The sequence below is a fragment of the Leguminivora glycinivorella genome, chromosome 25, assembly GCF_023078275.1.
Source record: "Leguminivora glycinivorella isolate SPB_JAAS2020 chromosome 25, LegGlyc_1.1, whole genome shotgun sequence".
In the NCBI taxonomy this organism is placed as follows: domain Eukaryota; kingdom Metazoa; phylum Arthropoda; class Insecta; order Lepidoptera; family Tortricidae; genus Leguminivora; species Leguminivora glycinivorella.
This window is the reverse complement of record NC_062995.1, coordinates 6,519,786-6,757,713: the sequence shown is the minus strand read 5'-3', so window position 1 is coordinate 6,757,713 and position 237,928 is coordinate 6,519,786. Positions and strand designations below refer to the sequence as shown.

The window sequence follows — 237,928 nt, the reverse complement described above, 5'->3', positions numbered from 1 at the left end:
GTGTAAAAATGTCCTATGGTATTTATTTTATTGATGATGTCTAATTTATTAGACATTCCATACGCGGACATTGCATATGAACCTTAAAAAATCTCACGACATAAAGTAACAATAGAAAATGAGAACGTGCGTTCCGTGAGAACGCGCGCCACCCCTGAGTAGGCCGCGAACTCGCGGCCGCCAGCATGTACTTGTAGCGCGGCGATAGAATCGCGGAGTGAGCCGCCCCTGGTAAATACTGAATCAGGAAAGGGGTAAAAAGCATGATTAATTAAAGCTTACAGCGGCCTTTTTTACATGTAAATGTGTGAAAATTGAAAGTGAAACCGTGTAAATATACTAATTTTAGAGTTGACACGCTATCAAGATTTGTTACAATAGTCCGATCAAGAATCCATGACCTATACATATATTGGATGGATTATCCATACTAATATTATAAATGCGAAAGTAACTCTGTCTGTCTGTCTGTCTGTCTGTCTGTCTGTCTGTCTGTCTGTTACGCTTTCCCGCTTAAACCACGCAACCGATTTTGATGAAATTTGGAACAGACAATCTTTAGACCCTGAGACAGAACATAGGCTACTTTTTATTTCGAAAAAAAGGGATGAAGGGGTTGAAAAAGAGGTTGAAAGTTTGTATGGGATTTCTTAATTTTAAAAGATAAAACCATGAAACTTTATATTTTAGCACTTGATAAGAAATCATTAAACATCTTGATAACGTCGAACGCGATTAATTAACATTATTTTTACCTTTTTTTTTGTGTCGTGCGGTGGAAAATAAACATTAACTAAAAGCGGGTAGATTATATTTATTTGTCTACCCCGAACATTTATATAAATTAATATCGGGTAGTTTTGTGTTGTTTACATCTCCGGTGACATTTTGCTGGGACGTCAGTCTTCCGCGACCACGGCCAGTGCAACCTGGCCGAAACGTTGGGAAAAAAGGTAAAAATAATGTTTATTAATCGCGTTCGACCTGTATGTGACTTTAAATATGTGTACAAAGCGCGAGAACTTAGTGTTATCTTGATAAGGGATAGGGATAGCGATAGGGATAGCGATAGGGATAGCGATAGCGATAGGGATAGCGATAGCGATAGGGATAGCGATAGCCATAGCGTTAGCGATAGCGATAGCGATAGCGATAGCGATAGAGATAGGGATATGGATACGGATACGGAAACGGATACGGATAATATGGGTATCGTTAGAGGGATACGGATAATCGGTCGGCGGTCTCTTACAATCAAAGTGCTCTAAGACGATCGTTGTTTGCTTGCTTGAAGATTACGTTTGCGATAAGTATAAGCAAAATGTAAAAAATTGTAAGGGATAATAGAAAAAAAGTACTTTTTACCCACCGATCATATAGTGTCGAAATACGGGCTATGTGGGATGTTTATAAAGCTTACCCCAGCGTATATAGAATTACCTACGCTGTGGTCGATGTGTAATATTTCTACAATCATTGCAAGCAAAAGTATTATGTGCAATCGAAATAATCGCAGATAAATATACCAGAGAAACCTAAGGATCCAAATGAAAATCTTAATGAATACTTTTTATTACGCGGGCGAAGCCGCGGGTAAAAGCTAGTATTATTATAAAAAACACCACCTCTCTGTTGATTTGGTGGTCTCTGGTGGTGATGATGATGATTATATCCTGTTGTCCCTCATCAGGGGCATAGGGCTCTTAGGAAGGATTTCCACTGTTCCCGGTCCGACGCGGCCTCCTCCAGGCGCGCCCAGTCGAGGACCACTGAGCCAGCCTCCTTTTCCACCGTGCGCCTCCAGATAGTTCGCGGGCGACCTCTCTCCCTTGTATTCAATATTTAGAAGAAAATTGCAATTTGTATTTTCTGTTTTGTAGAAGCTGAGTTCACAAACAAATGTGTGCTGGGAGTGCCTTAAGAGCGCTTTCAAAAAATCTGCTTGCTCGAATTTCGACGCCGGCGGCGCTGGCGTGCGCCTGTGTGCAGACGCACACTATAACCAGAAGCATAACGATTGTAGCCTGCGGTACAGACATAGCGTGCGATCCTCTTCGAACCAACCTTACGTGCGGCTAGAGCGAAAGGGATAGCATTCATGGTCGGTACCGCCACGCCGTCAGTAGCGTTGCGGACTAACCATTATTGATACTTGCGTAAAAACACCGCCATATAAATTACATATTTGCATACATGATTTCGTGCATAAATACTTGACCTTTTAGTTTAATTATTAAAGTTATCACAGTTTTTTCTATTAAAACGTGTGTAGCCTTGGAAGAAATAATTTAAAAACCTTTTATAATATAATAAATTGTGTATATAATATTGTCTTCTGTCACCGCGATAGTTACTCATGAAATAAATTTATGGAATCAGATTATTTCGCGTATAATGAATATAATCCGTTTTCTTAGTTTTATTTCATTTTGCATATGATATATGTTTTCTAGGTTCTTTTCGGTGAAGGAAAACATCGTGAGGAAACCGGACTAATTCCAATAAGGTCTAGTTTACCCTTTGGGTTGAAAGGTCTGATGGCAGTCGCTTTCGTAAAAACTAGTGCCTACGCCAAATCTTGGGATTAGTTGTCAAAGCGGACCGCAGGCTCCCATGAGCCGTGGCAAATGCCGGGATAACGCAAGGAAGATGATGATGTTTTCTAGGTACATATATATAATGGAACTAAGATCGGTTTTCTTTAATTTTAAGTAGTTTTTTTTATATTTAAAATGTGTTTTTAGGGTTTCGTAGTCAACTAGGAACCCTTATAGTTTCGCCATGTCTGTCTGTCTGTCCCTCCGTCCGTCCGTCCGTCCGCGGATAATCTCAGTGACCGTTAGAACTAGAGAGCTGAAATTTGGTACCAATATGTATATCAGTCACGCCGACAAAGTGCAAAAATAAAAAGTGGAAACAATGTTTTATTAGGGTACCCACCCCCTACACGTAAAGTAGGGCGTGATTTTTTTTTCATTTCAACCCTAACGTGTGATTTATTGCTGGATAGGTATTTAAAAATGAATTACTGAAATCGTTTTTTGATAATATTAATATTTTCGGGAATAATCGCTCCTAAAGGAAAAAAAGTGTCCCCCTTCCCCCTCTAACTTTTTAACAATATATTTAAAAAATATTTAAAAATCACAAAAGTAGAACTTTATAAACTTTCTAGGAAAACTGTTTTGAACTTGATAGGTTCTGTAGTTTTTTAAAAATATGGAAAACTACGGAAGACCCGAGCGGCTATCTACCGGCTGAGAGCGTGTCGGGCCACGCTCAGTGCAGGCACTGAGCGTGGCCCGACACGCTCTCGGCCGGTTTTTAAATATTATGTTGTTTTAATTGCATGGAGCACAGGAAGGTCCACATCTATGTATTAGTTTTTTGTAAGGAAATACAACTCTACGCTACGCCTACTTGCTTTAGTTGACTGTTGACACACTGAGACAGTGGATGCGCCAGAGTATAAAAGAGTGATTACCATCTCTTGTCAAAGATCTTGTTGAGACGAATCAAACGAACCCAAACAAGAAGTGGTTTCAAGACCTGGTCGTGGAATACTCTTGACTACCTTCCAGCTTCATCATCAGATCCTGGGTACCATCTCTTGTCAAAGATCTTGTTGAGACGAATCAAACAAGCCCAAACACAGAAGAGTTTCAAGACTTGGTTGTTGAATACTCTTGACTACCTTCCGGCTTCACCATCAGATCCTGGGTATCATCTCTTGTCAAAGATCTTGTTGAGACGAACCAAACGAGCCCAAACACGGAGTGGTTTCAAGACCTGGTTGATGAATTCTCTTGACTACCTTCCAGCTTCATCATCAGATCCTGGGTACCATCTCTTGTCAAAGATCTTGTTGAGACGAACCAAACGAGCCCAAACACGGAATGGTTTCAAGACCTGGTTGATGAATTCTGTTGACTACCTTCCGGCTTCATCATCAGATCCTGGGTACCATCACCTCTTGTCAAAGATCTTGTTGAGGCAAATCAAACGAGCCCAAACACGAAATGGTTTCAAGACCTGGTTGATGAGAACTCATGACTACCTTCCGGCTTCATCATCAGATCCTGGGTACCATCACCTCTTGTCAAAGATCTTGTTGAGGCAAATCAAACGAGCCCAAACACGAAATGGTTTCAAGACCTGGTTGATGAGAGCTCATGACTACCATCTGACTTCATCATCAGATCCTGAGTACCATCTATTGTCAAAGATTTTGTTGAGACGAGTCAGTAACCTAAAATGATATTCAATAATAAATAATACTTACTAAAAATATTAGTCAAGTTAATTAGTTAGTTACCAAAGTCGTCAACCCAAGGATCAAAGTTTTCGGTCGCAGTATACATGCAACAGTACAGCCAAACACGCACACAAGTGCGGTTTTGGACACGGCGGGTGCCGCACACAATGACAAAATAACTTCGCGATCGTCGAGCCGCGTGCGGAGCGGACTAACATACGTCCTGCCTCTACAAGCTCTGCCGCGGTACTGACATCGCAAGCGCGCGTAACCGGTAATAAGGAGGCATTTTTAAAAAATCGTCAAAAATATTAAATTGCAATTAATAGAAAACTTTTGCATAAAATCTGTTTAAGTAAGCGTTGCAGATTATTTTTATATTAAAACTACTTCAAAAACACGTAAGTTTTCGAAGAAATTGACACTTAATCTGAGGTGATTTCTGAAACAAATTGGATTCATCATATCCTCATTTACTCTATTCTAAAGCCTTATAACAAAGAAGTAGTCTCAAAAGATTGTAGTACAGGATATACATAATACAAATTTACCACTTGAAGCATTCAAAACTATCCAAATTTTACAAATTAGACGGACTAAGTCAGCACTTTTCGCGGGTTTTCCTAAACATGCACCAGAAAAAAATCATAATTAATTAAGTGAGTTAGTTTTTAAAAATCCAGTCTCACAACATGTAAGTTAAGAAGATGTCCTAATCGAATCCTGAACTTAATAAGTCTTTTAGATGACGGAAAGTGTAGCATTTTGCCGACTAAAACTATCAATTTTACATTATTACGACGTTTTCGTTGAATGCCCTCCTGACTCTCTCAAGCATTGAAACAACTACATTTGACTTCCCGGCTATAGATGAAGACAGTCTGTGCACTGTCACTAGAAGGGCACGAGAACACAATTATTTGCAGAAAGTTATTGTAATTGATGACTCGGACAAGTCGGAATTAAGGCAACAAGACTCATATTTAGAAAAATCGGATTTGAGGCAAGAAGACAATGAATTAATGATTCAAATAGAAGATGTCAGAGGGCAGTGTGACATACTACATGAACCTATATTGGATTCGTCAGGTAAGCAATATATATTAATGATAACTTTAAGTAAGGTTGCAGCCAGTCTTGTTTAGTGGGTGACTTTGGGTTGAAATTCCATAAGTTTTCAGTATTCATTCATTGCAACTATTGCAAGCATTTATTATTTAATTTTTATTCCCAAAAATAATTTACAAAATTAACTTATTTGAGAATACGAATTTTTATATTGAAGTTATAGAGAAATGTAAATATTGACTAGTATGGTATGTTTCAGCGAGTCCTGAGGTACGAACCAAAATAGAGCGCTTGAATTCCCCGGCAGGTGAGGCCGAGAGAAGGCACCGCCGGTGGCAACGCGCCACTATGCTGGTCTATAAAAGGTAATATCTCTAAATATACACCGTGTTTTCATTGAAATCCGTTAACTTGAAGGGAAAGTTTTTTTAGGTCAAATACAATGAATTGCTCTAATCAGGGTGTCCACTTTCTGGAAAGTCAGGGAAAAGTCAGGGAAGCTCATAGTGGTCATAGAAAGTCAGGGAAATGATTTGGAGGTCAGGAAAAAAATTGGCACCAAGAAAAAAAAAATGAAAAGTATTGAAATAAATAATACGATGAGATATTGATAATACGATACGATAACTTCACAGCACTTGGAAACCTAAAGGCATAAACACCTAAATGGGCATCCCGACGCTGACAACAGAGAAAAAATTTCACGCTTGCTTCGCTCGCGTTTACAACTTCTACTTAGGTCATATATTTTAGTTACTTAGTCAATACTTCGCGCTCACTACCCTCGGAATCTCGTTTCATTTCAAGCCTGCTTTCCTGACTCTGCTCTGATAGACTAGGTACTCCATTTTGTTTGCTATGTTATGTACATAATAACTACTATCAGCCCCAGGGACGTAGATGTAGATAGATGTAGTGTAGGGACGCCTGGCCGGATACAGGCGGGCTGTCGATCGCTGGTGCGTTCATTCAGCCCAATTCCCTGGAGTTGGAGCTGCAGGTTACTGTCCCGGCTGCCCTCCCACACTTCTCTCCTCAAATCTTCTTGTTTTCCTGCAGAATAGAAGGACATGTTTAAGTTTGTCATCCTTGAGTTCATCTTCTCCCAGATTGTCTCTACCGAATGTGTCATGTCGCGGTGCCGCATACATGATACATTCTGCTAGTAGGTGCAAGCTAGTCTCCTCCTTACCACAATGTGGACAGGATTCGTCACTACTACCTATTATCTTCATATGTCTGTTAAGAGTGTTGTGTCCCGTTATGATACCGGTCAACATTCTTAGACTGTTCTTACCTAGTTTCAGAAGATACTTAGTTCTCCTTTGGTCTCTACCTTCTATCATCATCTTCGTTTGTCTACAACTGGTCTCTCTTTCCCAGTCTCTTTGTGCTTCCATCTCTTTTATCCTCTCAATGACTCCTTTCGTGACGTCAGCTGACATAGGCAGAGCCGGTTCCGGACCCAAGAATTCCGTCTCCGCCCCCGCCCTTGCCAACTCGTCTGCTTTCTCATTACCTGTGACTCCCTGGTGTCCCGGTACCCACGCAACCGTTACACTTCTATGCTTGCCTATCGAGTTGAGCTCTTCCCTGCATCATTTCCCAGGGACGTATAAAAGGGAAAAATTATTTCGCGTTCGCTGCGCTCGTTTTATAAAACCAGAAATTAAAGTTTAATAGCTAACATAAAAAAACCGTGGGTGTCGTAGAAGGCGACTGTGGGATATGGGGTAAATTGTGGCGTAGGCGAGAGGCTGGCAACCTGTCACTGCAGTGTCACAGTTTCGTTTTCTTTCAACCCATTATTTGCCAAGAGTGGCACTGTAACTTTAGCAGTTTCATGTGCTCTGCCTACCCCTTTATGGGAAATAGGCGTGATTGTATGTATGTATGTATGTATGTATAAAAAAACCGTAGGTACAAAAGTATGAACTGCCTTGCAAATTTTAATATTTCGTACTTACAAACCAAACATATCCTAAAAAAAATTGGCTGTGACAGACGGACAGACAGACGCACTAGTGATCCTATAAGGGTTCCGTTTTTCCTTTTTAAGGTACGGAACCCTAAAAAAACTGCTTTTTTTTCAGGTTTTTTTTTCAAGACAGAAAAAAACCGTTTTTGCAACCCTAAGCAAAAGTGGTAAAATGTCATCAAAAAATGAAAATTTGGTCAGGGAAATTTTCTTAAATGGTCATGGAAAGTCAGGGAAAAGTCAGGCATTTTTTTTGGGTTTAGTAGTGGACACGCTGGTCTAAGAAACTACCGTCTAAACACTTACGGTTATCGAATTATTAAAAAATAAATTTGATTACTGAACACGTGTGTGACATGCTTTTCCTAATGTTATTTGTTTTGACATGTGCCGTCAGGCACTTGACATTAACTTTAATGTTATTATTAAGGTACACACTCACTCACACTAATTTATTATGTATGGAAACGAAAAATATTGTTTTTTTCGAACTTATCAAAAAGCGATATATCGAGTTTTTCCTGATGATGGAGCTAACTGCGTATCGAATTGAACGGAAAACAAAACACACAGTGTACGTATAACTTTGTTGGGGAACTTGCCTGTGCTTAAAATAAAATTTATTATACCAAGCACGAAATAAAGCATCTGATAGTTATGAGGAAAACTTGCAAACAGTAGTTATTTTTGCGTCCAATTTCTATTGCTTTTGCCCGCGAAGAATTATACAATTTGTTAGTATATTATTTGTTGTTATATGATTCAATAATTATATCAAATGATCGTTATTACGACTAAAAATATATCAAAAAAGTTATATCGATCGATACGCACCCGATTATTATTGTTTTATATAATACTAGCATTTTCCCGCGGCTTCGCTCGCTTTAGAATGAGATAAAAAGCAGTCTATGTCAATCTACTGATATTCAACTAAGATTTTTTATTTTATTTTATTACAAAATTCTGATTTCAATTCTTGTAAAATTTGTTTTGTCTTATTTTTAGCTGTAGTGTAAATATTGTATTTGCATGCATGTTTATGTGTTTTTATGCAAATAAATGAATGAATATCAATATGAATCTCCATCGCTTCAACTATCTCCACTTAAAAAATCACGGCAATTCCTGGCTCCGCTTTGCCGTGAAGGACGGACAAACAAACAGACACACACTCCCATTTACAATATTAGTAAGGATTATTATTGATTTATATAATATTCTACAGGATATGCAGTCACCGCTACGCGCAGCACTTTCTGCGTCCCGTGACGGACGACATAGCGCCGCTCTACAGTACCATTGTACGTCGGCCTATGGACCTCTCCACTATCAAAAGAAGGATTAAAGATGGCGTCATCAGGTAATGTCATTTGACGACCGGTCTGGCCTAGCGCGTAGTGATACTGCCTGCTAAGCCGCAGTCCTGGGTTCGAATCCAGGTAAGGTCATTTATTTGTGTGCCTCGATTTCAAAGCAGTGAAAATTTTTTTACCTTTGCGTTATCCCGGCATTTGTCACGACTCATGGGAGCCTGGGGTCCGCTTTGACAACTAATCCCAAGGTTTGGCGTAAGCACTAGTTTTTACGAAAGCGACTGCCATCTGACCTTCCAACCCTAAGGGTAACTAGGCCTCATTGGAATTTGTCCGGTTTCCTCACGATGTTTCCCTTCACGGAAAACGACTGGCAAACATCAAATGACAAACTCATTGGTACGAGCCGGGGTTCGAACCCGCGACCTCCGGATCGAAAGTCGCACGCGTTTTGCACCAGCGCTTCGCATGCGTTTACCGCTACGCTACCATCGCTTCCTGTTTATAATGTTAGTATGTATTTGCTTGTCAGGACGACGGCGGAGCTGACGCGCGCTTTGCAACTGATGTTCTCGAACGCTCTCATGTATAACAGCAGCCACCACTTCATCTATCAGATGACGCTCGAATTTCGGGAAGAGGTACCGTTCATTTTTTTTAACCCTTTATAAGTATAGAACTAATATATATTTGTATTGTTTTGTATGTAGTTTTGTATTTTACCTTTATAATCATATTATAAAAATACCTAGCCTAAGAAAGAGAATAAATACTGAGTTAAATAAAATAAATTGCGGAATGCTCCATACAAAGTTTCACCCCCCCATTTTAGGGAAGTGGAAGGGGGGGGGGGGTGAGAAAAAGACAAAAAGTAGCCTATGTCACTCTCCATCCCTTCAACTATCTCCACGTAAAAAAATCACGTCAATTCGTCGCTCCGTTTTGCCATGAGAGACGGTCAAACAAACAGACACACACACACTTTCTCATTTATAATATTAGTATGGATAAATAATGGTTAAGGTACAGCGGGTTAAAACCCGACTGGGGGCCAATTGTAACTGATCTATTTTCTCCATTATTACACTATTACAGTTCCACATGTATCCACTGACATAGACACTAGAGACACTAGACATATTCATTTATATTATTATTATTTTTTGTAACCTATTAAAAATGTCACAATTTCGTTTTCTTTTAACCCCTTATTTGCCAAGAGTGGCACTGAAGCTTTAGTAGTTTCATTTGTTCTGCCTACCCCTTTATGGGATACAGGCGTGATTGTATGTATGTTGTATGTATTAAAAAATAGAGACATATTTTCGTCATACATCGTTTTGATATGGCTCAAACGGTTTAAGTAGCGTTTTCGATTAAAACTCTCAGCCAGCGGGATTTTGTCCGACTTGATTAGCAGATATTCAATTAAAATCAAAAAGGTAATCATGGTCTATATCCGGGTCAATATAAATCTAGCACATATTGTCTTATTTCAATTCAAACAAAATCTCAACAAATTATATACCTAAACGTACCTCAAGAATCACTCTATTCATAAGTGAAAACGGCATGAAAATCCATTCAGTAGGTTTTAAGTTTATCGCGAACACCCACACACACACACACATACAGACAGATGCGGAAGACCTTGTTTTATAAGGTGTAGATATGTCATAGCTGTTGGAGCTCCAAATAAATATAATTGATACATTTATTAATTAAAAGTATACTAAAAATATGTGTGCGTGTGGATTGAGTGAGCACCTTCCGAAAAAAAAAATGCTGATCATTTAGTAAAAGTTCTAAAACAATTGTAAAACGAATCTCTGAATTTGTAAAAAGATAAATCAAAAGATACAGTCATTAACATGTGCTCACTCAGTCCTCACAAACTACCAACGAAAACAGTGAATGTATTCATTTACCATATAATATTTATATACTAATACTTAGTAAAAAATATGCCAACTTACCTCTATAAATTTTAGATCACCTAGTGACGTATTTAATTTTTTACAAATAGTTTCTTATGCTCACTCAATCCTCACACTTTTGAAAAGCCGAATTTTGATGAAAAACATAAGATTTAGACCGCTATTATATGTGTATAGTTTAGTAAAAGTGAAATGGGAATTTGTAAAACACAAAACGAACCACTAAAGTGTCAGGTTTTTTTATAATAAATTTTTGTAAGTGCTCACTCAGTCCACACGTTTTGAAAAAGTTAAAAATGTAAATATCTTAAGATTTGTAGCACCACAGACACTCGAAAGTACTTCATCAGTTAGTAAAAATTTTTACTGTTATAAAGACATTGTGTTGTTTTGTGTAGACGCTCCGTGAGCTGTCAGTGCTAGCGTCAGCAGAAGAGGGCGCGGGGGCGGACTCCCCGCTGTCGCGACTGCTGAGCCGCCACGCGCCACCGCCCGTGCTTGCTCAGAGAACTTCCGCTACGCATCGACACCAAGGTATTTGTTTTTTTTATTATGCAGAAACGTCTGTGAGCGATATTACATACTTATAATTTTAAAGAAAAATTCACACCTCCGGCAGGACTCGAACCTGTGACTGTGCTTTGTTGGAGCCATGTCGCTCCTAACTGCGCAACGGAGGCCTGCTGGATGTGTGCGAATTTATCCATGCATTCCCTCGATTCTTAAACGCCTTAGGCCGTTTTCACATTATCCGATCCGATATCGGATGTCGGAAAGATTTCAATTTAAAAAACTAAGATGGCGCCTGTAATGTATGGGATATCGGTCCGACATCCGATATCCGATCGGATAATGTGAAAACGCACTTACGGTGGCGTATAGCAACATCTACCCGTAAGAATACATCTTAACAGGCACTGGAGTTTCAATTTACATTGAGGATTTTCCAGTAACAATGTGCTAACCTTAGGGTTGTAAATAGAAAAAAAAACCAAATGTTTTTTTTTTTCAGAATTGTGAAAAACAACATGAAAAATACCCTTGGGTTTTTTCTAAATATGGTTTTTTTTTTTCAGATGATCAAATAATCTGACAATAACGGTTTTTCGTGAGTTGTAACGTGTTTCAATAACAATAACGTAAATTTTAATTCAATTAACATTCAGTATACAAGGGAATCCCCGATGCTGCGAGTAGCGTGGAGAGGCGGTGGTGTTGCCAACAGTAAAAAGTGATAACTACCACCTATAGATTTCGTAAACGTTACTTTTATAAGACCAGAAATTAAAGTTATTTGATTAAATTGGGTGAATCAACTTTTTCTTGCTTTTTGCAAGAATTGCCCATACTTATTATTAGCTCTACTTTTGTGAGTTTTAACCTGGCCATCGTGAATAAAGATCCTTATTCTTATTTTACATTAAGGGAATAATTAAAAAAAAACATTTACAATTAAATCTATATGTGACCCAGTGGAAGAGACACTTTTTTCATACAAAAGTGAGGGACAGCTATGTCCACTGGGTCACTGCTCGAAATAAAGTAATAAAATAGCAAATCCTATAAAAACATGATTTATTGCATAGCTTGTATATCTGTTTTTAATATAATAAGTATAAACTAATTACACTAAATACAAATTAAATTTTCTGACCACATGTAGTCGAAGTATGCGTAATTTTGATGGCAAAGAAAAGTTGATTCACCCAATTCGTTTAATAGTTAACATTAAGTCCAAAGAACCGTATAAAAGTATTAATTACTTTCAAATTTTGAGATTTCGTACTTTAGAAAAAAAACATACTCCAGAAAAAAACTGTTTTTTTTTTCAAGCCAGAAAAAAAAACCGTTTTTTTTGCAACCCTAGCTAACCTACCCACCACTAGCTGGAGTTGGAAATGGCTGCTCCGTCACCAAAACCCAACAGTTTCGCTGCAGGTTTAAATTTGGGACGTGTGCCTCGTATGCACTTGCTGGTGGCTCGAATTACAGCAGTGCATATCCTTGTTCTAAGCCAAGCCTTCCTCTATGATACTTATTTACAATATTTTAAGTACCTCGAGTATTCCTTTTGACGTAAAAGTTAAAACACTTGGGAATTTTATTTAAGGCGGCCGTAGGCCCGTCGTGAGCTTCTCAAGACACGTTTTTCCAAAATGACACAGTAAAACTTCATTTCAATACTTGTCCCCAGAACTCATAAAAATCGCCCCGGCGTCACGCATCCGCCGCGCCTCCATATACCACGTAGAGGACTCTACAGAACCAAGAAATACGCCGATATCGAGCACACACCGCGCCCCTGCCGACCCTGGGGTTCCTGAGGACTCCAGAAGATCCACTTCAGTGCTTGGTAAACGTAGGGCCTCCGTCTACCAGTCAGCGGACCCTAAGCCGCCTCGGAGTCGTCGCACCTCTATGTACCATCCAGCAGACCCTGAGGTCCCTGAGGACTCCAGAAGATCCACTTCAGTGCTTGGTAAACGAAGGGCCTCTGTCTACCAGTCAGCGGACCCTAAGCCGACCCGGAGCCGTCGCACCTCTATGTACCATCCTGCAGACCCTGAGGTCCCTGAGGACTCCAGAAGATCCACTTCAGTGCTTCGTAAACGAAGGGCCTCTGTCTACCACTCGGCGGACCCTAAGCCGACCCGGGCCCGTCGCGCTTCTATGTACCATCCTTCGGACTCTGAGGTCCCTGAGGACTCCAGAAGATCCACTTCAGTTCTTGGTAAACGTAGGGCCTCCGTCTACCAACCAGCGGACCCTAAGCCGGCACCGCGGGCCCGTCGCGCTTCTATGTACCATCCTGCGGATCCCGAGACCAAGGAAGCCAAAAAACGGACTAAATGGGACTGGCCCAGCATAGAAGATGAACATTTAATACCTAAAAAATACAAAAATTGTGTTGTTGTGTTATAGGTAAGGTCCTGGCATTATAATAAAGAGTACTATCGTACAGTATGGCCTCTCCCGCTGCCCGTTGACAGTGCCGCATGTCAAGAAGTAGCACACTCAACAAAGCCTACCTAGGGTTGCAAAAAAACGGTTTTTTTTTTCTGGCTTGAAAAAAAAAACATTGAAAAAAACCGTGAAAAACAGTATTTTTTCTGGAGTATATTTCTTTTCTAAAGTACGAAATATGAAATTTTGCAAAGCAGTTAATGCTTTTATACGGTTTTTTAGACTTAATGTTAACTATTTAACCAATTTAATCTAATAACTTTAATTTCTGGTCTTATAAAAGTAACATTTTTAACATTTACGAAATCTGTAGTTGGTTGTTATTACTATTTACTGTTGGAAATACCACCGCCTCTCCACGCTGCACGCCGCATCGGGGATTCCTCAATAAACGTTTGTATACTGAATGTTAATCGAATTAAAATGAACTTTATTGTTATTGAAACACGTTACAACGCACGAAAAACCGTTATTGTCGTATTATTTGTTCATCTGAAAAAAACCATGGCACTCGGTTTTTTTTTTTCATAATTCTGAAAAAATAAACATTTGTTTTTTTTTTCTATTTGCAACCCTAAGCGTACCTCATCGGAAATAATTCGTATATAAGCGAATTTTGGCATAGTTGTAGAGAATGGTGTCTTAATTCACATACTCAAAGTACTCGGGGGTGGGGGTGGAGATAAGGGGTGGAGGGGGGTGTAAAGGTCCCTTTTTTAGTTTTTCGTGAATACCTCTTAAACTGTGCCACGTAGCAAAAAATGTTCTAAGACACAAGTAATCTTCAGAAAATTCTCTACAAAAAAAGTATGTACACTTTTTATCTGGGATCAATAGTTCATGAAATATGGAGAGGAAAAGATGGACAGAAAAGATTTTTTTTCATAATGCAAGTTTGATGAAAAATATTGTGTGTAACTCGGCAAGTATGAATATTACTAACTCGAGTCTTTAAATCGCTCCGGCAAGCCAACATACTCTCGTTAGTATTAGTCAACTTCCTCCCCTTGTTACACAATGTACTGTTATTGTCCATCTTTTCCCCTCCATATTTCATGAACTATTGATCCCAGATAAAAAGTGTACATACTTTTTTTTAGAGAATTTTATGAAGATTACTTGTGTCTTAAAACATTTTTTGCTACGTGAGACAGTTTAAGAGGTATTCACGAAAAACTAAAAAAGGGACCTTTATACCCCCTCCACCCGTTATCTCCACCCCCACCCCCGAGTACTTTGAGTATGTGAATTAAGACACCATTCTCTACAACTATGCCAAAATTCGCTTATACACGAATTATTTCCCCGTGAGCGTCAGAATGGCGGGTGTACATCAAGCAATCGTGGTGTGGTATACGTCAGGAGTTAGTGCTAGCAATGTGCCAAATGTGCGCCAAAATTCGAGCAATGTGCTCTTTGAACTCCAGAGATATTTAAGAAATTAATGACACCCGCCATTCTGACGTCAGGTTGGCGGGTGCACTTCCAGTTCTAGCTAATGGCTGCCTACTCAAGGGTGAAAGTACTGCCTAAGGTTAGTGCTCGCAATGTGCTTCCACATGTATGAAACACACACTAATTCAGAGAGCTGTTGAAGAGTAATATGGGATTGAATAAATATATCTATAACGCCTGCTGAAATAAAATAGCAATGTTCATTGCCTGCAATGCAGAATTAACCCTTAAATGCATGGTGATGTATATATGCATCATATATTTGATGGCCCGTGGCTCGATATGTAGCTATCCAAAATCACATGTATTGCTTAATTATTATTCATTATTTATTATTATTTAATATACAATTAAATAAATTAAATAATATAATGATTTACTATTTATTATTTAAGGATTACGATGAAATGGCGGAAAAGTGTGAAAAAACAGGACGATGGCGATTTTTAGTATGTCATTTAGACTGTTTTTTTTCGGAGTTAGTAATTAGTTTATGCTTAAACATTTTATCATAAAGGTTTCACAAATAGTGTACCTTTTTCATAGTAGTATTTTTTTTTAAATAAAACTTACCAATTACGATATTTTTATATAAATATGATTTGGCCTATTTAACTTCTAACACTGATTTAGTATAAAAATCGATCTTAAATATTTTTTTTATTATTTTTCCGAGAGTCAGAAAACCATTATCTATCACATATATTAATATCTCGTTAAAAGAAAAAATCATGCATTTAAGGGTTAACATGCAGGCGCTTTTCACAAAAAAGTGATACTTATAGATATATTTATTCAATCCCATATTACTCTTCAACGGCTCTCTGAATTAGTTTGTGTTTCATACATGTGGAAGCACATTGCGAGCACTAACCTTAGGCAGTACTTTCACCCTTGAGTAGGCAGCCATTAGCTAGAACTGGAAGTGCACCCGCCAACCTGACGTCAGAATGGCGGGTGTCATTAATTTCTTAAATATCTCTGGAGTTCAAAGAGCACATTGCTCGAATTTTGGCGCACATTTGGCACATTGCTAGCACTAACTCCTGGCGTATACCACACCAGGATTGCTTGATGTACACCCGCCATTCTGACGCTCACATTTCCCGGACAGGTAGTTAAAGTGTAAAGTGTAAATGCCTAATAAAGGAACCTAGTCTAAATCGTTATTTTTTAATTGCTGTATTTTTTTTCTGTATTCAAAGAGCTTTTACAGCCTTAGATATAAGAAATAAAACAAATTTAATTTTAAACGTTCTTTTCTTTTTTCCCAGTGAAAAATTAGAGAAAATGTAGTTTTAAAACTTATTCATGGAACCTTATTATTTTTCATCACACTCGCACACTAAATGTGCTATTACACGCAGGCGAATCGGGAGTTCTAGAAAAATCGTTTAGCCTAGGGAGTTACGAAATTTCTAGTACTGTATTTAGCTTTTTTTCGTTTTTACATCCATCCATTTTATAAAACGGAAAGTGTGTGTGTCTGTTTGTTTGTCCGTCTTTCACGGCAAGACGGAGCGATGACTTGACGTGATTTTTTAGTGGAGATAGTTCAAGTGAAGGAAAGTGATATAGGCTACTGTTTGTGTCTCTTTCTAAACCCCCACTTCTCTATAATGGGGGGTGGGAATTTGTATGGAGCATTGCACGATTATCGAATTAACGGCGGGCTAAAGCTAGTATTTCTATATATACAAATGTGGTGAAAAACAATGTGTGTACTCGGAGCGTAAAAATATTGGAAACTTACAATATTCAACTTCCGCCCCGAGTTGCACTATGTACAGTCAACAAATTAGAATCCTATGCCACTCTAGAACCCTGTCTTATTGACTCCCTGCTGTATTTGTCATTAGAACAGCAGTTCTCGAAAAGTTTGTACAAAAATTAAGGAAAAAGTTAAATTTGTTTTTATTATTCCTATTTTGTTACCAAGTTTTTTTTAATGAATTGAAATTTTAGTAAGTTTTATTTCGTCATTAAGGTTCTCCAGTATCTATATTTTCTTAATTATAACAATTATCCTATATATGTCTTACGAAAGTCGACTTATATTACTAAATGTTGGTAAAAAATAGGATCAATTAAAATTTGCTGACGCGGCTATGTACAAAGTTGACGGGAACTGCTCAGAAGTCACTTCGACGCTTACTGTGAAAAGGTTCTACAGTGGCCTAGGAATCAAATGCAACTTTTAGATATTGCATTTTTGGTTGACGTACACTGAATTTAATACTATATACTCAATCATCAGTAGGCCTAGCACATGATGGCCGCGGGAGTATGTCGCCGCGAGATAGATGACACGTCTTTGTCTAATTGTATTAATGACATAAGGACAGGTAGTCTATGTCGCGGCGACATACTCCCGCGGCCATCATGTGCAAGGCCTGCTGGGATCAGTTGCCTCTAGAAAGGAAGAAATAAAATAAAACACCAGATTCATCTATAATATACATTTCACTTATCGTTTACATACAACCTGCGGTCGGTTATAATACTCTTATTAGTTCCTTACAAACTTCGTCAGACATCATCGGGGTTTGGGCCAGAGGCCCGGTACAGGGGTAAGTGCGTTTTCACATTATCCGATCCGATATCGGATCTAGGACCCATCACTACATAGTATAAAACAAAGTCGCTTTCTCTGTCCCTATGTCCCTATGTATGCTTAAATCTTTAAAAGTACGCAACTGATTTTGATGCGGTTTTTTTTAATAGATAGTGTGATTCCAGAGGAAGGTTTACATGTAGGTATAGTACCCGTGCGAAGCCGGGGCGGGTCGCTAGTATCCTATATATTAAGGACGCAATCTTTGATTGTTTCCTTTGAAATACTTCCTATAACGGATCGAATAATGTGAACCGCTCTAAGACTTAGAGCTGACAAGATTATCGTAGCATATAGACCCTTGCTCGCACCTGTAGTATCATTCCTTTAGTTATGTTTCAATACAAAATAAAGTATAAATTGAAATAGATATCATACACGAAAGAAACGACAAGGCCCACTGGTGGCCGAGCCGGGCATCGAAACCGGGTCTTCAGCTTACGCGGCTAACGTCATTACCAGCAGACCGCCCGCCGTAGTACGTGATATTTAGATTCTAGCTTTCGAAATATCAATTGGATTTTACACCTTTTGTCACACAAAAAGGCGAGTTCTTATAAATTGCAGCTCTAAGTCTTATCCTGTACAAATTACAAATCAGACTTATATTTCGCCATTATTGCAAATCTATAATCAAGCGAAATAATTCTACGCACCACGTATTTATTCCATGCGTTGTCAATAAGGAATGAGTTATCTCTTTTTTTCACAAGGTTGACTGGAAGAGATCCCATTAAGGGATAAGTCCGCCTATATTGTATATTACTGACTCTTGTGTCTCTTTTGTTTCCTGTATGTACAATAAAGCTTATACGTACATACATTTTCTTAGTAGCGGTTTTCACAGGATATTCTTAGGGTATGCGCTCACGGGCGACAAAGTCGCTCGGCGACTTTTTTGTCGCACAAATCCAGTGTATGGGTTAGTAAGAAACTGCGCATCTGTTTTTGGGCGCATACTCATCGACTTTGCAGATATTCTTATTTTATCAAAAGCAAACTATGCTTGAATTGAATTGATTTGCCTCCCAGTCGAGATTTGCCCCACTGTACCTTACATATAGTTTAAGTCTCTATCGAGCGAGCAATATAATGCGAACATAGAACATCGTTGTAAAAGTAATATAAAAGTGCATTCGTGTTATAAGGCACAAAAGCTGACAATTTTAGGATGTTTTTCATTTTCTTCACAATTCATTATACTACAGCTTGGCAAAAAAAAAAGTAGAAATGGAACTACTTTTTTTATCATACCAACACTTACTTTTCTCATAAAGAAGTGTCAAAATAGTTACCACATGCAAAGCGGTTCACATAGGCGGTAGCGCCATTATTTTCTACTCTTTTTTGGCATGCTGTATACTGAAAGCCAGTTCCATCACGTATCAGGGGGGTTACCATGACGTACTAAAGCCGTTCAGTTTAGGTTGAGAGAAAGGGACACAGCTATAGCAGTTACATAGCTCCGTCCCTCTCTCTCAGCCTAAACTGAACGGCTTTAGCACGTCATGGTAACCCCCCAGACGTAAGGTTCCCTTCAGAGCGGGACAGTGAAACACATTCACTGCAAGACAAAAAATTACGCGCTACTTCAAAAACTCCGATCGTTATCTTGTATAGCAACCACCCGCCTAGCGGGTTGAGATCTGAGTAAAGTTCACTAGCGCCCACCACGCGGGTTCCTGGCAGTGAATGTGTTTACTTGAACATAAGTTTGTCAGTAGTAGGTCCGTGATGCAACTCGCCGTTTAGTCAATGTTTTTTAACTCTTTGACTGCTGCGCGTAGTGGCAGAAATGTATGGCAATAACACATCGCTACATTACGAATGGTATCTGAAAATATACCAATTCAATGAGGTATTTTTTATAGATCCAGTCAAAGGGCTATGTATTGTTAAAGTGAATTTATAAGTCGTCAACTTACATGTCAATTATATCTAGCGTCATATTGGGATCTCAATGTCATATCCAATTTAATAAATATTTATAATGCAATAATTAAATAATGTATACATGTCAAAGTTTTTATAGTCATGTAGGAATCATACTAAACTAAGATTTGGATCAAGTTTTACTGGATATCAAAAGAATTTTAGTTTGTCATATAGCACTTAATTTTTGTTATAAATAAATATAATATAGGACATACTAAACGGCACAGTAATTTTAAGCAGCGAGATTCGAACCCAGGACCATCAACTTCACAGGCCTAGTCGCTCTCTGCTAGGCCAGACCGGACAAAAATATAAGTATTATTGAAGTGAAATAGTGTATGGGCTTTTTCAAAATTTGGGACACCCCAATTAACGAAAGTTGTTAACAAAAATTACCACTATCAGTTTTGTGACGACAAATTAAGCTTAAAATCTGTCTAAAAATTTACTTTTTTCACATTCTGAATGTAGATTATCGCTTAAAGTTTATGTTATTAACACAAAAACAATATTTTAATAAAAAATTTATGCTTAATAATTATCGTCACGAAACTGACAGTGAGTTAATTTTTTTAACAACTTTTGCTAATTGGGGGGGGTTTCACATTCTGAAAATGGCCGTATTGATGGGTGGAGTATTATTATAGTGTATCCTCATTTCAGCACTTAGTATGACTCGTACATTTCACAATTTTAATGTGTATTTAATAAAATTAAACTTATTCAAAGCTGGTTTTAGTGTCACGCGGACCGACCGCGCGGACTAATCTTATACTTTTAAACGAGCAATTCTTGTATATTTATTTATTTATTTATTTATATATATATTTATTTACACTGACGATCTCGGAAACCGCTCTAACGATTTCGCAGAAATTTGTTATGTGGGGGTTTTTGGGGGTGAAAAATCGGTCTAACTTATCCTTAGGTCCCGGAAAACGCGAATTTTCGAGTTTTCATGCGTTTTTCTTCGCGCGCCATCTCGTGTGCAGTAGTTGTACTGTTAAGACAGAATTCTTTCGGTCGATGTAAGTACTATTTATTGCAAACACTAGATGGCGACACAGGTCAAGGCTAAAACGAATAGAAAATACACTATTTGAGTTTTTGTGGCGAAATGCGCGCCATCTCGTGTGGAGTAGTTGTGTTGTTAAGGCTGAGAATTCTTTCGCTCGATGTAGGTACTATTCATTTTTGAACTAGATGGCGACACATGTCAAGGATACGAAACAGAACCGAGCGAAGCTCGGTTGCCCAGATATTATGTATTAAGTTCAGGAGCTTTTTAGAGTACGGGCGGGTCCGACAACATCATCCATACTAATATTATAAAAGAGAAAGTGTGTGTGTCTGTTTGTTTGTCCGTCTTTCACGGCAAAACAGAGCGGCGAATTGGCGTGATTTTTTTAGTGGAGACAGTTGAAGGGATGCAGAGTGACATAGGCTACATTTTGTCTCTTTCTAACGCGAGCGAAGCCGCGGACAAAAGCTAGTTTTCATATAAATTGGTCGTGCGGATCGGTCCGCGTGACTAAAACCAGCCCAAATCTATTAGGTACTAAATAATTATTTTGAATAATGGTTTAGCTGGAAGATTGTGGATTTGTTGTGCTCTTCGGTTTGTGGTTCATTTCGGTGGGATTCTGTAAATAAAGAAATGTTTAAGTCATTTTTAACAAGTGTTCGTATAAAACTGGAGACAGTGTAATTTTTATATGTTTTTTTCTTATATAATGCTTCGTTGTCAGGTATATTAGAAGACTAAAATGTTATATAAATATTTCCGGATTTCGCTTATCTTCTGAGTTATAAGCATTAAAAAAAACACCAATTACTTATTATTTCTCAGAACAAAACGCTATTTAGATGGCGATGATGCCGTTATTGGACATAATTTAACTGTCTTCGTTGATAGATGTCAAAAAAGAACTAGTAACTCATTGAAAAAAAATATTTTTTTTAGATAAAATATTGTAAATACCTACTATTTGAAGTGTCAGTTTTACCAATAGCATTTATTTTTTATGTTAAAATACATTAAAAAAAAAGTAAAAAATGAGAAAAATTTTTTTTTGCGAAATTCGTTCGACGTCATGTAAATTTTTATTTTTTAAGGCCTATTTAGACGGTACGAGAACTCGTATACGAGTTTTATTACATTGCGGTATTTGATGGCTGTGCAAAATTGTATGTACCCTCAACGGCCCGCAATGTAACTAAAATGCGAGTTCGCACGCCGTCTAAATCAGGCCTTATTTTGCCCTCAGAAATGCGTAAAATGTTTCGGTTCCCTCGTGTTACATCGTGAATAAAAAAGAAATACGGTAAAGTCTGTGTTAAATTGTATAAGATTTATAACAGTCAAGTGTGGGAGTACCATTACAGATGTAGTTCGAAAAGATTTGCCTTCGTATTGTTACGGAAACGTACGAACGTGTCATGCTATTTCAGTCAGTCTCGGACTCTCTGTACTAGATGTACTGACATTGATTGAACTAGTATGACAAATACCATAGAGGAATAAGTAAGGGAAGAGTTGTAACTCCATACATCAGTAAATGCGAGTTATTTGTAGTGACATCTAGCGTCATTCACTCGTCAATCACGCGCCAACTAGCGTAAATTATCAGTACTGCTACTTGTCAATAGACGTCACTACGAACAAAAAGTCTATTACTCAACAATTTTTAGCTAATATTACAATAGTATTAATCACTACTTTGCTTTCAATTACTTCAGCTGAAAATATAAGGTGTAAACTGTTTTAATATTACATTTTTGGCAGACGCAATAGTGTCGGCACCTAGTGTCGAGTAGCAGTACTGATAATTTACGCTAGGTGGCGCGTGATTGACGAGTGAATAACGATAGATGTCACTACAAATAACTCGCATTTACTGATGTATGGAGTTACAACTCTTCCCTTACTTATTCCTCTATGCAAATACGAACGTTTCCGGGAAAATAGGAAGGAAAACCTTTTCGCGGTACATCTGTACGTATACTAACTTGTGAGCTAGACGGGGCGCGCGTGGGGGGGCCCGCCGGGCGGCGACTCGCCCCCCGCCCCCGCCGCCCCCGGCCCGGGGAGCGAGCTCGGGGACAACACGCCCACTGCGAACACAATACATTATAAATCTCCAGCAGGGCTATTATGTTCGCAATTTTATAATAATTTATCGACGTGGATCACAGATGTCATATAAACCATAGATCAAGCAAACGTATCTACTTAGCGTGTCAAATGAACTCAGTGAAATCCACTGAGTTGTCCGTCTTTACTCGCAGCTTGCAGCTTTCGGGCGTCAATTTTTGTAAGTTGAAGTCAACCAAAACATAAAAAATGCCTCGTTACGTGATATTCAATTGCAACAACACAAAAATTATGAACAATCAAGAGCCTGAGACATATTTAAAGTTACAGGCAAGAATCAACTTCAGTACAAAATTTGACACGCTCGGCCCCTATACAAATATATGAATTTGTTTCTTCTATCTAAATTAAGTTCTGTGACGTGGATAAAGAATCCGTAACGTTCTAGCAAGTGTGTCAGTGTGAAAGTGATAGGTGTTTTATCCACGTTGATAAATGATAAAATTGGAAGCATGATAGGCCGGCTGACAAGCTTTTCGTAGCGGCTTCAGCCACTAAGGGCCGGTTACACCTAACTGTCTGTCACTGTTAAAGAGTTCGTTAAATTTTATTGTATGGGAACTTCCATAGTCGTCTGCTGCGTGACGATGTGTCTGTCAAATGTGGTTGATGCAACTGGCCCTTAGTGTGAAGCCTGAATGGACGCTCGGTCGACGGGGCGGATTCGCCCTTGTGCCCGCTATAGAGCGTCGAGTCAGGAGCTCAGGCCCCGTAGCCGAATGGCATTTATCCAACGCGAAACGAAAACGAAACGCCGCGAAAGCTAGTCTGGCTCTGTCGCGCCAATACGAACAAGCGATAGAGATAGATATCTAGTAGCGTTTCGTTTCGTGAGCGTTTACGCCATTCACCTACGTACCCAGGACACTTGGTATGAGCTTCCATTCCTGTTTATAACAGGCTAGTTTCCTACTAGTCAAATCAGCTTCTTTTTAAAAACTGTCAAAACGATTTGCTAATATGGAATTACTATGAAATACTGAGGAGTGACGTCACGGTCAATAGATTTACTTTATATCTTTCTCTTTGACTTATTAAATAGAAATTATGCTTAAACATAACTACTATCCATATCTTTATTCTAATTATGCGGTGTTTTATTTCGGGCACTGCGTAAAATATTTTAAGTGTAGGAAACTAGCCTATTGTTATAATTAAGAAAATATAGATACTAGAGAACCTTAATAACGAAATAAAACTTACTAAAATCTCAATTCATCAAAATAATCTTGGTAACAATATAGGAATAATAAAAACAAATTTAACTTTCACCTTCATTTTTGTACAGACTTTTCGAGAACTGCTGCTTTATCGGCTTGATAACTTTAGGGCCACTTGCACCAACGAGAATGGAGGTTTAACCCCCCATTTTATATGGAATTTGACAGTTGACAACCCACTAACCCTGAGTTAAGTGGTCGGTGCAAGTGGGCCTTAGTGATCGTTTATGAATAGGGGGTTAACTTTTAATATTAGGTTGACTTACCGGGCTGTGGTCGGGGGTACACACTGGGCCACGTCGGCCGTGAGAACAGCGACTCATCCCGGACTTCGGCACCGCAACCGTCCTGCAATAACACATCAAATAAATACACCAAATCAAAAAATACATACCAATATTTACATTTACACCACTTTCTTAATCCTTCGTCTGTGTTTGATCATATTTAAATATAAAAATATTATACCATCCCATACATTAAAATGCGACCGCCTAAGAACGCGCATACACTACACCACACATAGATGGCGCCACAAAAAATGTCTTGTAGCTTTTGATTATACTTGTAGATGACGTTAAGTGTCACTTTTGACATATTTATGGATCGAAAGTAACACTTAACGCCAATCTACAAATAATCCATGGCAACAAGGCATTGTTTGTGGCGCCATCTATGTGTGGTGTATGATGTGGATGGTATGATCTTCTTATATTTAATCTATGGTTTGATTAGGATCCTAATGTAAAGCGTTGCGAGGCGATCCTAATGTATTGAGTTGGACTTTAAATATTTATATCAAATATTGTCTACGGTCGCGGTAGCGACAGTTACTCATGAAATAAAACTATGGAAACGGATTAAATTGCGTATAATGAATTTAATTTTACAATTCATCCCGACGTTTGATTATTAGCTGGGTCCACGCCAGCCGCACTGCCTCGCGAGGAAAACGTCCGAAAACTTATTTTGAACAGCTGACTGAGGGCCGCCATCTTGCCGTACATACAAATTTGCTCGGGCGAGGCAAACGTGCGCGCATGAGCACGGACATGCGGCAGTGTGCGTAGCCAAATGCACAAATGCTTCACGAAACGCTCACGAATCGTGAGCAAATCGTGAAGCGTTTGGGAATTCGGCTACGCACGCACACAACTATTTTATGTCAATTTTTGACAGCCACATACGAGCTTTAAAACTCTCTTTACCTTCCAAAAACTGATAAGAAAATTGGAAAGTTATTTGATGCAAAATTGTGTATAATAAGGTTCATTTGTTTTTGCATGAAAGTTTTACAGCAAGCAAATTTTGTATTTCTGTCAATAGCAAAGTTTGACCGTCGTGCCTTGATTCACTTTCCGAAGCTCATAACTCTCTTAAGCGGGTGATAGACGTACGAGCAAGTACTCGTACCATGGCTCGACGACCTTTTTTGATTGTGTATCACCGTAAGTACGCGTATTTTAAAAGCGCGCGTAGTCGTCGACGATCCAACCGGTTTGAAATCTTTAAGTACGCGTACTTGCTCGTAAGTCTATCACCAGGGTGCGCCAAAGTTCATATAAAATTGTTAAATAGATTATTGGTAGTCCGAAAATGTTTCTCATACAATTTTACATTATAACGATAATTATTTATAACTATTTTATGTTAATAACTATCGTAACTTCGAATGACTTATATTCATAATGTCATTCATCATAAATACGTTTTATACTAATGTTTGAAGTGTGGGGTGCTTCGGGTGTAATGATAACTCAAAAGTCGAGTCAATACTCTTTCTTTATTCAATAAAAATCGTGCTTATATACTATCCTGGTCACGGTCAATAGTCATTCCCATCTGTTTTAACATTACATTTTATTGTATATTTTATGACCAATAATCATTACTTTAATTATACCATAAACTTTATGATTATTTATAATTACATCGTAAAACTCTATGATCCATAACACACAGCTGCATGAGCATAGGGTTGTCACTCTGTATGAGAGTTATATATCATTAGGGTTGTCATACTACACTACATGTTTATGTTTATATACTTATTGATCATAACGATTGCGAGTAACATAATTTATCGTTATATTATTGTTAACAGAACAGACATCACATGTGACAGTCCAGTTAGGTGCGACGACGAGCGTAGCGAGGAGGAGCGTGTTAGGTTGACCGTGAGCGAACCAGAAACGAATTTTTAATGTAAATTGTATATGTCACTGTAAAAGCTTCAAGCGTGCTTCTATAAATGGCACAAATTTTTCATAGAACTTCCCCAAAACTTTTTAAATAATTTTATGATGATTGATTCTCTTAAACACAAAATTATGAATGTTATTAAATATTTGTATAGAATTTATGATTAAAAATTTTCGACTAAATGATTATTATGAACAGTGATAGTAGTACTATTGATAATAATGAAACAAAATTATGATAAGTAAAATTATGAGAAATGATCATTCGGAGCACAAATCGGTATAAACAATAATTTTATAACAAATAATTTTATATGAGCCAATATGGACCCCTATCACCACTATAAGAGTCACCCTAAATATATCAACGCGGAACCGGCTTTCGCAGACGAAAAATCGCTCGTTACGGCCGTCCGGCCGCGTTTAGCGGAAGCATAAGCTCAAAACGCTTTATGTGTGGCGGAGGCTTAAAGCACTAGAAATTTTAGTAAGCAATAACTCAACTCACCTGTCCCTTATAAAACTTGGATTCCGTAACATGATGTATCGTAACTTCGTTGTTCAGCTTCGACCCGACTCTCAACCTCTGGAAGTACGGCAGCGGGTCTCCATTCACCATCTGACTGTTATCATCATAGCTACCGTAGCTTGGTACATTTTTATCATTGAATAGGGCGTTTCTGAAGACATTACGGTCTTCCTGCCCGAATGGAGTGTATAACCCTGCGTAGTCATTCTCTTGTTTTAAAGGAGTCCCTATAGGTTCAGGCCGGACGGTATTCGTGAATAATGATGAGTCGGAGTCAAAAGATCGATTCGAATCGTTATTCGGTCTAGTTCCAATAGGGTTCGGTGAGACGACAGGTTTAGGAGTCGGATTGTCCATGTAATACTCCGGTGTTAAGAAATTCTTCTGTTGATTGTCTTCGTTAGTTTTGAATAGGGAGTAACCTTCGTCGTTCTTCTGTGTGAAGGAGGCTAAGTTCATGATTCGATTTTGGAACTCGTCTTGCTTGGGTGAGTTTCTAGAAGGATCTAAGACATAGGCGTTGGGGTTGGGAGCGGTCTGCGTCGGGGTGTAAGGGTTGGGGTTGACGTAGCTGTAGGGGGGGGCGTAGGGTTGGGGTTGCATGAGGCTCTGCTGGTGCATCATGGACATGAGTGGGTTGCGGATGGTGTACATGCCGTTGGAGGTGGGAGTGATGGTGGCGTGGCAGGCGGCGGCTGGAGGCATGGGTATGGGGTCCGGTATCCTTAGCTCAGGTTTGCTGGCGACGGTGGCGGGTGGTAGAGTGTGGTGGAACATGGGGTTGCGCAGGGTGACCATCTTGGTGGCGTCGAGTTTGGGCGCGGAGGCGGCGGCGGCGGCGGCCTTCTTGGCTTTCTTCTTTGCCTTTTTGGAGCGCCCGGGCTGCGGTGCCGGCTCCGGTATTATTATTGTTTTTGGTTGTTCTGTAAATAAACAAAATATTACATAGGATTGAAGTTCAAGGGCATATCTAATACCATTAAACGAGTAATTCTTGTATATTTATTTGTTTCTACATATACATGGTGTATTTTGATAGCGGGTCAGTGAGGGCAGCTACCAGATCCCGTGTTGCTAAGCGAAAACGGTCTTAGGAGACCTTCCTTCGAATACATTACCGTAAGTCTTCCTTCTTTTAGTACATTACCGTAAGTCGTAAAAAAAACGACCTTTTTCTCACATCCTATATGTTTTTTTTTTTCAAAATCTGTAAACGCCAATTTTCATAAAGGAAAGTCTTTTAAAACCGTTTTCGCATAGCAGTACGGGATCTGGGAGCTGCCCTCACTGACCCGCTATCAAAATACACCCTTTATGTATGTCGGCGATCTCGAGAACAGAATTGCGCTGAAATTTGTTGGGGTTTTCGGGGCTGAAAATCGATCTAGCTTAATTGGAAACGCGTTTTTTAACGTTTCTTATGCGTCTTCCTTTATAAACAATTAGAACTCCGGACGAAGTTCAGTCGCCCAGGGGCCCATTTTTCAGAAAGTACAAGTTACAATTGGTAGTCAATGTCTAATATGACAAGTTGGAAAGAGACTTTCGTTTGTAATTTGTAACTTCCAGTTTAGAGAAATGGGCCCCTGGTACTTAGCACTTGTAAAATAGAAATCTGTCAACTGTGGTTAATTCACCAGCCCTAAAAGTATTAGATTAGATGTTGAACGGTGAGGTTACCCGGATGCGCAGTGGAGAACATCATGGCGGCGGGGTCGGCGTTGATGACGGGCGCCGGGCGCGCCACGGGCGTGGGCGCCGCGCCCAGCGCGTGCGCCTTCCACAGCGGCTGCGACACAATCATACATTACATACATACTAATATTATAAATGGGAAAGTGTGTGTGTCTGTTTCTTTGACCGTCTTTCACGGCAAGACGGAGCGACGAATTGACGTGATTTTTTACGTGGAGATAGTTGAAAGGATGAAGAGTGACATAAGCTACCTTTTGTCCCTTTCTAACACCACACTTCTGTAAAATCAGGGGTGAAAGTTTGTATGCAGCATTCCGCAATTTTCGAATTTAATGCGAGTAAAGCCGTGGGCAAAAGTTAGTATAAATATATCGACACTACTTTTAAAAAATCTCGTATCTCACGCTGTTCCTCAAAGTTAAAACGCAGTAAGTCTATATGCATTCCATACATACTTACTACAATTTTCTTTTCAATGACAGACGAAGATACAAGTTCTTTTAAAAGTAGTGACGATATGTAAGAATTACTGGTCACTAGTGACGCAACGTACTAAACAAACATTTGCATCATTCTCCTTGCGTTATCCGGCATTCGCCACGGATCGTAAGAGCCTGAGGTCAGCTTTGACAAGCAATCCCAAGATTTGGCATAGACACTAGTTTAATGAAAGCGACTGCCGTCTGATCTTTCAAACCAAAGCGTAACTACTAGGCCATATGATCTTTTCCTTCACCGAAAGGCAACTGGCAAATGTCAAATGACATTTCACACATAAGTTCCGAAAAACTCATTAGTACGAACCTCTGAACTGGACAAAAATTTGCATATTATAGGTATAGGTAAAACCTACAGCATCATCTTCAGAACGTTTATGAAAAAAAAAAGGAAACTTTCCACAGGAGTATTTTGTACAAGAAAGAGCTTACTTCTACTAAATTTACAACATCTTATTTCTACTTACAACTGACTTGATGGGAGCGGGTTCCTTCTTCTCATTGGGTTGTACCCTCGTCAACGTAATTCCGGGCGGTAGACGTAGATCAGAAACCTGGAAACATTTGTAGCACGCGTAAAATAGCGTAAATTATCAGTACCACACACTAGGTGTCAACAGTGTCGCGTCTGCCAAAAATGTAATATTTTAATATTACATTTTTGGCATTTTTGGATTTTTTCCTTCTGCTTGTAATATAAGTTGTAAACAGTTTTAACTGTTTACAACTTATATTACAAGCAGAAGGAATTGAAAACAAGTACTGATTAATACTATTGTAATATTAGCTATAAATTGTTGAGCATTAGACTTTTTGTTCAACTCCTTATTTGCCAGGAGTGGCACTGAAGCTTTGGTAGTTTCGTGTGCTCTGCCTTTATGGGATACAGGCGTGACTGTATGTATGTGTATGTATGTATGTATTAGACTTTTTGTTCGTCGCGACATCTATTGACAAGTAGCAGTACTGATAATTTACGCTAGTTGACGCGTGATTGACGAGTGGATGACGCTAGATGTGAGTTACAACTCTACCCTTACTTATTTCTCTATGGTGTAAACAGCAGATAAAGGAACTAAATAGTACAGAATATATATATTTTTTAATTATTATAAATGGGCTTACACTTGGTCACAGACTAGCCAAAGGCAAAGACGTGACCTACGATGGAGTGAGCCCGCCCAGAAGATGCCTGTTCACTCTTGATTTGAAGGTTGCCGGGTTATATGAGCTCGGAAATATAGCCGCCGTATAATATATATGTAAAATGACGCACCTGTACACCGCAGCTGAGTTGCTCCATAATGCTGCAAGACGCCGGCGCCTCCTGCTCGACGCCACACGTGCCCTAAAAATAGCGGGTGTTATTCAAAATAAATCTCGAATTTCACCAGATCTGGACGTGTTTGGGCCCATTTATATGATTATGAATTTTAAGACTGACACTTAGTGATGCTTAAAATGACATGAGCAGAGATGCAGTGACACAGATGTCATATAAACCATAGATCAAGCAAACGTATCTACTTAGCGTGTCAAATGAACTCAGTGAAATCCACTGAGTTGTCCGTCTTTAATCGCAGCTTGCAGCTTTCGGGCGTCAATTTTAAGTTGAAGTCAACAAAAACATTAAAAATGCCTCGTTACATGATATTTAATTGCAACAACATAAAACTTATCAACACTCAAGGGCCTGATACATATTTAAAATCACAGGCAAGTAACAACTTCAGTACAAAATCTGACACGCTCGGCCGCCATACAAATAAATGAACTCGTTTCTTCTATCTAAATCTAATTCTGTGTGCAGTGACGTCATCTGTCATAGACCAAAGGAAACGAAAGTCTAGGCGTGCATACGTAGCATAAATACGGGACGCATGGCAAGGAAGCGAAGAAGTGGAAGCATGGGCACGCGTTGGGCAGACATAATAACGTCTGTGACAAAGACCACTTTGCAGGCTAGCATGCGCCGGGCCCAGGATCGGTGGAGACAACTGGTGAAGAGCGTCCACATTCGTCACGTCCCTCAGCCATGAGGATACGACAAAGAAGATATGTAGCGTATACATATAGCAGTGTCCGCGAATGTGTTAAATGGTTTTGCTTTGATTAAGTGCGCTTTCATATTATCCGATCCGATATCGGATGTCGGACCGATATCACATACATTACAGACGCCATCTTGGATTTTTTCCATTGAAATCCTTCCGACATCCGATATCGGATCGGATAATGTGAAAACGGACTAACTGTAAAGGATACCTTTTTACTGACAACTTCAATGGTGGTGTCGGCGGTGATGTTGATAACCTGCGCCTTTTGTTCTTTCTTCTCTTTCTTACTCTGCTTCGTCTGTTTCGCCGTTGGCGCCGGTTGTGGTGCTAGAAAGAGACAGATGCATTATACATTTGAGCTAACAATACTTGTTAATTTTACGTGTGAAACAGTGTGTATTTCACGAAAGTCAATCTAGAAAACTATTAAAAAAGTAAGTGCATGGTCGTAGAAATAGCACTGTATGAAACGGTGTTAACTGAGTCAAAAAAATACCCGTGGCGTCTTTATTAACAATTTTCGGCTCACTTCGAACATAGAGGAATAAGTAAGGAAAGATTCGTAACTCCATACATCAGTAATAGCAAGTTATTTGTAGTGACATCTAGCGTCATCCACACGTTAATCACGCGTCAACTAGCGTAAATTATCAGTACTGCTACTTGTCAATAGATGTCGCGACGAACAAAAAGTTTAATGCGCAACAATTTTTAGCTAATATTACAATAGTATTAATCAGTACTCTGTTTTCAATTCCTTCTGCTTGTAATATAATTTGTAAACTGTTTTAATATTACATTTGGGAGATGCAACACGGTTGACACCTAGTGTCGAGTAGTGGTACTGATAATGATAATTTACGCTATTTAACGCGTGATTGACGCTAGATGTCACTTAAAATATCTCGCATTTACTGATGTATGGAATTACAACTCTTCCCTTACTTATTGCTCTATGCCACCAGTTGCATAAATAGTTATTTGTTATACAAGGGGGCAAAGTTGTATTTTAACGCCGAGTGTGGAATTGAAAAACGAGCAAGTGAAAGGATTCTATAGTTCAACCACGAGCGAAGCGAGTGGTTCGAGAATAGAATCCTGAACTTGCGAGTTTTTTAACACACGAGAAGTAAAATACATTTGCACCCGAGTGTAACACAAAACTTTTCCCCTCACTATAGCGAGGAAACTAGAACGCAAAAAATGCGTTTATCACTGCTTCCAGTAGTTCCACAGGTGGTAAATCATCTTTATTACTAGATTCACCTACTTTTATCAATTTTAAAGCAGTTAATTTGACTTTATTCAAGGTCAAATTACTTTACCCACTAGTGGATAAAATGCGTTTTTACCCGCTGGTATTAAAGGACAAAACACGTGTTTCCCAGCTAGTGAGGGGAAAATACTATTGCAGATATAAGCCTTAAAAAACTCACCAGCCTTCTCCGGTTTATTCTCCTTCCCTTTATCCTTCTTCTTATCTTTTTTCTCCTCCTTTTTAACCGGTTCCTGTTTCTTACTCTCCTTAGCCTTCTTGGGCTCGGGCTTGGGAGGCTCAGGTTTTTTGTCCTTGTCTTTTTTACTCTTCGCTTCTTGCTTCTGGAGCGCTTGCTGGCTCTTTCGCTCCTCTTCTTCAGCCTGGAAAGGAAATTGCAGTTTTCGTCTGAAATTGTGATTCACATTTGATTCATGATGAGGAAATGATCACATTGAGAAACAGTTAAACGAATCAGAGGCTAACACAACAAAGTAAGGTCACTTTTTTTAATTATTATTATAAATGGGCTTACTCTTGGCCACAGACTAGCCAAAGGCAAAGACGTGGCCTACGATGGAGTGAGCTCGCCCAGAAGATGCCTGTTCACTCTTGATTTGAAGGTTGCCGGGTTATATGAGCTCGGAAATATAGCCGCCGGCAAGGAATTCCACTCCTTGGCAATGCGCATAAGAAAAGAAGAAGCAAAGCGCTTCATATTTTATGCAGTACACGAAATGAAGCACCACATAATTAGAAGAAACATATGAACAATAGTTATGTTTAAGCATAATTTCTATTTAATAAGTCAAAGAGAAAGATATAAAGTAAATGAATTGACAGTGACGTCACTCCTCAGTATTTCATAGTAATTCCATATTAGCAAATCGTTTTGACAGTTCTTAAATAGAAGCTGATTTGACTAGTTGGAAACTAGCCTATTCTCGGTACGACCTCCAAACCTTCAAGAAATGAGCGTATGCCCATCTAAAAAGGCAACACACCTCCAACTCTTCTGGTGTTTCGGGCTTACCATAGACTTCAACTATCCATAGAGTACCTACCTAGTCCATAGAGTACATACCTACCTAGTCTGTTAATATTTTTTTTGATGAATACTTTTGCATGTTAAATTTTATCTTGTTATTTGGCCCGCCGAGTTTCTTGCCGGTCCCATAGTGGATACCCCCCTCCCAACTGAGGGGGGACTGAAATCTTCTCGAGGCTGAGGCGTAGGGTTAGAGCCGGCGCAGCTTTATTTGACGTTCATATGCGCATTGTAATATGCCTACTTGAAAAATAAATATTCCATTTTCATTTTTCATTACCATGAGGCGACCTGTCTGCTCGTTTGCCTCCTCTCGCATAAAAAGGGACAGAAAAGCGCCAGAGAGTTGCTTGGCGAGCATTCTCGATTAGTTGACAGGTAGTCAATTCGTACGTAAAGTCAGGCTAAGCTAACTCTGCAGCTCTGCAATTAGGGTTTCAAATTGATCATTACTTTTATAACCAGGTTTACCTAACCTATAAAAGCACCTAGACTATTGTTAGCTCGTTACTGACCTGTTGCTTGGCGAGCAGTTTCCTTTGCTTCTTGGACAGCGGCTGGCTGTCCGGGAGCGACTGGGATCGCTGCGGTTCTTTCTTCTCCTCCACTGGTTTTGGTTTTTCCGCTTCTTTTTGTTTCTTCTGCAATGGATAGAAATCATTAAGTTTGAATGAGCAAAATAAGTACTTTTTAGGGTTCCGTAGTCAACTAGGAACCCTTATAGTTTCGCCTGTCTGTCTGTCCGTCCGTCCGTCCGTCCGTCCGTCCGTCCGCGGATAATCTCAGCGACCGTTAGCACTAGAAAGCTGAAATTAGGTACTAATATATCAATCACGCCGACAAAGTGGAAAAAAATGTTTTGTTAAGGTTTTTTTTTTCATTCCAACCCCAACGTGTGACATATTGTTGGATAGGTATTTAAAAATGAATAGGGGTTTACTAACATTTTTTTTGATAAAATTAATATTCGGCTTCGCGATTGATTGACGCGATTTTTTAAATGGAGATAGTTGAAAGGATGGAGAGTGAGATAGGCTACTTTTTGTCTGTTTCTAACCCCCAACTTCTCTAAAATGGGGGGGGGGAGTTTGTATGGAGCATTCCGCAATTTTGGAATTGAACGCGAGCGAAGCCGCGGGCAAAAGCTAGTAATAGAAAAATTAGAAAACAAGTCGTCACTACTTTGAAAAAATCTCGTATCTCACGCCGCTTCTCAAAGTTAAAACGCAGTAAGTCTATATGCATTCCATACATACTTACTACAATTTTCTTTTCATTGACAGACGAAGATACAAGTTTTTTGTAAAGTAGTGACGAAGTGTACCTTCTCCTTGGCTCCGCCCTTGGCGAGCTGGTTCATGTGCGCGAGCGCCTGCTCCCACGTCTGCTTGCGCGGCGGCTCGGCCGGCGGCGGCGGCTGCGCGTGCATCACTGCAATAATAAATATATATTATAAGACTATTGGTTGATACAAAACACATCCAAATATCGCATCTCTAGTGCCAAGGCAGCCTTATGCTAGGGTTATGTAATAGTACATTGTGCAACAAGGGGAGGAAGTTGAATATTACTAACGAGAGTAAGTTAAATCGCGACGGCTTGCCGGAGCGATTTAAAGACTCGAGTTAGTAATATTCATACTTCCCGAGTTACACACAATGTTTTTCATCACACTTGCATTATAAAAAACATGCAAATAGGTAAACAAGAGTTCAATACAGTACTAGGAATTTCTGAACTCCCTAGGGAGAACGATTTTCCTATAACTCACGCTTCGCCTGCGTGCAATAGCACATTTAGCGTGCGAGTGTGATGAAAACAATTTAATACGCTTTGGCAATGGATGTTGGCAATTTGGGCCACAGAAGCTTTGTCAAGCTTTTTATTATATACGTGCGAGTGTGTTATCTAACACAACGTAGGTTTAAAGCCTAAAATGATAAAACAGATGTATTTGACGACCGGTCTGGCGCAGTCGGTAGTGACCCTGCCCGCTGAGCCGCGGTCCTGGGTTCTAATAAGGGCATTTATTTGTGTGATGAGCACAGATATTTGTTCCTGAGTCATGGACGTTTTTTATGTATATAAGTATTTGTATATTATATATATCGTTGTCCGAGTACCCACAATACAAACCTTCTTGAGCTTACCGTGGTGCTCAGTCAATCTGTGTAAGAATGTCCTATAATATTTATTTATTTATTCTCGAAATAAATAGTAGATTGTACAATAAGGACATAAAGTGACTAATTTTTACCCGAGGCATTTTTTTTTTCAACATTTGATCAGAGTTTCAAACGCTTGGTTTTCTGCCAAGTCAAACATTTAAAAGCATTTTTGAACGATAATCGATTCCTATTTTACGTGATTTACTAAATTTACTACAACAACGTTAAACATATTATAGGATATAAGGTGCTTTATTAAAATTTACCTACAAAGTCACAAGGGTTATACGTGACACAACATTTATATCCTGAGACCTAAGACCTCTGCCAGACTATGCTCCTCGTGCTGCCGCGATGTTCCCTTCCCCGGCCAAACACTGCCCTACTCGCGCGATTTTCGCACTAGGTTGTTGCCGGCCTTTTGAATCGCGACAAGAAACCCAGTGTTGCCAGATCTCCTGATTTATCAGGAGATCTCCTGATTTCAAGGTGCATCTCCTGATCTCCTGATTTTCCCAAATATCTCCTGATTCTGTGAGAAATTTCTTAGAGTTCACGATTATGGTGTTAAAATTCTATTCTATTCAAATTTCTCGAAGTGAGTGTATTGCGGCAATCGGCAAATCGCAGTGTAATAATAGGCTACTAGACTCGTATCGAATTTAGCACATCAAGTTATTGTTTTCTGTAGTATTTGACTTAAGAAATCAATATTTATAGCTTGCGGGCATTAAAAATGCGTGATGACTGCGTATTTTTAATTAAACATGTGTGTATATTTTTTTTAAATTATGGACTCCGAAAACGGTGTTGGCCAATGGAGTGACGTCACATAATTTTTGCGGGTTTTTAAGTCGTAATAAAATATGGTACTATTTTTTTTCGTTTAATTAGACAGTAATTAATAATATAATAATACTTTGAAAAAGAGTCAAGTAGGCCTATACAGATGTAGTGAAAAAATACTTTCCTTCGTATTTTTACGTACAAAACGTACTGACTCTCTGAACTAGCATGACAAAGACGAATGTTTCCGTAAAAGCACGAAGGAAAAGCTTTCCGCACTACATCTCTACATAGTATTTATCTTCTTAGTAGTCTGTGAGGGAGGCCTTAATTACGTCATAGTAATAGTATTGAAATTGTAATAATCTTAATTTAATTGCTGTTAAATAATTTTATTGATGAACGTGTAATATTTATAATATTATTAATAAAATGTCTATGTCTATGTCTATTATGAATCAATTTTTAAATGACAAGATTTGCTTGACCATAATTTTTTAAAATATTAATTAACGTAGATGTTACAAATGATTGTGAAAATAAACTAAAAAAAGAATAATATTATCAATTTATGACTTTGGAGACATTTATTATGTCTCCTGATTTCTCCTGATTTTTAGGACATGTGTCTCCTGGTTTTTTCAAATTGGACCTGGCAACACTGAAGAAACCGCCAAGAAGAAAAATAGGGAGCGGTGGGCATGACGAGGAGCATGAAGAGCGGCATGACGAGTAGCGCGGCCACACTATGCCTCTGCCTACTTCCCACGCCGCTCGTCGAGTGTGTAGCAGAGATATAAAAGCAGGCAGGCAAATATAGTCGCGCGATAAATGATAAAACATTAGGCCGTCCCTATCGCACTATTAGTAAGTGCGATAGGGAAGGTCAGAATGGTCAGATGTTATATCATTTATCGCGCGACCATGATTGCCTGACAGTTTAAACTTTCTTATTAACTTTAGAACTTAAATTGAGAACCGTACTAGTCATCCATTAATATTTAGCAATATATAAAAAATATTTTTCAAGGTCTCAGGAGCGTACTAAGTTTAAAAATAAAAGCAAAGTAAAATGTTTTGCTCTAAGCAGACATGTCAGTAAATGATCAGTTTTTTTATTAAAGAAATAAAAAAGAAATCGTTCCGTTTAGCGACGTCCTGGAGGCATTTAAATCCGGATTGGCGGGAAAGTGGAGCAACAATAAAGTGGGCTAACAAAAAAACGTGAACACCAACTGGGCATTTTCGCGAGAACCATCACCAACATATTTTTTTCTAAAGTTGATTTTATGTTCTTTCTATTCAGAATCAAGAGCCCTTTCGACGTAAGATAAAAAACAAGGGACCGAAGACCAAAGTTTTTTTTTTGCATACCTACTTTCCACTTTGTAACCGCTGTACAAAGTTTTGAAAATTAAGGGCCGGTTGCACCAAACCGTCTGTCACCGTTAAAGCATTTGTTAAATTTTATTGTATGGGAAGTTCCATAAACGTGGTTGTGTGGGCGGTGTGTGGCTGTCAAATGTGGTTGATGCAACTGGCCCTAAACTAGGGACGCTTTTTTTTTTTTTTTTTCACCAAGATGAATCGAAAGGGCTCGTGACTGTGAGTAGGAAAAACATTAAATTTACCAAAGACATATATAACTCCGTATAGACAGATAAAGTCTAAGAAAAAAACGTACCTCAGTACCATACAGAAAAAGGTACGGTGGCCTAGATGGCATTACACCTTTTGGGTACGCTCAGCTAAATGGTGCTGATATTAATATTTGACATTTTAAAACATATCAAGCTAAGAATATGGGCCAAATTGTCAAAACTGGGGTTCAAAAGTTTCAAACCTGTGTCAAGGGATGGCAGTCTATGCACCGTGATTACACATTTTACTTTGACAGTAACTCTCTTTAATACTCGATCCTCTTTGAATTTACTTATTAAAAAAAAAAATTTTTGGATTTTTCTCGTTAAAATGCCCAACTACTGAGGACTCTACGGGTTTGAGATCGATAGCACGAACTACTGGGGTTGCGCGGTTACCGGTGATTTGCCGGACGGCGTTATGGAGCTGCAGACTCGCGTCCGGCATCGGACGACGTACGCCGGCCGCGTCTGTGTAATCCAAACGCTATTTATTTCAATAATCATACCAGCAAGCGTAACACATTAGTTGGATAAACTTTATTGCATAAGTCCGTCCCTATCGCACTTGCAAATAGTGCGAAGCGAAAAGGCCAGATGACGTATCATTCATCACGATCCCGTGGCCGAATGGCATTTCTACGACGCGAAACGAAAACTAAACGCCGCGAAAGGTAATTTGACTCTGTCACGCCAATGCGCAGGAGCGATAGAGATAGATATCTACGAGAGTTTCGTTTCGTGAGCGTTTGTGCATTCGGCTACGTACTCAGGGGTCGCCAATTAAATATTCAGATGTCCAGTTTTTAAATATTAACGCCGAATGATGATTTGATGACCTTCGCAGTACGCTATGCAGGATAGCTAAGCAATTAATAGGATGCTCCAAGATCGGCAATATCGGTATTTGGTGACCCCTGAATTTTACCCTAATAGTACTATCATTCAACATAGTCGTTAAATGTAGGTAGCACTAGCGAATAATAGTTGTAGCGCTTGTAGCACAGTACAATAAAGAGTACTATCGTACAGTATGGCCACTCCCTCTCCCCGCTGAAAGTGCCGCCCACCCCCTTTTCGTTACCTCACAGTTACCGCCTGTCAAAAGCGCGAACAGTCGACCTGTCATATCTCACTCATACTAAGCATGGTACGCGTTCACCTACACGAGCTTAGAATGTGTGCTAGAAACGCGCCTCTTTCATATACATATATGATCGCCAGTGTCCGAGATATGGTTGTAGTTAGTTTGACTTACTGATGAACGCCTTCTGCTTCTGTCGGTCCATCTTGTCGTTGGCGAACTGTTGTTGCAGCTGGTGTTGTTGTTGTAACTGTTGTTGTTGTTTGATGAGACTTACTGATGAACGCCTTCTGCTTCTGTCGGTCTATCTTGTCGTTGGCGAGCAGTGCGGCGGCGAACTGTTGTTGCTGCTGGTGTTGTTGTTGTAACTGTTGTTGGTGTTTGAGACTTACTGATGAACGCCTTCTGCTTCTGTCGGTCCATCTTGTCGTTGGCGAGCAGTGCGGCGGCGAACTGTTGTTGCTGCTGGTGTTGTTGTAACTGTTGTTGGTGTTTGAGACTTACTGATGAACGCCTTCTGCGTCTGTCGGTCCATCTTGTCGTTGGCGAGCAGTGCGGCGGCGAACTGTTGTTGCAGCTGGTGTTGTTGTTTGAGACTTACTGATGAACGCCTTCTGCTTCTGTCGGTCCATCTTGTCGTTGGCGAGCAGTGCGGCGGCGAACTGTTGTTGCAGCTGGTGTTGTTGTTGTAACTGTTGTTGGTGTTTGAGACTTACTGATGAACGCCTTCTGCTTCTGTCGGTCCATCTTGTCGTTGGCGAGCAGTGCGGCGGCGAACTGTTGTTGCAACTGGTGTTGGTGCTGTTGTTGGAGCTGCTGGTGTTGTTGTTGTAACTGTTGTTTGTGCAGCATCGCCGCTTCCAACTGTAATGTTAGTGTAATGTTATTTTTCATGTTTTGTTCGGGTAAAACCCCCTTACATGTAAAGTGGGGACTGTTGTTTTTTTTTTCATTCCATCCTCAACGTGTGATATATTGTTGGATAGGTATTTAAAAAATGAAAAGGGGTTTACTAAAATCGTTTTTTGATAACATTTATATTTTCGGAAATAATCGGTCCTAAAGTAAAAAAAAAGTGTGCCCCCTCTAACTTTTGAACCATATGCTTAAAAAAAATGAAAAAAAAAAATCACAAAAGTAGAACTTTATAACGAGTTTCTAGGAAAATTATTTTGATCTTGATAGGTTGAGCAGAGCAGAACGGGAACCCTATATATTGAGCGTGGCCCAACACGCTCTTGGCGGGTTTTCTACTTGTATTTATGACATAAGGACGGGCGGTGTGTCTCGTGCCAAGTTTGTGCTGCAGAAGTGCCGTTAGTAGTATCGTTATGGTTAGGCTGTGTACTCACGTGGCGGTGCACCTGCGCGGGCGCGGGCGCGGGTGCGGGCGCGCGGGGCCGCGGGTCGCCCTGCAGCGCGCGCGCCAGCGCCAGCTGCCGCTCGCACTCCTCGAAGCGCGCCGCGAACTCCGACACTTGACGCTCTGCCTCGGCTACCTCCTGCGAATCAAATCTTACTATTCACTACGGATCAAACACATATCGTCACTACTTTTAAAAAATCTCGTATCTCACGCTGCTTTTCAAAGTTAAAACGCAGTAAGTCTTTAATAAAAAGTCTAGTAAGTAAAGTAAGTCTTTAATAACATCTACATATTTATAGCGTTTCGCTTCAACATTTTTTTGCGAACCGCCAAGGAGTGGAATACCCTGCCTGAGTCTGTGTTTCCACATGAGTACAATCCAGGTCTCTTTAAAGCGAGAGTAAATAGGTATCTCATAGGTAGTTAAGCGTGCTCCACCGTAGACCGCAATCACTTACCATCAGGTGTGATCGTGGTCAAACGTCTACCTATTCATACTAAAAAAAAAGGTATGTATAACTGGGTATGTATGGGTTAAATTGTGGCGTAGGCGAGAGGCTGGCAACCTGTCACTGCAATATCACAGTTTCGTTTTCTTTCAACCCCTTATTTGCCAAGAGTGGCACTGAAACCTGAGTAGTTTCATGTGCTCTGCCTACCCCTTCATGGGACACAGGCGTGATTGTATGTATGTTGTATGTATGTATGATGTATAACTGGTATCACTACGTTCAGAATTTAAAATGCCACATGCGAATACACCATTGTATCGTAAATAACTATTAATGACACTTCAAATTGTTTTATTTTCTGGTAATTATTATTTTGCATTATGATCTGTTCTGTACCTTAGCTGTCACATTTAGTAGAGTATTCAATTCTCCTAGTTGTTCAGCTATTAGTTGAGTCTTGGCTTGCTGCGCTGGAGTCATCTTCTGTTTCTTTCCTGTAGGCAAATGATACATTTGTAAGAAACACTGAATGTAAAAAAAAAAAAAAAATTTAGAAGCTTACAGTAGACATGTCCGATGTTAATAAATAAATAAATATTATAGGACATTCTTACACAGATTGACTGAGGCCCACGATGATGATGATGTTAAGCAACCCCAGTAGCTTATTAACGCCTGGGACTCTAAAGGCTCCAATAATGTAGACCTATGTTTCTACACCCTATGGGGCCGTCCATATTACGTCACTCAGAATTGCAATTGTTATATTCCTTTAACATGGTTTGTTACATTTAGTATGACCTCTCCCTCTTCCCCCTTACGCTGTGAAGTTATATTTGGATGAATATAGCGGTGCCGTGTGGTGCCGACATCAGAAGAGAATAGCACCACCCCATCTCATCCCGTGGGTATCGTGTAAGGGCATTTCAGAATTTGGGACCGCCCAATTAGTAAGTTGTTGACAAAAATTAACTCACTGTCAGTTTTGTGACGATAATTAAGCATGAAATTCCAATAAAGTATTGGTTTTGTGTTAATTACATAAACTTTATGCGACAATCTAGATTCAGAGTATGAAAAAAGTAAATTTTTAGACGGATTTTATGCTTAATTGTCGTCACAAAAGTGACAGCGAGTTAATTTTTGTTAACAACTTACGCTAATTGGGGGGATCCAAATTCTGAAAATGCCTATAAGGCGACTAAGACATTGAGAGAGACAGACGAGTCGCACCATAAGGGTTCTAATGAATGGTAAACGCGCTTGGGGTGGGGCTCGTAAGAGATGGTCCGACTGTGTGAAGAAGTCGACTGGCGGCAGCCTATATCGTGCAGTCCACATACCACAGAACTAAATCAAGATAGAAGGAAAATGCTCGGCGATTAACAGCGAAACCGAGCGTGTAACGTTTTGTGTCGAGCCTATGACGTCACGAGTGTACTTTAGTGATGGGAACGTTGTCGCCGCGTAACCCATTCGATCTATTGTGGAGGTTGCGTGCGGGATGCCCGCCGAAGTTAAAAATATCAGATGTTCATCTTCGTTGTGAAATGAAGTAAGTATATACCTGTATTCGTGTGATGACAAACAATTCACTAGTAGGTATATAATTTGCCTAAGGCCAGGAACAAAGATTTTAGTAGGTAGGTATTAATACTAGTTAATATTTCGTAATATTTTTAAGAAAACCGACCATGTACTCACAGCATTATCCTCATGTTATTTGTTACAACTTTTAGTAATATATAAATATAATTAACCATTAACACATTTTTAGAGTTATTTTTATTCATAATAAATATAGAGCGTAAGGTCAGTGTGGGGAAGACCGTCTACCCGGAAAGACCGTCTATTGACAATAACTTTTGTGTTAATATATCTACGCCTCTCACACCTCCGAAGGTATACCAGTTTTTCATCCTTAAGCCATTGGTCTTGACCACTTGACCCTAGGATGAACACTAGTAAACAATAAACTTGATTCGTGTTTCGAACTCGAGCATCGAGTTCAACATGGTTCCGCAAAAAATTAAAATAAAATAGAAGCAGTCGGAATATTTGTATATTATGTGTGTAACGTAGTCATTTAATAACCGTTCTTTCTGATTAGTACTATTAATCTACTCAAAACGCGTTCAATTTCTTGTTTTATGTTCTGAAATATGTAACTTAGAAATTGTGCCTAGTCAGAAAGTCCGGCATAAAAGAGAAAGGCAAGACCGGCATACGATAAACAAGGAGTTGCCAACCTTTTTTAGGCTTTATTGGAAATAAGTCGAGTGTAAACAATATCAATATATAAGTACGTTTTTGGCTTATGATAGTTGTACCGTTTTTGATTTTAACTTCGAAATACAGTTTTGGTAATGATTCGTATGGTGTTACTAATATCATTCAAAAGTATTCAAAAAAAATTACATAGTTGTGAAGAATTATAAGTGGTGAACAGAACTAAGCCTACTTACACTGCATTACTCATCATCATATTTAAGTTGGTAGTGTTTGTATATTATGCAACCACCGGCGAAAAATATTTCAAAAGAGAGTTATGTACCTATTTTAGAAATAAAAGTAAGCATTTTGAATCCAATTATTTATTTAAACAGAAAACATAATATTTGCGCACCCTTGACAAAACATATTTGATAAAGGTTGTTCGTCAGATGGCAGAAACTGAACCCTGGAGGCACAGAGGGTCATATCGAAACTATGACTAGTGGCACAAACTGTGCACTTCTCAAGCAAAATCATTTCGTCTTCCTCGTCGATATATACGCTGGTGTTAGGAAGTGCATCAAAAAAAGGTTCTATCAATACATTCTTCGGAAGATGTATAGACATGACTTGTATATAACAAATATTTATGTATTAAGTATACAAATATTTATGTAAATATTTATGTATTAATGACATCTGAATCTCTAGTATGAGTTTTTGAAGTCGTAATCGAGCAAAATGGGGCAAATGGTGTTTATTGAATCCTGAACGAAGTAAACGAATCTCTAATCTCGCTACGCTCGGGATTCAAAATTAGAATCCTGAGCGTAGTGAGGGATTCAAGTATTAACGCTCAAGGTGGAAATAATTTTGCTACCATGTGACATAATACAATTTTTCACGTCACCTATGAGGAAATTATCAAAATGTTAATAATGAATATACCTACTGCAAATCAGTAGTACGAACTTAATCTACAACAATTTTTAAACGATCATGAAATATAATATCAAAACTCTTTTCATTTAATTAATATGTTATACTGGCAACATAAAATCCTTGAACAGAAAAGAACCACTCAGCTCCTCCAAGACTCGAGTTTGTAATATTCATACTCCCCGAGTTACACACAATGTTTTTCATCACACTTGCAATATAAAAATATGTAAAAAGATAAAAAAAAATTGAATACGGTACTAGAAAATTCATAACTCCCTTGGGAGAACGATTTTTCTATAACTCACGCTCCGCCTGCGTGTAAAATCACGTTTAGTGTGCGAGTGTGATGTAAAAAATTTCGCCTTCATTCATACTGTAGTGACTATACCAAAACCAAGCATTGCTAAGAAATGTTACCAAACTAATTCACGTATCTTAATATCCTATTACGTTTTCTTAATTAACATAGTTTCAAAAACAGATAAGTAGTTGGATTTATATGAGCCTGTAATATCGTGACTAAATTGTATTCGCAGGTGTTCGTTGGAAAAACAGTATTATGCAATATCTGGACCTGAAAAGAAAAGGTTATGAACCCCATCTACGGGACATATGCCGGTCTTGCCTTATAAATAGAAAAATGCTTATATGTTCAAAATTTCAACGTTATTTTAATAGTTATCTAGCACATTCTGCCCCGTTATTACGTAAAATAACAATGATCATGATTTTGGAACCTAGTCTCATATGAAATTACGCGACAACAAGCACTAGACGGTCTTTCCGTGCTCATCGCGGGAGGACGGTCAACCCGCCGAGCCTTAAAAAAAGTGATTTTTATCACTTAAAAGTACCTTACTTCACCAAAATACTGTAAAAGCTTTGTAAAATATAATATTTGCTATCCCATAGGACCATGCGCATTACGCCAGACTGCATTAATTACAGAGTTTTATCCACTCAAACTTTATTTCAAATAAACTATGCCGGTCTTGCCCGCACTGACCTTATTATGTTTGTATTTGTTTTTCTGCCGACCACAAATTCAACGTTAATACCGTAACTGTAACCTATTTTAAAGTTAAATTTACTTTTCACTCGTACTTTATATGTATAGTTTCATAACAATATAAAAACATAATTATAATTTCCACTGCTTCGCAAAATCGATTTAAATCGAATAAGGAAATCGCAGCATACATGACGATATAGTTCCGTGGTGCACCACTATTCTTAAGTTCGACGTGAGTTCGACGGACAAAATAACAAATCTACCTTCACTTTGTCTCGACAGTTTGAATAGCCTATTTTTATATCGCTTGTTTTAAACGCACGCCAAGTCGGACTCGTCAAATTAAAGCCGCAATGGAAAACTAGTTTGACGGCCGTACGTCAGCTAATGTTTTGATGATAAAAATAGGAAAATCGTGTTTTTTATTTAATAAAAAATATTTTAGGACAAATGGTACTTACCGATGATAGGAAACACTTTGTTTAACACCCTTGCTTTTATTGGTGGTGTTTGAACAGTTAATTATCGAATACCGACCCATTTTGTATTTTTCACTGTATGTCACTCGCGGGCAGCGGTCGGGAGCAGACTGACTTGCGCGGCGAACAATGTTGCTCGCTATTTAACTTTTCCGCACGCGAAGTAGATACACTTTTTCCTTCTATCTTGATTTAGTTCTGTGCCACATACACATGGCATGCGCGTTCAATGGAGACACGCTACTTGTGATCGCGATCCTCAGCATTGAGAGAACGAGGAAGAATAAGAAGACGAGTCGCACCATAAGGGTTCTTTTAGTATCTTTTAGGTACACTAACATACCTTTTTTCTTGGCTTGAGCTTGTTTAAGTAGCGCTTTGGCCTCTTCTGCTTGACGCGCGTTGGCTGTATGCCGCGCTTGCATCCCTCGCAGTTCTAGTCGCATACGGTTGAGATGTGTGGCCAGCTGCGTGTGTTCTTCAAGTAGACGGGCCTCCATCTGAGGATGTGAAGAATCTAGTTAATATACGTAATACGTGGGGTTTATAGCAAAATGATTAACTACACTGAAAACAGTCAAAATTTCCTATTTATTCACTACTAGCTTTTGCCCGCGGTTTCGCTCGCGTTAGAAAGAGACAAAAAGTAGCCTATGTCACTCTCCGTCCCTTCAACTATCTCTATTAAAAAATCACGTCAATTCGTCGCTCCGTTCTGCCGTGAAAGACGGACAAACAAACAGACACACACACTTTCCCATTTATAATATTAGTATGGATAGCCTCGTACTGCCCACCATATAAAGTTTGAGTCATTGAAATTTTAGCCAAATTATTGAATAAATAGGGTAGATTTTCCTTTGTATCACGATTTAGGTAAAACATAAAAAAAATTGTATTTTTTGCCTATCCAGACTTTTCATTCAAAATTTCCTTTACAGATCACATTGGGCAGTACAAGGATAGTCTGTCAAGCTATTTACATTACAAGAAGAAAAGTAAATATAAAAAAAATGTGCATAAGTTAGAGTCCTATAAAAAAAATCGTGCCTCTTTTTGTGATAAATTTGTTTGACCAGCTGTTTTAGTTCCTTATTAAAAGTGCTCATTGTAAGCCTATTTGAATAATAGTTCTTTGTTTTACAAGGGGGCAAAGTTGTTGTTTAACCGCACGTGCTAATATTGATACCCGAGCAAGCGAAACATTCCAATATTGAACCGCGAGCGTAGCGAGTGGTTCAAAAAGTGGAATCTTGAGCGTTGCGAGGGTTTCAAGGCACAAAGGTTAAACAAACTATGCTACCGAGTGAAAGACAAAATGTTCACCACAGCAACACGAACAAAATACTGACTATAAAACATCGAACTAAATCAAATCTATCAATCTATTCAACATTTATGATTAAAAAATCCTTCAATGAAATCATCATTTACACGTAAATTATACCAGCAGCGCAAGACAAGTTAAAATTTGTATGAAATTACTTTGCACTCTCGTGGATAAAATGCAATTTTGCTATTTGTTTTCGAATAGCAAAGTAAGCTTTTACCAGTTGGTGTGGTGAAAAGAATATTTTGAATTTTGTATAATATGACCGTGTGGTGACAGGTTAAGAATTTTACCACCCTCTTTCTTCCCGTGGGTGTCGTAGAAGGCGACTGTAGGATATGGGTTAAATTGTGGTGTAGGCGAGAGGCTGGCAACCTGTCACTGTAATGTCACAGTTTCGTTTTCTGTTAACCCCTTATTTGCCAAAAGTGGCACTGAAACTTGAGTAGTTTCATGTGCTCTGCCTACCACCCCTCCATGGGATACAGGCGTGATTGTATGTATGTATGTATAATGTTATATTCCTAGTTTGACAGACCTTCTTGCCCTTCTGCCTCTGTTTCTTGGCCCTCTTCTTGCCGCGGTCGACGTGGCGCGCCGGGCCCTCGATGTACTGCAGCAGCGCGTCCAGGTCGCGCGGGTCCTGCTGCGTCCATGGGATACAGGCGTGATGGTATGTATGTATAGTGTTATATTTACCTTCTTGCCCTTCTGCCTCTGTTTCTTGGCCCTCTTCTTGCCGCGGTCGACGTGGCGCGCCGGGCCCTCGATGTACTGCAGCAGCGCGTCCAGGTCGCGCGGGTCCTGCTGCGTCCATGGGATACAGGCGTGATGGTATGTATGTATAGTGTTATATTTACCTTCTTGCCCTTCTGCCTCTGTTTCTTGGCCCTCTTCTTGCCGCGGTCGACGTGGCGCGCCGGGCCCTCGATGTACTGCAGCAGCGCGTCCAGGTCGCGCGGGTCCTGCTGCGTCCATGGGATACAGGCGTGATGGTATGTATGTATAGTGTTATATTTACCTTCTTGCCCTTCTGCCTCTGTTTCTTGGCCCTCTTCTTGCCGCGGTCGACGTGGCGCGCCGGGCCCTCGATGTACTGCAGCAGCGCGTCCAGGTCGCGCGGGTCCTGCTGCGTCCATGGGATACAGGCGTGATGGTATGTATGTATAGTGTTATATTTACCTTCTTGCCCTTCTGCCTCTGTTTCTTGGCCCTCTTCTTGCCGCGGTCGACGTGGCGCGCCGGGCCCTCGATGTACTGCAGCAGCGCGTCCAGGTCGCGCGGGTCCTGCTGCGTCCATGGGATACAGGCGTGATGGTATGTATGTATAGTGTTATATTTACCTTCTTGCCCTTCTGCCTCTGTTTCTTGGCCCTCTTCTTGCCGCGGTCGACGTGGCGCGCCGGGCCCTCGATGTACTGCAGCAGCGCGTCCAGGTCGCGCGGGTCCTGCTGCGTCCATGGGATACAGGCGTGATGGTATGTATGTATAGTGTTATATTTACCTTCTTGCCCTTCTGCCTCTGTTTCTTGGCCCTCTTCTTGCCGCGGTCGACGTGGCGCGCCGGGCCCTCGATGTACTGCAGCAGCGCGTCCAGGTCGCGCGGGTCCTGCTGCGTCCATGGGATACAGGCGTGATGGTATGTATGTATAGTGTTATATTTACCTTCTTGCCCTTCTGCCTCTGTTTCTTGGCCCTCTTCTTGCCGCGGTCGACGTGGCGCGCCGGGCCCTCGATGTACTGCAGCAGCGCGTCCAGGTCGCGCGGGTCCTGCTGCGTCCATGGGATACAGGCGTGATGGTATGTATGTATAGTGTTATATTTACCTTCTTGCCCTTCTGCCTCTGTTTCTTGGCCCTCTTCTTGCCGCGGTCGACGTGGCGCGCCGGGCCCTCGATGTACTGCAGCAGCGCGTCCAGGTCGCGCGGGTCCTGCTGCGTCCATGGGATACAGGCGTGATGGTATGTATGTATAGTGTTATATTTACCTTCTTGCCCTTCTGCCTCTGTTTCTTGGCCCTCTTCTTGCCGCGGTCGACGTGGCGCGCCGGGCCCTCGATGTACTGCAGCAGCGCGTCCAGGTCGCGCGGGTCCTGCTGCGTCCATGGGATACAGGCGTGATGGTATGTATGTATAGTGTTATATTTACCTTCTTGCCCTTCTGCCTCTGTTTCTTGGCCCTCTTCTTGCCGCGGTCGACGTGGCGCGCCGGGCCCTCGATGTACTGCAGCAGCGCGTCCAGGTCGCGCGGGTCCTGCTGCGTCCATGGGATACAGGCGTGATGGTATGTATGTATAGTGTTATATTTACCTTCTTGCCCTTCTGCCTCTGTTTCTTGGCCCTCTTCTTGCCGCGGTCGACGTGGCGCGCCGGGCCCTCGATGTACTGCAGCAGCGCGTCCAGGTCGCGCGGGTCCTGCTGCGTCCATGGGATACAGGCGTGATGGTATGTATGTATAGTGTTATATTTACCTTCTTGCCCTTCTGCCTCTGTTTCTTGGCCCTCTTCTTGCCGCGGTCGACGTGGCGCGCCGGGCCCTCGATGTACTGCAGCAGCGCGTCCAGGTCGCGCGGGTCCTGCTGCGTCCATGGGATACAGGCGTGATGGTATGTATGTATAGTGTTATATTTACCTTCTTGCCCTTCTGCCTCTGTTTCTTGGCCCTCTTCTTGCCGCGGTCGACGTGGCGCGCCGGGCCCTCGATGTACTGCAGCAGCGCGTCCAGGTCGCGCGGGTCCTGCTGCGTCCATGGGATACAGGCGTGATGGTATGTATGTATAGTGTTATATTTACCTTCTTGCCCTTCTGCCTCTGTTTCTTGGCCCTCTTCTTGCCGCGGTCGACGTGGCGCGCCGGGCCCTCGATGTACTGCAGCAGCGCGTCCAGGTCGCGCGGGTCCTGCTGCGTCCATGGGATACAGGCGTGATGGTATGTATGTATAGTGTTATATTTACCTTCTTGCCCTTCTGCCTCTGTTTCTTGGCCCTCTTCTTGCCGCGGTCGACGTGGCGCGCCGGGCCCTCGATGTACTGCAGCAGCGCGTCCAGGTCGCGCGGGTCCTGCTGCGTCCATGGGATACAGGCGTGATGGTATGTATGTATAGTGTTATATTTACCTTCTTGCCCTTCTGCCTCTGTTTCTTGGCCCTCTTCTTGCCGCGGTCGACGTGGCGCGCCGGGCCCTCGATGTACTGCAGCAGCGCGTCCAGGTCGCGCGGGTCCTGCTGCGTCCATGGGATACAGGCGTGATGGTATGTATGTATAGTGTTATATTTACCTTCTTGCCCTTCTGCCTCTGTTTCTTGGCCCTCTTCTTGCCGCGGTCGACGTGGCGCGCCGGGCCCTCGATGTACTGCAGCAGCGCGTCCAGGTCGCGCGGGTCCTGCTGCGTCCATGGGATACAGGCGTGATGGTATGTATGTATAGTGTTATATTTACCTTCTTGCCCTTCTGCCTCTGTTTCTTGGCCCTCTTCTTGCCGCGGTCGACGTGGCGCGCCGGGCCCTCGATGTACTGCAGCAGCGCGTCCAGGTCGCGCGGGTCCTGCTGCGTCCATGGGATACAGGCGTGATGGTATGTATGTATAGTGTTATATTTACCTTCTTGCCCTTCTGCCTCTGTTTCTTGGCCCTCTTCTTGCCGCGGTCGACGTGGCGCGCCGGGCCCTCGATGTACTGCAGCAGCGCGTCCAGGTCGCGCGGGTCCTGCTGCGTCCATGGGATACAGGCGTGATGGTATGTATGTATAGTGTTATATTTACCTTCTTGCCCTTCTGCCTCTGTTTCTTGGCCCTCTTCTTGCCGCGGTCGACGTGGCGCGCCGGGCCCTCGATGTACTGCAGCAGCGCGTCCAGGTCGCGCGGGTCCTGCTGTGCGCCGCGCCAGCACCCGCCGCCGCTGTGTGACGTCATACTGAAACGGTTACACATTATTACAACCACAGACCTACTGTCGAAAGTAGGGAATGCAATTAACGGTCGTTTTTCAAAACCGGTAATTTACCGACATAGCGTCGCAAAAACCGGTAAACCGGTAATTTCCCGGTTTTGATTTTATTTCATGAAAAATCAATATTTTCCGTCAAAATCGATAATTAAGTAGCTTTTTTAGTAGTGTTCATTAAACTACCACTTTCAAAAGACAAATATGATTAATGAAATCTTGAAAAAGCAGGTTTTAGGACTTTGTTACAAAAAAATAAATACATTTTAGATGGTAAATCTCACAATTAGCACTCATCTTAGATAAAATCAACTAAGACACTAGAAATCATCACAGATTATTCATATAAGTATCACGTATTTGTAATTGCGTAAAGGACAACTACAGGAACTTATATCCCACCAAAAACGTGCTGTGTTACACAGCAGATTATGTCACATCCTGGACTGGCAGATCCCGCAAAAACAGGCAAGTTTCGTCAAAGGTGCAGATCCTAAATATACATCCATTGATAGAGATGGCTTATGAATTCAGTACTTCGATGATCCTCTGCTTCATCGACTATAGCAAAGCCTTTGACTGCATCATTTTGTCATCAAGCATTTGGTAGCTTTCATTGAATTGAAACTCCGTTGAAAAAGGAAACTGAATTGGCAGAGAAACTTCGAGCCCTTTTACTTTTGTAAAAGGTGTTGATAAGATTACCCGTCACCTGCCTTCGGTGAATATGTCATCAGAAGAGCCTGCGGAAGCTGGGAGGGAAAAATCATCATTGGTGCGAACCAAACTAACGAATCTTCGATGATAAGAATCAGAATAATTTATTGAAAAAACCTTATTGCTAATGTTACATAGGCAGATAACACCAATTTTCTGGCCGCCAATGAAGCGAAAATGGTTGACAGCACTGGTAAAATGGAACGCATCAGTCTGGACACGCATCTCAAGATTAACCACAGTAAAATCCAAGCTCATGGTGGTGGATTATGGTAGGTAAAACATCGACAATATCGGTTCTACTGAAAAAAAAAAAGCAGGATACGCATAGGAATGGCCAAAAGAGTCCTACCTACAAGGATTATCTCCATAAGTCTTGGTTCCTGGGAACCGCATGTTTCTAGAAAAACCAAAATCGGATTGGTTTACGCTCTAGTCTTCTTCATTTTCATCTACGGAGCTGAGACTTGGAGTCTGAAAAAGGCTGCAACCGCATTGACGTTTTCGAGATGTGGTGCTAGATGAAGATTTTGCAAATACCCTGAATTGCCTTCCGTACAAATGTGTCTATCTTACGCGAATTGAAAATCAACACCAGGTTATCAACCATCTGTTTACGTAGAATTTTGGAGTTTTTGGAGGGAAAAAGGTCACAACCTTGAGCAACTAATCATTACTGGCAAGGTTGATGGCTAACGATCCAGAGGTCGCAAGATGGACAGATGAGATCCTTTCTATCCTCTATACCCAACTTCAGAACCGGAACAGAAAGTCAAAATAAAACTGATTCTATTGGGACTTCACGACCCTCAGCAATGAAGATACCAATGCGAGGAGGAGGGGGTCTTATCTTAAAAGTTAATCAAATATTTAAATAAGAATGAGTGAAATAATGGTCTTATCTTATCCTTCATTCGGGTTCTAAATTTGGAGTTTATAAAACCAACTGTGATTGTCCACAGTCCACACTTGTTGGTTTTATAGAAATCAGGTTTTTAGGGTTCCGTACCAAAAAGGTACAACAGGAACCCTTATGGTGCGACTCTGTCCGTCTGTCTGTCCGTCTGTCACATTCCTAAATATCTCGAGAACTACTAATGCTATCAACTTGAAATTTGGAATAGTTATGAACATTGTAAACCTCTACAAATCGAAAGTATAATTTTTTTTAATATATTAATTTTAATTGTAGAAAATGGCCAAAATGAAAGGGGGGCAAACTGTAAATTTCAAGTTACTAGGTCAAGTGGGGTATCGTTGGAAAGAGCTCAAATTGAACGTAAATAAGATATTTTTTATAATTTTTTTGTTGTGGAAAAAAAATGAATTTTGAAAGAAAATGTAAAAAAAAATACCGTTCCCCCCCCCTTATCTCCGAAGTTTACCAACGACAAATTATGAAAATTTTAGTAAACATTGTTTTTATGCTAAATATTACAGGAAAAATATAATCGTGTTTGTATTTTGAATACTTTTTTTTTAATTCACAAAAAACTTTTCAGATTTTTACTTTTAATTTACCCACCCTTGCGGATGTATATCGTACTTCAAATTAATACGAGATGTTACGTAAACCATCTTCTGTCCAATAAAGTAAAAACTGTTTAAATCGGTTAACATTATAAAGAATTATCCCTGAAAAACCAGGTCGCGCAAATTAGTTAGCAAATTGACCGGGAGATGACGCTATACACACTAATGCTCATTAGTGCCTATATTTTTGTCTTCTAGTCAAGTCATTAGAGTTATATGAAAATATGAGATTATTTTTACTAGGTAGTTTGAAAGAAAGTTTGTACGGAACCCTCGGTGGGCGAGTCCGACTCGCACTTGGCCGGTTTTTTTTATCTTGGAACCGACTATGCAGGCACGCACAGTGCAGGCAACAATGCACGGACTCTAGCCGCTGCAAGAACTCATGCCTGATGATGGGTCTCCATACTCTCCATATGCCACGAAACATGTCGGCAGACATACTTAGGTAGGTACGTTTATGAAACGACAACCATTCATCCCTCTCGCGCGTATTGACTGTCGACGTATTACAGTGGGTAAGATATAACAGACATGTTTTCAATACTACAATATAGTATAGAAATTACACAAAAAATAAACGTTTTCATGTAGAAAACGAATTCTTGCTAAATAAAGTGTTTACCAGAAGTATCTACAAGTGTTTATTTACGAAGAAATAGCGACAGAAGTGCTTTTTGTAGCAATTTTTAAGTAAATTTAAATTTCGGTAAAAAACCGGTTTTTGAATATATTTACCGGTAATTTACCGAACCCAAATTTGGAAAAATTACCGGGAAACCGGTAAACCGGTTTACCGGTTTGCATTCCCTAGTTACCTCACAGTTAGCGCCTGTCAAAAACGCGAACAGTCGACCTGTCATATCTCACTCATACAAGCATGGTACGCGTTCACCTACACGAGCTTAGACTGTGTGCTAGGAACGCGCCTCTTTCATCTATTTGATCGCTAGTGTCCGAGGCGTGTTAAGGGTCTGTTGTTGCATCAATCGTCACACAGCAGAAGTCAATGGAAATTCCCACGCAAAAAAAATTGCGATCGCTAAATTCGTTAACGGACGGTTTACTTTTTATAGGAAATAGGTAAATCACTTGACCACAATCTCACCTGATTTTAAATGCAAATTTGGTGAAACTCGACCCCTTATGCGCATTGGACATTTGTAAGACGCTTTGATTCTTTTCTTTTAATTTCGGAATATGTTGAAACAGCATACTATCTGTATCTACTAGGTTAAGGTACAGGTCAACTCACAATACCTAGACCGAATGGGTGAATTAAAAGATATATGTGTGACATGTGAGACAGATTACCACTTTATACCTGTATGCCCGATAAGTTGAGCAAACTGGTTTTTGAAATTCGAACTATGTGCAATTTCCACAATGTTGTTATTTCAAGGACAAATTATCTCGATTTATCGGGTTTCACCAGTAAACCCTCGGTATATCGACACTGATCTCAGTTTTGTTCATTCCATTCGTGTCAGCTCTTGTGAATTGCCCTATACCTATATCATGGCGACCCCGCCGAACACTCTCATATATTACTAGCTTTTGCCCGCGGCTTCGCGCGCGTTATAAAGAGACAAAAAGTAGCCTATGTCACTCTCCATCCCTTCAACTATCTCCACTTAAAAAATTACGTCAACTCGCCGCTCCGTTTGGCCGTGAAAGACGGACAAACAAACAGACACACACACTTCCCCATTTATGATATTAGTATGGATTCTATGGGTTTTTTTTACTAGCCTAGTGTAGTGTACCACTACTGGGCAAAGGCCTCCCCTCGCTTCTTCCACTCAACTGGGCTTTTACTTCTAAAATGATAGTATTATTAACTCACCCTGAGCAACCGCTAGAAGTGGAAAACACGCTAGTGTCCCTGCTAGAAAGAGACACCTGCTGTGCCGCCGGCCTGCTCTGACGCTGTTGTTGTAGCTGAAAAGAGAAAAAACTAGTTATTAGCGACATTAATAAAAACTGTAGATCGAATTGTATATTAGGGGGGCGGACGAATTTCCAACACGATCAGCCTTCATTCAAACTGCGTTCCGACCAATGAACATGTTTAGCGAGAGATGTGAATTTACGATTTTTTTTTTTAAATTACATTGCGGTTTTGATTGAGTTGTTGCATTATGTGTCAACGTCAACAAAGCATTGTAACTATAATCGCTAGTTCGCGCAGGGTAAATGAAGGAAAACAAATGCAGTTTGAAAACACATCCTTTGCAACATATCTTCAGTTGAATATGGGAGCAATTACCGTTAAGTTTGTACATTTGGATCACGTCTCCGATTTTGATAAAAATTGGTAGGGTGATAGAGTCCATGATGCTGAGCAAGATCCAATAGGTTTCCCAAAATGCCCTATGTAGTTTGTACGAAACCTTCCTTTTTTGTTACCAGACTTCTATACATTTTCGGTAACAAAAAAGGAAAATTTCATACAATCAACCTAGGAAACTTTGGGAAACCTAGTGGATCTTGCTCAGCATCATGGACTCTATCAGCCTATCAATTTTTATCCAAATCGGAGACGTGATCCAAATGTACAAACTTAACGAGAATTGCTGATGGACAAGTCGTAGATGGGTTCTGGATTTTTTATCCCTGGCCCCGTAGCCGAATGGCATTTTTCCGACGCCAAACGAAAACGAAACGTAGTCCGGCTCTGTCGCGCCAATACGCAAGAGCGATAGGGATAGATATCTACTAGCGTTTCGTTTCGTGAGCGTTTCGTGAGCGTTTGTGCCATTCGGCTACGCACCCAGTTGTTGTTGTTGTTGTTACCTGTTGCTGCAGCTGTTGTTGCCGCTGTATCTGCTGTTGCTGCTGCGGCGTGAGTGTCGGCTTGTTGTGTATGGGCAGGTCGTAGATGGGTTCTGGCTTCTTTTGTGCGGGCGCGGGCTGAGGGACCGGGCGCTGTTGGAACGCGGCCTGCTGTTGTTGTTTTAATTGCTGAAATAATAAGAATAATTACAAACAATCTTACTACTTACACTTTACCTACTTACTACTACTACCACTTTCCACTACTTACTACTACCTACTGGTACTTTTTTTTCCAATTATGCAATAAAGTTTAAATAAATAAATAAATAAATCTGTTGAGCCTCAATACCAGTGCTGAAATTCTCAAAAAAGAAATGCATTTGGATCACGTACTTTGAACGTATTTCGGGTAACAAAACAAAGTCTATTAAACTTCCCGAGACATTTTGAGAAATCTGGTAGATCTTGCTGAGCCAGGGGACCGATTTTTGAATCTCGAAAGCATTAATTCGCCGTTCAAATGTCGTAGCATTACGTCGTTTTCCACAGCCCCCGTACGCGGTCCCTAGCCCACCAATTTCTAACTATCGTACACAGCAACTTATGCAGGTCGCACTAGGTTCCAGTACTGCCGTTTATTAGGGTTCCGTAGTCAACTAATAACTCATACATAGTTGCGTCATGTCTGTCCGCGGATAATCTCAATGACCGTTAGCACTAGAAAGCTGAAATGTTTTATTTTGTTATTCAATAAATATTATTACCTGTAATCGGATCTGCTCCATGGCGTTGGGGTTGACTTTTCCCTCGGCTTTCAAGGCGGGCGGCACGTTCACTTGAATCGGTACCGTGCGTTGTAATGCCTAAAACAATACTTACTTTAAAATAAAGACATATGTAACTCCGTATAGACGGATAAAGTCTATGGACCTCAACGCCATAGAGAAAACGGTACGGTGGCCTAGATGGCGTTACACCTTTGAGGAACGCTCGGCTAAGTGGCGCTAATATGAATAATTGACATTTTAACACATATCAAGCTAACAATATGGGCCAAATTGTCAAAACTGAGGTTCAAAAGTTCTAAGCCTGTGTCATTGTCAAGAGATGGCAGTCTATACACTGTGATTACACATTTTACTTGGACAGTAACTCTCTATAATACTCGATCCTCTTTGCTTTAAAATAATGGTCACTTGATAATTTCATTGTGAAGCTAGTTCACATTGGTGCAAATTAATAGTAGATACAAAGTTTCGTCAGTACGAATCTACAAAGGGAGACCCTCTCAATTATGTCCCACAAATACTTACTTATCTACAATAAATATTTTAATTTTTTTTCATTTTAATTTTTTTTCATTTTTCATTTGCATACTGCTTACTTTATATTTATTATCGCTAAAGTTCATGTCAGCCATCTTGTCGAGCACGGCGGCCATCTTGTCGGGCTGGGACTCACCCTGTCACTTGAGCTACGCATACATTGACGCTGCGGGAGGGTATTAGTTAAGATCCTAGTAAATGTCTCATAAACATGAGTGTACTCACTTTAGGCTTGTCGTCGCTAACGCTCATGTCCGCCATCTTGTCGAGCACGGCGGCCATCTTGTCGGGCTGGCGCTCGCCCTGTCACTAGAGCTACGCATACGTCTACGCAGCTGAATGGTATCAGATAAGATCCTAGTAAGAATGTCTCATAAACGTGAGTGTACTCACTTTAGGCTTGTCGTCGCTAACGCTCATGTCCGCCATCTTGTCGAGCACGGCGGCCATCTTGTCGGGCTGGCGCTCGCCCTGTCACTAGAGCTACGCATACGTCTACGCAGCTGAATGGTATCAGATAAGATCCTAGTAAGAATGTCTCATAAACGTGAGTGTACTCACTTTAGGCTTGTCGTCGCTAACGCTCATGTCCGCCATCTTGTCGAGCACGGCGGCCATCTTGTCGGGCTGGCGCTCGCCCTGGCGCTTGAGCTGCGCGTGCGTCTGCACGGCGGTGAGCGGCGGGCCCGCCGGCGGCAGCGTCTTCGGGAGTGCCTGGAACACAAACTGGAGGTTATTTAGTCGAGGTGGCGGGATAAATAAATATAATATACATCAACAGTCAATTATAAATTTCCAAATGCCAATATTTTCGAAACATATAAAAGGTAAATTTTCATATAAGGATATCATCATATTGTTTGACAACTGTTAACTATCGGAAAACAAATGTCGAAAATTTCGCTAAATGTCGAAAGTTCGCAAAAAACGAATAATCATCTCAATCCATACTAATATTATGGGAAAGTGAAGTTATAAATGGGTGAGTGTGTGTGTCTGTTTGTTTGTTCGTCTTTCACGGCAAAACGGAGCGACGAATTGTCGTGATTTTTTAAGTGGAGATAGTTGAAAGGATGGAGAGTGACATAGGCTACTTTCTGTCTCTTTTTAACGCGAGCGAAGCCGCGGGCAAAAGCTAGTATAATTATAAAAGAAGAAACTGGCTGATTGAGATATCAACGTACAGGCGAGCCGAAACATCTGGTCCTAGAGATTCCAAATTTGGCACGTAGGTTCCTTATAAGGTGTAGAGGAGCACTAAGAAATGATTTTTCAAAATTCACCTCCTAAGGGGGTGAAATGGGGGTCCAAAGTTTGTATGGGAAAACAAGATTAGATTAGTACGGGGGCAAAGCCGCGGGGAAAAGCTAGTTCAAAATAAATACAATTTTTAACAATTTCCTTTGGGAAATTGGGGTTCTTCAAAAAAGGAGTGTACAAGTATCTAATGGCTCGGAAACGCGCACGTGACACCCCTTGAGTTGCGGGCGTCCATAGGTTACGGTGACCGCTTTCCATCAGGCGGGCCGTATACCTGTTTGCCACCGACGTGGTATAAAAAAAAACCTACAATTTCTAAGCATGGGGCTTTATTTTAGTTTATGGTATGTCACTGTAAAAGTATAAATTTGACTGTATGACGAGTTTCATAGTTGATTGATTGAAATGATTGATGAATGTAGTTAGAAATAGAATACGATGTATACTCACTGGCGGCTTAGGCGTCGGCGGTGCGGCCACCGGCTTGGGCGCCTCGGGCGCCGCTACCGGCTTGGCTGTGGCCGCTACCGGCTTCGCTGCCACCGGCTTGGGCGCTACTGGCTTGGCCGCCACCGGCTTAGGCGGTACAGGCTTTACTGCTACCGGCGACGCTGATCCCTGTTAGATAAATGACGATGCGTCAGTGCGTTTTCACATTATCCGGTCCGATATCGGATGTAGGAAGGATTTCAAAGGCAAAAATCAAAGATGGCGGCTTAAATGTATGGGATATCGGTGATACATTCGTCGGATTGGATAATGTAAAAACGCACTTAAGCTACGCGAATGCTGCGAATCCTTGCCGTGCGTTTTTATTCCGCAAAGTCTGTGAAGTATTGAACCTCCTTGAAGTGCGCGCATTGCGGATGATCTGTATGCGTACTAAAATCTGTGGTTTTCTGCAAATTGGTTGCGATGCGGCGCCGCATGAATTTTCTGTGTCCAAATAAACAAACAGTTTCGGAGAAAGCAATGGATGAAATTATAATTGCAGCAGTTTTTAAAGGAGAACCGAACCTCTGTGGAATCCAGCTCATGAACTTCACTATTCCGATTTGTTCGAGTAAACGATCGATTGTAACGATTAGTCGCTTCGTGTATGGCTGGCAATTTCGATGCGACTGATCGCCACGAACGATCGAAGCGATGAATCCTACCGTGAATGGGGCCCTTAATGATGATTTTTATGTAAGTAGTAGTTTTAGAGGTATTTTTGAAAGACATCTCTAATAGCTAGTCATACACGTACGGATCTGCCCAGCGGGCACATCCGTCCGTGTGTGGCGAGAAATAGACAAGGATTAGCCCGCCGGGCACCCGTCCGCTGCCCGTGCTCAAAACGAATGGATCAGGCACGAGTCAGACACATCCGCCGGCTTCCCGCGCGTGTGTGTGTAGCGCCGATGTGCCCGCCGGATCGCACCTCAGTTAATTGCAAGGATATGTCCGCCTCGGATTTGTCCGCCGGGCAAGCCGAGGATCAGACCCAAACCTTGCCCGGCGGACCAATCCGTAACGTGTATGGGTAATCGCGGATCAGATCCGAAGCTTGCCCGGCGGACAAATCCGTACATATTATACCATGTACGAAATAAAGCATCGGATAAAATAATTATAAGAAAAACAGGGACAGAAGTTATTTTTAACTTCATTTTATATTTTATAAATCAATTAGAAATATATAAAGTAAATCAGTTGACCGTGACGTCACTCAATTCGATTTCATATTAATTCCATATTAGCAAGTCCTTACAAATCGTTTTGACAGTTCTTAAAAAGAAGCTGATTTGACTAGGAGGCAAGTAGCCTATTGTCATGAATGCTTACGTTAGCCGTCCTGCACTTTTGCTTCTTCTTATTGAGTATGGAGCGGAGTCTCTCCCGCGTCTCGTTGTAGTTCCGCGGCACCGGCGTCGTGAGTGGCGGCTATAAAAGAAACGATTTATTTTAACTACTTTTTCTAGGAGATTCTAAAGTAGTGAGAAAATTTATACCCTGAAATTGGTCAGTGTGGGCCCGACTGTTAACATTTGATAAAATGCACAGTCTTGCTTACAATAGTTCAGTCACCGGCATAAATAAGTGATGATTTCTGTACCTTGTCATATTAACGTCTTGTTTGAAATGTTATACGAAATTGTCAAACGTTTAAGGGTTCCCCCACATCTCGCGAGCGTAGCGTCGGTCCAACTGTATGGCAAAGTCTGACGTCGCGCCGACGCGGCGTCTTTTTCCATACAGTTGGCCCGACACTACGCTCGCGAAACGCCAGACGTGACAAGGTACAGAAATCATCATTTCTTTATGCCGGTGACTGTTAAAAGAAATACGAGTCCGTTAGTACACTTTAGACAGCCAAATACATTGTAGTGTGCAGAAACTTACCGCGTGTCCGAACACAGTGCAGTAACAACACGTGCAGGGCTGATCGGCGGCGCCGTCGCCCGCGCACGCGTTCGTGCCGTTCGAGTGGCCCACTGAAAACAAATCATTTATATAACAAAATGCTTTTACAAAACACAGATTTAAACTTTCACGTATAAAAATTTCAATCGAGACGAAGGTTTTAATATCTCATCCACATGGAACCAGGTCATTAGCAAATCGTCACTACTTTTAAAAAATCTCGTATCTCACGCTGCTCCTCAAAGTTAAAACGCAGTAAGTCTATATGCATTCCATACATACTTACTACAATTTTCTTTTCATTGACAGACAAAGATACAAGATTTTTTTAAAGTAGTGACGATATTTCATTCTTAATTTTTTCAGTTGTCAAAAATCATTACCCAGAGAGGAAATAGGGGACTACGTTTTTGTGGTGAAGACACAGATTTAAACTTTCACGTATAAAAATTTCAATCGAGACGAAGGTTTTAATATCTCATCCACATGGAACCAGGTCATTAGCAAATCGTCACTACTTTTAAAAAATCTCGTATCTCACGCTGCTCCTCAAAGTTAAAACGCAGTAAGTCTATATGCATTCCATACATACTTACTACAATTTTCTTTTCATTGACAGACAAAGATACAAGTTTTTTTTAAAGTAGTGACGATATTTCATTCTTAATTTTTTCAGTTGTCAAAAATCATTACCCAGAGAGGAAATGGGGACTACGTTTTTGTGGTGAAGCTTCTTTCCGTTTAACAAAAATGCACGACGAAAATTGCACGTCAATCATCCATTCAAACATATTAAATAAGGACTTCCGGTTCGAACGCCATCTTAGCTGGATCGTGTCGTGAATTTTATATAATTTCTCTTTCTTTGGCTCATTAATGTTGTTTAAAGTGTATATCGATAGCTTATTATGCAGTAAACTAATGTTATAGTGAGAAGCTGATGAATAATTTATCTCGAAACGCGTTTAGCTACTTTTTTGCCGTCAACGGCCGGTAGTCCACGTGCTCTTGTTAAATCCAGCTATCAATTTACAAGTGCCAACTCACCGTACACTGTCGTACTTACCGTACCAAAATCAATAACAATAGGCTACTTGACCCTTTTTCAAAGTATGTCTTATATTATTAATTACTGTCTAATTAAACGAAAAAAAATAGTAACATATATTATTACGACTTAAAAACCCGCAAAAAAATTATTTAAAGTTTACTTTTACGTGATCAGGCAAAAACAACATCAGCCATATTAATCTATAGAATATCTATGACATGACGTCAGTATATTTAGAAAAAATATTTCACATTGTCACACCTAGGGTTTGCAAGATCCGCCGATTTTTCGGATCCGGATATTTCGGATCTTAAGATTTGCCGGATCCGGATATCCGGATATTTCGGATAAAACGGATTCGTGTTGAAAAGGTCACTTTTTATAGGGGTTTCGTCAAATCAAAGCTGATGTTACCGAAATAAAATAATTTATACTCACAAAACGACATAAATATAGTCTATTATTGCTCCATTAACTTTTTAGACGAACTTTTAACATACAATTGTGTCGTTTAACTTCAAACTCGTGTAAATCGATTCGGTTTTAAGGATGATTATACAAAAAAAGCAGAATGGATTTACCCGAGTTTGAAGTTAAGCGGCATAATTAATGTCACTCTCATTGTACAGTACAGCATATAACATTAAACAGTAGGCCAATATTTTTGTTTAACATACATAAGCTAATGCAGGGTAATTTACCTCCGTTTTACTGGGGCGTCTATCCGTAACCACAGCCAATAAATACATCCATGCGAAATTGCAGATGTAGAAAAAAAAAAAAAATAATTTTATTGCGTTACACGTATTAGACGTGTAAAATATGTTACACATATTTAGTTATCATGTACCATTTTCAATTGTTTTTCTGAACTTATGTGCAAAATGTCATTATTTTGATATTTGCCAGTCGCTTTTCAGTGAAGCTCTAAGGCTGGCAGCGCACCTCCAATCCTTCTGGTGCTTTGGGTGTCCATAGGCGGGAGTGATCGCTTACCATCAGGCGACCAGTCTGCTAGTTTGCCTCCCATCTTATTAAATACAAAAAAAAATGGATCTGGATTCAGCTTATAAAATAATTACGTATATAATTATATTAATTACTTCCATGATCTCTAATTCATCATTAAGCTTAAAAACATCCATGGCAATCATTTCTGCTTTATAGAAAATTAATAATTTATCGTTATTCCTGCGGGATGGATCCAGTTAGAAACGAACACAGTTTTAAAAACAGTGATTTACTTTTCATTTTATTTAGTTTGTTAACATATAGTTTTATGGATTCATCGCATGGCGTAATGTACCAAACCTAACCTATCTTGATATTCTGGAGTATTTGAATTAAATAAATGTGAATAAACATTTTAGGCGACAAAATACAGGAAATAATTCATCAATTTCATTCGAAAATTCTTTCTGGCGTGGATAGATTAGATACCCATATTTAACGGATCCGTATTATCCGTTTTATCCGGATCCTATGAGACCTCGGATCCGGATCTCAAATTTAACGGATATCCGGATAATTCGGATATCCGGATATCCGGATCTCAAACCCTAGTCACACCCAAAGACCTTTACAGGGGACAGCTCAATCACATTTTTTGCCATACGAAATTAAACCTTATTACTGAAACAGAAAGTCGATCGTATCAGACTAACGAAAACGATCCACATGAGAGGGCATTGTTTGGGCTGGTGTCCCTCTCGCACGTGTTGCCAGTGTTAATGAGGTTGCCATATTAGTAGTATTTTTATCTGTATATTACCTGACTTTTTAACTTCTTATTTTATTTTAATGTTATATTCAAACTAGGGTTTCGATATATTTCAAAAAATTTGAAAATAATTATAATGTAATTATTTTGATGCCAGTAAATCAAAGATTTGTATAATTAAAAAATACTTTCAATTAGGTGTTAGTAGATTTGGTAGTAACTTTGAAAATTGACTGGTATCCCCAATTTATGACAGTGATGACGTCACTGAATAATGTTGACATTGTCAGCAAGTGCGAGAGGGACACCAGCCCAAACAATTACCTCTCATGTGGACACACTTTTTGACCTAACTAAACAATCTAGTTTAATAATTCTAAATCTATGGTCACACCCGTCAACGACTATGAATTTTAATACAATAGAGGTTGCTTCTATGGAGATCAGATTATTACCTCTAATTTCCATAGTTGATCTGAATTATGTGACGTCACTCCATTGGCCAACACCGTTTTCGGAGTCCATAATTAAAAAAAAACATACACACATCTTTAATTAAAAATACGCAGTCATCACGCACTTTTAATGCCCGCAAGCTATAAATATTGATTTCTTAAGTCAAATACTATAGAAAACAATAACTTGATGTGCTAAATTCGATACGAGTTTAGTAGCCTATTAGCTTATATCACCTTGACACTGGCAAAATAGTCCGAATGGACTGAGGCCATTTAATTTTAAAAACTTAACTTATACTAAATAAGGTGAAGCAGGCATGTACAATAAGAGTTTTGAATGATTCACGGTTATTTTCATTAGACTTATATTGACCGGGATATAGACCGTGATTACCTTTTTGATTTTTGTCGAGCTCCCGATATTTCGACGCAGTTGCATGCATCATGATCACGGAAAACTGAGGAAAGGTAATCACGGTCTATATCCCGGGAAGTCAGGCATGTAATGTTAAACACATTGCTAACTGACAAGTCAACCATCAGACCCTCTAGCACAACTTGACTTGTCGCGCGCGAGTCCATACTTGAAGTCGCGCTTGATGTATGGACTCGCGCGCGACAAGGCAAGTTGTGCTAAAGGGTCAGTTGTGGTTAGACATTTTATATTCAGTGCAACTAACCTTTACAGACATGCTGCTGATGCGACGCGTTCTCACACACTTTGGGCTTCGCCACCGGCTTCGCGACAGGCTTAGCCACCTTTACTTCCTTCTTCTTCTCTTCTAGCCCCGTCTTGCTCTTCCCGTCGTCATAACACTGCTTCACAATGTCCCCTAAACACACACTATCGTTGTCCTTGCAAGAATTGCAGATACAATCATTCGTCCATTTGCAATCGGTCTTAGGAGTGTCGCAAGCATCCGACTCTGACTTAGTTTGCCCGTTTCGCATCATATTCCTAAACGCCACAGCGTTTAAAGTCTGCTTAGCATTTCTTAACGCTTGAGCGGAATACTTCGCTAGCAGCTCAGGATTCTGCGAACCTATAACAGATAAATTTGGCTTATCTTTTTCTTTATCTTCAGATTCATCTTCCAGTTTCAAAGTCTCTTGTATATCGTCGTCTAGCCTAGTCGCGTCTATGCTCGAACGTATAGAAATAACATGCTTCTTATAAGATTCCGGCACGGGTAGACCTTGAGTGATATATGATTTTATAGTATAAAAACTGTCTAACAACGATTTCTCTCCTTTAGACGTTAATATAGCTTCGCATTTCGCTAACAACGCTTCGTTTTTCGCCTTCTTATCGTCTTCTGTATCTTTCGATTCGATTTTCTCTTCCTTTTTAACTTTAGGTTCAGGTTTTTTCACTACTCTCGCGTTAGCTTTGCCTATGATTTTACTTAGACCTTTAGCGGCTAGTATTTCGGCTTCGCTTGCCTGTATAGCGGGGCTTTTAGGTAAAGTTATTTTTATAAAAGATTCCTTAATCTTATCTTCTAGTTTTTCTAGTCTATACAGCATTACTAGCCACTCGTCGCCTGATAGCGCGTCTTTGGGCAAAGTGTCCATGTAAGACTTATTCATATCTTTTAAACGCTCTAAGAAGTATTGTTTCTTTTCACTGTCAGCCATGGTGACGAAATCTGGCACGTTTTCCGTACTCTTACTCGGTATACCTGTCAATTCTTCTATCACATTACTAGCTATCTCAGGGTTGAGTAGGATCCAGCCTGTAAGTTGGACCGAATCCGCGCACCGTTTTATAACATCTATATATTTAAATTTCAGACTTTTCACTGAAGTCTTTTTGTCTTGCGACATTTTAGATAGCTTCATTATTAGTAAATCGAAAGTGTTTCCTGCAGACGTACTAAGAAGTTTAGAAATTTGTTTCAAAGATTCCTTAGAGGCAGGGCAGCCTTCGCTATCGCTTTCCGATTGCAAGTTTTTGTTTAACTCCTCAATCTTTTCTATAATTTTGTCACTATCACTAGCATTTTGTTTTCCAGCTAAGTCTTGTATGTAAGTATAAAATTTCTCGAGCATGGCCTCTATCTCGTTTTCTAGTAACTCTACGGGTATACCTTTGAACTTGGTCGCTACGTATTGCTTCATAGAGTTGAACCTGGCTTTGACCAGCTCTCGCAGTTCGTCCATGCTCAGAGCGTCTTTTACAAAATTGTCAAATAACGTCGATGCTTTTGAATACATTTCGGAATTAATGCTATTCTTCTGCGTATTAAACATGTCCTTATTAATATCGTCCTCGAGACACTTGGCTAGCTCAGGATTTTTATTTTGTTTTAAATATTCGAACACTTTGTTAATAACTACTTGAGCCGATATAGAGAAGAGTAGATCGGAGATTTTGAAATCTTCTTTATTATTCTTAGTTTTCATAATAGTTTGTAAGTCTTTTTCGTCTTTTAGGAGCTCAGTGATGTCCTGACTGTCGAATTCTAGAGTCATAGTGCCTATGATATCGTCATGTTCTAAATTGCTCTTAATTTTTCTCGTTTTACGTTTGGCAGTGTTTTTAGTGACCTTAACGCTATCCTTATTCTTATTTAACTTTAGTTCTCTTATCTGTTTTAAGGTTTCCGGGGTGAGTTGGGCTTCGTTATTAACTTCAGGGAGACTGTTCATGATCGAAGCGAACTCAGGCAATTCGAAAGACGCGTTCGCGAATTCCGATAGTTTAGAGGCGATTTCGGGCATGTTAGCTAATATCTGCGGCATATTTTCGACTAGTTCTACTAGTTTAGTGTTAGCCGAGTTCATATCTATAGGTTCATCTAAGTCCATTTTCTCTAGGAACTCTGCGGAATTCTTGTCCAAACTCATCATTACGTCGCATATTTGTTCTAAAGACAGCGGGGTATCCTGCTCGTCCTTGCCCCCTTCTTTGTTAATACTGTTGTATGAGTTGATGATGTTCTGGCATTCTTCCATAGCTTTTTTGATTTCTAGGCCGAAGGTGACGTATTTGTAGACGTTGGGGTCTTTTTCGTCGAGTTTGATGTTTTTTTCTTCTTCCTCGACCAGGACGGGCGTGCGGCGCGCGTTGAGAGGCACAGTGAGGACCTCAGGGGCGAGTTGTGACTGGAAGTCGACGTCGTCGCGGAGGAACTTGTTGACTTGCAGCAGCCGCTGGCTTGGCTTGGGCGTGTACACCGGCATCGGCTCTGAAGTTGTTGGCGACATTTCCTGCAAAGATAGTGTGCAAAGATGTGAGTAGGAAATGGGCAACACTAGTGTACATAATAATCTAGATACCGACCATTTTTTTTTTACAAGAGTGACTGGAATTTAGAGCGATGCTCTATCTTATCCATAAATGAACGCACATCCCGGGGAAGCAAAGCTCGTGAACTTACGTGCCAGAGGTCATATTTCCCGGAAAAATCTTAACAGCGCGATGTAAGATTTCGAACACACCGTACAGCGCCATCTAGCGAACAATTCGGAACCTCCCCATACCTGTAACGGAGGGCTGACAGACTCCTGCTCATGCTCGTGGCCTTTGTCGAGGCTGTTCATCGCGAAGCTCGCGAACTTCACGAGGCACTCTTTCATTTCTTTGCATAGCTCCGTCTCTTTCTCGCCAACTATCGTTTCGGTGTCGCTTACGTTGTCCTCCTAAAAATAATAATAAATATTGAATTTTACATGTTTGTTCACATGTAGAGTTCTTACAATAAATTATGGATTATATTACAGACATGCGGAATAATGAGTGATATAAAAAATTAAGGCACATGGACACAAAGAGAAAAACCATATACCAGCGAAATTAGTTATATTTTCCGAATCATAACATACACCGTGTTTCACTTAATACTAAAAACCTGAAAACCGTTTGTTTAGAATCGAGAGTAGAATCGATTGAGCTATATCTTGATGGGGGTAATATTTTTGTTTAAATTAGTATTATTAGTTATTTTGTATGTGCCTATTCTATTGTACTCGAAATACTGGCTGGTTACATGGACGATTATTTATTCCGCTACGAGTTTGACGTTGTTTGTCAGTTTAATCTTAATGTTTATTATAAGTCATAACAAATTGAACTCGTACCCTAATTAAAACCTTGTCATTTTGAATATTGAGTTTAAATTTGGTCACTGCGATTACCTGTCCAATTTGAAGTTCACTGTGACCAAGCTTTAAAGTGTTTTACAGTGACATCTTAGCTGTCTATTGGTAAACCTTATGTCGTTGCAGTAACGTACACAAATAAATAGTTTTATGGTTTATGATGGTAGTTAGCAATTATTTTATTGAGTGCAGAGCTAAAAGTCAAGTAGAGCTGTACAGAAAATTAAAAATTCAATTTAAAAAAAAGTAACCATTAGATTTATGGGGTTGCAGGCAGGGTGCGTGACGTAGGTCAGCCACAAAATGCAAACATCCACTTTCTCCAATAAATATTATAATGTCTATAAATATGTTTACAACACAGAAGGAATGTCCAAAGTTCAGAAGATAGAAACACAGAAGGTAACAGTACGGAAGAAATAGAAAATACAGTTTAAACAAAGGCAAAGCGATAGCGATCGTAATGCGTCTAGCGGTCATAAGCGACATGCGTTTCGCGTCAGTATCGTGCATCGACTGAGGTGGGGCGCGGCGCTTGCCGGCCGGTACTGGACGCATCGAAACCGGGCGCAGCGAACAAAGAACTGCTATCGCGGTGCGCGTTTGCATAGCACACAACGACCTGTTGGTACGGCAAATTATTGACGGACGATACATAAACTTAACGTGTATATTATAAATATGTAAATGTAATATAATATTGTGTTTGTTTGTTTAGTGATGTAAGTCAATGTATATATGTGTATAAAATGTATATAAATAAATATGTGTATATATTAATGATTTTATTTTATTATAAGTGTAAATATGTTATTAATGTAAGTTTAGGTGTAAGTGGGAAGGTAGCCCACATCACTCCCCCCCAGAGACCTGGTTAAGGGCGATAATAATCTGGGAAACGTACTTGCCTCCCCGAACGTGTAGTTCTAGGTGCAGTAGGTATGCTAGGCCCAGGGTCAGGATGCTGCCTCTCGCGCGGTACATTTCCAGGTGCGACAGGTGCAATCGGTGGTTTCGGCTGTGTCAAGTCCTCGGCCAGGTAATGTGCAGGTTTTAACCGGTCAATGGTCACAGTAACTGGTTTGCCCTTAATGAGGAGTTTAAAAACTTTGTCACTTCTCTCCAGAACTTTGTGTGGACCTGAGTATACAGGTGTCAGAGGAGCGCGTGCTGCATCTTCACGAAGGAAGACGTAATCAGCTGTCGCTAACTCTTTGAACACAAAGATTCTGTCTTTGCTATGGCGAGAAGCTGGCGTAGGCTTTAACTTCGAGGCGAATGATCGTAGTCGCGCGGTAAATTCGGTTATATCCGTGGAACCAGGCAAGCTAGGATCAAAAAATTCGCCTGGAAGTCGCAGTGGCTCGCCATATAGCAGCTCGGCTGAGGACGCTTGTAAGTCCTCTTTAAAGGCACTGCGTATGCCAAGTAGCACTTGTGGCAATATCTCGGACCAGTTGGCATCAGCGTGGCATGTAATGGCGGCCTTGAGATGCCTGTGGAAGCGTTCCACGATCCCATTACATGCTGGATGGTACGCTGTGGTGCGCCTATGCTGGAATCCAATGGCCTTGGATAGATATTGAAACAGTGCGGACTCGAATTGTCGACCACGATCTGTGACAATATCTACGGGACAGCCAAACCTGGATATCCAGCCAGTCAACAAAGCCTTAGCCACCGTCTCTGCCGTGATATCCGCTATTGGTACGACTTCTGGCCATCGCGTAAAGCGATCTATAGCCGTCAAGCAATAGCGGAAGCCTTGAGAAACGGGGAGAGGACCGATTAGGTCAATGTGTACCTGTTGAAAGCGAGCCCGAGGTAATTCAAATGTGCCCAGGGGTGCAGACACATGACGGCTCACCTTCGACCGTTGACATGGCACGCAAGCTCGTGCCCAGTCTCTGCAGTCCTTCCTCACGCTGGGCCATACAAATCGCTGTGCTACCAGTTTGGCGCTTGGGTTGGGTCCAGGGTGACTTAAGGAGTGGAGACTCTCAAAAACGGCTTTTCGATGCTGCTTGGTAACGAACGGTCGGGGAGTCGGCGTACTGACGTCGCAGTACAAAGGCTCTGGACTACCCGGAAATGGCATCCTTACCAAGCGCAGGGAGGACGAGGTCAAGTACTCGGCGAGCTCTGGATCGGACACTTGAGCTCTAGCCAGATCGGCCAGATCGAAAGGTATCGCCAGTTCCTCGATCCGAGATAAGGTGTCGGCCACAACATTATCTTTGCCGGATATATGCCTTATATCGGTCGTGAACTGGGATATATAATCTAGGTGCCTAAACTGCCTAGGCGAACAGTTATGCTTCCTCTCGTGGAAAGCAAAACTGATCGGCTTATGATCAGTATAGATCGTGAAGTGCCTCGCCTCTAGCATGTGTCGGAAGTATTTGATACCTTCGTAGATCGCGAGCAGTTCACGATCATACGGTGAGTATTTGGTCTGGGACGGACTGAGCTTCCGGGAAAAGAAAGCTAACGGCTGCCATACCTGGTCCTGCAGCTGCTGCTGCAGTACAGCACCCAGTGCTACGTCTGATGCATCTGTAACCAACGCCAGCTTAGCCCGACAATCGGGATGAGCAAGTAACGCTGCGTTGGATAGGCTTTCCTTGGTCTCGTTGAAAGCCTTCAGAGCATCGCCGGTCAGGTAGATGGGTTTGGAACCTTTGACTGCTCCACCCAGGAGAGCGTTGAGAGGTGCTTGGATTTGGGCGGCATGCGGCAGGAATCGCCTGTAAAAATTGGCCATACCCAAAAATTTCCTCAGCTGCTTGACGTCCTTGGGTGGTGGAAAGTCACGTATGGCTTGGACTTTGGTGTCTAAGGGTTTGGTGCCGCTCTCCGAAATCAGGTAACCTAAAAAAGTTACCTGGGGAGCCCCAAAGACGCACTTAGACACGTTGATCACCATGCCGTAGTCCCGGAGTCTGGTAAAAACTTCACGCAGGTGCTGTTTGTGCTGCTCTTCGTCCCTAGAAAAACTAGAAAGTCGTCCAGGTAGCAGTAGACGAAGTCCAGCCCGCGTGTCAGCTCGTCCACAAACCTTTGAAAGGTCTGACCTGCATTCCGGAGTCCAAAGGTCATAAATGGAAATTCGAACATACCGAAGGGCGTCGTGATGGCCGTCTTCGGTATGTCCTCCGGACATACAGGTATCTGGTTGTAAGCCTTTACTAAATCAATCGTACTAAAGACCTTACAACCAGATATGCTGTGTGTAAAATCATGCAAATGCCTGATTGGGTACTTGTCGGGGATCGTCCGAGCGTTGAGCTGACGGTAATCACCACAGGGGCGCCACCCATTATCTTTTTTAGGCGCCAGATGCAGTGGTGAAGACCAAGGGCTCTCCGATGGTCGTGCTGTGCCGCTAGCCAACATACCTTCAAACTCCTGTCTCGCCAACTTCAGCTTGTCAGGGGCAAGACGTCTCGGAGCGCAGGATACTGGGGGACCTGGAGTGGTGCGAATGTGGTGTTGTGTGTTGTGAGGTATAGTGCGTTGAATACCAGCAGGTCGTGTGATTTCAGGATATTCCTGTGATAAAATTTGATGGTAGCAAGAATCGCTGCCGTTCATGACCTTGACGGAAAATATGTCAGCACTATTAGTAGCTACAATAGCATTGGAAAATAAGCTAGTAGTGTTATCTATAATACGACCTAGCCTTTTACCACCACAATCTACAATTATACTATAGTGCGCTAAAAAGTCTGCACCTATAATCGGTTTTGTAACCGTAGCTACCACAAAACGCCATGGAAAGTCGCGCCGGAGTCCTAGGTCCAGGTTGAGATGCGCGTAACCGAAGGTTTCGATCGGCGTCCCATTGGCTGCGGAGAGGTTGTACCCCGTCGGCGCTCGACGCTCGCGTAGTAACGACTTGGGGAAGACGCAGAGGTCGCTACCGGTGTCGACTAAGAACTGCAGCTTCGACCTTCTGTCGGTGACAAACAGGCGACGCGAAGTGACAGGGCGGTCAGGAGTCGCCATTACCGACTGCCCGTGGCATTTCCCGACTTGTTGTAGTCGCAGGGTTGCAAGCACTTGCTAGCGTTCTCCCCATGTCTGGAATGGTACCAGCAGACGGGAAATTTTCTGTAGCTGGACTGGGATCTGGTGCTGGAACGGCTCTGCCTCCTGGAGCGGCTACGATCCCTTGGGCGGGATCTTCCCCCATCACGGTCCATCTTCAGGTCGCGAACCTCTCTCCTGAGTGCAGCTATCTCCCTCGCCAAGGCGTCATTACTGGAGCCTGGTTGCTCGGAGCTGGCGGAAGCGACGTGCGATGAACAAGCGCAGCGTGGGCCGATATCGTAGACTCTGTCAGCAAGGTCAGCGATAATGTCCATAGAAGCATCTGGGTGACCTGCGAGGACAGTTTGCACAGTCACAGGTAATCTGTTGGTCCACATCAAGCGTAAAACGTCGTCCGATATACGATTCGCTGCCAAGGCCTGCAGGTGACGCAGAAACTGCGAAGGCTTACGCTCACCCAGCTCTTCATGGTGCAGAAGTTGCTGGATTTGTTTCTCGGTCGTGTTGCTCAGCCTACTGATGAGTTCACTTTTCAGCTTTTTGTACCTATCAGTTGCCGGTGGGTTGGTGATAACATCCCTGACCTCCTTCGCATATTGCCGATCTAACTGACTGACGATATAATTGTACTTGGTCAGATCCGTGTTGATGCCGGCCACGTCAAACGAACTCTCAACCTGTGAAAACCAAATCTCAGGGTCCTCTGGCCAAAAAGGTGGAAGTCGCATTCCGACCTTACAAATATCGGATGAGTCCGTCGTCGATGTTGTGGAACCGAGCGGAGCAGTAGTGACGGATGGTGCAGTGGAAACAGGCACTCCAACCGGTACTTCTGTGACGGGCGGCATAACGGTACTTTTGTTATCTATTTTTCTGGACACTTCTACGTACGGTTTTCTGGTAAATATCCTTCGGTCCTGTGTTCTTCAGGGGTCACCAGTATGGGGTCACCACGGGGTTACCAGTATGGGGTTGCAGGCAGGGTGCGTGACGTAGGTCAGCCACAAAATGCAAACATCCACTTTCTCCAATAAATATTATAATGTCTATAAATATGTTTACAACACAGAAGGAATGTCCAAAGTTCAGAAGATAGAAACACAGAAGGTAACAGTACGGAAGAAATAGAAAATACAGTTTAAACAAAGGCAAAGCGATAGCGATCGTAATGCGTCTAGCGGTCATAAGCGACATGCGTTTCGCGTCAGTATCGTGCATCGACTGAGGTGGGGCGCGGCGCTTGCCGGCCGGTACTGGACGCATCGAAACCGGGCGCAGCGAACAAAGAACTGCTATCGCGGTGCGCGTTTGCATAGCACACAACGACCTGTTGGTACGGCAAATTATTGACGGACGATACATAAACTTAACGTGTATATTATAAATATGTAAATGTAATATAATATTGTGTTTGTTTGTTTAGTGATGAAAGTCAATGTATATATGTGTATAAAATGTATATAAATAAATATGTGTATATATTAATGATTTTATTTTATTATAAGTGTAAATATGTTATTAATGTAAGTTTAGGTGTAAGTGGGAAGGTAGCCCACAGATTAAAAGATGAGTTTAAAAAAATAAAAATCAGTTGGGGTATAAACTGAAATAGATACCATACACTAAAAAAAACGATCAAGCCCACTGGTGGCGAAGCCGGGAATCGAACCCGGGTCTCCAGCTAACGCGGGTCTGAAGGCGCCTAGCCTTCAGAGATAACATACACTAGAGAAATTTCGACGGGTACCTCGGCGGTCGGGGTGGTGTAGCGGTCGAACACGTCAGCCGCGTTAGCTGGAGACCCGGGTTCGATTCCCGGCTTCGCCACCAGTGGGCTTGATCGCTTTTTCTTTAGTGTATGGTATCTATTTCAGTTTATAATTTATATATAGTAGTGTTACTACTTAAAAAAACAAATCAAAAAATATTTTCTCAAACATGCTATGAAATATTGTCTTTACGTTCCTTAAAATGGGCTGGGAAGTATCGCTTTTTGGGCGCAACAACTCGAGAGGACTGTAAAGGGATTTCATATTATTTTTTAGGCCTAGGCCTGCAAAGTAACTTTTTTTTATAAAATATTGTCCTTTAGAGCATTTTTTTTAATTTCATTGTATGTTTGAGAAAAGCACTATACATGCCTCGGCGTGAAAACGGATTCCCGGCCTCGTATCCCTATCCGGCCTCGCTCGCACGCTCGCTCGGCCGTATATACCCACTTGGCCGGAAATCCTCATTTTCCCGGCCTCTGATGTAATGTACTATTCATAAAATAATTTGATTTGTTCCCTACATCAGTTGGGGTGTCTGAGGTTTTGAGTGATACCGGAAACACGTTGTATGTTCATCATAAATTCTTGAAAGTCCAAACTTTAATTATTATAAGAACCTCTAAAGATCTATCAAATTATTGTCAGTGACAAATATGCCAGTTCACTTTTTTTTTGAGCTTCAATACTTGCGAAGGTGACTTATGTTTGTGCCTTTGCAGGATGCGGTGCAGTTGAGATAAGGAGTATTTAAAAACCATATAACTGCAAAATGTGTTACCTTATTCAAAAGAAAAGGCTCTGGCGGCCTCCAGTTTATCATCGTTGTGCCTTAAGACGATACGGTAGGGGTCAATTCTCCATACAAACGCTCTCGACTATTTCCTCCCTGGTTTTTGAAGATAGAGCAATGATTTTTTCAACACAGATTGTTATTATTTTTATCTGTGTCGGACCGTTTTGATTTTTTTTATATTCTGCTTTTTAAAGACTCTAGAGCCAATCAAACATTTCCAAAAACGGCCTTTATCATTGTGGCGCAAAAAAAAGGTGTGATACTCAAGATTGGTAACAATTAACCAAAAAAGCTAAACGGTCCGACATAGATTATTTCATTGTTATTTAGATTCTCAAATTTTGTTCCGATTGATTAAGTTTTGAAGGAGGAAAGAGTCGAGAGCGGAACCTCGATTTTAAAGATTTTTTTGAAATATCTTTTGACTGAGTTGTTCTTAATGGACAATTTTTTTTTCGATAAATCTAGTTAATAACACTTGTATATTTAACTAAAATTCCCAAGTTGAAAGGGGGGCTCCTTTCCTTTTAGCATTTTCGCTACCGTATCCTCTTAAGTTAGACCATTTCCAGTATTCAATGCGCTTGGAAGGAACTAGTATTTAAAAGCCATACAACTGTGAAATGTGTCACCTTATCCAGCAGGCGGCAACGGACCTCAGGCTTATCAAGTTATCATCGTCCTTGAGCTTGAGTAGTTGCGACGGCGCCTCATGTTTGATCATATCCAGTATACTTAGAAGGGAGGAACTGACTTTAAAAGCCATATAACTGCGAAATGTGTTACCTTATCCAGCGGGAATGCCTCTGGCGGTTCGTTCTCAGGCTTATCATCATAATCATAATCTTTATTTGCTTTTTAAAAAGTGTTAACATAATAGGTGTTACATAATTTTTGTGTCCCAACTTTTTAGCCGGTTTTGACAGCATGCAAAATATATTAGGTACTACCTACTAACTAAAATTACATTAAATTCCCTTAATTACTTACATATTAAACTATTCTATTATAATACATATGTACAATATTTACAGCGTAAGGTTCTCTATATTACTTTCAACAAATTCCATCGTTCTTGAGCTTGAGTAGTTGCGAAGGCGCCGCATGTTTGACCATTTCCAGTATGCTTAGAAGGGAGGAACTGTCTTTAAAAGCCATAGAATTGCGAAATGTGTTACCTTATCCAGCGGGAATGCCTCTGGCGGCTCAACTTTAGGCTTATCATCGTTCTTGAGCTTGAGTAGTTGCGACGGCGCCTCATGTTTGACCATTTCCAGTATGCTTAGAAGGGAGGAACTGTCTTTAAAAGCCATATAACTGCGAAATGTGTTACCTTATCCAGCGGGAATGCCTCTGGCGGCTCAACATCAGGCTTATCATCGTCCTTGAGCTTGAGTAGTTGCGAAGGCGCCTCATGTTTGACTATTTCTAGTATGCTTAGAAGGGAGGAACTGTCTTTAAAAGCCATATAACTGCGAAATGTGTTACCTTATCCAGCGGGAATGCCTCTGGCGGTTCGTTCTCAGGCTTATCATCGTTCTTGAGCTTGAGTAGTTGCGAAGGCGCCTTATGTTTGACTATTTCCAGTATGCTTAGAAGGGAGAAACTGTCATTAAAGGCCATATAACTGCGAAATGTGTTACCTTATCCAGCGGGAATGCCTCTGGCGGTTCGTTCTCAGGCTTATCATCGTTCTTGAGCTTGAGTAGTTGCGAAGGCGCCGCATGTTTGACCATTTCCAGTATGCATAGAAGGGAGGAACTGTCTTTAAAAGCCATATAACTGCGAAATGTGTTACCTTATCCAGCGGGAATGCCTCTGGCGGTTCGTTCTCAGGCTTATCATCGTTCTTGAGCTTGAGTAGTTGCGAAGGCGCCGCATGTTTGACCATTTCCAGTATGCATAGAAGGGAGGAACTGTCTTTAAAAGCCATATAACTGCGAAATGTGTTACCTTATCCAGCGGGAATGCCTCTGGCGGTTCAACTTCAGGCTTATCATCATCCTTGAGCTTGAGTAGTTGCGAAGGCGCCTTATGTTTGAGCATCTGGAGGATCCTGTGCGGGCGGGAGGGGGGAGCGAGTTTCCTTTTGGGCGCGGCGCCTAGGCGTTGTTTAGGGCTGCTGCTTCGACGTTTGCGCCGGGGGATTTCGTCTACTAGGGTCACGTTGCTTTCCGGCATACTGAAGAGAAACAAATCAATATAAGGGTTATAACTGTCATCATTCAGCATCAAAAACTTTTTTCACCATAAAAGATTGCGCGAACTGCGGCCATATTTGTTATTTTTGCTCATTCAGCTATGCGTCATATTTAATACCTGCTGCGTTGCCACAGATGGCGCTAGCTGTTGACGTCAGATTTTGGCCATGTTCACACTTAAAAAATATTGTCATTGTTTTGTTAATTTGATTTGAATGTATAATTGTAATTATAAATTCTGTAAATATCGTTTTTTTCTGAAATTGTGTACTTTTATGCATCTTTTTATTAATATTTCTGTTTGCAACGTGTGCGTGCATTCCGTGTTTTCACTCGCAATGGCACCGACAGAAGATCAGCGTTGGCCCTCCCAGGCTAACCTAACCATGGTGAGTCGCGACCATTTCGTGGCAAATATATGTAACTGTTTTAACTATAAAACTCCCGTGAGACTCATACATATTTAAAAATATTTTAAGCGGGTTACTCACGTATTAAGTCGATATAGCGTTCGACATGTTTCGGCTCAATTTCGAGAGCCTTTCTCAAGAGTAGCGACACCCCGCCTTTACATGTCGAGAGCGCGACGCATACTGCGGGCGCTTGCTCGGTGTAAACGCACCCTTAACAAGTGACGTAATAAGTGTTGTGTGCAATCCTGCTTTTGACAAAAGTAACATAGTGGGTAGCTCCGATCTCTGTACGGTGACGTCGCCCGCGCCGCCGACCCCCCCTGCGCCTGTCCTCAGCAGCCGCGCGCACCGAGCAAGCGCCCGCAGTATGCGTCGCGCTCTCGACATGTAAAGGCGGGGTGTCGCTACTCTTGAGAAAGGCTCTCGAAATTGAGCCGAAACATGTCGAACGCTATATCGACTTAATACGTGAGTAACCCGCTTAAAATATTTTTAAATATATATGTAACTGTCTTTTTGTGTTATGTGCATAGAGAAAAGAATAAGGAAAGAGTTGTAACTCCATACATCAGTAAGTGTAAGTTATTTGTAGTCACATCTAGCGTCATCCACGCGTCAACTAGAGTAAATTATCAGTACTGCTACTTCGACGACAACAACGTATAGGGTACAATCTGCAATTTTTTTTCAGAAAATTGCACCTTACCCAGCAACGTATAAGGTGCTATCTGCTACAAAAAAAATCGTAGATTGCGCCTTGGACGTTGTTGTCGTCGACTTGTCAATAGATGTCGCGACGAACAAAAAGTCTAATGCTCAACAATTTTTAGCTAATATTACAATAGTATAAATCAGTACTCTGTTTTCAATTCCTTCTGCTTGTAATATAAGTTGTAAACTGTTCCCCTCAACTGCCTTGTTCCAGATCTGTCCGAGACAATTTAAACTGCAATTAACAGACTGAAAGTTATTCATTCAGTAGCAAATTTTAGACAACAGCGTTCCAGTGGTTAATATAACATTTTTGGCAGACGCGAAACTGTTTGCACATAGTGTCGAGTAGTGGCTATTTGACGCGTGATTGACGCGTAATTGACGCGACACTGTTGTAAAACTCTTTTTCTACTCCCGAACTGTCATTCGTCATTTACAGGGTCGTGCATAGATCATTAAAACCCTACATAAAAGATGCCCACCCCCGCCTGGCGTCCCGCGCACCCACGCATACGATATAGCTCTTAAAGTATTGTTAGGTAGCCTTTAAGGGATATAGCGTGGGTGCGCTGGGGGCTGGCGGCGGCGGCGGCGCGGGGGAGTGCGAGCGACAGGGTGAGTGCAGGATCATTACAGAGGACAAGTCAAAATACAGGGAACAGTGCGAATTTCACGAAAGTTATTCTAGAAAACTATTAAAAAGTAAGTGCATGGTCGTAGAAAAAGTATTGTATGCAACGGTGTTTAACTGAGTCAAAAAATAATCGTGGCGTCTTAATAACAATTTTCGGCTTCGCCTCAAATTGTTACCCACGCCACTCGTCTTTTTTGACCTCCTTTAAACGCCTGTTGCATAAAATACTATTCCTTACTTATTCCTCTATGGTTATGTATAAGTAATCATAAGAATAAGAATAATTTATTTGCTTTAAACAATACCAATTACACAGGTGTTAATGCGATAGCTGGTAAGTTTCATGTTTAACCATTAATGGTATGCAAACGATGTACACAAACAATATACAAAAAACTTATAAGAATATCATGCAAATTTATACATTATTCAATTTTATACATTTCATAAATTCAAAATATAAAGTGGATCTATATCGGAATCCCTAAAGTTTTTTGAACTATTTTTACATTCCCTAATATTTTTTGGCATAATGATCATTTGGCCTAATTTAAATGTCCTAATATTGTTTCGCCTAACGCCGTTAAACCCACTTTTTTAGAAGCGATTCGGATTTGTGTGAGGTCACGGTTCTAACCTAACCTAAACCTACCTTTCTAACAGTGAATCGGTTCTGGGTAATGTCATTTTTGGGGCAAAATTTAAATTATGCCAAATGATCGTTAGGCCAAAAGAGCGTTAGGCATTTCATAATTCGGCAAAATGAGTTAGGCCAAGTGATTTTCGAACAAACGTTATTAGGGATTCCGAGGGAGACCCTATAAAGTCATACAAGATTAATTAATTATTTTTCATGTCCAAAAACTCTTTTGTGCCATAAAAATTATTTTTTTTAAGCCATTCATGCAACTGTCGTTTGAATGCAGTAATATTTAATTGTTTCAATTCGTTTGGTAAGGTGTTTCTGTTTTTCTGTTGTCATTTGTCACGAATGAATGTTTTCTATTTCCAGATATAAAACACATAGTAGTGAGAATAATGTACCTGTCTGGTTCCCTCTCTCGCTCGTTCCGCAGCTGCTCTTCTAGCCACATTCTAAGCCTATGGTAGTACAGTTGCTGGTCCCTCATGTGCATCACTTTGCGTCTGACCTGTAGAGCAAAATTTAGTTTATTTTTGACCACTAGTAACCATACTATCTGTGACCTAGTAAAATGTGTATAGTGTTAGTGTTTAATGTATATGTAGTATAGCACATATGTTGCCACACCCTAATAGGGTCCATGAGCACGTACACCTACTTTGTAACATCTTATAACACCATGGATGTAATAAATAAATATGAATATATGAATATGAGTTTAGTAAATTTATGTTTGATGTCACGATTATATTTGTCTCTGTTAGCTATTATTTCTCGTGCGCCAACATATATGTCTCTGTTTAACCCAATGGTTGACTGGTAGAGAATGCCTTTTGGCATTAAGTCCGCCATTTGTACATGTTTCTTTAGTTGTGCAATAAAGTTTAAATAAATAAATATGAATAATATCAATCTTAGAATGTTCACGATGACCGCTGCACACAGATGATAGAATTAAAAAGATTTATTTTGGGGTCACTAGTAAGAAGTAATTGGTAAGAAGGGAGGAGGTCCTTGAACCGCTGTACATAATGTGACTACGAGCGATGTGCGGAGAATCGGGAGAATTAGCCTTTTTTTCTGAACTGCTGCAAGCAGTAGGTGGGTACGCAGACGACGAGTGAAGCGATTGGAGTGTCAGGACAGCCGAACCATACATACCTTCTCGAACTACCGTAACCTTATGCAGCGACTATGATCGAAAAAATGAAACAAGTAATATAAGTGAAACTCATGCTTTGACCCGCTGCAAAGGGTGCGACGAGGAGCGAAGCGAGAAGATGTGTAAAACAAGAATGGTACCTAATGATAATGATAAAATGTCCTCGCGAAGTGAAGAGAAGTGTTAGATAAACTTTCGGGTAGCGTAGCGTACCTCCTTGTACCGCTACATATGGTGCGACGACTGGTGAAGCGAGGAGAAGTGTTAAATAAACCTTAGCTCGAGTAGCGTACCTCCTTGAACTGCTACATATGGTGCGACGACGAGCGAAGCGAGAAGATGTGTAAAACAATAATGGTACCTCCTTGAACCGCTGCAAGTAGTATTGTATATAGTACTATAATAGATAGTCTGTAGCGACGACTCGCGAAGTGAGGAGGAGTGCCATATAAAAATTAGCTCGCGTAGCGTACCTCCTTGAGCCGCTGCATATGGTGCGACGACGAGTGAAGCGAGGAGAAATGTTAAATAAACCTTAGCTCGAGTAGCGTACCTCCTTGAACCGCTGCAAATGGTGCGACGACGAGTAAAGCGAGGAGAAGTGTTAAATAAACCTTAGCCTGAGTAGTGTACCTCCTTGAACCGCTGCAGATGGTGCGACGACTCGTGAAGCGAGGAGAAGTGTTAAAATGTTAGGTCTCGTATGGTACCTCCTTGAACCGCTGCAGATGGTACTCGGGGCAGAGCGCGCGGCACGCGGCGTGCGCGGGCGCGGGCGGCGGCGAGCCGGGGGGAGGGGGCGGCGGCGCGCGCCCGCCCACCAGCTGCATGCACACCTGCACGACCATACGTAATACATCATCGAGGTCCAACAACTCTGTCAGTAAATATAACGACAAACAAAACTATACCTATCCTTTTCTCTAGCAACCGAAGGATGCATATTCGATTCAATTATTTATTCATAATAAACGATTACACTTATACGATACAATTAATGCGCCAAACGGCAATAACCAGTTTGTTGGCGCTGCGCTCAGTTCTAACTTTAATCCTTACCGGTTGATAGGTAACCGTTCACATGTTGTGTCTTATGTGAATACTATTGTTAGTAGAGATAAAGCGTGCAAATATGTTAGGACAATATTTTGAACTAAAGTGTTTATAGCTACTGATACCTATTAGTTACATATTTCGCTTAAAGTTATTAATTTATTATCGATTAAGACTTTTAAGGTACATTTCTAACATTTGGTCTTTTAATTTCCTTTTAAAGGCTGCTTTGGTACTATTTTTTAGTTTTCTTTGTTCTTATTTACTGACAGACTTGTTTGACAGAGTATATAATCAATAATGGGAGGGACCTTACGGCTCAGCCTCGACATTAGTCTAAGCGCGACAGCGGTGAGCGGCGGCCATACATTGGAGCGAGACACAGCGATGGGACTTTTCATTCGCACGTATGTCTGCCGCTCACCGCTGTCGCGCTTAGACCAATGTCGTGGCTGGGCCCTTGTGGCACCGCTCCGTCCGTCTGTCACATTACTAAATATCTCGAGAACTTACTAATGCTATCAACTTGAAACTTGGCATAGTTGTAAACATTGTAAACCTCTACAAATTGAAAGTATTTTTTTTTTTTAATTTTCTTATTTAAATTGTAGAAAATGGCTAAAATTAAAGGGGTGCAAACAATAAATATTAAATTACTAAGTCAAGTAGTGTATCGTTAGAAAGAGCTCAAATTGAACTTAAATAAACTATTTTTAACAAAAAAAATTGAGGGAAAATGTAAAGAAAATTCGCCGTCCTTTTCGCACTATTTGTAAGTGCGATCGGGACGGTAAGACGCTATATCGTTTATTACGCGACCATGCTTGCTAGCTAGCTAACGTAAAAAAGTCATATGATAAAACATTTCCAAAGATTTTTTTTTTTAGGGTATAGATTTCAAATACTCATCTGACGCGCCAAAAAATATATACTTACAGTGTAAAAGCACAGTATAATATAGAGTACTATCGTACAGTATGACCACTCCCGCTCCGCGCTGAAAGTGCCACCCACCCCCTCTCGGTTACCTCACAGTTACCGCCTGTCAAAAACGCGAACAGTCGACCTGTCATATTTCACTCATACAAGCATAGTACGTGTTCACCTACACGAGCTTAGACTGTGTGCTAGGAACGCGCCACTTTCATACATTTAATCGCCAGTGTCCGAGGTGTGGTAAAAGGGACCAGCTCAATAAAATTCATAACAGCCTCCTAAAGCAAAAACGCACAATGACTTACCGTCGACAGTTTCTTCTGCTTCCGGTACACCTGCAACTGCCGACGATGAACTTCCGGTAGCCGTCGGTACATCGCCATCAACTTCCGGTCCACCTCCGATAAGCCCATGTCCACCTTTTTTCTGCACGAGTAATAGTAATATTACATTTACAACTGACCTTTTTTTCTACATAAATAATAGTATAAACAAGGACCGCAAAACATTGTGTATGGGCATTTTAGGCTTAAAACTAGATGGCGCTGTTTCACAGCCTGGAAGTGGCTAAAATCATATTTTCCCGAATAATTTTAGCGTGTTTTTATTTTTTATAAGAACAAATGACATAATTCTTTATTTTAAAATCATGATATCACGTCAATACACATTTTGAAAAAAAAAAAAAAGTAAGCATCATCAGTGTAAATTATCAGTGTAGCGCCCGGGCGGGCGTGTGGTCTCGTGGTAAAGACGTTAGCCGCGTAAGCTGAAGACCCGGGTTCGATTCCCGGCTCGGCCACCAGTGGGCCTTGCCGTTTTTTCTTTCGTGTATGATATCTATTTCAATTTATAATTTATATACAGTAGTGTGACTACTTGAAAAAAGAACAAATCAAAAAATATTCAATAAAATAATTTGATTTGTTTCCTAGTAGCATCATCAGTGTAGTTATGATAGTATTTAATAGGTGGCGCTATAAGATCGAGGTACGATTCTTAGTATGAATGAAGTACGTAAATCCTATATGAATAATCCTTGTTTAATCCTTGTTTTACAACGATGTTAAGAATGTGCGGACAGATTTGAGTCGGTCAAAAAGTTGATTCGCCAATGTATGTATGTATGTAAAAGCACAGAATATATAATAGTACAAGTACAGAAGGCCCACTGCATAGATGTTCACGAAATGCCGCCTTTATAAATGCCTACAAAATTCTAACAAAGAAACGAGCCACACGTGCGCAGCGTCGGGCGATAGGGTTGCCTATGGATTAAAACGAATTAATACTCAGATATAATGTTACTAGATTACTCAGATAAAATGGTATATACTATATTCAAGTCTTAGGTACTTTCTAGGTATATACAGAGTATTAAAATATTTTTGTTGAAGTCCCAACATCACAAGCCTTCTTGAACTTTCCGTGGGACTAAATCAATAGTAGATCTGTTTAAGATTGTTTTATTTTATTCATGATGTCTATTTAACTAAACATTATTAGCCATTCCACACGCGGACATCGCATATGAACCTTAGAAAAAACTCGCGACATAAAGTAACAACAGAAAGTGCGAACGTGCGTTCCGTGAGAACGCGCCCCACCCCTGATTAGGCCGCGAACTCGCGGCCGCCAGCATGTATAGTATGAATTTTCTGAGATGAACTTTTCGGTTTTGCCCTAATCTGTTAAACAAAGGCCTTTGGTTTCTATTATTCGCGGTGGTTAGCTCCCGTTTCCAAAGCACGTGCTAAAGTCTCAGTGTAGTTAAAAAGCAACTATCATGATAGCAATAAGGTTCAAATTTGTTTGCAGTGTGCAGGTAACTTTTTTTGAAGATGACAAAACGTGTTATCTCCGAAAGGGCTTTTTATGGATTTGAACCTTATTGCTATCATGATAGTTGCTTTTTAACTACACTGAGACTATAGCACGTGCCGTTTAAACGGGAGCTAACCGCAGCGAATAATAGAAACAAAGGCCTTTGTTTAACAGATTAGGGCAAAAGCGAAAAGTGCATCTCAGAAAATTCATACTATACTTGTAGCGCGGCGATAGAATCGCGGAGTGAGCTGCCCCTGGTAAAGGTTACCTAGCGTTGCGGTCGTCGGGAGGTTCCTCGCCGCCGCGGCACTGCGCGGCCGGCCACTCGTCACAGTGCTGCAGCACCCTGTCCATCAGCCTGCAACAAAACATTACGATAAGATAAGATATCATTTATTGCATAATTATTATTAGCGTAAATTATCAGTACTGCTACTTGTCAATAGCCGCCTTTACACGGACGCTCTATCGCGCGTGATACAGCAATCGCGTGTGAAAGAGTGCCCGTGTAAAGATGGCGAGATAACAGATGATTCAAGCAGCATCCTTGTGACACTTACGTTCGTGGCTGTACAGCCCAATTCGAGAGAGGATCCTTCGTCCGCACACACGGCAGGTGTATGCTCCCCCAGATGGGCGGGGGTTAGAGGCCTGCTCGTGACGCCTCATGCGTTTATCATTCAAGGAGGAGAACCAGGCATTGGCGTGCTTGGATTGACCGTCATGGACAACACGGCGCCACGTGGGTCGGTCTTCGGCCAGTCGCTGCCATTGGTTGCATGGAATATCAAATGTGACCATGTCACGCTTCACGCAATCTTTAAATTATCTGACAGACACCTAGTGTTATACTTATTCCTCTATGGTGACGACTGTTTTACTCGACATGAATGAGCGTGGTACCTCTCTATAGAGGCGATGGAGCGCATGAGGTGGCGCACGGTGCGACACAGCGAGCCGGGCGCCGCGTCCTCCGAGCCGGACTCGACCGCCGCCGCGGCCGCCAGCAGCAGCTCCGAGGCCGAGTCGAGGGACGAGCTGGACAGCCCGAGGGAGCCTGAGCCGCCGTCTGACTCTGATACTAAAAATATAAGGACAGTTTATGAGTCAATGTTTATTTTCAAAGGAAGTTGAGAATCTATTTTTTTTTTAATAAATAAATAAATATTGGGGACACCTTACACAGATCAACTTAGCCCCAAACTAAGCAAAGCTTGTACTATGGGTGCTAAAAGCGACAATATACATACTTATATACATAGAAAACATCCATGACTCAGGAACAAATATCTGTGCTCATCACACAAATAAATACCCTTACCGGGATTCGAACCCAGGACTGCGGCTAATATTCTTGTAATTGTTAGTGGTGCCTTTTAAAACCCTTGGCTTACTTCATTTTTTAACCCCCGACGCAAAAACGACGGGGTGTTATAAGTTTGACGTGTCTGTCTGTCTGTCTGTGTGTGTGTCTGAGGCATCGTAGCTCCCGAACGGATAAACTGAGTTAGATTTAGTTTTTTTATGTCTGAAAGCTAGTCGGGAGTGTTCTTAGCCATGTTTCATGAAAATCGGTCCACTGAGTCGCGGCCGGGGGTTTGATTCGGTTCATCTGTTCGGGAGCTACGATGCCACAGCCAGACAGACAGACAGACCACCCGCCCGTTTTTGCGTCGGGGGTTAAAAAATACATAAAATTTCAGTAACATTGTGACACTGTGACGAATGTTGTGCCTCTTGGTACTGACATAAATAAATAAATAAATATTATAGGACATTCTTACACAGATTGACTGAGGCCCACGGTAAGCTCAAGAAGATTTGTGTTGTGGGTACTCAGACAACGATATATATAATATATAAATACTTATATACATAGAAAACATCCATGACTCAGGACCAAATATCTGTGCTCATCACACAAATAAATGCCCTTACCGGGAATCGAACCCGGGACCGCGGCGTAGCAGGCAGGGTCGGGTTCCCTCTATTTGGCATAACTTTAATTGTCCGAAACGATTTTCGCATAACAGACTTTGCATAATCGATTTTCGCCGAATGTTAATTTGGCAGAAAACTTATTTGTCATAATCGAAAATAATACGAATAACACATTGTCCGAAAATAAGTTCGCATAATTCTGTTTACGCCGATTGTTTTTATGAATAAAATTAATTCGCATAATTGTATTTGGCATATTTCTTAAAATCAGAATATTCACCCATACTAAATGCTGTTAAGAGAGTCGGTTTGGTTAGGTTAGAACTGCGACCTCAACAAATAGAACATTTTGTCAAGAATTTCGGTTAGGTTAGGTTAGAACTGCAACATTAATATAGTAGTACTAGCTGCCCGGCGTACTTCGTATCGCCTTATACTTGGAGGCGCAAAACATGGGGCAAGGCAAAGAAGTGACCATTTTTACTTGACACAATTAAGTAGCTACATCATTAATTACATTATAGCGTACCTATTTAATATACACATACCCATAGCTGGGCATTAACTCGTTAATCCGTTAATCGTTAATTAACGAAGTTAACATTTCGAGTAACGGATTAATTTTTAAGTTAACTCTAAAAAATGTTAACGGACTCGTTAACTTCCGTTAAATTTCTCCGAGTCCGTTAATCGTTAATTTAGCAGGGCAGCGCCGCGAAAAACACGTTACTGTAAAAGTCCGAAGTACGGAAAATCCTAGGATTTAACCGGTAAATCCCAGCTTTTACCGGTTTTGATCGCCAAAAGCCCAAATATTACCTAAAGAATTGTTGTTCACATGGGTTCGCTTTTACCAACGTTGATTCGATGAATCCTAAGTTTTACCATGGCAACTGTTCTAGATTATACTGTGGTTCTGTTCTAGTGACAGGGCAGCAAATTCGAGCCCAATTTAAGACCACATTCTCTTCCCTAGCTTCTACCCGGCTTCCGCCTGCTGTGATCTTGCAGCTCTCCTGACACAGTTCTTGGCAGTAGCTCAGGTAATCACTGCCTTCCACATGTAGCCTAGAGTTCAATAGGCTTGCTGTAATTCGGGCTTTTACAGTAATATAATACATTATAGTGGATTACTGATACAACTAAATATATACCTACAGTAAAAATATTTTTTTGTCACGCGTTAACGGATTATCGATTAACTTTAACTTACGTTAAATTTGTTGAAATGTATCGCAGTAACGATTAACGAAGTTAACTTTTTTAGTAACGGATTAACGATTATCGAAGTTAAATGTTTGATTAACGGTGCCCGGCTATGCACATACCTATTGAAGAGATAAGATGACTTACCTTTTTCCTCTTGTGGCAATCATCCGGTTATTGCGTTCTTTTAGTTACTAACTGTAATACTTTAAATTGCTTTTGAAATCAATTTGGAGTTTTTTTACCATTCATTTAAAATACACCATTTAAGCTAGTTTATTCCAACTACAAAAAAAACCGGCCAAGAGCGTGTCGGGCCACGCTGTGTAGGGTTCCGTAGTTTTTCGTATTTTTCTTAAAAACTACTGAACCTATCAAGTTCAAAACAATTTTCCTAGAAATTGTTTATAAAGTTCTATTTTTGTGATTTTTTTCATATTTTTTAAACTTATGGTTCAAAAGTTAGAGGGGGGGGGACGCACTTTTTTTTCCTTTAGGAGCGATTATTTCCGAAAATATTAATATTATCAAAAAACGATCTTAGTAAACCCTTATTCATTTTTAAATACCTATCCAACAATATATCACACGCTGGGGTTGGAATGAAAAAAAATATCAGCCCCCACTTTACATGTAAGGGGGGTACCCTAATAAAACATTTTTTTCCATTTTTTATTTTTGCACTTTGTTGGCGTGATTAATATACATATTAGTACCAAATTTCAGCTTTCTAGTGCTAACGGTTACTGAGATTATCCGCGGACGGACGGACGGACGGACGGACGGACGGACGGACGGACGGACGGACGGACGGACGGACGGACGGACGGACAGACAGACATGGCGAAACTATAAGGGTTCCTAGTTGACTACGGAACCCTAAAAATATACTATTTTTATTTTATCTCAAAATACAAATCACAGCAATAACAGTTGACAACGTCTAACAGATTTTTTTCTGTTATGGCAGCTCATTCTCATTCATTTCATTTTAAGCAATATTTTTTAGCCGCATTACCTGGCCGCTACATATTAAGGTGGATGATACACTGGCTCCGGTTGTGCGATGCGAATCGGAGCCAGTGTGACATCCACCTAATCATTCTAATCAACTACTTGTTGCACGATTAGAGTGAGATGGAGCAATAGGTAGAGAAGGACAAACATGTATTGCCTCACTCTATCGCTCTATCTCACTCTAATCGAGCAACCGATCGCCATGTGTGTAGAGATCTTGAGGATTGTGATCGTTTCGGTTTCCTTCGCCTAAGTTTTGCACGGAGCGAATGTAATAATTTATTTTATCTCAAAATACAAATCACAGCAATAACAGTTGACAACGTCTAACAATTTATTTTATCTCAAAATACAAATCACAGCAATAACAGTTGACAACGTCTAACAGATTTTTTCTGTTATGACAGCTCATTCTCATTCATTTCATTTCAAGCAATATTTTTTAGCCGCATTACCTGGCCGCTACGCTACATATTAAGGTGGATGATACACTGGCTCCGGTTGTGCGATGCGAATCGGAGCCAGTGTGACATCCACCTAATCATTCTAATCAACTACTTGTTGCACGATTAGAGTGAGATGGAGCAATAGGTAGAGAAGGACAAACATGTATTGCCTCACTCTATCGCTCTATCTCACTCTAATCGAGCAACCGATCGCCATGTGTGTAGAGATCTTGAGGATTGTGATCGTTTCGGTTTCCTTCGCCTAAGTTTTGCACGGAGCGAATGTAACTATTTATTTGCGATGGTACCGGTTCATCACTAAAATCACAATGCGTTTGGAACACATCCGTCATTAATGTAAGTTTGGAACGCACCTGTCATTAACGTCACGTCATTGTCAAGTTGTCAGGTATGTCAGGTAGGAACAATTTGTATGGGAAAAAAGAATCACTGTTTTCTAATTATCATCACAATATTTACGTGTTTTTACACTGCCTAAACCTTCTGCGGTCTAATACAAACATTTCAATACCAAAATTACGTAAATCGGTCCAGCCGTTCTCGAGTTTATAGGTAACTAACAAACGCATTTCATTTTTATATATATAGATTACCTATGATAAAAATTCTGCGTAGTAAATTTCCACTAAACCATGTTATGCAGAAATAATTTATGCATAAAAACCATTCGGCGAATAACTTTTATGCATGAAATATATTCGGAAAAACAAAAATATGCCTAGACAAATTATGCGTAACTATACTATGCCATAACAGATTATGCGAAAGGTGAATTATGCCAATATAGATTATGCCAAAAAGAATTCTCGATTGTAAAATTATGCCAAAACAAGGGGAACCGGCAGGGTCACTACCGACTGCACCAGACCGGTTGTCAGTTGACACTGACCGGTTGACATGGTGGGTCTGTACCTTAGGTTACCACACAACCTTTTTCTGAGCACAAAGCTATAATAATAAGTGATTACTATTGTATGACAAACTTGTTGAATATAAACTTACGGTCGTCCAAGTCGCCGAGAGACTTGTCGCTGTCCTGCTCATCTTGCTCTCTCGCTCCCTCGCCTTGCGTCGCCGGCTGCCCCTCTGAGTCCGGAGGCCTGTAGTACAACAATATTGTTGAGTCAAGCGAAACACTTGAAAATTTAACTGTAGTCTGGCTTATAATAGGCTAGTTTCCTACTAGTCAAATCAGCTTCTTTTTAAGAACTGTCAACACGATTTGCTAATATGGAATTACTATGAAATACTAAGGAGTGACGTCACGGTCAATTATTTTAGGTACTTTGTATCTTTCTCTTTGACTTATTAAATAGAAGTTATGTTTAAACATTACTACTGTCCATATTTTTCTTCTAATTATGTGGTGTTTTATTTCGTGCATTGCATAAATTATTTTATTTTAAGTATAGGAAACTAGCCTATTCTAGGAACATGGTACAGGTTGATTCACGAAGGATGGTACGAATGGAATTATTTAACGAAAGTTCCGAAAACCGGTGAAGTCAGAAATACAAACGTAGTGTCACTGTGAGTGTAGTGTGTTTGGACAGACCATCGAGTGTGAATGCGACCAGTGGTAACGCTGAAAGTGAACGCAGCCGACGCGCGCGAAGGAGGGTACATCGCGCGCTGTCTACGCAACTTTGACATCCACCTGCCTTCGTCAGTTTTCCGTGATCATGATGCATGCAACTGCGTCTAAATATCGGGAGCTCAACAAAAATAAAAAGGTAATCACGGTCTATATCCCGGTCAATATAAGTCTAATGAAAATAACCGTGAATCATTCAAAATGTGACATTCGAAATCAAGATTCTAATTTACTGGAAAAATATAGGTTTCTGAAGATTTAAGGTGGCGGGAAACGTGTCAAGACCGAGATACGTGGAAAGGGAAGCATTTGCCTAGCAGTCACAGTATAATAAAGAGCATTATCGTACAGTATGGCCACTCTCGCTCCCCGCTGAAAGTGCCGCCCACCCCCTCTCGGTTACCTCACAGTTACTGCCTGTCAAAAACGCGAACAGTCGACCTGTCATATTTCACTCATACAAGCATGGTACGCGTTCACCTACACGAGCTTAGACTGTGTGCTAGGAACGCGCTACTTTCATGTATTTGATCGTCAGTGTCCGAGGTGTGCTCTAGTCCAGTTTCATATAAATAACAATTTGACCAAATACTCACTTAGCCCCCGTCCCGTCCCCTTGCTGCAGCTCTCCCGCCGGTTCTATAGGCGCTGCGTGTTCCTTGCTGCTGTTGAACTCGTTCACCGCTTGCATCGTAGGAGCTCCTGACTGCTGAGCTGTGTTCGCCAGACTATACGTACTTGGCCCCCGTCCCGTCCCCTTGCTGCAGCTCTCCCGCCGGCTCAATAGGCGCTGCGTGTTCCTTGCTGCTGTTGAACTCGTTCACCGCTTGCATCATGCCAAAGAAGGAGATCCTGACAAACAAAAAAATTAAAATTTTGAAAAAACCCCCGACTGCTACATAGTAGACCGATTTTCATGAAACATGGCTAAGAACACTCCTGACTAACTCAGCTTTCAGACAAAAAAAAAAAACTAAATCTAAATCGGTTCATCCGTTCGGGAGCTACGATGCCACAGACAGACACACATACGGACAGACAGACAGACACGTCAAACTTATAACACCCCGTCGTTTTTGCGTCGGGGGTTAAAAACAAAAGCTTTCATTTTATCGATCATATGTTTGCTTTTGATCGATCCTCATGGTCAGAAGACTGGTTAAAGTTGATTATCTTAGCGCACAATACTTGTTTTCAACAAGGTACAGCAGGGCAAATCTCAACTGGGGGGCAAATGTAACTGGTTCATTTTTTCCATGTTTTACAATGTTTGCATTATTAAATAGTGTCCATCGGTTATATATGGTAAAACTCAACAATGTAATAATGGAAAAAATTAATTAGTTACAATTGTCCCCCAGTCGGGATTTGCCCCGCTGTATGCATTTAAACCTAATAGAATATAGAATAAAATCTAATTTAAATGTTGAATTGACTTATGTATTTGCAAGTATTTGTGAAAAAGGAATTTTATCCCTTTTCTTTCAATTTAAGTACAAATCCGTTTTTTTTTATAAAACAGGGGGGATAATTTTTGTAATATGCAAAAATAATAAAGGCGACAAACTCTCGGGTCGAAAAGTGATCATAAAAAATCAATTTACAAAAATATGAGAAACCAAAAGTAAAATTACCTCAGGAGCAATTTCCGTTGCTGCGCGCACACCGTGCGCGGCGTCAGGCAGTCGCAGCGATGCTGGTAGCCAGACCACGCGCTCACTGAAACACCACAAACAATTAAGATGTAGTAAATAGGTGGACAACATTAGAAAACCGGCCAAGAGCGTGTCGGGCCACGCTCAGTGTAGGGTTCCGTAGTTTTCCGTATTTTTCTCAAAAACTACTAAACCTATCAAGTTCAAAACAATTTTCCTAGAAAGTCTTTATAAAGTTCTATTTTTGTGATTTTTTTCATATTTTTTAAACATATGGTTCAAAAGTTAGAGGGGGGGGACGCACTTTTTTTCCTTTAGGAGCGATTATTTCCGAAAATATTAATATTATCAAAAAACGATCTTAGTAAACCCTTATTCATTTTTAAATACCTATCCAACAATATATCACATGTTGGGGTTGGAATGAAAAAAAATATCAGCCCCCACTTTACATGTAGGGGGGGTACCCTAATAAAACATTTTTTTCCATTTTTTATTTTTGCACTTTATTGGCGTGATTGATATACATATTGGTACCAAATTTCAGCTTTCTAGTGCTAACGGTTACTGAGATTATCCGCGGACGGACGGACGGACGGACGGACGGACAGACAGACATGGCGAAACTATAAGGGTTCCTAGTTGACTACGGAACCCTAAAAATGGTCAAAGGACATTACATCATGGTACCCAAGAGACGGCAAAAGGAAGGATGATGGACAAAAAATGAGATGTGAAAATTAATTCAGAAAGGTAGCTGGAGCCTTGTGGAGAAGACAAGCTCTAGACAGAGAAACATGGAGAAATATGGGAGAGGCCTATGCCAAAGGCAACCAGACAAAACGTCTGCGGAGAAAGGCTAGCAGTAAGCAGTAAGTAAATAGGTGCAGCGCTTTACACAATTGATTTTCAGCCAGTTAGATTTTTTTTTAATACCACGTCGGTGGCAAACAGGTATACGGCCCGCCTGATGGAAAGCGGTCACCGTAACCTATGGAACCTGCAACTCAAGGGGTGTCACGTGCGCGTAGCCGACCCATTGTACACTCTTTTTTTTGAAGAACCCCATACTGTAGTTCATCGGGAATACCTCGACAGGGAGCTCATTCTACAGCCGGAGCGGTCGTGGGAGGAAATTCCTCTGAAATCGAGGTGCGCGACCATTTAGGTTGCAAGGTGTGTGGATGAGCGCCCTGTCCATGGCGAGCGGTGCGATGATGAAAAGTTAGAAAATAGTTAAGGCTGAAAGGCACTCTAACGCTAACTCCATACCATAGTTGAGGAGTGTCTTTTCAAAAGGGCTTATTTCCACTTTGTACTTTTTTTACATAATTCAACGGTATTGATTTTGAAATTAATATTTAATTTGCAAAATTGTAATATTGTAAGTTGACGTTAATGCTATGATTACACCAAACGTAACATGTGTACCTAAATAAATATGTAATTACCATATGTTTTTGAGAATTAAGCACTTTTGATGCGAACTTTTGGGAATTAAGCCCTTTTGTGGTGGCCTTGTAGCGTAAATGTTATTATTTTAAAAAAGTTTTTTTTTATTTTTGGATTTTGTATTAAGTTAGTTGATATCAATGTTGTTGTACTACATACATTGGTTTAACCACATAAATAATCATTACACATTTTTCAAAATGTGTTCTAAACTTTGATGTTATCCTTTTTTTTAAAGGCGAGACTTTTTGAGCTTTAATCTCAAAACAACACGTAATTTTCTATACTAAAAAGAACTGCATTCATAGTTAAAAAAAAAAGAAAAAATGGAAATAAGCCCTTTTGAAAAGACACTCCTCAGTTGAGTAGGCCGTAGAACTAAGCAACGCTGGAAGCGCTAACACAAGTGATCCTTGAGACCACGCGTCGGTCGAACTCCGTATACAGCCGAAGACCCGCAGCTTCTGATAGACCCAATATCATGATTGTGTCTTATTTATGGCAGGACAGGGTCCCTAGTAGCTGACAGGGAGTTTTGAGACTAAGCGACAGTCGAGATCCTAATATATCCGACTGACTACAATATATGTGAACATCACCTGTACCTAATTTTAAAGCCAAATAAATATCTGATATTTGATATTTTTTGTCCCGTAGCTTTTGACCGTGCCTAAGGTAGGGTACGTCAGGGGTTACTCACGGTCCCTCGTGGCGGGGCGGGACGGTGTACCCTTGTTTCGCCGACAAACTTTTCATCGAATATCATTTCATCGACAACAAATCATCGAAAGTTTAGTTCGAGTAAAATTGTTTCGAGTAATTTTGTTTCAACTACTATTTATTTGAAATTTTTTTAGTTATTATAAATACTATTAAACTAATATTTCTTCATCGCTGATTCGTTTCAAAGTACTTCAAATAGCAGAACTACAAAACATCGCAATTCATTTATTCGACGTATTATTACAAAACTTTCTCATTTGTCGTACTACACATTTATAGATGTTTCTATTCTAGGAAACTTCAAATTGTCTATTTTATCGTGGCAGATCACATACGTCCATAACTAAACTATGAAACTATAATACTTCAAAATGATGAACGGCTTTTAAAGTAGGTTTGGTTAGGTTAGAACTGTGACCACACACAAAAACGACCAGCTTACAGAGTAGGTTTAGGTTAGGTTAGTACTGCGACCTACACTACAACTAATGGCTTTTAAATTAGGTTTAGGTTAGGTTAGAACTGTGACCACACACAAAAACAAACAGTTTACAGAGTAGGTTTAGGTTAGGTTAGAACTGTAATCACACAGAAACAAACTGCTTACAGAATAGGTTTAGGTTAGGTTAGAACTGCGACCCTACACAACAACGAACCTTTTTTAAAGTAGGTTTAGGTTAGGTTATAACTGTGACCAAACAAACTGTTTACAAATTGTAAAATTTTAGAAAAAATCATAATTGAAATAATATTATGCGTAATGAATTGTATTTAATGTAAAACAAAATGAAATGAAAAAACACGAAACGAAATACCACGATACTCGGAATAACTTATCTACGAAATAAAAGTCTACGGTTTGATTTTACTTGTATCGATTATTCTACGATATGAACTGTCGATGAAATGAAATGAATTGTATTTAATGTAAAACAAAATGAAATGAAAAAACACGAAACGAAATACCACGATACTCGGAATAACTTATCTACGAAATAAAAGTCTACGGTTTGATTTTACTTGTATCGATTATTCTACGATATGAACTGTCGATGAAATGAAATTATTTGAAACGTTGTCTTTGAAATAATATTCGAACAAGTGTCTGTCGGCGATTCAAGGGTAAACCGGGCGGGACATCATGTCGCGCAGGCGGGCCGCGGTGGAGCAGCGCTGGAAGGACGCAACTAACACAAATGATCCTTGAGACCCAGCTACGACCGAGCTCCACATATAGCTGAAGTTCCGTAGCTTCTGAGACCAAGCTAAGGCCGAGCTCCACATATAGCCGAAGTTCCGTAGCTTCGGGCTGAGCTCCGAATAGCCTCTTGGCGCCCAATGTACCTTCTGAAGTACATTTGGTTTCTAAAATTTTTCGAACAAATGAAATTGAATTCAATCTCAAGTACATACAATCAAGATTCTCTAGCAAAAATGTCGTATGGTGGGCGCTACGAGGATAGAGCTAAAGATCATTATCTCCATGCAGACCTAATAGAATGTTATGTGTGTCAGGGGTTACTCACGGTCCCTCGTGGCGGGGCGGGACATCATGTCGCGCAGGCGGGCCGCGGTGGAGCAGCGCTGGAAGGGCGCGAGGTACCGCGCGAGGCGCGCGCGCCACATGCCCGCCCACGCACAGCTGGCCCCCGAGTCCGCTGGAGGGACTATGTCCACCTGCACAAATATATATGGTTTTAACACGTACCATAGAGGAATAAGTAAGGGAAGAGTTGTAACTCCATACATCAGTAAATGCGGGTTATTTGTATAGGCATAGTTAAGTGACATCTGGCGACAATCACGCGTCAACTAGCGTAAATTATCAGTACTGCTACTTGTCAATAGATGTCGCGACGAACGAACAGTCTAATGCTCACCAATTTTTAGCTAATATTACAATAGTATTAATCAGTATTCTGCTTTCAATTCCTTCTGCTTGTAATATAAGTTGTAAACTGCTCTAATATTAAATTTTAGCAGACGAGACAGTTGCCACCAAGTATCTACTGATAATTCACGCTATTTGACGCGTGATTGTCGCTAGATGTCACTTAACTATGCCTATACAAATAACCCACATTTACAACTCGTCCCTTATTCCTATATGCATGTACATACTACAACATACAATTCCAAATCTAAAATCTTGAATCATCGCCGAAGACGATCGATTTGGATTTTGCCTTTACTTATTTTTAACGACGGGGTGTTATAAGTTTGACGTGTCTGTCTGTCTGTCTGTGGCATCGTAGCTCCCGAACGAATGAACCGATTTAGATTTCGTTTTTTTTTGTTTGAAAGCTGAATTAGTCAGGAGTGTTCTGAGCCATGTTTCATGAAAATGATCCACTATGTAGGGGTTTTTTTTTTCAAAATTTTAATTTTGTGGTTAGGTTAGGTTATTACCTAAGGCCCACTTGCACCAATCACTTAACTCAGGGTTAGTGGGCTGTCATCTGTCAAATTCCATATAAAATAGTTGGTTAACCCTCCATTTTCGTTGGTGCAAGTGGCCCTAAGAGTTGCACATTTGTTTCTTCGACGATGGATTTCTCGGTATAAATCGGAACACCGGCAAGTCCGACAACTTTCAAGTAACACATAACTTTTAAATACGCAAGACTTAAGAGGCCGTCAATATCAAAAAGTAGAAAATCGTAAAATTGGTAGTTTTCTACGTCCGGTTTTAGTTTCAGTATATACTTATTGATAAGAAAAGCACTTGTTTTAAACAGCGCGTATTCTTATCTACAAAATCAGTAGTTAACATCAAGGAAAAGTTACTCCCTGAATTAATTATGATTTTTTTCCTGACGCTAGTTTAAGAAAACCCGCAAATAGTGCTCACGTCTGAGTGAGCTGAGCTCAATTTTGTATACTTTAGGCTGCTAAAATTGATGCTGTCGCATTACTTATATCCTAAACTAAAAATTCAGTAGTTTACATTGTGTTATCATGCTACTAAAATACAGTAAATGGAAGTTAAACGACATCAATATTTGTCTAAAAATACTTCGAATCAAATGGCAATTACTTCGAAAACCTTTTAGGCAAACAAAAGTCTTTCTTGATAATTATAAACTTTAAGTATGTGTATGTAAAATAGTGTGTAATACAAATCAGGAAACACTTCCAATTTTAGATACATACTTACTTAAAGTTGTAACTAAAATGCGGTCGGCCCCTGTCGGCATCTTCATAAATTTGAATATGTACGACCGTGTTTTAGTTTTAAAATAATGTTATTTTATAAGCTAGATAACTGTACTACAGAATTATTACCTTTTTATATTTTTCCTTACAAAGAGAACGAATAAAATCAATGTTGAATATAAACTTTCGTAAATTTTCCATACAAACGTCAAAACTGCGAACAGATTCTATCGAGTCAGACGCCCGATCGGGCTCGTTCGAAGCAGACGTGTCGCCAAATTTGCTCCAATGACATTTGTTTTTGACACTGGAAATCATATACGGATACAAAAAGATTGCCAGTGCTATGAATGTATTCAAAAGGGTTGTCTATTGTTTGCCCGACAGTCATTTAACATAATATTCATTTGCCCGAATCTAACTTGCCTGAATTTCATTTGCCCGAATGATTTGTTTACCATAAAAATCATATGACATACTCGTTGTTTATCCGAATATTACCTTCCATAATCATACAATGCCATACTATTTGTTAGCCATATTATTAAGTGCAATAATATGGTTTCATAGAATATTCAAACGCCATAAGCAATTATTGCCATATTAATTGTTGCCCATATTATTACCTAACCTAACCTACTTTCTGATAGCAGTTTCATTTTCCAGGGGTCACAGTTCTAACCTAACCTAACCTACTTTTCCAGCAGTTTCATTCTCCAGGGGTCACAGTTCTAACCTAACCTAACCTACTTTCTGATAGCAGTTTCATTTTCCAGGGGTCGCAGTTCTAACCTAACCTACTGTCTGATAGTATTTTCATTTTCCGGGGGGTCACAGTTCTAACCTAACCTAACCTACTTATCAAGCAGTTTCCTTTTCCAGAGGTTCACAGTTCTAACCTAACCTAACCTACTTTCTGATAGCAGTTTCATTTTCCAGGGGTCACAGTTCTAACCTAACCTAACCTACTTTCTGATAGCAGTTTCATTCTCTAGTCCTTCTAGTACCTATTATAGTAGTTTTCGATTCTGCCAAAGCACATTATGGAAATTGACTTTTCTGGACGCTAATTTGTATGACAAATGATGGTATGGAATGTGGTAATTACGGATTTCGATGATTCTGACAAATGACATTATGGAAACTGACTTTATGGGAAACAAAGTTTCTGGCACTAGATTAATATAGTAAACAATGATTATGGCATAAGATGTTATGAGAAACAATATTATGATTGTTGAATAGGATGGCAAATAAAATTATGGCAAATGAAATTCTGGCAAATGGGGGTATCCCATTCAAAAGTAATAAGGTAAATAAATATCGTCACGTCTAAAAGAGTCTCAGTTTAAAATCGTTTTTTTTGTGTTGTTTACTACTTATTATTGTTGAGAAATAAAAAAATATATGTAACTTTAATACAATGATAAGAAATATAGGTATTTTTTGTCTTCTAAACTTTATTAAAATGAAAGAGTTTTAAAATTAATTTTAACTCGTTGGACTTTATTTTCATTATACTGGTCACATTATTTAGTGTGTCGGTGTGTGTAACATTCTCTTTCGCGAAGAGACATTCAGTGTGGCTTATGAAAAAACTAACAGAACTAATCATTATAATTATATTCTATAAACGATTAATTACGTAAATGGCGAAATTATTAATTGTAATAATATATTATCTTATCACAAAATTGTTCTGTATGACTTACCTTCTTACGTTCAATATAATTTTTAAATGGTGTTTGCACACGGGGCACGTAACCTTAGATTCAGACAACTTTAACTAAATTTTGAAAATTATTATTTTAATGAAGAATTCTATATATGGCAACAATTTTACATGTTAACTGACTGTCAACCACTGTTCATACATAACCTCAACCTTTGTCTCAGTGCATTTATAACGGATGTTATAATGGCTAAGCCGATCAGGAACAGTGAATTATTTTAATTCATTCGGAAAAGGGTTTAACCATTTATAATTAGAATAAACGAAGCACTGTTTTTTACACCAGAGTTTTGATTTTATATGGTGTTTGCACAAATTTATTTTGAAAAATAATCGGAGTCAATTCGTGTGAGATGGTAACACTAAATTGACACTGTCCGCAATCTAAACACGCGGCAGCGTGTCAAGCCAAGTTCACGTAACCGAACTGGCAGACAACATCGTGTGTAATATTACACGAACTATTTGGAGCCTCTATGGGCGTCCTCACAACAAAAACTATTTCACATAAACGTCTTAAATTTGGCTCTTATATTGATATTTGTGACATACATATTATGTGCCTGTCGTGATTGTTTCACCGGATGGTCTGATCGGAAGATTAGACCATTTCGTTGGATCTCCTTCTTGTTTATGTCTTATTATTTGTAACGTTTATTTTGTGTGTGTGTTAACGAATAACTTAATTATATTCTATTCTATTCTATTATAAAAGTTATAAGAAATGATATTTTATGTCATCAATTGTCATAAAACATTTTGAGGACTGCCATTGAACTTGGCACCCGTTTAGATCTCACTGCTTTTGTCGTTGACGCCAACAACCAAGGCATATATAATATTGAACTTGGCTCATATTTCCCTTTTTTGGTTTTGATGGGATTTTAACGTTACAACTGATCTTCAGTGAAACTATAGACCTGTCTTAAGTTCCTCTCACTTAGGTCACTGACCTCTTCCAGTAAATTGCGGTAGTGTGCGAAAAGTATGTTGGTGAGTGTGACGTGCGTTAGTGTGTGTAAATGGGGTAATTTGACAGATACTGAATTTTTACCCATCGTGACGGGCTCTTAACCAGGTATACTAAGGGCCGGTTGCACCAAACCACCTGTAAATGTAGGCTCTGTTCGTAAAATTTTACCGATTACGTGGGGGACTTAACGATTTGTTAATGAATTGCGTTGCACCAACCCAAAAATTACTGAACGTAACCGCTAACTGTGATGCCAGGTCGTGAATGAAATCCTACCAACATTTTTATGGTAGAATTGATTTTTCATATAGCAACCCAATCATATAAATGTCAAAATCTTTATTTAAAAAAAAACTTAGGCGCAAACTAAACTTTCTTTGCAGCTCTTATCGAAATATTTAACAATTTACACCACTTATGTACACTTGTGTTCGTGGTTATCTTTAATGTATATTCATGACGCATGAAAAGGACGCATCTCTACGACTTTCAAGTGGCTATTTCCAACCTAAAAGCCTTTGTAACAAGGAATGAAGGAACCAATTACCAGGCAAGTTTTCTCATGAGTATTATAATCATTATAGGTAGCTTATTACAGACCTCTTACCCAAATGCATAGCCTTATTCCGTGAACTAGCTATGAAACAAATTAGCATACTTTTGGTGCAGTACTAGGTAAGTTCAATGTCATACACAGCACACAGCCTATGGCAAAATTTCCAATAAGATTAATGACAAAACTATTTGTAGTAGCAGACATTTAAGTTTATTTATGTACTTTTACTTAAATTTTGTTGTGTTTGATAAGGATTATTAAGTACTAAATATAATAATAAGTTACATGTTGCTTTCTTTTCAGAGTTGATTTACACCATTTGATGTGGACTACAAGATGACAGTTCTACAAGTGAATCTGTTCTAGAAATCAACAAATTATACTATGAAATTAACTGGAAGTCTGGAAGAAACTTGTAGAAAATAAAGTTTTACAAATTATTATCATCAGAATTTCAATTTTGTCAATAAAATATATTTTTGTTACTTTATGTGCCAAATGACTATACAGTCTCCACTAATAGACCCCAACCCATTAAAGATTGTGGTTATAAAATTGGAAATTGAATGCTTATTCTAAAGACCACATTTTCACTGCAATATGTTTGAGGCTGGCATCTATTGGGATCAATCCATTTATTCACATGTTAGAGAACAGCACCGATAGTTTAAATGTGGCCGGCAGACACATTTTTTCCAGAGTATGTAAGTTTTCTATGTAATCAAGTGTTTACATAATTATATTATTGTCTGAGTAACCCACAACACAAGCATTATTAAGCTATCATGGAACTCAGTCAATCTGTGTAAAAATAAAGTCCTACCTATAATATTTCTTTTTTTCTAACTTATATATCTAGTGTCGCAGTTTATGATAATTAGTACTTTATTCATGAACAATACAGGATTTTATCTACCTTCCTGTATAGTCATTGTTTCCCACTATACTCTTATTATAACTATCTGCTTATTCAAGTTATAATATCCTTTTTTTGAGGTGTAGATAAATTACCCATGGAATTATTTACTGTTGTTTTAATTTCACAGAGGTATATTTCTTCTTTCCAGAATAGTAAGTAAAGTTTCCAAATTAGCATGACACAACTAGAAATTATTTTGCCTATATAATTATACTGCTACTGAAAAGTCTGATAACGCTCTGACATGCCACAATATTCACAAGCCCACCCTCAACAGTATGCTGAAAAATAAGTACAGAACTATAAGTGCCTATGAAATCTTAGACTCTGATTTATTTTAGAAATGTTCAGCTGCATCATTTATATCAAAGCAACACAAATTATGAAATACAATTTGAGGACTTTTAGTAGTAGGTAATAATACTTTAATATGGTTAGAACATTTTGGTGTCAAGAATTTATCCCTGACCGACATGAAAAATTTAGGTATAAGTAAAGTGAATTTCAAGCAGATACTATGTTTGCATTACTATTTAGGATATAAAATCTGTATTGCTTTCATGTTGGTTAGCTTTATGTATTTAATTAGCTGAAACAGTAGCGGCTCGCCCTAAAGTGCGCTTGTGCGGTGCACTCCCAGAAATAATCACAAGTAAATTATAGTAATACATCAGTTATGATACCTCTAATTAATGTACTACTATTTTAAAAAAGTATCGCAAAAAAGTTAAGCCCAATTAAACAATTACTTATATTTCTTAAAAGTTCATTAAACTGACTATTACTCCGCCAACTCCCTTCCTACAATTTCATACGCACCGCGCTCAACGGAGCGCTTTCAATTGCGCTCCTATGGAAAAAGATTCAATGCATTCATCAATAGAAAATTCAGTAAGAGCGAAAGAGAAGCTTAGACACAGCTCCACGCGTGAGACAGACGATTATCTATGAAATATTAGGTAAATCGGGAGCGCCGCACCGACCACAGAACTATATCAAAATAGAAGGCAAAAGTATCATTCGCGTGGCAAAAAGAAGACTCAACGACCTCTTTCCTCGCCGCAAACGACAGTCTTTTGTTCATTGCGGCTTTAATTTGACAACCTCGACTTGGCGTGCGTTCAAAGCGAGCGATATGTATATAAAAAAGAAATAAGTGTCATAACAATGCGTGTAATGAAAATAATTTCATTTGTTCTTAGATTACGAGCGACGTAAAAATTAGCTATTCAAACTGTCGAGTCAACTCATATTCGTGACGTCAAGTGTTCATGCAAAATGTTACACGGTTGGTCTTGTCAACCGCCGAGCTTTTTCCTTCTATCTCGATATAGGTCTGTGCGTTTGTCCTTGATTGCCGCCACGTTGCACAGCGCAGGCGCGATGCGCGCCGCTGTCATCCTCGTACTTATTTCGCGCGCTATTTTGTTACTTAAGTAAACAAGTTTTAGGCACCCGCGGGAATACGATTTAGACTTAATTTGAAACCGCATAATTAAATTGTTTTAATTGCAAGTGTAAAATAATTTCAGTGTGTGAGTATGGATGGATGCAATGTGACATTTATAAAAGTGTGTGAAAAAACTTTAGCAACACGATTAGAATTAAAAGCCCAGTGGTTATTGTGAGTGTGACAAAAGTGACAAACTGTTTTTCCATTTCTTTTATTTGGAAGTGGCGCGGACGACGGAGGTGGTGAGTGTGCATGGACTGAAACCCGTTTGAATGATCGGTCGTAAGGAAATATGCAAGGCCTTAGATTCAGCATATCGAAAATCCACACAGGAGTACCGTCATACTAGGTATCTACATACATGTAAGATCTTGGTGCTCACAATGAGAGTTTGAGTGAACACCCACATATTACAGCCACAAGCCGCCTCTGGTTAAATGTAAATAATTTAAGTTGACTACTGCAAAGTTTTTGCATTATAGGTTTATGAAAAAGTTATAAAAGGAGAAATAAAACACAGATAAGTAGGTATGAACAGAAGTATTATAATAACATTTTCTTTACATTTTTTCACTGATATCTTGCCTATGCTGTTGCCTAAAAGTTGTGTAGATTGTCCCAACACATTTGCTTCACACTAAAATACTTCATATCGTATGTCTCATAGACGTGTATAGTTTAAAACGAAAGTTGATTCCTGTCGCGAGATACGATTTTGAAGGTCGGATTTTATACAATGTTTGTCGTTATTCTCGCCCTGATTCCGGATGTCATAATGGATCCACAACTTTTTCCAGGATATTTATTATTTTATTCGTGATTCCAAATATACCAAGACCCTTTAATACACTGGTCAAAAAGAGAAATAAAAAATTATATATTCAACAAAGTGTGATGTAAAGCTGCATTTTTGGTATGTTATTTGGGGTCCTTGGAGGAATGTAGGACTATATTTTGCAAGCAAAAAAATGGTGTGCTAACTTCGTAATTTAAAAAAAAAAGTAAAAAAATCAGACTTTTTTTGGTATTTGCCGTTCTATTAAAAAACTATGCATTTTTGGTCAAAAGTTGCTTTGTAATGTTGAAAGCGCATTAAATTCCAAACAGATTGACATCTTTTTTATCACTGTCCGTCAAATATTTTTTGAGATATGAAGCGTCAAAAAAGAGCATTTTCCCCTTTCTATGAAAATATTCGTTTTGCTAATATTTTGAGACAGATATCAGCAAAACAACTCAGGCTATTACATAAATTGTAAAATAAAAATGTAGAAAATTTCACTAGCTTTCATTTAAGACCAAAAGTGTGCCAGTTATTTAAAAAAATAGGATTATATCGTAAGTCTAGTATAACTGGATCAGAAATAATCGGTGGATGGTAATGGCCAAATGGGATAGTTTACATATATTTACAGGAGGTGTAGCGGAGAATGAATTATTATTATTTGGGGGCTGTTCAAGTATTACTCAGACACATATTTGCGTATATCAAATCAACATTTATTTAGTAAGTTTACGGTCAAAAAGACCTCCTTGGCGGAAAAAAATATTTACGAGTAGAAAACCCTCATTAATTGAATCAGATTGTTCTGAAATTGTTCTTGTACGGACTGGTTTTTAAAGCATATCACTGAGGGTCAATAACATCGATGCAATCTCACGAGCGTTGTCGTGGACGTGCCCGAATCATAGTATTCTCCATTTCACGAAATATCAGTACGTAGTATGTGTTGTATTGCACGCGCAGGTCTCTCACCGCCGCGCAGGTGTAGTCGGACCATAACTCGACAGTATACACGCTTGTACAAAAACTGAGGAACAGCTGTCTTTTTACGCTGTCACTAGTTCACTACATTTGGCGAATCTTGTAGCCAACATGTTTGCCCTTACTGCGGTGGCTCGCCTCTGCCTTTCTATGTCCTCCTGGTCTTTTAAACTGGACAAGATGTGACCAAGATATTTGACTTCGTGTACTCTCCGCAATTGAACTCCATCAAGCAAAAGAGGTGGTACATATGTGTGGGCATATGTGCTGCCTCCATGAGCATAAATTCAGACTTGTCCGGATTGTATCTCATGTTATGCTGGCTGGCGTATCTCTCGCATTCTGCAAGTATCTTATTACGCATAGCTCCCACAGATGGTGCTAGTAGGACCATATCGTCTGCATATGCGATGTGACTTATCATTTGCCCATTTATGGAGCAGCCAACCTCGGTACTGATCAAAGCCTGCGAAAGCCCATCCATGTACACGCTGAAGAGAGCCGGAGACATACTGCCTCCTTGTCTCACGCCACAGTTTAGCCCGCTGGCTGTGGACAGAGTTGACTTCCCTCTTACTACGTTCTTCTGCTGGGAATACCACTTCTCCAGTATCTTAATAATTGGCGTGGGCGCTTTCCGTTCCCGTAGTTTATTCCACAGCAATTGGTGGTCAAATGCAACTCAAGTGGACTTTCTATCACTACAGGAGTTGTGCCATCAAGATGCAGAACCACGACCCTCAAAAAGGAAAAAGTAAAATGTAACTAATTCTGTTTTATTTTTCTAATTTCCTAAACTTCAAAATTTTACTGTATTTTATTTCTTCATTAGTAATAGTCAAATCGATGCAAAGTTAGCTTAGACAATTTTTTCAGATAAACGGATATCAAAGAAAGTAAGATCGAATAGATAGCACTTTCATTACTTTCAACCTAAAACTTTTAGCGTAAACTATTTTACCTTAACCAATCTACCAGGCTTCTCTATTTATAATTTTTTTTTGTTTACCAAAGTAACCATTCGTCTTACTGACCTTTATTTGCACTAAAACTAAAGCAAAATAAATTTTATACAATATTATATTGCAATGTTATAACATATCATGAAGTATTTTGCAGATATTTGTCCAAAAATATTGGCAAAACGCTACATTTTATAAATGCGTCAAAAATTAACCTTTTTTGACGCTTCATATCTCGAAAACTATTTGACGGACATTGATAAAAAAGATGTCGAACTGTTTAAAATTTAAGGCGCTTTCAACATTACAAAACAACTTTTGACCAAAAACGCATAGTTTTTTTAATAAAAAAATAAAAACCAAAAAAAGTCCGATTTTTTTACTTTTTTTTTTTAATTACGAAGTTAGCACACTTTTTTTTTGCTTGCAAAATATAGTCTTACATTCCCCCAAGGACTTCAAATAACGTACCAAAAATCCAGCTTTACATCACACTTTGTTTTTTTTAGCCGATTTTCATGTAAGATTTGACCGGTGTAAAATATAATTTTTACTGTTTTAAACGTTTTGTAAGTATTTTACATTGCTAATAGCTCAAATTATTTTAAAATAAGCATAAACTCGTGAAATACGGGACAAATTCAAAACATTGGCCGCCATTTTGGTTCCTAGATTTACCTAATACGAGCCGTTAACCGGTGCTCTGGCACCGGTTAAATGAATCGTAACCCTTTTACTGACGGATGGCGTGGTGCAACGCAAATATGGACTTAACGGTCGTCGGAGCCATCTTTAACGATGAAGGGGGCGTCAAAGTGTGCTGGTGCAACCGGCCCTTAGTCTAAATTTATTTCAATCATTTCTCACCTTAAATGTGATTGTAGAAGCAGCCTTAAAGTTCTCCAAGATCTTGAACAACCTCTCCATGGCGTTTCTGCAACAGAGTAAATTTATTATTAGCATCAATTTACATCTCAAGTATTTTTAACCAACGACGCACTAACTTAGTATTGTACTTGGCTCTTATTTTTATTTATGTTCTTGAGGATCATAAGAGCTTGTTCTCACTATGTCGGATGTAGAATCCTGTTTTTAATCGGGTGTCGGCGCCTCTATTCCCGCATGTGGGGTGTCTGGTCCATATTTCACACGGTTCGGTCGGCGTTAAAACATCAGGCCGTCCCTATCGCACTATTAGTAAGTGCGATAGGGGCCAGATGTTTTATCGTTTATCGCGCGACCATACTTGCCTGCCAGGAGAGCGGAGGGCACGGGGTCGAAACCGACACCCGACTAGTGTGAATAGCGCCATATACTCCTAGGCGAGTAAGATTAAGATACGACACGATTTTTATCCGGACATGTCAGCTAAATAAATAAATATTATAGGACATTCTTACACAGATTGACTGAGTCCCACGGTAAGCTCAAGAAGGCTGGTGTTGTGGGTACTCAGACAACGATATATATAATATACAAATAATTATATACAAAGAAAACATCCATGACTCAGGAACAAATATCTGTGCTCATTCTTTCTTCGCTCATTCTTGCTTCTTGTCGGCTCCGACACAAAATCGGCGTCGGGCAAGTGTGAATAGCTTCATATAAAATGTTCTGCCGCCTGAACGTCCGATTAAAATCCGGAACCGACACCCGACATGCGTGAACAGGCTCTAAGTGAAACTCACTCTTTCTACATCTGTTCCTCGACACAGGCACACTTTGTGGACGATGTCGTTAGCTCTGCCTGCAGTCGTGCTATACGTGGATAGAGACAGATATAGTAGACTCACTCTTTCTGCAGCGGCTCGTCGACGGGTCGACACAGGCACACTTTGTGGACGATGTCGTTAGCTCTGCCTGCAGTCGTGCTATACGTGGATAGAGACAGATATAGTAGACTCACTCTTTCTGCAGCGGCTCGTCGACGGGTCGACACAGGCACACTTTGTGGACGATGTCGTTAGCTCTGCCGGCAGTCGTGCTATACGTGGACAGAGACAGATATAGTAGACTCACTCTTTCTGCAGCGGCTCGTCGACGGGTCGACACAGGCACACTTTGTGGACGATGTCGCGCGTCAGCTCGCTCTCTGCCTCCAATCGCAGCAGGTGCTCGTGTATTATGGCAAGACCTGACAACAATAACCATATTGATATAGCTTGACGGCGTCTAGGCACCGACTGGCAGGGTCGCCATGAAATGTAAGGTCGAAAATAACCTAAATCTCTGACCATTCCTCTGAACATTACTGACCATTTATTGATCAAAACGTATGGCTCATAATATACTAAACTTTTACATCATCGAAGAATTATCTTTATCTCGTGAAAGTTATGGTAATAGGTTATTATCAGAGATCGGACAGTTGGGCGTCATTTGTATGTTTATTTTTCGGAATAAGGAACCTTATGTTGTTCAAATGAAGCCCAGTTATCCGATCTCTGGTTAATCACATGTCAAGGCTTAAGATTGTAATTAATAACATCGTTAAATTAATGATCTGCAAACAGAAAAAGAGAGCGCATGAGCGCCACCGCCGTTGTCTCGCTCCCTGTTAGACAGAGACAGCGTGTATACCTGTCTCGTGCACCGCGTGCCGCTTGAGCCGCGAGAGCTGCCACGCGGCGTAGCGACACGGCTCCGCGGCCGACGTGAGCGACAGAGCGCGCATGAGCGCCACCGCCGTTGTCTCGCTCCCTGTTAGACAGAGACAGCGTGTATACCTGTCTCGTGCACCGCGTGCCGCTTGAGCCGCGAGAGCTGCCACGCGGCGTAGCGACACGGCTCCGCGGCCGACGTGAGCGACAGAGCGCGCATGAGCGCCACCGCCGTTGTCTCGCTCCCTGTTAGACAGAGACAGCGTGTATACCTGTCTCGTGCACCGCGTGCCGCTTGAGCCGCGAGAGCTGCCACGCGGCGTAGCGACACGGCTCCGCGGCCGACGTGAGCGACAGAGCGCGCATGAGCGCCACCGCCGTTGTCTCGCTCCCTGTTAGACAGAGACAGCGTGTATACCTGTCTCGTGCACCGCGTGCCGCTTGAGCCGCGAGAGCTGCCACGCGGCGTAGCGACACGGCTCCGCGGCCGACGTGAGCGACAGAGCGCGCATGAGCGCCACCGCCGTTGTCTCGCTCCCTGTTAGACAGAGACAGCGTGTATACCTGTCTCGTGCACCGCGTGCCGCTTGAGCCGCGAGAGCTGCCACGCGGCGTAGCGACACGGCTCCGCGGCCGACGTGAGCGACAGAGCGCGCATGAGCGCCACCGCCGTTGTCTCGCTCCCTGTTAGACAGAGACAGCGTGTATACCTGTCTCGTGCACCGCGTGCCGCTTGAGCCGCGAGAGCTGCCACGCGGCGTAGCGACACGGCTCCGCGGCCGACGTGAGCGACAGAGCGCGCATGAGCGCCACCGCCGTTGTCTCGCTCCCTGTTAGACAGAGACAGCGTGTATACCTGTCTCGTGCACCGCGTGCCGCTTGAGCCGCGAGAGCTGCCACGCGGCGTAGCGACACGGCTCCGCGGCCGACGTGAGCGACAGAGCGCGCATGAGCGCCACCGCCGTTGGTATTGTCTCGCTCCCTGTAAAAAAATAACAAGATATATTTTTCCACCACTAATGTAATGACTTTGAAACTAAAATATATAAAACTGTCCGCGTTGTTGGCGAGGCACAGACACAGGCGGCAGTGGGGACAGCGGGGTACACCGCGCTGTGTATACAAGTACCTCTGGCTAGCGCCGTGAGCAGCGGCCGCAGGAGCCGCGCCAGCGCCTCCGCGTTGTTGGCGAGGCACAGACACAGGCGGCAGTGGCTACAGCGGGGTACACCGCGCTGTGTATACAAGTACCTCTGGCTAGCGCCGTGAGCAGCGGCCGCAGGAGCCGCGCCAGCGCCTCCGCGTTGTTGGCGAGGCACAGACACAGGCGGCAGTGGCTACAGCGGGGTACACCGCGCTGTGTATACAAGTACCTCTGGCTAGCGCCGTGAGCAGCGGCCGCAGGAGCCGCGCCAGCGCCTCCGCGTTGTTGGCGAGGCACAGACACAGGCGGCAGTGGCTACAGCGGGGTACACCGCGCTGTGTATACAAGTACCTCTGGCTAGCGCCGTGAGCAGCGGCCGCAGGAGCCGCGCCAGCGCCTCCGCGTTGTTGGCGAGGCACAGACACAGGCGGCAGTGGCAGCCGAAGCGCGCGCGGTACACCCAGTCCTCACGAACCATCTCCACACTCCTGCGAACAAAGGTTTTTGTCAAGAAGATCTAAATCTTTGGTGTCCTAGGAGAGCCGGTGCTGTTATAAGTTATGATAATTATTGTACTTCTTTTGCGTGAATACTAGGTTACTTATAAACCTAATTCTAGACACTAACGCGTCTTCAAAACCTAGCCTAGCAGTGTTACCGATGCTAAACCTCTCTATACTCATATTCAACTCAATGTTTATGTTCCGTCGGCCTGGGAATTGAATCAACAACATGCCTGACATGCAATCCTTATTAAGATAGTTGTTCAATTAGGTACAGTTTTGTAATCCATCTTCATTCTCACGTTGTTAAATCTGTTGTGTTGTGTCATTTAGTTCATGTAACGTCCGTTGGAGCTAAACGAGCGTTTAATGTCACGCCACGCTTTATCCGACCGGATCGATTCAGATGCGGCTGCTGAGGACATGTCCCTGGTGTCGGGACGTGTTGATACATACATGTTGGCGCCTATGAGCGTGTACATGAGCGCGCTGATCTCGCACCACGCGTGGTAGACCCCCAGCAGCCACTCCTCCACTGCGGTGAACTGCTCCGGCTCTTGAGAACATGCTAGCCGCTCTGCTTCTGCAAAAAATCTTATACTTTTAAACGAGCAATTCTTGTATATTTATTTATTTATTTATATATTTATTTACACTGACGATCTCGGAAACCGCTCTAACGATTTCGCAGAAATTTGTTATGTGGGGGTTTTTGGGGGTGAAAAATCGGTCTAACTTATCCTTAGGTCCCGGAAAACGCGAATTTTCGAGTTTTCATGCGTTTTTCTTCGCGCGCCATCTCGTGTGCAGTAGTTGTACTGTTAAGACAGAATTCTTTCGGTCGATGTAAGTACTATTTATTGCAAACACTAGATGGCGACACAGGTCAAGGCTAAAACGAATAGAAAAATACACTATTTGAGTTTTTGTGGCGAAATGCGCGCCATCTCGTGTGGAGTAGTTGTGTTGTTAAGGCTGAGAATTCTTTCGCTCGATGTAGGTACTATTCATTTTTGAACTAGATGGCGACACATGTCAAGGATACGAAACAGAACCGAGCGAAGCTCGGTTGCCCAGATATTAAAAAATATTAGGATTCATTGGCAGTGTTCATAATTTTTGTGTCGCTGCAAATAAATATTACGTAACGGCATTTTTTACGTTTTCGAAGACCTAGAAAAATTGACGTGCGAAAGTTGTGAATCAGGGACCGGCCCGCTATCCCTTATACGGGGTTTTGTATGGGTATTTCGTTAGGCTTAACTTACCCTACCCTTTTGGCGCGATACCCTTTCATTTTGCTTTTAAAGCCCTAACGAAAGCGCTTACCTAAAATAGCCCAATACCCTTTCAAAACCCTTATCATCGGCTCAGCCTAACGCCATAAGGGTAAGCCTTATATTGGGTTTTATTTGCTCTCCCTTATAGCATATCGTGCGAGTTTAAATCCTGTACCTCACTCATAAAGCACACATTACTCCGAACGAAATAACATTCGATCGTTACCTACGGCGGCACTGTGTGTGATATTTGCGCGTTTCTGTTTGATGGAAACGGCTGTAGATAAAATAAGGTTCAATTTTCAATACCAAATCCGTCCGTCCGTCCGCGAATAATCTCAGTAACCGTTAGCACTAGAAAGCTGAAATTTGGTCCCAATATGTATATCAATCACGCCAACAGAGTGCAAAAATAAAAAATGGAAAAAAATGTTTTATTAGGGTACCCCCCTACATGTAAAGTGGGGGCTGATAATTTTTTTCATTCCAACCCCAACGTGTGATATAATTATTGTTGGATAGGTATTTAAGAATGAATAAAGGGTTTACTAAGATTGCTTTTTGATAATATTAATATTTTCGGAAATAATCGCTCCTAAAGGAAAAAAAGTGCGTCCCCCCCCCCCCCACCCCTCCCTCTAACTTTTGAACCATAAGTTTAAAAAATATGAAAAAAATCACAAAAGTAGAACTTTGTAAAGACTTTCAAGGAAAATTGTTTTGAACTTGATAGGTTCAGTAGTTTTTGAGAAAAATATGGAAAACTTCGGAACCCTACACTGAGCGTGGCCCGACACGCTATTGGCCGGTTTTTTTATCGGACTTGTTTTGATGAGTACCCGAAGTCTAGCTGATGCTGAACCCTGGCTGCACCTAGGGGAACTCGGGTTTAGTGTAATACAGGCAAACGCTGTTTTCGTCATCGGACTTGTCTTGATGAGTACTCGAGTGAGCAGTACCCGAAGTCCAGCTGATGCTGAACCCTGGCTATACCTAGGGGAACTCGGGTTTAGTGTAACACAGGCAAACGCTGTTTTCGTCATCGGACTTGTCTTGATGAGTACTCGAGTGAGCAGTACCCGAAGTCCAGCTGATGCTGAACCCTGGCTGCACCAAGGGGAACTCGGGTTTAGTGAAACACAGGCAAACGCTGTTTTCGTCATCGGACTTGTCTTAATGAGTACTCGAGTGAGCAGTACCCGAAGTCCAGCTGATGCTGAACCCTGGCTGTATCTAGGGGAACTCGGGTTTAGTGTAACACAGGCAAACGCTGTTTTCGTCATCGGACTTGTCTTGATGAGTACTCGAGCAAGCAGTACCCGAAGTCCAGCTGATGCTGAACTCTGGCTGTACCTAGGGGAACTCGGGATTAGTGTAACACAGGCAAACGCTGTTTTCGTCATCGGACTTGTCTTGATGAGTACTCGAGTGAGCAGTACCCGAAGTCCAGCTGATGCTGAACCCTGGCTGCACCTAGGGGAACTTGGGTTTAGTGTAACCCAGGCAAACGCTGTTTTCGTCATCGGACTTGTCTTGTTGAGTACTCGAGCAAGCAGTACCCAAAGTCCAGCTGATGCTGAACCCTGGCTGTACCTAGGGGAACTCGGGATTAGTGTAACACAGGCAAACGCTGTTTTCGTCATCGGACTTGTCTTGATGAATACTCGAGTGAGCAGTACCCAAAGTCCAGCTGATGCAGAACCCTGGCTGCACCTATGGGAACTCAGGTTTAGTGTAGCACAGGCAAACGCTGTTTTCATCATCGGACTTCTCTTGATGAGTACTTGAATAAGCAGTACTCAAAGTCCAGCTGATGCTGAACCCTGGCTGCACCTAGGGGAACTCGGGTTTAGTGTAACTCAGGCAAACGCTGTTTTCGTCATCGGACTTGTCTTGATGAGTACTCGAGTGAGCAATACCCAAAGTCCAGCTGATACTGAACCCTGGCTGCACCTAGGGGAACTCGGGTTTAGTGTAACACAGGCAAACGCTGTTTTCGTCATCGGACTTGTCTTGATGAGTATTCGAGTGAGCAGTACCCGAAATTTTGCTGATGCTGAACCCTGGCTGCACCTAGGGGAACTTGGGTTTAGTGTAACCCAGGCAAACGCTGTTTTCGTCATCGGACTTGTCTTGATGAGCACTCGAGCAAGCAGTACCCAAAGTCCAGCTGTTGCTGAACTCTGGCTGCACCTAGGGGAACTCGGGTTTAGTGTAACACAGGCAAACGCTGTTTTCGTCATCGGACTTGTCTTGATGAGCACTCGAGTGAGCAGTACCCGAAGTGTAGCTGATGCTGAACTCTGTTTGCACCTAGGGGAACTCGGGTTTAGTGTAACACAGGCAAACGCTGTTTTCGTCATTGGACTTGTCTTAATGAGTATTTGGGTGAGCTGTACCCAAGATAGAGCTGATGCTGAAACCTGGCTGTACCTAGGGGAACTCGGGTTTGGTGTAACATAGGCAAACGCTGTTTGCGTCATCGGACTTGTCTTAACGAGGACTTGGGTACGCAATAGCCAAGACAGCGCTGTAGCTGAGCCCTGGCGGTATCTAGGGCAACTCTAGTTTCGGTGCATTATAATATAGAAATATTTCATGCAATGTCAAGTTAGGCATAAAACATTATATTAACTGTCAAAAATCCTACCAGAAGTGAATATTAACATCAAGTAGTTATAACAAATTTATTAATTTGCCATATATAAAACACTTTATTTATGTCTAAAAAAATACGTATGTATATCCATTTGAATATCAAAATTAAGTACAGTCGATTTCACTAATAGTAACACAGGGAATAAAGAGAATACTGGAGTTCCAAGCGTCCATAGACTGCGGTAACTATTTACTATCAGACGGGCTGTATGCTTGATTGCCACCAGAAAAGTATTTCTGTTTCAAACGATCTTCATAGAATTCACAACAATCAACAGAAATAGTTTGACAGATTCTATGGTACTACTCAACTCAACCAAGTACCAGTCATAAAGACGAGTCTAAGATATTTTACACAAAACATACTATGAACAGAAAACAGCGTTTATTTATATTGCACCGAACCTGAGTTCCCCTAGGTACCACCAGGTCAGCTACAGCGCTGGCTTGGGTACTGCGCACACAAGTCCTCATAAAGGCAGGGCCTATAACGAAAACCGGGTTTGTCTATGTTGCACCAAACCTAAGTTCCCCTAGGTACAGCCAGAGTTCAATATCAGCTCTACCTTGGTTACTGCTCACTCAAGTACTCATCAAGACAAATCCGATGACGAAAACAGCGTTTGCCTATGTTGCACGAAACCCGAGTTCCCCTAGGAATAGCCAGGGTTCAGCATCAGCTCTACCCTGGTTACTGCTCACTCAAGTACTCATCAAAACAAGTCCGATGACGAAAACAGCGCTTGCCTATGTTACACCAAACCCGTGTTCCCCTGGGAAAAGCCAGGGTTCAGCATCACCTCTACCTTGGTTACTGCTCACTCAAGTACTCATCAAGACAAGTCCGATGACGAAAACAGCGTTTGCGTATGTTGCACGAAACCAGAGTTCCCCTAGGAATAGTCAGGGTTCAGCATCAGCTCTACCTTGGTTACTGCTCACTCAAGTACTCATCAAGACAAGTCCGATGACGAAAACAGCGCTTGCCTATGTTACTCCAAACCCGCGTTCCCCTAGGAATAGCCAGGGTTCAGCATCAGCTCTACCTTGGTTACTGCTCACACAAGTACTCACCAAGACAAGTCCGAGGAAGAAAACAGCGCTTGCCTATGTTACTCCAAACCCGCGTTCCCCTGGGAAAAGCCAGGGTTCAGCATCAGCTCTACCTTGGTTACTGCTCACTCAAGTACTCATCAATACAAGTCCGATGAAGAAAACAGCGTTTGCCTATGTTGCACGAAACCCGAGTTCCCTTAGGAATAGCCAGGGTTCAGCATCAGCTCTACCTTGGTTACTGCTCACACAAGTACTCATCAAGACAAGTCCGATGACGAAAACAGCGCTTGCCTATGTTACTCCAAACCCGCGTTCCCCTGGGAAAAGCCAGGGTTCAGCATCAGCTCTACCTTGGTTACTGCTCACTCAAGTACTCATCAATACAAGTCCGATGACGAAAACAGCGTTTGCCTATGTTGCACGAAACCCGAGTTCCCTTAGGAATAGCCAGGGTTCAGCATCAGCTCTACCTTGGTTACTGCTCACTCAAGTACTCATCAAAACAAGTCCGATGACGAAAACAGCGCTTGCCTATGTTACTCCAAACCCGCGTTCCCCTGGGAAAAGCCAGGGATCAGCATCAGCTCTACCTTGGTTACTGCTCACTCAAGTGTTACTGCTCACTCAAGTACTCATCAATACAAGTCCGATGACAAAAACAGCGTTTGCCTATGTTGCACGAAACCCGAGTTCCCCTTAGGAATAGCCAGGGTTCAGCATCAGCTCTACCTTGGTTACTGCTTGGTTACTCACTCAAGTACTCATCAAAACAAGTCCGATGACGAAAACCGCGCTTGCCTATGTTAAACCAAACCCGCGTTCCCCTGGGAAAAGCCAGGGTTCAGCATCAGCTCTATCTTAGGAACTGCTCACCCAATTAACTCATCAAGGCGAGTTGGATGACGAAAACTGCTTGTTTTTATGTTGGCAATTAACGTTTTCAATGTGTAATGTTAATGGTTAATTGTATTGATTTTCGGCCAACACTGTATATTTACATGCATACATACATATTTACATAATTATATTCATACATACATACCTACATACATTCATACATACCTACATACATTCATACGTACGAACATACACACTGATCTATGAATATGAATATGAATATGATGATCATTTACCAGCCATCAGTCCCTTGTCTCCCAGTTCATTAAAAATAATTTCTAGCCGTGTTCTACTTTTATCCAACGAAAACATGTTTCGTTGCAAAATTAAAAATAGGGCGCAAAGTGCGGAGTGGCAACAGCGCATTTTCCTTCCTGTTCTTACAATAGCTTAGATTCATAATCCTGTCTCTTTCACGCAAGGCTCGACTACGCTTTAACAAAAGGGAAAGCCTTATAAATAGCGCTTAAAATAAGGGTAACCCTTATTAAAGGATTGCAAGCCGTATCGGATAGCGGTAAGCCAATGCACAGGGCTAGCTTTATTGTTTTGCTAAGTTTTTTGTAAGGGCTAGTCAAATGAATGGGCTTGCAGTTCGAAAGGGAGAGCCTCTCGATTGGGTCGTCCTTACGTTAGGGATTCCCAATGAAAGGCTTGTAGCGCGGAAGGGGTTGTCCGGTCCCTGTTGTGAATAGGGATGATTGGGTCGAACCAACTCATTGTTTTGACTGAGTTCTTTGGTACACTAACTAACTAACTAGCTGTGTGTGCTGTGTGTGCTTGTTTATTGGTGTACATGAAATCTGTGGTCTTCATTGCCATTGGCAGTGTTAACTTAAAAAGTGACACAATTAACCCTCACTCAATTTGACTAACAAAGCGAGTATGTTTTATCCTACAAATGTTTGAATCTGTTTTGCAGTGTGACTAATAACCAAAATTAACTTAAATCCTAATACCTTAGGTACACAGATCAACTTAGCCCCAAACTAAGCAAAGCTTGTACTGTGGGTGCTAAGCGACGATATACATACTTAAATAAATAAATACATACTTATACATACACATAGAAAACATCCATGACTCAGGAACAAATATCTGTGCTCATCACACAAATAATTGCCCATACCGGGATTCGAACCGCGGCTCAGCAGGCAGGGTCACTACCGACTGAGCCAGACTGGTCGTCCATCAATATATATAGAAGCTTACCGCAAACGTAGTGCAGCAAAGCAGCCTCTTCTTCAGGCGTGACTGGCGGCTCCTCATAGTCATACTCCTCTGACAACCTAAAACATAGGAACATTTAGAGCCAATGCTTTATTAAGGAATATTGCTAATATAATATTATGGGCATTTTAAGAATTTGGGACCCCCCAATTATTAGTAGTTAACAAAAATTAACTCACTGTCAGTTTTGTGAAGATAATTGAGTATTGGTAGTGGAATGTGCGTTCTGGTAAAAAATAGGCGCTGACTCAGCATACATGCTACAGAAGCCGCAGCGCTGATCTTCCGTCAGAACCTTACAAACTTAATACTAATACTAAGGGAACGACCTAATGCAGCGCAAGTCGATATATATTATATTTATAAGGTGTACGAGTAGATAATATAAGCAAAATATTGTCACAAATATAATGTCGATATATCGATATAGACTCGAATATTACGAAGCCACGCTGTGGCGTCATCGCCAAAATGAATTGTTTTGTTTTATTTTTATTGTTCTTTTTTTTACCCAGGTTTCGTGACTCATTGGTTATACTGTAATGTCACGTAAACGTGTTTTACTACTAAATAAATTACTAGTACACTGGTCATTTTGCGATCTAAACCGTCCGAGATAGACCGAGGTCAAATAATTATGACCACGAGAGAGTGTGAATGAGAAGAGTTACTCACGAGTCGGTCTGCTCGATCGGCTCCTCCTCAAGAGGCGCGTCGTTCGGCACAACGTCGTCGTTTGATGTCAGGAGCTGTCAAATAAACTTTCAGTATTAGATAATCGGATATTTTGGCAGTTCCTTAGGAATATTTAAGAAAAGTGTTTATTCATTACTGAATTAGATTTTAAAATTATGGTCAGCTATTCTCGGTGTTAATTTATTTTTGTATTAGATTTTTCGCAGTTGTCATGTGGCATTTCATAGTATTAAGCTTATTAAAATTTATATTTACATATTGGCACTACTTTAAAAAAACTTCTTCTGAAAATGAAGAGAAAAATGTATTAAGTATGTATGGAATGCATATATACTTACTACGTTTTGTCTTTGAGGAACAGTGTGAGATACGAGATTTTTTAAAAGTAGTGACGATATATGAACTTATAGGTCTATTCTATAAGAAATTCCTGCTTTTAGCATATTTACATACATGTTTTATAAGACTGTTTCTCAATAAATAAAATAACGACTGGTCTGGCCTATTGTCCCGGAGCTGTAAGTTGCTCTTTTTGACACATGACAGCGTCCACAAAACGTAAACTCGCGCGACCTACTGAAATTTAAAATAAAATCCTGTAATATTAAAAAAAAATCAAGTACTTAAAAAACAATATTTCGCGTACTTTTAACATAATCGAACACATGTTATATATTTGCGGTTTTGCGTTAGTGAGTATTTTACGATATTATTTTATCACTCAGCATTTACTTACTATGTCATTTATCATTCATTTTTATTTTTAAACTAGTGCTGTGGCAGAGTCTGTTATTTAGAGTCAAATGACATTTACTTTTAAAACCAAGTAAAAAATACAATAAAATTAAATAAGATGAAGAACAATGACCGTTTTGTTAAAGCGCCTCCTTGTACATAGGGCCCAATCGATTCAACCAATCCGTAAATAGTCGTTTGATTTGGCAAACGATACGTCTTACCCACATCGCAAGTCGCAACAAGCTTCAAAACAAATGTGTCAAAAAGAGGAACTTACAGCTCCAGGATAATAGTGGTTAATGACCCTGCCTACTAAGCCGCGGTCTTGGGCTCGAATCCCGGTGAATTTGTTCCTGAATCATAGATGTGTTCTATGTGTATAAGTATTTGTATATTACGTTTATGTATATCGTTGTCTGCGAGCCAGTGTTGCTTGTTCAATTCAATAAACCTGATTAGAATGGAATGAATGAACAAAACTACTGATTAAAGAGTTTCGTTTAGAGATGGGCCGAATATTCGGTAAATATTCGGTATTCGGCATATTCGGCAAGTTTTTCAAATGTTCGTATTCGGCCGAATAATTCGGTTGCATTGCCGAATATTTACCGAATAAACAAAGCAAATAACTAATGAAGATCTTACGTATTCCATTGGATAACAAATTCCTATTTTAGAAGCTTTCTAAGGAACTACTAAAAAGATATACCTAATTGTCTATGCGACAAACTATAAATACAATTGTTTTGTAAATAAAAAAGTTAAAAAACCGTAGCTTAAGAGTTGAGAAGAGTTCAGACTTGTTTTAACAAAGATTTAGTTATCCACTAAATCATAAGAACATAGTTGAAGTAACATAATATGTAAACGTTATCAATCATTTAACACCTAGTTTTAATCTCAACATCCGCTTTAAAAATATGGCGTAACCGAATATTCGGCCGAATGTTCGGTTCGGTAATAGCTGAACCGAATGATCGGCCGAATATTCGTATTCGGCAAAGTCCATATTCGGCCCATCTCTAGTTTCGTTCATTAATTCTATTCGAATCTGGTTTATTAAATGCGTATCAGTACAATGTGAGAGACCTTATTAATGTTAAAATTTTATTAATAAAGATATGTACAATGTACATATAAGGTCCTAATTTATTAGATGCAGATATTTTTACAGCTGATAGTACTCGGTCTCTGGAGTATATTAAACCGTGAAACATTATAGCTTTTACGATGTTTTTGTGGAGAAAACGGAAAAACAAATTTGCTACGTAAAAACACCCTGTTTATGTGATTATTAAATGAAAACTCATTGAACAGATTCTAGTATCTCTCTTACGTACCACTTAACTGTAACTGGCCACTTCAATGACATGTGCAGTTTTCCCGCCGAACCTTTACGACATTTACAACAAACAATTGTTGACATGACAGACAGTGTTATTGTAACATGTGATAATGCACATGATGATTTTTTTTAGACGAAATTATAATTATTTTTTTTGTTAGGGAAATGAAATCAAAAAAGTTACATGAAAAGATTTCTTAATTTATATTTAAAGTTAATTATTTTAATGTAAAGTATCATGTGTTAAAATATCTGCAACTAATAAATTAGGACCTTATATAACCTAACCACAAAATTAAAATTTTGAAAAACCCCCGACCGCGACATAGTGGATCGATTTTCATGAAACATGGCTAAGAACACTCCCGACTAACTCAGCTTTCAGACAAAAAAAAACTAAATCAAAATCGGTTCATCCGTTCGGGAGCTACGATGCCACAGACAGACACACACAGACAAACAGACAGACAGACAGACACGTCAAACTTATAACACCCCTTCGTTTTTGCGTCGGGGGTTAATAATATTACTTACATGCAGTGGTGCCAGCCTGACAGCCTGAAAGAAAAATATTTTTGTGAATTTATGTACAATTTATTGTTATCATGATAGTTGCTTTTTAACTACACTGAGACTTTAGCACGTGCTGTGGAAACGGGAGCTAGCCGCCGTGAATAATAGAAACAAAGGCTTTTGTTTAACAGATTACGGCAAAAGCCAAAAAATTCATACTATAACATACCTGCAGGATGTCCTCGTGGCGGATGAGCAGCGCGCGCTCGGGCTCCGGCGCCGGCTCGGCGCTCAGCAACGGCAGCAGGAACTGACCCATGGCGGGAGGCTCCGGTTCCTGACACAGCAATAACATATATTATCACAAAATATAATTTCAACCAACGGAGCGGCAGCTGACTTCCACGAGCGTTAATTTTTATTGCAGGTGGCTTTTAACCACTTTAAGAGTGATAACTTTCTATATACACCGTGTTTTTTTGTTTTCCGTTAAATTCGACACGTAGCTAGTTTCATTAATCAGGAACCACCCTGTATACCACTTTTTGTTAAATTCGCAAAAAAAAATTTTTCATCATTTTCATACATAATAAATGAATTTATTAGTATGAGAGACCCTTAAGAATAACATTTAAGTTAGTGTCAAGTGATTGACGACACATGTCAAAACAAATAACATTAAGAATTGGTAAAGGCTGTCACACACGTGTTCAGTAATTATCTTTATTAATTTAATAACTCGATAACCGTAAAAGTTAAGATGCTAGTTTCTTAGATAAATTAATTGTATTTGATCTAAAGAACCATCCCTTAAAGTTAACGGAATTCAATAAAAACAGGGTGTATATGACGTTATCTGGGTAAAGGGACGTTATTGTCGATGGCGCTTACGTCCCGCGGCGTCGTATTTGTACTCAAACATCGCTCATAACGCCGTAAGCGACATTGATAAGAAGGTCCCTTTACCCAGATAATGTCACATATAACCACAACATTTTTCGTGTTGCGTTCCTGGACTTATTAAGGGCCAGTTGCATCAACCACATTTGACAGACACATCATCGTCACGCAGCGGACGTCTATGGAACTTCCCATACAATAAAATTTATCGAACGCTTTAACGGTGACAGACGGTTTGATGCAACCTGCCCTAAGAAACTTAAATATTGTGTAGTTTTTTCTGTGAAGGCAGCTGTTTTCAAAAAAAAATGTTTTTAATACATTAAAATGTAAATGTGGTATTTAATGGTAACTGACTGAAAAACTGCCAAGAAGCTATTTTTTTTAATGAAATAGGCAGCAAACGAGCAGACGAGCCACCTGATGGAAAGCAGTCATCGCCGCCCATGGACATAAGCAACATCAGGGGAGTCACCTATGCGTTGCCGACACAGATCAATACAACAAGATGGCCCTTACAGGGCGACTCGCGGTCACCAAGCATACGACAAATCAGGTTTATAAAAGTTTGAACGCGTGCGACACCGATCAGTAGCGCCCAAGTATACGACCCGCTAACAGTGTCCGTGTCCGCTCGGGAAAAAATCTTAAATAATCAATTTTGGTTGCAAACAATGGTCTCTTACAGCATAAAGTGGTGTGGCAAGTCTTCTAACACTTCTACATGTAAAAGATGGAACAACATTCCACAGTTAAGTCAAATTAATTATTTTGTTGAATATTGTTTATTGTCCGCGGAGTTCATTTATACTGGTCAATATGGTTGTGCTGAGCGGCGCCGAGGCGCGTCCATCCCTCTTTACCGAGTTAACAATGTGATATGCTATCCCTTTCACGTAAACGACTAGGCATGGGGCCATGTTAGTTTATGTCTGTTGCGGGAACTTCGTACTGCCGTTCGTACCATGTGCTACCATTTTATGAAATATAAAAGAAAGCAGATTTGTAATAGTGAATAATTATCTAGAATCTGTAGAGTCTGTAGTGGTATTTAGTTCATTGATTAGTTTAGAATATTTAGTTGGTTATTTAACTTAGTAAACGTAAGTAAAAATGCACAGTTTAGTTATTAGTTACTAGAATGATTTTTATTGAGATGCTATCACAATTATCATCCTCCTTGCGTTATCCCGGCATCGGCATTCGCCACGGCTCATGGGAGCCTGGGGTCCGCTTTGGAAACTACTACCAAGATTTGGCGTAGGCACTAGTTTTATGAAAGCGACTGCCATCTGACCTTCCAACCCGAAGGCCTTATTATAATTTAATTATAATATTATAATTTGTTGCAAAACAAATTTACCACAGTACTGGTACCGGTACCATTGTCTATAATAGACATGTCCCATTCCCATCCCTACTGCTAATCATAAAGGCGCGCCATTATTTGAAACGACCAATGGCAGCACCGTGCGCGCCCGCCTCACCCCGCAAGGATTGGTGATTTGCGTCTCGAACAATATCGCTTGCATTTGGCTTCTAGTGGGGTGTTCTGTGCGCCCAAGTATACGACCCGCTAACAGTGTCCGTGTCCGCTCGGGAAAAAATCTTAAATAATCAATTTTGGTTGCAAACAATGGTCTCTTACAGCATAAAGCGGTGTGGCAAGTCTTCTAACACTTCTACATGTAAAAAAGATGGAACAACATTCCACAGTTAAGTCAAATTAATTATTTTGTTGAATATTGTTTATTGTCCGCGGAGTTCATTTATACTGGTCAATATGGTTGTGCTGAGCGGCGCCGAGGCGCGTCCATCCCTCTTTACCGAGTTAACAATGTGATATGCTATCCCTTTCACGTAAACGACTAGGCATGGGGCCATGTTAGTTTATGTCTGTTGCGGGAACTTCGTACTGCCGTTCGTACCATGTGCTACCATTTTATGAAATATAAAAGAAAGCACATTTGTAATAGTGAATAATTATCTAGAATCTGTAGAGTCTGTAGTGGTATTTAGTTCATTGATTAGTTTAGAATATTTAGTTGGGTATTTAACTTAGTAAACGTAAGTAAAAATGCACAGTTTAGTTATTAGTTACTAGAATGATTTTTATTGAGATGCTATCACAATTATCATCCTCCTTGCGTTATCCCGGCATCGTCATTCGCCACGGCTCATGGGAGCCTGGGGTCCGCTTTGGAAACTACTACCAAGATTTGGCGTAGGCACTAGTTTTATGAAAGCGACTGCCATCTGACCTTCCAACCCGAAGGGTAACTAGGCCTTATTATAATTTAATTATAATATTATAATTTGTTGCAAAACAAATTCACCACAGTACTGGTACCGGTACCATTGTCTATAATAGACATGTCCCATTCCCATCCCTATTGCTAATCATAAAGGCGCGCCATTATTTGAAACGACCAATGGCAGCACCGTGCGCGCCCGCCTCACCCCGCAAGGATTGGTGATTTGCGTCTCGAACAATATCGCTTGCATTTGGCTTCTAGTGGGGTGTTCTGTGGTTGCCGATCATTAAGAACCCTAAATACCTGCTATATTTATTCAAAAGGCAATTTTCTCAGTTTTCTGAATCAATTCAGTTCATATTTAAAAATTCAATACAACAGACAGAATAACAACAATATATAAAAATTTTACCTTCCAATAAAATTGTTATTATTTTGCCTGGTATATCCGAGGTCTTTATAGAGAGTACGTCGTAGACGTCGCATCGGACCGATAGATGGCGCCATCGTTCGTTGTAAGTCGCTCCGGAGTCACACCGCCGCGATGTTGGTAGTCCCGTTTTTCCCCACCTGCAGCACAAGGCCCCCCCGCGCCCCGACCCGCCACCAGCCACCCTCATTGTTGAGGAGAAGTGCCGACGGTATATTAAGCCTACCAGGAAGGCATCACTCAGACCTCGGATATACCAGGCAAAATAATAACAATTTTATTGGAAGGTAAAATTTTTATATTATTTGTGCCGTTTGTATATCCGAGGTCTTTATAGAGACCTGTTTATTATCTCCTGGTGGCGAGTCAGCTGGCGCGCAAGCCTTTGGTAGCCCTATTGGCATAGCATAGAAGAATAAGTGAATCAGTTGTTGAACCGATTTGACAGATGTATCAGTCGAAATAGCCTTCGATCAACGAATATCTCGGCGCCAGAAACGCCTAGAGATTTTCGTGATGACGTTTAGCTTTAGTCAACGAATAGTTAGAGAAATGACATTATTATACATCGCAGATCAAAACCAAAAAAGATGTAGGCGAGGCTGACTTGAACAAGATACAAAAACCTTAGATACACTATTATTATTAACAGACACGTTATTTTATCAGGTTATAAACCCAATTTCAGACACAAAGTGTGGAAATTAACTGTAAAAGTAGTGTAACTATCTGTACTGTAGCAGGGTAACGTAATTGATACTGCTTTTGTCAACCCTTCGTAAAAATTATCTAAATCAATATTAGCTTTGATATGACTATTTAAAGTCCAACGTCTTACGTCCATATCAAACACAGAAAAAGGTCATCACTCACGCGCACGCGCCCAAGGGCTATTTGTTACAATACTGGTATTTTCGATCAGACTATTTCGCGTCAAGCGAGCGCGGTTGCAAGCGAGACTCCTGAACTCTGAACTCTTTCTAGTGAGGGCATTTGAGGATACCGATCGCTCGGTAAAACTAGCCTAGAAGATGAAAAGTACGAGCGCTGTCGATTGCTACTACACTGGACGGAGGTATCAGTCGATTTCTTTAAGTCAGTCATTGACTCTTAGGGTAATCCATTACCTAATCCAAAACCCGATGCGATGGATTTCTACTTCGTGCAATGAAGGTCGACAGAGTAGACTGAGAGGTGGAGACGTCCGTGTCGCATCGCTGGTGGTTGCTGAACACGTCGTGGTAGCAGGTCAAGGGGTGAATTAAAACACCGCTACACATGCGCGCTTTAAGAGCGTAGGCGGAGCGCAATAATGGCGGTGCACCGCACAAACGCTGGCGTTGCGCCCAGTGGGCGCTAGCGGGAACTAACGAGCGCTGATTGCGAGCGCAACGCGCGCGGGACGCGAGCGGGATGCACGCGCATTCAGCGCGCTGATAGCGTGGCGTTAGCGAAGCGGAATGCGCTTTATGTGTGGCGGAGGCTTAATACGTACCGTTGTACGGCGTAATGCAGGGCTCTCGCAGACGAAGAGGTACGATGACGGGCGAAGCAGAAGAAGGCGAGGTCACCGAAGGTCACTTACTTGGCTCCCAGGGGTGCATACTGACCTCGTACGACAGTCTGTTGGAGTCAGCAGTTACTGTCGTAGTTACTCGTAACAGAAGAGATGTAGTCCTGCCATCGTACAGCATAACATAACATACAACCGAACTGTGCATAGCATATAGTGCTATGCGAACCTTAATCCGGCTGCATGTCACTTCAGTCGCCAGCGCCACCGCCTGTTGAAGATTATTTTCCATCGGAAGAGCTTTACTTCGTACAATGTTCCGATTATTGAAGGTCTTATCGGGCTGCAGATGCAAGCAAAACAGGGGCGATTGGCCTACAGCTATCGGCAGCTGTACGAGGTAATGCTGGAAACTGCAGCGGTGCAACCTTCCTCTGTAGACTACGAAAGTTGTGAAATTCTACGATCGAATCCAGCACTATATTGATTCAGTATAGTCGAGCCCGATGATAACTACTGAAGTCCTCCTGAGTTCCTGGCCCCTTTCGCTTTGAGCTGGAATCTCAAGTTCACTAAGGCGAAGCGGGTTTATTTTTCCCAATTTGTTTATTAGAGGCTCGGCGAATAAGTTAATCTCTCGAATGGACAGGGGGCGCCACAAGCCTCCGGGAAATCGTCGTGTACTTGGAACCCCCGCGGCCAGATTACCGATCGGTTTTGGTGTCCACCCGGTAAACAGTTGCACGCTCAGGATGCAGGACGCTGGCTCGAATTCAGATCTGGACATTCTGAAAGAGATTTTTTTTTTTAATTCCGCAAACCTTTACGATGTCTTGTACTTGATGATGTACAGGAATCACAGGGTCTTCTCGCGAGGCGCCTCTCCGATTAGATAGCTCGCGAACATCGTCAGGACACCCTCGCAGCAGTGCGGCTCCTCGTCCGGTTATTGACGTCTTACCTCGTTCAACTATGGGTGTCCAAACCACGTTAGGACGTAGCATCTTTAGAATTTATCTGTTCTCACTTCGGCGACGGAGGAGTCCTTGGTCAAAATAGAGTGTAAATACTGTCGTACTTCACGGGAACTGGAAAGAGAAGAGTGGATACCATAGTGTACGGGATGTCAGCTGATAGCGGCGCCCGGCGTCACATTGGAGGGTAGTATCAGCCTGGTCAGCAACAGAGTCTGCAACGATACCGTAGCAGACGGAGCCTGGATAGTCGTGGTCGTGGCACCATTGTAGGGGAAGACAGTGTTCGCGGTGAGCGTGACATCTTAGGCGCGACGGGCGTTATCAGCGTGGTGGCTAGCAGCACCAAGGGCCCACATCAGCAATCTTACCAGCTTGTCACTGCAGCAGACGCTGTTATGTTCGGCGGTCAGATTGAGACGGCCGTCGTCAGCTCGAAAGGCGTCTCGATGCCCTGTCGCGTCACGCAGTATCGTGCTCGGTGGCCTTCTCGAGGTCGCCGCCGTCAGCGCGGGAGGCACCGGCGCCAGCGTGGCAGTCAGCTACATCGGTGAACAGCATCAACAGAGTTCGCGGCGTCGTCACGACAAACGCGGCAGGAAAATTAGCGACGCCTTCGCGGCAGCCGCAGTATTGCGCTCGGTGGCGCGATGAAGGTCGCCGCGTCTGCAATCTTACCTCGTGCGATCGAGGCGACATCAAGGCGCCAGCATCAGCGTGGCGGCCGACGACACCGGTGGAAAACTTCAAGTAGCTTGCGGCGTTGTCATGACAGACGCAGCAGAAGGATTGCGACGCCTGTGCAGCGGTTAACAGTATTACGCTCCGCATCACCACTGAGGCGCCAGCATAAACGTGGCGGCCAGCAATACTGGTGGACAGCTTCGGCAGGGTCGCGTCGTTGTCACGGCATATGAACGCTCTACATCACCATCGAGGCGCCAGCATAAGCGTGGCGGCCAGCGATACTGGTGGACAGCTTCAGCAGGATCGCGGCGTTGTCACGGCAGATGAGCTCGCTGCATCACCATCGAGGCGCCAGCATAAGCGTGGCGGCCAGCGATACTGGTGGACAGCTACAGCAGGTGGACAGTCAGCAGGATCGCGGCGTTGTCACGGCAGACGAACGCTCTGCATCACCATCGAGGCGCCAGCATAAGCGTGGCGGCCAGCGATATTGGTAGACAGCTTCAGCAGGCTCGCGGCGTTGTCAAGGCAGACGCACGCTCTGCATCACCATCGAGGCGCCAGCATAAGCGTGGCGGCCAGCGATACTGGTGGACAGCTTCAGCAGGATCGCGGCGTTGTCACGGCAGACGAACGCTCTGCATCACCATCGAGGCGCCAGCATAAGCGTGGCGGCCAGCGATACCGGTGGACAGCTTCAGCAGGATCACGGCGTTGTCACGGCAGACGAACGCTCTGCATCACCATCGAGGCGCCAGCATAAGCGTGGCGGCCAGCGATACCGGTGGACAGCTTCAGCAGGATCGCGGCGTTGTCACGGCAGACGAACGCTCTGCATCACCATCGAGGCGCCAGCATAAGCGTGGCGGCCAGCGATACTGGTGGACAGCTTCAGCAGGATCGCGGCGTTGTCACGGCAGACGAACGCTCTGCATCACCATCGAGGCGCCAGCATAAGCGTGGCGGCCAGCGATACTGGTGGACAGCTTCAGCAGGCTCGCGGCGTTGAGACACCATGCTGTAAAAATGTTCGAACGGAATACGCGACAACCGGTCACTTCGGCGTTCGACGAAACAATGTGGGTGGCTGGTGGCGGGTCGGGGCGCGGGGGGGCCTTGTGCTGCAGGTGGGGAAAAACGGGACTACCAACATCGCGGCGGTGTGACTCCGGAGCGACTTACAACGAACGATGGCGCCATCTATCGGTCCGATGCGACGTCTACGACGTACTCTCTATAAAGACCTCGGATATACAAACGGCACAAATAATATGTAAACAACTAGCTTTTGCCCGCGGCTTCGCTCGCGTTAGAAAGAGACAAAAAGTAGCCTATGTCACTCTCCATCCTTTCAACTATCTCCACTAAAAAAATCACGTCAATTCGTCGCTCCGTTTTGCCGTGAAAGACGGACAAACAGACACACACACTTTCCCATTTATAATATTAGTGTTAGGATTAATAATTAATATGTATCTAGCTAGAGTTGTAGCGTTTTTACGCCGTGTTATTATATCTATAAGTACCTACCAGTGGCGGCTGGTGAAAATTTCTGTTAGGCAACACTGAGCAAAAAGAAACCTACCTTATACATTAGATCATAGATTTAGAATTATTAAACTAGATTGTGGAATCACATTTTTTGCCATACTAAATTGAACCTTATCACTGAGACAGAAAGGTGATCGTATCAGACTAGCGAAAACGGTCCACATGAGAGGGCATTGTTTGGGCTGGTGTCCCTCTCGCACATGTGGCCAGTGTTAATGAGGTTACCATAGTAGTAGTATTGTTATGTGTATATTACCTGATTTTATAACTTCTTATATTATTTTAGTGTTATATTCAAACTAGGGTTTCGATATATTTCAAAGAATTGGAAAATAATTATAATGTAATTATTTTGATGCCAATAAATCAAAGATTTGTATAATTAAAAAATATGTTCAAATGGGTATTAGTAGATTTGGTAGTTACTTTGAAAATTGACTGGTATCCGTAAGGTATGACAGTGATGACGTCACTGAATAATGTTGACATTGTCAGTAAGTGCGAGAGGGACACCAGCCCAATCAATGACCTCTCATGTGGACACACTTTTTGACCTAACTACTCATTCTGGTTTAACTGTAATTCTGTGCATTAGATACTTTACTACTAATCAATTTTAGGCAAGCCGGTGGGTATCGACTTGTAGGGACCAGCCGCTGCTGATACCTACACAGTTATGTCGATGACGAAGTGCCATTAACTCCTAACTATGAAAACCTAAGTAGTTGGGAGTTCATGGTACTTCACCGTCGATACATGCGCGGATCCAGGGAGGGATGGGCCTTTACCACGTGACCCCCCCCCCGGACACGAAGCTGGATCCGCGCTTGCGTCGATGTATGCATGTACAGCGCATCCTGCGCACCAATAAACGTTAGTTAGCTACCGACCGTGTGCGTGTATCATTCTCCGAGTCCTAACCTCACACCTAACAATTATTGTCCCGGATCTGTAAGTTCACATTTTTGACACATTTGTTTTGAAGTATGTCGCGATGTGGCTAAGACGTATCGTTTGACAAATCTAACGATTAATTTCGAATTGGTTGAATCGATTAGGCCCTATGTACAAGGAGGCGCTTAAACAAATATACGATTTCTATCAACTTACTGAAATGTCATTTCAATCGAGATGACAGACTGCCACAGCACTAGTTTAAAAATAAAAATGAATGATAAATGACATGATAAGTAAATCCTGCGTGATAAATTAATATCGTAAAATACTCACTAACGAAGATCCGCAAAAATGTAACATGTGCTAGATTATGTTTAAAGTAAGCGAAACATTGTTTTTAAGTACTTGATTTTTTTAAATATTATTACAGGATTTTATTTAAAAGTTCATTAGGTTGCGCGAGTTTGCGTATTGTGGACGCTGTCATGTGTCAAAAAGAGGTTCTTAGAAATCTGGGACAATAGTATGGATTAGAGATGGGCCGAATATGGACTTTGCCGAATACGAATATTCGGCCGAACATTCGGTCCAGCTCTTACCGAACCGAACATTCGGCCGAATATTCGGTTACGTCATATTTTTAAAGCGATTGTTAATATTAAAACTATGAAATGATTGATAATGGTTATACTATACATACTACAACTATGTTCTTATGATTTAGTGGATAACTAAAACTTAGTTAAAACAACTCTGAACTCTTCTCAACTCTTAAACTACGATTTTTTAATTTTTTTACAAAACAACTGTGTTTATATTTTGAATTTTTAGTAGTTCCTTAGAAAGCTACTAAAATAGGAGCTTATTATATAATCGAATGCGTGAGATCTTCATTACTTATTTACTTTGTTTATTCGGTAAATATTCGGCAATGCAACCGAATTATTCGGCCGAATACGAACATTGAAAAACTTGCCGAATATGCCGAATACCGAATATTTACCGAATATTCGGCCCATCTCTAGTATGGACGATAATACAAGGCCGCTTACCGCCTGTTCCTCCTCCTCGTAGCCGTTGCACGCCGCCTCTTCAGCGACTCGTTTCGACGACGAACAGTCAGATGAACCTGCGAGGGAACATTAAGTTAGTCTTTCTTACTTGACGACCTCTCTCTACTCTTTCGACGACCGGTCTGGCCTAGGGCGTAGTGACCCTGCCCGCTACGCCGCGGTCCCGGGTTCGAATCCCGGTAAGGGCATTTATTTGTGTGATGAGCATAGATATTTGTTCCTGAGTCATGGATGTTTTCAATGTACAGCTACAACACTCGTACAGCTAGAAGATGTTGATGTCAACTTCAGCCAGTCTGCTCCGAGACCACGGGGACAATGCCGTCCTTGAAACGTCGGAGGTTAGTGTTTAAAACATAGTAAATACGCGATTAAGTCCCGTTTGCAATTTTAAATATGTTTTCAATGTATTTGTATATTGTACTAGCTTTTGACCGCGGCTTCGCTCGCGTTAGAAAGAGACAAAAAGTAGCCTATGTCACTCTCCATCCCTTCAACTACCTCCACTTCAAAAATCACATCAATTCGACGTTCCGTTTTGCCGTGAAAAACGGGCAAACAAACAGACACACACACTTTCCCATTTATATCTATAAATAATCAAACGCGCTCGCACAATTTCAAGACATTTGGTAACTCCTTTGAGTGAAATTCGTAATTTGAGTTTTTTTTCGTTTAAGTCCTACTTACGCTTGACTGTAGATTTTTAATAGGTTTTCCTGTAATCTATATCTATCCGAGTCGTCCGACACGACCTCCACACGACGGGATATCTGTACAAGGTGATGTGTGGCAACACTCACAGGCGTCCTCGAGCTCGGTCCACTGCCCCTCGGAGTCGCCCGACACGACCTCCACACGACGGGATATCTGTACAAGGTGATGTGTGGCAACACTCACAGGCGTCCTCGAGCTCGGTCCACTGCCCCTCGGAGTCGTCCGACACGACCTCCACACGACGGGATATCTGTACAAGGTGATGTGTGGCAACACTCACAGGCGTCCTCGAGCTCGGTCCACTGCCCCTAGGAGTCGTCCGACTCGGCACCGACGTCAGAAGCGTCCGACACGACCTCCACACGACGGGATATCTGTACAAGGTGATGTGTGGCAACACTCACAGGCGTCCTCGAGCTCGGTCCACTGCCCCTCGGAGTCGCCCGACACGACCTCCACACGACGGGATATCTGTACAAGGTGATGTGTGGCAACACTCACAGGCGTCCTCGAGCTCGGTCCACTGCCCCTCGGAGTCGTCCGACACGACCTCCACACGACGGGATATCTGTACAAGGTGATGTGTGGCAACACTCACAGGCGTCCTCGAGCTCGGTCCACTGCCCCTAGGAGTCGTCCGACTCGGCACCGACGTCAGAAGCGTCCGACACGACCTCCACACGACGGGATATCTGTACAAGGTGATGTGTGGCAACACTCACAGGCGTCCTCGAGCTCGGTCCACTGCCCCTCGGAGTCGTCCGACTCGGCGCCGACGTCCGACGCGTCCGACACGACTTCGACACGACGGACGCGCAGCGAGGCGGCTCGACGCGCGGCGGCGCTGCGGCGACGGGATATCTGTGAACAGTGTGATGTGTTAACTTGTGAACTAGTTTTTTTTACAACTAGGGAACAAATCAAATTATTTTATTGAATATTTTTCGATTTGTTCTTTTTCAAGTAGTCACTATACATGTTTCCGGTATCACTCAAAACCTCAGACACCCCAACTGATTTTTATTTTTTGAACTCATCTAGAGTATTCATCTTTTAATCTGATGGTTACTTTTTTTTTAACTAAATTTTTAATTTTCTGTACAGCTCTACTTGACTTTTAGCTCTACACACAATAAAATAATTGCTAACTACCATCATAAACCATAAACTATTTATTTGTGTACGTTACTGCAACGACATAAGGTTTACCAATAGACAGCTAAGATGTCACTGTAAAACACATTAAAGTTTTGTCACAGTAAACTTCAAATTGGACAAGTAATCGCAGTAAGCAAATTTAAACCCAATATTCAAAATGACAAGGTTGTAATTAGGTAGGTACGAGTTCAATTTGTTGTGACTTATGATAAACATTAAGATTAAACTGACAAACAACGTCAAACTCGTAGCGGAAAAAATAATCGTCCAAGTAACCAGCCAGTATTAATACCCCTAAATACTGAAAAAGGTAAACAACCTCTAGCAATGCGATATACACAATGTTGTCTTACGAGTACAATAGAATAGGCACGTAAAAAATAACTAATAATACAAATTTAAATAAAAATATTACCCCCAACAAGATATAGCTCAATCGATTCTACTCTCGATTCTGAACAAACTGTTTTCAGGTTTTTAGTGTTAAGTGAAACACGGTAAGTGAGAGTCATTGTTCCCTCTCTAAAGAAATTTTGAAGTCAGATTTCTCTGATTTCTTTTATTGCTGATGTAGCAAATAAGAATTCCTCCCATATTCTAAAATTGCTAAATGCTCACATATTGGGGATAGGGAGTTATTAGGGAGGGACCTCATTTCACAGTCGGAGCGCTCGCGGAAAAAAATGGAATGAAATGGGCTGATCATAATGTGTATGTACCTCCTTCCCCTTGGCGATGGGGCGCCGCTTGGTGCGCTGCGGGCGCGCCGGGCGCCGCGCGCTGCCCGACCACGAGGACGACGAGGAGGTCCCGCTGCCAGACACTCTGTGGGTGTGGTTGCTCATCTGTAACACAGATGTCAGGTTGAGATCCAACTGAAAATCATATATATTATATAGAAATACTTAAAAACACATATACAGTGGGGAAACAATCCTTTGAGTGCTAGGATATCCTGTGCTACAGAACCCATTGACTTTTTTTTATACTACGTTGGTGGCAAACAAGCATAAGGTCCGCCTGATGAAAAGCAGTCACCGTAACCTATGGACGCCTGCAACTCAAGGAGTGTCATGCGCGTTGCCAACCCATTAGAAACTTGTACACTCCCTTTTGCTGTGTTAAGTACACAGCAAAAAGGAGTGTACAAGTTCCAAGGAGGGTTCGGGTTGCCGATGACTCAAAGGACAAGTAGGTCCTTCCGTCCCCAGCACACCGCACCCTCATTGAGCTCTAGCAGCCTTATTCACCGACAGGAACACAACACTATGAGTAAGGTCTAGTGCTATTTATACATACTTCTTCTTCAATTGTTCCCTCAATGCTGAGGATCATGACACCATGTCATTCTGTTCAAGTCTAGGTCCCTGTGCAGTTTTAATTGCATGGGTGCAGTAATTTGAAGCAATGCAACTAGTAGGAGCCTGTGGTCTTGTGCCTTCAACTTTGCCAGTCATAATTATTCTCTCCAGGCTATCTGGCAGGCAACCAGAGATGTAACCGAAATAACTAAGATACATACAATCACGCCTGTTTTCCAGAGGGGTAGGTTCCTGATTTCCATTTGCTATGATCCTGACAAACCACTTTCGCTTCACACACTTTCAACTGAATGTCATTGATCATTTGTTGTCATTGCGAAAATTTATGAATGTGACAATCAGCGCTTCTCTATTTTTGTCTGAAATTCGACTTTCTAGCTTATGTAGCTTCTGCTAACTATCTATATTTACAATTCTACTGAATTTACCAAATTAGAAATTTGATTGACATAATCAGTCGAGATTTATTGAGAGTCAAAATTCTTACAACTCAAAATTACATATTATGTCACTCAATTTAAGAGATAAATCTGAGGCACAAATTTCATAACGAGAAAGCTTGTTTAGTGTTAGATGGGCCATTTTTTTAAAGTTGTCCACCCCGCTTTTTTTGGATTTGGAAATTTTTATGTGATTTGCACTCAGAATCGCAAGCTCTTTCAATCCTAATAGGAAAAAAAAATTGTCCCAAGGTTTTTTCCCATTCCGTTACCATTTTTTATACATGTTTTGTATGGCGGTAACAAAATGGAAGGTTTGAAAAATGTATGGATATCTTGGGACATATTTTTCCTATTAGAATATGAATTGGGTAAAAAAATACCCATGTTACAAAAAAATGGGGTGGACAACTTTGAAAAAAAAAATGGCTCAAATGCATGGTTCAATATTTTAGAGTGCTCTGATATGCCTGGGATTACATTAAACAGTCAATTTGAATTAGTCCAATGTGTATTATATAAGCTGCACAGGATGTGCCTTAAATAAACACAAAACACTAAAGGTAATGTCTGAGCTGAATAGAATATAATGACTCAATGATAAGTCAAAGGTTGTTGTTAGACTATTATCCCTTTCAAAACGAGAAATCGAGGTTTGCTAACTTAATTTCGAATTATAATGACATGTGTTAAAATTGACATCAATTATATGTTAACTACCCTCACAATTGTATTCCTTTAATTATTATTTTTTCAAGTATTGTACCTGAATTTTACACATAAACCACTTAAAATATCAACTGACTGACTTTATTTATATTTTACAAAAGATAATAATCTTGTAATAATTTCGAGAGATATTCATTAGAAACTAAATTGGATTTCTATCTGATACTTACAATTATAACAAAACTACACAAGGAAATTCAGAACTTGCACATTAAAATTTAGTGATATTCATTGATTTTATACAAAAATAGTGTTTACATATACAAAACAAAAATGTGTACACATACACCTAATGTACAAGTGTTTACATAACATACAAGTAAAATCCAACCAGACTCCAATGTTAAAACTAGAAATACTCATCCAATTAGACACAAGTGATGAGTTGATAAATTTATCCACAACCAGTTGAAATCTACATTTGATAAATATTAATCAGTTACACACACAATTATTTATGTCACAGCACATGCTTTCTGTGCAAAATCTCCTTGTCTAGCCTTGTCACATGTCCAAAACACACATAACAAGAGTACTAAAGGTCAATGACATATCCACCAACTTTGGCGTGGAAGTCGCGAACGAATATTGCAATTTTTCAGCGTGGGAACGTCACTAGAAGAAATTTAGAGAGACAATTAGTCAGCCATTTTTGTTGTGTGGATGGACTTACTGCGATCTCGAAGAGCGACGGGAAATCCTGCTGAGGTTCGTGGTCTGCCAGCCCCGCCAGCATCCCGAGCTCGGCGCTCAGGTTCTCCAGCTCCGCGCCGATCCGATCAGCCCTATCAGCGTCGCCCAGCTCATCCTTCAGGATATCCCCGATCTCTTGTGACATCGAAGCCACTGCGGAAGCCACTTCGTCTGGAGGCACTCCTTCCTTCCCCGGCCCTTCGCTGACACCGGCGAGAAGCTCGGCTCCCTCCGAAGTACCCGTGCTCTGATCCGCACATTTCTCAGCGGAAAACATCATTTGCAAACCAAACACCACAACTGCTCCGAAAAACGAAACATTTAATGTCACACACTTTTAATATAGATCACACAAACAGTGAAGATTCAGTGGTTAATAAGTGAAAAACCATTTTTTCTCAACACTGATTTAGCCCAACTTTTTGACAATACCAATATGGCGACGATATTTTTAGGAATTTGTGACCAGCCTCACATGGATTTAATATCATTTTGGAAACTGGCAACATTCATATTTTATTGGAAAATCGATTTATAAAATTTAAATAATTATTATTTTTTTCCTCACATTTATTATTAAAAACAGTTTACATAACATCATGTGTAGTAAAACAAAACCAATATTACGATACCAAATATTTAAACACGAATTTGATTCAAATCATTCGAATGAACTAATCGATTCGATTAGTTCAGTCAGTGAACTAATCGAAAAGCACAATCAAATCGAATTAAATTTACAGAACGTCTCAGCAGCAGAAACACGACTTTATCAAATTATTTATAAACTTCTAGTCATAATAAACTTATTTTAAAGTCTAATACAATAAAATCATTATGATTATTTTATTCCATATTGTTCACGTTGTTCATGAATGTATTATTTACCTCCAGTAACCCCAACCGGAACTGTCGGTTCGTATGTCAACCTGACGTCTGACACTTACAGATTGTGCGCGAACGGCCTCAGCTGGAAATTCACATCTAATTATAAATTTTATATATAAAAAAATGTATTGCAGGTAAAATACCGCAGTGCGATGCACACGGGCACGTGGTGGCTATAGTTTTAGGGCTACAAACCGGCCCGCCTAATTTAATTAGGTGATTTGCTTACTTGGAACTCTTGTGTATGAAGTTGTATCTGATTCTAAGCTAATTTTAGGATTTAGATCAAGCTGAAGGTATTAAATTAGGTGTAAACATTAGTATTTTGATATTAGATACTTTATAAATAAGTTATGGCAGTGCAAAATAAAGTTTTATACGCGTTTCGAGGATGGATAGCATTCGTTGCTTTCATGGATTTGGGGACCGCCGGCCGGTCTTACATCGAGCGACGGTCGTTCCTCAGTCACCAAGGGGAGACTGAGCACTTGGATGGTGAGTTATTTCGGCCTGATCTATTTCTAGTTAAATATCTAGCCTATTTCTTCCAACTTAGATCTAACTTAAAAATAACATTACTTACTTTAGGTAGACTATATTAACCATCTCTGATTTAATTGAAACTAGTTTCCAAAAGTAACAGAAACAAAATATTTACCTATTTAGAAATTATCTGTAGACAGGTCATTATGTTATTTTGTGAGGTGTACAATGAAGAGTATTGTATATTGGTTTCTAATTAGACCTCAATGTGACCTGTTAGAATCCCCAGTCTATCTAAGTATACTCTAAGTGTTGCCACAGTAAAACGAAGTATTTCACTTCCATAAATATAATAAAAATAAATTTATTTCTTAAATCTAACATGATATTTTAAAAAAGTTATTAATTCTATGTTACACCAGAACCCTCATTGGAGGTACAGGCCTCTTCTTATTATTAGGACTAAGAATCAAATGTAGTGATAGTACAGTCAACCAATTGGAACCCTAGGCCACTGAACTAGAACTATGTCATAGTGACATTATAAATCAGATTGTAAGAAAATCTCTTACTGCTTGTCATTCTGACATGATTGTAGAGTGGCCTAGGTATGGAGATTAGAAATATAAGGAGCGAAAGCTTTAAGTATCAGAAGTGCACATATAAAAGAAAAGATAGGTGGCGCTGCAATCACAGGTGCATAAGGGTTTGACAATCTCTTTGCCTTCTCGGTAGTGACCCCGCCTACGGAGCAAGAGTTCCCGGGTTCAAATCCTGATGAGACCTTTTTTTTTTTCTACTAATATTTTTCTTGAATTATTTTATTTTTTTAATGTCCAAAAATATTTTGTTTTGTTACAACTTTTCAAAATTTCATTTGCAAGACTTACAACATTACCGAAGAATCCTAAGACGGGGCAAACAATGTAAAAGGTCTTAAGTTAACATTTGTATGAATAAAACAATAAATAAACACAAATAATATACACAAAGAAAATTAATGTATAAAAAAAAACAAAACGCAAAAAGATCGCTGTCAGAATCGAACCCGAGAACATCTGCGTACGAAGCCAGCGCACTACCACGGGACTACGTCTTGACTTGCTCAGTCTGACGAAATTAGCCTAGAGAAAAAAACGTCTAATGTCATCTCACATCGCTGATCATTGAGCGAGACATGCGCTCCAAGCGGAGAGATTTATAACTGCAATTACAAGGCCTCAGCCGGTCATTTTTGCGACTGTTCTACTTCGACAGACTTTCCTCCTTATCTCTAGTCTCCCTGGGCCTAGGGTTCCAATTGGTGGACTGTACATTTTTGTTCATGTTTCAGGGGATTTTACAATCTCCCGAATGCTCGGAATGTATTCGGTGCTGAAGGCTTTGGCGCTCATCCACTGTACGCTTTACATACATTACAGACCGTAAGTTACTAATAGACATACATACATTCACATAGAGAAAATGTTTAATTTAGACTAGACTAAGTATCATATTTTTAAATTAAAGGAAAAATGGAAAAATTTACACCTCCGTCAGGACTTGTGAATTTTTCCATTTTTCCTTTTATTTAAAAATATGTAATATCGCTCGCAGACGTTTCTGCACGATAAAAAACAAATTTAGACTAAGTTTCAATGAAATATGTTACACAGCACTTTACAAAATACATCCACAGCGCAGGCTTCATCAAAGTATGTTACATTATGTTATTTATGTCAAATGAGTCATTCATTAATACAAATCAGGTCATAAACATTACTAAAACTAAAATATTCTTCCCTGGATCGTACTGGGTTCAAAAGTTCCCATAATTCTCGCTGTATTACCCTGCTGAACTGCAATGGAGACTGTTGGGACAGATACGACCCAGAATGAGGATCATCAGCATACATTAACTAAATCACATCTGTATGCACATGAAATTGCTCAAGTTTCAGTGACATACTTTAGAATAGGCTAGTTTCCTAGTAGTCAAATCAGCTTCTTTTTAAGAACTGTCAAAACAACTTGCTAATATTAGATTTAGTATTTATCATAGAGGAATAAGTAAGGGAAGAGTTGTCTCTATAGATCAGTAAATGCAAGTTATTTGTAGTGACATCCAGCGTCATCTACGCGACAACTAGCCTAAATTATCAGTACTGCTACTTGTCAATAGATGTCGCGACGAACAAAAAGTCTAATGCTCAACAATTTTAACTAATATTACAATAGCATTAATCAGTACTCTGTTTTCAATTCCTTCTGCTTGTAATATAAGTTGTAAACTGTTTTAATATTACATTTTTGGCAGACGCGACACTGTTGGCACCTAGTGTCAAGTACTGGTACTGATAATTTGGCTATTTGACTCGTGATTGACGCTAGATGTCACTACAAATAACTCGCCTTTATTGATTTATGGAGTTACAACTCTTCCTTTACTTATTCCTCTATGGTATATATCTAAATATATTATATTGCAGTGTGGTGTCCATGGGCTACTGGTCCCTCATGCTGACCATCGTTCTGTACTTCACCGAGGCCTTCTGTTACCACTCGACCAACCTCAACTTCTATGTCGTGTTCCCGTGCATACTTAACAGTAAGTACCTCCTATTTGGTAACATGGAATGACCTCATATAACCCGGCCACCTTCAAATCAAGTGGACAGGCATCTTCTGGGCGAGCTCACTCCATCGTAGGCCACGTCTTTGCCTTCAGCTAGTCTGTGGCCAAGAGTAAGCCCATTTATAATTAAAAAAAAAACTATTATGTTACAATGTGTGTAAATTGTTTTTAATTCAGTACAGATGGTGCTTTTGCCGCAATAGTGCATAAAATGGTTCGTTTTTTGCCAGGCCGAAACTTCAGAGGGATATCTGTACTGAAAAAAGTCGTACCATATACCTTACGTGCGGAAAGGAAGTTTGTAACTCATGCCAATAAATAACCTAACCACAAAATTAAACTTTTGAAAAAAACCCCGACATAACCCCGGCTAACAAATGGAAATAGTATTTTGCAAAAAGTATAAAACAAAGGTCTAGACTAAAAGTGTCGCGTCGAGGTGGTCATTGGTCAAGTCATATTCTATGACACGGTACCTCCCCACGCATGCGCCCCGCGCTGCCGGCCGGAGCATAGACTTTGTTTGGGTTGTCATTTCTAGTATGTTAGTACATAGTAATTCAATGTCATATACAAAGAAAAAGTGACCAAGGCCTCCAAGCGATCAAGGCTGGATCCGAACCAGCGTCCTCCGTTATCGCGACGGATGCCTAAACTACTCGGCCATTCGGACACGGTGGCAAGAAACTAATTCGATCTCCTAACTGAATCAACTCATGTGATTACGAGTTAGCAAAGAGAGACCGCGCTGCCGTGCTAATTCTTAGAACAAATTAATTTAATCGCATAGAAAATAATATCCAAGAGCACTTGGAGGCCTTGGTCACTTTTTCTTTGTATATGAGATTTATTTCAGTTTATCCATACTAATATTATAAATGGGAAAGTGTGTGTGTCTGTTTGTCCGCCTTTCACGGAAAAACGGAGCGATGAATTGTGATTTTTTAAGTGGAGATAGTTGAAGGGATGGAGAGTGACATAGGCTACTTTTTGTCTCTTTCTAACGCGAGCGAAGCCGCGGGCAAAAGCTAGTAGTTAATAAAATAGAAGTGTGTCTACTAAAAAAATACGAATTAAATTATTTTCTATGAGGATAAATTAATTTGTTCTAAGAACCATTATAATATAATTAACCCCTGACGCAACGACGAAGGGGTGTTATAATTATAAGTTTGCCGTGTCTGTCTGTCTGTCTGTCTGTTTGTCTGTCTGTCTGTCTGTCTGTCTGTCTGTGTGTGTGTCTGAGGCATTGTAGCTCCCGAAGGGATGAACCGATTTAGATACCCTGTCGTTTTTGAGTCGGGGGTTAAATATTTATTTATTAATTCCAGTAATAACCCTGCTGGGGCTCATCTACCTGCCCACGAAGCTGAAGCTGTGGGGGCAGGTGCCCGGCGTGTCGGGCATGGAGCGAGAAGTGGATGACGAGAACGCGCAGATCCTGCGACAGATGGGCAACTTCAAGCGGCGGCGCCCGCAGAAGAACAAGTACGTCTGATCGCGGGGACTCTAAATAAATAAATATTGGGGACACCTTACACCGATCAACTTAGCCCCAAACTAAGCAAAGCTTGTACTATGGGTGCTAAGCGACGATATACATACTTAAATAGATAAATACATACTTAGAAAACATCCATGACTCAGGAACAAATCGACGACAACAACGTATAAAGTGCAAACTGCAATTATATATTTTTCAGAAAATTGCACCTTACCCACCAACGTACAAGGTGCTATCTGCGTTAAACGTAGATTTCGCCTTGTACGTTGTTGTCGTCGAAATATCTGTGCTCATCACACAAATAAATGCCATTACCGGGATTCGAACCCAGGACCGCGGCTTAGCAGGTAGGGTCAGTACCGACTGAGCCAGACCGGTCGTCAACTAACCTAACTTTGCCGGCTTCGATATTTCTGATGGCATAGAGGAATACGTGAGGGAAGAGTTGCAATTCCGTACATCAGTAAATGCGAGTTGTTAGTAGTGACATCTAGCGACAATCACGCGTCAAATAGCGTGAATTATCAGTACTGCTATTTGTCAATAGATGTCGCGACGAACGAAGAGTCTAATGCACTCAAATTTTTAGCTAATATTACAATAGTATTAATCAGTATTCTGTTTCCAATTCCTTCTGCTTGTAATATAAGTTGTAAACTGTTCTAATATTATTTTATTGGCAGACGAGACACCGTTGGCACCTAGTGTCGAGTAGTGGTACTGATAATTTACGCTATTTGACGCGTGGATGACGCTAGATGTCACTACAAATAACTTGCATTTACTGATGTATGGAGTTACAACTCTTCCCTTACTTATTCCTATATGCTAAAAGGTTAAAAACATTAAGAACACTCCCGACTAACTCAGCTTTCAAACAAAAAAAACTAATTTGTAATCGGTTCATCCGTTCGGGAGCTACGATGCCACAGACAGACACACACACACACACACAGACAGACACGTCAAACTTATAACACCCCGTCATTTTTGCGTCGGGAATAAAAAAAAACACATTTAGTTATTTTATTTCATAAAGATTTGTAAATTACTTTCAATCTCAGAAATCCAATAAGAGTGCCAATGAAAATGAAATTCCTACAGAGCACAATACATACATATTCATACAATAATTATAATATATGTAATGAGTAATGACATTAATGCTATAAGAGTTTTGAATGATTCACGGTTATTTTCATTAGAGTTGTATTATATCTAATGTATGGAATCCAGTGATTTGTTTGTGTAAAAAACCGGTGAAGTCAGATTTGAACAAACGTAGTGACACTGTAAGTGTAGTGTGTTTGGATAGACCATCGAGTGTGAATGCGACCAGTGGTAACGCTGAAAGTGGACGCAGCCGACGCGCGCCAAGGAGGGTAGATCGCGCGCGCGCTGTCTATGCAACTTTGACATCCACTCGCCTTCGTCGGTTTTCCGTGATCATGATATGCAACTGCGTCGAAATATCGGGAGCTCGACAAAAATCAAAAAGGTAATCACGGTCTATATCCCGGTCAATATAAGTCTCATGAAAATAACCGTGAATCATTCAAAACTCTTATTAATGCAATAATAACTATATACCATGGAACAATGAATCTATAATGCAAATGCGCTCTTAAAGTTAATGTTATAAATATAATGTTTTTCTCTAGCCTCTTACCGCCCAATGTACAATCAGATGTACATTTGGTTGCAATGGAATTTCTACTTTCATGTAAACAAATAAAGTAAAATTCCTTTTGTTTTTATAATTTTTCGAATAAATGAAACTCAATTTCAAGTAGACCTAGAATCGAAATCCCTTAGCAAAAAATTTGTATGGTGGGCGTTACGAGGATTGGCAATAATCTACTCTCAATAACCATATCAACATTTCTGATTAAAATTATATCCACAAATGGAGTTATACTTGGTTATACTTAATCACATTGAAACTTTTTCAATATTATCTGTAGTTTAATCTTAAAACTTTTTCAATTAAAAATACCACGTGGCAGTTATGGCTCTTTGATTATACATATGAGAACAGTAAAGGACTCTAAAGAGCTTGATTATTAGAAGGTTTTTTTTGCTAGACTTCACTAAGCTAAAAATAATGTTTACTTTCGATATTGCACTAAACAGTAAACATTAAGATCTTTTCTGAAGTTTTTTGAATCTCATTTTAATTTAAAGATGTTTTGTTTCTCTCTCCTTTTTAGAAAATATAGTAAACTAGCTTCTGCCCGCAGCTTCGCTCGCGTTAGAAAGAGACAAAAAGTAGCCTATGTCACTCTCCCTCCCTTCAACTATCTCCACTTAAAAAATCACGTCAATTCGTCGCTCCGTTTTGCCGTGAAAGACGGACAAACAAACAGACACACACTTCCCCATTTATAATATTAGTACAGATGATACTATAAGTAGGTAATTGATTATTATTCATTTTTATACTTGACGTGGTCAATGATGATCTACCATCTCCCCCGAGTTGTTTTTATATGTTTTTTTTCTGAAAAAAATCATGTTTCCTTTATTATGTAAGTAAAGTGTAAATCTAAAATGAATCAGTGAGATAATGTGTGTATTGTATAAGGTATCCTTATTTAAAATTAGGTAGACATTTCTATAGCCTGGCAAAAAAGAGTAGAATTAATAGGGGCGCCACTGTCTTTGTAAACCGTTTTGCATGTGACAATGGGCTAGTTTCCTACTAGTCAAATCAGCTTCTTTTTAAGAACTGTCAAAACGATTTGCTAATATGGAATCACTGTGAAATACGGAGGAGTGACGTCACGGTCAATTCATTTACTTTATATCTTTCTCTTTGAGTTATTAAATATAAATTATGTTTAAACATAACCACTGTCCATATTTTTCTTCTAATTATGTGGTGCTTTATTTCGTGCACTGCATTAAACATTTTATTTTAAGTAAATAAATAAATAAATATTGGGGACACCTTACACACATCAACTTAGCCCCAAACTAAGCAAAGCTTGTACTATGGGTGCTAAACGACGATATATATACTTAAATAGATAAATACATATTTATATTATATACATAGAAAACATCCATGACTCGGGAACAAATATCTGTGCTCACCACACAAATAAAGGCCCTTACCGGGATTCGAACCCGGCAACTAGGAAACTAGCCTATTATTGAGTCACTTTTGTATTAGAACAGTATGTTAAAAAAAAGTTCCATTTCTACTTTTATTTCCCAGGCTGTATCTTTCTCACAGTCTCCCTTTTGAGTGAGTGAGATAGTGAATATTCCTTCTCTCTATACGCATCGGTATCGCTTAGCTCGTAGGCACACGATTTTGATCGCACCGGCGCTTGTACTAAGCTGTTTTACCTTGGCGGGGATAAGGAATCTTCTAAATTATGAAGTTAAGGGCAGTCTAGTTTTTAGAGTAGCAAATCTCGATTGAATAAGGTAGTGAATTAAATTGAATGATTTTGCTAACATATAAGTACGAATGAAAGGTAAACAGACATTTTTTCACGTCAGGTGGCGCCACTATAACTGCTAATTGCTACATTTTTGGCGTTCTCTCTTTGTATTTTTTTTAAATCAAGATATTACATATTTTAAAATTGCGTTTATGACTGTAGAAAGAAATTTATGATAAAATATTCGCTAGAAGATTGAAAAACTTTGGAAATAATTATGCAAAATTTTGACGATTTCTTATCTTAGCCAAAGTATTTTTTTACTATAAATTAGTAATATTTTGTCATTCCCAATGTATTAACATTACCATACACAGGAGTTCATGTAACGTTATAAAACGCAGTTTAAAAATGAAAACTCCGATTTTATGGAAACTTTTTAAACTGTTTTCTCTGTTCCATTTTAGAAAACTTGACGCTGTGGCGACAAACATCTTGTCGATTTTAAAATGACACGCCTCTTCGTGTCGAACGCCACACTCAAAACCTTATTGGCACGTCAGGCGTGTCACCCGCACAGAATCGGATAACATACAGATACTCCTGCAATTAATAGATAAGATAATTATTAAATAAAAGCAATAAGCTCAAGACGATGTGCTTTCCGTAGTGACTTAAGCATTTAAAGTATCATAAGTTAGGATATTGAACATTTGACTGTGTGAATGATATTTTTATGATCTGTGACATTGGCATTTTATAATTTACTAAGTCTTTGATATTAAGGTATAAAGAGACCTGCAGATTTTCAGTTTTCCGGACGATACCGGGCGGTTAGCCGGAAGCAAATATGACTGCAGACAACTGCAGATATGAGATATCTTCCGACGAACTGGTATTATAATGCGTGGGTCCCTTAATAGTTTAATCGGATTTTGCATTTTTTGTGGTTTTTAATAATTTTATTAAGGAATGTTAGATTAATTTAATGGTTTATAAGGTGGGGTAAGACGAACATGGAGTAATACACACTATAATGCTTAAACAAAGGATACTATAGACTAGACAGCCAAATAATAATACCACTACCGAACGAGATGGTCACATACAAATTATAATAAGAGTGACAGAGAGCAAAATGTTATTGTTTGTCTTTGTCATAGTTTCACTTTTCCGCCGCTGCCACAAACGAGTTTGTGGCAAACAATAACCCTTTACCGCATATTGTTCCACATTTGGCCGTTATAAATTCTACTCTACTGACAACTGTTATAGTTCAAATTTGAACAAATATTGTATACGTCACATGCGGTAAGGGATATGTACGTGACGTCAAGTTTATTATCCGCCCAGATTACGTAGGTTGTTTATGGTAAACTGTCAGCCATTTTTAAAGTACTTCTTAATTTCGCTCCATTATTCTATATCTGTCCCTTACGGGTGTACGCTTACGTCATATCTATAGTATTCTTCATCTGAGCTATAATGTGATTGTCATAGTTTCTTTATTTTATTCTTATCCCATCTTAAGTTAATCGATGGAATCAGGCGTTACTTTGCGGAAATCCATGTTAATCATAAACTAGAACGTTCCTTTGCTAATCCGCGAATTGATAACGTGCAAGTCAATCAGTGTTAACCTGTTGCACTTGCACGTTATCAATTCGCGGATTAGCAAAGGAACGTTCTAGTTTATGACCATCTTAAGTTAAGTCTCGCTCTGTAAGAAGAGGCGAATAGAAAAATAATACAATACAATTTTAACTATAAAACTCCCGTGAGACTCATACATATTTAAAAATATTTAACCCGCTTAAAATATTTTTAATACAATACAGGTTGAAATAAAAAGGTCCGTTCAAACTTTGACTTCACAAAATGAACAACTTGTATTATGGGGCCAATGCTGAAATGGCGAAAAAAAAATTGGCTCTTCTATAGAAATGAGGTAGGGGGTAGGGCATAGCGAATGATATTCCGCTTTGTGTGGTAGGACACAGCACAGCGGATATCATCTCGCTCGAATCTAGAGCAGAGCCCAACTGGAGAAGTACCTCCGCCTTACAGAAGACCGCAGCCAAATAGCACTAGACCCCACTCTTAGTGTTGTGTTCCTGCCGGTGGGTAAGGCTGCCAGAGCTCAACGAGGGTGCGGTGTGCTGATGACGGGAGGACTTACGGAACTGACTTATTCCGTCTATTGTCCTTTGAGTCGTCGGCAACCCGAACCCTCCTTGGAACTTGTGCACTCCTTTTTACTGTGTATTTAACACAGCAAAAGGGAATGTACAAGTTTCTAATGGGGTGGCAACGCGCATGTGACACTGTTTGAGTTGCAGGCGTCCAAAGGTTACGATGACCGCTTTCCATCAGGCGGGCCGTACGCTTGTTTGCCACCGACGTAGTATAAAAAAACCCTAAAAATGAGCGGCATCGTGACTTCGTGACATTCGAAATGCATGAATCAGTCCTAATAATATCACCAAAAATCACCATGGGGGAGGTGCGGGTCTAAAAAAAAGCAAAATCGCATAACGTGATTAATGGGCGCCCCCAAAGGTACCATAAGGCCTGATTTAGACGGCGTGCGAACTCGCAAGCGATTTTAGTTACATTGCGGGCTGTTGAGGTTACATACAATTTTGCACAGCCAAATCAAGCTCAAATACCGCAATGTGATAAAACTCATATGCGAGTTCTCGAACCGTCTAAATGGGCCCTAAATCTATTAAAAATTGCTCTATCGCTGTTTCTTACAGGGCGATTATTATACCATTATCGTTTATCAGTAATGTTTTTTAATGTATAAGTATGTGCACAGTCAAATAGTTGCCACTATATTTAGCGAATGGACCACACTACTAGTGCCATATCATGTTATAGGAATTGTTGAATTTTTAATAAATAAGTTTTGACAAATCGTGTTTTGTTTCACTAAATGAACTTATAGGACTATACCTTGATACTAAATGAATAGAGCTCAGAGGCCGTACCAAGCATGATATGTTGTAATGAATTTTATAACGCAATATTTCATGTGGAGCACAAACTTAAAATTTTTACATACCGAAGTAGCTGTGCTTTAGCGCCCTCTAGTGGCCAATGTTAGTAACCATGTTAGCGCCATCTGATGACAGTTATCGCTAACTTTTTTAGTGTCATCTAGCGCCGAGTAGCGGTACCAGTTACAGATTTACTTTGGTCTCCTTCTACAGTACAACAGCGTACATACTGATGTATCATAATTCTGTTAGATGGCGCTTATATCAAGCCGCTCTATAGTTATATCGTTGATGTATAGATGGCGCTATAATTAATTATGAGAAAGTAAATGATTTTTTAGTAGAAATTTCCAGTCCGGTTAAAATGAAATTCGTTAAACAATTTGACGTCGTTTAGCCATGTTTTATTTCACCAGGGAAGTAAAATATCAAGGAAAAAAATAGTTTTGTTCTTGCCAGATATTCATTGTACCTATTGTAAATTCTCTATTTAGGAATTTCATGTTCTAATCTCGCTGGAACTGGAATAGAGGCCTGATTTAGACGGCGTGCGAACTCGCATGCGATTTTAGTTACGTTGCGGGCTGCTGAGGCTACATACAATTTTGCACAGCTATCAAATACCGCAATGTAATAAAACTCGTATGCGAGTTCTCGTACCGTCTAAATGGGCACTTAATCAGGATTAATAACAGTAATTTCTGAAAAATGTGCAAAATTTAAATTTGTACAGTGTACAGCTTATCTCATTAAATCGTCAACAATCTTTTTCAGCATTGACAAATTATTTGTGAGGATGATAGGATGACACGGAAGGTATGTAAACAGATAGAAAAAAGAATAAACGCACATTTTTCTATACATTTAATTTTTTACGAAAGCTATACAAATTGGACGGTTGATATAAGTTATCTAGTACTTATAACTCTTATAAGTACTACTAAAAGGCAGTAAATTGTTATTGGAATGTAAAAGGTCAGTCATTTAATCATTATAAACCTAACCAAAAATTTTGGGACTTTCAGCAACCAAACTTTTGTATGAAGAATGGCCATGTGTTTTCTGTGTCCTTTGGAAATTCGAGCGTCATGTTCAACTGCATATTAAATAATTTTTTAACACGCTTTTATTAGGTCGTCGTGTATGTAACTATGTATGTAATGGAATCTAAGGAAGCTAATTTAACCATCTTCCAGGAGTCGTAGCGTAATGAAAATTGGTAGCTATATGTAGTTCCGATGACAATACAATAATATGGTACTGTTGAGCTGATCTGATGATGGAGTCGGAAGATATGAACTGGAACTACATGATGGAACAACGTATCATAGCCGTTTTTGGGTTTCTTAGAAAAGTCTTGTAATGAACTTTGACTACAATTAGGTTTCAAGGTCTGATTATGAAGCCGAAAGATATGAACTGGAACTACATGATGGAACATCGTATCATAGCTGTTTTTGGGTTTCTTAGAAAGGTCTTGTAATGAACTTTGACTACGATTAGGTTTCAAGGTCTGATGATGGAGCCGGAAGATATGAACTGGAACTACATGATGGAACATCGTATCATAGCTGTTTTTGGGCTTCTTAGGAAAGTCTTGTAATGAACTTTGACTACAATTAGGTTTCAAGGTCTGATGATGGAGCCGGAAGATATGAGCTGGAACTACATTATGGAACATCGTATCATAGCTGTTTTTGGGCTTCTTAGAAAAGTCTTGTAATGAACTTTGACTACGATTAGGTTTCAAGGTCTGATGATGGAGCCGGAAGATATGAACTGGAACTACATGATGGAACATCGTATCATAGCTGTTTTTGGGCTTCTTGGAAAAGTCTTGTAATGAACTATGACTACGATTAGGTTTCAAGGCCTGATGATGGTGCCAGAAGATAAGAACAGAAAAGGGGGGGGGCTCGAGGGGGGAAGCATGAAAGAAAGATCAACGTAGTATTTAAAATAAGTTGGGTTAGCGTTTTCTTGTGACCTTTCAGAGCAAACAAAGGGGGGCTCGGGGGGCGAAGCCCCGCATAAAATAAAGATCAACGTTGTATTTAAAATAAGTTGGGTTAAGGTTTTCTTGTGATCCTTAAGAGTAAACAAAAGGGGGGCTCGGGGGGCGAAGCCCGCCGCATGAAAGAAAGATCAACGTAGTATTTAGAATAAGTTGGGTTAGCGTTTTCTTGTGACCTTTAAGAGCAAAAAAGGGGGGCTCGGGGGGCGAAGCCCCCCGCATGAAAGAAAGATCAACGTAGTATTTAAGATAAGTTGGGTTAGCGTTTTCTTGTGACCTTTAAGAGCAAACAAAGGGGGCTCGGGGGGCGAAGCCCCCCGCATAAAAAAAAGATTAACGTTGTATTTAAAATAAGTTGGGTTAGCGTTTTCTTGTGACCTTTAAGAGCAAACAAAGGGGGGCTCGGGGGGCGAAGCCCCCCGCATAAAATAAAGATCAACGTTGTATTTAAAATAAGTTGGGTTAAGGTTTTCTTGTGATCCTTAAGAGTAAACAAAAGGGGGGCTCGGGGGGCGAAGCCCGCCGCATGAAAGAAAGATCAACGTAGTATTTAGAATAAGTTGGGTTAGCGTTTTCTTGTGACCTTTAAGAGCAAACAAAGGGGGCTCGGGGGGCGAAGCCCCCCGCATAAAAGAAAGATTAACGTTGTATTTAAAATAAGTTGGGTTAGCGTTTTCTTGTGACCTTTAAGAGCAAACAAAGGGGGGCTCGGGGGGCGAAGCCCCCCGCATAAAAGAAAGATAAACGTTGTATTTAAAATAACTTGGGTTATGGTTTTCTTGTGATCCTTAAGAGCAAAGAAAAGGGGGCTCGGGGGCGAAGCCCCCGCATGAAAGAAAGATCAACGTAGTATTTAGAATAAGTTGGGTTAGCGTTTTCTTGTGACCTTTAAGAGCAAACAAAGGGGGGCTCGGGGGCGAAGCCCCCGCATGAAAGAAAGATCAACGTAGTATTTAAGATAAGTTGGGTTAGCGTTTTCTTGTGACCTTTAAGAGCAAACAAAGGGGGCTCGGGGGCGAAGCCCCCCGCATAAAAGAAAGATCAACGGAGTATTTAAGATAAGTTGGGTTAGCGTTTTCTTGTGACCTTTAAGAGGAAACAAAGGGGGGCTCGGGGGGCGAAGCCCCCCGCATAAAAGAAAGATAAACGTTGTATTTAAAATAAGTTGGGTTAAGGTTTTCTTGTGATCATTAAGAGTAAAGAAAAGGGGGCTCGGGGGCGAAGCCCCCGCATGAAAGAAAGATCAACGTAGTATTTAGAATAAGTTGGGTTAGCGTTTTCTTGTGACCTTTAAGAGCAAACAAAGGGGGCTCGGGGGCGAAGCCCCCGCATAAAAGAAAGATCAACGTTGTATTTCAAATAAGTTGGGTTAAGGTTTTCTTGTGATCCTTAAGAGTAAAGAAAAGGGGGGCTCGGGGGCGAAGCCCCCGCATGAAAGAAAGATCAACGTAGTATTTAGAATAAGTTGGGTTAGCGTTTTCTTGTGACCTTTAAGAGCAAACAAAGGGGGCTCGGGGGCGATGCCCCCGCATGAAAGAAAGATCAACGTAGTATTTAAGATAAGTTGGGTTAGCGTTTTCTTGTGACCTTTAAGAGCAAACAAAGGGGGCTCGGGGGCGAAGCCCCCGCATAAAAGAAAGATAAACGTTGTATTTAAAATAAGTTGGGTTAAGGTTTTCTTGTGACCCTTAAGAGTAAAGAAAAGGGGGGCTCGGGGGGCGAAGCCCCCCGCATAAAAGAAAGATCAACGTAGTATTTAGAATAAGTTGGGTTAGCGTTTTCTTGTGACCTTTAAGAGCAAACAAAGGGGGGCTCGGGGGGCGAAGCCTCCCGCATGAAAGAAAGATCAACGTAGTATTTAAGATAAGTTGCGTTAGCGTTTTCTTGTGACCTTTAAGAGCAAACAAAGGGGGGCTCGGGGGGCGAAGCCCCCCGCATAAAAGAAAGTTCAACGTAGTATTTAAGATAAGTTGGGTTAGCGTTTTCTTGTGACCTTTAAGAGCAAACAAAGGGGGGCTCGGGGGGCGAAGCCCCCGCATAAAAGAAAGATAAACGTTGTATTTAAAATAAGTTGGGTTAAGGTTTTCTTGTGATCCTTAAGAGTAAAGAAAAGGGGGGCTCGGGGGTCGAAGCCCCCCGCATGAAAGAAAGATCAACGTAGTATTTAGAATAAGTTGGGTTAGCGTTTTCTTGTGACCTTTAAGACCAAACAAAGGGGGGCTCGGGGGCGAAGCCCCCCGCATAAAAGAAAGATCAACGTTGTATTTAAAAAAGTTGGGTTAAGGTTTTCTTGTGATCCTTAAGAGTAAAGAAAAGGGGGGCTCGGGGGGCGAAGCCCCCGCATGAAATAAAGATCAACGTAGTATTTAGAATAAGTTGGGTTAGCGTTTTCTTGTGACCTTTAAGAGCAAACAAAGGGGGCTCAGGGGCGAAGCCCCCGCATGAAAGAAAGATCAACGTAGTATTTAAGATAAGTTGGGTTAGCGTTTTCTTGTGACCTTTAAGAGCAAACAAAGGGGGCTCGGGGGCGAAGCCCCCTCATAAAAGAAAGATCAACGTAGTATTTAAGATAAGTTGGGTTAGCGTTTTCTTGTGACCTTTAAGAGGAAACAAAGGGGGCTCGGGGGGCGAAGCCCCCCGCATAAAAGAAAGATAAACGTTGTATTTAAAATAAGTTGGGTTAAGGTTTTCTTGTGATCATTAAGAGTAAAGAAAAGGGGGGCTCGGGGGCGAAGCCCCCGCATGAAAGAAAGATCAACGTAGTATTTAGAATAAGTTGGGTTAGCGTTTTCTTGTGACCTTTAAGAGCAAACAAAGGGGGGCTCGGGGGGCGAAGCCCCCCGCATAAAAGAAAGATCAACGTCGTATTTCAAATAAGTTGGGTTAAGGTTTTCTTGTGATCCTTAAGAGTAAAGAAAAGGGGGGCTCGGGGGGCGAAGCCCCCCGCATGAATGAAAGATCAACGTAGTATTTAGAATAAGTTGGGTTAGCGTTTTCTTGTGACCTTTAAGAGCAAACAAAGGGGGGCTCGGGGGGCGAAGCCCCCGCATGAAAGAAAGATCAACGTAGTATTTAAGATAAGTTGGGTTAGCGTTTTCTTGTGACCTTTAAGAGCAAACAAAGGGGGGCTCGGGGGGCGAAGCCCCCGCATAAAAGAAAGATAAACGTTGTATTTAAAATAAGTTGGGTTAAGGTTTTCTTGTGACCCTTAAGAGTAAAGAAAAGGAGGGCTCGGGGGGCGAAGCCCCCCGCATGAAAGAAAGATCAACGTAGTATTTAGAATAAGTTGGGTTAGCGTTTTCTTGTGACCTTTAAGAGCAAACAAAGGGGGGCTCGGGGGGCGAAGCCTCCCGCATGAAAGAAAGATCAACGTAGTATTTAAGATAAGTTGGGTTAGCGTTTTCTTGTGACCTTTAAGAGCAAACAAAGGGGGGGCTCGGGGGGCGAAGCCCCCCGCATAAAAGAAAGTTCAACGTAGTATTTAAGATAAGTTGTGTTAGCGTTTTCTTGTGACCTTTAAGAGCAAACAAAGGGGGGCTCGGGGGGCGAAGCCCCCCGCATAAAAGAAAGATAATCGTTGTATTTAAAATAAGTTGGGTTAAGGTTTTCTTGTGATCCTTAAGAGTAAAGAAAAGGGGGCTCGGGGGTCGAAGCCCCCCGCATGAAAGAAAGATCAACGTAGTATTTAGAATAAGTTGGGTTAGCGTTTTCTTGTGACCTTTAAGAGTAAACAAAGGGGGCTCGGGGGGCGAAGCCCCCTGCATAAAAGAAAGATCAACGTTGTATTTCAAATAAGTTGGGTTAAGGTTTTCTTGTGATCCTTAAGAGTAAAGAAAAGGGGGGCTCGGGGGGCGAAGCCCCCCGCATGAAATAAAGATCAACGTAGTATTTAGAATAAATTGGGTTAGCGTTTTGTTGTGACCTTTAAGAGCAAACAAAGGGGGGCTCGGGGGGCGAAGCCCCCCGCATGAAAGAAAGATCAACGTAGTATTTAAGATAAGTTGGGTTAGCGTTTTCTTGTGACCTTTAAGAGCAAACAAAGGGGGCTCGGGGGCGAAGCCCCCGCATAAAAGAAAGATAAACGTTGTATTTAAAATAAGTTGGGTTAGGGTTTTCTTGTTATCCTTAAGAGTAACGAAAAGGGGGCTCGGGGGGCGAAGCCCCCCGCATAAAAGAAAGATTAACGTAGTATTTAAAATAAGTTGGGTTAGCGTTTTCTTGTGACATTTAAGAGCAAACAAAGGGGGGCTCGGGGGGCGAAGCCCCCGCCCCGCATAAAAGAAAGATAAACGTTGTATTCAAAATAAGTTTGGTTAGCGTTTTGTTGTGACCTTTAAGAGCAAACAAAGGGGGGCTCGGGGGGCGAAGCCCCCCGCATAAAAGAAAGATCAACGTTGTATTTAAAATAAGTTGGGTTAGCGTTTTCTTGTGACCTTTAAGAGCAAACAAAGGGGAGTTCGGGGGGCGAAGCCCCCCGCATAAAAGAAAGATCAACGTTGTATCTAAAATAAGTTGGGTAATGGTTTTCCTGTGACCCTTAAGAGCAAATAAAGGGGGGCTCGGCAAAAAAGATATATTTAAATTTTGTTTGAATTAATTGAAATGTGACAATATTTTCTAATCGAGTCAAACAAAATCCCACTAGTCAGCTAGCTTAGAGCTTCAAAACAATGTATGGCGAAAGTATGTCTCTCTAATGTCTTCAAAAAGTCCGCGATGGCACATGTCTATATTGTCTATCTTTTACGGATAACTTACTAGGTATAAACATTTTTATGATAATACCGTAATAAGAAGGTAGCCGCTAGTTATTATTAAGTAGCAATTAGCAATAAGTACACGTTAAGCCACAAATGGCATGTAAAATCCGCCTACTTGAAATAAATTTATGTATAAATGTTAAAAGTATTTCATTATTAATGACTAAAAAGTATAAAATAAATTAATAGTTTAAAAAACACTATAAAACACGCTTTTATAAATGCACGTAAAAGCCAAAAATTAATTATGGATCGTTCAAGTTGTCTCTATTTGTGAGCTGAAGTTTAAAAACTATGTGCTTTTAATTATAATATTTGATTGTAAAAGCGTGGGGCGCTGGAACAGGAAAGACTTTCTTGTAAACAAATACTAATCCGAACTTCCTGGCGAATGAAGTTGCATAAGAACATAACGTTTACATATGCCGCCTAAGGGTTACCAAAGAGAACCAAAGATATCTCGTCCACGAACAAGAACTCTGCATCCTGTCACTGTAGACACTTTCCCCTTTTGTACTTTGATTACCGGAAAACCCTAAAAAGCGGCGTTCTAAGTAAGTGTCGGTGACTGTCGACTCTCCTCGCTACTAGCGCATATTTTGTCTGAGTTCGACAAACTGGTACCTACTTTGAACACTGACTTTTAATTGATTTGACTGTTTAATGTAGAACCTACTAGTCATGCTGCAACTCCAGTTAGCGCGTCAATCTGTGTAACCTCCTTCCCGTAACATAGCATAATTTGATTTATCAGCAAGTTATACAAAAAGTCTTTCCTGTTCCAGCGCCCCACGCTTTTACAATCAAATATTATAATTAAAAGCACATAGTTTTTAAACTTCAGCTCACAAATAGAGACAACTTGAACGATCCATAATTAATTTTTGGCTTTTACGTGCATTTATAAAAGCGTGTTTTATAGTGTTTTTTAAACTATTAATTTATTTTAAGATATCTATCAAAAATTAATAAAATAAAGTCATTCAAATATTTTACAAATTTCCCTGTCTACCGATTTCTTAGAATTGATTTAACCCTTAAATGCATGAATTTTTCTTTTAACGAGATATTAATATATGTGATAGACAATGGTTTTCTGACTCTGGGAAAAATAATAAAAAAAATATTTAAGATCGATTTTTATACTAAATCAGTGTTAGAAGTTAAATAGGCCAAATCTTATTAATATAAATATATCGTAATTGGTAAGTTTTATTTTTAAAAAATGACTACTATTAAAAAGGTACACTATTTGTGGAACCTCTATGATAAAATGTTTAAACATAAACTAATAACTCCGAAAAAATCAGCCTAAATCACATACTAAAAATCGCCATCGTCCTGTTTTTTCACACTTTTCCGCCATTTTATTTTAATCCTTAAATAATAAATAGTAAATCATTATATTATTTAATTTATTTAATTGTTTATTAAATAATAATAAATAATGAATAATAGTTAAGCAATAAATGTGATTTTGGATAGCTACATATCGAGCCACGGGCCATGAAATATATGATGCATATATACATCACCATGCATTTAAGGGTTAAGTACTGATTTTATAATACATTTATAAAACATTAGTTACAAGTCGTTTAAAAAGGAGCTAACGTTATTTTCTTAGGCCCACTTGCACCGACCACTTAACTCAGGGTTAGTGGGCTGTCAACTGTCAAATTCTATATAAAATGGTGGGTTAACCCTCCATTTTCGTTGGTGCAAGTGGCCCTTAGGGTAATCAATAAAGGGTTAGTCATATTAGTATCGTGCTGTGACAAAGATTCAACCTTGACAGTTGTGAACCTATCTAGTCCCAATAAAATAAATGACTGCTCAAACTATATCAGACTATCAACAAAATACGTAATTTTATACATATTCCAAAATCCATTTTGAACTTTTAAGGTTATAAATTCCAAAAACAAAAAACAGGTACAGTCAACCAATTGCAACCCTAGGCCACTGCAGAACTATGTCATAGTGACGTTAAAAATCAGATTGTAAGAAATCTCTTACTGCTTGTCATTTTGACATGGTTGTAGAGTGGCAGGGTCCCAATTGGTTGACAGTACTACTGTGTCTTAGGACTCTTAGGGGTGTAGTTATAGAGTTAGCACTTATATTTTTACTCGTGTATATATGTGTCGCTTAACTTTAAATTCTATTTTTTATTATACTCAACCTTAAAGCAGAATGGATTTACCCATGTTTGAAACTAAGCGACACATGCTATTTTAACCCCCGACGCAAAAACGAAGGGGTGTTACAAGTTTGACGTGTCTGTCTGTCTGTGGCATCGTAGCTCCCGAACGGATGAACCGATTTAGATTTAGTTTATTTTGTCTGAAATCTGAGTCGGGAGTGTTCTTAGCCATGTTTCATGAAAATCGGTCTACTATGTCGCAGTCGGAGGTTTTTTCAAAATTTGAATTTTGTGGTTAGGTTATAGATTTTATATAAAATCAGTAGTAGTCCGGGACTGGCGCGCAGGCGATCTTGACGAAGTCCTCATACCGCACGGTACCGCCGCTCGACACGTTGGCTTCCCGGAAGATGTTGTCTATCTGAAACGTTAACATTACTTGAGTGGTTAGAAACTCAAAAAAAACTCAACAACGGGGTTTAACCCTTAGAGTCACTTTGTATATCATGCTATACAAAACAAATAAAAAAATAAATAGGGTACTGCGCCAATGTTTAAAGAGGAATGGCTTTTGTAGTACAATTTATAAAGGTGGGTAGAATTTGCATTAAAATACATTGACGTGTATAAGTGCTCGATAATAACACAATTGGACGAATTGTGCGACCATGAGAAAATCTTTGCGGAGTCATAAGGTAAATTAACATAATTTAATAAAATTTCTTAGAATGCAACCAAAGAAAGCAGTGCCCTTTATGGGAAGGGAATGATAATAACCTATCTTTCAATGCAATATTTTTGTGTCGGATATATTGTAGTTACGTTTTATTGTCATATTTCCAACACGGTTTAGTATACTATACGTTGCCAACACTCCTGTGAATGAAGTCTGATTTGTTCCGTATGGCATACTATACGTTGCGACTACCACTCTAAATAACTTTAAAACTGTTTATAGTGTTATTTAGTGATGGGTCGTTACCAGTAACTTACTAACAATGGGAACATTCCCGGTAATGTTACTAGTAATGTTACCCCCGAGCGGTAACATTGAGTAACTTTCAAAAAATAATTAGTATTGTATATTTATTTTCGTGTCAAATAGTTAACTCAATAATAATGCTATTCTTTACAACAATAAAACAGTCCAGGGTTCTCTAAGAGAGTAAATTCCCAATGTTACTGGTAACATTCTCAATGTTACCGGTAACATTCCCAATATTACCAGGAAACTTTCCAAAGTTACTGGGAATACTGGGATCAATACTATTTATCTGGAAACGAAGATCAATAATTATGTAAAATAAAAGAAAATATGTGTAAAAATCAGTTTAATTATGAAAATATAACAATCAACATTATGTATAATATAATAATGATCACAGTTTTACGTATATTTGAATGTTGTTTCACATATAAATAACCTTAAATAAAAAATTAAGTACGTCAATATTTTAAAATAAAATCAGTACTTATTATAAATGTTTATATTAAGTACATGCAATAAGCTTACTTTAATTTTGAAAATATAACAATCAACATTATGTATATAATAATGATCACAGTTTTTGTAACGTTTAAATGATGTTTCACATATGTGTAAATAATTATAAATTAAATATTAAGTATGTCAGTACTTTAAAATGAAATCAGTATGTATTATCATTTTTATATGAAATTAAGTACATGCAGTTAGCTTACTTTAATTTGAAAAATATAACAATCAACATTGTGTATAATTTTAGTATGTATATTTAAATTTTGTTTCACATATAAATCATCTTAATTTAAATATTAAGCATGACCATATAGTTTAAAAATGAAATCAGTTAAGTAGATACAATTAGCTTATTTGCAATAAGTTATCCAACAAAGACTCAGCTTCAGGCACACAAATCAACTAGTAAAAATTCACATAACAGGTATAATATATTAAAATTTACTATAATCTCCAACAATGAAATCTTTAACATTCATTCTTGTTAAAAATTTTAATCAATTCAAATTCAATCTGTACAATCTGTAGAAAAAATACTGTTTGATGAAATTGAATCTGAGGTGCCATCTTCCATATCTTCAACGTCCGAAAATTCATCTTCAGAGTTGGACGAATCCGTATCATGCATATCCTCGTTGACAATTGTACTCCGATCAAAAGGTTTTTGTGATTCTGATTGATGAGATAACTTCCAGTTGTGAGATATATAAGTTAATTTTCCCGCTCTGTTTGTCTTCAACCGATTCCTTCGTTTCGTATGAATATTTGAAAATGTAGAGAAAGACCGCTCTACCGCTGCAGAGGTGGCAGGCATGGTTAGTATTTTGACAGCTGTTTTACCTAACACTGTATTGGAGAATAATGTTTCCCACCATGTGACTGGCTCTGTAGTAGCTGCCATTTTCCACACAAAATCCTTTGCCCAGATGCTTTTGTGTGTCTTGTAGTCCGATAATTCCATTAAAATATCAGTTGATTCATTCCCAAGATTAAATATGATTTCGCATCCATCAACGTTTTCTTGATCTGTTAATTGTGATCCTTGATTCTTTGGGTCTAGTATTGTCGCTGCAAAATGGATGGGTTTCAGAGCATTTGCCTCTCTTTCTTCAAATTTCGGTTTGAGGTCTGCTAAATTATTTTCAAGAAGATTTGTTGTTTGGTAATTGTTAAGCAATGCATCTAATTCTTTAAATGCCTTGTACACTAGATGTACTGCAAAATAATCCCCTTCTAGAATGTATATCCATTGGACAATGGGGTCTAAAAACCTTTCAAGGTTACGGAGCTCTGTCCATGTGTCTTCGTTTAAAATTTTATTTTTGTATTGTCTTAGTGATGTTGTAGATTCATTTATTACCATATTTTGCACAACAATTTTTGATTTGATAAAGCTTTGAAGACATGCTAAATAACTGCCCCATCTGGTTTTAACTGGTAACTGAAGACTCGAATTGACGCTTTTTTCCTCCGCGAGTCTTCGGAATTCAGCTCCAAGGATATGTGATCGTGTAATTGTTTTTATTACTCTCACTGTAAATGCAAAAATGCGACGTATTTTCATGACTTTTAATGAGTCCCCAACAAACAAATGCAGGGTATGAGCCAAACATCCTGTCCATAGAGTTTGTTCATATTTGTCGTGCAAGAGCTTCCCAAATCTGACCATGTTTGCCGCATTGTCCGTAACAACTGCAACAAACTTTGACGGATGAAACTCTTCGATTATATTTGTGACTTCTTCACACAGATATTCGGCCGTATGTCTTTGTTCCTTTGTTTCTATAAATTTGTAGAAGTATGGTTTCGGAGCATAGAGAATCACATTTAGGATGGATTCTTTTCTTAGGTTAGACCATCCATCAATAATAATAATAATGACTCCATAATGACTCCACGGCCGATACGGCCACGGCGACTGCTTTCAAGTCCGTTGCTGTCTCAGGTGTGCTCGCCAATGGCTGACGTAGCCGATCTTGTTGGCAAATGTTCGTGGACACTGCGGACACGTGAGCACACCATTAATATAGTTATATTGTATTGCCGCAGGTGGTCGGGCTTTTATTTCATCGCGCTTGGAATCTAGCTCTGAGCGCCGTTGATGTTCGAAGTCCATTACCGTAGTATTTATTTTACTCCGCCATTCAGTGCGTACGGCTGCCTGCTGTTCCCATCGCGAGGGCTCTATACGACACTTTTTCATGTGCCGTTTAAGCACATCCTTGTACCTGAGGAATTGGCCGCCCTGTTTCCGCTTGCCTTCCTCAAGCTCAGAGTAAAAGATGCGCTTAGCCACACGCTGGTTGTTCATTCGCGAAACGTGACCGCCCCACCGAAGCTGACGGCGCATGAGGTATACCTCAATTCCACCCACATTTGCTCTACGCAGAACTTCGGTATTCCGGACACGATCAGACCATCGGATCTTCAGTATCTTGCGTAGGCATCTGAGATGGAATCGATCCAACATGCGAATATGCCGGCGATAAACAGTCCACGTTTCAGCAGAGTAAAGAAGGTTAGGCAGCACGACAGCCATATACACGGATATCTTTGTAGCCAGTTTTAAATCATGTGAACTAAGGACCTTGTGGTCTAACTTGCCGAAAGCAGCAGCTGCAGCCCCAATTCTGCTATTAATTTCGGCATCTAGGTCACACTTAGCTGTTAATGTGCTCCCCAGGTAACGGAACTTGTCCACTTGCTTCAGCTGGTCCTCACCGAGCTTGACGACCAGTGCCTGCGGACTGAGAACGTCTAACGACATCACCTCAGTCTTCTTGACACTGATCTTGAGCCCAAATCTGCAACAAGACTCGTCGAAACTGGACATAAGCTTTTGCATGCCTTCCGGGGACTCAGTCACAAAGCACAGATCATCTGCATACATAATCTCTGTGATTACGGTGTATGAGACTTTTGTGTGTGCTTTAAATCTGGCCAGGTTAAAAATGTTGCCATCGACGCGATAGCGGACGCGAACACCTTCGGGGCATGTTTGTAAGACTTCTCGTACTACGACTGAAAAATATAGTGCGAATAGAGTGGGTGCTAGGACGCAACCTTGCTTCACCCCGCATGAGACGGGGAAGAAGCCCGATTCTTCGTTATCTACAGCAACGCAGCACTCCATGTCGTTATGCAGGAGTCTGATCAGTCTTACGAACTTCTCCGTACATCCGAGCTTTCTCAGAACTACCCAGAGGGCCTCACGAGGCACGCTGTCAAAAGCCTTCTCTAGGTCAACAAAGCAGAGGAACAATTGACGACCCTGTTCTCTGCTTTTCTCCTGCAGTTGACGAACCGAGAATATAGCTTCACAGGTACCTCTGTCAGGTCGGAAGCCAAACTGGGTTTCTGGGAGCAGCTTTTCGGATAAGTCCAATAGGCGGTTAAGCAAAACTCTGGCAAATACTTTCCCTGGGACTGATAATAGCGAAATACCACGGTAAGAGTTACAATCAGAACGGTCACCCTTGTTCTTATACAATGCCCTGATGCGTGAGACCTTGAAGTCATGAGGGACTTGTTCCTTATCCCATATAAGAACAAAAAGTTTCCACATAACTGATTGCAACTCCTCCCCGCCGTATTTAATTAATTCACCTGGTATAAAGTCAATACCAGCCGCACGCTTATTTTGCTGTTGTTTGACAGCTCGAGCAACCTCGCCACAAGACAGCGGCTCGTCCAGTTCAAAGGCAGTGGGGAGTTGAGGTATTGAGCTGATGTGCACTAGATCTGCTCCTCGATCAACATTCAACAGAGTGTTGAAGTGCTGTGCCCACCGTGTCAACACCTCATCCCTAGTCTTAAGGAGGCCTTGGCCATTACAAGGTTTAAGAGGTACCCTAACAGATGGTACAGTATTCGTAAGGTTCCTAATCTCCTTGTAATGTGGGGGATATCCCACAGGTCTAACACTATATAGCAGAGATCTATAGCACAAGGAAACCAAGAAAGTGTACACCAGGAATTTATTCAATGTTTACATGAGAACTGTTATTGACCGACTGACTTACAAAACGTAAACAAACATATCAAAGAATCGGTTGCTATACCAAATACAAAATATGACAGTATTCCTTCAACAGCCAGTACTGTGGCCTCTTAGGCACAACTCGATTCTATCGAATATCTCATTATCATTATATTCAATACGCCCCCTTAATGTGCATATTCAAAATAAATTGTAACACAATAAAACATACAAACAAAGTGATATCAAAGAACAACTATTAAAAATGTAAACAATTAACAAGCAATGCCCAAACCGCGCATGCACGTATAATGCTTTTCTCTAGGCAAAGCCTTCGTTAATATGTCGGCGAGCATTGAGTCGGTCGGTAAGTACTTTAACTCAATACTCTTATTGTCCTTTAATATACTTCGCACAAAGTGATACTTTATATCAATATGTTTGGACCGAGAATGAAACATTGGATCGCTCGCAAGACATATTGCCCCCTGATTATCTACATGTAAAGATAATGGTGCATACTTACGTAACCCAATTTCAGTAAGCAAACTGTTCAGGTATATAGCTTCCTTCATTGCCGATGCCAAGCTTATATACTCCGATTGACAAGATGAAGTGCTCACACATCTCTGTTTTTCTGATCTCCAGCTTACACAACCAGCTCCTAACATAAAAACATAACCAGAATAAGAACGCCTATCTATCAAACAACCTCCCCAATCAGCATCCGAATAACCATGCAATGATTTACCTGTCTTTTTGTAAATAAGTCCATATTGTTTCGTATGCTTCAGGTATCTCAAGACACGCTTTGCTGCATTCCAACATTCCTCGTTAGGGCAATCCAGGAATTGACTCAATACAGCCACCGTATTCGTAATATCAGGTCTCGTTCCCGTAGAAAGATACATCAACGAACCTATAATTTCGCGATATGGGTATTGTTCACGCGCACTGCACTTATTCACCGGTTTTTCTATCTTTTGCTTAAATTCCATAGGCGTAGATATCGGTTTACTTTCATTCATATTAAATTTAATTAACAAATCGTCAATATATTTTTGTTGTGACAATTTCATTCCATTGTCAAATCTGTCAAACTCTATGCCTAACATATACTTCGCAATGCCATAATCTTTCAATTCAAACTTTTCGGCCAGTTCCTTTTTGAAATGTTCGATGCATTCACCTCTTTGCGATGCGACGAGTATGTCATCCACATAAATTAATACAAAGAGTTTAGTTTGCGAGTCTATATTTTTAAAATAAAGGCATGGCTCATTTAAAGATGCTTGCAATCCCATGCACTTCAGCTGTTCATCCAGTCTGATGTTCCACTGTCTACCAGCTTGTTTTAGGCCGTACAGCGACCTCTTGAGCTTGCATACATTGCCTCCAGACCTCAGGTCGCATAACAACTTGCTAGCTCTTTCATATATGAATGAACCTGGCTGCTCCAATCGTGTTAAATCTTGCAAACATTCGTCAAGAAGATCTGGTACTTTCATGTATATCTCTTCTTCTAATAATCCATTTAAATATGCCGTATTTATGTCCAACTGATGAATTTCAAGATCCAGTTCCACTGCAAGTGCAACTAATAATCTCACTGAATCAAGTCTAGCGACTGGCGCAAAGGTTTTCTGGTAATCGACGCCGTAACGTTGGCTAAAGCCTTTCGCCACCAGTCTAGCTTTCTTCTTCTCAGTCTTGTCGATATTTAACTTCGTCGTTAAAATATATCGGCAACCAACGACATTTCGGCCCATGGGTTTCTTGACGATATCAAAAGTGTCGTTTTTAATTAAACTTTTGACTTCTGACATTATTGCATCCTTCCATCCTTTTCGCTCGTTACCTGATAAGGCCTCTTTCAGACTAATCTCGGCAACTCCAACGAAATCTTCGCAGTCTCCATACTCCTCAGTTGACTCAAAGCCTTCTTCCGCAGAAACCTCTGGTTCTATGGCAACTTCTGGCTCTGCGACAATCTCTGGCTCTACGACAATCACTGGCTCTACGATAACAGGATCCGGTTCTACGATAACTGTGTTGTATATCTTCCGAGGACGCCCAACATGACCTCTTTCCAGCCGCGGTCGCCCTGGACCTCTCTTCACTATCCTCCCACCATCAACATGAACTTCATCTTGATGATGATCATGTTGAGATGGTTCTGCGACAGTACCTGGATCATCTGTCATTTGACGGGCTTCAACAGGAATATCCTCTTCTCTCTCGGGTTCAGGATCACGACCACTCGATGACCTTATGTTCACATCCTCGTGATCAGAGATCTGTTCTACCGGATTTCCACTAGTCTGAGTCGGATGGAACTCTACATCTACCGATAAAGGTTGATTTGTAGTATTTGCCGATCTTTCAAAAGGATCAATCTTCACGTTTATGTTCACGTTCTCTCTTTCTTCACTTTTTGCTTCGTGAAATTTCACATCTCTTGACATGATAACTTGTCGTTGCTTTGGCATCCATATTCTGTAACCCTTGCGATCTCGAGGATATCCTACAAAGATTCCTTCCAGGCTTCTTGGGGCAAACTTATCTTTCCCGCTTGACTTGTCCAAGACATGTACCTTAGATCCGAACTTGTGTAAGTAATCTAACTTCACAGGTCGTTCAAACCATTTCTCATAGGGTATCTCACCTTCAAGACTTCTCGTTGGACAACGGTTTCTTATGTGGCAAGCTGTTGCTACAGCATCTGCCCAGAAACCAGGGAAAGTCCTGATGAAATCAGCATGCACCTCGCCATCTCTTCCAGGGTCCTGTTCTTCCTTTCGGCTACTGAATTCTGTTGAGGAACTCCAGGAATTGTCAATCTTCGTGCTATTCCTTCTTGTTTCAAGAACTCGTCGAAATCTCGATTACAATATTCGCCTCCGTTATCTGTATGAAGATAAATTATTTTACGTCCGAACAGGTTCTCAACGTGATTTTTAAATACCTTGAACGTAGTGAAGACTTCACTTTTCTTGCTAAGAAAATAAACTTCACACCATCTGGTATGATCATCGATAAATGTTACGAAATATTTCGCTCCATTTATTGACGTGTGTTGCATGGGTCCTACGACGTCAGAATGTATGATTTTTAACTTCTCATCGCATGGCCCACTCGAGCTAGAAAATGGCAACCTACTCATTTTTCCTTTCGCACAAATGTCACAATCATACAATTCAGTTACATCTGACATCTTTAAATTCATGCCAGATTTATTTAAAACTCGGACAAGATCTTTCGCATTTAAATGACCAAGACGTTCGTGCCACGACCATACGTCAACCTTTCGCTCAGAAATCGCTGACACTACACCACAATGTTCCTCGACGTAATATAAATTACCTTTACGATTTGCGACCAGTTTAGTATTACCATAGCTATCTTGAACACTAGCTATATTTTTGTTAAACGTAATGCTATAACCTTGATCGGTAATTTTTGCTACTGAAATCAGGTTACATCGCAAATCCGGAACAAATAATGTATTTGGCAATTGCACTTCAGTTTTAGAACCATTATCACATGAAGAAAATCTAACTGTCCCCTTACCTTGTACGTCTGTGCTCGAATTCGTTGCTAAATTTAGCTTACCGGACAACGGTAGTAATGAAGTACCAAATTTATCTGCATCGTTACACAAATGTGACGTACACCCACTGTCAACGATCCAATTTCCATTCTCGTTCCCAACAGCATTAACATCTGAAACACAATTGAATGTTACAAAATTGGAATCAACATCATGTAAATCACTTGAGTTCGACACATACTTTGCACTATCATTACGTTGTTCCTTCTTCTTTTGAGTACAATCCGAGGCTTTATGACCGTGTAAATGGCATTTGAAACATTTATAATTGAATTTTGACCTAGCCTGCTCTGGGGCATCACTTGCGCGTTGACGTTGCTCTATGCCACTCTTTGGCTTAGAAGATCTCTTTCCTCTTACAAGAAGTGCCTTATCTACACATTCTTTCTGATTTCTGGAATGTTCCTCTTCTAAAATCTTCACTTTCAGTGCGTCTGGCTTTGGCAATGCATCTCTAGATTCTATTGCACATCTAAAATTGTCAAAACTGGACGGTAAACTATACAGAAGCATTATAGATATCAAATCGTCAGGCATTTCAATGTCCATGTCAGATAATTGGCTTATAATGTCGAAAAATCTCATAACATGTTCCCTCAAATCGCCGTTTTCATCCAATTTACGCAGCAACAACTCTTTCAACAGTGTAGCCTTTTTCGCAGGTCCTTTGGAAGCATGAATATCCTTTAACTTTAACCATACGTCACGCGATGTCTTGCAACCTCTCAGGTGCCTCAATTCACTCGGAGTTATGGATAAAATTAGGTCAGACTTAGCTTTGGAATCTCCTGTCTCCCATTTCGCTACTTCGGCTTCTCCACTTTCTCCAGCTGGCTTCTTGATACTGCCATTCACGTATCCCCAGGCGTCGTTCTTTATTAACACTGCTTCTACTTGGATCTTCCACGTCTCATAATTACTCTCGTTGAGTTGGTCAATTTTCACAGTACTACTCATTTCCGCTGAAAATTTCTTCCTTTTACCGTTAACACTATTCTTGAATCGTACGAGGGACCATAACCACTGTGGGGGATATCCCACAGGTCTAACACTATATAGCAGAGATCTATAGCACAAGGAAACCAAGAAAGTGTACACCAGGAATTTATTCAATGTTTACATGAGAACTGTTATTGACCGACTGACTTACAAAACGTAAACAAACATATCAAAGAATCGGTTGCTATACCAAATACAAAATATGACAGTATTCCTTCAACAGCCAGTACTGTGGCCTCTTAGGCACAACTCGATTCTATCGAATATCTCATTATCATTATATTCAATAATTATACCAGAAAAAGGTGTACCCACCTCCGTGCTCTACCAGTTGCCCTTCGTCGGCTAGATGTGTTTCGCTGAGAGCAGCCACATCTACATTGTAGCGACGAAGTTCCCGAGCAACAATTGCGGTCTTCCTTTCAGGGCAGGCATTTGTCTCGCGATCCAGGAGCGTGCGAACGTTCCACGCGCCGAAAATCAAATTAGATGATGTTGCTTTATTTGTTTTATTTGTACGTCGACCGCGAGTTGAAAGATGCGGAGGCAGCCACGGTTACTACCGTCCTAGGAATTTGGGGTGAGCATTTTTTTAGGGCACCTTTTCTAGCCCCCTCCCTGGCTGAGCGGGGAAAGCAGTGCCTCCCTAAACAGGGCTGCTTTGTCGCTCCAGGTGCTGCCGAATTCTTTCTGTCCCCCCCAGTGCAGAATGAAAACGACCACAGTGTGTTACAACACCCCTGGAGCCGCCTGTGTGCAGGCATCAGACAAAGCCCAATCTGCATCGGACTGGACCTCTCTACTTCAGCCCATCGCCACAGGTCTTTTAGCATCGGAGTTCAAATTCGGAAGCAGTCAAGTGCGCAGGAGATATTCCGGTGCACAAACGTACGCGCAGACGCAGGTGCACTCACTCGTCCTCACCCATCTTGATCCAGTGGAACGGAGAACCGATACGACCGGAGATGAGATCAGATGATGTGTCTGGCCGATGATATCTATATGCCCTCTATCATCGCCCTAGGCCATCCACATTGCCTTGTTACCCCGCCGGGTCCACCAAGCTCGTTTGCATATCTGCTTTGAGTTACTTTCCCCACCGAGATAAGCCTCATGCATTAGAAGCGGGAGGGATCCGCTGCTTAACCTACCAAGGTTAGGCTCCCCTCACTAGTTTAGCCCGCGAACCGACGCGGTTTACCAGGGTGTGGCCGCTGCATGCATGACAGCTTCTTGGAGCCACTAGCGAGAGTTTGGAACTCAATCAGTTAGGCGCCAGCGCCTTTACCAGGCCGGTTGCTGGTGCCACAGATTGACGTTCCACGACATCCATCAATAGCCAAGTGAATAATACTGGCTTGATTGATTTTGCTCACTATTTCGCTTTGAACGTCTGAATATTCTTCATCTAATAGAGATGTAGCCAATCTCTTTCTTGAAGGCATACCGTATAAAGGGTTCATCATATGAAAAGCTTCTTTCCATAGCGGGTGCTCGAATTGAGAGAAAGGTGTGCCAGTTACATACATTGCTCTTGCAACAGCTTTGTGTATATTCATCTGAAACAATAAGTTTAAAAGATATAACAATTGCTATTATATTATTTTGTTATTATGTTATATCTTCAAATGACGAATTGAATCACGTTTACTTAAAAAAGGTACACGCGGAAAAAATAATCACCACGTTTTCAAACAGGTCATACCCAATTATAGGTAAACAGTGAAACAGTCGGGTATTTTTTTATACTACGTTGTGTTTTTAACTTATTTATTAATTAGTAGGTACCTACTTTGTTTATTTAAATTATATAATACAATTATTATTATCAACTTCTTTTAGTCGTCTACCAAAGTCAGTTTTACAATACAATTTATATTAAGCTGAAAATATATTTACCTGCTCGTCTTTATCCATCAATGCTGGTCTGACATTTGTTGTATCTTGTGATGTATAGGCACGGCTATGGTCACTGTCGCTTAATACTTGAGCTTCACATAATGTTGATGAGTTTTTGTCATTTTGCTTAAAACTGTCCTTTACGTCTTGGGGGCTCTTTTTACATTTTATAATATGAACCGCAAACTTTGTAGCATTTCTATAGTTGTACACAACACTGCAAAAGTTACAAGTGTAACTTTTTTTATTGTTTATAGTATTTTCAGTAAAATAACTATACACTGGACTTTTCGGCTTCATTGTAACATATTCAGTTCTGTACTCCACTTGTTATCACAATTAATACGTTCACTCAAAGCCGTGTTTTAGATAAAACTAACCCCATGCCAAGGGATCCATGCCAGGTAACAATTGCGATAAGAGGCTTGAGCGAAAGAGAAAATAAACGTTGAGTATGAAAGAGAAAGATGTATATCTACACGTGTAGTATACTAGCTGTTCCCCAAGACTTCATTCGCGTGGATTAATTTCCCGATATTTATGTATGAATTCGGAATAATAATAAACTTAAAATATTTATTTTGGCATACAGATTGTCTTCTCTTTTTAACATTCTTAAAGGTGGAATTTTTCAAAATCTTTCTACATATCTTAGTACACTTTTTAATTGCAACCCAGTGTGCATATTTCAACGTTCTAGCTTTGACAGTTTCGGCTCTGCGATGATGAATCAGTCAGTCGGTCAGTCAGTCAGTCAGGACAATTGTTATATGTATAGTTAGATATACATAACATGGTGCACTGAGACAATAACGTTTACAACGAATTTTAATTCAATACATCATCAATTTCGTATGTTACCGTCTTTTGGGAATGTTACTGGTAACATTGGGAACTTACTAGTAATGTTCCCAAATGGAAACTTACTGGTAACGGGAATGTTTCCACCGCCCATCACTAGTGTTATTAGACTTATTAATACCTATGTTTAATTGCAAACCCAGGCAAAACTGCATTTTAATGGCCTCAATATGCAATACAAAGAGCCCATCATTTTATGGGAATTTGCCTATTCGCGTCGTAGGCTACAAAATGGAAATCAAGATTCCCGGTTTGTAGCCGGTTACGAACTGGGCCAGCGTGGTACCGTTTGGTTACTAAGTTTTCTAACTGGCTACAGAACGGGAATATAGAATTCCCTATTTGTAGCTGGTTACGTATTGGGCCCGAGTTAGGCACTGATCGGAATTTCTACCAAATAAAAGCTAAGACGGTGTAGATACGGACAGACGAACAGAGCGAACTATAAGGGTTCCTATAGTCAACCTAGTTGACTACGAAACCCTAAAAAATTACTCAATGTCAGCATTATTTGAATAAATCATGTAGGTATTCATGACGGTAAAAAAGTCTCATTTTGTAACCATTTTTTTCCCGTTTGGAAGCTGGTTACCAACCATGGCTATAAGAATCGGTAATGATTTAGGCTCATTTTGTAACCAGTTTCAACACGGGATGCTTTTTCCCGTTTCGAAGCTGGTTACCAAACGTGGTTACAAATCGGTAACGGGAAAGTCCTAGTTTGAAGCCAGTTACGAAGTGGGATTTTTTTCCCGTTTCCCGGTTACCAAGTTTTAGTCACGAAACGGTACTAAAGGACAAACTGTTCGTCATTCATTACAATCGCCACGGGAGAGGTGGATCTCACAGCTAAGCTGATAGCATTGTATAGTACCGAAATTAATTTCCATGCGTTATCAATAATTTGAGAAAAAATATTTAAGTACAACCTTAAATATTTTTTCTCAAATTATTGATATAGTTACGTGTATCAATAACGCATGGCTTCTGAGGCGACGTCACTTATAAACTGGCTAATATAAAGAAACAAAATGACCGCCTGAAAAAAATCCGTTATGAACGGTCAGGCAAGTAGAAAATGCACGAAATGTGATGTGCATTTGTGCTACGTGAAGACAAGAAACTGCTTTGTTACTTACCATCGCATTGCATAGGAAGTATAGTATTGCTTAGAATAGTATACATATACCCAGGATCGTGTTTTGTTGAGTTGTTGACAACGTATATTATTCTATACGTAGATTATTTAGGTATTTACAAGTTATAAATTTTTTTTTGTATTTTTTACACTTACTTTGTCACTATAATAAATCTAAAAAAACATTTAAAAACTGCTTTACATTAAAAAAAAATGTTGCGACTCTAAGGGTTAAGACGATACGATACAGGTCAATTCTCCATACAAACGCTCTCTACTATTTCCTCCCTAGTTTTTGAAGATAGAGCAATGATTTTTTTTCAACACAGATATTATTATTTTTATCCGTGTCGGACAGTTTTGATTTTTTTGCTTTTTTTATTCTAAAAATGGCCTTTTTCAATACATACATACATACAATCACGCCTGTATCCCATAAAGGGGTAGGCAGAGCACATGATTGACATGACACTCAAGTTTCAGTGCCACTCTTGGCAAATAAGGGGTTGAAAGAAAACGAAACTGTGACATTGCAGTGACAGGTTGCCAGCCTCTCGCCTAGCCACAATTTAACTCATATCCCACAGTCGCTTTCTCCGACACCCACGGGAAGAAAGGGGGTGGTGAAATTCTTAACCCGTCACCAAATCAATTTAGCTCAAAAAAAGGTGTGATACTCAAGATCGGTAACAATTAGCCAAAAAATCTAAACGGTCCGACACAGATTATTTCATTGTTATTCAGAATCTCAAATTTCGTTCCGTTTAAATAAGTTTTGAAGGAGGAAATTCATTTTTTCGCAATATCTTTTAAATGAGTTGTTCTTAATGGACACCTTTTTTTCGATAAATCTAGTTAATAACACTTGTATATTTAACTGAAATTCCCAAATTGAAAGGGGGACTCCTTTCCATTTTAGCATTTTCGCTCCCGTAGCGTCTTAATGAACAAAAGATGTCCTTTGGCATAATGAAGTTTTTGTACGCCATCAGGCAGAGTATAGTGCTACATATATCATATTGTTTACCACCACTGTAATCAGTTTGACATATACTTACAAATAAAACACTTTGGACTTTTTAGAAATCAGTTGTAGTGTGCGTTCTTAGCCCAAATAGAAGCGTCCATCATTCCTGCCTGCGGCTGTCGCGAATTATAACACTCGTTATCAATATCTTCCTTGTTGCATAACGTACTATTGAGGTTCGACGTTGGCTCTGAGTAATGCAAGCTTACCTCCCTGGCGGAGGCCCTCGCCCCAGTTTTGCAGCAGGTTGCGCGTTAATTATTTTTTTCCTCTGTGTTTTCCTCTCAAATGTGATGAAAAGCATTGTGTGTAACTCAACAGGTGAGGATATTGAAAACTCGTGTCTATAATTAATTCCAGCCTGCGGCTGTCGCGAATTATAACACTCGTTATCAATCCCTCTTAGCTAGCAACAAGGTGTTGCACAATGTGCTATTGAGGTTCGACGTTGTCTGTGAGTAATGTGCCGCTTACCTCCCTGGCGGAGAGGCCCTCTCCCCAGTTCTGCAGCAGGTTGCGCAGCTGGCGCGCAGGGATCACGCCACGCTTCTCCGAGTCACCCGCCTTGAACGCGTTCACTACCTACAAGCAAAATAAAAGTCAAAGGTCAACACTAAATCTGTCAGACCTTAAAGCATTAAGCGTTTTCCCACTTTGAATGAATGAAATGAATGACTTATTGCGTACCTAGTACCTACCCAATTCTTCCTCCACTTGATAAATTTCCCTGTTTTGTTGACTGCTTAATACGTATTTGTAACTATCTTTTTGTAAATAAATATTTTATTCCAAATAAAATGATAATAGTCATTTGTTATACAAGGGGGCAAAGTTGTATTTTAACGCCGAGTGTGGAATTGAAAAACGAGCAAGTGAAAGGATTCTATAGTTGAACCACGAGCGAAGCGAGTGATTCGAGAATAGAATCCTGAACTTGCGAGTTTTTTAACACACGAGAAGTAAAATACATTTGCACCCGAGTGTAACACAAAACTTTTCCCCTCGCTATAGCGAGGAAACTACAATGCAAAAAATGCGTTTATCACTCCTTCCAATAGTTCCACAGGTGGTAAATCATCTTTATTACTAGATTCACCTACTTTTATCAATTTTAAAGCAGTTACTTTTACTTTATTCAAGGTCAAATTACTTTACCCACTAGTGGATAAAATGCGTTTTTACCCGCTGGTATTAAAGGACAAAACACCTGTTTCCGAGCTAGTGAGGGGAAAAACTATTTATTGCGTATAATTATGTAGCCAGTTCTCAATAACTTTGTATAAAAAAAGTTAATCATTTGTTTTTAACCCCGGACACAAAAACGACGGAGTGTTATAAGTCTGACGTGTCTGTCTGTGTGTGTGTCTGTCTGTGGCACTGTTGCTCCCGAACGGATGAACCAATTTAGATTTAGTTTTTTTTAAAGTCACACACAGGTCGAACGCGATTAACTAACATTATTTTCAACTTTTTTCCCAACGTTTCGGCCAGGTTGCACTGGCCGTGGTCGCGGAAGACTGACGTCCCAGCAAAGTGTCACCGGAAATGTAAACAACACAAAACTACAAGATATTAATTTATACAAATGTTCGGGGAAAATTAATATCGGGTAGTTTTGTGTTGTTTACATCTCCGGTGACACTTTGCTGGGACGTCAGTCTTCCGCGACCACGGCCAGTGCAACCTGGCCGAAACGTTGGGAAAAAAGGTAAAAATAATGTTAATTAATCGCGTTCGACCTGTATGTGACTTTAAAATATATGTGTACAAAGCGCGAGAACTTAGTGTTAGTTTTTTTTTGTCTGAAAGCTGAGTTAGCCGGGAATGTTCTTAGCCATGTATCATGAAAATCGGTCTACAATGTCACGGTCAGGGGTTTTTTCAAAATTTTACTTTTGTGGTTAGGTTAGGTTATTTATTCCTTATTACAAAGTGCGAGAGATGACGTCATGCAGAACATAGTTTTTGTATACAATAAACAATGTGTTATCAGTTTTTTTAAAGGAGCATAATCTAACATAGTTATTTAACTTAGCCATGCCCTTAGTCTAATTAATAAGATAAAAAAAATACTTTATAAACAACCGACAAAAAAAAACGGACAGCAACAATGTAGATAATAGATATGTATAATTGCATATATCTACATACACCGTGTTGTTTTTGTTTTCCGTTAAATTCGACAAGTAGCTAGGTTAACTGTCAGGAACCACTCTGTATATCACATTTAGTTAAATTAACAAAAAAAAATTTTTCATCATTTTCATACATAATAAATGAATTTATTAGTGTGAGAGACCCTTAAGCATAACATTCAAGTTAGTGTCACTGTCAAGTGATTGACGGCACATGTCAAAACAAATAACATTAGGAATTGGTAAAGGTTGTCACACACGTGTTCAGTAATTATCTTTATTTTTTTAATAACTCGATAACCGTAAAAGTTAAGACGCTAGTTTCTTAGAGAAATTAATTGTATTTGATCTAAAGAACCTTCCTTTAAAGTTAACGGAATTCAATAAAAACAGGTTGTATATGCATGAACCTATTTGCCGCGGTAACCCCAGAACACACGCAGTTCATTTCAAAAGTGTGAATTAAGTCTATCTGTTTGTATACAATGCAATAACGTGTTACCTCCATGGGCAGGTTTTCGGCGCGCGAGTGTATATGCATCACCTCTAGGAAGTCAGCAAATGACATCTTCCCACCCTTGCCCTTCAGGTATCCTGCAAGAAAAAAATTTCATGCAAAGACCAAAGACACGAAGCTGTCTGACCATAGATATCATACATATACATATCATGTATACCATAGAGCTATAGAGACAAGAAGATTTGAGGAGAGAAGTGTGGGAGGGCAGCCGGGACAGTAACCTGCAGCTCCAACTCCAGGGAATTGGGCTGAATGAACGCACCAGCGATCGACAGCCCGCCTGTATCCGGCCAGGCGTCCCTACACTACATCTACATCTACACCATAGAGCCATAGATCAAGCAAACACATCTAAATTATGAACAAGAGCCAGACATATTTCCTATGGGAGTGTATCGATCGATATAACTTTTTTTGATATAATTTTTAGTCGTACTAACGATCATTTGATATAATTATTGAATCATATAACAACAAATAATGTACTAACTGAAATATTCTGAAAAAAAAAATGTACTAACAAATTGTATATTTTTTATTTAATATAATGCATATAATGATCAATGTTTCGAATAACATTTATTATTTATAACATACTTTGAGTAGAGTGCTTATTTCCGATAATAAATAAATTGTACAACACAAATTCTTTCTAAAGCATAGTTGGAATAAATAAAAATTGTACAATAAATTAGATCCATCATTTACCAGAAAAGTAGATTAGGTTAGAACTGTGAACTGTGACCCCTACACACAATGTGCTGCTACCAGAAAAATAGGTTAGGTTAGAACTGTGATCCCTTCAAAAAAGAATAAAATTAATTAATGAAGTTTTATACTGTTTCCTAATTATATTATACTAGTTGTATATCAATAGATAATTATACTATATAACGGTTATTATAAATAAGTGTTATACGAAATAATGATTATACAAAATAAAAGTAGATATTTTGTGGTTATACCAAATGTTAATTATGTCAAATGAGTGATTATATCCTTTAAATATATACCAAATGTTGTTATATCAAATGTTACTATACCAAAAAAAGTTATACCAATCATGACACACCCATTTTGCTATCGCTGGTAAGGTGAACAATGTCAGAACAAAATCTGACACACTCAGTCCCTATACCTACTAATAGACTAATCTAAATATAGTTTTGTAGTTTTGTGGGTTTCAGTGAACTCAGCTCTACAAATAAGGTTGTATTATTTATTTTTGGAAAGTGGAAAGGACCACAGGGATCAAGAAAGAGAGGACATCCACTATCCAGGTGGCAGGATGACATTGTGGCTACTGCAGGCAAGGAATGGCAAAGCATGGCTAAAGATAAAACAAAATGGAAACAGCTGGAGGAGGCTTTTACCCAGAAGGGGTCTACAGAATACAATCAATAATAAAAACTAAATCAAAAGAAAAGAAAATCTTTCTGTAGAATAATAAAGCTTAAATAAAAAAAAAAAAAAAAAAATATTTTTAAGGTCTTTGCCAACAGGCACACTGAACTACGCAACCTCATCTAAACAAACAACAATAAACACCAGACCGTGTTCAGAAGAAAAGGCTATATAGATAGATAGATTTATTTTTAAATGCTTCATTGTTCAGTTTTTAACAAACACACCTATTGAAGGATTTTTCAAAATATCAACACTGGAAATTTCAAATGGAAGTTTTTTCTAATGTTTTCTCACTTATAAAGTAAATGTTATCTGTAAAACTGGCACTTTAATGGCATTTTTTAATTTTAACATTTTAATAGATTCAAGACAAACAATTTGACATCACCCACCTGCTAGCTCCTGTATAGTAGGGCTCATGCCAAGAGACCTCATCACTACAGTCAGCTCATCCAATGACGTGATCTGTCCAGATCTCGCAAACAGGTAGAAGCATTCACGGAATTCTAAAAAATTAAAGATTTTGAGAGTTTAGATTTAGGCTCTCCAGAATATATCACGCATAGTTACATATTTTGTCACTACAGTTGAAAATTGAAAAAATATTATAAAGTAAAATAAACTAGGGCATCTATGTGTACTTATATAAACCTAACAGTATTAATGACTAAAAATGCAGTTATTTTATATTGTAATAGTTTGATTATACATTGAAATATCAAATAGTGAAAAGTTCGCCTTCACAGGATATTAGTAATAACATTATCATTGATGTTTATCACGTACTCACCATCGATATCTTGTTCTTTGAAATAACGCGCCTGTAACAGAAAAAGTATACTTTTAGAAGGATGAAACACACGTATTGATTATTTTATTTTGATAATATCAATATCTTATTACCATTTCTAAACAAATAAAATTAGATTAGGAAGTTGGAGAAAGTTGGTCACGGATCACGGAAGATGAACTTAAAGTCAAACCTCAAACGTCACAACAAGTGAACGTCATTCAAAACTACTTATATGCATCTCTTTCTATCCAACGGCTAGCTATGCGAACAAAAGAGACAGTAAAGATACATTCTCTCAGTATTGCCGCTATAAAAAAACTAGGCATGTTCAAGACAATGTTATAAAAGCTGCTAATGGCATATTGGATCACAGACTTTTGGACGTTTCGAATGTTTTGTTATCTGTGAACAACAAAGATGAAGGGCGACCAATCAGCTGACAGTTACGAAGGTCTATTTTTCCATGGTGTAATTATCTAAATTGAGTAAATTATTACATAAAACGTTTTTCAAACTCGTACTAAGTGTTATGCGTGATCGTGACAATGTTATTTTATTTGTAGCAATAATGGAAAGACAGTATTTTAGCTGGTAAGTGAATAAATTGTCTTACAAGTTCATGTTCGACTAAATCTATGTATAATTAACATACTGCCCTTAACCTTCACGGTTTTAATTAGTTACATGACTGTTTTACGTATTAGGAAGTAGTATTTATGCATTTCACCTTTTACAAATGGCTTTAAAACGTATCATTGTCATCATACAAGTCTATCATAAAATCTCATTAGTCAATATGGATGACGAATTACGTTTGAAATGTTAACTCTCGATTGGTTTGTACTTTGTACGTATTTGGGCGGCTTATCTAATGATATTTAACGCTAGCGACCTCGTAAGATACTCATAATTGTTATCGTTATAATTAAAAATAAATAAAACCTTGGAAAAAAATCTGGGGATTTACCTTCTTTGAGTTCCTTGCCACTAATAGAAACTTGTTAACTTATGCTTCTTCTATCTTCATGCTAACATTATCCTAAAATCATACTGAATTGTATCATGCTTAGGTCCTTGTATATGATATTGTTTAAAACATTAGCTACATCTGATATTCAATGTAATAACATGTACGCTGCTTGCCATTCTTATAGGATTGTTATTTTTTTTATTTTAAGATCTAGTCAGCATACAATGTGTTAGACTTATATTGACCGGGATATAGACCGTAGACCGTAGAGACGGAAAACAGTTTTCCGTGATCATGATGCATGCAACTGCGTCGAAATATCGGGAGCTCGACAAAAATCAAAAAGGTAATCACGGTCTATATCCCGGTCAATATAAGTCTAATGAAAATAACCGTGAATCATTCAAAACTCTTATACAATGTGTTGTCATAGCAACAGCTGTGGTGACCATACATCATCATCTAAATGAACTCTTAGATATTGATCTGTTGCTGCACGAAAATAAAAATTAAATGAATAGTAAAGTCAATTGTTTTTAATAGGTAACACAAATAATTCAAATGTTATGTGAACACCTTTGCTGCTGTGGCAATTAAGTTAACTCATAATTAACATACATAATTATAATTTGGGTAATCTATTAACTTGTTTCTTCTATCTAAATCTAGTTCTCATGTCCCAGATATTTTTGTGCAATGTTATTGCCAGTGACTGTACCTCAGAGTTAAACATTTTACCAACTAGATGATAAAACAAAACATTGTAAACAAGCATGAAGAATTTACTGAAATAATAAACAATATCTCTGCCAATTTATTTACATGATGCTGCGTAAACAAACACTTAAGTCTCTTTAGAATACTTAGCTCTTTAAATAAACATTTATCAGACACAGATGATTATACAACTTACTTTGTGGAAGATACAAAAGTACTTTATTGCAAATATTGTGGAAGATTCACTGAGTCATATTTTTTTTTACAATAGTTTTTTTTTTTATGAGATAATCTGTGGTTTTGTAGTTTATATTATTTTATGTCTGTTAATCAGTCCTATGAGTCGAAGTGTTTTTCGTAAGGGCCCCCACACATATAATATAAGATGCCTGTAAGTGTGAGCTATGGATTGTTCATGTCTAGATTGTATTGTATAGTGAATCACCATACAAGATTAATTATAATATGAATCATTAGTATAGGTCCCCGCTCGCACCAATGAGTTTTTCGGAATTTATGTGCGAAATGTCATTTGATATTTGCCAGTCGCTTTTTGGTGAAGGAAAACATCGTGAGGAAACCGGACTAATTCCAGCAAGGTCCAGTTCACCCTTCAGGGTTGGAAGGTCAGATATCAATCGCTTTCGTAAAAACTTGTGCCTATGCCAAATCTTGGGATTAGTTGTCAAAGCGGACCCCAGGCTCCCATGAGCCGGGATAATCCAAAGAGGATGATGAATCATTAGTATAGGTTTTAAAGTATAGTTACCTATATTATGTGTATGCAACTATGCAGTAATACCCCACTTTATGTGAGGGATGCATGTTACACTGCCAACTAATTCAATCCTCTTTGCCCATACTAAATAAGTCGGTATACATAAATAATAAATAAGTGGGTATTATTAATAAATCTTATCTATCTACAAAGAGGATCGAGTATTAAAGAGCGTTACTGTCAAAGCAAAATGTGTAATCACAGTGCATAGACTGCCATCTCTCCACTCCACACAGGCTTAAAACTTTTGAACCTCAGTTTTGACAATTTGGCCCATATTCTGAGCTTGATATGTTTTAAAATGTCAAATTTTAATATTAGCGCCATCTAGCTGAGCCTACCCCAAAGGTGTAACGCCATCTAGGTCACCACTGCTTTATCTATATGGTACTGAGGTACGTTTTTTTCTTAGACTTTATCCGTCTAGATGGAGTTATATAGGTCTTTGCTATCTATGAGTAGCGTCAATATAACACGATTCCCAACAGGTTCCCTAAAATTCTTTAGAAGAAGGTATGGCCTTCAAAACAGATTCTGAAACCCTCTTCGGCTTTACCAACGAAAATTTACACGCCTCCCCACTGCTATCTATTTAATAATCTCTGCTACCTTTTGTATGTGCTGATTCTAAATAATATTTAATATTTTATTTTAATTTTTAACCTCCAACGCAAAAACGACGGGGTGTTATAAGTTTGACGTGTCTGTCTGTCTGTCCGTCTGTCTGTCTGTCTGTCTGTTTGTCTGTCTGTGTGTGTGTCTGTCTGTGGCATCGTAGCTCCCGAACGGATGAACCGATTTAGATTTAGTTTTTTTTGTCTGAAAGCTGTGTTAGTCGGGAGTGTACTTAGCCATGTTTCATGAAAATCGATGTACTATGTCGTGGTCGGGGGTTTTTTCAAAATTTTAATTTTCTGGTTAGGTTATAGTAAATATGCAAAAACCTACCATACTTCACTAATCGCAATTTTAGTGTCTGCATGTCAGTGTAATCAGTAAAACCAGTTCTAACTAAGTAGAAAGATAAGATAATCAATAAAACTTATCGTTTTCTGATAATGATAATACACATTAAACTTATCAGTATATAATAAAGTCTATCATGTTGCTAGTTGAGAAAATAAATAAATTATCACTTATCAGAGGTGAGTGAACCTTAGCAGAGAAAGACTTGAGATAATTGATCTTAAGAATGGTGACAGCCACTTCTCCATACAAAAGAAGACCTCATTTTCCTCTGGATATTGACTTTATAGAAAATCCATACTAATATTATAAAATTTATAAATTAGAAACTGTGTGTGTCTGTTTTTTCGTCCGTCTTCCACGGAAAAACGGAGCGACGAATTGACGTGATTTTTTAAGTGGAGATAGTTGAAGGGTTGGAGAGTGACATAGGTTACTATTTGTCTCTTTTTTAACCCCCAGTTTCCTAAAATATGGGGTGGAAGTTTGTATGGAGTTTTCCGAAATTTTCGTATTTAACCCGAGCGAAGCTACAGGCAAAAGCTAGTATTGTTATAAATATGTAGTTAGATATATAGTAACTGTCTTCAATACATGCCATTTTTCTTATACTAATATTATTTCTTATATTAATATTATTGCACAAAACTGTTTTCACAAAAATTTCAAATTAGCTTTTACTCCTCAATCGAAAATTCTAAAGAGAGCAAACGGGCTTAGCAGTAATTGTAAGTTCCGTGAATATCTGGAGAGGAAAACGGAGCCAAAGTTTTCTATGCTAAAGCGAATTAGCACGGGCCATCAACGTTCGTGTAGTATTGCTATCTACTTATGTTTATATTGTGACGTCATTTTTGCGAGTAACGCCGTGTCTTGCGTGGGCGACGGTCGCGCGATGGTCGCGCGACGGCGATGCGAAGCATACGAAATCAAACCTTATCGATATGGAAGTAGACGATGCGATGAGACGCGACGGCGACGGTCGCGCGACCGTCGCCCACGCAAGACACGGCGTAACAAGGCCATGGGGTCGTCTTGTCAATGACTTATAAACTAGGTGTACGACCAGCCTACAAGGCACGGTAGGTTTTTATCACGTAAAAAAAATTGCCGTTATAATGTTTGGATTTGATTTATGACGAACTCAACGAGTAGACTATAGTCATAAGTGTCAGAACACCGAGGCGAAACCATAGTAATAATAATCATAATAAATATTAGGACTTTCTGCCTCTGGTTTGCCTTAACCGGCCGTCCAGAGTGGAGTTAGGGCTATATGCCTCAGGAGTGGTTGTGAAAGTTTGCCTACTAACGCGAGTTGGCACATTGGCTTAACAGCCACTGGGTACAAAGCGGTGAACACCTCTCCACTCTCTTGAGCTCTCACACCAGTCTTGCCCTTGGGCCCTCTCAGATGTCGCTTTTAGTGGGAGCAGGGGCGGCTCACTCCGCGATTCTATCGCCACGCTACAAGTACATGTCAGCGGCTGCGAGTTCGCGGCCCATTCATTGGCGACGACCTTCGCGCGGCGCAATAAAATTCAATGTTGGCTGCTCGCGTGCGGTCCGTTTGTTAATGTAGGTAAGAATTTAGAATGGCGGCATTTTGTGAACATCAAAGGAGTGAGCCTTCTGTACTTGTACTATTATATATTCTGTGGTGGGAGCTAATCACCGTCTGCCGGAAATCAAATTGAATACTTTAAGCTAGGAACATATTACGCGGACGTCCGCCGTCGAGCGACCGCGGACGCGGATCTAGACAATGGATATACACTTAACCGTGCAAACTATCGGTCGTCGGTCGTGGACGTGGCCTTGAGCGCACGGACGTCCGATCGAAATCTGGCTCGCTAGATGTTTTGGTCAGCCGAAGCCACGTCCCGAAGACCGTGCACACTGATCGGTCGCGCGACCGCGGACGTCCGCGTAGTATGTTCCTAGCTTTATTAGGCAGACGTTCGAACAAGTGTTAGCTCGTTGAGTATACAACTATACAGTTGTCGTTGTGTGCGTGATGACACTGATGACTCGACTCGCTGGTCGTTCTCATGTACACAGACATGGAAATGACGCGCGTGTATTGCGCTGTCCTGGCAACCCCGGCCAGGTAAACATTGGAAAGTGAGAGCTCGCTAAATTTTATTTATTTATAAGTGATTAAACCTTACGAAAATTTGTGCTGAAGTAAGCATAAGTGATGTGGGTCGCCCCGCGGCCGAAGACGCGTTAAATCAACGTCACTGCACTTCATTTCAACGTTTTACACCACGGTAAGAATCACAAAAAGCCGTTTAGTATTCAAAACTCATGTTTTTGAAAATATAAAGGGTAAACACAGCAGCGTGCACCACTCATTGTTTTGAGCAAACTGACGTTGACACTTCGACAGTGACAGACGAGACGGATTGACACATTATCACGTCTGCCAACATAAGCAAATGCACGCTGGAAGGTGCGTTCAGAAACCAAACATACATCGACAATAAAGGGCAGAATAATCCACATCACTGTTCGACACAATTTTAATAGAACTAAGGAAATAATATAATAACTTGACAATAGTGATATACTGGAATATATTTAAAATATGGATAAGAAAAAGGAAAGCCTTCGAAAGACTGCCCTGAGGCAAAGAAAAATTGCCGAATCAACTCAGACTCCCAATAGTGACGGAGAGAGTACACATGATCACCTAGTGTGCCTTAAAAAAATCACCGAAAGCGACAAGACTATAAAAAAACTGAGCGAAGAATTAAAACAACTTTCGGATGTTGACAATGAAAATAAGATGTTAAAACAACTTTTATCAGACAAAGACCGTCAGTATGAAGAGCTCGAGGCCAGACTTCTTAATAAAGACAGTCCTAACACTAGTAGCACACTGGAAGTAGGATCACTTAGCACAGGTGACATAGAAATATTAACCCCGTTAAAATTGAAAATTGAAAAGAAAGAAAAAGAAAACCTGTCTTTGGCAATGAGAATCACTGAATTAGAAAATGAGAATAGAACCTTATGTGATAAGATTCAAACAAATAACCCACCCTCGTATAATTCTCTCGATGTAATGAATACTAACATAGATAAAATAAAGGACTTGGAGCAAAAAACTTGTAGTTTTAGGCGAAAGATTAAAGCACTATCCTCTAGACTACGCGCTCTGACAAAAAAACATTCAACCCTAAAAAAACAATATGATGAACTAAAAACGCAAGAGATATCTATCGCTACAATTCAGAAAACAATAAAATGTCTTTCAGAAAGCACAGATAAGCTGAAATTGACTATGGAGCAGACCCCCTATGTGAGCACAAGCATCGAACCCAACATGGTACAACAACAGTCATCTTATACGACAGAAAGTAGTACGCAAATACACACTGAGCCTAGGCGTCACAAAAATCAAGAAACTAAGCCAAATCTTCTGCTGATATCTGATCTTCACGGAACGGATATAATCTCATCGCTGTCTCGGATACGACGTAGAGACTACAACTTCACTGCTGACATTATAAACAACGGAACTACGGATCGAGTCTTATTAGATATTGACAAAAAAGCTCATCAATTTACAAATAAAGATTGTTTAGTCTTAATGTGCGGAGGTTGCAATTATAACATTTATACTCCCGCAGAAACAGTGCAAATGATTGAGGAAGCTATCAAGAAACTATCCCATTGTAATGTCATTGTATGTTCTATCCCAATGAGCATTAACCATAACAGAAAGGGATTCAATGTATTTGCTAACAAAGTTAATACCGCGCTCTCCTTAGCTGTGTCAAAATACGATAATGTTAAATTTCAAACTATCGACGAAAATATTAATGAACGTGACTTTGCCATTAATGGTTTTCATCTAAGAATTAAAGGTAAATTTAAATTAGCCACCGCTATAAACACTGCACTAAAGGAGATAAATGAAAAATTTTATAATAGTTCTCCTTTTTTATGAATTACGACTCCATTGTAAAAGTGACTGAGAATCTTGCCATAATGCATTTAAATATTAATAGATTAAGAAACAAATTAATTAGCTTAGAAGCTTTCATCGAGTGTGAACTTCAGTTCAGACCAATAGTAATCATGCTTACGGAAACTTGGCTTGAACCCGCGGAACATGAGCATATCAATCTGCCAGGATACTCAGTCACTACCAACTCCTCGAGAACCAATGTAAAGGGTGGAGGCACCATCATTTTTACTAGAAACGAGTACTCGGATAGTTTTCAAGTGATGGATGTGTCACAATATTATATCGAAAAGCATTTTGAAGTATGTGCAATTATGTTAAGGTTAGGCACCTGTATAAATCTATTCTTGCTCGTACTCTACAGATCCCCAAATTCAAGTTTTGACATTTTTATTACACAGTTAAGCGATTTCTTAAGTAAATTCAATTCACATAATATAATCATTGCTGGAGATTTCAATATCAACATAGCAGATAAAAATGATAGTAAGACTAAAACATTTTTACAAACCTTATTGGAACATAATATCAAACCTACAATATCAGACTTTACGCGAGTTACAGCCAAAACTAAAACTACATTAGACAACATATTGACTGACTATAGCGATTATGTAACAGCGTATGTGTCTCCTTGCAGCTTCTCAGACCATGATGCTCAAATTCTTGAATTGCCATCTGAACTCAAGCAACCTAAGCAACAACAGAGATTCATAACTAGACGTATTTACAGTAAGAAAGCAACATACAATTTTCACAACGAACTTACGTGCATCGATTGGCAATCCGTTCTTGATGGTAAAGATTGTAACAATAAATTACAGGAATTTTACAATATATTGTTGCCGTTAATAGATAAGCACTTTCCACTTAAAACAGTACAATCCCGAACAAAATCTAATAAATGGATTACAAAAGGTATCAGAATATCCAGTCGTAAAAAACGTAAATTATTAATGAAAGCTCGACAGACGAATGATGACCAGTTTACAGAGTATTTTAAACTGTATAAAAATACACTTAAAACAGTCATAACCTACGCTAAAAAATGCATTTCCAGAAGACTATTTCTGCTGCTAAAAACAAGGTCAAAACAATTTGGAATCTAATAAATGAGAGTACGGGCAAGGGCAGTAAGACCTCGCCTAGACTAGTAATACAACTGGATAATGGTAAAACTGATGATGTAAATACTATTGCGAACGCATTTAATCGCTATTTTTTGAGCGTGGGGAAAGCGACCGATGACTCTGTGAGTAGGAGTCACATGGAACGTCTGCATCAACTAAAGATTAAAAATTGTAACTCGATTTTCTTAAGACCCATTACTGAGTTAGAAATTGTCAAAATAGCAAAGGACCTTAAAAACAGCAACTCAAGTGGACCAGACAACCTCAATACAAAATTTGTCAAAAACAATATAATGTCCTTATGCACGCCATTATGTATAATTTTTAATGAATGTTTAGAAGAAGGCATTTTCCCCGATGCTCTGAAAAAGGCCAAAGTCGTTACAATATTCAAAAAAGGAAGCCGTTCTGATCTGAACAACTATAGACCTATATCACTTTTACCAGTAGTATCAAAAATATTTGAGAAGTGTATAGCTATAAGACTGGAGAAGCATTTCGAGAAGAACAACCTGTTTACTTCATGTCAGTATGGCTTCAGGAAAGGGAAGAACACTACTGATGCTGTCATAAACTTAGTTACTGAGGTGATGTCCAGCTTGAACTCAGGACAGCACTGTGGTGGAGTGTTCTGTGATCTGACAAAAGCTTTCGACTGCGTCAATCACAGAATACTTCTTAACAAGCTGGAGTATTACGGAGTTCGTGGAACAGCCCTTAGTCTCTTTGAGTCTTATCTGTCTGATCGTTCACAGTATGTTGAAATTTCGTATGGAGATAACGGCATTAAGTATAGATCTGATGAAGGTATAATTAAGTATGGGGTGCCACAGGGCTCAGTACTTGGGCCCCTATTATTTCTTATATTTATAAACGACTTGCCAGCGAATCTTACTCACGGCTCGCCTTACTTATACGCCGATGACACTAGCATTATACTAAATGCGAAAACCACTCACGAGTTTTGTTCGCAAATCGAAAGATGTTGGAAAGAACTCGAAAGTTGGTTTACAAGCAACGGATTAAAAATAAATTGTGGGAAAAGTTTTTACACTATCTTTCGCCGGAGCTCTAGGAGTACTGATCTAAGCTGTAATCTACCTATAGAAAAATCTGACTGTATTCGATTTTTAGGAGTTGATTTAGATCCATACTTAAGGTGGCATAACCAGATAGAGACGGTATGCAAAAGGTTGGCTAGTGCGTGTTACTCATTGAAAAGTATTTCCAAAATTGCAGACACCAAGATTTTAAAAACTGTGTACTTCTCATATTTTGAAAGTATCATTAGGTACTGTGTCGAAGTATGGGGCAATGGCACTAATATAAATTCGGTATTACTCTTACAGAAAAAGGCGTTAAGACTAATTACTAGATCAACAAGCATACCAATTACTCATAGAGATATGTTCAAAGACCTAAGAATCATGACGATCACCTCAATGTACTTGTATCGCATATGTATATATGTATATTTAAATAGAAATAACTATCCCACTTCTGGTGAAAGTCATAATTTCAATTTGAGGAACAACAATAGACTAGCCCGAACCAAATCAAGCTTTGTCCACTTTGATCGCAGTTTTAATAACATGACAATCAAAATTTTTAATAAACTTAGTAATGACATCAAAGATTGCACAAATTTCAGAATATTTAATAGAAAATTAAAGGATTATTTTACCAATAGGCCATACTACTCAATTAATGAATATTTTGCTGATGCTCTCAATTAAATAATCTTTATTGACTTTTTTGTAATTATTTAGTTGTGACTTGTAACATGACATTATATGTAATAATTTCAATATTTTAATGGACAACTGCATGACCTTGTACATCAGCATAGAATAAGTAATCCTAGCATTTAAGTACAGAGTATGATTTGTAACTATATTTGCATGTATTTATACTTGTAATGGCAAATAAATCATCTGAATCTGAATCTGAATCTGAGTTTACAAGTAATACACAGAAACAAAACAAATCGTAATCTCAAAATTTGCAAAGCAGTTAATATTTTATACGGTTTTTTAGACTAAATGTTGACTATTAAACCAATTTAATCAAACTTTAATTTCTAGTCTTATAAAAGTAACATTTACGAAATCTGTAGTTGGTAGTTATCACTATTTACTGTTGTTATTGAAACACGTTACAACTAACGAAAAACCGTTATTGTCGAATTATTTGTCCATCTTAAAAAAAACCATATTTAGAAATCAAACCATGGTGCTCGGTTTTTTTTTCATGTTTTTCTTCATAATTCTGATAAAAAAAAACATTTGTTTTTTTTTCTATTTGCAACCCTAGTACGGCGCTATATTACCGCACTAGTTAAGTAATGAGCTCATTACACAACTATCTCAAAAATTGAAATGGCCATATGGCCCATATGTACTGTGCGAAGTGGTACGGTACTAGGGTTTCTGCTCGAGAGTCTCGAACTCGAGACTTCTCGAGACTTTCGGCTTCATTCGAGACGAGAAAAAAATGACAGGTACTCGAGACGTCTCGAGGCCCGAATGTAAAGTACGACCTGAAGTGAAATGCAACTTTTTACCTTTTGCCCGGTCTCATCGCGAGGCGGTGGGGACGGTGTCGAACGGCGGTCATAAATTATAACGAGATAAAGCGATCTAACCTCTCATTCCAACGTAAGCTGGCAGCGACTTTGGCTAGTTTTGACAGCCTCATGTTATTTAAAAGCAATTCGTCATTACAAAAAAGTCAGCGCGTTTATGTGTCATTGATAACCTGCGAAGAGTGCTATGGCTAACTTCGACAAGATTTGGAAGAACAGAGGAATCCGACGTCAAAATAAAGTGCGATTATTTCAATAATCTCGATATTTATGTACTTATGGACTTGGACCCCGAAAAGTTTTGATGTGGCTAAGATTGACGCTATTGAGATGTGGTGCTGGCGAAGACTGCTACGAGTATAACTTGAAAAGCTAGAAGAACTAACAAACATCTCTATTTTGCAAGAACTGAATATCACCACACGGCTCTCTAAAATATGCCAAGAGTGACCCTCAGATTTTTCGGACACATTATGAGAGCACCAATGCATAATATGGCGAATTAATGGTAAACATTCTTGGGGTGGGGCTCGTAAGAGATGGTCTGACTGTGTGAAGAAATCGTGTGGCGACAGCGTATACTGTGCAGTCCACATGGCTTATGACCGCGTTCAATGGAGACACGCTACTTGTGGTCGCGATCCTCGGCAATGAGGAAACGAGGAAGAAGAAGAAGTTATTTTAAACGTTTAATTTCAATGACATTATGATTTAATACATGACATTTTAATTTACTTAACCCGTGCACAGGCGGGGAAGTTAAAGGATTAGGTATTATTTTCAAGACTATAATTGTAGTTTTCTTGTAAAAATTTGATTTATGTTTATTTCAAATAAGATTTTTATTGCTCTTACGCATTTTTTATGATAGTGTGGTGCAATAAAAACTACTAATCATATTGTTGTTTATTGTTTTATCAAAATTTTACCATTTATAAAAAAAGACTCGAGACGACTCGAGACTTTGGGCTCGAGATTTCTCGAAACTCGAGACTTCTAATAGGTCGAGAAATCAGAAACCCTATACGGTACACGTGCGAAGAGAGAATCCGATTTAAGACGCTCCCTTTGGTGTGTTTTAATTTATCGCGACGCGAGAAGGAATTGAAAACAGAATACTGATTAATACTATTGTAATATTATCTAAAAATTGGTGAGCATTAGACTCTTCGTTCCTCGCGACATCTATTGATAAGTAGCAGTACCATTGGCAACACTGTTTGCTGTACATTTGTCCTTATTACAAGGGCATAACGTCTAGCGATGGTTAGCTAAGAGTGTTGCTGTTAGTACTGTTAATTTACGCTAGTTGACGCGTGATTGTCGCTAGATGTCACTTAACTATGCCTATACAAATAACTCGCATTTACTGATGTATGGAGTTACAACTCTTCCCTTACTTATTCCTCTATGGTAGATACTGTTTTGACTAGGGATGTACCGACTATTGATTTGGCCGACTAGGCCGACTACCGACTAGTCGGCGCTTGGGTGGCCGATTAGTCGGCCGACTAGTCGGCTAGTCGGCCAGAACATAATTTTCGATAAATTCACATTTTGAATGTCATTTTTGGTCCTTCGTTCGCGCTTTTCATGATTTTTTACAGATGTTCAAAGGTTCATGACAATATTTATCTACATTTTCCATTTTTAACAACCGGCTTGGCTTAGTGGGTAGAGTAGTGATCCCGCCTATGAAGTCGATTCCTAGGTAGGAAATTTATTTCTGTGGTGATAACAGATATTTATTGTTTTGACAAAAAAAGGAATTATTAATAGCTACATAATACAACCATAATTTTCAGCTGGTAATTTAATTTTGTACTGTTTTCTATCACTAATAAAGTGCCGACTAATCGGCCCTTTTTGCCGACTAGTCGCCGACTAATCGCCGACTACAAATGTGGCCGGATAGTCGGCTTTCCCGACTAGTCGGCGACTAGTCGGTACATCCCTAGTTTTGACCTTTTGACACCACACACAAGCTGATTTTTTCGTGACCGTGAGAGCCTTAGAGCGGTTTCGCACTACAATTCGAATCCGATCCGAACCTGTAATAACCACAAAATTAAAATTTTGAAAAAACCCCCGACCGCGACATAGTGGACCGATTTTCATGAAACATGGCTAAGAACACTCCCGACTAACTCAGCTTTCAGACAAAAAAAACTAAATCAAAATCGGTTCATCCGTTCGAGAGGTACGATGCCACAGACAGACACACACACAGACAGACAGACAGACACGTCAAACTTATAACTCCCCGTCGTTTTTGCGTCGGGGGTTAAAAATATGGTCCACGACAGCCGTAGAAATATTTCTATGCTAAAAGTGATTCAGAGTGTTCAGACAGTCTATAGTTCTAATCCCAATTCTTTCGTTATACAACCTGTTTTTATTGAACTCCGTTAACTTTAAGGGAAGATTCTTTAGATCAAATACAATTAATTTCTCTAAGAAACTAGCGTCTTAACTGTTACGGTTATCGAGTTAAAAAAAATAATAGTTATTTGTTATACAAGGGGGCAAAGTTGTATTTTAACGCCGAGTGTGGAATTGAAAAACGAGTAAGTGAAAGGATCCTATAGTTGAACCACGAGCGAAGCGAGTGGTTCGAGAATAGAATCCTGAACTTGCGAGTTTTTTGAATACACGAGAAGTAAAATACATTTGCACCCGAGTGTAACACAAAACTTTTCCCCTCATTATAGCGAGGAAACTACAACGCAAAAAATGCGTTTATCACTGCTTCCAGTAGTTCCACAGGTGGTAAATCATCTTTATTACTAGATTCACCTACTTTTATCAACTTTAAAGCAGTTAATTTGACTTTATTCAAGGACAAATTACTTTACCCACTAGTGGATAAAATGCGTTTTTACCCGCTGGTATTAAAGGACAAAACACGTGTTTCCGAGCTAGTGAGGGGAAAAGATAATTACTGAACACGTGTGTGACAGCCTTTAACAATTCCTAATGATAGTGGACCATATTCATGGCAACTATGTGTACTTTCTTACCTTTTGTGATGTTATGTGTGTAAATAATTCTCTGTTGTTGATCTGTATTTGTGTGTGTCTTTTTTGTATTATTTTGCCATGAATAAAAATATTTCTATTTCTAATGTTATTTGTTTTGGCATGTGCCATCAATCAGTTGACACAACTTGAATGTTATTCTTAAGGGTTTCTCACACTAATAAATTCATTTATTATGTATGAAAATGATGAAATTTTTTTTTTGCGAATTGAACTAAAAGTGATATACAGGGTGGTTCCTGATAATGAACCTAGCTACGTTTCGAATTTAACGGAAAACAAAAAAAACACGGTGTATTGAACTTGACTGTCATAGAAATAGAAATACTTTATTTGCAGAAAAAGGGTACATAGCGTCTTATTAAATAGTATAAAATAGCACCTTCTTCAGCTGTTAAAAACAGCATGCAAATGTATAATTATGTTGACATGAATTAAATATACAGAAACTAAAAACCTCTATGACACAGAATTAGAAGATAGCAAACATAAATTATTATACCTTACATATCACATTTATGTTTTTAATGGTCATTATGGATGGGCAGCACTATCATTATTATTAACTTTATTTCTTAACCATTTCCAGTACGCTGCGCCCTATACCCGCTGACGCTTGTGAAGACACAGATACAGCTGCAACGTAAGAAGGAGGCCTACAGCGGAGTCGCCGACGCCATCTCCAAGATATACAGACATGAAGGCGTCTCTGGCTTGTACCGGGGCTTCTGGCTGTCCAGTGTGAGTGTCAAAACTATACTACTTTATCAAATTATCACAGTATCGCAGACAAATTATTTTTCCCTAAAGTCCAATCGAATATGAATCCTAAAATCCTCGCGAGGAAAACGTCCGTGCTCTTGCGCGCGCGAGAATTATTTTGAACAGCTGAGGGAGGGCCGCCATCTTGCCGAGAATATACCAGAGCTATACTAGAAAAATCGGTCCTTTAGAGAGAAAACAGTTATACCTAGGGAGACTTCTTCTGTTCCCATATTATGACCCTCATCTGGTTTTTGGGTTATGCCAACTTTCACCAAAACATTTGCACTCCGTCTACTAAGCATGACAATATATTTCCTGTTCTAGAAACAAGTTCAGAGGAAGAAACATTAGATTAAATGCTATCAATTTCATTTAGTATCTATTTAGAAAACGTCAAGAAACTTCACATCTTCAAGCAGATTATATGGTACTATTTATTTGTACCATAACTAAGTCAAAGAGTGATTGTTAAGGACAATGTCTTACAGCAGCATGCATAACTTGATAATATCTACACTTTACTATAGGTGTTATCTCTGTTCGCTCGTGGCCCAAAATGCCCATCCTCCTTTGCTCGGTCGAGGCAAACGTGCGCACATGAGCCTCGCGAGGCGTGCATCCAGTGTGGACCCGCCTATTTACCTGTAGATAGACCAGATAGCTCCCAACAGTCGCACAAATGAACAATCTCACAAATGTACTAGTTCGGTTTTTAACCCCCGACGCAAAAACGATGGGGTGTTATAAGTTTGACAAGTCTGTCTGTCTATTGCATCGTAGCTCCCGAACGGAACAACCGATTTAGATTTAGTCTTTTTTTTTTTTGTTTGAAAGCTGAATTAGTCTGAAGTGTTCCATATTTCATGAAAAACGGTCCACTAATGTCGCGGTCGGGGGTTTTTTCAAAATTTTAATTTTGTTTTTTTTTTTAACCCCCGACGCAAAAACGACGGGGTGTTATAAGTTTGACGTGTCTGTCTGTCTGTCTGTGCGTGTGTCTGTCTGTGGCATCGTAGCTCCCGAACGGAACAACCGATTTAGATTTAGTTTTTTTTGTTTGAAAGCTGAATTAGTGGAGTGTTCCTTATTTCATGAAAAACGGTCCACTATGTCGCGGTCGGGGGTTTTTTCAAAATTTTAATTTTGTGGTTTTTTAGTACATTTTATACACTAGTACATCTGAACAAACTGAGTGTAGGTTCGGAGTGACAGTTATGTGCTATCTTGCTCATTCTCACACCGAGAGCCGTTCCGAGATCTCTCGGTCAGTTCTATTTCGGACGGAGTTACGTCATGTCCGTACTGTACTAAAGAGCAAAATAATTAGAGAATAGTTCGTTCTAGTACAGTGGAGGGAATCGTGTCTATAGTAAAAAAAATGAAAATGAAATATTTATTTTTCAAGTAGGCATATTACAATGCGCATACGAACGTCAAATAAAGCTACGCCGGCTCTAACCCTACGCCTCAGCCTCGAGAAGATTTCAGTCCCCCCTCAGTTGGTACATGTACTACACAAGCCTAATTTCCTGGTGTATAATGAATGTTTTATTTCAGTTTCAGATAATTTCGGGTGTATTCTACATCTCCACATATGAGGGGGTACGGCACGAATTAGGAAAATATGACGTTAGCCCCAAACTAAAAGTAGGTACCGTTTTGTATACACTGTGACATGAGGAAACCAAATCCATACTAATATTATAAATGGGAAAGTGTGTGTGTCTGTTTGTTTGTCCGTCTTTCACGGCAAAACGGAGCGACGTATTGACGTGATTTTTTAAGCGGAGATAGTTGAAGGGATGGAGAGTGACATAGGCTACTTTTTGTCTCTTTATATCCCCCCACTTCCTTAGAATGGGGGGAGGAAGTTTGTATGGAGCATTCAGTAAACTTTTCTTGATTTCGTCTAGTTTCAGAGATATTACCATTAAAAAAATAAACAATTCATTATTATTTCTAAGGGCTAGAGTTGTACCTGCTCGTTCACTGAAAAGATCGCTCCCAACTAGTACGATCTCCGAAGTGTACTAGTTCGTTATTTTAGGACAGTAGTACACCGAGAGAGCGAGAGATAAATTGTGCATATGGCGTACAGTAACGCTCGCTCGTACTAGCCGAGAGCTGATCGGCCGTTTTCGCGCGCTCTCGGTCGGTTTCGGTAGGATCACACGGATCGCTTCGCTCCTTTCGCTCCCATTATATTGCGCGTGTGTGAGTGTACTAAATGTACTAGAGAGCAGAATCATTTGGAAGTAGTTAGGTCTAGTACAGTGCAGGGAATCGTGTCGTTTGTACTATTAGTACATGTCCTACACAAGCCTACTAAGGGCCAGTTGCATCAACCACATTTGACAGACACATCATCGTCACTCAGCAGATGTCTATGGAACTTCCCATGCAATAAAATTTAACGAACGTTTTAACGGTGACAGATGGTTTGATGCAACCGGCCATAAGTTCGAAAAAACTAAAAAAAAACTAAAATCTTTGGCCTCAAAAAAGCGTGGTTAGATTCCTCATTTTACACTGTATATAAAACCTATTTATATCTCAACTAGCTTTTTCCCGCGGCTTCGTACGCATTAGAAAGAGACAAAAAGTAGCCTATGTCACTCTCCATCCCTTTAACTATCTCCACTTAAAAAATCACGTCAATACGTCGCTCCGTTTGGCCGTGAAAGACGGACAAACAAACAGACACACACACATTCCCATTTATAATATTAGTGTGGATGCTCAGTAAATACTAACATAAACGTTTACTAAAGTTGACAAACAGATAAGAATCGTTTGTCCCTTTCTTTCATACCAATACGTTAAAAAGGGACAAACTATTATTAGCGGCTTATTAACTTCAATAACCGTTTATGAATAAAGGGGTTATACCACAGTATAAGACCACTTTGGTTGACTGATATTATTTGTTATTTTATTTTTTACCTCAACATACAAGCATATATGATACAGTCAACCAATTGGAACCCTAGGCCACTGTAGAACTATGTCATAGTGACTTTATAAAACTGATTGTAAGAAATTGCTTACTGCTTGTCATTTTGACATGGTTGTATAATGTATAGTGACCCCGTGTGGTGACGGGTTAAGAATTTCACCACCCCCTTTCTTCCCGTGGGTGTTGTAGAAGTCGACTGTGTGATATGGGTTAAAATTGTGGCGTAGGCGAGAGGCTGGCAACCTGTCACTGCAACGTCACAATTTGGATTTCTTTCAACCCCTTTTTGCCAAGAGTGGCACTGAAACTTAGGAGTTCATGTGCTCTGCCTACCCCTTTATGGGATACAGGCGTGATTGTATGTATGTATGTAGAGTGGCCTAGGGTTCCAATTGGTTACCCGTACGCGTTCACCTACACGAGCTTAGACTGTGTGTGTGTGCGTAGGAACGCGCTTCTTTCATATATTTGATCGCCATTGTCCGAGGTGTGGTAGTAGGCTAGTTTCCTACTAGTCAAATCAGCTTCTTTTTATGAACTGTCAAAACGATTTGCTAATATAGAATTACTATGAAATACTGAGGAGTGACGTCACGGTCAATTCTTTTACTTTATATCTTTCTTTTGGACTTATTAAATATAAATTACGTTTAAAAATAACTACTGTCCATATTTTTCTTCTAATTATGTGGTGCTTTATTTCGTGCACTGCATAAAATAATTTATTTTAAGTATAAGAAACTAGTCTGTTATGTTCTGTATTTAAGACCATGTTAATAATTGGCCTAATGTTTTCTTTCCAGTCGTTCATAGGTGGCGGTTGCGCGTCGCTCGTAGGACAGACCATCATTGTACCTTTCGATGTGCTCAGCCAACACCTGATGGTGCTGGGGCTGATCAGGGGACGCGCCGGCGGCAGCAGGAACCCTGTAAGTTAATACTTACGTTGCATATAATAACCTAACCACAAAACTAAAATTTAAAGAAAACCCCCGACCGCGACACAGTAGCTCAGCATTCAGACAAAAAAAAACTAAATCTAAATCGGTTCATCCGCTCGGGAGCTACGATGCCACAGACAGACAGAGACACGCACACAGACAGACAGAAAAATATTTTTGATTAATAGAAATGTCTGCAATCAATGCCACTTGGCTTAGAATAAATTTGAAAGTGCAAAATGTCTGCATTTAATGAGACTTGAACTCACAGCACCTAGATCGATACTCCAGTCCAGCGCTCTGCCAACTGAGCCATCAAGATTTCAAAATTTCCACCACTTAGGTTAATGGGACCCGTAGCGACCGTTGGGCATTAGAGTTTTGGAAGATATTTATTACCAAATATTTGTAATTTCTTCATAAACGTAAACTGTTTTTAGGGTTCCGTACCAAAAAGGTATTCAGTATTCAGTATTCAGTTCTTTATTTGCCAATATAGACACGAAAGCCATGCAAATACAATTATATATTATAAATAATCAACAATAAAAAGGTAAGTAACAAAACAATAACAACAAACAACGAGATAATGAAATAATAAGTGAATTAATAAATAAATTAAATTACAAGAGGAACCCTTATGGTGCCACTCTGTTCTGTACGTCTCTCAGTTTCATTTTCTCAAAATCTAATTTCACTTCATTCATATGTATTTTTTACAGAAAATCAACCCACTAGGTTTAAACCTAGACGCGCGATTATCGAAATCACAGCTAGCCCGCGAAGTAGCGCGACGGGTATACCAGCAACATGGGGTACTTGGGTACTACCGCGGCTACCTCGCCTCTCTTGCCGCATACGTACCTAACTCAGCGCTATGGTGGGCGCTATACACAGCTTATCAAGGTTGGTAACCACTACACACACTAGTGCTTTTTATTTTCAGTACTTAGGGAGTATCCTGGTCACGGCACCAAAACGCAACTCAGCGCCCATACGTATAGTATATACGGGTTACTAGGGTACTACTGCGGGTACCTCGCCTCTCTTGCCGCATACGTACCCAACTCAGCGTTATGGTGGGCGCTATACACTGCTTATCAAGGTTGGTAACTACTATACTAGTACTTTTTATTTTCACTACTTAGGAAGTATCCTGGTCACGGCACCAAAATGCAACTCAGCGCCCATACGTATAGTATATACGGGTTACTAGGGTACTACTGCGGGTACCTCGCCTCTCTTGCCGCATACGTACCCAACTCAGCGTTATGGTGGGCGCTATACACTGCTTATCAAGGTTGGTAACTACTATACACACTAGTGCTTTTTATTTTCACTACTTAGGAAGTATCCTGGTCACGGCACCAAAATGTAACTCAGCACCCATACGTATAGTATATACGGGTTACTCGGGTACTACCGCGGCTACCTCGCCTCTCTCGCCGCTTACGTACCTAACTCAGCGTTATGGTGGGCGCTATACACAGCTTATCAAGGTTGGTAACTACTATACACACTAGTGCTTTTTATTTTCACTACTTAGGAAGTATCCTGGTCACGGCACCAAAATGTAACTCAGCACCCATACGTATAATACGGGTCACTCGGGCACTACCGGGGGTACCCCTCTCTTGCCGCATACGTACCCAACTCAGTGTTATGGTGGGCGCTATACACTGCTTATCAAGGTTGGTAACCACTACACACACTAGTTCTTTTTATTTTCACTATTTAGGGAGTATCCTGGTCACGGCACCAAAATGTAACTCAGCACCCATTTGTATAGTATCTACGGGTTACTAAGGTACTACCGCGGGTACCCCTCTCTTGCAGCATACGTACCCAACTCAGCGTTATGGTGGGCGCTATACACTGCTTATCAAGGTTGGTAACTACTATACACACTAGTGCTTTTTATTTTCACTATTTAGGGAGTATCCTGGTCACGGCACCAAAATGTAACGTATTGTATATACGGGTTACTCGGGTGCTACCGCGGGTATCTCGCCTCGCTGGCCGCATACGTAGAACGAACTGAATTCAGCGCTATGGTGGGTCCTGCGAGATCAAAGTAGATTGTAGCAAAGGTTCAGATGTAGCTCGATAAGTTTTTCTTTCGTATTTGTCATGCTAGTTCTGACAGTGCAGTACGTCTTGTCAAGACTGACTGAAATAGCATAACACGTTCGTACGTTTCCGTAAAAATAAGAAGGAAAACGTTTTCCCACCACATTTGTAAACAAACGTACTTCGGAACCATATAAACATGTATGGTCGATGTCGCCTACACCTTTGGTTGATTCTCGGCTAGATAGCACTAATATTAATATTTGTCAATCTTACAACATGATAAAAATTATCAAAACCGAGGTTTATAAGCGTTTAACCCTGTCTCGAGAGATGATGCACTGTGACTAGTTAACTACACATTTTACTTTGTCAGTAATTCCCCTTATGCTTGATCCTCTTTAATATATCGTCACTACTTTGAAAAAATCTCGTATCTCACGCTGCTCCTCAAAGTTAAAATGCAGTAAGTCTATATGCATTCCATACATACTTACTACAATTTTCTTTTCATTGACAGACGAAGATACAAGTTTTTTTTATAGTAGTGACGATATGTCTTATGTCCACGTCTAATCTTTGTTACAGACGAGCTGTTAAAGATATGTCCGTCGTGGGTGTCGCACCTGCTCATACAGTGCGTGGCGGGCACGCTAGGCGGCTTCACGACCACCATCCTCACCAACCCGCTCGACATCGTTCGAGCTAGATTACAGGTACATTATTTCACTCTTTATTTTACTCGTACATAGTTGGCCGTCTGCTAGCTAGCGAAAGAATTTTTTTTTTATTGTTGGGACTTTTTTGATTACAATACGATACGCAACGCAACTACAAATCATTTTTAACAAATATTTTGATTTGTGTTTTTAAGTAGTCACACTACTATACATATAAATTAAAAATCGAAATAAGATGTCATATCTGGCTCAGTCGGTAGTGACCCTGCCTGCTAAGCCGCGGTCCTGGGTTCGAATCCCGGTAAGGGCATTTATTTGTATGATGAGCACAGATATTTGTTCCTGAGTCATGGATGTTTTCTATGTATATAAGTATGTATTTATCTATTTAAGTATGTATTTCGTCGCTTAGCACCCATAGTACAATCTTTGCTTAGTTTGGGGCTAAGTTGATCTGTGTAAGGTATCCCCAATATTTATTTTTTATTTTATTTATTTGGACTCCCAGATTACGTCAATCAAATTTGAAATTTGATTAATTAGAATAAAATCCAAATTCCAATGACTCAAAAGTCAGTCTGGCACCCGAGGAGTTATGTTACTCGTAGTAATAATCGTAGATGACGAAAGCGCTGGTAGCCTAGCGGTAAGTGCGTGCAACTTTCGTTCCGGAGGTCGCGGGTTCTAATCCCGGCTCGCACCAATGGGTTTTTCGGAATTTATGTGCGAAATGTCATTTGATATTTGCCAGTCGCTTTTCGGTGAAGGAAAACATCGTGAGGAAACCGGACTTGTCTAGTTTACCCTTCGGGTTGGAAGGTCAGATGGCAGTCGCTTTCGTAAAAATTAGTGCCTACTCCAAATCTTGGGATTAGTTGTCAAAGCGGACCCCAGGCTCCCATGAGCCGTGGCAAATGCCGGGATAACGCAAGGAGGATGATGATGATGTTACTCGTACATTTTTGGCCGTCCAGTAGCTAGCGAAAGAACAGATTTTTTTTATTGTGGGGACTCTTTTGGCCAAAAAAAGTCACCAAGCCTGAGGTTCCTAGTGATAGGCAATAAGTTAAGAGTTGTGCCTGCCCGTTCACTGAAAAGATCGCTCCCAACTAGTAAGATCTCCGAAGTTTACTAGTTCGTTGTTTTAGGACATTTAGTACAGTAGTACACCGAGAGAGCGAGAAACAAATTGACAACATTTCAAAATTTTCAATGTCCCTAAATCGAAAACCATTTCGAGATATACGCCACACGATCACAAAAATATTTTTTTTAATATTTTTTCCCCCTATTTTTAGTAAAATAATCTTAAAAATAGTTTAAAGGGGAAGTGACGTAACATAGTTGAGTCAGACTATTCAGAGCTGCCACTATAACCAAAAAAATCTTCCGGTTGGGATGTCACTTGAGTTTGACTGTGACACTTATAATCTCTAGTAGTATGTAGATTAGAGGTAAGGAGCGAAAGCTTTAAGTTTCAGAAGTGCAGATATAAAACCAGGTGGCGCTGCAATTGCAGGTACGTAAGGGTTTGACACGTCATTTTCGACTGTTCTACTTTGACAGATTTTTCTCCTTATACTTCTACATTCCATAGCTCGTAGTTATTCAATATTTGTTGACACTTGACAGTCAGACATCTCGGACTGTTTAAGCTGACTGTTAAAACTTTTTTTTTAGGAACGATTTTGTCGTTTTCTTAGGTGTATGAAACAACACATGTGACGTCATAAAGCTGTGTCTTGACGTTTGTAACTTACGCTCTTTCTGTTCGAAGTAGTAATAAAAAAGGGATTTTCGCATTAAAAGAACAGTTTTTGGGAAAAATAAAAAAATACGTGTATCTTTAAATATTGAGTTCTTTCAAACCAAACAATAAAAAGTAGTAGTCGAAAATATGAAATGTTGTCAATTGTGCATATGGCGTACAGTAACGCTCGCTCGTACTAGTTATTTTCACGGGAGCAAGGATAATTTATATAGGATTTACAATCTCCATACTAAGAATCGTAACTCATTTTTTAGCGCCACCTATTAAATACTGTCATAACTACACTGATCATGCCTACAATTTTTTTTTTTTTCAAAATCTGTATTGACGTGATACCATGATATCAAAATGAAGAAGCATGTCATTTGTTCTTATAAAAAATAAAAACACGCAAAAAAACAGCGCCATCTAGGTTTAAACCTAAAAGGCCCATACATTTCAGGAGTTCGCTATTTTGTATGAGCTTTGTCTGTCCCATATTATGATATTATATAGTCCTTGCACGGGAGCGACTATCATGCACTTTGTTGTAAGAGTGTCTAAAACCTTTGAGACACGTGTGCATTGCTCATTATTACATACGTCGCCATTTTTATTGCGCCTCGAGTACATTATCATAATATTCTATTACTCACAGGTAGAAGGCGTCGGCACAATGCGACATGTATTCAAAGACCTCTGGGCCGAAGAGGGTCTGTGGGGCCTCTACGCGAAAGGTCTCTCAGCGCGACTGTTGCAGTCGGCGTGTTTCTCATCCTCCATCATACTCGGCTACGAAACCATCAAGCGACTGGCGCTGGCCGACCAGTACCGCGCGCACGTGCGCTGGTAATAAACAACAACACACACATATGCGTTTTATTTACACTAATCAGTAATCATGGAGGCAGTATCCTGGTCACGGCACCAAAATGTAACCCGAGTACAGTCTGACCAAAAAGATTAGGCATTGAAAAGTGGCAACATTGTAGTGTCATTCCTTTCAAATCAATATGTGAGAAAACGGGACGACATTAAGGTGTTGCCACATTTTAATTTCTACTTTTTTGGTCGTCTGTACCCGTATTTGAAATTTAATGATACCGTAACACTTTATCATAGCAAATGCAGAGTTAACGTGGTCGGAATACAAACTGTCATACTGTCAGAAATGTGTTTTAGACACCCTTAAGACACTAAGGGACTAAAAAGGCATTGGTCGTCTGAGGGTCTCGGCGCGACTGCTGCAGTCGGCGTGTTTGTCATCCTCCGTCGTACTCGGATACGAGACCATCAAGCGACTGGCGCTGGCCGACCAGTACCGCGCGCACGTGCGCTGGTAATAAACAACAACACACACTAGCGCTTTTTATTTATACTACTAATGTAGATATCCTGGTCACGGCACCAACATGTAACTGCAGTACCCATGTTTGACTTTTAGATTACAGGTTGAGCTATTTTTGCTCTAATTTTGAGATATAGTGAGCGGATGTCATTATAAATGGCACGTGTTCATCAAACCTTGACATTGATAATGACACTGTAATATTTCTTCTCAGATGGGTGGTAATTTTCATCAACCAATTGACTTGTCAATAATGGGACATTGATAATGCTGCTAAAATAGTTCCATTTCTGTCTGTACTTCTGTAGTCAGGCTGTAGTGAGGAGTGTTTTTCTTTCGTATTTTCACGGAAACTCGCGAGGGTGTCGAGCTATTTCAGCCGGGCTCAGTACAAGAAGTACTAAGGTTGACCGAACTAGCACGACAAATAAAAACGTTTCGGAAAAACTACGATGGAAAAACACTATGCACTAATTATATCTGTACGGTGTACCGTGCAAACTCAGAGTAGGTAATCGGAATTTCCAAACATCGTCGGAGTGTAAGTTGTGTAAATAAGCAGACTATTTTTAGAGCAACTGATCGGCGTAACAATATTAGCAAAAACCTTGGGTTCCGTAAAATCATGGACGTATGTTGGAGCAGTCGAACAGTTCATAGATATGGAACACGCCTCTATTGTCAAAAACGGTAGAATGCGTGTCCTGATTCAGCGCTTAAAACACTCCGATATTACTATTGTACTGTTGGCGACTGTCCTAACCAAGACTAGGGTCGGTTGCACCAAACCGTCTGTCAGAGAATTTAGCGCTCGCAAATTTTTTTGTATGGGAAATTCCTTAGACGTGCAAGTTGTTGCAACTGGCCCTAACGGACAGTGAACAATAACATATTTACTAGAGTTATTTTATGAGACAGACAGGTCGCCCGATGGTAAGCGATCACTGCCGCCCATGGGCACCCGAAATACCATAAATGTTGGAGGTGCGTTGCCGGCCTTTTAGATGGGCGTACGCTCTTTTCTTGAAGGTTTGAAGAATTAATGAAAGTGAGAATTTCCTATAAATCTTGTTCGAACTAAAATTCTGTCTAGTAGGCATGTAGGCCTATCACATAATTGCCGCGAGGCGAGAGAGTATGTCGCCACGAGATAGATCACACGTCTTCTTCTAACTGTATTAAAGACATATTAAGGATGGGTAGTCTATCTCGCGGCGACATACTCTCGCGGCAATCAGTGCTAACCTTGCAGGAACGAAAATATCTGAACACTCTTGCTCATAACAAATGGGTAGTAGATTGAGTTCAAACATTTCGAGTAACGGAAATATATAATATTTATAAATTGACGTATGAATGGGCTTGTTATCGGTTCTATTCTCCAAACTTATCAGTTCTGATTGTGAGTAATGTTATGAGATTTGTGACTAATACAAATTAACACAGCTTTTAATATTTAACAACATAGGTAATCAAACTAGGCTATTAAAGTTATGAAAATTAGTAACCTAGTTGTCCATACGCATTATCTAGGCTAATATGTAATAAGTATTAGGTAATTTTAATAAATATTAACGGTATGAAGTCAAAAGTGGCTAAATTCTACTCTTCTAAGTTAATATTTGGATATTTCTTAAGTACTAAGTTAAAGATCAGTCGTAAGAATAATACCTACAGTGAACTAATAAAACTTGATCCCTAAAACTGTAACAATACACATTATGCTACATATCTTTTTACGTTGGACACGTCGTAACAAATTGATTAAACCATATGTGCCATTTGTCGCTTGAATCGCCTGATGACTGTAAGGTCAGAGGTCAAATAACCGTAAATAGTCCGTTGGGATTGATTTTTTAATAGTTCGATCAAGTTTGGAGTTATTTTAGGCCTAAATGGCCGATTTATTTGATGTCAACTTACAGGTCAGGTCACGGGGAATACATGGTGATATTCTTATGTTTGACCGTGCCGTGCCATACGCTGAGGGGTGGATTGGATATGTTGTTGTTGTCGTAGTCCTAAGGCACCCCAGAGGTGCAAAGGGCCTTCACGAGCTCGCGCCACGCCTTCCTATCTTCGGCGACCCTTGTGGCCTCGCTCCAGCTCAACCCAGCTCAAGCTCATGGATTGGATATGATATTACGTAGGTATGTAGGTAGGTCATATTGAAGACAGGTACAGCGGGGTAGTTACAGTCTTATCGAAAAAAGTATAAATTAAAAAGTGGCAATGGCAATGTAGTGGTATCCCTTTTATTTCAAATCAGTTTTTCAAATCAACATGTGTGAGAAAACGGGACGACTCTATGACGGTTGCAAGTTTTTATTTTCTGCTCTTTTTGGTCAGACTATATCACATTAGAATATTAATAAAAAACTACAACTTTGCCCCCTTGTAAAACAAATATTTTCCCACTAGGTACACCAACTGATAAATCCTTTTGATTCGTCGCATTTAACAGACAAAGTCGCATTTTATATGTTGTTTATTCGTTAACGATAACGCCGCGTCTTGCGTGAGCGACGAACCCGCGACGGCGACGCGATGCGATGCGATGCGACGAAATCAAACCTTCTATCTCTATGGACTTGTCTTAGGTGGGCGACGGAACGCGACGGCGATGCGACGCGACGAACTAGCGATGATCATGCGAATGTGAAGCGACGCGATGCGATCAAACCGCTGTGTTCATATGGGAGTGTCTTGCGTAAGCGACGGCCCGCGACGGCCCGCGACGGCGATGCGACGCGATGCGATGGCGATGGGCGCGCGATCAAGCTATTTGATTTTTAGAAGCAAATTCAATACGTAGAGAGGTCGGACTAGAGAAATAACGATTGATTACTAGTCTCACATTTCATTCTTTATATTTTCTTATAATAAAAATTCAAAATATTCAAATTAACATACGAGTAAGTTGACCAAAGGAGTAATGTGCCTAAAAAGTAAGGAAATTACAACTTTTGTAACTTGTATTGACAGCCTTTGATTATGTGCACGGTGATACGAGATTGTCTGCGTAAAATATTAAAATTTAAGTGTGAACTAAAAATATGAAACACTAGTGCGATGACCTTACGATATATGTACTAGCACTTGACTTTGGTGAATAGGATCACAAAATTAACTAGTTATTACAACGGGCTCGTAGCCTAGCGGTTTCGACGTCTGGACGCCGCGCCAGCGGTGTGAGTTCGAACCTCGGCTGAGGCGTGCTTTTGCAGTTTTATTTTTGTTTCTTTTATTTTCTATTATTTGATTGTTTACTTTTTTCTTTCTGTAAGAATCTTCATTCTTATTTTTATTTTATTTTTAATAACTCCGGCTTTTATACTAACAAGGAAAGGTACCCATACAAAAAAAATATAATTAGACTACTCTTTAAGGGGCGTTCATTGTAATTCCTGCGATTCCTGCATTTATTGTAACTCTTAAATAATAATATTATCCTAAACCAGAACTTCTTGTTGCCATATAAAAAAAAATACATATAAGACATACCTTTGTGTCTGTGGTGTGGAGCCGATTAAATGAAACACATGTACGATTCCGTAGACGACTGTATTAAGACTGTCTATACGATGTGGCATGCAAACTTAACTCTATGTCTATACTATACTATAACATAAACTACGTACACACCTCATCTGGGGGGTGGTTGAAAAAAATAAATTGAATGTATACATTTCAATTTTTTTTTAAACACAATAAAAGGACATGAGCTTCATTATGTATTATTACGAGTGGAAATACTTTTCCTTAATATTAAATCAATGTAATTATACTGTAAGCTACTACAATTCTAGTTGTTACATCATTAGGTATTTAACAATACAATGTAAAAAAAAAATTCGTATAAGCAATAATGTATGACCTATTGTCACATATTGAAAGGCTTAGTCCTATTTTTATGAACAAGATCAACCTTGTCATCTAATTCTAACTTAACATTTATTCCAGTATCCTCGATTACTTTATAAGGTCCTTTAAAAAGGTTATCGAATTTTTTGCCGGTTTCAGATTTAACTAAAACCAGATCACCCTTTTTATAAGTAACCGAATTTACTAACTTATCATAGTAACATTTTCGCAACTCTTTAGTTCTTAACAAATTTTCCTTAGCGTCTTTATGAGCTAACTGTAGTCTATATTTCAGTTCCAATGCATAATTATCAGGGTTATATATATAGGTTCAACAGCTTTAATCAGATTACTAGGAGTTTTACACTTTTTTCCGAAAACCAACTCAAATGGGGAATAATTTGTGGCTGAATTTATTGTTGTATTAAAAGCGAAACACCAGAACGGTAACCAGTGGCTCCACGTATCGGGATGTCCATCGCACTGAGCTCGCATAAACGCAGCTAGGTGTTTGTGCATGTTTTCCAACGCACCTATGGATTGGTGGTGATACGCGGTCGAATTAAACTTATTTATTCCTAACAACTTACACACTTCATCCATAGTAGCTGACATGAACTCCGCCCCGCGGTCTGTCGACATCGCGTCGGGAATCCCGTATCTTAATATAAAGTTATTCACTAAGGCTCTTGCTACACTAACTGCATCCTTACGTTGCAATGGGTAAGCTTCAATATATTTGCTTAACTCACATTGCAGCGTTAGGATGTACTTATTACCTTCAGTGTCCGTGTCCAGCGGTCCTAGGATATCGAGGTATAATTTCTCGAATGCTGACGCTGCTGTAGTTGTGATAGCCATTGGTTGTCGTATGTTTTTAGAGTGCTTCGTTACTTGGCATTTACTGCATTTTTTCACGAAGTTTCTAACATCACTCTCTAAACTCGGCCAATAATATTTAGATTGTATGTTACTTACCATTCGGCGAACGCCGGCATGTCCGCTCGTTGGTAGTAAATGATAGTCGTTAATGATAACTCGTCTCTCATCCTTGTCATCTATTCTTATTATATTTCCTAGTATTTTTATTCTTGGTCCGGACCAATTTTTAATCGACTTTATTTCATTTAACAAAGTTTTTATGAATAACGCGTTTTTAATATCTTTTACTATACATAACTCGTCTACTTTTATTTGTTTACAAAAATCACTTAACATATTCACAAATACGGCTCGCGTGAAGTGTGACATATAGTTAAGGTTTATGTAAAGACGTAATTTACTCTCGGCGTACGCAAAACAATCTTTTTCTCTTGTAATTAATTCTTTTTTTCTTAACTTTCTTAACTCTTCTTCAGATTCAAACAACATTTCTATGCAGTTATTAGGTTTTCTTAATATTTCCGCAATTCTTGGTTGATCAGGCCTTGAATTCTCGGATGTACTAAGATTACCACGTATGTCATCACTTGGTGTATTACTTTGTATTAACTTTCTACTCTGTGCTCTCGTCATAACAGTAACTTGCTCGCTCATACTTTTTAACTCGTCCGATGTAATTGTAATTCGACTTAATGCATCCGCTGCAACGTTTGTTTTTCCCTTTATGTATACTATTTTATAATTATATTCCTCCAATTGAATTATAAGCTTTATCAACCTGCTTGATGGGTCTTTCATGCTATAAAGATACAGAAGTGGCTTGTGATCCGTCATGATTGTAAACTGTTTTCCGAACAAATAAGGTCTAAAATAGCGAATACTCCAAGTAATTGCTAAAAGCTCTTTCTGAATGACTGGGTAATTTAACTCGGCCTTATTCAAGGGCCTGCTAGCGTAAGCTATAGGTCTCATATCTTTGTTACAAAGTACAGAACCGATTGACCTTGCAGATGCGTCAGTTTGTAAAATATATTCATTATCTGGGGAAAAATCTGGGTATTGTAAAATTGGCGGTGTTATGAGTTTTGTTTTTAATTTGCTAAAGGCATTTTGGCATTCGTCTGTCCATTTAAATTCTACATTTTTCCTACATAATTTGTTTAATGGTAGTGTTATCTCTGCGAAATTTGGGATAAATCTTCGGTAGTAATTGCAAAACGCTACGAAGCGCCTAACCTCGTCACTGTTGGATGGTGTTGGGTAATTTTCTAAAACTTTTGTTTTCTGTGGATCGGGTAACACACCTTCTGCTGAAAGCGAGCGAGCGTGCAGCTATAGTTCAGACGTGTTTCAAATATTTTTAAAATAAATCAAAAATACAGTCGTTCTACAGTGAACTTTATTTCAAGCGCTTTAAAGCTCATGTCTAACTGACCAACAAAGTATTCCTTATCTCGCTAACTGCAGTTCGGCACCTCAAGCTCCAAGGAGCTACAATGAGTTTACTACTACGCTCACCGGATGGAGGCGGTATTAGCGGTATCCAGCCACTTAGCGGATCGCAGCCCAATCTCCCAGCGTGTTCGGAACTAGATTACCAAAAGGTAACTTTCCGTAATAAGCGAAAGATGACAGATGCCTCAGATGACATATTAATAGAAATGGCAGACCTAAAAAAACAGCTGGCTGAGATGATGTCGCTTTTGAAATCTTCTACCAAAACCCAAACAGAAAATATCGCAACTCTCTGCCAGGACGTAAGTGCTATTAAAAACCAAATTACTAACATATCCAACAGCATCGACACTATTACTATTGAGCAGAGTCAGCTAAAAACGAATATAACAAATTTGACCGCTTCCGTTAACGCTGCCGAAAATGAAGCAAAGCAAATTGAATCGGACTTGCAGTCGTTGAAATCAAATATTCAACAAGGTTCCGGAACACTGACACCTGACTGTTACAACAACGTTATCGCAGAATGCCAACAGCGAACCATTCGAGGCAGAAACCTTATAATAGTCGGAATCCCAGAAGCAGATCCTGAGACTTCAGACAGAGATGCTTATGACAAAAATGAAGTGGACAAGATTACAAAAATAATATGTAAGGACTACCCCGAACCCTTGAATACCATACGCCTAGGTAAACATGTGGAAAATAAAGTTCGTCCAATAAAGGTCAGCTTCTCATCAGAGGCGACGGTAAAAAGTATTCTCCGGAACAAACATAAAATCATAGCACAAAAGGTTAAAATATACTCTGACCAAACTCCTTACCAGAGAGACTTTCTCAAAAAGGTCCAAGAGGAACTGCAAACCCGAACATCCAATGGTGAGACCAACTTGTACATTAAATATGTCAAAGGCGTACCAAAAATCATGTCTTCACGGCCAAAAAACTAGATAGAAACGGACACGGAAACGAATATTGTTAAACATTAAAGATATCAAATAAAACTATTGTATATATAATATAGTTTCAACAAAACGTCTAAATTTAATAATGATAATATTGAATAATATTTAACGCGTGTGTATTTGTTAGGCAAATATCATGTCCACAAATAAATCATACATTACAGTATTGAAATGGTTTAATGAAGTATATTAATGTAAAATTTTCTATAAAAATAAAACATGTATATTACTCAAGAAATTGCGGAAAATAAATTAAACAAAAAAAACATACATACATACATATACATAATATAAGACAAATACATATACAAACATTTTATTTGAAAATAACTAACTGTAAATTCGTAATTCCTTGAATATGTATACATACAAATTAAGTACACCATTGCAACAAATTACCGACTCCACGCTATCGTTTCGTAGCTCACTGACACATATCAAGTTATTTGCTTGGCGGCTGCGAAGAATGAAATGATACCAGCATAACTTGACACCGAAATTTGTATAAATCTTGCCTAACTAAGGACGCCTCTATATTAGTCCTTACAATGTCAAATGGAGAATAGATGCGTTCTGCAAATGTTGGGAATAACAGGCTGGTTGCCAACTATAATTTGTGCGTTTTAAGTTATCTGAGCCGGTTCACTAGTTATTTCTACCTACATTCATTAGAATTGTAACTATTGTTGAACAGTAGTATAAAATAAATGTTTGTTATTTTTACTATGCATTGTCTGCACGTTAGTTTTAAGTATTTATAAAAATATTGTGTTCTCATGTAAGTGAATTTTGTAAATTCTTTATGAGAATAAAGTTCTTAAACCATATAAGTTTCTATTATGCTGGTCCATATTTCTACCGAAAACAATTAGGTCGTCCATATATACAAAGCACTTTTCGTAAGAAAGGCCTGACATTGCTATTGACATTACACGTGAAAATGCACTTGCACTCAGTTTTAGGCCCATGGGGAGTCTTTTCATGCGGAATTGACCTTGGCTTGTTGAAAATGAAGTGATATTTCTGCTATCGTCATTCAAGGATGTTTGGTAGTAAGACTGTTGTAAATCAAGATGACTAAAATATATTGCACCGGATAGGGAATCTAAAATATCTAAAATATTTGGAAGGGGGAATTTATCGTCTTGAATAACATTATTTACTTTTCGGTAGTCTATGACTAATCTCCACTTTTTGTTATTGTCTTCAGATTTTTTAGGTACTAAAAGTATGGGACTATTCCAGTCGCTATTCGATTCCTCTATTATATCATCTTTGATCATTTGTTCGACCTGTTTATTAATTTCTGACTTCATTGACGCTGGTATCCTATAAGGTTTTGTATAAATGGGTTTAGTGTTTGGTTTCAAAATTATGCTTTGGCTCAATATATTGGTAGTTCCTAACTTGTCACCGTCCAAGTAAAAAACGTCGGCGTATTTTGCACATATTGACTCTATTAGTTTACGATCTGTGTCATTTAAATGATTGAACTTTATTAACGACAGTAACCTTTTCACTCTTTCTAGCCCATTTTCTGATTTTTTAAAATTGCAAATATCATAATTATCCAAACTTTCCAAAACGGGTTCGAAAATAGGTAACTTTATATCTTCGTTCCCTGTGTTTAAAATTCGTACCGGTATTCTACCCTGCTTAACTTTACTTATACTCCCCGCTAAAAATATATTTTCGGCTAATTTCCTTGAGTTTACGACATAAACTTTTCCTAAATCGAATGATTTTACTTTAATTAAATGTGATGATTCACTTCTAGCCGGTAATGACAAAAAAGTTTCGCTATCGCTGCCTCTTTGTATTTGTAACACACACCTTTCGTTCCCACGGTGTAAAGTGAGTCGTAAGGTCTATAATTGCACTATAAGTTCTCATAAAGTCAAGTCCGAGAACACCGTTCGCATGACATGGCATATCATGATCCTGCAATATATGAAATCTATGTACAAATGATATTGTATTACCGTAGTTTAAAGTCACGTCAGCAACATGTGTACTTATGATACTACCACCAACGCCTGATATTATAGTACTCTTCTCATATATCCGTGATTCTATGGGAACTTTACTTTGTTGTAGAATTGATATACGTGCGCCATTGTCAATCATGAGAACAAGATTTTTGCTACCGGCGGTGAAATTTATGTAGTCTAATCCGTCACATATGGTTAAAACTTTATGATCGAAAAAACTGTATTCTGTCTGTCTCGTCTCTTGTTGTATCGTGGGAGGTCTGCGGTTCGTGTGTACATGTATACACGTTCCCTCGGCGTCCACGGCTCGCTCGAGTTCCGCTATGTCCCCTAAAAATCGCACGTTGTCCGCGACCCCTATGGAAATTATTGCTAGGGACAGTACCTCTATTTGTGGAGTAGCGGGTCCATGTGTTTTGGTAGGCTCGAGCTCGATTATACTGGTAGCTCGTCCCGCGCCCGCGCCAGGCGTAGCGCTGGGGCTGCTGTGTACCTCGCGTGTAGCCGCGGTTCACATTCATGATTACGGGCTCGTGCTGGGGTCGTGCCAGCTCTTCATCCTGGGCCGCTCTGACGGCCTCCTTCAGCTCAGTGTATTCTCTTGCAGCTAGAATGGTACTGAGACGGCGGTTTCTCAACCCATCTGTAAATTTTTTTATGGCCAGGGACTCGTTGATTGGTCTTAAAATATCACAAGCGGCCGATTTCCCGTCGGCTTGCGCTATCGTTAGACCAATGAACAACTCCTCTATTTTATCACCGTATTGGACAATAGACATATCCTTTTGTGATATATTATTTAACTGTAGCAAAAGAGAGTTTGCGGATTTCTTGGGTAGCAAATATTTTTTTATATCGGCTACTAGTTGGGTAGCGGTGTCATATTTAGACTTAAGTTTTAACTGTGCAATTTTGTTGAGTCGTGTTTTTAGAACAAAAGAAATCAGCAATTTCTTTTCGCTACTATCTGTTAACATGTCATCTAACATTTCTATTCCTGCTATCATTCTTTCGACAGTTTCCTCTTTATCATCTAAAATTGGGATTATGCTATTAGCTTCTCGTATTTCAAATTGTTTCGCCATTGTAGTTGGTTTTACGGATACACTTTCTATAGCTTTATACTGTAAAATTTTATTATAAACTTCGTCTATTTTCTCGCACAATAATTCCGAACTTACACCTTCTTTTGACAGGTCATCGACATGAAGAGATGCAATTATCTGTTTATAGTCCTCATATATTAATTGCGCATCATTGATTTTTTCTAAACCTAGCTTTTGTTGCCGTTTAACCTCACCTAATTTTCGTAGATCAACTCTTATTTTTTCTAACTTATCGTATATATTTTTTAAATCTAAATCCATACCCTTGACATCACTTTGACGTACATAAACTTTCACACTTTCCACTTCACACGCGCGTAATCACGTTAAAGTTCATCCTCTGTCCTTCCGTCTCCCGTGCTCTGCTTAAACACCTTCCTCCGCCTCGTCTGTGGTTGGCGTCGACCTCTTCATTGACAGCCTGGTCTGCAGACGTGTCCATACTTCTCGCCTCACTGCTTTCTGCACATATTTTTCATGTGCTTTCTTTAAGAACTTGTACAGTCCGCAGCAAACGATGAGAGCCAAAACCACGAACAACACGGTTATAAGAACGTTATTTATTCTAGTATGCTCGTTTGTGCCTGTTGCGTCGTTTGATCCAACCGCATTTTGGGTTATAACGACCTCTTTCTCCTCCTGTTTGCTGTAGCTGTTACCCATGTTATTTATTAATTTTTTATTTAGTGTATTTCACTTGGTAATTTAATTATGTCCCTCGTGCAATCACTTGTGCATTTGCTCGCGTCTCACTGTTAATTATATATTCACACGACTAAAAATGCTGATGTCAGGCGCCCTCGTCGCGGCGGCGCTCGCGTAAAACGATGTCACGGTCGCCATGTGGTGTGGAGCCGATTAAATGAAACACATGTACGATTCCGTAGACGACTGTATTAAGACTGTCTATTGGCAGGGTGCAAAGCGGGTGGAGGGGGTAGCTGAAACGATCACAGCGCTCACTACGGCCAAAATTGACATCTTAGTCGCTGACTTGCGGTGTCAAATCCATATTGCAGTAAACATTTTCATGTCGTTTTTGAGATAAATTTAATACGGGCCCAGTAAAATTTGTTATGGCGAATTGTAATAACTCCAAGAAAAGTAGCGACTAAATTCTAGCTATTTCCAAGACCGTGGTGGAAACGAAACCACCGTTTAAGTGAATAGTTGCCGTAAGAAGAAAAGTGTCTTCCAATCTCTGAAGTTTTACATAAAGTGCGTAATCATTTGATACAAGTATTGAATTGAATTTACGTTGAATTTATAGTGCAAATTTTATTGGAGGTAGAAAAACCGACGTGGAAGCCAATCCCAGTTATGTTCGAAAATCATTTTATTTGTTTCCTCATCTGCATGTGCTCCTGTTTACAAATCGAAACGGATTGACCAAAATGCGTAAACATCGAGGTTTCAATGGGAAGAAGGAGCACGAGAACAATAGAAGCAGAAGCAGTCCATCCACTGAAGGCTTATCACATTTTAAATAAAATTCCTGAGAACTTATTTCATCGCATTGATGATTACATATTTGATGTGATATCTGCTAAACCTCCAATATTTTCAAGTAAATGAAACAAGTTTTTGTAATGTATACTATAATTAAAAGTTATCATAGCTAGTTTATTTTTATTTTACAATAAACCCTGTACCCTGTAAATTATATTTATAATACCTATACCTATAGTTAGCCTATGAAAGTGACATAGCATAGCAATGAACTGATCAACAATTTCAAAAGCCAATGATTTATTAATACTTTATTGCACATAGGTACAAATGGTGGAAAAAAGTCTTCAATCTCTAGAAAATGCCCAGCTAGCACCAATTTCTTGTCTTTATTCATCGTCTTAGGTTGGAAAATGATTTCGTGAGCGATGGCACGAAACCCCGTTTTAGTCACCAGTTTGTTAATTTCTCACTGAAAACAACAATTTTAATGTTATTGGCGATAATGTTGTAACCACCATCGTCCAAAATTGTCTAATATAGTAAAATAACACAAGATTTCATAATTTTTTTCACAATGTTTATTTACTTCTCGCTTAAAAGCGGCGACAATATTGTCCATAATGGTCACCTGTCACGTGGCGTGTCGTCGCGCACGGTCCCAATACGATGTGGCATGCAAACTTAACTCTATGTCTATACTATACTATAACATAAACTACGTACACACCTCAGTGTCGATAGATATTTTTCAGTACAGATGGTGTTTTTTTTACGCACTAGTGCGAGAAGTGGTTCATTATATGCCAGGTCGAAACTTCGGAGGCTCATCTGTACTGAAAAACGTCGTACGATACACGTGCGAAAAGGAAATTCGTAACTCGTGTCGATTTGAAACACTCCCTTCGGTCGTGTTTTAATTTATCGCCACTCGTTTCGAACTTCCTTTTTTACGCACTTGTATCGTAATGTACTATTTTAAAGCACATACAATTCGAATAAAATACACTGCTGACACGGGCCCGCTCACTGCTCAGTTCAGTCTGCGCTGCGCCCAGCGCTCATAGACAGTGGACCTACGTTCGATAGTCCGGCGCACCGTGCTCTCGTAAGCGTAAGCAGCTAGATAGTTCTGAGAAGTGCTGTATAGGTACTGCGACTAAACAAATCTTGATCCTGTTGGTGGCAAACAGGCATACGGTCCGCCTGATTTTTACACATGCAATTTTATCCAAGAAATTTTACTTGAAATCTGATGAGAGTTTATTATTATATTTCGGGACCAGGGGACCGATTTTTGAGTCTCACGCGTTCGAATTCAGAAAATTGTCACTGAAAATACTAAGCAATTCACTGTTTTCAACCGGTATTTTAGTGACAAATCCCATATGTGAGATTCAAAAACCGGCCCCCAGGATGAGGTTCTGGTTTTCATGGTGGAGTCAGGATATGGTCAACAAAACTGCTATTTTACTCATAATAACTCCACTATGTTTGGGCTTATTACATTTGGGCTGATGAGCAGCGTCGATCTCGATGATGTCCAAGGTCACATGATCGAGTCAGGAAATGAATAACAGAACTGCTATTCTACTTATCGTAACTCGACCATGTTTGATCTCATTAGCCGGGCCAATAACACATGTAATTTTATGCACACAGCTCAGCTCTTTGAAACTGTTTATTTTAAGTTACTTACAATTAGTAGGTACCATATAATAATAATATATTCTTATCTCTTGTAAACTTTACAAAAAAGTTAACACATGAAACCAAAAGAATTGTTACTAGCAATTAAATTCAAAACTATCAAGATCATTCTTGCCTGTGTGTTGCGTTACCGGTGGCTCGCGTACCGAGCACCAACGCCATCTATCAATGGCTATTTCACGAAATTGATGAACGCTCTAAGAATAGAATAAGGGCTCTTAGTGTAGTGGTTATGCCAGTCGACACTAGATGGCAGCATTAAAAAACACTGGGTTACACTGTATGACATTTTTTCATTTCAACATTAAGTAAATAGCATTCTTTATAAGTAAATAGTATACGTTAATTCGTCGCACAGTTTTGCCGTGAAGGACGGACAAATAAATAGACACACACACACTTTCCCGTTTATAATATTAGTATGGATTAAAATAAACATTAAGTTAATAAAAACAAAATGCAGTATTATTGTGTGCTACTTAAAACTTTCCTTGTTAGTATAAAACCCGGAGTTCTTAAAAAAAAATAAGAAAGTAGAATCTTAGAGAAAGAAATAAGCAGGTAAACAAAATCAAATAATCCATACTGATTAAACTGGAAAGTGTGTGTGTGTCTGTTTGTTTGTCCGTCTTTCAAGAGAAGCCGCGGGCAAAAGCTTAGAACATAAAAGAAAAAAAGTAAATAAAAATGCAAAAAGATTGCGTGAGCCGAGATTCGAACTCACGACACTCATGGCGCAAACGATTCCACCTAGAAGTCAAACCCGCTAGACCATTTGCACATTTTGAAAGACGGCGAATCTTGTGATTCTAATCACCAAAATGCTAGTGCCGAAGTTTCGCGCGATGGATACGCGATGACCTTGAGCCATCGCCGTCGCATCGCGTCGCATCGCGTCGCGTCGCGTCGCGTCGCCCGTCGCTCACGCAAGACGGAGCGTAACAGAAATTACTCATTTCCTAGAAACTTTAACTGAAAAACGACGCAGTTACAACAACGGCTTTATTTTGACTCGGTTGCTAAGCACACGGCCCAGATTCTCACCACAACATACATAACACGGTCAGGCGAAACTAGAACACATTTTTACATAATAAAAACATATATTGATTTAGACTAACACGATTTGCACTCATAATTTCAAACGTCGAAACGTCGGGCCTAATATAAATGTAAGTGTTTACGCGATTAAGTCCCGTTTTGTTCTAAAACTATAAATAAAAACATTTGATAACTTTATTATTGTAATCCTTCACAGTTCAAGGAAATTGAATAAGTAGGTACCTATATGTGTTGAAGTCACGGAATGCGTTTTCTACCGAATCCATTGGCGATCAAGCGAGTATTTCAATTTCTATAATAATAATATATGTTATCTCAGTTTGAAATGAAATATATAATAGGTTCGTAAATTACTCTTTGATTATTTCTGAATTCTACTCGCTCTATTGTTTGAACTTCCTACGCATTTACTTCCACTTACACACACCAGCACGGGAAGCATGGTCGCGCGATAGACGATAAAATATCAGGCCGTCCCTATCGCACTTACAAATAGTGCGATAGGGACGGCCTGCTATTTTATCGTCTATCGCGCGACCATGCTTCCCGTGTACTTACATCCCCACTCCCTAATAAAATTAGTAAGAATCACAAACTAAGTACCTACCTAATTAAATTCGAAGTCGAAATTCAAAATCTTTCGCCGGTGATGTGTTGTTTATGTTTTAGGCTAACTGCAGACTGAATTTTCATTCTCTTTCTGAATTTTTCCGTACATTACGTAATTACTATGAATTTGTAGTGCTAAAATTCCGTGCGTTTGCGGTGAAACTAATAGGCTACTAGACTCGTATCGAATTTAGCACATCAAGTTATTGTTTTCTGTAGTATTTGACTTAAGAAATCAATATTTATAGCTTGCGGGCATTAAAAGTGCGTGATGACTGCGTATTTTTATTAATTAAAGATGTGTGTATGTTTTTTTTTAATTATGGACTCCGAAAACGGTGTTTGCCAATGGAGTGACGTCACATAATTCAGATCAACTATGGAAATTAGAGGTAGTAATCTGATCTCCATAGAAGCAACCTCTATTATTAAAATTCATAGTCGTTGACGGGTGTGACAATGCAAGAATTTTATATATATCTACTGGATTTTGCGTGCCGACCAATGAGTTGAAGCCAGGTTCATTCACCTTTACTCCTTTGTTCTATCTCTTTCCGACGTTTGTGGTGAGGATGGATGTTCACGTTCGTGATAAAACGGTTGATCTGATTTGAATTTAATAAATTACAAAATCAATCAGTCGTATAAACGAAATACGTCAAATTCCGCGGGATATCCCTAATGTATGCTTAATCATGGACACCCTAAAGAAAGAGATGCAAGACCGGCGTGACGTAATTCAAGGTCATATTTTCTGGCTTCAACGTAATGTTCGGCGTGCAATATCCAGTATGTATATAAGATTCTTGGTGACAATGTGAAATATTTTTTCTAAATCCCATACCGGGGCAAACGACGCAACGGAGCCACGCTGTGTTGTTTGTTTGTTTAATTTTATTATTATATTATTTTTTATTATTGTTCTCTTTATTTTCTCTCTTTTTTGTTATCTAAGTTTCGTGACGCATTGGTTTCACTGTAATGTCATGTAAACATGTTTTTACTAATAAATAAAATAAATAAATAAATATACTGACGTCATGTCATAATAGATATTCTAGAGATTAATATGGCTGATGTTGTTTTTGCCTGATCACGTAAAAGTAAACTTTAAATAATTTTTTTGCGGGTTTTTAAGTCGTAATAAAATATGGTACAATTTTTTTCGTTTAATTAGACAGTAATTAATAATATAAGACATACTTTGAAAAAGGGTCAAGTAGCCTATTGCCTTGTATAGACTTGTCAAGCTCTAGACATACTTTACACGCATACATGGTAAACAAGCATATTCGTTCACCTCGGTTCATTCCGATGCGTAATATGATTATGTTCATTTACGTCACACACGTGATGTTGATACTTAAAGAACTGTGGCTCACCATGCTAAAATATTAAATGGTAAGGTAAGGTGGGGGGAAGATTGAAGGTTATTCTCATCGTAAGATACAAATGATCGTATATCTCACGCACCGGACCTACTGCGAACACCTTTAATCTGTTCCTACTTAAGCAATTAATGAAAATGACAAGGTCAAACATTAACTTTTTTCTTCTTTCGGGGTTCCCATGGTAAAGCGTTGTTGACCTATAATCTATAATATATATATATTTACGAAGAGTGATCAATCTGTGTACCTAGGTATATTTTGACTGTGTTAGATAATAATATTAACAGACGAACGTGTCTTATCTGGCTATGGGATTTGACCGATAAATAATATTTAGGCCGATTTCACGAAGTATGTAGGGGAGAGATACGGAAGAGATATAATTTTTTACCACAACAAGTGATAATCTCTCTTGATTCTACGAAAACGGAACGGAAACGGCGAAAGCCGAATTTCTATCCACAAGAATGTAAAGTATTTTCATAAACATTTTAACTTGATGTTAAGTAAAATCGCTGCGCTCGTGGTTCAACATTGAAATCTATCGCTCGCTCTGGTATCAATCATCATCATCATCATTTCAGCCATTAATCGCCCACTGCTGAGCATAGGCCTCCCTTCGTGTACGCCACTTATCCCGGTCCTGAGCTAATCTCATCCAGGGGCACTTCTGGACGAGATTAGCACCAGGACCGCAGTTTTTAGAATGTCGTCCACCCAACGAGGGTAGTATCAATATTAAGTAACTACGAGCGGTTAAATTAAACAGCTCTGCTGGGTTAGCACATGATTGCCGCGAGAGTATGTCGCCGCGAGATAGACTACCCGTCCTTATGCCATTAATACAGTTAGAAGAAGACGTGTGATTTATCTCGCGGCGACATACTCTCGCGACAATCATGTGCTAGGCCTACTGCCCCCTTATGACTTTCCGATTTCAAAAAGGAGGAATTTTATATGTACATCAAGCATGCTGAAATAAAGACGAGAATGTATGTAAATACTTTATTACAATATTCTCCTTCTTTACATAATTTCGGTTCTTGTCATTCTTATAGGTATATTTAAAAATAAGAGATCCAACTACAAAAATCTTACATAAAAAGTCATTCATATTGGCAACTCAACAACTCTTTATTTTTTACGGAACACACAGGTGTTTAAACCAGCTACACACGAACTGTTTTTTTTTAATGAAAAATACTAAAAATAATATTTCGGATATGATTTATTGAAAAAAAAAAAACTCGTGTGGAGAATGCCTATTAAGTAATTCCATCAATTTAATTTCTCTGTTTTTGAAATGAACAATGAATGAATATTTATTCTAACGTACGTACGTAATTATTTACACATTATATTATTTAAAATTATAAGAACTATAAAAAAATGTCTGCAAATATCTAAACTATGGTCACACAAATTAAAAAAAAATTGTTCAAAGAAACGAGTAAAAAAACAAAATATAACTGAATTATAAATTTCTTTCTTTAACTAGCACAAACTACTGGTTATGTGTATCATAATAAATAAAATAAATAATAATAAATATAAAAATTGGCAACATCCGCTCGGTGTACCCCTTACATTTCATTAAAGTGTCGAAAGGGCCTCTACGTGTTGGCTTCGGCCCCGCGCACGCCTCCCAAAGGTCCGGAATACCATTGTTCCGTGATGGGAAAGACATAATATAAAAATTTATAAATAGAATCAATTCTAGAAAAGTGCGCCTATGTATATGCCTATTTGTTTTTATAATAACGAAATAAAGTTTCACTCATCCAACCAAAACATTGCCTCAGAGTCGATTGCAAAATAGGATGTTAATAGGAAATCATACTCATATCATACATATCTAAGGCTATAAACACACATAAGACCATGAATGTGTGAATCATCTGTCGCACTCATGATAAATACTCAACTAAGAATAATAAATAACAAAACAGGGCATGTTCACTAGTTTTTTTATCTTAAAAAATATAGTGAATGCTCTATTTGTAAATAAAAAGTAATTATAGTGATGAAGTAGCAAAGTTAATACTAATATTTGAGTTGAGCATACATACAAACATTAAAAACTCCTGGATATTTTAAAAACACTGTATTTGATACTTTTATTTAAATCTACATAATATACCTATATAAATCTATAAGATTAACAAAGTTTGGATATAAGTACATTAGATACTATGTTTTTTTTTGTACATTCTATTTCGGATCACAATAATGAGATGGTTTTAAAAATCTAATAATTCAAGCTTAGGGTACGTAGCAAAACCACCAAATCGTATCCTTGACACTTTCAAAGCCTCAATGCTCTCATAATATTCAAATTATAAGCATTATCACATAGAAAACAAGTGCTAGTTGGGCAACATGAACTAAATCGGAATAAACTGGTCATCTCGCTTGCGCTTTGGCTGTCATGGTCAATCCTTGGCCCACCTGTACTCTGTCACCAGATGCAAAATCAAATTTGAATTCCTTTGGAGCTTCAAACAGCAGAATAATCGTGCTACCCATGTTGAACTGGCCAAACAGCTCTCCCTTCTTGATCGGCAAGTCTCCTAAGTCAGCTTCGTCAATCCTGTTCCTCCCTCCTTTAGTATTTGTACGCAATTCTGGATCAGCATAGATTTCTATGGAACCAACATTAGTCGCCCCTACTGCCGTCATACTGAAGAATCCGTGCTGCCATTTACCAACATATACAGCTCTTTCATTCATAGTGAAAAGTCCAGGTATTAGACGGGCCATCCAAGGATTTACAGACAAAAGCTTTCCTGAGAAATGACGTCGGAAATTTGCTGTCCAGTCACACGGAGAATGAAATCTATGATAGTCACCGGGAGCCAAATATATAATACATTGGTGTAGTATATTGTTCTTGTTAGTCAATAATGAGTTATAATAATCTTTGTCCTTTGATTTTGACCATTTATTTTCACCTAAGAATTCTTCTAGACTATATGTTACCCCTTTAACTTGCTCTATCTTCTCAGTGTCTGCGGGTCCACAGTTCAGGACCACGCCGTCGCAGGGGATACGCACGGGACGGAGAGATGATCCTCGCCCCGTCGCGCAGCGGCCGTGCGAAAAACGCGGCCAAACTTTTGTAATATGTGAGATCTGGAACTGCCGCGTCGTTCAGGTTTACGTTAAATACTCTAACGTACGTACCGTAGACGAAGCTGCGGAGCGACGTCGGCAGCTCGCAAGCCGCCAGGTGTCCCCATATCCGACTAGTTATACGAAACGGAAACATTTCGTAAAATTTGATTTCCACTTTCGACACTTCATAGTTAACGCTCGCGCGGATGTAGCACCAACCTACGTACATAACGCTTCCGAGAGGCACCCAGCGCGTAATTATAGCTCTCAAATTCATCCATTTATTCCGTTGGAACTGAGTCGCGTTCTTTGTTTGATTATGCAGCGTCGATGTCTGCCGGAAAGGTCTGTGAGGACGCAAACGCTGCTTAAACAATGGGTTTATGACTGGAAGGCAGCTACGAATACGCGTGGGCGGAAACATTTTAGCTCACGCCTGCCTTCCGTCTAGTTTTAAAATAAGTTTGTTTATCTAATTATTTTCCCGAATTGATTTAATTGCGCAGACTAGAAACGTCCGATAACGAGGGCCAAGGCCGGACAAAAAAAGTATCGGGACGTTTTGAAGCTAACTTCTCCATATCTTTTCACAAAGTAGTAACATGGCGCAAATACGATATCCACACTGATACAATAGAACAACTTCGAACTATTTCCAGTAGTAAAAAGTCAATAATAACGATTCATTAATGCATTACCACGATGTAAATAGACGTAATGGGCTCTCTCTAATTAGAACGAATTCTAATTAATTATTTACAGCTTTAGGTTACTGAACGTACATGGCAGATGTCAAAACAAATTCAGCCAATTTGATAACTCCATCTCTGCTGCAGATTTTGTACTATTCTGTACTATTATTTATTAGATGATTTATTAGTATCAAAAAAAAAATATTTTTAAGAAATATTTATATGTAATTAATTGATATGTATGTTTGTTTAACTGCTTATAACAAACTTAGTATAATTTTCTGTATTTTGTTATTTTAATTAAAAATTTAAATAGTATTATTGTCATGTTGACCAACATTAGCCTAGTATAAAAAGAATTTCTAAATTAATATAATCATATATAATAATATAAATGCCAGAAAGCTATCAAGTGTACGTGAATTTTTATACCATGTGTTATTTCATTAAAAATAAGTATAAATAAGTAAATGTTATAGATGTTTTGGTATCATTTTCCATTTCATAAAGCTAGGAACACACTACGCGGACGTCCGTCGTAAATCGACCGCGGACGGGAATCTGGACAATGAAATTACATATAACCGTGCAAACTATCGGTCGACGGACGTGAACGTGGCCTTGAGCGCATGGACGTCCGATCGAAATCTGGCTCGCTGGATGTTTTGTTCCGTGCACACTGATCGGTCGTGGTCGCGGTCGATTTACGACGGACGTCCGCGTAGTATGTTCCTAGCTTTAAGCTAGGAACATACTACGCGGACGTCCGTCGTAAATCGACCGCGGACGGGAATCTGGACAATGGAAATACACATAACCGTGCAAACTATCGGTCGACGGACGTGGACGTGGCCTTGAGCGCATGGACGTCCGATCGAAATCTGGCTCGCTGGATGTTTTGTTCCGTGCCACATTCCGTGCACACTGATCGGTCGCGGTCGCGGTCGATTTACGACGGACGTCCGCGTAGTATGTTCCTAGCTTGAAGCTAACACTAATTCCAGTTATTTCCAAAATATTTGAAAGAGCTATTCATACACGAATCATGTCATTTTTAGAAAAATATCAGATACTTAAAAAAGAGCAGAACGGTTTCCAAAAAAATAAAAGCACCACACTTGCCACTTTCAAACTAATAGATCAGATAGTCCGAAGTGTCGATAAAAAAAAGCCAACAGTAGTAGTTTTCTTTGACATGACAATGGCGTTCGATTTTGTGTCACATGAGCTACTAATTCAAAAACTTTATAATCTTGGCATACGAGGACCAACTTTGCAATGGCTTAAGTCATACTTAGCAAACAGACGGCAATGTGTTGAAATAGGAAGCTCCAAAGATGCCACAATAACCCGCCATAGATCTTCATTCATGGAAAATCATCTAGGAGTCCCACAGGGTAGTGTTCTGGGACCACTACTTTTCTTATTATATATCAATGATCTACCAGATATCACCACTCACCAATGTACACTTTTTGCAGATGATGTATCAATTATAATTACAAGTAAAGATGATAAACAGTACAATAGTGATATTAATAATACAATCAAATCAGTAATAGAATGGCTTACATATAATAATTTATCAGTTAACTTGAATAAAACCTTATACATGCAATTCCATAGCAGACAAAATAAAGATAAAGATTTAAATATTAAATACAATGATACACAAATAAAAGAAGTAGATACAGCTAAATTTTTAGGCATTACTATTGATAAACACTGCAATTGGAAAAATCAAGTGGATACTGTGTGCGATAAACTAGTTAGATTCACATATGTTCTTAGAAGACTGCGTAGCATTTCAACATGGAGCACACTCCTTATGGCATATCACGGATACATAGCGTCCAATTTAAGGTATGGCCTCCTTCTATGGGGAAATTGCAGTGATGTAAATAGGGCATTTGTAGCACAAAAAAGATGTTTAAGAACAATGTGTGGGGTACTTCCGTGGGATTCATGTAAACCCTTATTTGAAAAACATGAAATTTTGACACTACCATCCATGTATATATACGAGGCAGCCATTTTTGTAAAAAAGAACCCAGATTTATTCAAAAAGGCCATTGATGTTTACCAAAGAAACACACGATTTCCGGATAAACTTGTACTAGATTTCATCCCAAACAGTTCCCTTTTTACAAAAAATAGTTATTATTTATGTATGCAAATATTTAATGCACTTCCTGAAAATCTTAAGCCCCTGCCTCTGAAACAATTTAAATTCAATTTATATATATGGCTGAAAAAACAAGTGTTTTACTCTATTAATGAGTTTCTACAAGCTTAATAATAGTAATAATGTTAGTATAGTTATAGTTTTAAGTACCTACCCAACCTATGTCTTGTCCACTTATACAAGCAATGTATTTTAGATTAAGACCACATTTTGCATGCCTAACCAGCAAAATATGTCACTGTACAGGAACCTTACCATTGTCACCTTGTTGTACCATATTTTTTGCAAATAAAGAATTTATTATTATTATTAGGAACATACTACGCGGACGTCCGTCGTAAAACGACCGCGACCGCGACCTATCAGTGTGCACGGAACAAAACATCCAGAGAGCCAGATTTCGATCGGACGTCCGTGCGCTCAAGGCCACGTCCGCGTCCGTCGACCGATAGTTTGCACGGTTAAGCTAGGAACACACTACGCGGACGTCCGTCGTAAATCGACCGCGGACGGGAATCTGGACAATGGAAATACACATAACCGTGCAAACTATCGGTCGACGGACGCGGACGTGGCCTTGAGCGCACGGACGTCCGATCGAAATCTGGCTCTCTGGATGTTTTGTTCCGTGCACACTGATAGGTCGCGGTCGCGGTCGTTTTACGACGGACGTCCGCGTAGTGTGTTCCGAGCTTTATGTGTATTTCCATTGTCCAGATTCCCGTCCGCGGTCGATTTACGACGGACGTCCGCGTAGTATGTTCCTAGCTTGAATGTTGCTAGGTTGGTACGGAACAAAGTGTAACATTTTCAACGGCCATGTTTCTTAAATTGGGAATAGAAATTTGACACTCTGTGGTGTAACGAATGACATACGACTGCATCGCAAGCGAAAGTTATTTGTAAAATTCTTAATTTTCCCCCTTTATTATTTTGTTTTCACCATTAGTTTTCAACTTCTATGTCCGAAAAGTGCAATGGAGTTGAAACACACGAGAGTGAAACAGAGGCTAGTGAACCGAACAATGGTGTACGCCAATTTTCTATTGCCGACGCTTCGAAAGAAAGTGTCTCGTTTAAAGATGTTTTCAGAGGTTTCGCGAAGAGCCCTGTAGTCACACTGACACGGGCCGATATATCGCCGTATCTGAAGAATATGAGACAGAAAGCCGTTGAGAAATCAGAGTTGCAGAAGTGTTTATCGAAGTTGGAATTTGCCGTGCATTCTAGACGGCTGGGTGATAAGTGCTCCATCAGCGTTCTTCGTCACGATCTTAACGAGCTCAAAATGGCCTTCCAAAAGGATCCTAACGATCCCATTTTTAATTCAGCGTTGAATATAGCTAAGCTTAAATGTAAGATTTGCGAAAAAGTTTACTCGAGCGAGAAGAAGTTGCAGAATCATCAGGAGAACAAGCACATGCTCGTGTACAAGGCACACGAGAAGACCCAGAAGCGCGTGTCGTTCTCCGACCAGGTGATAGTGCACGAGGTCAAGGAGTACCACAAATGTAGGAAGTGCACCAAGATTTTCGAAGAGTATAACCTCCTCAAACGCCATATGAAGCAAAGACACAAGAAACGTAAGTGTTACATCTGCAATTATTGTAACAAAAACTTTGTTGATAGGATGTTTTTCAAATTGCATATTAAATTGCACTGTGACATCTGCGGAGATCTCTCGCCCAATAGGTCTTCGTACATTGAGCACCGACGGAGAGTGTGCAAGGTGTTGAAATTTCACAAGTGTAAGACTTGTGAAGAGTCATTTTTCAAATTCATGGATTTGAAAGACCATAGTTATGATCATTTGCCAATGACATTTGTTTGTGACATCTGTAAAGACCAGTTTCCATCTAAATGTGCAGTGGCACATCATATTTCGTTCCTTCACTCTAAGGCTCGCCCAAAGTCCTTGTACAGTATGCGCACACTAGGGAGTGAAAGATTATATCTGTGCAACTTTTGTGAAGAGAGCTCAGTGGAGCGGGATGAAGTAGAGAAACACGTAGCATTGTTGCCGGACTTAACAAACCGTGCCATGACAGGTTACAAAGACTACTATTTCTGTGATCAATGTTTGAAAAAGTTTGATGTTGAAACAGATATGCTTCAGCACAAATGGACGCATTTCCTGAAGACCAGTGACAACTCCCAGCTGCGGCCAAATGTTGTAAAACCTAAAACAGACTTCCAGAGGTTTTACAAAGTAGATGAGGTGCCCGATCACATGCAGCCGCAGGTTATACTGGAGCGGATTAAAGTAGGAGGGAAAGAGTTGACCGATTCCGTTGACTTTGTGGACGTAAACTGCTTTGATGAGTACACAGGGGAGATTAAGAAACCCGTGGTAGATCCCGTGTCGAAGAAGACTATAATATCTAAACATCAGTGTCAGGTTCGTATTACGATACTTGCACACTTGCATAGAGACATCCCAAGTTTGCTTTGCTTTGGTTCTTTGTAGTTGGGTTGATAACAAAATAAGGGATATTAGTAGTAAAACTTTGGAGTGAGTCAACTCAAATATTTAAAAATGGTAACTCTCATATTTTAAGTTAGAAGATTGCTTGACAAACATTGCCGTGGATTTCCCACTCTCTGCACGGCTGACACATACTGCTTTAAACCTGATTGTTATGAATCAAAAATGTCAAGCATATATTTAACTTAATTTGAGTGCACCATTTTAATATATTTAAAAAAACCGGCCAAGAGCGTGTCGGGCCACGCTCAGTGTAGGGTTCCGTAGTTTTCCGTATTTTTCTCAAAAACTACTGAACCTATCAAGTTCAAAACAATTTTCGTAGAAAGTCTTTATAAAGTTATACTTTTGTGATTTTTTTCATATTTTTTAAACATACGGTTCAAAAGTTAGAGGGGGGGACGCACTTTTTTTTCCTTTAGGAGCGATTATTTCCGAAAATACTAATATTATCAAAAAACCATCTTAGTAAACCCTTATTCATTTTTAAATACCTATCCAACAATATATCACACGTTGGGGTTGGAATGAAAAAAAATATCAGCCCCCACTTTACATGTAGGGGGGGGTACCCTAATAAAACATTTTTTTCCATTTTTATTTTTGCACTTTGTCGGCGTGATTGAAATACATATTGGTACCAAATTTCAGCTTTCTAGTGCTAACGGTTACTGAGATTATCCGCGGACGGACGGACGGACGGACGGACGGACGGACGGACGGACGGACGGACGGACGGACGGACGGACGGACGGACGGACGGACGGACGGACGGACGGACGGACGGACGGACGGACAGACAGACAGACAGACAGACAGACAGACATGGCGAAACTATAAGGGTTCCTAGTTGACTACGGAACCCTAAAAAGGATAATAACCCCGACTGCGACATGGTGGACCGATTTTTATGAAACATGGCTAAGAACACTCCCGACTAACTCAGCTTTCAAACAAAAAAAAACCGGCCAAGTGCGAGTCGGACTCGCGCACCGAGGGTTCCGTACAAACCTATGCAGCTTAAATTGCTGTTTCTTTTGATTGCGTTGACATAGAAGTTTGATTTTGTTACAGCTTAAAGGTATTATCGACCTGAGTATTTGGTATGAATTTCAATTTAATACCTCTACGCGTTTATGAGGAAATGGGTAGTAAGGTTAAAATTATTAAAAAAAAAATATTATGTGATGTAACTAAAAATTTATGGTTTTCGTAATTTTTCCTTTATCTATGCTATAAGACGTTGCTTCGTACCAAATTTCAAGATTCTGAGTTCACGGGAAGCACCCTGTAGGTTTTGATTCCCTTGCAAGTGTCGAAAATTTGCGGCATAAACGGCTGTATCTTTTGATTGCGTTGGCTTAGAAGTTTGATTTTTTCACAGCTTCAAGGGACAGTAGACCTGAGTAATTGATATAAATTTCAGCTTCATACCTCCACGCGTTCCTGAGAAAAAGGGTCTTGACAGACGGACGGACGGACAGACGGACAACAAAGTGATCCTATAAGGGTTCCGTTTTTTCCTTTTGAGGTACGGAACCCTAAAAACTAAATCGAAATCGGTTCATCCGTTCGAAAGCTACGATGCCACAGACAGACACACACACAGACAGACAGACAGGCAGACAGACGGACAGACAGACAGACACGTCAAACTTATAACACCCCGTCGTTTTTGCGTCGGGGGTTATAAACTGGGTATTTAACTTAAATACCCAGTTTATAATTTAAGGTACTACTCAATTGTAGACTTAAGTTGTTTTTCAATTCTTTGCCTTAAACTGAATCATTTATCGTAATTATCTAGTTAGTACAAGTTTTCGTAATGACACTTTCAATTAATGTCATTTTATTGTTATTTTGTTGGTATTTAGTTAATCTTTCAACAGATAATTTCAAAACAGTAAACAATGGAAAACAACTGTTTCTAAGTAATTAATTTTGAGTGTCTTATAGTTCTGATTTTTATGGAATCTTTAAAACCATCTGATACATATTAACAGTAGCGGAAATAATTTATCATACTGGTTATATATCGAAAACAGTAAGTAAGTTGAAAATTCTTAATAAAATATGATATCCGTTACTGTATATCTTTTTCGTTTAAGTAGTAAGTACTAATTTTTTGGACTTTCTAGTTTCTGGCCACAAGGGTTAATGTCAATGACATCGCGAAAAATGAAGAATTTTATCACAAATTGGAAATAGTATGTATGGGCCTTTTTTTTTCAAGTTGTCCACCCCACTTTTTTTTTTTGATTTGGGTATTTTTATGTGGTTGCCACTCAGAATAGCGAGCTCTTTCAATCCTAATAGGAGAAAAAAAGTGTCCCAAGGTTTTTTCCCATTCCGTTACCAATTTTTCATACATTTTGTATGGCGGTAACGGAATGGAAGGTTTGAAAAATGTATGGAAATCTTGGGACATTTTTTTTCTCCTATCGGGATCGAAATACCTCGCGACGCTGAGTATAATACGATTGATAAGCGTAAAAAATACCGATGTTACAAAAAAAGTGGGGTGGACAACTTTGAAAAAAAGAAATGGCGCGTATAGGTTATAATTAAAACTAAAAGTGACGTTATCAGCGTTAAATTAAGGTTACCAAGCAGTTTATGCAAACATTGCAGATGGAGTTATATTTGCTAATTGGCTATCAGATTTCAATTACGAAAAACATGTTATTAGTAGCTGTTGTTAAGTTTCGTGTTTTGCACACATATACACGGTGTAGCATAAGGAACGCGAAAAATTTAACCACTCGTTTCTGAGGCCAAGAAGGAAAAAATGTTCCCTATATGAGTCTCAGATTTTTTTTAAAAAGGGTGCTGCTTTGCGATTCAAAATATTGTTAAATATGTCTTCCACCACAGTAAAGTTGTATATGTGACACATTTTTGTAAAGCTGCGGACTTACGCCGTGGCTTGCGTGGGCGACGGTCGCAGAAATCAAACCTTATCGATATGGACGTAGACGATGCGATGCACAGAGAACCTCCTATAGAGTAGCAATCTTGTATATTTTGTTCGCGATACGAGTCACCAGTGTTTGGGGTGCGAGGAGCGGGCGGGGAATGTGTTAAGCGCGCTGTGATTGGCCGTTTCAAGGACGGCGGGCAGTCGCGCCAGATGAAAAGGGACAGAAGTATCACTGTCCCTCTACTGACGCGTAAGTGGCCAATGTAAGTTGACCTATGCCGGCTCTGAATAAATTATAAATATGACTTATTTGTGGAATGTAATGCCGTCTGTTTTTAAATTTGAGCTTCTTGTTACCTTTCCACACTACAGGTGGACATCTTTAAGGCATCAAAATACCCTTTTCCAATTTTTTAGTGCGAAAAACACGCGCTGCTTTCGGGTCTGTTACTTGGTCGATACTGATCGGGCACGGCGAGCGCCCGCGCTTATATCAGTGCAAATACTAGGAAGGCTGGCGACCGCGAGTCGTCTTGTAATGGATGTCTATAGGGGTTGGTCTGTGATGCGATGAGACGCGACGGCGACGGTCGCGCGACCGTCGCCCACGCAAGACACGGCGTTAGTGCTGCTCGAAATCGGCCGGCACGCCGGTGATATATTGGTGTAGCGAAATTATCAATACGGCTACATGACATTTGATTTTACAAGTATAATGGGAGACAAAAAGTGTATTGGTCAATTTTTTTCAAGTAAGAGCGGTTTCGCACTACGTTCAATTCGAATCCGATCCGAGAATAACGGAAAGAAATCGGATGACGGAGATCGGATGTATTGCGTAAAGTACCTACCATAGAAATAGTTCTATCATCCTCCTTGCGTTATCCCGGCATTTGCCGCGGCACATGGGAGCCTGGGGTCCGCTTTGCCAACTAATCCCAAGATTTGGCGTAGGCACTACTTTTTACGACTGCCATCTGACCTTCAAACCCGAAGGGTAACTAGGCCTTATTGGAATTAGTCCGGTTTCCTCACGATGTTTTCCTTCACCGAAAAGCGACTAGCAAATATCAAATGACATTTCGCACATACGTTTCGAAAAAATAGAAATAGTTCTATGTCTACTACAACCACATTTTCAAGGATTCGAATAGTTCGAATCGAATTCGGATCGGATGTTGAGCGAAACCGCTCAAATACAAGTGGAAGAGTTGAAAATAGAGTGCTTATAAATTACCGTATTAATTATTAAACAATATATTTTTTTTGTTCGTCGCGACATCTAGTGTCAAGTAGCAGATACTAATATTCCGTTACTTGCCGCTAGATGGCGACTGCGGAAATGACCCGCGGTTAGGTTACGCGCTGCATTGGCGGTCTAATATTATTATTGTATGGCCTGTGTCTGTCCACATATGAGAATATCTAATTTTTTTTTACCAAATGCATCATGTTGCGTTGCCAATACTTTTTATATTGCTCTTTGCCCGTGCTATGTACTTGTGTTTCGTCCTGTATCGTATCTTTTAGCCAATAAGTTGAAGTATTTTGTGTCTCATATATTTTTTGCTTTTCTTGATTTCACACATTTAGCAATTTAGATTTGATTTTATGGTCACAGTTTTTGACTAACTTTTTGAGTTATTAATTTATTAAATTGTACTTTGATATACACTGAAAAAATCCTGAATTTGAAAACTGATGTAGATGGCACGTACAGCAGTACTTAGTTAATCGTACCGTAACTTGATGTTTCACGATTCAGTTACCACTAAATATACGGTACAGTACAGTATAGCGCCATCTAGTTCAGCTGTCATACTCGCGAGATTTTCCCTATTTTGAGCGGCTCTATTTTTTTTAACCTGTTAGCTTGGACGCTCTTTTCGGAATTAAAGGAGGTTGATAGAGTATTAGAGTCATACCAAGCTTAGTTGACATCGATATTTATAGCCTCGCCTGTGGGTTTTGTAAGGGCATTTTAAGAATTTGGGACCCCCAATTAGTGTAATTAATAAGAATTAACTCACTGTCCCCAATTAACAAAAATTAACTCACTGTCAGTTTTGTGACGACTGACGACCATTAAGCATAAAATCTGTCTAAAATTTACTTTTTTTCACATTCTGAATGTAGATTATCGCTTAAAGTTTATGTAATTAACACAAAAACAATATTTTTATTGATATTTCATGCTTAATTATCGACACAAAACTGACAGTGAATTAATTTTTGTTAACAACTTACGCTAATTGGGGGTCCCAAATTCTGAAAATTCCCTTAAACGTCATAATATCTACTCATAATTTCAAAGCAGTTTCCAATAACACTTGGCATAACTCCCTCAGGCTGTGGCCGCGCGTCTTGACATTCAAAGGCTAAACAGTATGCTTCATTTTAATAAATTCTATCCTTTATTTCAGATATGTGGAAAATACTATTCCACTAACTACTGCCTCAACCGCCACATCGTCAGCATGCACTCCGACTACGAGAACCTAAAATGCAAAGTCTGCGAAGAGACCTTCGTCTGGCCATCGCTCCTCCACAACCATAAGTGTATCCGACTCAACCTACCCGAGATACCATTTGATGATGCCAGACCCGAGATTCACTTCGACAACTTAAATGAGATCCAACTCGATGACTTACCGATCACCGATGATGATTATATACATACAGTGGACTTTGAGATACCCGCTCCGGTTGTGGAACTGAGGGAGTACAATTGGGGGCAGAGTCAGAATATACAGAACTGTTATAGTGGGTGCAAGATTGTTATGCAGGAGGTGCCCATTGAGTTTTAACCTTTTCGATGCTGCTGTCTTTTCAAAAGGACTTATTTCTCTAGGAAGACATAGATAAAAATAACCTCTGTTAACTTAATCCTTTTGAAAAGACACTCCTCAAATGATATATCCGGAACAGTATACAGGAACGACAAAGACGGTTTCATACGCCAGTTTTGACACTTTGTGAAGTGAGTGACAGAATTCGTGCTTAACACAACGTCGAAAAGGTTTAATAGGTTTATTGATGATTACGTAAAGTTTTTAAAGTTGGTCAAGCTTGACAGTTATAGTAGATGGCACAATTGCCGCCATATTTTTGTTGTAGACTCCATCTAATCTAACTTTACACGGAAAATAAAAGAACAAAAAATTTAGAAGCGTTATGAACGTTATAGTTTCTTAGAAATTATAATTTTATTATTAGTTAATTACAATTGCAATTATCTTGGTCCACATTCAACTGAATTATCGAACGTCAAGTTTTGATACGTAATGTATGGAGTTGTGCAGCGCCATCTGCAATAGCTTTCAATATGGATTGGCCTTAGACTTTACTTATCTTATACATGGTGTAACACGTAGAATCAGAGACATTTTAAGAGCGTATCATGTCAATGACTAAAATAAAATGTCATATACTCGTAAAAAACCTATCTGGAATTCACGTATGTGAAAAAGGACAAGTAACAGTTTGAAAAACTAGGTTTTACGAAAAAATAGTTCCTGTTTCCTTATTATACGTTTTTCAATGTACATATTGCTACTAAGTCATCTTCCTTGCGTTATACCGTCATTTGCCACGGCTCATGGGAGCCTGGGGTCCGCTTTGACAACTAATCCCAAGATTAGGCGTAGGCACTTTTTACGAAAGCGACTGCCATCTGACCTTCCAACCCGAAGGATAACTAGGCCTTATTGAGATTAGTCCGGTTTCCTCACGATGTTTTCTTTCATCCAAAAGCGACTGGCAAATATCAAATGACATTTCGCACATAAGTTCCGAAAACCCCATTGATGCGAGCCGGGGTTCGAACCCGCGACCTCCGGATAGAAAGTCGCACGCTCTTACCGCTAGGCCACCAGCGCTTCATATAATGCTACTAAGTATTACAAGTAATTTCCAAAATAAATAAAAACTTTTTGTCGTAATGTTATAATTAAGTTATAACTCGTATATATTTTTTTTCTTTTTTTGGCCTGGTTGCCTGATTTGAATTTTCCAGGGTACCTCGTTTTACACCGTGTATAATCAGTGACTCATTTTAAGTGTTAACGTGTAAGCTATGTATGGTGCACATATTATGACTAAGTTAGTATGTTTATATTTATGAAGTTTTGCGACATTGTGTTTTGATTTTATTATTTAGTATGGCATCGTTTCTAAATTTGCGTCACAAAAAGGACCCAGAAATCCTAACATAAGTATATACGTATATTCCAAATTATTTTCCTTATTTTTAGGGGTTTTTATAACAACAAAGTTCTATCTCCTCTTGATGCCAAATAAAATAACCCTTTAATTACTGTAAATAACGTATCATGTCATGTCCAGGCATTTACTCACATTTAAAAAAAATATATGGTAATATTGATCAATGCATGAATATGGTATTGCTCTTTTCGTTATAACAAATAGCATAGAGGAATAAGTAAGAGAAGAATTGTAATTCCATGCATCAGTAAATGCAAGTTATTTGTAGTGACATCTAGCGTCAATCATGCGTCAACTAGTTTAAATTATTTTTCGTCGCGCCATCTAGTGTCAAGTAACAGTTTTAATAATAATTCCGCTACTTGCCGCTAGATGACGTTGTCGACTGCGCAAATAACCCGCTATGGGGTTACGCACTGATCAAAGAATAGGGATCTAGTGTTTTTAGTCTGTGCCTAAGCATTCTTCAGTTTATGGTTGCCATTTCGTAATTGTTTTATGTAAATTAAAGTTACCTTACGAAATTTGTTAACGCGTTATGGTAACATGTCCTTTTCTTTATCTCCGAACAAGAAAGTCAGGTACATGAAAATAGTCATATGGTGTAAAATTTTCAGTCAGGAAAGTCAAAAGTCTCATAGTGGTCATGGAAAGTCAGGGAAAGTCAGGGAAATGATTTGGAGGTCAGGGAAAAATTTGGCACCAAGAAAAAAATTAAAAAGTATTGAAAAATAATATGATTTCTTGGGTTGGCCATATCCATGACAGCAAAGATGGACTTTTTATGACATCCTCCATCCCAGTGATTGCTAATGAGGGATATGTTCATGCTCTAGCTGACCTTAATTTATCGTGAGCGTCAGGACCCCTGGACCACTACAGATATTTGATGTTTAGTACATACTAAAATTTAGTACCTATTTGATACTATTTGGTACCTGAGTACATATATTTGGTACCTCCACTGATATCGAAAAATCGAGCGAATAAAGTGGCCAGACATTCTGACGTCAGGATGTCTGGACCATTTTTGGTTTACATAGTTCTAGACAACACTACTAATTGATATCTTAGTCAATATTTACTACCTATTTGGTACCTGTCAATATATTTTTTTCAAATTTTTTTGGCGTACCAGAAAAAGTTATGATGGAATTTAAAGTTGAAAACTAGTGTAATTACGCACGGTTGGGCTCACAACTTTAAATTCCGTCATAACTTTTTTCTGGTACGCCAAAAAATTTGAAAAAAATATATTGACAGGTACCAAATAGGTAGTAAATATTGACTAAGATATCAATTAGTAGTGTTGTCTAGAACTATGTAAACCAAAAATGGTCCAGACATCCTGACGTCAGAATGTCTGGCCACTTTATTTGCTCGATTTTTCGATATCAGTGGAGGTACCAAATATATGTACTCAGGTACCAAATAGTATCAAATAGGTACTAAATTTTAGTATGTACTAAACATCAAATATCTGTAGTGGTCCAGGGGTCCTGACGCTCACGATATATCTTCATGCTCTAGCTGACCTTAATTTATCCGGTCCAAAATCGTAGATGTGGAAAAATCCACATTTTTTTTTACATTGCGTGCCCTACCCACATATTCCAAAATGGCGAAGGGGGTCGGGAATAAATTCAGTTATTGTGATTCAGATTAACTAGAAAGTTGCACCACAATGTCACCATGTACAACATTCATAAGTCAGGTGCTTCTGTTAGGGCGATGTGAAAACGACAAAGACAAAGTTACGTCGCTGTCCAAGTATCTATCCGACAATTCAAAGCGGAGTTCCTCATAAAGCTAATGGCGCAAAACGTCACATAGAAGCGCAATTTGTATGAGTCATAGGAGCATAGGAGGATAATAAGCGTGACGGTGAGAGAACTTCAAACACTTGGAAACCTAAAGGCATCATGTAGTGGTAAAACACCTAAATGGGCATCCCGACGCTGACAACAAAGAAAAAATTTCGCGCTCGCTTCGCTTGCGTTTACTATTATTCATTTCATAATTTTAAATTTCCTTTATTTTTCGTGAAAGTTTCGTGAATTTTTCATGAAATTTAAGATTTTTTTGGAATCATTCCGCAACTTGCACGTAACTACTCTGCTCTGATAGACTAGGTACTCCATTTTGTTTCCTATGTTATGTACATAATAATTACTACCAGTCCCAGGGACGTAAAAAAGGGGAAAAAAATTCGCGCTCGCTGCGCTCGCGAGATATTTTTTTCTAGTGTAGGATATCTAAGGGCGCCGAAACCCAAACTCGCTCTACCATGATGCACGGGCCGGCACTGGTATAGCCAAAAGTAAATGGCGATAACTACCAACTACAGATTTCGTTTACGTTAGTTTTATAAAACCAGAAATTAAAGTTTAATAGTTAACCTTAGGTACAAAAGTATGAACTGCCTTGCAAATTTTAATATTTCGTACTTTAGAAAACAAACATATTCCGGAAAAAAAATTGGATTGACAGACGGACAGACAGACGCACGAGTGATCCTTAAAAACTTTTAGATTTTTTTTTCAAGACAAAAAAAAACGTTTTTTTGCAACCCTAAGCAAAAGCGGTAAAAATTGAAAATTTGGTCAGGGAAATTTTCTTAAATGGTCATGGAAAGTCAGGGAAAAGTCAGGGAATTTTTTTTGGGTTTAGTAGTGGACACCCTGATTTTGTTAAAGACATAAAAAAGACGTAACATTGGCTTCTCTTATTGCCACAATTATTTTTTCAAGAAACACTATTTAAATGGACGACTTATGTACATGTATATTCATAAATATAATATATACTAGTTTTATGGTCCGTTCCATAATATATTTCTAGAAAACAGTCTTGATTTTTATGTTTTATAATGTTTTTTCGCTGTAATACTGTTTGCATCCGTTAATGTATGTTATTATTGTAAGAAGCTAAACTTTGAGATAAGAACAGCAAAGTCAATAGTCAGTAAAATATTTTGAGTATTTTTTATTAATTCTACATATCTTAGGTGTATGTTTTTTTTTGTGTCAATGATTGCCATGTGAACTTTACTAGCGGTCCGAGAAAAAGAAACAGAAATTATGGTATTCAATTTACCAATATGTACTATTTTCTTGGTGGTCTTTTCTGTACCCAACAATAATAGACATTACATACCTAGTAAACTAAAAATGTCTCAGAACGTCGGCCGACCGGCCGGCGAATTGTCGGCCGAGGCGAAGTCGAGGTCATCAATATGCCCAATAAATGAGCATTTCTTTTTTTTTGCCAGTTTTATGAAGTGTGATTATTTTTGAAAAAAAAAATGCTATTTCTTTTCAATGATTTCAAATTTCAAAAAAAATGTCCCATTCGATTTTTTCTTATTTTGCTACCATTTTCCGTACATTTTGTATGGGGTAACAAAAGAGGAAAGTAACAAAAATGTATGGAAATTCTGGGACACTTTTTGTCTCCCAAGGAGATTGAAAGTACTCGTGATTCTGAGTGCAATTGACCTAAAATTCCCTATAACAATTAAAAAAAAATATTGGCAAAAAAAAAGAAATGCTCAAATATGAAATAAATATGAAATGAAATCAAACGTGATTTGAGGCTTTCAAGTTTACTGGCCAAGGTGTGTGTACTATTTTTCTGTTCGACGGTGCCGGGAAGCTAACACTTCGTTTAGATTTTAGAAAAGTTTCAGTTACCTTGCCTGTCAAGTCTAAGGCCGGCAACAGACAGTCTTAAATTTAATAATCTGAAAAAACCGAATTTCACAACTGTCCATACACATACTCTTATTTTTTTAAGATTACGAATTTTTAGACTCATTTGTTAAGATTATGTATTTTAAGACTCTGTTTCCGGCCTAAGATGGTGTCAAATTCGAACTTCGTCAAACGCAAAGGGCGCCAAATTCGTATTCCTTGTTTTTGACTAATCGAAAAAGTCTAGATCCGGCACTGAAACAATCATAGTACACTTAGAGTACAATTAAACATAGTATTTTAAAAAGTCTGTCTACGTATATGTATGTGAACGATGTATTTTACCCAATTGTTTTTTTATGATTATAAGAAAAAGGTACATTTTAGAAATAAACCATGATCTGCTTCATACACTTGTTATTTGGTTTTGTTTTTCATTTTCTATATGTTTATGTATTGATCATGCTATGCAAATTCAGATACGTATTTCATGTTTAGGATGAAAATGTCTTCCTCTGCATACAAATGTATGCCTCACTTTTTTCCCTGGATATTGACATTATGTAAAATGTTTTAAAGGAGCTTTTGATATGGAAACCCATATGTTTTCTATAACATTACTATCTATATTGGAAAACGAAGACATACATTTATATGAAGACCTCTTCTTCGTCGAGCTCCTGACATATTCAAAAGCCAAAATTTGTTAAGTAATGTTATGTTTTTGCTTTTTTTCTTGTTTGTGAGTCCTAAGTCCTAAAGATTCTACCTAAATTAGGATCATAGAGGAATAAGTAAGGGAAGAGATGTAACTCCATACATCAGTAAATGCAAGCTATTTGTAGTGACATCTAGCATCATTCACGCGTCAACTAGCGTAAATTATCAGTACTGCTACTCGACACTAGGTGCCAACAGTTGCGTCTGCCAAAAATGTAATATTAAAAAAGTTTACAACTTATATTAAGCAGAAGGAATTGAAAACAGAGTACTGATTATAGTTATTTGTTATACAAGGGGGCAAAGTTGTATTTTAACGCCGAGTGTGGAATTGAAAAACGAGCAAGTGAAAGGATTC

At 39.7% G+C, this 237,928-nt stretch overlaps 8 protein-coding genes across 9 annotated transcripts; 4 read left to right on the top strand and 4 right to left on the bottom strand.

Moving 5' to 3' along the window:
- The first annotated feature begins 5,081 nt into the window (after window positions 1-5,081).
- On the top strand, window positions 5,082-13,603 carry LOC125239334 (bromodomain-containing protein 4A). Its single transcript, XM_048146885.1, has 6 exons — window positions 5,082-5,344; window positions 5,583-5,688; window positions 8,530-8,664; window positions 9,150-9,258; window positions 10,953-11,088; window positions 12,749-13,603. Exons 1-6 carry the CDS (start codon window positions 5,278-5,280, stop codon window positions 13,474-13,476), a joined length of 1,281 nt encoding a protein of 426 aa, XP_048002842.1. The 5' UTR covers window positions 5,082-5,277; the 3' UTR covers window positions 13,477-13,603.
- A 7,070-nt stretch (window positions 13,604-20,673) lies between these two features.
- On the bottom strand, window positions 20,674-108,448 carry LOC125239050. Its single transcript, XM_048146504.1, has 39 exons — window positions 108,298-108,448; window positions 107,737-107,851; window positions 106,582-106,648; window positions 95,725-95,875; window positions 92,003-92,087; window positions 91,107-91,220; window positions 89,777-89,874; window positions 85,047-85,224; window positions 84,412-84,501; window positions 82,622-82,742; window positions 81,038-81,163; window positions 79,567-79,673; window positions 76,514-76,742; window positions 67,325-67,483; window positions 64,519-67,051; window positions 60,589-60,680; window positions 60,031-60,129; window positions 58,654-58,821; window positions 57,505-57,657; window positions 56,383-56,481; window positions 55,637-55,804; window positions 54,687-54,781; window positions 50,410-50,560; window positions 45,665-45,821; window positions 41,071-41,168; window positions 40,209-40,358; window positions 39,573-39,720; window positions 38,172-38,243; window positions 34,503-34,609; window positions 33,694-33,819; window positions 32,312-32,513; window positions 31,084-31,202; window positions 30,095-30,166; window positions 29,286-29,372; window positions 28,307-28,415; window positions 26,606-27,549; window positions 24,163-24,244; window positions 22,532-22,636; window positions 20,674-21,165 (listed from the first exon to the last, which is right to left on the bottom strand). Exons 1-38 carry the CDS (start codon window positions 108,389-108,391, stop codon window positions 22,539-22,541), a joined length of 7,863 nt encoding a protein of 2,620 aa, XP_048002461.1. The 5' UTR covers window positions 108,392-108,448; the 3' UTR covers window positions 20,674-21,165; window positions 22,532-22,538.
- Window positions 108,449-109,023: 575 nt separating this feature from the next.
- On the bottom strand, window positions 109,024-136,135 carry LOC125239051. The gene is made up of 11 exons (XM_048146507.1): window positions 135,697-136,135; window positions 133,252-133,377; window positions 132,097-132,235; window positions 130,637-130,713; window positions 120,607-120,714; window positions 120,399-120,422; window positions 117,761-117,834; window positions 117,068-117,144; window positions 110,421-110,547; window positions 109,813-109,949; window positions 109,024-109,299 (listed from the first exon to the last, which is right to left on the bottom strand). The coding sequence occupies exons 1-11, from the start codon at window positions 135,994-135,996 to the stop codon at window positions 109,151-109,153; spliced, it is 1,338 nt and encodes a 445-aa protein (XP_048002464.1). The 5' UTR covers window positions 135,997-136,135; the 3' UTR covers window positions 109,024-109,150.
- A 565-nt stretch (window positions 136,136-136,700) lies between these two features.
- LOC125239239 lies at window positions 136,701-146,660 on the top strand. The gene is made up of 5 exons (XM_048146771.1): window positions 136,701-137,099; window positions 138,421-138,511; window positions 139,556-139,674; window positions 141,033-141,189; window positions 145,065-146,660. Exons 1-5 carry the CDS (start codon window positions 136,958-136,960, stop codon window positions 145,108-145,110), a joined length of 555 nt encoding a protein of 184 aa, XP_048002728.1. The 5' UTR covers window positions 136,701-136,957; the 3' UTR covers window positions 145,111-146,660.
- A 10,048-nt stretch (window positions 146,661-156,708) lies between these two features.
- On the bottom strand, window positions 156,709-176,561 carry LOC125239250 (calmodulin-like protein 4). The gene is made up of 6 exons (XM_048146783.1): window positions 176,496-176,561; window positions 176,383-176,413; window positions 175,985-176,098; window positions 174,168-174,259; window positions 172,005-172,112; window positions 156,709-156,940 (listed from the first exon to the last, which is right to left on the bottom strand). The coding sequence occupies exons 1-6, from the start codon at window positions 176,496-176,498 to the stop codon at window positions 156,839-156,841; spliced, it is 450 nt and encodes a 149-aa protein (XP_048002740.1). The 5' UTR covers window positions 176,499-176,561; the 3' UTR covers window positions 156,709-156,838.
- Window positions 176,562-191,126: 14,565 nt separating this feature from the next.
- On the top strand, window positions 191,127-200,575 carry LOC125239520 (solute carrier family 25 member 44; the record flags this gene model as incomplete). The annotated part of the gene is made up of 6 exons (XM_048147135.1): window positions 191,127-191,285; window positions 192,867-192,956; window positions 195,069-195,194; window positions 195,929-196,112; window positions 197,865-197,992; window positions 200,365-200,575. Coding segments are annotated over 6 exons (882 nt in total), but the record flags the coding sequence as incomplete, so codon positions are not given.
- Window positions 200,576-218,529: 17,954 nt separating this feature from the next.
- On the bottom strand, window positions 218,530-220,682 carry LOC125239519 (phosphatidylserine decarboxylase proenzyme, mitochondrial; the record flags this gene model as incomplete). Its single annotated transcript, XM_048147132.1, has 1 exon — window positions 218,530-220,682. A coding segment is annotated over one exon (741 nt), but the record flags the coding sequence as incomplete, so codon positions are not given.
- Window positions 220,683-224,399: 3,717 nt separating this feature from the next.
- LOC125239195 (zinc finger protein 62 homolog) lies at window positions 224,400-232,613 on the top strand. Of its 2 annotated transcripts, XM_048146714.1 has the most exons (3): window positions 224,400-225,112; window positions 225,635-225,927; window positions 231,358-232,613. In XM_048146714.1, exons 1-3 carry the CDS (start codon window positions 224,491-224,493, stop codon window positions 231,739-231,741), a joined length of 1,299 nt encoding a protein of 432 aa, XP_048002671.1. In that variant the 5' UTR covers window positions 224,400-224,490; the 3' UTR covers window positions 231,742-232,613. The 2 variants fall into 2 exon arrangements, with proteins under 2 accessions (XP_048002671.1, XP_048002670.1); XM_048146713.1 differs by having other exon boundaries at window positions 224,400-225,927.
- The last annotated feature ends 5,315 nt before the right edge of the window (window positions 232,614-237,928 follow it).

Bases quoted from the DNA above. Each gene is read 5' to 3' on its own strand.
- LOC125239050 (XM_048146504.1), bottom strand. From the start codon at position 108,391: ATGCGCGCTCTGTCGCTCACGTCGGCCGCGGAGCCGTGTCGCTACGCC. The intron at 106,649-107,736 runs GTGAGTCTACTA...ACTCTGTTGCAG, and splicing joins GACGAGCCGCTGCAGAAAGA to AAACGCCATGGAGAGGTTGT. The intron at 41,169-45,664 runs GTATGTTAGTGT...ATTTGCCTACAG, and splicing joins AGCTCAAGCCAAGAAAAAAG to GAAAGAAACAGAAGATGACT.
- LOC125239334 (XM_048146885.1), top strand. From the start codon at position 5,278: ATGATTCAAATAGAAGATGTCAGAGGGCAGTGTGACATACTACATGAA. The intron at 5,689-8,529 runs GTAATATCTCTA...AATATTCTACAG, and splicing joins ACTATGCTGGTCTATAAAAG to GATATGCAGTCACCGCTACG. The intron at 11,089-12,748 runs GTATTTGTTTTT...ACTTGTCCCCAG, and splicing joins CGCTACGCATCGACACCAAG to AACTCATAAAAATCGCCCCG.
- LOC125239239 (XM_048146771.1), top strand. From the start codon at position 136,958: ATGGCAGTGCAAAATAAAGTTTTATACGCGTTTCGAGGATGGATAGCA. The intron at 138,512-139,555 runs GTAAGTTACTAA...ATTATATTGCAG, and splicing joins CTTTACATACATTACAGACC to TGTGGTGTCCATGGGCTACT. The intron at 139,675-141,032 runs GTAAGTACCTCC...TATTAATTCCAG, and splicing joins GTTCCCGTGCATACTTAACA to TAATAACCCTGCTGGGGCTC.
- LOC125239051 (XM_048146507.1), bottom strand. From the start codon at position 135,996: ATGATGTTTTCCGCTGAGAAATGTGCGGATCAGAGCACGGGTACTTCG. The intron at 130,714-132,096 runs GTGAGTGTTGCC...GTTCCCTCGCAG, and splicing joins GACCGAGCTCGAGGACGCCT to GTTCATCTGACTGTTCGTCG. The intron at 117,835-120,398 runs GTAAGTAATATT...TTTATTTGACAG, and splicing joins TCAGGCTGGCACCACTGCAT to CTCCTGACATCAAACGACGA.
- LOC125239250 (XM_048146783.1), bottom strand. The intron at 172,113-174,167 runs GTAACACGTTAT...TTTTGCTTGTAG, and splicing joins CCGAAAACCTGCCCATGGAG to GTAGTGAACGCGTTCAAGGC. The intron at 156,941-172,004 runs GTAAGCGGCACA...TTAACGTTTCAG, and splicing joins AGGGCCTCTCCGCCAGGGAG to ATAGACAACATCTTCCGGGA.
- LOC125239195 (XM_048146713.1), top strand. From the start codon at position 224,491: ATGTCCGAAAAGTGCAATGGAGTTGAAACACACGAGAGTGAAACAGAG. The intron at 225,928-231,357 runs GTTCGTATTACG...CCTTTATTTCAG, and splicing joins TATCTAAACATCAGTGTCAG to ATATGTGGAAAATACTATTC.